This window comes from Amblyomma americanum, chromosome 8 (genome assembly GCF_052857255.1).
Source record: "Amblyomma americanum isolate KBUSLIRL-KWMA chromosome 8, ASM5285725v1, whole genome shotgun sequence".
NCBI classification, from domain to species: domain Eukaryota; kingdom Metazoa; phylum Arthropoda; class Arachnida; order Ixodida; family Ixodidae; genus Amblyomma; species Amblyomma americanum.
The window spans coordinates 8,064,796-8,316,929 of NC_135504.1; the positions used below are offsets into that span (position 1 = coordinate 8,064,796).

The 252,134-nt window shown below is 46.3% G+C and overlaps 5 protein-coding genes and 1 pseudogene across 7 annotated transcripts; 4 read left to right on the forward strand and 2 right to left on the reverse strand.

Annotated features, from left to right (window-relative positions):
• Positions 1–45,479: 45,479 nt before the first annotated feature.
• Positions 45,480–53,337, reverse strand: LOC144101693 (uncharacterized). The gene is made up of 6 exons (XM_077634828.1): positions 53,214–53,337; positions 51,985–52,155; positions 49,099–49,124; positions 48,083–48,232; positions 47,541–47,557; positions 45,480–45,564 (listed from the first exon to the last, which is right to left on the reverse strand). The coding sequence occupies exons 1-6, from the start codon at positions 53,284–53,286 to the stop codon at positions 45,480–45,482; spliced, it is 522 nt and encodes a 173-aa protein (XP_077490954.1). The 5' UTR covers positions 53,287–53,337.
• A 4,285-nt stretch (positions 53,338–57,622) lies between these two features.
• Positions 57,623–57,719, forward strand: LOC144102897 (U2 spliceosomal RNA; annotated as a pseudogene).
• Positions 57,720–68,414: 10,695 nt separating this feature from the next.
• Positions 68,415–131,175, reverse strand: LOC144100871 (uncharacterized). 3 transcript variants are annotated; one of them, XM_077633763.1, is made up of 9 exons: positions 131,051–131,175; positions 85,953–86,046; positions 84,714–84,884; positions 81,935–81,960; positions 80,922–81,071; positions 80,318–80,334; positions 77,390–77,466; positions 75,040–75,138; positions 68,415–68,583 (listed from the first exon to the last, which is right to left on the reverse strand). In XM_077633763.1, exons 1-9 carry the CDS (start codon positions 131,147–131,149, stop codon positions 68,450–68,452), a joined length of 867 nt encoding a protein of 288 aa, XP_077489889.1. In that variant the 5' UTR covers positions 131,150–131,175; the 3' UTR covers positions 68,415–68,449. The 3 variants fall into 3 exon arrangements, with proteins under 3 accessions (XP_077489889.1, XP_077489888.1, XP_077489890.1); XM_077633762.1 differs by lacking the exon at positions 131,051–131,175 and adding an exon at positions 95,709–95,812; XM_077633764.1 differs by lacking the exons at positions 75,040–75,138; positions 131,051–131,175 and adding an exon at positions 95,709–95,812.
• Positions 131,176–158,903: 27,728 nt separating this feature from the next.
• LOC144101694 (uncharacterized) lies at positions 158,904–170,443 on the forward strand. The gene is made up of 8 exons (XM_077634829.1): positions 158,904–159,107; positions 162,345–162,594; positions 163,869–164,022; positions 165,102–165,360; positions 167,030–167,188; positions 168,118–168,334; positions 169,093–169,237; positions 170,191–170,443. The coding sequence occupies exons 1-8, from the start codon at positions 158,904–158,906 to the stop codon at positions 170,441–170,443; spliced, it is 1,641 nt and encodes a 546-aa protein (XP_077490955.1).
• An 11,774-nt stretch (positions 170,444–182,217) lies between these two features.
• Positions 182,218–201,699, forward strand: LOC144100026 (uncharacterized). The gene is made up of 11 exons (XM_077633074.1): positions 182,218–182,360; positions 182,815–182,830; positions 185,948–186,039; positions 186,929–187,201; positions 189,323–189,551; positions 193,068–193,221; positions 194,354–194,466; positions 197,234–197,372; positions 198,955–199,128; positions 200,871–200,993; positions 201,433–201,699. Exons 1-11 carry the CDS (start codon positions 182,261–182,263, stop codon positions 201,646–201,648), a joined length of 1,629 nt encoding a protein of 542 aa, XP_077489200.1. The 5' UTR covers positions 182,218–182,260; the 3' UTR covers positions 201,649–201,699.
• Positions 201,700–208,156: 6,457 nt separating this feature from the next.
• Positions 208,157–237,751, forward strand: LOC144101696 (uncharacterized). The gene is made up of 12 exons (XM_077634830.1): positions 208,157–208,604; positions 217,893–218,478; positions 220,449–220,482; positions 221,625–221,719; positions 223,594–223,839; positions 224,417–224,639; positions 229,115–229,271; positions 231,351–231,463; positions 233,869–234,007; positions 234,851–235,027; positions 236,511–236,633; positions 237,479–237,751. The coding sequence occupies exons 1-12, from the start codon at positions 208,530–208,532 to the stop codon at positions 237,686–237,688; spliced, it is 2,178 nt and encodes a 725-aa protein (XP_077490956.1). The 5' UTR covers positions 208,157–208,529; the 3' UTR covers positions 237,689–237,751.
• The last annotated feature ends 14,383 nt before the right edge of the window (positions 237,752–252,134 follow it).

Consider the following 252,134-nt stretch of genomic DNA (forward strand, 5'->3'; position numbering starts at 1 on the left):
GCGCCCCTGTCGGCTTTAGATGACGACGACGACGACGGACTTTTGCATTCAAATTGAACATAACATAAGGAATTCAACATAAGGATGTGTTATGAGAAAAGGACGAAAGGTAACTGTCCCACCCTGAGCAGACAGCTATGGCCCGCGCCGTGAGGTGAGGGAAGAAGGGAATGAAAAGGTTTGATTTATGGGGGTTTAACGTCCCAAAGCGACTACTCAGGCTATGAGGGACGCCGTAGTGAAGGGCTCCGGAAATTTTGACCACCTGGGGTTCTTTAACGTGCACTGAAATCGTACAGCACACGGGCCTCTAGAATTTCGCCTCCATCGAAATTCGACCGCCGCGGCCGGGATCGAACCCGCGTCTTTCGGGCCAGCAGCCGAGCGCCATAACCACTGAGCCACCGCGGCGGCGGGAATGAAAAGAAGAGACAGGAAACGAGAGTAGGTAATACTACAGAGTTAACTAAACTTGGGTTTATTCCGCTTATGGGAAACGGGAGAGCGCAGAGCAGAAGGAAACGTGAAAACCTTTAGGCTTAGCAGTATCAGGGTTCGAGGTAGTGGTTAGTCACTGTGAACGTTGGTTTTGATTTTGCGCATGCCTGTCTTTCTAGCTTTATTTGGCACGCACAGGATTTTTTAAAGGCTACAAATGGTGGCAAGAAGGAATGGCGTCACAAGTCTGAGCATCGAGATGGCACAGATTAATCCAGAAAAGTTAAAAAAAAGACGCTTGTGTTCTGTTAAATCCTCATCTACGTCCTCGCGTGTTTGTTGCGCTATGAATGTTCCTGTTAAGCTTAGTTGACACCTAAGGCAAATTTTTACGGCAGCTGCAAATTCTGACAAAGCAAGTTAGGCTGCCGTTAAGCATTTGCAAGTATAGTCAGTACGCAGATCTAGTACTGGTCTATCGCTCCCCCATTCTTCGCGGCTACGAAGCACGGCTCCAACCGCAACCGCATGCATGGAACTGCGCCGGTGAACCGGGTGCCCCAAGGCCCGCCGTTCTCAACGGGCCAGGGTCGCAGCGAGCAGTTTAAGAGAGCCAGGCGCAGCTGTCGACACGCAGTTGTTCCCCCTCAGCCGGGACGGATGCACGGAGTCAGGTTCGTGGGATTCCTGCTGGTTTCGCTGCTCTCGATAACGGCCTGCGAAGGTATGTCACCCCCCCCCCCCCCCCCTCCCCACACACACACGTGGCCGACCGCGGGTCGCCTCGTAGACATTGTAGAAAAACCACCCGCCTTGCTTACACACCTGAGCTCGTAATTGCACCAAGGGTAGCACACTGGCCGACTACTGTGGCTGGTTTATTTTTTAATGCGGGAGCATTATAAGGCTAAGCCGCGTCAGCAAAACCTTCTCCGCACGATTGTGTCGTCCCATAAATATATAAATGTGAAAAAGTTTGATTCTGCTAGATAATGCGTAATGAGATCTTGCCGTGGGAAACATTTGGCGATGAATTGTAATTAGCTAGTTAATTAAACGCGAAAATTACACTTGGGCTATGACGCGTCAGCAAGACCTTCTACGCACGATTGTGTCGTTCCATAAATATATAAATGTGAAAAAGTTTGATTCTGCTAGATAGTGCGTAATGAGATCTTGCCGTGGGAGACATTTGGCGATGAATTGTAATTAGCTAATTAATTAATAATAATAATAATTGGTTTTTGGTGGAAAGGAAATGGCGCAGTATCTGTCTCATATAATTAATTAAACGCGAAAATTACACTTGCGCTATGACGCGTCAGCAAGACCTCCGCACGATTGTGTCGTCCCATAAAGATAAATGTGAAAAAGCTTGATTGTGGTAGTGTATGATAAGATCTTGCTGCAGGAAAAAATTTCGTTGATGAATTGTTATTAGTTAATTAATTAAACCAGAAAATTACGCTTTGACGTCAAAATAGCCTCGTGTTTCGTGTAGCAAAACTTTATTCGCACGATTACGTCGTTCTCTTGACATAAATTTGCAAAACGTTGATTGTGTTATATAGTGTGCGATGAGATCTTGCTGTGTGAAAATTTGGTCGATGTGGTAAAATTAATTAATGAAACGCGAAAATTACGCTTGGGCGTCACAATAGCCACAGACGTCGACGTCGCACCTGGATGTCAAAACAGCCACGGGCGTCGACATTGCACCTGGACGCCAAAACTAAAAATAAACAATAAAAAATAAAAAATAAATAGAACGCGTACTGGCGTCGGGGAAAAAAACCAGCGTTCTAGAAAGTTTCATGCTTTCGCATTCCTCCGCGTAAGCAGAGTTAAGTGCCTTCAGAATTTTTTCTTTGGAAATCTATCAGACGGGAGTGCCACGTATTAGCTACGGCGTCGTCAGCCGTCGGAAGCTGTCTTGAGTCTTGGATTGTACATCCCTGAGCTGGCCAGATGGGTCGCGTGCCTGATACGATCTGTGCAGAGACAAGACGGGACTGGAACAATCCTATGATTCACAAGGGAGATGAAACGGGACTTGCACCAGTCTGTATCTGTTAGTTACGTCTCAAATGAACTCCCCATACTGCTGAATTCATCAAGCACCAACTCGCCCGACAACACATCCTGTTCAGCTTTGTGGTGTTTTACTGAAAGCCTGAGGTTACACGACAATATGTAAATCAAGAAATTGTGCATCAGTCAACGTGCCTGACTGTGAAATCCAGCAGCTGTTTCGGGCTTCGCTGCGCGTATGTTGCATCTTTAGTATGCTAGGACAAACTGCGTCTATATGACATGTCAGGAATCCTTTACGAAATTCGACCAACCTCAAGCATTGATCATCTGCGAAGAATTAAGGCAACGGGAGTTCAATAACAATGCAACCTTTTCCTTTGCAGCCATGCAGAAGTTCTTCCCAAATCCTCGAGGTGGCATGGCGAGTGAGTTGTTCTGCCTTCTATACGCTGTGCCGCGTTTTAGAGAAAATCTTGGTGCGCACAAAGACTGGGGGTTTTTATTCAGGAGCTGGACATTTGATTAGAAAAGAAAACGGCGCTGTTCAGACAACGAAACTATGAGCAGAGTATTTGTAGCCTAGAACTTCCTGTCACTAAAGAAAAAAAAAAAACTTTCCTTCTTCACGGAAAGCGAATGTGATGAGTGCAGTCGTGCATACCTGACAGAGATTTTCTTTACGGTATGGGTTAATTCCCAAACTGAATTTCCTCCGTGGATGACGAACAGCAAAGCTAGGTCGCGTAATGGTTTGATTTTGTTTTTTTTTGGGGGGGAAAGGAAATGGCGCAGTATCTGTCTTATATATCGTTGGACACCTGAACCGCGCCGTAAGGAAAACGATAAAGGAGGGAGTGAAAGAAGAGAGGAAGAAAGAGGTGCCTTAGTGGAGGGCTCCGGAATAATTTCGACCACCTGGGGATCTTTAACGCGCACTGACATCGCACAGCACACGGGCGCCTTAGCGTTTTTCCTCCATAAAAACGCAGCCGCCGCGGTCGGGTTCGAACCCGGGAACTCCGGATCAGTAGTCGAGCGCCCTAACCACTAAGCCACCGCGGCGGGTGCGTAATGGCGATAGCGGAAAACATCTACCTAGTAGTTACCAGAGGCAAGAAGCGAAAAAAGAAAGACGGATGCAGAGACAGTGCCCTTGCCAGGGATCTACAGATGCGAGCTCAGTCGCACGAGGGACTCGGAAGGTAAAGGAACATGAAATGCCTTGCATCACGCCCGCTTCAAACCACGTACCTCAGTGGGTTTGAATAACGCGTTACGCACTAAAAAAACGATAAGTGGAATGGAGGACACAGGACAAGCGCGCACTAACAACTAAAATTTATTCTTGTACGAGGGTACATAAGTAATTTCACGAACATGCTTTTTGAAACAATCAATTCATTGCCAACGGCTGTGTCGCACGCTCCTTCGTTTCTTGATTAGATGCACCTCCTCACTTGATAACACCTCCTCACCTATGTTTTCTTATTCCTTCGAGAATTTAACCGCAATTCCAGGCTCGAAATGTTTTCCTCTTGATTGAGGTGCTCCTCGGCATCATTTCTGTGCTGATTTCTAGGAATAATTTTACGTGCGATAAAAGGTGCAGAAACCTGAGCACCGTTAGTTTTATTTGGTGTCGTACAGCACGGTACCTTAAAGGTTAAGCAAAGTAAGTAAGTAAAGTAAGAGATACCTTAAAGCTAACAGCGTGTAAGAAAGCGCACTAGATAAACGCCAATACGAGGACAGCCGTTTATAACCTTTCTTCATGAGTGGGGCAGGCTGCAGCCTTTGGTGTTGTCGCCTTCGGTAACAAAAAACTAACCGATGGGTACGCTGTCACAGCTAGGCTAGAGATACGACTTACTTTCAGCTGCTAGGTGTGAACGCGCGCTGCTCGTGCAGCCGCTGCGGCTTTGCTAATGGGGACATACTGATTCGCAGTGACAAGGCGACCCCGTTGCTTTCCGAGGCCTGGCACTACCACTGGAACCCCTACCGATACACCAACTGATACACCGACTGGAACGACTGCAACCCCGACTGAAACTCCGACCGATACACCAACTGAAACACCGACTGGAACGACTGCAACCCCGACTGAAACTCCGACTGAAACCCCGACTGAAATGACGACTGAAACGCCAACCGAAACACCGACTGGAACGACTGCAACCCCGACTGAAACTCCGACTGAAACGCCAACCGAAACACCGACTGAAACGCCAACCGAAACACCGACTGAAACGACTGCAACCCCTACTGAAACGCCAACTGAAACACCGACTGAAACGACTGCAACCCCGACTGAAACTCCGACTGAAACTCCGACTGAAACCCCGACTGAAATGACGACTGAAACGCCGACCGAAACACCGACTGAAACACCGACTGGAACGACTGCAACCCCGACTGAAACTCCGACTGAAACGCCAACCGAAACACCGACTGAAACGACTGCAACCCCGACCGAAACTCCGACTGAAACCCCGACTGAAATGACGACTGAAACGCCAACCGAAACACCGACTGGAACGACTGCAACCCCGACTGAAACTCCGACTGAAACGCCAACCGAAACACCGACTGAAACGACTGCAACCCCAACCGAAACTCCGACTGAAACCCCGACTGAAATGACGACTGAAACGCCAACCGAAACACCGACTGAAACACCGACTGGAACGACTGCAACCCCGACTGAAATGACGACTGAAACGCCGACCGAAATATCGACTGGAACGACTGCTACCCCGACTGAAACTCCGACTGAAACCCCGACTGAAATGACGACTGAAACGCCGACCGAAACACCGACTGGAACTACTGCAACCCCGACTGAAACTCCGCCTGAAACGCCGACCGAAACACCGACTGGAACGACTGCAACCCCTACTGAAACTCCGACTGAAACACCGACCGAAACACCGACTGGAACGACTGCAACCCCGACCGAAACTCCGACTGAAACCCCGACTGAAATGACGACTGAAACGCCAACCGAAACACCGACTGAAACACCGACTGGAACGACTGCAACCCCGACTGAAACTCCGACTGAAACGCCAACCGAAACACCGACTGGAACGACTGCAACCCCTACAGAAACGCCAACCGAAACACCGACTGAAACGACTGCAACCCCGACTGAAACTCCGACTGAAACTCCGACTGAAACCCCGACTGAAATGACGACTGAAACGCCGACCGAAACACCGACTGAAACACCGACTGGAACGACTGCAACCCCGACTGAAACTCCGACTGAAACGCCAACTGAAACTCCGACTGAAACGACTGCAACCCCGACCGAAACTCCGACTGAAACCCCGACTGAAATAACGACTGAAACGCCAACCGAAACACCGACTGGAACGACTGCAACCCCGACTGAAACGCCAACCGAAACACCGACTGAAACGACTGCAACCCCAACCGAAACTCCGACTGAAATGACGACTGAAACGCCAACCGAAACACCGACTGAAACACCGACTGGAACGACTGCAACCCCGACTGAAACTCCGACTGAAACCCCGACTGATATGACGACTGAAACGCCAACCGAAACACCGACTGAAACACCGACTGGAACGACTGCAACCCCGACTGAAACTCCGACTGAAACCCCGACTGAAATGACGACTGAAACGCCGACCGAAACACCGACTGGAACGACTGCAACCCCGACTGAAACTCCGACTGAAACGCCGACCGAAACACCGACTGGAACGACTGCAACCCCGACTGAAACTCCGACTGAAACGCCGACCGAAACACCGACTGGAACGACTGCAACCCCGACCGAAACTCCGACTGAAACCCCGACTGAAATGACGACTGAAACGCCAACCGAAACACCGACTGAAACACCGACTGGAACGACTGCAACCCCGACCGAAACTCCGACTGAAACCCCGACTGAAATGACGACTGAAACGCCGACCGAAACACCGACTGGAACGACTGCAACCCCGACTGAAACTCCGACTGAAACGCCGACCGAAACACCGACTGAAACTCCGACTGAAACGCCGACCGAAACACCGACTGGAACGACTGCAACCCCGACTGAAACTCCGACTGAAACCCCGACTGAAACCCCGACTGAAATGACGACTGAAACGCCAACCGAAACACCGACTGAAACACCGACTGGAACGACTGCAACCTCGACTGAAACTCCGACTGAAACGCCAACCGAAACACCGACTGCAACGACTGCAACCCCGACTGAAGCTCCGACTGAAACCCCGACTGAAATAACGACTGGAACGACTGCAGCCCCGACTGAAACTCCGACTGAAACCCCGACCGAAACACCGACTGGAACGACTGCAACCCCGACTGAAACTCCGACTGAAACGCCAACCGAAACACCGACTGAAACGACTGCAACCCCGACCGAAACTCCAACTGAAACGCCAACCGATACACCGACTGGAACGACTGCAACCCCGACTGAAACGCCAACCGAAACACCGACTGAAACGACTGCAACCCCAACCGAAACTCCGACTGAAACTCCGACTGAAATGACGACTGAAACGCCAACCGAAACACCGACTGAAACACCGACTGGAACGACTGCAACCCCGACTGAAACTCCGACTGAAACCCCGACTGCAACCCCGACTGAAACTCCGACTGAAACCCCGACTGAAATGACGACTGAAACGCCGACCGAAACACCGACTGGAACGACTGCAACCCCGACTGAAACTCCGACTGAAACGCCGACTGAAACACCGACTGGAACGACTGCAACCCCGACTGAAACTCCGACTGAAACGCCGACCGAAACACCGACTGGAACGACTGCAACCCCGACCGAAACTCCGACTGAAACCCCGACTGAAATGACGACTGAAACGCCAACCGAAACACCGACTGAAACACCGACTGGAACGACTGCAACCCCGACCGAAACTCCGACTGAAACCCCGACTGAAATGACGACTGAAACGCCGACCGAAACACCGACTGGAACGACTGCAACCCCGACTGAAACTCCGACTGAAACGCCGACCGAAACACCGACTGGAACGACTGCTACCCCGACTGAAACTTCGACTGAAACCCCGACTGAAATGACGACTGAAACGCCAACCGAAACACCGACTGAAACACCGACTGGAACGACTGCAACCCCGACTGAAACTCCGACTGAAACGCCAACCGAAACACCGACTGCAACGACTGCAACCCCGACTGAAACTCCGACTGAAACCCCGACTGAAATAACGACTGGAACGACTGCAACCCCGACTGAAACTCCGACTGAAACGCCGACCGAAACACCGACTGGAACGACTGCAACCCCGACTGAAACTCCGACTGAAACGCCAACCGAAACACCGACTGAAACGACTGCAACCCCGACCGAAACTCCGACTGAAACGCCAACCGAAACACCGACTGGAACGACTGCAACCCCGACCGAAACTCCGACTGAAACCCCGACTGAAATGACGACTGAAACGCCGACCGAAACACCGACTGGAACGACTGCAACCCCGACTGAAACTCCGACTGAAACGCCGACCGAAACACCGACTTTGACGACTGCAACCCCGACTGAAACTCCGACTGAAACGCCGACCGAAACACCGACTGGAACGACTGCAACCCCGACTGAAACTCCGACTGAAACGCCGACCGAAACACCGACTGGAACGACTGCTACCCCGACCGAAACTCCGACTGAAACGCCGACTGAAACCCCGACTGAAACGCCGACTGAAATGACGACTGCTAGCGCCACTGACGATCCGGGCTGCGGCTGTGGTGGTGTTACGACTGCAGACACAACTGGGACGCCAACGGACGAAACGAGCGCAACGCCCACGAGCTCGCCGAGTGGAACGTCGACAGGGAGCACGACAGACTTGCCGCCTAACAGTCCGACGGTCTCGTCGCCTGGAACGCCGACAACACTACCGGTTGAAGAAACGACAGTCTCGCCGATTGCGGTTACTACAGGTGTTCCAACTAATACACCTACCAGACCGCATCCTCCTACGGGACATCCGAAGCCTCCTGGCTGGCCACCTGGGAAAGGTGGTTCTTGTATCAGGGCCAATTTACCAGATATTCTTGGCATAGGAAAGGTAAATGACTGGTCTCTTTATAACTGTGATCGGCGTCAATCATGATCAGATGGCTGTATAACAAAGAACTGCACTGAAGGAGCTTGACTCGATGTGTCAGCTGGTGTAGATTCAGCAGATAAAAACCAGCTGGACAGTAACTTGTAGAATACAAGAGGGCTTCACCAGGACGACGCTAGTACACAACTGCTATGTATTCCAGTAGGGTTCCAGGGTCGTTCTGGTGTCGATTTCTTCCTACGTACGCGTTTTACCCCTCTTGTTCCTACCTGGTGAACTGCAGCGATGCTAGTGAATTATTGCGAAACTGCTCTGTCGACAATATGCGTAGGAGTGCCAACGTGCTGAAACATAAAAAGGCAATCGTTATAATTTTTTTTGCTTTGGAAATGAAAAAAAAAAATGTTGCTTGAAGTGCGCTGTCTTGTCCACGCCTCCGAAATCACGTCGAAACTATTATTATAAAAAGAAGGTCAGTAATCGTTGTGACCACAACGACAAAAAAATTACATCGTTTTCGTTCTACTGTGACCTGAATTTATTGCCAAAGCAAATATCAGACTAGTTGTTGACATAGCGACGACTATCTGCGCAAAAACAACATAAACCACATCTACGAAAACCGGCGAGTTTTGTATGCAATGAAAATTCTCGCATGCTGAGCAAAATATTGCATTCGGCATATATATTTATTTATTTAGTCATGCTGTAGGTCAGTACAAGCCCGTACGGGATTGGGTTGATAAAAGACGACGGAGATGCAAACACAGAAATTCAACAAAAACAACAACAATGGAAAAGAAAAGCAAACAAACAATAAGAACGTCTCATGTCTGAAACAACAGTTCAATTTTGTGGGTACGTCGATCGGCGTGGTATTCACATTGTCATGCTCAGCGAATCCAATGTATCAGTGGCCATTGGAAAGAAAGGATATTTAAGCGTATTAAATTATCAAGCTAAGAGCCTAATGCAAAACGCATTATTTAGTTTACTGGAACGCTGAAAAGGTGGTTCCAGTTGTTAATTTGTGCCTATTTATAAACGGTTGTGGTGGATATGGAAACGAATTTCATCGATGCATTGCGCCGGCGGCATTCCAGGGTCGGTATGCGCGCTTGGCTGTGCAGAGCGGTTACAATGTCGTAGCGTGAACAGCGAGAGTACATGAATTGAAGAACCAAATTGTGGATTCTTTCCACACTGGTTTCCACACTATGCTGCGCTACCACCAAGTAAATGGTATTCCACCCAATGTCGAACATGCCCAGCTTTCCTGGATATTGAACAACTAGCGCCATCTGTTGGCCGCGAGTGGCGAAATGCGCGTAACTAGACGAGGACACTTTAAAATTGTAATTTAAGGAAAACTAGAAAGTCCAGAGAGATTCTGAGCGAGCGTGGCGATTATAATGGCTGACTTTTCCTCATCGCTGCTAAATCTGACCTATAAAATGCTTCCTGCGCGCAAACCGACTATTTCTGAGGGCCGTATAAAATCAATGAAATGTGCCAAACATTCGAAATCCCCCACCGTGATTTTAGGCGTACAGCGCCACGCGACACGCGGTGGCAGCTATATGAACTAGAAGCGTTTGTCCAGATTTCGGGGCCTTGTTCTGAACCGAAGATTAACCTCTGCCCCAGCGCATCATGAACCCAGAAATTGCTTTTTGCTGTTGGCTTTGTAGGAAGTGGTTTAGAGAATAATGCATGACACCCAACGAAAGTATTTCGGACGAATGTTCGGAGTATTTCTCCATGGAGGGAAAGCTGATTAATCCGAAGAAACTAATTCGCGGTTTATTTAATACCCTAGAAGACTCGTTGAATTGTAAGCATTATCAAACTTGAACATCGCTACGTCTCATGAGAAGCATCACGACAGAGGTGTTGGAAGTTGATTCATCGAGCTCCTAATCCTATTTTTTTTTGTGCGAGTTAAAGCGTAGCTTGATTTCACTCAGCTTATCGCAAGAGCACTCTAAATTGCGAATGCATGTTTGTGGCTCTGGTCCTTAAACGTGGTAAGCGGGAAGAGACTATGAGAAGAGATTGGAGGAGTACATTGGAGGACTTACGTCGCAGTTTAATTTGCGCGTGCAACCTTTAGGTCATAAACGGTTTACTGCCTTACTGCTTTTCATGGCTAAATGTCAACTGCACCGCCAGTACAGTGTAATCCAGTTTCTTCTCTTTGCAGTGCCTAGGTAGCGACCTCTACCTGTGCAAGAATGGCAAGGTATTTATATTAGTTTGGTTATTTTAGTCTTCGTTTCGTATGCCCAAAGATAATCAAAACCAAGAAAAAGTCGGCGCTGCGCACATTCACAAACTGAGGAAACAATTATAAGTTGTATTTGTATATATTTGTAAATTGTTTAGCATATCTTGATGCTTACTGACGCCTGTCCCACACTGCTACAGTCCCTGCGTTGGGGCTAGCCGTATTGTAAATAAATAAATAAGAAGCAACACCACTGAAATGCTCTGATTCTGCGAAGAGTTGACGTTGAGACTGAAGTTATTAGTGAGGGTAGCCTTGCAATTACACTGCGGGCTATTGCTCGACCGTGTAGACACACTGATCGAGAATTTTGAGGCGCAGATCTAAGACCTGGGGGACCTATGTCGCCACGCACACAGTCGCTAATGATTGTCATAAACATGTGCCGTCACCATCAGGTGTCCAGATCACAGTCCTGGAGAAATTCTAGAAGACAGGAAGCCAATCTCTTATGTGACCAGCTTTCACACGGCTAAACAATGTCGTGCAGTAAACTGCGTGGAGCCCCTGCACTCTTGAGAAAAGCTATTAGGACATAGCTACCCGCGTTGTCATCTGGGCAGCAAATTGGATAATGTTCTACGTCTCGGCATACACCACATGAAGAACACAGCGGGGACGATTCCAGACCAGTATTATGCACCCCTGCTGGGCCAAGAGCAGAACCCGTTGGAATGTGGTTTAGTAAATCAGCTTGAGGTCTCTGTAGCTCCTTGGTCACATACGGCGGTTTGGGCGGGCACAGCAGGAATCTGAAATGGCTGAGCACTGATGAACAGAGGCTTTGAACAGAACCTCTGATGAACAGAGGTTTACAATGGGTACCTTCACATATAAGCGTCCTGAAAAACGAGGCGGTGGTCGGCCCCGCCCATAAAGTGCTGTTTGCTAATCCATCCAGTAAAGTCCCTCAAGTTGTCGAGATATTTTTCAAAGAAACATTTATCTGGCCATGTCTAGTATCATTAGTACTGCTACTGCAGTTCAAAGGGTTTCGTGACTGCTTGGCTGCATGTCGGGTCGTCGCGCATAGGTATCGCGTTTCCAGTGGTTTTCTGGAAGCGCTTCCTGGAGAAGAGCCCTCGTAATTTTATTTGCCTGCAGTTCGCACGTCATGGTCGCGAACGATCACATGTAAAGGTGCGAGAAGTGTCTATCCTGCTTGAATTCCGTGTCAACGACTGCTGGCTGTTGTCCCTTTGCCAAACTGTTTGGGCGTCCGTTCTGAATTCATCTACAGACGTGCTCAGTATAACCTGCAACACTGAAGATGCGGACGGAACCCGCTTCATTAAGCGGTGCGACCTCGCGGTGCGACCCTGCGGAGCTGACAATTAAAATAGTTGGGTCTCATGCAGAATTTCCGATCGATAAGTACTGTGAATCCCCGACGATTGGTTGGCTATAAACATGAGTTGCAGTATAATCACAGCCGGTGTGTTGTGCGCGTGTTTCAGCCGCCGCCTCTACTTGCCGGAGATATTGCCTTGTGGATATGCCACCTGCTGAAAACTGGTTCGTTAGTTAGTTAGCTGGGAAACGCAAGCTGTCCAAATTATTCTGAAAACAGTCCACTGCGGCAAGTTAAAATTTTAACAGATAACCGCTGCGGCGGTCAGGATTCATACTAACAAAAACGAAAGCATATTAAGAAGTAGCGGAAGGCGGTGTGTCAGGGCGCCGGAGCCCGTGGTATAGCTATATGTGAGTGAAGGTCCTGCTTGATTTTTTCAGAAATTGCAGGTGCGATTTCAAAAAACCAGTTTGACAAATATACATCGCAGAGATTTTTTTCTGCACCTAACACGCCCCAAGAAGAAGGGTGTTTCATAGCGCCCAGAAGTCGTGTCTGAGCCAAAGTTTCTCGAATGGTCAGGAAGTCGAAGGTAATGGGACGAGTAACTAACTTGCGTGATTTGCTTTTGTTTTTATTTTCATGCGTTCCAAACAAGACACTTCTACCGGGACTAATGCAGCTTTTTGTGGTGGGTATCTTTCGTTGGTGTCACTGTCGTGGATTTAAGCGTTTGCAAGAGGAATGGCGAACGATGTCAGTGACAATATCTCTTTGTATCATAGGTTGTATTCAATTTAACTAGATTCAACATTAAAATATCTGTTAGTAATACTTCGTTGCATTTACCTGATCAGCAAACACTTTACAAATGATAATTGTCCTTTCTACTTCAGTTAACTGAATAATCAGCGAAGTTTCATTCATTTTTTCTTCACAACTTCTAGCAACTTCTTAAAATGGGCAGAAACATTCGTGTTTTTCTAAAATAATCGACGAATCAAGCAACCATGCTGGGAATGTAGTATAACAGAATTACTTGTTACTGGTCGAGCCGAGCCACATCTATGTTGACTGCTGACTCACTGACTGCTGTTTTACTCGCTCATTTTTAGTGACGTGTACCAGCTGCTTTTAAATATTGTGACACACTAAGTACTGCTCGAAGCGGTTCTTTGTTTTTGGCGATGCATTTTCCGCATTATTTACTGAATTTCGGCTGCAGGTGAACACAGATATGTACAGGGTGATTCAGAAGTTTCCAGTCCACAAGGTTGGCTGGTTGGTTGGTTGGTTGGTTTTTTTGGGAAAAGAAATGGCGCAGTATCTGTCTCACATATCGGCGGACACCTGAACAGCGCCGTAGGGGAAGGGATAAAGGAGGAAGTGAAAGAATAAAGGAAGAAGGATGTGCCGTAATGGAGTGCTTCGGAATAATTTCGCCCACTTTGGGATCTTTAACGTGCACTGACATCGCACAGCGCACGGGTGGCTTAGCGTTTGTTGTGCGATGTCAGCGCACGTTAAAGATCCCCAAGATCCTCAGTCCACAAGGTCTACTTTTGATCCATGTAGTGGGATATCCCGGAACCTCAAAATCTAGGTGGAGTAAAAGAAATGCCATTGTGACCTTTGTAAGCATCGGTAGCTTCATAGGCTTCTCAAGTTACAGAAAATACCACTGAAAAGCAGACACTGTGGCACATAAACTTTTGAAGCTCCCTGTACTTGCCTGCCACGTTCTTGTACTTAGCGATCACAGCAGTATATATAATTATATATAATTGGTTTTTTGGGGGGGAAAGGAAATGGCGAAGTATCTGTCTCATATATCGTTGGACACCTGAACCGCGCCGTAAGGGAAGGGATAAAGGAGGGAGTGAAAGAAGAAAGGATAATAGGTTCCGTAGTGGAGGGCTCCGGAATAATTTCGACCACCTGGGGATCTTTAACGTGCACTGACATCGCAGAGCACACGGGCGCCTTAGCGTTTTTCCTCCATAAAAACGCAGCCGCCGCGGTCGGGTTCGAACCCGGGTACTCCGGATCAGTAGTCGAGCGCCCTAACCACTGAGCCACCGCGGCGGGTAGCAGTATCTACAGCTAATAAAAATTAGTATACATCTGTCTACACTGGTTCATGCGTTTGCATTGAGTTCATTATTGAGAAAAAATTGGTTAGCTTATTTCTGTTGTGTTGCTCTGATACATGCGCTGTACAATTTCTTTTCTATTTATTTATTGATGACTACTTCTGCGCAGCACGGGGCTAAGGCGCCCGTGTGCTGTGCGATGTCAGTGCACGCTAAAGATTCCCAGGCGGTCCAAATTATTTCGGAGCCCTCCACTACGGAACCTCTTTCTTCTTTCACTCCCTCCTTTATCCCTTCCCTTACGGCGCGGTTCAGGTGTCCAACGATATATGAGACAGATACTGCGCCATTTCCTTTCCCCAAAAACAAATTGCTATTATTATTATTATAAAATGTTATTTCGTTCTGTCTGCTGCTGCCATGTAATGGTTTTTTTTGGGAGAAGGGGGCTTCGTCGGTTGAGGTTGAGGTGTTGAATGCTACAGGTGGGGTTAGCCTTGCTTTGTCTGCCGGCAATAGCTCCACCGCAGCGTCCCTTCGATATTAACAATGCCGCATCTACCCCGCTAAGCGCACAGTCTCTTATAATAGCACACATTCTCTCCCGCAGTCACCATCTATGCACACAATCAATCCACACAGTTCACATCGCAGTCCACTCCAGAAGTCACCATCTATGCACATATTCAGTCACAGTAGAACATAGGCCATTGTCCAGCTGTGCGTACAGCTTTTAGCTCATGTGGCTATCCAGATACTTGCTGAAAAATAAAATATGATTTGATTTGATCCGGTAGGCCCCGTGTAGGTATTATTTCCTGTAATGAGCTAAATTAAACCAATCATTGCAGCGCGGTTTAGAGACTTTATGCCAATCTAACCAATGCTACTATCTACTGTCTTTAATGAGGGGCCCTGCATAACTCGGGGGGGGGGGGGGGGGGGCGTGTTTGATGATAAATCGCACAACGAATTACCTTAGACTCGGCGACACTCCTTTTTCGCAAAATGAGGTCTCCTCAGGGTAGTCCGCGAAAATTCGTTCGCCACACGAAAAACTGATTTAAAATGTATTGATCTTGTTTCCCACTATTTCTCGGTAGGCATCCGCATTTTAGCGCCCCCGTGTTTAGAGCACCAGTGTAGAAAAAAAAAAGGCGATTTCATGGTTTATTGTGGCACTCCTGGGTTAACATGAGGAACATTTGGAAAACGGCAGTTGGGTCAAGCAGGTTGGAGAGCAATTTTTGTGCGCCTTCGCGAGAATAGTGTGCTTCTATTGCGAGTTAATTTTTTTTATTATACTCACTCGTTTTATTTGATTACTTGTTGTACAATACAGCTTTAAAAAAAAACAGCAGTTCATATCAATGAGCTGTGGTCTGAGGCGTCCTGTATGCAGCGATAACCAATTGCAACAGTATGAACTTTTTAATATTTTCTTTTTCGGAAAAGATGCCAATGCATCGAAATTGTAGAGCTTATAAGCTCGTCTCGTGATTGGCTTCTTGTTTAGGTAACAAGGAAAGCTCTGACAACGCTCTACGTTTTGCCACGGAAAAATTCTGTTCGGCGGTTGCAGAGCGTCAATGACGACTTGAGTTGTTGCCGACTATACCTGAATTCTGTTTAAAGTTGGATTCAGTGAAGAGGCAAGTGGAATCTGGCGAAATAAGCAGAACTAATCAAAAGTTGCTAACCTTATTGAGCAGAAATACATATATGGTATAGTCAATTTTCTTTTTTTGGCGCGGTATTTCTGTAACGATTCTCCTCCTATTAATTCCGTACATTCCTTAGCATTGGACAACTACGCCTACGATACCGGAGCCGAAGACTAGCATTGCTTGTTAAGCTGACAATCACGCCGTCACAGGTCGCAACTTCGAGTTGCAGAAACGCAAAAGAATGAACTATAAAAAAAGAAAGAAACCCGGTACAGAATACGGATGCAAACGAAAGCGTGTGTTTGAATCGGCAACTTAGAGGTATATTGTGCGAGCTGACGGCTTCTTTTGATTGTGGAATTACATTTCCAATCTCCGACTTTCAAGATGTTAGCGTGAGCACTCAGTAGTCTTTCGTTATTTATGGCATAACTCAGTGACGACTGCAGGGTGATAGCAATGACAACTCGCTGTCAGGCCGTCATCGTTCTTTAGCAGTCATGTTAGCCAGGAATGCGCGCGCAAAAAGGCACAAAAAATAACCACCGACTGTATCAATAAGCGTCAAGTTTTTTTTTTGAAGAAGGCATTTTTATACTTCTAAGCACCGTGATTTTAAAAAACGGCGCAGGATATTTGCCTCCAAGTTTCACTTTGAACGCAAAAGCGGCCATTCAGATATGGCTTAGAGCCTCGTGTAAAAAAAAAAATATATATATATATATTGTTGTCGCATTAGTACGCCTTGCACAGTAATGGCCACATATTAAGAGGCGTTACCATAATGGTTGCCACCGCGGTTCGACAGTGTGTGGAAAGGGTGTGTTTCGGCAAAACTGGCGCCACTTTCTCTCTATCGTTGGTATAATGACTTTATGATACGACGAACTTTACTGGTCTACTGCTGCTACTCATGATGACAATGATGATGACCTCTTCTTGTGCCCTCAAAGTGCACCGTCAGAGGCCTCCTGACTCAGTTTAGTCCCCAGAATGCCTTGCAACTCCTGCTGAAGCTCTTCTACGCCTTCCTGAACAAGCTGGAGCCGGTGGAGTCTCCAGGTAAGTGCATTCGGTAGCGTGGCGTGTCAGCTCGCCTTGGAGCGCGAAATCTCCTATGACATAGTTGAGTAAAAAATTGACTTGTACGCCTCATTCCAACCCAATCCATCCACTGTATGCATTCTATCAAAGAGTTTCAATCTATCCAGTGGTGGTATTTAAAGTGGAGGATGAAACTTAAAGGAGTATAGACACCTAACTTTTGGGTGCGTGTTTTCATGTCTGTAAAGATGCGTAAGGCAATTATTTTACATGAATTACCACCTGGTATCCCCCTACGGCCAATGAATAATTTATAATCTTCTTTCTTTCTCGTGCTGTTTCGGTTTCGTTTTCAACAGCCGAATCAGGACTGTGACGTCAACGTGTGCTTGCAGGTCACGTGAGACATAAAAAACAGGAGCATAATCGCTGCTTCCACACTCGTTGTCATCCCGGCTTTTGAGGCAGGCTGGCTTCAGCACTGCAGGAAACTAAAACGGTGAAGCAGCGATTATATAGACATTTTTCCATGCCTCGATCACGTGGCACAAAAGCACTCTTTGACGTCACAGCCATCTTTCGGCTGTTGAAATCGAAACGAAAACAGCATGGCAGAAAAAATTCGATTATAAATTATTTAGGCGCCGTAGGCGAGTATCAAATTGTGATTCATGCATTGTAGTGTGTTCCGCATTATTGCAGAGAAGAAAACATGCCACCAAAATGGTGACACCAAATAGGTGTCTATACTGCTTTAATGCAAGAAAAACTAAGTGTATCACAATTAATAATGAAAAAATTATTTCAAATTTTCATAATCGGTAGACGGGACTGAAATAGTGAATTGCGATCAAGTTAAGTATTTGGGTGTAGTAATCACTAATAACCTAAGCTGGTATCCTGATATAGAAACCAACTGTCGCAAGGCAGAAGGTAAACTATGCTTTGTCCAGAGAAAGGCGCGTAAAGCTCCCCCCGAGATCGAACGTCATGCTTATAAAACACTTGTTAGGCCAACATTAGAATGCGCTGATTAAATCTGGAGTCCTGAGCACCAATATTTTATTAACATGATAGAGCGTATTCAGAATTTAGCACTACGGTTCGTATTCTCATTTTACTCCAGAGTTATTAACCTACGAAATAGAGCCGGCCTTCAAACGCTCGCTTAGCGCAGAACAATTTCCAGACTGAAATTCATATGTAAGCTTTATCGTGGCCATTTGAAAATACATACCCCGATCAGTTTTTCTTCACGAGTGATTCAGGTATTCTGCACGTACTATCCACAATAAGCAAGTACTACAACCAAAGAGTCATACTGATTCATATAAATATTCGTTGGGAATAATTGCCTGCTGTGGCAGTAAACCGATGTACTGTTGGCGCTTTTGTGGAGTGTATACAGAACTTAGAAATTTGAGCAGATTCGTTAACTGCCTGTGATGTTGATTTGTTTCATTGTCTTTTTATTTCCCCTTTAGCATTGTTCCACACATCCCAGTATATGTATCCGTAGTGACTTTGATGTATGTTTAGTTTTTGTAGTTGATTGCAAACACTCCTACTTGGGACCAAAAGGGGCCTGCAGTATTCGTAAATAAAATAAAGAAGATAAATATGTGTTGGCAGTGCGGTAGCTTAAGCAACTGTTGATGCCTTTACCGGAAGTGACGTGCTTTCCGGTCCAGCGACGTCACTTACCTCCAGCAAATCAGCGAATTTAGTTTCCGTCGACGCATTCTCTTCCCGATGGTGTTTCTAATACTACCGCTTCAATAAAAAAGTTATCTTGTAATACTTATGTTTGCCTGCGCGGTGATGGCCTTTCTCGCTTCTTCACCGTTTATGCAAGTTCTTAGTGATTCATTAAAGTGCGTTGTGATGCCTGTTCTGTCTATTTAAGTGCGCTTCAATCCGTCATCGTTGGCTTCTCGATTACCCTTTTCGGATAAAAGGAAAAATATTTGCGACGGAACCATATCCCTGGGCTTCCCCAACAGCCTTGGAAAGGTAATGCATTGCAGAGTTTTCAACATTCAGTTCGGAGGTTCTATTATCGCTGGATTGAATCAATAGGCTTCGGATTAGCGGATTAGGATTGATATTTGATGAAACGTTATGAAGGAAGCTCCGCGTGGAATATCTCTCACAACAAGCATGAATGCTTTATGAAATAATTTGCAGGCTAAGGTCGACATGGAACGCGAAAGGTCATCTACAAAGCGCTAAGGAAGTCAATTTGCGACATGTATTCCAGTAAATGGATGGGCTTCGCAGTATAGGAGATATAGGAGAAATATATTAGTCAAGATCCTAGCTTATACAGCACGTAATTTTATATACAGGACGGGAAGAAACTATGACACACATAAAAAACAATGAAAATGCGCTAATCGCGAAAAATAAAAGCAAAGCTCTCGCAGGGCATGTTAATGAAAAACAGGAGACTCCTATGTACCCTATTATTTCAACACGTTTTCTTTTCACCCTGGAATTAATTCAACAGCCAAGGAAAAAAAAACTTGCTAATGAACGAGTTGTGTTGAATGTGCGCCGACAAAAGTCCTAGGTTTCGATCTCATTAGGCGCTTTTATGTAGTGGTTAAAGGAGGGTCTCCTTCAAGATGTTAGTTGACCTTGGTACTGTGCGCTGCTATGGGACGACTTGATTATTTTGTCTTGTTTGTTTATAGCGGTTAAATATTACCTTTAAACATGTGCGTGGATGCACAATGTGGAAAAGTATGAACGATTACATGCATGTCTTTGAAATTAGTGAATGCATCTGCATTGCACTAACGCCCTGCGTGTCATGACCCATGTAAAAACGTTCATTGCAAATTTAGTGGAAAATAAAGAAGTCACAAATAATGAATTAAAATATCTACCATATTTTCGTACGAACACTGAAGAACGCCACTCGAACACCCGTGTTTTTTGCAGTGCTTCGACAACACCGCGCTGCTGTGCGAGAAAGGACGCCTCATCCAGGTAACAGGCGCTGCTATGCGATAACCAACTCATACCCAGCAATTCTGGACAAAAGCATTTCTGAGTGGGAAACAGCTAATGAACGCAATTTTTTGTATAATGTAAGATTTCACTATAACAACCACTATATCCACAGATCGCCCGACGGCAGTCTTGAATTTTTTTTTTGCTATTAGCATTTTTGCTATCGTCAAGACCGTTCTCCTTTGGTTTTCTTTGGCAGTCTTGACTGTTCGACGCGACCGATGAAAGCACTTTAAAAGAAAGATTTTTTTTACATATCAGAGGAATGAACCATTACCTTCAATATTTCCGTAAACGTATCTTACAATTTTCCAATTTTCAAAATTTTTGTCCGAAATTGCTGGAATTTGACCTTATTCCAAAGGTGTAGTTAACAAGCTGGGAGCCTACTAGTATATGATTTCTGGCACTACTAAAAAAAATGGGAGGGGGGCCTTAGTCCAGGATACTATTGTCTTATCTTTTTGCTGCGCTCACCGAACCAGCTGTCTGTGGTCCTCTAGTTGAGCTCGACAGCACGGCATCCCACTGCTTAGCATGTGTGGTTAGCGTGTTCGAAAACGTAACTTTGGTTCCCTGTGCCCATCGCGAAATATCTTTCTTGATACTTCAGTGTGTTTGTTGCAGAGTCGCAGATGTAAAACGCACGTGGTAATGAGAAGTTCTAGCATAGCAGATACGTACTAGCGCAGTCAGACAGATACCGGATTACCGGATGTCTGCTTCGGATGCGTATCCTAACTACAGGCGCGTGTGTCCACTAAACATTCGGCAATGCAGTGCACGTGTGTGCTTGTGCATCTCGGCTGCAATTAGGCTCTCTAATGTTCCCTTCGTACAGTCTCAATCATGACGACGCTGTTGACATGTTATCGTCGTTTCCGATGAGGTTAGTGTTGTTGAACCATAGGATGTGGCTTTGGGTCACTGTCGTGTAAAGGTTTCTCATTTCTTTATTTCAGTTCTTCGAGTAATACAAAAAAAACAACAACGGAGGATGGCAAGAAAAGGGCTGAAAAAATTGTCGGTCGAGACGCGGATTGGGTAGAGAATTACCTTTCTTGCGACGAAAAAACTTCCTGGAGGGTCTTACGATGTGGGCAGTCGGTTCTTAGAGCAAATGCGAAGGCAGGCGTCGGCCTAACGAAAACACACTTAAAATGTTGGTCTCCTTGAGCGTGGAAATATGTCCAGTATATTTTCATTTAAATCTGCGCTCCTGGGCTGGACTTTTGGCATAGTCATGTCAGAGCATTTGGCACCAACATGTATTGCGTGATTCCTTAGTAAATTCTCACCATAAGGAGCGAGATGTTGCATTGTGCGAATGATATGTTGGAATTAAATACACCAGAAATAATTATGTTGGAAAAAATTTGTTCATTAAATGCAAAAATTCCGGCCATCTAAACATTTCGGCACATAAAAAAGCGAAAGTGAGCCCTAAGGTTGTCTTCTCATTACTTACTTGCCTATTGTTTGTGGGGTGTTCTTCGCCAAGCGCACGCGAATAACTTAAGCGAGTAAAAATAAAAAAAAGCCTTGCTTACGTCCTGTGATGCTAACAACCATACCACGTCATTCTCTTTGCAGGAATCACTTGTTTCATCTTTTGTAGACTTCGTTGTGGTGAGTGTTTTTTTTTTCCATTTTCTAGGGAACAATCGGTGGTGGTGAGTCTGTAGATGGGTATCTCGCACTTTATTACTGAAACATAGCTTCTGGGCTCTAAATCAAAGTTGAAGTTTATTGCGCACTCTGGCGGTCAAAGAGTGCGTGACTGCATAAACCGAAGGTCATCTCGAACTCCGTAATGTACTTTCTTGTATTCGGCGCTACAATTATTTTAGAAATCCCGTCGGAAAGCCGGTGTGACCCGCACGGCCAATGTGTGTAGCTGCCGGCCCCTGAACGCTTCTTTGCACTAGCGCAATTTCGTGCTTCTATCTTCGCGTATTAAGCACCAAGTTCGAAGGAATGCACTTAATGACTGAATGGCTGGATAGTCTGAGCGTGCAGCATTCAACTGAAGAGTGTGCTTTACATTTCCCAGCGCGATCTGCATATTACACCCCTGCATACTTGACCACGCCTCTCGGCAGCGAGGAAGTTCAGGTTTTTCCATGATATCAGTATTCCGAAAACTTTTGTGGGCACCTGAACATCCATCGACATTGCAAAAGTACATTAACCGACCGCCATTTGGCACAATTGTTTTAGAGGCGAGTATCTTTAAAAATCTCGCGTTATTCCTTGTTTCTCGGAGCAGGAGATTTCACTTTCTTGAGAACAACGATATAAGTGTGAACTTTGAGGGGTCAACGCATTCGCTTTCAGTGCATAGTGAAGTACACGGTCAGCTCCAGCCCAGAGGACATGCTAACTGACCAAGTCTGCAACACCGTACGGGGCATCAACGCCATCTTGCCCAAGGGCCTGTCTTCTATCTTCAATCAGTTCTTCAAAGCCATGTCTTGTGAGTGGAATGGCTGACAACGCTCCTCATTCGACATGCTATATGGACAAAAGCATATTTGAGCTGGAAACCGTTTATGGTCGCAATTTTTTGATATCATATAAGGTTTCACTATAACAATATATCTTCAGATCACCCGACGGCAGTCTTTAATTTTTTTTTATTCTATCAACGTTTTTGCTATCGTCAAAAGCGTTCCCCATTGGTTTTCTATCGGGATCTTAACTGTTAGATGCGACCGATTGAAACACTTTAAAATAAAAATATTGCTACATATCAGAAGGATAGACCATTACCTTGAATATTGCCCCAAAGGTGTCTTATAATTTTGCAATTTTCAAAATTTTTGTCCGAAATTGCTGGACTTGGCATTTTCTATCATTTATAGGGCCGTCACATAGGCCTTTCCTGACAAATATCCGATGTCCGGTAAAGTATATAGCTTCGAGAGACACGGGAGGATCAGATCCTTATCGTAGAAGAGGGATCGGAAGTGTTAGGGCGAAGCTGATAATAGAAGAGATAAAGGTGGATCTCCAGGAAGCTACAATGAGCCGCGAGTGAGGGTTAATCTAACAGCGGTCGAATGCAGGTTAGATTTGAAGCCTGGAGAAAATTCGATATTTTGGTGGCGTGGTTTCGAATCACCGAAAGCAGCACTGGAGGACCGAGACAGATGCAATCAAGACATGTCTAACTCTTTCTGTGCATTCCTTCTTTCCAAAGCTACTTTCAGTCAGCAAAAGAAAAAAAAAATGGAGGGAACGTTTAAGCTCCTCCTTAAGGGTATGATGCGATAGTGTATTGGGTGAATTCCCATATATGCAGAAGGTCATTCTCTACTTTACATTCTTAGACACCTCCTCCTGGCGCGGTGGTGCAGCGGTTAAGCGATGCGCCACTGCCCTGAGATTGCAGGTGCTCCCAGCGAGCAGCATGAGGATATCCAGACATTTATGAATGTAAAGTAGAAAATTACGAATTCCACACATAGAGCCGTTAAATCACTAAAGATTTCGCGTCATACCTTTAAGGCGCAGCTTAAGTCCCCTCTCAACTTTTTTGAAGGTTTGCCTACTATTTCACGGTTACGCGTACTGTGCGCTAACACTAAAACGCCCACACTCAGATTTCAACGGTTTTTGTCTGTACAAAGCTTCTGGCAGATGGCCCACCTGCCACGGTGGGCAGGTGACAACCTGCCCACTCGGTTTTGGGCAACCTGCCAGCCGGCTTCATAGCCAACTATGCGAAACACTTCATGGCAAACACCATGAGCAGGTCTCGTACCCGCGGCGGCGCGGACAGACTAGCTTCGCTGCCACTGCTATAGACCACTATGTCTTTAGAAGAACTTTTTGTTGGGCTAATGGTGCATGTTGTAACCAAAGGACTGTAGCGCAACCAAGACGAACACAAGAAAGGGTCCACAGGACTAGCGCTAAACTTCATCTAACATTATTCACTGGCAGCGCTGCAAATATATGGAAAAAACCAGAGCATGCGCAGATACCATTTCACACACACCACTATCAACAGAATCTGTATAGATTCACAGACGTATCGCTAACACAATGAACATCTCTCTTCCTTATACAAAATACCTCCAGTAGTTCCCTTGCCCTCGTATCTTTGCTTTTACCTAAAATCTTTATCTCATGGAACCGTGGTTGGCACTTATTGCAGGATTGGCATCTAGCCTGCGGCAAATGTTCTGCCGCTCGAGGGCACTCAAAACACTCGGAACAGTGCTCGGACCACTTAGGTCTTTCAGTGAGCGCGCGTGCTCACCTGCCCTTTCATTGATGCACGGCCATGTTTGGCCCACATAGACCTTCCCGCATGACAGCGGTATCTGGTATACCACCGCGATTCAGCAATTCGTGAACTTCTTTGCATGTCTGACGGGGCAACCACTCTTGTCTTTGCCCTCAATGCGCACGCAAGGCTGTGCCAGCTTGCGTGGGGCCGAGAAAGCAACCGGCACGCCATGTTTGTTGGCCTCTTTTTTCAAGTGGTGGGCTACCTTGTGCAAATACCGCACTACCTCCGGTTTGACAGCCGTTTTTCTGCTGACACATGGCTGCTGCAACTTGATGGTTTTTATCTTCTGTAAGAGGGCTTCGCAACCATTGTGATGACTGTGCCTGGGAACACTGCCGAAAGTAATCTGTCTGCCTGCTTGTCATAGCTCCCTTGCATAGTATGACAGCACGATTTAATGAGAGCCGATTCAACGCAAAGCTTGACAATGGCGCGTTTCACAGTTTTCGACTGAGCCGAAGCATACAGTAGTAGCTCCTTCTTCCAGTCCTGCAATAAGTGCCGACCATGGTTTCATGAGATAAAGATTTTAGGTAAACGCAAAGATAGGAGGGCAAGGGAACTACTGGAGGAATTTCATATAAGGAAGAGAGGTGTTTATTGTGTTAGCGGTACGTCTGTGAATCTATACAAATCGGAGATGGTATATCTTGAACGGTTCTGTTGATAGTGGTGCTTGCGAACTGGTATCTGCACGTTCTCTGATTTTTTCCTTATATTTGCTGCGCTGCCAGTGAATAGAGTTAGATGAAGTTTAGCGTCATCGCTGCGGCCGAACATCCCGCATATTTAACTGCCTGTCTCTCGCGCTGTGCTTTGGATGCCATCGTCTGCATCAACTTCCATCCGTGTGCACTTGGTCCAGAATGCACCACTGCCGCACTGCTCTTTTGAACCGACCTTTGCACCGAAACTGAAACCGAAGTGGAAGCCGAAGTGCGAGCGCACCTCGTTATTTTTGTTCTTAGTTAAAGTAGGTTACTCAGCTGTTTGCGGCTATAGCGTTGTATTTTAGGCATGAATCGACGTATTTGCTGCTGAAAAAATTGAATTAAAATTTTTCACGCCAGTCACTTGAAACTTGTGACGTTGAGACCGAAAATGGCCCTGGGAGCACCGTTTTCAAGTCGATGGTAGTTTAGTCCAGCCTACGGGATGCGTGCCCAAAAGCGCCGTAGTTTGCTTACGAAGCCCGCTGGTGGGAGACAGCACCCGTATTTCATCATTTGGATTTTTATAGCTTATAACAAGTCAGTTATCAGCGAAAATAGCGCCTTTGTAATTAGAAACACGGTAATTTATCGATACATTCTAACTTCAATTTGTACCCCTAAGTGATCACGTGGTTTCCTCTTTGCAGCTCACACACGTTCCCTAAAATGCTAACGTCTTAGATGGATACCGCAGAGACAGTCAGCTTTCTTTATCATTTGTATTGTGGCCAAGTCGTCTTTCCCCGCATGCTTCAAAATATGTGTGAGTTGCTCAAAGCTTGAATCATCGAGAGTGCCTTTTATTCGCGCGCGTTCGAATTGAATTGAGGGAACTACGTCACACTTTACTGACGCGTCGGGTCATTTCTTTCTTCCCCTCCGCAGGCCATTGAAGAAGCGGGACCGTTCTTTCAGGAGCGGCGCTTCAGTGCCAGCAGTGGCCACAACGGCAAGGAACGCTGTGTGAACGGTACAAAGGCGTCCCAGGGGGCGTAGCGTACGGTACCGGCGTCGCTTCATGTTGCAAGGTGTAGGTTAGCGGCGCTATATTTTGCGTACAGGAGAAATATTTGCTAGGAAACGATAAATTTAAGATCTCGTTACCGATCGCCTTAAACGCGGGCACCAGCTGCTAAGTCCTTGCCCTGCGGCCTCTGCGAATACGTTCTCTTTTTCACTAATGTCCATTTTTTCACTTTATAAAGTACTGGTTACATTTCCTACGTTTCCTATTCCCGCTTTAGTGAATTTATCTATTTTTTATTTACACGGACACCAAAGGAGAAGTTGGTGCCTAGCGGCACCTTCAGCTGCTTCTTTAAGCATAAGGAAATAAACCAGGATAAAACTTGCGACATAACACCCAACAAAACACAGCTGAAACATGCAATACACAGCACAGGGGATACAATGCGTACGCTAGAAACGCTAAACATGAGAGGAAAACTACATGCACTAATCGGTCATAATATCAGTAAATGATAAATAATCCAAAAATAGAAAAGGTCAATATAGAATAAATAGAGCATAAACGTTTCACTTAAAAAAGTAATAATAGCCCACAAAAGAAGCCAGGACGAGCGATAAGCCATGGACAAGCGCTAACTTTCAACTGTCAAGCAATAAATCGTCATGAAATGCCATGCAGTCAATCCTCAATTCAAAATTAGCGCCTGTCCGCGTCTCATCATTCGTCCTGTCTCACTCAGCATTCAGGAAACTTCGGCACTTAAAAAGAACACCAAGAAAACTCAACGAAAGTATGCAAGTGAACTTCGTACAAAATCCTCGTGCGATATAATTCTTGAATACGCTTCAGTTTGTCTGGTTCCCGCACTGATCCCGTGATATCGAAAATCTGGAAACTAGTCAAAATAAAGCAGTAAGATTTATTTATCATCGTTACGACCGTAAACTATAGGCGTGCGTATGTGAACGCATTGCCATGTGCGACAGGATCGTCCAACAAACGACACCCATTGCAGACGCTATCACATTCATCGCGCATTCCTCGCGTAGAACATGACGCACAGGACTCATGTACACTGTGCGTTTCCGGCTTTTTTTAGAGTTTTATAAAACTTACTTTTTTCTTTTTTCCGATGTTCATCGAAATTTTCAACAACCTTGACAGTCATTTGCATAGTCTGCCTCCTGAACAGTTTGCCTGTGCACTGCCTTTCATATTACTATCTAATACCCGTTTCTCCTGTGTAGTACCATATGTTACCACTCCTGCAATGTCTCTTACCAGAGAAAGCAGTTTTTGTAAATAATAAATAATAACGATAATAATTTGACGCTGGCAGTGCATGAGAAATTCGTGATGCAATGCTCGTTGAGCTTGCTGAGCATTGCTCAACATGCTTGAGCATGCTGATGTGTTTAGGATGCGTTACGGATTAAGTAGTTTGAAAGGCGCTTGGCGCCTTTGTAACAATTTAAACTTTATAAGCATTTTCATGCACTTCTAGTTGCGCAGATGACGAAGGCATAAGATAATGCTTGTTTAAGTATCGTCTACTCTCGGTCACTTGCCATGCGGATTAAAAAAGCATGTAGTGATGTGCATTCAAGCATTATATGCTTCTGAGCTTTTATACTAGGAAAGAATGCGGTGATGAAATTACAAGCGTGTCATTCACTTTCCAGAGCACGTCCGTGGGAAAAGCATGAAGTGGTGCTTGTTGACGCGTTTAATCCTCGTTGCCAAATATGCATATAAGAAAAAACATGCCGAAAATTGTTTCAGAAGTTAATATACGCCGCCTGCTGAAAAAGTAGTTGACATAAGTGCGCGGCAATGCTTGTTTACAAATTTAGCATTAGAGCGAACATGTAGACAAAGAAAGTATGCAGAGATGTTAGTTCATGCATAATAATATATACTGTGCCAGCCGTGCAGGTGAGATGAAAACCAGTAATGTTTGAAGTATTTGACATATGTTACTAAGCATATGGACATGACGGTATCACCCAGTAATGCTCGTTCAAATATTTAACGGAATGTAGAGTAAAATGAGAAAGAAATTTGGAAATCGTTTCTACCTTTTTTTTTGGTCACAGATACCGAAAAAAAATAATGCGAATTATTTCTTACCGTCCAGACATCACTCTCACCAAATATATAAAGTGGACCTGAATGGGAACAGAGTAAAATTTAATTAAATTTAAAAGTTCGAAATGTCGAACTTTTTCTCACCCCATAGGGGAAAATGAGACGTCCTTCTAAAATGACCACACTACTAATTCCTCATAATGAGTGCACACGAAGTTTAATCCATGAACATCAAGATAACCTTCTAGAGCTCATTTAGATGAGAGGCACTTTATTAAGACCGAACTCAGCACTGTTTTGTCAGCTGGGCCACTAAATTTTACGCAGTTCTACCACCAGGCACCGCGTGCAGCCTGGCTACACGATTTCTTTAAATTTCACACCTTCATCGGAACTTTTTTATGTTTTAGTGTCGCAGTTGTTGCCCTTCTACTCAGCTTTGATGAATGAACATGCGTTTTGGTTCGATGCTTAGCGCGGAGCACATTTAATGTGACTGTAGGCCAGACCGAACAGAGCTTGCTTCACTGTCAGAATGCGTTTTACAAATAGCGGTTCTTGCCCGCCGGACAGAGTGTGACGCTGAGGTTCGAAGACTTTTTGTATAGTTCCAGATTTTTATATTCTGTCTTTTATTTACTGTTTTATGGTGGGTGCCTTTGGGAATACCAAAACGCTTGATGGCATTAGTGCTTCTGGCGTGTCTCCTGAGCTTTCTTAACTATTTCTGCGCGTTATTCGACATTCATTTTTTCAATATTTGTGTGGTCAGACTTCCATAAAGGGCGACAAAACATGGGTAGAGCTTTAGAGCAAGCAATAAAATCATTACTTTAGTTCCATCAGAACATCACAACGTCGCATTTCGCCCCCCCCCCCCCCCCCAACCCCACAGACTGCTGCTAAAACAGTCATATCTTAATCAGCTGAGGCACTAAAATTCTTAAAGCTTGCATAAGGTAAGAACAATAACCAATTGTAGCAACCAAACACTAGCGTTAATCTATAGGGTGCTAGGTTGAATGAGCTGAACAGCTTTCAAAAATCTGGCAGGCAGAATTACGCCCATTTCCTGCATTTTTTTTTCTCTGCTTAGGAGAATCCAGTCTGGTCTACAACAAACATGATTGTGGTTCCGAACATCCTTACTTGTGGAAAACAAGCAGTGATGCACGTTGACCCAATCATGCGAAGTTTCATCCAACGGCTTGTGCGAAACCATTGATGAAGGGTTTGTAATATGTCACCTTTTCCGAGATACATTCAGTTGGAAGCCCAACGTCCGATTCACCAACTATTTAAAACTATTGCCGTAGACAGTGAACGCTTTTTTCAAAAGAGAATGACGGTTTTCGCCGTGTGCTTACAGACACACAAGAACTACCGCGAAGTTTTCCACATTAGCAGCGGAGTTTAATAAGTGACATTTCAAAGCATTCACTAATCCATGACATGCCTGCAACATCGAGGAGCTACACTGAAGGCGGTAGAATGAATTATTTTGCGAGCATTACAGTCAGTTTTTTTTTCTCCTTTATACAACAGTCAGTTAGCGTTAACAGTCACGGATGCTTCTAAGGACGATTTCTGGTGAGTGGAAGTAATGGTTCAATAGGTGGTCGCAGGCCCAGTTGCGGTTTTCAATGGCACTTCTCTTGACCCAGTACATGCATGTAGTCCTCTCTGAAATGAGACGAACTGTACTTAAAACGAGAAATAATTCGCGAAGTGATTGTTAGAAAAATATTTATTTATTTACTGTGCCCTCAGGGCCAGAGGCATTGCAGAGTGGAGTGGGTTATATAGGATAAAACAAAACAATGAATACAATACAGTGAATATTATTTGAACACAAATTCAACTTTCTCCGGATTATACAGAGTTAGCTAGTGCATCGTGAATACCTAGGTTATCTTCCATGGCTGCAATATCGGGGGGAAGGCGGTTCAACTCGACGGAGGTCCGTGGGAGGTGATACTGAAGACAGGCGCTGGTATGGCATTTTTTAATACCAACGTGACGATGATCAATGCGACGGGAAATGTATTCGGGCGGTAAAATGAAATCTTCATGCAACGTGATGTGGTGATATACCTGGTGAAAAACAGTTAAGCGACTGATTTTCCGGAGAGATTGTAAGGATGAAAGGGAAAGGTGAGCTTTCATGGCTGTGATACTTGCGGTACGGTTATAATTGGAGAGCACACATGTTGTATCTCAGCTGAACGTTTCCGGAACGCTTTTCGTGATATTCTTTGAGCCGGTTTTGACATTGGCGACGCTGTGCGATCAACTGGTGCTAAGGTCTTGTTTGTTAAAGCGTATTATTTTTAAACATTTCTGCACGAAGAAGAATGCATACATAAAAAAAATGTGTATAAAGATCTGTCACAGTGGATCTGCGCCATGAGATTTTATTTAGTCAATGTGGCCGAGTGGCAGGGAAGCTTAAAAATTTAAGCTACAAATTATGCAGGCCGAGGGCTCCAGGCGCCAGGCCTTTGTTATAAAAATGAAGCAGTTGCAAACTTGGACGAAATAAATTAGCGGCTTATTGATGCTTCAAGGTATTAGGCACTTGAATTCTCTATCAGCGTAAGAATAAATGTCCGCTGCACTTGTGAAGTAAGATTCAATTACATAAGAAAAGTGACGGTTTAAATGAGTATGCTTGGGTCACTTTAAATACAATGCCAAACAAGTGATACATAATTGAATTTCCCTTTTCTCACGGGATGCTCTGTTGGAAACTTGAAAGGAGTGCTAGCTTTTAATGTGATAGTGAAATCGATTTTACACTTTACCTCTTCGATTATTTCTGCTCGAAGAAAAACAAAGATTTTCGTTTTAAAAATACTTGAAAACAAATGCTCCTGGTGCGGGCACACAAAAACATTTGAAAAACTTTTTAGCGAGACATTCTCGTGGTGTTCGTACTGACTCGCCATTGTTTTTTTCCATCTTGTTCTGCCACTTACGTGTGCAGACTGGAGACGTGCCGAAAGTATATAATGTGAGAAAAAATGGCGGGCCTTTGTGTCAACAATACAGCCAACGATAAGCAATAGCTGAATCGCGAAATGATTGAAAAATGATTACGTAGTGCGCATTCATGTATTTGGCCACAGCGTTCATTAGCTTATTGATCTTTGTTTCTTGCATCTTGATTATGTCCACTTCGTGGCGAAGTAAATTCGTGCATATGGGCGTAATTGATTTACACTAAAAAGCGCGCTGAACTCCACATCGATCCACGCGTTCCGTTATGTTGTCGATTGCATTGGATATGTTTCCAGAGTGAAGATCCCTGATGCAACTTCGGTGACAGACAGCATGTGCTTAATGATGCAGACGTGGTAGTAGCCAGGATGTTTCTTGATATATGTTTTTAGGCTTTCGGCAGTGGCTTGTTGGGACCGCACCCACCACTGGATGATTACCAAGCTAGCTCTATACGGGTGGCGGGTTGCGTGCTTGAGGGGTTGAGCAGATTCATGAGTTCATGAGCAGATTTCGATCACTAAATATACGGAATGCTTACTGTTGGCAGCGGAGGTATATTCCCACTGCGAAGCATATTAACTTTATGCAGCTAGCAATGGTATGAGGCTCTTAAATGATTTGAGATTAGCAAAAAGAGGTGGTTCAAACCCCGGTTAGAATCTTCGTAACTGCTAGAATTTGGCATGTTTCGAAGAGAGACTTTGTTGCCATTGCCAACTATAAGTATTCTGTATTCTTAGTGGTGGAAATCGACACTAGGGCTTGGGCAGCAAACCCTGCTCCGTAAAAGGAGTGCGCTACACTCTGAACACGAATGCTTCTATATGGGAGTAAAAAGGGAGTAATCTGTCCTCTAACGCATTTTTACTCCTTTTTGTTTAGACTGTAGATGACAGCTTACTCCGGCTTTACTCCTTTTGTGTTGAGAGCGTAAGAGGAGGTCGGACAGTTCAAACACGCAAGCTGTTGCAAGCGGATGTCCACCTTTACAGGCCACTAACCGCATTCGCTGAGGAAACAGCTCATATCTCTACAATTATAGTAAAGAGAGGCGTCTGCTCTCTCTCTGACAGAGTACACAAGGCAAACGTGCGTTTAGGAAGGCGCAGGCAGGTCCTTTAGGCGTTAAATTGTGGTCCTGCTCCAAGCTGTATGTTGGCTTGCGACAGATCCTAGCGAACAGAGAGACTTCACCGGAGAATGCCTTTACAAGCGCTGCATAAAGCCGCAGAAGAGAATGAATGTTGCTCAAACTTGTGTTGTAGAACGCATGCAAAAGATGGAGGTGAATCAGAAAAGTTTGACCTTTAAATTTCGCGCATGTGGTGAAAACGAGAGGGCCTTGTCCAGTTTGAAAAGACAACTGTTATTGTCGATGCTGCTACGACATTTTCTAGGATTCCCCCATCTGTTGAGTGTAAATGTGAAGTCCCAGTTTAAAAATCTATAGGTCATCTTCCACATTACTTTCTCTAAGCGGCTTAAAAGCGCAGTTGAACGTAGACGCTTCTATCTGCAAGTGACTTGCCAGGCTTCAAAGCAGGTTTAAATACTGCATTTGAGACACTGTACAAGCAGCTGACCTCTCAAAATATAACGAGCTGCGAAGCCTTGGCGTTCTTTCTCAATAGAGGCTGTGCAGTGTATCAAGCGCCGTCAGGTCCTAGACATCAGTGTGTAGTGCTAAATGCCATCGTGGGCTGTGCCTCCACCAGGTTGAAAGCGATGCCTGCATTAGTGTTAACTATTCTACATGCCCCTACGTGCTGCCGCGTTTGCATTGAAAAAGAAGGTGGTGCTGGACTTAAGGTGACCGCCTTCTGCATCAGTGCGTAATTGGATTCTACAAAGAAATAAAAACGCACTTTGTAAGTACATTTCCTAGAAAAATTATAGACGATCAATTCGATTGATGAGGTCCAATATGTGTCAGCAATAGTGTTCCCTCAGAAGGGAGCAGCCGCGGCCGCTGGCGGGTTGAGACCGTGAGAGCGGACAGCGTGATTCACTCCGTCAGTTGCCATGTGGCAACGCCGTACCCTGTCTGCACTCTGCCCTAATTACACCAAAATTCGCTTCCCACCATTTTTAACGCGACAGCGTTAAAGGAATCGTTGTTCAGAAAATCCGATGCCGGCAACAGCGGCATGGACGTTTGAGCGAAAAATCACGACCATGACTCTGACAGGTGGTACCCAGAGAGCAACCTAGAAGCCATTGGGCCACCTAGGTCGCGCGAAGGTGCGACGTCATTACAGCCTGCCCACCGAATAGTGACCAAACTGCCCACCGTGGCACGTCACAGCTAAATTAATGATTGGTCGCTCGGGAAGATTGACCGTGGGTCGCACAAAGCCCACCGCTGGGAACACCTGCCATCGCAGGGCAGTGGCGCATCGCTTAACCGCTGCACCACTGGGCCAGGAGGGGTATGAGGACTCCCAAGGATGGCGAATTTAAAGAGAATGACATTCTGAATATGCGGGAATTAACTCGCTACACTTTCGCGTCATACCCTTAAGGCGCAGCTTAAGGTCAGCGTGGCTGCGCGATGAGCCGTGGCACCACCGCTCCGCCAGCTGTGCGCATTCGCGGAGTGACGTCATAGCCCGCAGCTGGTGTTCGCGCCGCTCGCCTACATTACACTAGCCTTTCGAGCCTTCAGCGTGGCGGCGCCGTGGCCACCGAGGCAGCTGCCGGCGGCGCAGCGTGGCCACGGCGCCGCGCGCCGGCGAAACCGAGTTGGGGAGGAGTGGAGAGGGGGAGAGAGTGAATCCACGTCCAGGGACGAAGATGTAGAAGGAACGCCCAGCGAAACGCAGCGGCGAAAGACTGACTTGGCAGTTCGAAAGAGCGAGTTCCGCTCGGCCAGCTGTAGCTATCGCATCACTCCAGGTTTAACCAGAGCTAAACCACAGCCATTTATTGTTCGTCTTCTCTCTTCCACCTCTCCTCTCTCTCCTCTCCCCTGCATGCAATTGGAAACGGCCATTACCCTCTGTACACTTTTTAACCCGCCGCCCATCCTCTCACATTTTTTCTTCGTCTTCCTTTTCCTTTCGCCTGTATCAACTTTGTAAACCTTCAAAGTGATGCATCAGAAAGATAGATGATGGATGGAAAGATTATTTCGACATGAGGGTTCTAATGCGGACGCATAAACAGGTTTAAAACTAAAAACTCGTTTAAACTAAAAAGATCGTCATGAAATGACTAAGCATTGGCCAATACATGACTGTATAACTTCATTGCAGACATCGAATCGGTTGGCAGCTCTTCAGTGGGATGACGACGAGTGGCCTTAGATTCCTGAGCACACCTCGCATGATCCTTCAGCTCAGCAGCCTTCTAATCATACTGTGCGAAAAGAACTCCGAAAACAGCCAACAAAACAGCGCAGTATGCCTGAACTACCGTAGGACGATATAGCTGCAGTCGACGAACAAATCGCACGTCTTTTAGCGGAGGTCACCAAGCTCCGGCAACACCGAGAACTGCCCGCTCGACGTAGACGAGCAGCGGAATCATCCGCCACATCTATCAATGGCACAGCAACATCAGCTTGCTCCCGCCCACCAGTGTCATTTCCTGCTGCCTCTTCCCAAATTACCGCAACGCCACTGGACAACTCTGCGGCTTCTTTGCTCCGGTTTATGGTCAACCAGTTGTCCAACCAGACGTCCGTGATTCTACATCGCTCGGGTTAGTAACTGGAAATGGCAAGTCTCAGTCATGCTGGTGTGCTGCAGTGGAACTGCAGAGGCATTTCCACGAAGGTGGGGGAGCTCATGATCCGACTACGAATTCACAAGCTCCAGGTATGGGCCATGTTGCTGAAGGAAACAAACGCCTTGCCATCGATTCCAGGCTTCAGTGCGCCTACATGTCTCCTTTAATGATAGACCGCCGTGTACAAACTGCTGCTTCCCCGGGAAAGGCGGCGGTGTATGTGTACTCACGTTTTCCACATGTACGCCTTGCTTTAGAAAACTGGTGCACGTCTAATGAAGAGGTAGTGGCAGTGGCTGCGAAATTTAAAAAGGGAACCGTTGTGGTCGTTTCATTCTACTTAAAACCAGCCGGTGGCGCTTCCTCCCGTATTATTCTTGGCTGGTTACTAAGTGTCCGTCGGCAGTACCCCAGGTGTCCGACTTTAGTCGGAGGCGATTTTAACGACCCTGACCAGGATTGGGGGTACTCCACTTCGAGCGCTCGTGGCAGGCGTGTGCGGGACGCATTCACGAATGTCCAGTTTGTGCTGCTCAACCATCCTGGGAAAGCAACACGACTAGTGCGTCAAACTCGCAGTGCTTCCTACGCTTTAGACTTGACGTGGTGGCCGGGTCCGTGTACTCCTTCTTGGCATATGGAGCCAGACTGCTGAGGAAGTGATCATCACCCTATCATCATCCGTCTTCATACCTTACATTTCCGACATTTACGCTACAAATGCTTAGTGATCAATTGGGACAGTTTTCGCTCCTGTCTAGACAATCTCTTTTCAGATTCTTCGCAAATCATTGTTGAGCACATACAAACAGCGCTCAACAGTGCTACAACTACCACCTGGCCTGATGTTCATCGACCGGCACCAGACCTCGGCTTTATTAACTTGTGGGCGGCACGCCGTCAAGCCTAACTGGCTGCTACGCGAGACCCTAATTCGGCGCAGGCACGTACGCGATTGCTCTATCTTACAGCTAAGGCTCGCAAATATGAACGCGACCTCTCACGACGGCAGTGGGATGCGCGGTGCGGACAACTTTCTCCAAAATCCTCGAATGCCTCTCTCTGGCGAACGTTCCGTACAGTGGAACACGGTCACCGTTCTACTCACGCAACAGCAACCGCATGCTTCGCCGCTAACTTGTCGCCACATGCTTTCGCCAAAGCAGCAGCACGGAAGTTTTTCTAAAATACGATGCTGTGCCTTCTTCAGCCGCTAGTTTAAATATGACAGGTATCTCAGCGCATGTATATCAAATGCTGTCCAATGTCGACGCAGATGGAATTGAGTGCCCGTTCTCTATGCCAGAGTTGCTGGCTGCAATAGATGATGCGAAACGCGAAACAGCGCCCGGCCCAGACAATATTCAGTACGAGGTGTACAAGAACCTGAGTAGCGCTGCACTCCCTCAACTACTAGACACCATAAACACTATGTATGGCTGGATGGCGTCGTGCCCGAGAGCTGGAAATCCGCTGTCGTGATTCCTATCCCGAAACCAGGACAGCTTCCGACGGACCTTGCAAACTTACGACCGATCTCCTTAACTCCTAATCTGCTCGTTGCAGTTCAAGAAGCACTTTGCTCCGTGGCCGCCAGAACTGAGCTCCCTGCGGCCCGTGTTGTCATCCGGCTCGGGGCACGCATCCCGCAGCCAAAACGCATTGAGTGGGTCCCACGGGATCTGCTCACCTCTCAAAGCCAAGCAGATTTAGCGAACCGCATCGCGGCTCCAGGCTCATCATTGACTCGGCTCCTTCATTTGAACAAGTTCACCCTCCATTCATCAAGGAAGGAATTCCTCCTGCGCCGCACACGTGCTCTCATCCCTTTGTGTGCGGTAACCCTCTCCCGCGGTCTTACCCGTGCAGAGGAGGTTGCGCTCAGGAGGATCCGGGTCGGGGTTACCCGCACACCTGCCTTCATTTGGAAGTGGCCTCTGTACCGAGATTTTTTTCCTCGGCCTGGGTGTCCGTTACGTAAAGGCGAGGACATTGAAGCCGACATTCACCACTTACTGTGGGACTTCCCTGCTCTCAAGCCTACAAGGATCCGGCACCTGAAGGTAGAGGGTCTTTCTTCAAGCAAGCAGCCCTGCTTCATATATTGCCTGGAAGCAGGGACCATACCATCGCTCTCCACTGGACTTCATAAAATCAGCTAGCCTTTTCCATTAATTTAATTCTTACTACATCTTTCATCACACCTACGCCAATCATTGATGCCCTGAGGCAATAAATCTCGTTTAAGAAAACTAAAAAATTTTAAACTGGAGGGTTTAACGTTTCCATGCCACACAGGGTCTATCAGGATTGCCGCAGTGGAGGGCGCCGGAATAATTTAGAATTTTTGGAGTTCTTAAACGTGCGCTGACATCACACAGCACGCGGCCATCGCGGCCTGGATTGACCCCGGGTCGTCCGGTAGCCGAGCGTTCTATCTACTGAGTCACCTCGGCTGGTTTTGTTGTAAACGTCGACACTTGTAAAAGGTTGGCCTTTTGTAGGAACCACAAGAACCAAATGGATTGTTAGACTAATAAAGTAGACTTAGCAGAAGAAAAGTGTAGGCGAGGGTGGCATGAAGTATAGTGTAGAGACAAGATTGGAAACCTTGCCTGAATATGGAGGTCACTGCTCGGGCAGAGCAGAACTTATAGGAAATTAATGGGAGAAGCCTGTCTCTTGGAGCGAATAGGATGATCGTGGATGGTGATAAAGACGATGACAAGGATGACCAACACAAGGAAGTACTTTGAGTCGTGGAGTTCTAGTAGGAGGAAAGCAACGCACAGTACGCTTACAACGGCGGTTAACAATGAAAAGGCTAGCCTTCAGGGGCGATGCGCTGCTTTCAGAGAAGAAAAAGTAGTATAAGTTCAAGCAAATGTCAGCTTGTATACATGCGACCTCGCATACACCTCGTATACAACTCGTATACAAATGTCACCTCCTATACACGCCGTAAAGAAACTTTGGTTAAAATTTCTTGAAACGGCAGTCGTCAGCAAGCTAGTTTTCAGAACCTGCTTCAGTCTAAGAGGTCAGCCTTTAGAAGCAGTACATGAGAACAGCCTCCCGTAGACAGCAAAAGTTACAACTGTGTTATTTCTGAAAATACCGCTATTTTACTTGTGTTGCGGGAGGCAGTTGGTTTTTCTGACGAAAACAACGCTCGCGGCCTTTTCAACAGTTCGATAATCAACGCGTTCAGCTATGTCTCAACTCGCAGTATTTCAGTATGTAAATACGCTGACAAAGCCGCCACAAACACTTTATTTTCAGCGAAACAGAAATGATAAACCACAGTTTGTCATAACGAATACTGTCGCGCTCTTGACAAGGCAAGGAGTCATTAGGTGATGTTTGTTGTTTGATCTTGAACTGATGCCACCGGCAAAGTGCCAGCGCCATTTTTTTTTAGGTCGAGAACGAAGGCGAAGACAGCGAATTTAAGCAGAAAAAAGAATTTACGGGGCAGCACAGAGAGACAACGGAGAAAAGATAGCCACGTATACAGATGGCCGTAAGTTCGCCTAGCTCATGCGACCGCCGATTTTTCTGTGCACTAGAGCCTTGTGAATGGGAGAAGTTATGAAGAGGGGAAAATTAAGCAGGGGTCAGCGAGACTATGTGTAGTCTTGACTTTTATAGCAAGTTCGCTCAGTCATTATGTTCTGCAGCACGGAAATGTCGGTGGTCCTGTGACACACAAGAGACGCATGCACATGCCGAAGCAAAAAGAAACTGTGAAGAAGAAGCACGGCATTAGCCGCACTGCCATCGCTCCGAGCGACAGCCTGCTGACCTAGACAGACCAGAGACTCTGCCGCCGCCGTTGTTTCGCCGCCGCCTGAGCGCTGACCTTAGTCCCCGCTACTTTTGGTGGAGTTTCGGTTTTCCATGCCCGTGCCGCCCTGGACATCCACAGCCGCACGCTACCGACCCCCGCCAAGCCCGCTATTCCCGAAAACTCCTACCACCATGCCTTGCAGTGGGTTTCCCCGTCGTCTGTTCCGGCTCCCTCCGGCAGTGGAACTCCGCCCTCTTCAGCGGTCCTGACGATCTTGACGCTGAAGAGTAGCTCTCAACATACGAGCGGGTGAGCACCTATAACAAGTGGGACGATACTACCAAGTTGAACAACGTCGTCTTTTATTTGACCGGCGCTGTCAACCTGTGGTTTAGAACTTCGAAGCAGGCTTCTCGACGTGAACTGCTTTCACGGCGAACCACGGCGAAGTGTTCGGACGTCCTGCTGTGCGCAAGCTGCGCTCCGAACACCGCTTGCGAGCGCTCTCAGCAGTCGGGTGAGACGTTCACAAGCTACATTGAAGATGTGGTAAACATGTGCTCGCGAGTCAACGCCCAGATGTCCGAGGCTGACAAGATCAAGCACATTATGAGAGGCATCGAGGATGACGCCTTTCAGATGTTGCTGTCGCGAGATCTCCGCACCGTTGCCGAAGTCGTCAGTCTCTGCCAGAGCTACGACGAGCTGCGCAAGCAGAGGGTAATCAATCGTCAGTACGCAGCGCCTGTCGAGTCGCTTGACGACCTGTCGGCTGCATCCGACCACTCGCAACTATTGGCACCTATAAAAGATTTCGTGCTTGAGGAAGTTGTATGTCATTTATCGCTTCTGCCATCTCACTGCGTACAATCTCCGTACCTGGCCCCCACATTCGCACTGTCATCAGCGAATAAGTGCCTGAGGCCCTTTCATCGGTCCTTCCGCCCGCACCAGCAAAGCCGCCCGCACCGGTCGCTGCACCCCTGAGCTACGCTGCCGCCGTCACATGGCCGCGGCCGCCTAACTGCCGTCCAACCTACGCTCCATCTCAAAAGTCTGTTCCTGAAGTCCCTCACGCTCTGACGCCTTTTTTCGAACCGCTTCGGAACTCGGAAATCCCTGGCGTACTAGAGACAATCGGCCTATATGTTGAAAAATAAACATTTTGACAGATTTGCCTGTCTGGTTGGGTTTGAACACTTATAATAAACTGCACCACTCTAACCAAAAATGTTAACTTTAACCCAACGTTTCGAAGCCGACTCGGCTCCTTCATCAGGGGTGACTGAGGGCAGTAGCTAGCGTCTTTTAAGTATGGAGGGGAGGGGGTGTGTGAAAAGAACAGCTGTGTCGCGAATGGCGCGGTGGAGGGGGGGTTTAGGCTGTTGGTCACACTGGCGCACTGCAGGGAGGTGCTGAATGGCGGCTTTTTTTTCGTTGCGTTGATGAGCGAAGTCCGTGGTCATATACTGGGGGAAGGTTTCCTTTTGTTCGGTTGATATTGTTTGGGGTGGTTTGGATATGCCAGGATTCCAGAAGGAGCCTCTTGTGGTAATTTGTTTCGGTTCGGAGGATGCAGGTTTCTAGAATCAACTTTGAAGAAACCCGCATGTAATTTTTATACTGCTTCCTTACTTTCATACCTTGTAGGGAGGCAATGTTGACCTAGGCCATCATTTGGCTCTACTATTATCTTGTTGCCTAATTGGTGGGGCACCCGCTTGGAGCACTAGACGAATTCCAGGGAGAGGCCTCCTTGTCACCACACCTCTTCAGCAGTTGCTTTTTGCTCGTCCTTATTTTTGTGACGTCCACAAAAACCTTTGGAACCTAGCATACATCACAGTCTATGCGTTAAATTGTTAATGACGAAACATTTTGGCTTTTAGACTAATTTATTGTAACACTTGTTATTAAAAGCATTCGTTTAAACCCAACATTCGCTGGCCATGCTCACAGTAATGTTTGGTTGTGCGCAGTACAGTTCGAATATGTATTCACAAACCACATTGAATTCGTCAAAGCGGTTGTATGTTGTCCAGTATGTGCACCTCGTCCTCCCTGCAAGTTAGAATGAGGCATAACGGCACAGAGTCACTTCCACTGTCATGCCCCAACATTGCCTACAATTTGAACGTCTCCCCACCGCCGTGTGAGGTCTTTTTGTTGCGTCAAATCAAAGCTGTGTTTATTAAATATAAGAAATCACCTTGGAACCAATCTAGTGGATTATGTTTACGGAAAGTTTGGTGCCCCGCTGGACTGAGTTTCTCTGGTGCATTTAGCTCGTTAGTGAAGACTCGTTGCCGTTTCATTGATTTAAAAATGCAACAGTAGGAAGACTTCAGGGCATGCGATTCGGACACACATGCAGCGCATGCGTTCCTGACAACTGCAGATGCTTGGTGGTTTAGGAATCCACTGACATCATGATGTACCTGAAAATGCAAGCCGTGCGTCACTTTAACGGCCCTTGTAGAAGGGTATGACTAGGTGGTCCTGTCAGCGAAAGTATTCGTCGTCTTCTACGCAATTAGTTGTTTACTCCGTCCACTCATTTCATTTCTACTTTTCTTTCTTCAAGCTCCACGACAAAGAACTGCAAGTTTATATGAAAAAATTCTGATATTTCTGAATTGAAAAAACGCATGCTTTCGCATGTCTACTCGGTTTAACAGCGATAAAACCCGCCACTTTTTTATTTCATTAAAGCTACGCATGCGCCTATGGCGATTTGCTCGCTACGGCGAGCCATGTTATGGTGCCCACGTTTTCGGTAGCAGCCGACGGCCATCCTATTTCAGACAAAGAAAATTTTTACGCTGAAGAGGCTGCAGATGACATTTTTTTGTTGATGTGCACTGTAGAGCTCATAGCTAGGTGTTATCGGACCTACTTTTCTGTCCGCACTGCACAACTTTCATGAATAACGATCCGGACAGAAACTGACTTTTATAACTGCAGAGAGCACGGATATCTTAATTGGCAGGCACTGCATAAATGGCAACTCGTGACGAGCCCGGTTATATTAAACTCGAAGGAGATCGCAAAAATTCTTCGACATATCCGTAATTCAGCATATAAAGAAATGGAAGTAGAGAAGCTTATCCTTAAGCTGGAAGCAAACATGCATTGCATCCTCTCTACTTGCTTCTTTCGGCGACATGCCACCGCCGCCGTGCTGGCAGCACACCGCTCGCGGGTCTCTGCCATGAACTCTAAGCAGAAAGGAGTAAATAGGGTGTAAGTTGCCATTTACCACTCTCCGTTTGATAACAGAGATTTCGTTAGAAGACAGCTTACTCCCTTTCTGACTTCCATATAGGCGCAGTCTTGTTTTGAGTGTGCTAACAAAGCTGCTTCGCATTGAAGCCGTAACGGATGGTTATTTTTAACTAGCCACTGACAATCATATGATGTCTAATACTGTTACCATTGCACTATTTATCTAATAGTCACTCACTATAAAATTCAAGTATGCGGTCGGGGTGCCTGAGTAGTTATGGCACTCGGCTGCTGGCCCGGAACACGCGGGTTGGGTCCCGGCTGCGGTGGTCTAATTCCGATGGGGGCGAAATTCTAGAGGCCCGTGTACTGTGCGATGTCAGTGCAAGTTAAAGAACCCAAGGTGGTCGAAATCTCCGGAGCCCTTCACTACGACGTCCCTCATAGGCTGAGTCGCTTTGGGACGTTAAACCCCCATAAGCCATAAAACTCAGGTAATCAAGGCTTCCGCAGCGGCTTCGGCAGCAAACCGAGCGAAGCATCTTAGGCGAGGGCCGCCACTAGGCTTCCGTTAGTTAGCTTGGCTTCACCGCTTAGCAGCGTTGTGGCGTGGAAAATGAGTATAAGAGGTTGAAGGCTCGCCTCAGGAACTGCCCATGTTAACCTCGTCTAATGGTTTCACAGCACAAGCAGTGCCAGCAGGTGCCGAAGGCCGCGCAGCCAGCACGTCTCCGTGAGCGAAAAGTGATCGAAGAACGCTATTAGAAGAAGAGCCACTTGCACGGGAGCAGCGCCCAGTTCGATATATCGAATTATCGGTTGCACTATTATTATACCCACTGCGCGACTTTCAAATATTTTTACAAATGACTTTCAGGGGATAATTCGTGGAGCTGATATAGTCAATAATTTGAGATATCCTAGTTCGATATATCCGGGCTTGACTGCAATGTCGACGGCGTGCTTTTGAAATGATATGTCGAACAACACGTTAAGGACAGAATAACTTACTGTCTTCAGCCGGGTATTCATCGCCGATTATAATGCAGTAGTCACTAGCGTACAAGATAACGTATCGGCGCTGAACATTTGGTGGCCTTTTTCCATTAGCTGCAAAAAATCAGTATGCCTTCAAAAAAGAGCAGCAGTGGAGATTATGCTCTAGATGTATGCTTAGCAGTCGAACAAGCTTGAGCAGCTTACACATTTCTCGAAACGTGATGCCACATATCTCACTAGCTGCTCAAGGAACAGAATGCCATTCAGAGAGCATGCGCTATGAGCACTGAAGGAAGCACTTCTGCGTTCTTTATTTTAACTCATGACACCTATGGGACTTTGCAGGTTATGAAAAGGGGTTGTTATTAATATTAGCTTGCTAGCAAGCTTAATGAAACATTTTTTGGCTGGAAAGCAGTATAGACACTTGTTTTCGCGTTAAATTCAATATTAACATAAAATTTCTCGAAATTTATCACTTGAACCCTCGTTTATTCCTTCACTTAGGGCGCGGTTCAGGTGTTCGTCGATATGTAAGCCAGATACCATGCCATTTCTTTTCTCTAAAAACCAATTCTCAATTTCAATTTTCCCAAGGTTACCAGAAGACGTCGTTTCAGTATTAAATCATGACGCCTTTGTTCAAAAATAAAGCGGTTGTTAATGTAAATTCTCACGTAAGATTATGCATTTGTTCGCAATATGAATATTGTATTTTTTTTTGCAGATGCTAACCAGTTTTTGTGCGTTTATTTTATTGTGCTTGCGTATTTTGTATCATATTTTTATGTTTAGAGTGGATATTTGCTTGCTATGTAACTGCGCAAACAACCTTATGTAATGACTGAAAAGGGCATTTAGGGTATGTGATAAAAAATAACGAATTGACGAAGACAGCTAAGAAAGCGGTATCCCTGCATAATGAGTTGCAAAAATGTAATAATATGCAATGAACAAGGCGTAATACCAGGAAGGAGAGCAGTTATCCGAATTCTAGGATGAGGCTTTCGCGTCTGCCCTTGCTACAGCATTCTACCGTAGGGCACTGTACGCAGAACAAAGAAACAATTAAAACAGCTCTAATTCAAACACATGGGCACGTTGAGAAAATTCTGCTTTACAAACTTACAAAAATATTGTTGGTACTGAACACTTGTGTTTCTGTGAGGAATAATTTACCCCCCTGTTTAAAATCGCCTATATGTCCATGTTTAAATCAAATTTGAAAAATTTTCTTTACCTGCAACAAAAGGAGTGAACAGCTTCTGTCTCTTTCCGAAATTCTTGTTCTTAATTATTTATTAGAAATTTTGCGCTTGTTTATTGGGCCTTGACAACTGTATCTTGGCATTCTAACTTCAGTTGTATGTTTGTGTCTTTTAATGAATTTATAGATTACTCTTTACAGCGCTGTTTTTGTTTATTTTCTTCTTGTACGATATTATTAACAGCGCATTGTTAATTTTGTTTTGCATATCTGTTTATGTTCTTCGCCCTGATAATATATTATTTCATTTCCATAAAAATAAAGTTTCTCTACATAAATTACCATCGTTATTACTGCTAAATGTGTTTTGCTGTGTTGCTGCTTGTTTGTTATTCTACTTAGTATTTATCGACCGGGGGTCCCTTGGCTGTCGCATGACTTTGGGATCATCGCCTGTATACCGAATTTATCACTTAGTCAATATGTACCCAATAAATTCCAATTTTAAATAATAGCATAGTGAAAAATTTATATGCTTTGAAAGAAGCGCGCAAGGAAGAATCGTTTCTAAATAAATTCACCTTTATACAAGTGATCTCGTTCATGTTGCAGCGCCATTGAGAAAATAAATTCTCTGGCCTTTTTATCAAAAATTTTACGAACAACAGTGCTCAAGACCACTGCTGTTACCTTCGAATGTGGCGTTGTTATAGGAGCATTCCTTCAATTGGCAGTCATTTCACGGGAAAGGAGACGATATTAGAGAAAAAAAATATTACAACGTTTACGCTTGCTGTGTAAATCAATATTTCCCCAGAGCTGAAATAAACGTCATTTTTTTTCTACTTCCCTGCTCTTTTCTATCCCACATAATCTCTTCACGGTACGGTCCAGATGCTTTCTTTAGTTTTTGTTGCTGTTGTTGCCTCTATAACCACTGCACATACCCAAGGTGGGGGATTGGCCAGGGTTTTGGGCAAATCCAAAAGGGAGAATATTTCATCCAGTTTTAACTCATGCGGCTCATAAATAAAAATTGAGGAATATGAGAAAACAAATAAAGAATCTTGAGAGATTTTGAGGAGATTAGTGTTAAAACAGCTGGCGCACTTTTGCTTTATTACTCTTCATGACCCCTGCGCAGATGCGCGCCTTCACTATTTTTACGGCGTTACGGCTTGTAGCCAGCGCATTACAGCTCGCAAAAAGGTATACCTTAACTTAATTTTGTGGTATCCGTCATGTGTTGAGAAATTAGCGTATATCGGTGAAGGGCTCATGGAATGTTTTCTAACTGCTTGTGTTTTATTGATGGAGGAAAATTTTTCGAGCGTTGGCCCGGCGAACCTCCGTTACGCTTGATCCACCATCGCCAAACTGTTCAATGCGTGGCTGCATAGCCTTTTGACATCGGGAGGTAGCAAATCACTTAAAAAAATTTTACGCATGTGCAATAAAAGTCGCAAATTACTCACATTCACCCTTTATTTCAAGGTAAGCTTCATCGCTCTTTCCCGGCACGTATACCAAATCGAGTTGAAGAGGGTATTTTCTGCAAGTTAATTGCATACGCACTGTTAGCCTCTGCAGCACATTCCTGCAGTGAGAAATCTGGTCATAAATTTGGAAATTGACACCGTGGGGTGTATTATGTAAAGATTGGTTTTGGTTTCTTTTCGTTCGGTCGAGACATCAGTTGTGACGCATGCAACAGGACGTCAGGTAGGAAAGGACCAATCACAGCTACGGCCGGTGTGGCAGCGACGCCGCCACATCCAATACGGCCGAACAGCAGGCGCTGCCAACGCGCCAGGCAGCTAATCACAGCGGACTTTCCTTCCAGAGGTGGGATTTATTTATTTATTTATTTCAAAATTCTGCAGGCCAGCATTGGCCCAAGCAGGAGGGGCAGGTAAAAAACACAAATCACTACACCACGTGAAAACATTTAATGTCACACAAAGCAAAAATGAAACTTAAAAAAGATGAAAATAGCAATGACAAATAGAATTACATGTTGTAAATTGAATATATTAGAGTCACTTCCTTTTTAGTGATGCAAAAATGTTTTTAGCGCCTGTTCCACGTTAGGAGAGTTAAAGATTGATTCAGGGAGTGCGTTCCAATCTGCTATTGTTTTGGGAAGAAATTGTGCTGAAATGCTTTCGTTTAGCGAAAAGAGGCTGTAAGGTGCGCTCCCTACTATGGCGGGTCCTTCGAGCAGTGGAGTGCCTGAGGAATGAAGGGGGATAAATGCTAAGCTTACCTAAGATAATTTTATGAAGGAAAGAAATACGGTTAAGTTTTCCGCGCGTACGAAGCAACGAAATGTTATTGTCTTTCATGAGCTGTGTTGGGGAGTCAGACCTTCTATATTCATGAAAAATGAAACGTACTGCCTTCCTCTCGATGAGCTCTAGTTGACAGATATCTTTCTTGGTGTGCAGGTCCCAAATTTCAGAAGAATATTCAAGTTTGGACCTGACAAAAGTTTTGTAAGCTAACAGCTTAATATTGCTAGGAGTGTGCTTCATTTACGTTTCAAGAAACAAAGCTTAGAGAACGCGGCTGAACGGATCTCAGAAATATTAGTGCCCCAGGTTAATCGCTTGATAAGAGTAATTCTCAGATATTTATATTGAGAGACCTCTCTAATGTGGCTGTGGCGAACGCAATATTGGTAATTGCTAACATTTTTTTTCTCATAACTCGGAGAAGTACACTCTTATCAATGTTTAAATCCATGTTTCAATCTTCACACCAGTGACATATTTTGAGAAAAGATTCTTGAAGCAATTGATGATCTCCAACTGATGCTATTGCTTTATATAGAACGCAGTCATCTGCGAACAATCTTATTGACACAGACGGAGGAATGGTATCTATTAAATCATTTATATATTTTAAAAACAGCAAAGGTCCTAACACACTACCCTGTGGAACACCGAAAGTAACAGGAAGGGATTCTGAAAGAGTACCATTCACATCAAAAGTTCTACCGGTTAAACGTGCTCTAACCATTTCAATAAGATAAAACGCAATACCAAGTAACTGCAATTTATAAAGGAAGGATTAGCAAGGGAACAGCACCATACAATTAAAACAGTTCCTCAGGAGTAAAGTGGAGGCACCATTGGTGTTGGTACATGAAATTTAACGTCCCAAAGCGACTCAGGTTATGAGGGACGCCGTACTGGACGGCTCCGGATAATGTAGACCACCTGAAGTTCTTTAACGTGCACTGACATGGCACACTACACAGGCCTATGAAATTCGCCTCCATCGAAATTCGACCGCTGCGGCCGAGATCGAACCCGCGTCTTTCGAGTCAGCAACAGAACACCATAAGAGGCACCACTAAAATCATTTCCGTATACATTTAGTGAGTGCTAGTCTCCGTGTATGTGCGGAGCAGTCCTAAATGACGAGTCCTACTTTCGGTATTGCGAAAAACGTTTCTGTGGTCAATTTACGTACTCGGAAAGCATTCAACGCGAATAAAATGCGATTTTCCTCTATGCTACTTACCTGGTTGACCATTTGCCCTGAAAATGAAAGAAAATACATCTTGTTGTTATATATTCTTTAACTATAAAGCGTTCGGTGCTTTTAAGTAAATCATATATTCGCTTCTTTCTCATCGCTGTGTGTAATAAGAGCATTCTGAATAGGGATGAGGTATTAGTTCCCTAAATGTGTTGAGGCCCCATGCTTGATGTCGCGAACGTGAAATACCGCGAACGTGAAATATTGCGCACGTGAAAGCAAGTCAAGGATATTGATCCAGCAGTGTAGAGCTGACCATCCGTGACATGTATTGAAGGTATTCTTTGCACACAAAATACTGGAGGAGCTACGACAATGCAATAGACGTAGAGTCGTGCTGAGTTTCTGCGCGCCGGGAAGTAGCAGCGAAATATTAATTAAAGCGGCGCCAAATGCTGTCAGAAAAAAAAGTTTTCAAAAATGTTTCATGTCCTTCAACTTCCTTATAATAGAGAAGCTTTCTGCTTTGTTTTTTTTTAGAAAATAGTCTACGTGCCTCGAGATAAACTACAGATTGTACTCACCTGATAAGTTTGTAAGAACTCTACAGTTCGGTAGTAGGTATTTTCATTCTGGTCACGAGAATATTTAGATTTGAAGCACTTGTAGGGAGACCACTTCTCATGGTAACCTGACATAAATTTTAGGTAAACGTCGTCTGTGCTTTTCAACCACTGCAAAGAAAACGTGGCACACTTTTTTTCGAAGCTAATGCTGCCTTAATTATGGGAGACATAAATTTATTTGCGAATGCAGCCCGTGTTTCACGCCTCTTTAATTATGTGGGGTGCTGCGATACATTAATCAATTTTTCTTGAATCAGCGCTTCCTTTTACCGAGCAACTACCGACGTGGGCGTTGCATACGGGCTATGTAAATGTCAGCGTCTTTCGTTATTTTCGCAAAAGAATATTCAAATCTCACAGTATGAAGGACACCGCACTTCCGGACATATTACTCAAAGCAGTGCCAAGTGTCTGAAGCAGACAATGCGGCACAGCTGCTGTAAGGTCACAGAGCTCAGTCTAACCTCTCAACCCTAACCTTGCTGGAAAAGAATACCTAAAATTTCAAACAGATTGGCAGCGGCATTTGCGGGTGACGGAGAGTTTTTGAAATTTTGATTGAAACAGATACAAAAATATGGTTCTTCGCAGGCACTAGATGAGCATGTTCTCAGAACAAGCAAAATGACATTCTTCAGTATTTGACCACAAATTGGAGCCTTTGAGCACAGCAGCTCTGCAAGGTTCAAATGTAATTTTGACAAACTTGTCCGTTACGCTAAGCAAAAATAAAGGACAATAAAAACGGAAGCCTCAATAATTCAAAGAGCAGATGAACCCGCACAAGCTTTCGAAAATATCAGAACGCGCGTCGTGGCTGCGTGAGTTTTCATAAGATGGAAGAATTTAAAATTGAAAAAAATAAAAACATAAAAATCTTCAAATTTTTTCTACAAAAGGTATAATCTTTGAAAGTGACTGAGATATTGATAAGAGAACATCTTTAGCAGAAATGCTCAGAATGAAATACTCACCGGTTCAGGACTCATCTTCCTCGGATCTTTAATTTGTATTTAGTACCAGCATCATGTTGATTGTAAAAGGGCGAAAAAAATTAATAACCGCTCTCTGCAAAGTTCTTCCATCGATTTACTGACAAATCAATTCTGTTTGCACGTAATGACATAACATAATTATGCCTTGCTGTTAGAGGTGGCTTTTATTCGCACGTGAAATTTACCGAAAGAAAAAAGTATAAACTATGAGAAGACCATACCGTATTATACCATACCATACCATACCATACCATACCATACCATACCATACCATACCATACCATACCATACCATACCACTTCAACGCATTTTTATTAATTTCCTCAATACTGGCCCTGAATGTGATTTCTTTCGCAGCCACATCTCCTTATCTCCTTTCAGAGCTCGCGGCAACGAGTATTTCCAAAACTTTGCGCTACGGAGCGGTTACTTGAAGCATAAGTGGCGACTTCCTCCGTCGTATAAAAAAATTTAAGCCCGCACTGTCTTTCCCCCCTAAGTCAGTACATGCGCTTTCCTGTTGTCACATGCAACGGTTGCTCAGTGGATATGGCTCTAGATTACCACCCAAGCCGGAGGCCAAGGAGCCAAATCCTGGAGACGGCTGTGGTATTTCGATGGGGGTACATTGTAAATTGCACTGCGCCGCAGTATGATGTTAGCGTGTTTTTACGTAAGAGCCCCAGGCTCTGGAAATATCCCCGGAGCCCTCCACTACGACGTCTCTGGTAACCCAAGTGCAGCTTCGGCGTGTGAACAGTACGCACCCTACCATTGTGCAATGCCGATAAATGCTTTGTGTACCTAGACGCCCTTAGATCATGCGAAGGCAGTTGTTGCGGTGCCATAGAAGGTGACCCCGATTTAACGTAACAAGCTGAGTCAGGGCACAACTGCCAAGTGACAAAGGGGGGTGGCCGTTTGGCGCCCAGCACACGCCGATCGCAGGGCCGCGAACGGGTCGGAATGAATGCTTCACGGTACTACATCGCTTATGCAGCGCAGACGCGATAAAGAGCACTTGCACTGGACACATGACCTCACAATCATAGAGTTAAACGTGAGAGAGATTGGAATGCACAAAAAATTCTTAGCACAAAATTACACCAGTGCACCCGAGAGGCAAACAAAAACGCAAACTGTTCACCTGAGCCTGCGAGCGTTCGGCGCATCGCTGGCCCGCTTGGTTGGAGGGAGCAGTGTCGGCTCAGGAGTGGTGCGTTGCACTTTCATCGAAGCCGACGTAACGGCATGGGCAGGCCGCCGGCTCTCAGCGCCCATTTCTTGCAGACTTGCCGCACTTCGTTGCATAGACCGAGAGCGGGGCTCGCACAAACCCAACTTCTGTCGTTTAAACGCCAGTGTCCGCCACTTCGGAGTGGTGTGGACAGGGCGCCACATAGCAGGCGCAATGTTACGCGTTCTCAATCGGTAATCGGATGACCTTTCTGTACCCGCCGCGGTGGCTTAGTGGTTAAGGCGTTCCGCTACTGATCCGGAGTACCCGGCTTCGAACCAAACCGCGGCAGTCGCGTTTAATTTACTTAATTTAACTGCCATGGTGGCAGGGTGGGCGCGCTGCCTATCCAGTGTGCGGAACGCACTCAACGTTACAGACGCCAGGCCGCGTCTACTTGCCCGGTACACCACAGCTTTAGCTCTCTAACCACGTTCAGCAGTAGTCAAAACGCAGCTTATTTTTAGTTGCTGTATTATTTTTGTTCAGCATGTGTACGTTATGTCAACTCACCTCCTTCGAAAAGCGACCGCCGTGGATGAAATCCTGTGACCCCCTGCTCAGCACCCAAGAGCCATGACCACTCAACAACCGGCGTGTCTGAGAGTCTAAACCTCTAATATCATACCATACCATACCATACCATACCATACCATACCATACCATACCATACCATACCTCACCATACCATACCATACCATACCATACCATACCATACCATACCATAAGATATTTGATTTCATAAAAAATGCAAAGGAGAATAGTTATAAAATATTGCCTCAAGAACTAAGCGCAGACAATATGCAAAATTTCGCAAGTTCGCATTTCCGCGTAACTATGTTGCCCGAGACAAGATGACTGACCATGCGTGTCCGGCTGAAACAAAGCAAGAGGGACTAGTTTTTTGTTTCAGTCTTCCAAAATACATTTCCTAGATTCTACCCACACCCTTAGCGCCTATCCAATAGCCCACGCAGTTTTTTGTAGAGAAGTAGGCCAGCTTTCCTTTGGCAACATAGTTATGAAAGAAAGCGCACTTGCGGAATTTTGAATATCACTATTTCCTAAGACCTATTCTATCAAATGGGGCATTCACCGTCCTTTAGCAGCACATCGCTATCTTCAGGTGTAAAAAATATGCCTTGCTTAGTTAAAATGTGATAGCTAGACTGTTTTTCGTAAATGTTTGAACAAAAAAAAAAATTGAAGGCACTGACACATGCTGCACCGCGAGTTGTTAAAGGGGGAAAATTTTGTGCAGGTTTCATGTAGTTCATGTATCCGTGCAAAGGGATCATGGCTATAGATATCATGTTTAATGTGCAGCATGACACACTGCCAAAGAAAGGATAACAGGATAATAATAGGACCCATGACGAAAGAGTCATACAATTCCTAAATCACATGGCCTTTCCATGTGATGACGTTATATATGGATATGACCCCCACGAGATCGCAGGGGATATTTCTGCAAGAACTGACATTGAAACAAGCATTGAGAACTTCCAACGTTCTCATCTGACCTAGCGCAGTTTTTAACGCCTGAGTGCACCTGATAGCTTGCACACCACTGAAACATTAAAACGTTTCGAGTATAGCCTCAATGGCGCTTATGCTTTCTTACTCACAGCATTCTCTCTCTTTCACGCACTGGTAGTCCAGTCGCCGATAGAAGCCGAATATGCAGTGGCACCTGCAATATCCGATCTTGCACCTTATATAAGGCACCCCACGGCAAGTGTCTTCGTACAGATACTCCACAGCGCACTTTGCCTTTTCTTGATTGGGACTCCAGCATTCTGGACAGTGACGACAAACATGAGAGCAAACGTTAAGCCTAAGAACGCGAAAAAGGAGTAATTACGAGGTGACTGCAAGGAATCCAGTGGTAAGCTGCTAATAAAGGAAACGCAGTTTATTAGGATATCAAAAGAGAAATAGCGCGAGAGTCATGGATAATGTTAAACGAGAAATGTATTCAAGGCCTTCCTTGCCAGATTTTCGCCAATATTTTTCAATGAAATTTTTATTGTTATCTAGTTTCCTTGGAATCAGAGTCACGCAAGTTTTAACCCTCGATGATATAGTACAATGTTTATATAGAGCTTTTCTCTTTGGTTAACACTGTCGACATCGTAAAGAGATGGAAAATAATTGGCAAGAGCTTAGTCAGCCTAGTCGCCGGTCTACTGCAGGGCGGTAGGAGGGGGTGAGGAATAGGGACCTTCTTAACTGGTCATTCAACCTTGGCGATTGAGCCACTATGCCACTTTTTAAACAATCGACACATTCTTGTTTTTGACCTCGAAAGTTCCTAGTCCACAGAAAAACGCTAGAATCTGTCCGAGGCCCCGCAATGATGAAAAAAATCGGTTCTGGTTTGTATGAAAATGGGTCATCAATACATTAGCATGACAGGTCAGCAATGAATTTTGAAGTAGTTGCCTCATATCGACAATACTAATTTTGAACCCACATTAGTAGCTGCTTCCGGACAGATGACGACCGTCACTGAAGCTGGCACACTTTATGCTGAGTCATCCAGCCATGCATTACTGATTAACCATGCATCGGCACTGCCCGAGAGATGGCGCGGGGTTCCTGCGGTGATTTTAAACATTTTTTATCGCATTGCAAGGCTCATATCGATAACAAATAGACATGCGAGGAAATGTAGTAGCAAAGAAATAATAGCTATATATCTTAAAACTCATAGTTGGCCGGGAAGTCACAACGAACTTTGAGCTCCCAGTCCTGGTTCGCTGTTGAACAGTTGACCTCTTTCGAGTTTGTAGCGCAGAGACACAGCTGGGGGAAAAAGGCGAAACATATGTAGAAGATTTAAACGAGGGCCTACCTTCACAAAAGAGTTTTTTTGTCCCAACCAATGTCCCAACGGTTGCGACAAGCATGGCCTGCAGCACGTTCATTGTTCTGGTAGCTTGGCTGTCCTGTACTCAGAAAAGGATTCGTCAGAGATATTGCATTCACTAGAAGCTTTGCAGGCTGCCATTTTAGACAGTAGAATTGCGCCTTAACTGAGTTTATTACTTCTTTATAAAGCATAAGGTCTGTCTGAAGTTGACTCTTGGGGATGGTATAGTAAACACATGTGGTCACTGAAAACCGTGGCCTTGCCCTTGTTTTGTCATACTGATAATAGCGATAACATATTGTCAGCATGGAAAGCCGCGATCTCCAGATACCCAAAGACCAAGTGGAAAAAAATGTACACCTGAGAAAAATGACCCAAAATAGTAGCACAGCTTCAAAAAGAAGAGCTGCGAATTGTAAACGTTAGGTGCCACTGTTCGCTGAAAGCTTAAAAGAACAGTGGATGAAAATCTGAAAAGTGCGATATATAGCACCACATTTGTATTTTTAAATGGCGGCTCTTCTAATGTACGGTCAATATAATGAGTGTTATTTTTGAGCACATGGCTGTATTAAGGCGAAAGCCTTTAATGGCTAATGCTGTCGATCGTCCGTTATCAGAGGGAGTCGCAGGTGTTAACTCGGGAACCAAACAAATATAGGAGAAAACCAATGGTTATTTCTGATGGAGGAAAAATGAACATAGAAGCCACGTTTGATTACTGTAGAGTAATTAGTTAATTAATTATAGTAAAAAAATGTCATAATTGCGTCGAAATAGCGCGGACGTCAATATAGCCACGGGAACAATGTGACGTCAAATCCACTGGAAGTCCTCACGGCATAGTGAAAAATGTCACAGAAAAGTTGGAAAAACGTTGGATTTGTCTCAAATTAGATCGAAAAGATGTGTAATTAAGCGTAATTATTTCTTCAGATTCCCGAAAGATGTATAATTTGGGTATTGATATAGCCACAGGAACGGCGTGACGTCACGTCCACCGGAAGTTGTCAAGGCATATTAAAAATTGTCACAGAATGGTCGGAAAAACGTCGTATTTAGATGGGAAAATGTAATTAATACTTGAGATCCCGGAAATTTGTAACATTTGGGTATCGCTATGTCCAAGGGAACTGTGTGACGTCCCATCCACCGGAAGTCGTCACGGTATAGTGAAAATTGTCACAGAATGGTCGGCTTTCGCCTCTGAACACTAGTTGACAACGTGTCTCGTAATTTTTTTTTTCGTCGTTTTGGTGAGCGGACACCTGGCCACACTAAGCGTGCTTAGGGAAACCAGCTGGCATACGTGACTCCTCGCCTGCGCTTATCGGCGCATATATACAAACAGGTTGGCAGTGAGCAGTCGAGGATTTTCCGTGTCGGGCTGTACTGCGAGGGTTGGAGAATGCAAAGTAAAAGTTAGACTGACGCACGAACGATGCATGCGACTCCGCATCGAATGAGCGACGAGCAAACTGAGCGCTGAAGATAGAAGTGTATGCTTATGATTCGTCCTCGCCGTTTATCGACCGTGTCGGCCGTCAGCTGCAGTCCCCCTACATGGTGTCGAGGGAGTCGAAAATGTGAATATGTTTATGCTGAACATTACATAGACGTGCGGTGACTACAGAAGATGAAACATTGCTTATGGTACAGTAATGGCTGTCGGGACCTATCGGTATGGATTAACTTTTGAAGAAACCGACGCCCACAGACGGTACACAAAGGTGTGAAGGGCAACCGAGCCATAACTTTCTCGTGAAATTTTTATTTCAGGATACATGTTTACAGATGCGCTTTTCACGCACGAGAAATAGGCAACGTACATGCAGACGACCGCCCCTTCTCGAACTCCACTGAGCAATGTGACTTACGCAGTGGGGGTTCAACACAACTGGATAGCATAATTGTTTATTCAGGCTCTTAGAGATCACACATGGGATGGCAGAGTCCATGAGAGAGAGAAGTTGGCCAGATGAGTCTTCTCGGACGGATGTTTTATTTAAACCCGGCCAATGATGAACGCTTCGCCCAGACGAAGACAAGTGCACTTGTCGTGGCAAGCCCCCTGAGGCTTACGCCTCCTTTGTTCACTTCGGGATTACGGGATAGCAGAGGTTGTGTACATCGCAAAAACAGGCGACAGGTGTGTGAACCGAACTACTTAAAGTCTGGATAAAAAATCGCAGACTATCCGTCATTGGGATTATATGTAGGCATGAAATGCACAGCAAGAAGGCGTGGCGCATTCATGCACTGCTCATAGATACCGGTAGCGGCACTCGAGTTTTGGGGAGCGTCCGCAGATATCAGCCGCTTTTCTTTCCTAAGCTTTGCTTCACGAGCGACAACGCACTGGGCTTTGTCTGCGGCTTTATAAATGGCGACGCGCTACTTTGGGTGCTGATGGATGGCGCCATAGAACCTGTGTCGCCGGCATGCGCATTACGTAATGACGGCAGCTCATGCGGAGCTATCGCTCTCGCTCATCGAGTGCCAGCAGAACAGCGTGTACGCGAGCGGAAGCGCACTCAGCTTCGTCTGCTGGTTTTTATGCATGGCGACTCGCTACTTTGGGTGCTGGTGGATGGCGCCATGGTAACTGTGTCCCCGGCGTGCGCATTACGTATTGACAACTCACGCGGAACTTTCACCCTCTTATCGAGTGCCAGCAGGACAGCGTGTGCGCGAGCGACAGCGCAGTCAGCTTTGTCTGCTGCTTTTTATGCATGGTGACTCGATACTTTGGGTGCTGATAGATGGTGTCATGGTACCTGTGTCGCCGGCGTGCGCATAACGTAATGACGGCAGTTCATGCGGCGCTGCGCTGTCGTCCTCGCTCATCGAGTACCCGCAGGACAGCGTGTACGCGAGCGACAGCGCACTCAGCTTTGTGTACTGCTTTTTATGCATGGCGACTCGCTAGTTTGGGTGCTGATGGATGGCGCCATAGTGCCTGTGTCATCGGCGCACGCATTACGTAATGACCGCAACTCACGCGAAACTGTCGCCCCCGCTCATCGAGTGCCAGCAGGACAGCGCGTATGCCTCTCGGGGTGCAGGGGAGGTCGTAGGTAACTTCGCACCACGCACGGGCTTTTACCACCGCGAGACAATGGAGACGCTGTTGCTGACGCATGCGCTGCTCTGGCGGCAGCGCAGCACGTAGCACCAGAGGCGGGTGAACTTTCACCAATGCTCGCTTAAGATCGCCTCCGTGTTTTCCTCCGTTCTGGAGCCAAGGACTCACGCAGCGCGGAAAACGGGAGCTGTAGTCGGGAGCGTGTAATTACGGGAGCATGTAATCGCGGATGATCTGTTGCCCCGTACAATTAATGTACTTGACATGCGCAAATAGGGTGAATAAAACCTGTTTTATTCAATTAAATATCCAATTCATAGTTCAAGCCTGTTTTGCTCGTCGTCTTTTTGTACCAACTTTGCACTGGGAACATACAAATGACGTGAATGCAAGTAAATCTCTTAATCTAGTTTACCTTTACAGAGATTCCAATTCTTGCTGCTCATCATTGCATTATAGTGATGTATATTTCAGATACCCAGCCCGGTCAACACAAGAAAATATGGAAACAAATCTCATGAAGAAATAAAAACAAGTTTGTGTGTAAGCAAGCCATCGGTATTTCTGCCTGACAGGGAGGTTCTATATCTTGACTCCACGGAGCAACATGTGCGTTTCGTTTTGTTTGATTATTTGATCGACTGGCCGCGCTTTCCTTATATTGTCTGAGCTGTTGTGATTAAATCTGCAGTTGTGACTCAGCGCTCATTCTTTATTACCTTCTGTTCCACGTATTTCGCGCCGTTCGCCCTTTTAGAAATTACAGGTGGGGGACTGCAAGTTGTGACGACGTCATCGCAGATGAGGCTGGTAGTAAATGCTCCTGACGTTGATATTACGTACAGGGCCTCTTTGTTGTCCGCACTTCGACCTCTTACGACATCGATCGCTTTCGCTAATAAACTGCAGCGTTTGGAAATCTTGGCCCGCTCCTCAAATTGCGCACAAAAATGCGATCGTTCATTGAAGCGGTGGCCGATGAGTTCAGGCCGCTCCGTTTTACCGAACTGGCGGTGGAGTACATGGGACTTCAGGTGCCCGCCTTCTGCATCAGTGTGCAATTGTAGTGTAGTGATAAATATATACGCACCATGTAAGCAAAGTCCCGAGTAAAATTATAGACGATCAATGCGATTGATGGGGCACAATATGCGTCATCAGTAGTGATCCCCCAGGAGGGAGCAGTAACGGCCACTGACGGGTCGAGACCGTGTGAGTGGGTGGCGCGATTCAGTCCGTAGATTGCTGTGTGACACACCGTACCCTTTCGATTTAATATCTGCTACGGGTCCCATTTAGACCGAAGATATTAAACTTATCTTTGGAAATATGACGGAGTGCTTGAAGCTTGCTTCACCTCCGCACAGGTTGGCCCGGTATTGCACTGCCTCCGGGTTCGGCCTGGGACAATATGGCGCGCGTCTTTTGAGTCTTTTAATCTTTGCTCTCCTATGCTATCCTACCCAATCTCAACCTATCCTATCCTGTCCTATCCTATCCTATCCTATCCTATCCTATCCTATCCTATCCTATCCTATCCTATCCTATCCTATCCTATCCTATCCTATCCTATCCTATCCTATCCTATCCTATCCTATCCTATCCTATCTTTCAGCTCCTACTGTGATCAACTGGGACAATTTTCGCTCCTGTCTGGACAATCTCTCTTCAGATCCTTCGCCAATCCTTGTTGAGCGCAAAGAAACAGAGCTCAACAGTACTACACTACCACCTGGACTGATGTTGGTCGACCGGCACCAGACCTCGGCCTTCTTAACTTGGGGGCGGCACGCCGTCAAACCGAGCTGGCTGCTACGCGAGACCCTAATTCGGCGCAGGCAGGTACGCGATTGCTCTATCTTACAGCTAAGGCTCGCAAATATGAACGCGACCTCTCACGACGGCAGTGACATGCGTGGTGCGAACAACTTTCTACAAAATCCTCGAATGCCTCTATCTGGCGAACGTTCCGTACAATGGAACACGGTCGCCATTCTACTCATGCAGCAGCAACCGCATGCTTCGCCGCTAGCTTGTCGCCACATGATTTCGCCAAAGCAGCAGCATGGAAGTTTTTCTAAAATACGATGCGGTGCTTTCTTCATCCGCTAGTTCAAATATGACAGGTATCCCAGCACATGTATATCAAATGCTGCCCGATGTCGACGTAGATGGAATTGTGTGTCAGTTCTCTATGCCTGAGTTTCTGGCTGCAATAGATGATAATAATAATTGGTTTTGAGGGGAAATGAAATGGCGCAGTATCTGTCTCATATATCGTTGGACACCTGAACCGCGCCGTTAGGGAAGGGTTAAGGAGGGAGTGAAAGAAGAAAGGAAGAGAGAGGTGCCGTAGTGGAGGGCTCCGGAATAATTTCGACCACCTGGGGATCTTTAACGTGCACTGACATCGCACAGCACGCGGGCGCCTTAGCGTTTTTCCTCCATAAAAACGCAGCCGTCGCGGTCGGGCTCGAACCCGGGAACTCCGGATCAGTAGTCGAGCGCCCTAACCACTGAGCCACCGCGGCGGGGCAATAGATGATGCGAAACGCGAAACAGCGCCCGGCCCGGACAATATTCAGTACGAGGTGTACAAGAACCTGAGTAGCGCTGCACACCCTTAACTACTAGACACCATAAACAATATATGGCTGGATGGCATCGTGCCCGAGAGCTAGAAATCCGTTGTCGTGATTCCTATCCCGAAACCAGGAAAGCTTCCGACGGACCTTGCAAACTTACGACCTACCTCCTTAGCTCCTACGCTGTGCAAGCTGACGGAGAAAGTGCTAGCCACACGATTGTCGTGGTGGCTAGAGCAGCACGGTTTTTACCACCCCGCACAAATAGGCTTTCGTTCATGTATTGGTACAGAGGACGGGTTGGCTTGCTCTGCATCTGTAGTTTTGTCATCTACCCGCAGCCGCAATGTGCATACCGTTTTAGGAATGAACGTTCAAATTGCATATGACAACATCAGTAATGCCATCCGTGACATAAAATTTCTGCAGTGCGCTGATGACATCACGGTGTGGAGTACTCACCAAGATCTGTGAACTCAGGAGGCTGCCCTACAATCTGCCTTGGATGTAAACCTCTAATTACGCATCATCCACCGGACTTAAACTTTCCGGGAATAAAACAACATACACGTCGGTCGCCAACCGCTGGGGACGCCGTAAACTTGGTGCAAGTCCAATCCATATTTGTCTATCAGGCACCCCACTACAGGAAAGTTCGAGTGTAAGAATCCTTGGCTTAACGATTCACCCGTCAGGATCAGCGACTCTATGGCTTTCTCAGGCAAAAAGGCAAGCTATTCAGACTTTTGGTTTGATCAGAAGAATTGTTTCTAAAACGGGTGGCGCAGGCTCGTTCGTTGCACGGTAAGTGGTGAGGGCAGTTCTACAGCCACGTATTGTTTATCAGGCCCAGAAGGATACGGGTCGGGTTGCCCTCACACCTTTCTTCATTTTCAAGTGGCCTCAGTACCGAGATTTCTTTCCGCGGCTTGGGTGTCCGATATGTAAAGGCGAGTACATTGAAGCCGACATTCACCACTTACTGTGGGACTGCCCTGCTCTCAAGCCTACAAGGATCCGGCACCTGAAGGTAGCGGGTCTTTCAGCAAGCAAGCAACCCTGCTTCATATATTGCCTGGACGCAGGCACCATACCATCGCTCTCCACTGGACTTCATAAAATCAGCTTGCGTTTTCCATTAATTTAATCATTACTACATCTTTCATCACAACTACGCCTATCATTGATTCCCTGAGGCAATAAATCTCGTTTAAGAAAACTAAAACAATTTAAACTGGAGGTTTTAACGTTTCCATGCCACACAGGGTCTATCAGGATTGCCGCAGTGGAGGGCGCCGGAATAATTTAGAATTTTTGGAGTTCTTAAACGTGCGCTGACATCACACAGCACGCGGCCATCGCGGCCTGGATTGACTCCGGGTCGTCCGGTAGCCGAGCGTTCTAGCTACTGAGTCAACTCGGCTGGTTTTGTTGTAAGCGTCGATACTTGTAAAAAGTTGGCCTTTTGTAGGAACCACAAGAACCAAATGTATGTTAGACTAATAAAGTAGACTTAAAAGAAGAAAAGTGTAGGCGAGGGTGGCAGCAACTATAGTGTAGAGACAAGATTGGAAACTTTGCCTGAATTTGGAGGTCACTGCTAGGGCAGGACAGAACTTATCGGAAATTAATGGGAGAAGCCTGTCTCTTGGAGCGAATAGGATGATCGTGGATGGTTATGAAGTTGATGACAAGGATGACCAACGCAAGGAAACAATACAACATGAAAAATGGTGTGCTGTCTTACCTGCGAGTACTTTGAGTCGTGGAGTTCTAGTAGGAGCAAAGCAACGCACAGTACGCTTACAACGGCGGTTAACAATGAAAAGGCTAGCCCTCAGGGGCTATGCGCTGCTTTCAGAGAAGAAAGAGTAGTATAAGTTCAAACAAATGTCACCTCGTATACACCTCGTATACAAATGTCACATCGTATGCACGTCGTAAAGAAACTTCGGTTAACATTTGGTTGACTTAAGTGTAAGAGGTCAGCGAAACCTGCATAAAGGATAAACCACAGTTTGCAATAACGAATCCTGTCCGCCCTTGACAGGGAAACGAGTGGTGAGGTGACGTTCGTTGTTTGATCTTGCACTGGTGCCACCGGGAAAGTGCCAGTGGCATTTGGGTCGAGAGCGAAGGCGAAGACAGCGAATTTAAGCGGAAAAAAGAATTTACGGGGCAGCACAGAGAGACAATGGAGAAAAGATAGCCACGTATACAGATGGCCGTAAGTTCGCCTAGCTCATGCGACCGCCGATTTTTCTGTGCACTAGAGCCTTGTGAATGGGAGAAGTTATGAAGAGGGGAAAATTAAGCAGGGGTCAGAGAGACTATGTGTAGTCTTGACTTTTATAGCAAGTTCGCTCAGTCATTATGTTCTGCAGCACGGAAATGTCGGTGGTCCTGTGACACACAAGAGACGCATGCACACGCCGAAACAAAAACAAACTGAGAAGAAGCACGGCATTAGCCGCACTGCCATCGCTCCGAGCGACAGCCTGCTGACCTAGACAGACCAGAGACTCTGCCGCCGCCGTTGTTTCGCCGCCGCCTGAGCGCTGACCTTAGTCCCCGCTACTTTTGGTGGAGTTTCGGTTTTCCATGCCCCTGCCGCCCTGCACATCCACAGCCGCACGCTACCGACCCCCGCCAAGCCCGCTATTCCCGAAAACTCCTACCACCAAGCCTTGCAGTGGCTTCCCCCATCCTCTGTTCCGGCTCCCTTCGGCAGTGGCACCTCGCCCACTTCAGCGGTCCTGACGATCATGACGCTGAAGAGTAGCTCTCGACATACGAGCGGGTGAGCACCTATAACAATTTGGACGATACTACCAAGTTGAACAACGTCGTCTTTTATTTGACAGGCGCTGTCAACCTGTGGTTTAGAACTTCGAAGCAGGCTTCTCGACGTGGACTGCTTTCACGGCGAACCTCGCCGAAGTGTTCCGACGTCCTGCTTTGCGCAAGCTGCGCTCCGAACACCGCTTGCGAGCGCTCTCAGCAGTCGGGTGAGACGTTCACAAGCTACATTGAAGATGTGGTAAACATGTGCTCGCGCGTCAACGCCCAGATGTCCGAGGCTGACAAGATCAAGCACATTATGAAAGGCATCGAGGATTACGCCTTTCAGATGTTGCTGTCGCGAGATCTCCGCACCGTTGCCGAAGTCGTCAGTCTCTGCCAGAGCTACGACGAGCTGCGCAAGCAGAGGGTAATCAATCGTCAGTACGCAGCGCCTGTCGAGTCGCTTGACGACCTGTCGGCTTCACCCGACCACTCGCAACTATTGGCACTTATAAAAGATTTCATGCGTGAGGAAGTTGCATGTCATTTAGCGCTTCTGCAATCCCACTGCGTACAATCTCCGTACCTGGCCCCCACATTCGCACTGTCATCAGCGAACAAGAAGAGGCTGAGGCCCTTCCACCGGTCCCTCCGCCCGCACCTGTCGCTGCACCCCTGAGCTATGCTGGCGCCGTCACACGGCCGCGGCCGCGTAACAGCCGTCCAACCTACGCTCCGCCTCAAATGTCTGTGCCTGAAGTACCTCACGCTCTGACGCATTTTTTCCGACCGCTTCGACAACTCGGCAATCCCTGGCGTACTAGCGACAATCGGCCTATATATTACTCTTGCAGATTGCCTAGTCATGTGGCCCGGATTTGCTGTCGTTGTGTGCCAATCTCCCAAGTTGCCGGTTACTGGCCGCCTCTTAGTGAATACTCACCGCCAGCCGAGCCGCCACAGAGTCGTCCTCTTTCTTCTGATCGCACTGCCTTCTCCACCCGGCGCTCACCTCCTCGCCGCCGCTCTCTCTTTCCCATTTGTCGGCGCCCGGATCTTTCGCAAGAAGAAAACTAGACGCCGCCGATCCTGAGGCGACAAGTGCGCCGCCAGCGAAATGTCCAAGGCCTCAATTATCTCCCGCAAACCTGATCGCCGTTTCCGTAGAGGGTGTTTCTATTCTGGCACTTTTCGACACCGGTGCTGCTGTTTCTGCTACGGCCGCCACCTTTTTACGCTGCTTGCGAAAAGTGACGACCCCATTTTCTGGATTCTCGCTGCGCACCGCAAGCGCGCAGGCTATTGCGCCGTTAGCGACGTGCACGGCTCGCGACGTTATTCAGAAGATTCTCTATGTGATTGAATTCGTCATTTTGCCAGCTTGTTCTCATGAAATCAACTTGGGTTGGGACTTCCTGTCACGCCAAAAGGCGGTCTTCGATTATTCTCTTGCTGAACTCGAGTTCTCTGCGCTCAGCGGCTCCTCGTCGCCCGATGACGCTGTTGCTGCTCCTGCCAAAACCGTCGTTGGCGAAGATGATGATGATATCCTCAGGCCACCATCATGCAGTCGTTGGCGAATACACTCAACCGCCTGCCTGCTTCTTCTTCTTCCTCTTCTTCTTCCTCTTCCTCCTCTTCCTCCTCTTCTTCCTCTTCCTCTTCCTCTTCTTCTTCTTCTTCTTCTTCTTCTTCTTCTTCTTCTTCTTCTTCTTCTTCTTCTTCTTCTTCTTCTTCTTCTTCTTCTTCTTCTTCTTCTTCTTCTTCTTCTTCTTCTTCTTCTTCTTCTTCTTCTTCTTCTTCTTCTTCTTCTTCTTCTTCTTCACATGCCTTTGCTCATAGCGAGAGACTGCTGTCCTGGACAGACCAGAGACTCTGCCGCCGCCGTTGTTTCGCCCCTGCCTGAGCGCTGACCTAAGCCCCCGTTACAAAACAAACAAACAAACAAACAAACAAACAAACAAACAAACAAACAAACAAACAGATGTGCACGCACGCACACCTTGCATGTTCCCGTGGTCATTTAGACCACATAATTCGGAGAGATTCGACCTGAAAATAGCCCGCGTTTGGATGTCTCCTTCGCTGTTGCGGCAGCACAAGTTGGCAACGCCGGATAAATAGCAGGTTATGGTGCCAAATTTCGCGGAATCAGATACTTGCTCAGAAAGGATGAATTTTGGCGAGTTTGCAAGTATTCATTATTTTGCTCAGAGCGCAACAAGAACGGCACTCGAGATGTTAGACTAACACAAACAAGGGCTGTTATCAACTGGTTTTGTATTGAAGAACGATAGGCGTACATATGCAGACATTGAAAGACTTATAAAGACCACAAAAGTCATCTGGAATGCACGTGGGAGGTCAGATAACTCAATTCTCTCTCGATAACACTATGCAAGGGCTCCTAATACACACCGTGCCCTTGTGGTGAATATAGAAGGCCTCCATTACCTCGCGTATTTGTTTATCGCTGCGTCGGGACAGGACGCCCGTGTTCTTGTAATCAGGAACGCATGTGCACTCCTTGCGCTTGTTCGTATTCGTCTCCCGACTCGCGTCCCGTTGCTGTTGCGCTGTGAGCAAAATAATTTATACTTGCACACCATGTCTTCAACATCATGGTCGTCAGTCTCGTTTACAAAGGGAGGCAGCCGGAAGAGAAGGCGGCCGGGCCTAGTGCAGCTTAATATTTGGAGTCCTCGGATACAGCGGTTGTGGGCAGTGAGCTGCTGTGGAGTTCCAGGGCTGGATTATTATTCGTATTATCAAAGGGTGCATATTGGGAATTACTGGGGTGACTGGGAGCAGAAGGGTAAGAAGTCCGAGCTAAGCTGAACATTGTCTCCCGATGCACGATGCTAGTACGGCTCGGTGAATGTCCATTTTTTTCAGTTCATCTTAAGTACTCCTGACTCCGAAGCTAGGAGGTGTAACGAAGCGAAATTTCATCATCCTCATTATCAACCCAACTACGTCAACTGCAGGACAAAGACTCCACCACTGGTCTACAATTAATCCTATCGAACGGCAGCAGGAGCCACCTTATTCCCGCAAGCTTCTTAAACATCTCCACCGGTACGGCCGTCCCAATTTTCGCCGTACACTGCTACTTTTTCTCTGAAAGCACTACTTAACGCGGTCCCAACCACGAATCTAGTGTGAAACTCGGAGCAACTCGGGTAAGTTTGGGTTAGTTCGGAGTAGCGTCCCTCAAGCGGCAGCCAATAGGAGGAAGGTCGGGTAAGTCAGGAGGAGGTTTGCGCCGGCTGTGTAGCCAACGGGAGGAGGGCTTCGCGCCAGCTGCAGCCGAGTGGAAAGAGGGGGAAATATGAAGAGCGAGAAATGCGCTTGCGAGCACATACAGATGCCAGAAAGAAAAGGCGAAGAACGAACACAGCCTTTCGCACATCTACTCGGTTTAACTACGTTGTAACCTTACCGCTTTTTTTATTTTCTTGACGTTGGGGTAGCGTTGGAGCATCCGTTAATTTCAGAAATGGCTAAGTCGGCTCCCGCTCTCTTGCCTGATTACGTCAGTCAACCTTATTGTGGAGCGTGTTATTTCGGTGGAGGACAGCACTTCGCCTCCACGGTGAGCCTCCCGCACTGACACCGGGCTCTTTCAGTCTTTCTGGGACTTTTTCGTCACTTTTTTACCTTTGCGCGCCTAAGCGAAACCGAGGCCAACGAGGCTTAGCTCGATGACGGCTTCGGCAGGGATAGCCTGGAGCTTCAAACGACGCATATTACGACGCTTCCCCACCAGGCTCACCGGCAGTGTTCAGTCGAGCCTCCGCTTGTAGCATAGGATTGGGCGTCATGCGAGGAAGGCCAATGATAACTGGCATGGCCTCCTTTTTCACTGCTTCGAGACGGTCCCTATACCGCACAGTAAAGCGTTGAAATTGGGTTTTGGTTTGCTGGTCGAGGCTGTAGAATCGAGCGCACAATTTCTCGGGCCGTATTTGTGCATGCACTGCTCGCGAGGTGTGGAGATCGTCCACCGGTTTCCAGTGAGGCTGAATTGACGCGGTAGCCCGAACATGATACTTTCCATTAACCTTGCAAGGATTCGTGTCAGTGTGCTCTTTGCCCTTGATAAACCAATTTAACCGACTAACTGCTCTAAGCGGCGGAGATGATAGTGCATAAACAGTGCTTAGCTATCAGGCAGCGGGGAGGTGGTGCTTCTCTATCTGCTGAGGAGTGTAAAAAATGGAAAAAATTGCTCAAATCACACACCTGCGCGTTCGTTGGTTACAGCCGCTGACGCCTAGCCATGTTTTAAATGCTTGATTGAACTAATACAGCGGCTACGGCTCAACGCACAGAAATATAACGCAACGTTCTGTTCAGCCTGCAGTGGTGTTTGCCAGCAGGAAAAACGGCAGATGATGAACACAAATCCAATGAGGGTCGTCTGCTGACGGGGCCTTCGCCTTATCGTCACTGCTTTTCGGTCACATGCACAACTCCGCGTTGGTTGGTTACATTCGCAGATGGCTTATCCAATAAAGCCACCGTATAATCACGCAACTGGCTTCCCTACTTTGTTAATTTTCAACTTCGGGTGAGTGTAACTTGTACTCAACAGCCAGCTACATATGCCTTGCCTGCCAAGAATACGGACTTTTTTACGTAGAAAACGAATTTCAGAAACCGAATTTCGCTTAGCGTTATCTTTTTTTTTTCGGTTGACAGCAAAAAGTCCAATCCCTACGTAAAAGCCAAGAAGTTGGCGCCACTTCCGGGATACGGTTCCTCCGGAGCGCTACCTTCTCTTCACGGTTAAGATCGTAGGCCAGGCTTATTCACACAGAGGGACGAGATTAGCTACGTGTGCGGCTCCGGAGGTGCTCCTTATCCAGGTTTAGCAGCTGAAGGAATTAAATGGTTAGTGTCGCTTGGCGTGCCGCAGAATGTGTACGGCTTTGGAAGCTGAGAAGGTCACGTGAGATCCATTCGATCCGAATTGGCTGCGGAAAGCGTCCTGCCAGACGATGGTTGTTTAATAATAATAATAATAATAATAATAATAATAATAATAATAATAATAATAATAATAATAATAATAATAATAATAATAATAATAATAATAATAATAATAATAATAATAATAATAATAATAATAATAATAATAATAATAATAATAATAATAATAATAATAATAATAATAATTGATTTTTTGGGGAAAGGAAAAGACGCAGTATCTGTCTCATATATCGTTGGACACCTGAACCACGCAGTAAGGGAAGGGATAAAGGAGGGAGTGAAAGAAGAAAGCAAGAAAGAGGTGCCGCAGTGGAGGGCTCTGGAATAATTTCGACCACCTTGGGATCCTTAACCTGCACTGACATCGCACAGCACACGGCACCTTAGCGGTTTGTTTCCATAAAAACGCAGCCGCCGCGGTCGGGTTCGAACCTGGGAACTCCGGATCAGTAGCCGGAGTTCCCGGTTTCGAACCCGACCGCGGCGGCGGCGTTTTTATGGAGGCAAAACGCTAAGGCGCCCGTGTGCTGTGCGATGTCAGTGCACGTTAAGGATCCCAAGGTGGTCGAAATTATTCCGGAGCCCTCCACAAATTGGCTGTTTCGGCAAATTTCTGGACTGTGACTGACGCGTCGGAGTGAGCTTGTTGCGTGAATGGCGTTAGTGCGGATGGCAGTGCGGGCCGTAGGGAGCATGGGAATTGCGGCCACAGAGCAAAGCGCCCTTTTAACAGCAACCCACTCAGCACAGATGTTGGAGGAAGGTTCTGGGAGTCGAAACACGGATTTCTTTAGGACACGCCTGCAGGAGCGATAAACTGCAGTTGTCGTTTCGCAGTCCTGGGGTTGTTGCATCTACGTAGACCACGATGTGTACGTTCAGCAGGCGGTCACCTTGCTCCGCAATTTGGTCGAGAAAGGACGAAGCCACAGGAGGTGGTGTTGGTCGACGTGTAACCTTTTTTTTTTTTGTTGTCGCTCAGCTGTAATGACTGCCGAGCAGGAAGAACTGACAGTGGCCACGCTAGAATGGAGTGTGCCGAAGCATGAGCCTTGAAAACACAAGTTTTGTGCGAAAGGCTGGCCTTAAGCCTGAGACCATCGCATTGATACGGAACCAGCGTACATGATGCGTTCAGCTGTGCATAATTAGTCGTTCCTCTCTACCAATGCTCTCAGGCTTGCATTCGTTTTTTTTAGGTTAATTTGATACTGCCTCCTAAAGACTTTGTAAATGAGTCTGTATACTTTCACCCCAGGGGCATGCTGGAAGGCAGCTCAGATGATAGCCCAGAATTGTGAAACTGTCTAAAAAAATATCGAATTTGACACAAATGATGGCTCATCTTAAATTTGTGGATGACCAGATGAAACGAATTATGTCTTCTTTTGGCGAGCTCTCGGGGACGTGCTTAGCTGTTCCTCCCTTCATTAGTGCTTTTCGGAGTGCACGTGTTTTGTTTCGATGTAATTTTGAGGCTGCTTCCGTACTTTCATACCTTGTAAGTAGGTAATGTTGATCTACATACCGTCATTTGTCCCTAGTATTACCTTTTTGACTAATTGGTGGGGCACTCGCTTGGAGAGCTGGACGAATTCCAAGGAGCGGCCTTCCTGTCATCGCACTTCCTCAGCAGTTGCTTTGTGCTCGTCTGTTATTTTAGTGACGTGCAGAAAAACCTTGGCAACCTAGCATACAACACAGTATATGCGATAAAATGTTGATTGCGAAACATTTTGTCTTTTAAACTATTTTATTGTCGCATTCGTTTATTTCCAACATTCGCTGGCCACGCTGACAGTAATGTTTGGTTGTGCGCAGTACAGTTCGAATATGTATTCACAAAGCCCATCGAATTTGTCAAAGCGGTTGTATGTTGTCCAGTATGTGCACCTCGTCCTCTCTGCAAGTTAGAATGAAGCATAAGAGCACAGAGTCACTTCCACTGTCACGCCCCAACATTACCTACAATTTAAACGTCTCCCCACCGCCGTGTGAGTTTTTTTTTTGTTGCCTCAACACAAATTTATGTTTGTATTAAATATATGAGGGCACCTTGGAATCAATCTAGTGGATTATTTTTTCGGAAAGTTTGGTGCCTCGCTCGACAAAATTTCTCTAGTGCATTTAGATCGTTAGTGAAGACTCGTGGCCGTTTCATTGATTTAAAAATGCAACAGGAGGGAGACTTCAGGGCATACAATGCGGAAACACATTCAGCGCATGCGTTCATGAAAACTGCAGATGGTTGGTGGTTTGGAAATCCACTGACATCATGATGTACACGAGAATGCAAACCGTGCGTCACTTGAACGGCCCTTGTAGAAGGGTATGACTAGGTGGTCCTGTCAGCGAAAGTATTCGTCTTTTTCTATGGAATCAATTTTTTACTCATTCCACTTTTTTCATTGCTACTTTTCTTTCTTCATGCTCCACAACAGAAAACTATGAAAGTTTCTATGAAAAATTTCGGCGCCGAAACCGAATTTTTTTAGTGCGCAGGCACTAATAAATGGGGTCAGACCCAATCAAGAATCTTGTGTGGAGCCTCCGTGTAACTCGCGTAAATTCGGAGGAGCGTCACGCCGGCTGTAGCCAATGTGAGGAGGGCATCGCGACAGCTGTAGCCAATGGAAGGAGGGCCCTGCAGCTGCAGCCGAGTGGAGAGATGGTGTGAAAATGAAAAGGGAGATACGCGGTTGGACGCACATGCGGATGCCTGAAAGAAGAGGCGGAGAATAAACACATGCTTTCGCATGTCTACTCGGTTCAACCACGTTAAAACCCTACCACTTCTTTATTTCATTAAATTTACGGATGCGCCTATGACGGTAGAATCGTTACGGCGAGCCCTGTTATGACGCCCACGTTTTCGGTTGCAGCCGACGGCCATCCTATTTCCGACACTCCATCTTTGTAACGCTGAAGAAAAATAAAACTAAAAATTTGATTGTTAGGGAAAGGAAATGACTCAGTATCTGTCTCACATATCGGAGGACACCTGAACCACGCCGTAAGGGGGGCGATAAAGAGGGACTAAGAGAAGAAAGGAAGAAAGAGGTGCTGTATTGGAGGGCTCCGGAATAGTATTGACCGCCTGGGGATCTTTAACGTGCACTGACATCGCACAGCACACGGGCACCTAAGCGTTTCGCCTCAATCGAAACGCAGCCACCGCGGTTGGGTTGCAACCCGGGTACACCGGATCCCACCGAAGAGGCTCCAGCTGATATTCCTCGTGGACGTGCACTACACAGCTTCTGGCTAGATGTTATCGGACCTACTTGTGTCCACATTGCACAACTTTTCTGCATTACGATCCGGATACAAACTGACTTTGATAGCTGCAGAGAGCACGGATATCTTGACTTGCAGGCACTGTACAAAGGGCTATTCATGTTGACACCGCATACATAGACACGCATGGAGGACAGGCTATCTTTATTATCCAGGTGAGTTTGGAAGGATAGGGTACCGATGAGCAATGAGAACTAGTAGCCAAAGAAAAAAAAATTACAAGCGACCAAAACGATCGATGCCGATGGGTATGCGTTAGCTCGTGGGCCCCAATTTTCTGAGCGCATTGACTCGTTGCGGCCTCTTTGTTTGATCGTGTAAACTAGCGAATGTGGCGTACTATGTGCGCAGCTGCTTCAACTAGTGCCGCAGCGCAAGACGATGAAAATTTTTACACGCAGAGATAAAGGCCCCAACGGTATTCGAGTGGAGTAAAGCAGTGATAAATGAAACTCTCAATCTCCACTCAGTGACATGAGCACGGTAAATGTTTTCACTGCTCCACACCGTGTTGGGCAGACTTCGGATGCGGGACAGTGTTTGACATAACCATTTTTAAGCTAACGCTTTAAAATATAGCCTGGATAGAGAGCATAGGGAACAGCCGGAAGAATAGACAAGGTAGGGCATCATAATCCGTCACCACACGCAGGCACGATAGACGACAAAATATTTCTTGAGAAATAACGTCCAGCTTTCGGCTAACTTGCAATTTCTTTTTCCGCCGCTACGGCACTGCCTCAGACCCTGTCCTCCCCAACACATCCCCAGCTCTGGAAAACCTGCCAATGTCAAGGGAAGCGATTCTGGCGCATAGCTCTTTAGGCTGTAGGTGCATTCATCTAACCTCACCGAGCACATTTCAGTGTGGCTTATAATCGCTTTTATACAACTTCCGTCAGCGCCAAACACCATCTGGCACTATCGTGAAAGGTAATTGTGGCTCTAAAGCATCCCAATATATAATTAGCAGAGAGGTAAAAGGCAACCTGCCCACAATTAATCTTGAGCAGAAAAAGGGCCAGAATTAATATATCCTACAGTAATGCAACCAGATTTCCCGATCACCGCGTACCAAAAACTAGGGGATTTTCACTGCGGTACACTGACGATAAATAGGATAGCGTCTGAGGACGTCAATTTTTTGCTTCCATAAAATTCCTCTTTTTTGCGTCCGGCTGCCGTGTCTTTATGGGAAGTTGCGGTGCTGTGATAATTACAGAACGGAATTACGTTCAGGGTTGGCTGTGGTTCTTTGAAGGGCCGGTGCATACCGTGTCCTTCCTTCTTTTCTTCTCCACCTTTCGTTTTATAGCGAAGGGAAGTGAGGTCATCAGACAGGAGAATTTCTATTGGCGGAAGGCAAGTGACGTCACGCCTGAGTCACTGATTTAAGTGATTGCGTCTCTACCACTGTTCCATAAGGCCAGTGTCCTCCAAAAACTTCAAGAGTGATCGTGACATTAATCGGCGCTCAGTTCGGGAGCCCTCAGGGTGCACGATACGTGAGAGGTCGTCCAAGGGAACGTTCAGTCTCCTCTTGGTTTTCCAGGAGTCTCATGCTCGGCACTATAACGCGGGCATGCTAAAACCAAAGGGTTAACATCACCGACAACATCACTGAGTACGCACATAGGTGAGATGACGCGTTGAATCAAGTTCGTCCTTATTTCTGCGTTGGCAGTCGCAGTGCCAATGCATTAAGGTATTAGGCGTGCCTGCGATTTTTTTTCCTGCTTGGTGTAGGTCCCCAAACGAGGTCGAACTCCGACGAAACTGGACACCTTTCCAACTTTCTACTCTTTTCCTGGCTAACAGTCACTGGAGGTGTGTTACCGTTATAAAGTTTGATGTTGATTAACATCTCTTTTTGGGCTAGTTGGTGCATATTTGAATTAAAGAAAAATTAACGCAAAACCATGCAAACCACAAGACATGAACGAAGACGAGACACAAGCGCTAACTCACAACTAAATTTTATTGAAGCCAGGATGCAGCTTATATAAGATGAAGTTTCAAGGGGAGAGTAGGGTGACACAGAGGAGAAGGTGAACAAAGGCAACATCTGAGATCGCAGATACAGACAGGCAGCCAAAAATCCCACAAGAAAAAGAACAGTTACTTGATAACTTGATCTAAAAGTTTAAACTCGGAGTCAAAAAGAGATAAAGAAGGAGTACTGACACACTTACAGCCAAGTTTATTTATGTAGAAAGCCTCCAAACTAACACGTGCAGTCTTATCTGTGCTCTTGCCAAGAATCTTTGTCTCATTCAACCGCGCCTCGCAACCATCGCAGCTCACTCTGGCCGACTTAGAACGTCCCACAAGTTTAGGAACACTTGGTAAACGGAGTATAGTGCTTTATCTGGCAACCCCGCTTCCTTGAATTGAAGATTCAGGGGCACAACTTTTCCAGCTTGTTAGGAGCCGAAAAGACGACACTCACGCCATACCTGTTGGCCACTTTCCGCAAAGTTGTGCGAGGTCTTGCGTACGCAAGGCACAACTAGCGGCTTCTGTGTCCTGGAATGATCTTCTCCGGTATTTATTCATTTTGAAGGAGGGTCTCGCAAACAGCAACCAACACAGAGCAAGGGAAGCCAGCCAACGAAAGTCGGCTCATCTGATTTTTAAAGCTATCTAGCAACAGATGCGGGCACGATTGCTTGAGAGAAGACTCCAGGCAATGCGACGCTATTGCTTTTTTTTTTACAGTCGTGTAGTGCATAGAATAGCAAGAGAAAAGATCCTTTTTTTGCACGCAGGCAATAGCCCCGCAAACGTGTCTTCCAAGGAAGGTTAGTTTTAAGTCTAAAAACTGTAAAACATTAGTGTCCGATAGTTCATGGGTAAAAGTGAGCCCATGCCCATGTTTGTCAAATGCATTTAAAACTTCACCTACTGTAGAGGGGTAGGTGAAGGACGTGTGCTTTTTTAGGCACTAAAACCTCGCACAAGATCCCGCACAATTTGAGGAAAGTGGCCAACAATTATAGCCTGAGTGTCGTCTTTTCGGCTCCTAACAAGCTGTAAAAGTTTAGCCCCCGAATCTGCAAATCAAGGAAACGGAGTTGCCAGATAAAGCACGATACTCCGTTTACCAAGTGTTCCGTAGAAGTGGTCTACGCTATCCCCTTAACTTGTGGGAAGTTCTATGTCAGCCAGACTGGCCGCTGCGTCAACGAGCGTTTGGGGGACCATGCCCGAAATTTATCAGACTTGAAAGATAAGATAAGTTTGGTTGCGCACGTAATGAGCTGCGACGGTCACGCGGCGCGGTTGAATGAGACGAAGATACCTGGGAAGAGCGCAGATAGGACTGCACGTGTTAGTCTGGAGGCTTTCTACATAAATAAATTTGGATGTAAGTGTGTCAGTACTCCTTCTTTATCTCTTCTTGACTCCGAGTTTAAATTTTTAGATCAAGTTATCAAGTAACTGTTCCTGTGTAATTCTTGGCTGCCTGCCTGTTTCTGCGATCTGAGATGTTGCCTTTGTTCACCTTCTCCTCTGTGTCATCCTTCTCTCCCCTTGAAGCTTCATCTTATATAAGCTGTATCCTGACTTCAATAAAATTCAGTTGTGAGTTAGCGCTTGTGTGTCGTCTTCGTTCTTGTCTTGTGGTTTGCATTGTTTGGCGCTAATTTTTCTTTAATTCACGTTTGGTGGTCAAGTTGTCTGTTTTAAGCTGCGTTTCCTTTCTACCGCTGTCTAATTCACGAACCCTGAAAACATTGAAATGGTTCCAAGAAAGAGTGTCTACTATAAGGTGATTTAAAATGACTGGATTACACTAATAATCCGTGTCGTGACCATAATAATGTTGGGTTGTAATGTCTCGCTATACAGACGAGCTCAGATATATCGAGATCGAAGGAGATTGCACAATTCTTCTATATATTCATAATTCTATATGTAAAAAATGCAAGTAGAGAAGCTTATTTTTAACCTGAAAGCCAACATGCATTGCATCCTCTATACGTGCTTCTTGCAGCGACATGCCACCGCCAACGTGCTGGCAGCCCATCGTTCGCTGGTCTCCGCTATGAACTCTAAGCAGAAAGGAGTAAATAGGGTGTAAGCTGCAGTTTATCACTCTCCGTTTGATAAAAGAAACTGCGTTAGAAGACAGCTTACTCCCTTTCTTAATTCCATATAGGCGCAGTCTTGTTTTGAGTGTGCTAGCAAACCTGCTTCGCACTGAAGCCGTAAAGGAGGGTTATTTGTAACTAGCCACTCCTATCACATGATGTCTAATCCTGTTACCATTGCAATATTTATCGAATAATCGCTGACTATAAAATTCAAGTACTCTGTCGTGGTGCCTGAGTAGTTATGGTGTTTGCCTACTGACCCGAAAGAAGCGGGTTCCGTTCCGGCAACGGCAGTCGAATTTCGATGAGGGCGAAATTCTAGAGGCCCGCGTACTGTGCGATGTCAGGGCACGTCAGAGAACTCCAGCTGGTGGAAATTTTTCCGGAGCCCTTCACTACGGCGTTCCTCAAAGCCTGAGTCGCTTTGGGACGTTAAACCCCCAGAAACCATAAAATTCAGGTAATCAATGCGTCCGCAGAGGCTTCGGCAGCAAACCGAGCGAAGGATCTTAGGCGAGGGCCGCCATTAGGCTTCCGTTAGTTAGCTTGGCTTCACCGCTTAGCAGTGTTGTGGCCTGGAAAATGAGTATAAGAGGTTGAAGCGCTACCCATTAACTTCGTCAAAAGGCTTCACAGCAAAAGCAGTGCCAGGAGGTGCCGAAGGCCGCGCAGCCAGCACGTCTTCGTGAGCGAAAAGTGATCGAAGAACGCTATTAGAAGAAGCGCCACTTGCACGGGAGCAGTGCCCAGTTCGATATATCTAATTATCGGTTGCACTCTTATTATACCCACTGCGCGACTTTCAAATATTTTTACAAATGACTTTCAGGGGGATAAATCTGTGTGTCTGCTGTAGGCAATAATTCGAGCCATCCTAGTTCGATATATCCGGGCTCGACTGCATTGTCGACGGCGTGCTTTTGAAATGATCTCTTGAACAACGCGTTAAGGAAGGAATAACTTACTGTCTTCAGCCGGGTATTCATCGCCGATTATAATGCAGTAGTCACTAGCGTACAAGATAACGTATTGGTGCCGAACATTTGGCGGCCTCTTTCCTTTAGCTGCAAAAAATCAGTATGTCTTCAGAAAAAGAACAGCAGTGGAGATTCGTTATGCTCTAGATGTGTGATTAGGATTAGAATAAGCTTGAGCAGCTTGCACATTTCCGGAAATGTGATGTCACTAATGACACTACCTGCTGAAGAGAAAGCATCTCATTCAGAATACCAGAAGGGAGAGAAGGTATGGCATTCTGTCTGAAGGGACAGAATACCATAACCTATGAGTGCTGAAAGAAGCAGTTCTGCGTTTTTAATTTTAACTGATGAAACCTAAAAGACTTTGCAGGCTACGAAAGAGGGTTATTACTGATATTAGTTCGCTGTAGTAGGACGCAACTAAAAAAAAACAGCAGTTGCTTAATCTGGGCCACAGTTCGCGCCTTCTTGTAGCACTCCGCTAGCCAGTCACAATCACAGCAGTAGACAAACTCTGCTTTTTAATGTTTGATTTTATTAAACAAGCCAGCTATCCAAATTTTAGAGCTTAATTTTTTCTTCTGGTTAGTTTCTTGTTTAGGTAACAAGAAAAGTTCTAACTACGGACTATTTTTTGTCGTGGAAGAATTCTGTGCATCGGTCCTGAATGTGGGCGGAGCTCCACTGCAGACTTAAGGTGTATCCGACCATAGCAAGCTTATTGAAAAAAAATCGCAGCAGGTAAGCAGGAGGGACAATTTTTTTCGTGTTAAATTCCGCAGTTAACATATTACCCGCAACGCGTGACTGGAACAAGTTACCAAAGACATGGTTTCAACACTAAACCATTGCGCTTTTGTTCAGAAAGTAAAGTGTTTTTTACCGTAAATTCGCTCTATAAGGGTCCATTTGTTCGCAGGATCAATTTTATGCTTTTGTTGCTGTTAGTAACCAGTTTATGTGCATTTATTTTACTTTGGTTGCGTATATTGTATCATATTTTTATGTTTAGAGTGGATATTTGCTTGCTATGTAACTGCGCAAGCACCCTTTTGCAATGCCGAAAAAGGGTCTTCAGCGTATGTGAATTCCGAAAGAACATATGAAGAACAGATGAAGACAGCTAAAAAAAAAGCGGCATCCGAGGGTAATGAGCTGCAAAAAGGAATAATATAAAAATGAAGAGCGCCTAATATAAGGAAGGCAGCTCGCATCGGAATTGCAGGCAGAGGTTTTCGCTTCCTTCTGCCATCGCAGTATCATTCTAACGTCGGACAACAGCTGTTATTCGAACGCGAAAACTTAGGAAAATACGAAAACAATTACAAACTTGCGAAAGTAACTGTTGATACTGAACACATAAATGAAATAGCAAAATGAAAAATTGATATTCATTTTTGAATGCGGCGCGCAAGGAGGACTCGTTTCTAAATAAATCCGCTTTTACACAAGTGATCTCCTTTTTGTCGCAGCGCCATAATAAAATACATTCTGTGGCATTTTAATAAAACATGTTGAGAATGACAGTGCTCAAGACCACTGCTGTTACCTGAGAATATGGCGTTGTTGTAGGAGCATTCCTTCAGTTGGAAGTCATTTCATTGTAAGGGAGACAATATTAGAAAAAAAAAAAGATTGCAACGTTTACGCTTGGTATGTAAATCTATATTTCGCCACAGCTGAAATAAACGGCTGTTTTTCCACATTTCTGCCCATTTTTATTTCATTTTATTAATTCACGGTACGGCCCAGGCGCCTTACTATGTCGTTGTTGTTGCCTCTAAAACGACGGCACGCACCCATGGTGGGGCATTGGCCAGGGTTTGGTGCAGATCCAAACGGAAGAATAATTCATCCAGTTTTGTCTGGAGCAGCTTATAAATAAAGATTGAGCAATATAAAAAACAAGTAAATAATTTTGAGAGATTTTGAGGAAATTAATGTTAAAACAGCTGCCGCACTTTTGCTTTAATATTCTTCATGACCCCTACGCAGACGCGCGCCTTCACTATTTTTACGGCTTTACGGCTCGTAGCGACCGCCTTACAGCTCTCAAAAAAAGGTATACCCTAACTTAATTTTGTGATATCTGCCATCTGTTGAGAAAATAATGCATATCGGTGAAGGCTTCATGGAATGTTTTCTGACTGCATGTGTTTTATCGACGGAGCGAAATTTTTCGAGTGTTGGGCCGGCGAACCTCCCTTACGCCTGATCCACCATCGCCAAACTGTTCAATGCGTGGCTGCATAGCCTTTTGACATCGGGAGGCCGAAAATCGCTTAAACATTTCTTTTCTTTTACGCATGGGCAATAAAAGTCGCAAAATACTCACGTTCAGCCTTTATTATGAGGTATGCTTGATCTTTCTTTCCCGGCGCGTATGACAAATGGACTTGAAGAGGGTATTTTCTGCAAGGTAATTGCGTACGCACTGTAAGCCTCTGCAGCACATTCCTGCAGCAAGAAATCTTGTGATAAATTTGTATATTGACACCGTGGGCTGTATTATGCAGAGACTGGTTTCATTTTCTTTTCACTCGGTGGTGACGTCAGTTGTGACAAACAGCACAGGGAAAAAACGACACGCGTCAAACAGCACGCCGGACAAAACGGACAGCGACTTAAGAGCGCAGCGAAAAAACATCAAGACGAACGAAGAGCGCAGGGAAAAAACAGCATGACGACAAAACAGCCCATCGGAGTGCGGTGCAGCGCTGCTGAAGGGGTGGACAATCATAGCCGTAAACTAATGGTAAATCACAACGCATACAGCAGCGACATTTGCAGTTGGTGAGTACTCGTTTCAGACTCAGTAAGCGACAGGGTAGTGTAATATTTGAGATCTCAAATACGCACTTATTTTCTGTTTGGTAATGGAATGAATAACGCTGAATAAGTTCTGGAAGTATCAATTCTGCAGGCTGACCATCGTGATGCTGAATTCGGGCAAATACGCCCGACGTAGGGAATTGGATGTACAAGAAGTCCTTATCTTTCAAAACTGCCGATGTCGGCAATTGAACCTTCAGCAATTTTTTTGGAGCGAGCTACAGGGCCTTCATACACTGAAAATATCGTGTATGTGAAGCTTAATTTTAACGATGGCAGGATTGCCCGAGCCAATATTTTCAGGTTGTTTGGTGTTTCATCAAGACGCTGCACATTGGTTGTCTCAGGCTGACCAGCGGTTATTGAACGTTGCGAACTGGGCTACTCAGCTGACCTGAAAATGCATGCATCGGCGTGAATTTGTTCAGTGCAATTTTATATTCAAGCTCAGTGAATGAGGCAGCCCTGTTTCTCAATGAACCAGCGAAACGAGCACTCGCTAACTCAGAATGTCACTGCCCCATGTGTTGTGATTTACCGTTTGCGATTATGGAAGTGATAGTTCACCCCTACAGAAGCGCTGCAACGTACTCCACTGTGCTGTTTTGTCGTCGTGCTGTTTTTCCCTGCGCTCTTCTGCTGTCGGGTTGTTTTGTCGCTGAGCTATATTTTCGTTTTGCCGTTTTGTCCAGCGTGCTGTTTTGACGCGTGCCGTTTTTTCCCTGTGCTGTTCCTTCGCGGTGCTGTAATTTGTGTGGTGTTTTGACGCATGCTGTTTTAAAGTGTGCTGTTCTTCCGTGGCCCCGTCGTCTCCATGTATGTGAGGAGCAGTTTTAAATAATGAGTCCTGCTTTCGATATTACTAGAAACTAGGGGTGCGCAAATATTCGAAATTTTAAATACGAATCGAATATGTTTGATATTCGATTCGTATTCTTATTCGAAAATTGATATTCGTGAATTTCCTAATATTCGAACATTCCCGAATACTCGCCAGCGATCGTATACTGCGCATACTTTCATAAATTTGACCGTGGCAAAACCACAATATCTGGACAAATCAGCCGATAATCGAGTTAAAAATTCCAGGAAAACAATACAGAGGTCCTATCCGCTCCTTCTTCGCCGTTTATCACGCGGACCGACCGTATCCCGACGCCGCAAGGCTTCATCTCGTGATAATTTCCCCAAGTGGGCTTCCACACACAACATCCGAGCGGCGAACAAGATGGCCGACGGCCCGCTTCGAACAATCGCAACGCTAAATAGTTTTTTTTTAATCCTTCGGTAATATGTTGCATATTTAATGCCCACATTCGAAGAATGCGTCTTGTCGCCTTCATAACTCTCCGAGCGTGACTTCCACCATCCCGTTTTGTAAACTACGCTAGGTGGGAAAGCCTACTTGCGGAATGCCGAGGGAGCCTCCTGAAGCTTTTTGGTGATGTCAGGACGGGGCGCGTTTTGTAGTCACAATAGGGCAAGCAATCCTGTTAAAATCTCGCCTATTGCATGGTGTATTGTAACCCGCACACCTCTTTAGTGGGCGTAACGGCAGGCGTGGCAACAATCGGAAGGCCTCTGTCGCTAGGGCAAAAAAAAAAAATAGCCTGGCTGCGTAGTTTCGGTTTCTGAGCTTCACCGCTGCCCCGCGGCAACTTAAAATGTCGGCCCGCGCATTCGCCGATAGTCCAATCCCAGCTCCGCGCGGCTTATTTCTTTTTCCTTTTTAGAAACCGCCTCGCCGCTCCGACGCCAGTGTGTGTTCCCCGGCCCCTTGCTTGCATTTGTGTTGTTCTTCCAGCACTCCAAAACGGGTGGCTAGTCACGGGCTTACAGGTGTTAGCGCGATGGAGCCGCCTCATAAGGCCTTTCTGCATCTTCAGCATTTTCGGCAGCATTTCTTTTCGGGGGGGGGGGGGGGGCAATTTTATTAACTGAGGCCTTCAGATGAACCGGACATTTCTTCCGGTCCCTTGAACTCCAAATGAATGAGGTTTAATATTCATCATGTCATTTTTTTTGCCAGTCTTGTCATTTTATGGATTTTGTTTTGCATGACCTCATTATGGTTTGGATACTGTTATGCTGTCTAATCAAGTAGTATACATTTCTGTGCACATCATGTTTTTTTATATGGTACTGAGGCAGTCTTGTTTTGTTTATTTTAGTTGCAAAGACCGTACACTATTTTGAAAAAATAAGGGCAACAACCTTTGCTTGCTCATAGTTTTCTGAAATTGTTTGTACGTAACAGATATTCGATATTCGATTCGATATTCGAAGCCATTTTTTCTTCATATTCGTATTCGATTCGTATTCGAAAATTTCAATATTTGCACACCCCTCCTAAAAACGTTTCTGTTGTCATTTTACGTACTCAGAAGGCATTCAACGCGAATAAAATGCAATTTTTCTCCATGCTACTTACCTGCTTGACCATTTGCCCTGAAAACAAAAAAAAAAATAATCTTGTTGTTTTATATTCTCTAACTATCAAGCGTTGGGCAGTTTTAAGTAGAACGTGTTCGCTTCTTTCTCAACGCTGTGTGTAATGAGAGCATTCTGAAAAGAGATGAGGTATAAGTTCCCTAAAAGTGTGGAGGCCCCATGCTTGAGGCCGTTTTAGGGCTTTTAAAAAGTTAGGGCGGTTCTGGAAGGCTCGTTTTGCCGCGCTTGTTCACATAAACATACTGAGATCATGAAAAAGGGAAATGTCGCGAACGTGAAAACAAGTGAAGGAGATTGACACGGCAGTGCATAGCTGACGATCCGTGACATGTATCAAAGGTATTGTTTGCACACGAGCTACTGGACAGTGCTACGACAATGCAATGGATGTAGAGTCGTGGTGAGTTTCTTTCTAGGCCCCGGGAAGTAGCAGCGAAATATTAATTTAAGCGAAGCCAAATGCTCTCAAAAAAAGTTTTGAAAATAGTTTCATGTTTTCAAACTAAATTATATTAGAGAAGCTTTCAGCTTTTTTTATAGAAGATAGTCTACTTGCTTCCAGATAAACTAGAGATTGTACTCACCATTTTAGTTTGTAAGAACTCTACATTTCGGTAGTAGGTATTTCCAGTCTGGACACGAGAATGCTTAGATTTGAAGCACCTGAACGGAGACCACTTCGCATGGTAACCTGACATAAATTTTAGGTAAACGTCGTCTGTGCTTTTCAACCACTGCAAAGAAAACGTGGTACACTTTTTTTCGAATCTAATGCTGCCTTAATAATGGAAGAAATAAATTTATTTGCGAATGCAGCCCGTGTTTCACGACTCTTTTAATATGTAAAGTGCTGCGATACATTAATCAATTTTTCTTGAATCAGCGCTTCCTTTTACCGAGCAACTACCGACGTGGGCGTAGCATACGGACTATGTAAATGTCAGCGTCTTTCGTTATTTTTCTCAAAACAATATTGAAATGTCACATTATGAAGGACACCGCACTTCCGGACATATTACTCAAAGGAGTGCCAAGTGTCTGAAGCAGACAATGCGGCACAGCTGCTGTAAGGTCACAGAACTCAGTCTAACCTCTCAACCCTAACTTTGCTGGAAAAGAATACCTAAAATTTCAAACAGATTGGCAGTGGCAGTTGCGGGTGACGGGGAGTTTTTGAAATTTTGATTGACACAGATACAAAAAATATGGTTGTCCGTAGGCACTAGATGAGAATGTTCTCAGAACAAGCAAAATGACGTCCTTCAATTTTTGACCACAAACTGGAGCGTTTGTGCACAGCAACTCCGCAAGGTTCAAATGTCATTTTGACAAAATTATATGTTACGCTAATAAAAAATAAAACAACAATAACAGAAGACTCAATAATTCGAAGAGTAGATGAGCCCGCACAAGCTTTCGTGAATATCAGAACGTGCGTCATGGTTGCGTGAGTTTTCATAAGTTGGTGAGAATTTAAAATTGAAAAAATAACATAAAGATCTTGAAAATTTTCCTACAAAAGGCATGATCTTTGAAAGTGAGTGAGATATTCATTACAGAGCATCTTTAGCAGAAATGCACAGAATGAAATGCTCACCTGTTCAGGACTCATCTTCCTCGGATCTTTGATTTGTATTTAGTGCCAGCATCATGTTGATTGTAAAAGGGCGAAAAAAATTAATAAACACTCTCTGCAAAATTCTTCCATCGCTTTACTGACAAATCAGTTCTGCTTGCGCGTATTGACATAACATAATCTTGCCTTGCTATTAGATGTAGCTTTTATTCGAACGTGAAGGTTACGGAAAGAAAAAAGAAAAAAAAAATATGAGAAGTCCATACCATACCACACCATACAATACCATACCATACCATACCAAACCATACCATACCACTTCAACGCATTTTTGTTAATTTCCTCAATACTGGCCCTGAATGTGATTTCTTTCGCTCCTTATCTCCTTTCATAGCTCGCGGCAACGAGTAATTCCGAAACTTTGAGCTACGGAGCGGTTACTTGAAGCAATAGTGGCGACTTCCTCCGTCATATAAAATTTAAGCGCGCACTGCCTTCCCCCCTAAGTCAGTGCATGCGCTTTCCAGTTGCCACATGCTACGGTTGCTCAGTGGCTACGGCTCTAGATCACCCAAGCCCGAGGCCAAGGAGCCAAATCCTGGAGAAGGCTGTGGTATTTTGACGGGCGGACAACGTAAAGTGCGCTGCGCCCCAGTACGATGTTAGTGTTTTTTTTTTTTACGTAAGAGCCCCAGGTTCTCGAAATATACCCGGAGCCCTCCACTACGATGCCTCTGGTAACCCAAGTGCAACTTCGGCGTGTGAACAGTACGCACCCTACCATTGTCCAGTGCGGACAAGTGCCTTGTGTACCTAGACGCCCTTAGATCATGCGAAGGCAGTTGCTGCAGTGTCATAGGAGGTGTCCTCGATTTAACGTAACAAGCTGAGTCAGGGCACAACTCCCAATTGACAAAGGGGGCTGGCCGTTTGGTGCCCAGCTCACGCCCATCGCAGGTCGGGGAACGGGTTGGAATGAAAGCTTCACGGTACAACATTGTTTATGCAGCGCAGACACGAAAAAGAGCACTTGCACTGGACACATAACCTCACATACATAGAGTCAAACGTGGGAGATATTGGAATGCACAAAAAATTCTTTGCACAAAAATACACCCGTGCATCCTAGAGGCAAACAAAAACACAAACTGTTCACCGGGGCCTGCGAGTATGCAGCGCATCGCTGGCCCGCTTGGTTGGAGGGAACAGTGTCGACTCGCGAGTGGTGCGTTGGCACTTTCATCGAAGCCACCGTAATGGCATGGGCAGGCCGCCGGCTCTCAGCGCCCATTTCTTGTAGATTTGCCGCACTTCTTCGTTGCATAGACCGAGGGCGGGGCTCGCACAAACCCAACTTCTGTCGTTTAAACGCCAGTGTCCGCCACTTCGGAGTGGTGTGGACAGAGCCCCACATAGCAGGCGCATTGTTACGCGTTCTCGATCGGTAATCGGATGAACTTTCTCTACCCCCCACGGTGGCTTAGTGGTTAAGGCGTTCCGCTACTGATCCGGAGTACCCGGTTTCGAACCCAACCGTGGCAGTCGCGTTTAATTTACTTAATTTAACTGCCATGGTGGCAGGGTGGGCGCGCTGCGTATCCAGTGTGCGGAACGCACTCAACGTTACAGATTCCAAACTGCGTCTACTTGCCCGATACACCACATCTTTAGCTCTCTAACCAGGTTCAGCAGTAGTCAAACCGCAGCTAATTTTTGTTGTTTTATTATTTTAATTCAGCATGTGGCCGTTATGTCAACTCCATCAATAAGCTACCGCCCTGTATGTAATCCTGTGACCCTCTGCTCAGCAGCTAAGAGCCATGAGTACTCCACAACCGGCATGTCTGAGAGTCTAAACCTCTCATATCTCATCATATCATACCATACCATATGATATTTGATTTCATAAAAAATGCAAAGGAGAATAGTTATAAATTATTGCCTCAAGAACTAAGTGCAGAGAATGTGCAAAATTCCGCAAACACGCTTTCCCGCGTAACAATGTTGCCCGAGAGAAGATGGCTGACCATGCGTTTCCGGCGGAAACAAAGCCAGAGGGACTAGTTTTTTGTTTCATTCTTCCAAAATACGTTTCCTAGATTCTACCCACACCTTTAGCGCATATCCAATAGCCCACGAGGTTTTTTTTAGAGAAGTAGGCCAGCTTGTGTTTGGCAACATAGTTATGTAGGAAACTGCTCTTGCGGAATTTTGAATATCCCTATTTGCTAATACCTATTCTATCAAATGGGGCATTCACCGTCCCTTAGCAGCACGGCGCAATCTTCGGGCGTAAAAAATCTGCCTTGCTTAGTTAAAATGAGATAACTAGACTATTTTTTCGTCAGTGTTTGAACAACAAAAAATTGAAGGCACTAACAAATGCTGAACCTCAAGTTGTTAAAGAGGCCAATTTTTGCAGGACTCATGTAGTTCACGTATATGTGCAAGGGGATCATGGCAAAATATATCAGGTTTAATGTGCCGCATGACAAACTGACAAAGAAAGGATAACAGGATAATTAATAAGATCCATGACGCAAGAGTAATACAATTTATAACCCACATGGCCTTTCCATGTGATGACGTAATATATGCATATGAACCCCACGAGATCTCGGGGGATCTTTCTGAAAAAAACTGAGATTGGAAAAAAGCATTGAGAACTTCCAACGTTCTCGTCTCATCTCATCTAGCGCAGTTTTTAACGCCTGAGTGCACCGGATAGCTTGCACACCACTGAAACATTAAAACAACGTTTAGAGTATAGCCTCAATGGCGCTTATGCCTTCTTACTCACAGCATTCTCTCTCTTTCACGCACTGGTAGTCCTGTCGCCGATAGAAGCCGAATATGCAGTGGCACCTGCAATATCCGATCTTGCACCTTATATAAGGCACCCCACGACAAGTGTCTTCGTACAGATACTCCACACCGCACTTTGCCTTTTCTTGATTGGGACTCCAGCATTCTGGACAGTGACGACAAACATGAGAGGGAACGTCAAGACTAAGAACGCGAAAGAGGTGCAATTATGAGGTAATTGGAAGGAATTCAGTGCTAACCTGCTAATGAAAGAAACGGAGTTTATTATGATATCAAAAGAGAAACTAGAGCGAGGATCGTAGATAATGTTAAACGAGAAATGTATTCAAGGCCTTCGGTGCCAGATTTTCGCCAGTATTTTTTTTATGAAATCTCCATTATCATCTAGTTTCCTTGGGTAGGAGTCAGGGTCACTCAAGTTTTAACCCTGCATGATATAGTATAATGTTTATATATTGTTTTTCTGCTTGGTTAAAACTGACGACATCGTTAAGAGATGGAAAATAATTGGCAAGAGCTTACTAAGCCTAGTCGCAGCTCTACTGCAGGGCGGTAGGAGGGGGTGAGGAATAGGGACCTTCTGAACTGGTCATTCAACCTTGGCGATTGAGCAACTATGCCACTTTTTAAACAATCGACACATTCTTGTTTTCAACCTCGAAAGTCCTAGTCCATAGAAAAACGCTAGAATCTGTCCGAGGCCCCGCAATTACAAAAAACCTTGGTTGTGGTTTGTAAGGAAATGGGTCAGAAATACATTAGCATGACAGGTCCGCAATAAATTTTGAAATTGTTACCTCATTTCAATAACACTGATTTTGAACCCACATGAAAAGGTGCTTCCTGACACATGACGAGCGTCACTGAAGCTGACACACTTTATGCTGAGTCATCTAGCCATTTATTACTGATTAACCATCTATCGGCGCCGCCCGAGAGATGGCTGGGTATTCCTGTGGTGATTTGGAACATCATTTATGGCACTGCAAGACTTATATTGATAACAATAAGACATGAGCGGAAATGTAGTAATGAAGATATAATAGCTATATGTCTTAAAGCTCAAAGTTGGTCGGGACCTTTAGTCAAAACGAACGTTGAGATTCCAGTCCGGGTTCGTTTTTGGACAGTTGACTTCTTTCGTGTTTGTAGAGCAGGCTCAGATTAGGGGAAAAAAGCGAAATGTATGTAGAAGATTCATAGGAGGGCTTACCTTCACAAAAGAGTTTTTTTGTCCCAACCAATGTCCCCAAGGTTGTGACAAGCATCGGCAGCAGCAGGTTCATTGTTCTGGTAGCTCGACTGTCCTGTACTGAAAAAAAGATTCATCAGAGATATTGCATTCACTAGAAGCTCTGCAGGCTGTCAATTTAGATAGTAGAATTGCGCCTTAACTGAGTTTATTACTTCTTTATAAAGCATAAGGTTGGTCTGAAGTTGACTCTTGGGGATGGTATAGTAAACACATGTGGTCACTGAAAACCGTGGCCTTGCCCTTGTTTTGTCATACTGATAATAGCGATAACATATTGTCAGCATGGAAAGCCGCGATCCCCAGATACCCAAAGCCCTAGTGAAAAAAAAAATGTACACCTGAGAAAAATGACCCAAAATAGTAGCACAGCTTCAAAAAGAAGAGCTGCGAATTGTAAACGTTAGGTGCCACTGTTCGCTCAAAGTTGAAAAGAACAGTGGATGAAAATATGAAAACTGCGACATAGCACCATATTTGTATTTTTAAAAGGCGGTTATCCTAGTTTACAGTCATTAATTACTGTTATTTTTGAGCGGATGGCTGTAGTAAGGCGAATGCCTTCTATGGCTCTCACTGTCTTCCGTCCGTTAATCGAGGGTGTCACACGTGTTAACTCGGGAACTAAAAAGATAGGAGGAAACCAATGGTAGCTTCAGAGAGAGAAGATAAAATGATCATAGAAGCAACGTTTGATGGCTCTAGTGTAATTAGTTAATGAATTATAGTGATAAATGTCAAAATTTCGTCGAAATATTTCGGACGTCAATATAGCCACTGCGACAATGTGACGTCACATCCAGCGCAATTCGTCACGGCATAGTGAAAATTGTCACAGAATGGTCGGCTTTCGCCTCTCAAAACTTTAGTTGGCGAAGTGTCTCGTAATTTTTTAAAACTTTATGCAGCTAGCAATGGTTAAGAGGCTGTTAAATGACTTGAGATTAGCAAACTTAGGAGGCTCGAACCCTGGCTAGAAACTTCGTAACTGCTAGAATTTGGCATGTTTCGAAGAGAGACTTTGTTGCCATTGCCAAATATAAGTATTCTGTATTATTAGTGGTGGAAATCTACACTAGGGCTTGGGCAGCAAACCCTGCTCCGTAAAAGGCGTGCGCTACACTCTGAATATGAATGATTCTATATAGGTGTAAAAATGCAAGTAAGCTTCCCTCTAGCGCACTTTAATCCTTTTTGTTTAGAGTCTAGAGGACATCTTACTCCGGCTTTACTCCTTTTGTGTTCAGAGCGTAAGAGGAGGTCGGACAGTTCGTACACGCAAGCTGTTGCAAGCGGATGTCCACGTTTACAGGCCACTAACCGCATTCGCTGAAGAAACAGCTCCTGTCTCTACAATTTTAGTAAAGAGAGGCGTCTGCTCTCTGCCAGAGTACACAAGGTAAACATGCGGTTAGGAAGGCGCAGGCAGGTCCTTTAGGCGTTAAATTGTGGTCCTGCTCCAAGCTCTATGTTGGCCTGCGACAGATCCTAGCGAACAGAGAGACTTCACCGCAGAATGCCCTTACAAGCGCTGCATAAAGCCGCAGAAGAGAATGAATGTTGCTCAAACTTGTGTTGTAGAACGCATGCAAAAGATGGAGGCGAATCAGAAAAGCTTGACCTTTAAATTTCGCACATGTGGTGAAAACGAGAGGGCCTTGTCCAGTTTGAAAAGACAACTGTTATTGTCGATGCTGCTACGACATTTTCTAGGATCCCCCCATCTGTGGTGTGTAAATGTGAAGTCCCAGTTTAAAAATCTATAGGTCATCTTCCACATTACTTTCTCTAAGCGGCTTAAAAGCGCAGTTGAACGTAGACGCTTCTATCTGCATGTGACTTGCCAGGCTTCAAAGCAGGTTTAAATAATGCATTTGAAACACTGTACAAGCAGCTGATCTCCCAAGGTATAACGAGCTACGAAGCCTTTGGTGTTCTTTCGCAATAGAGGCTGTGCAGAGTATCAAGCACCATCAGGTCCTAGACGTCAGTGTGTAGTGCTCAATGACATCATGGGCTGTGCCTCCACCAGGTTGAAAGCGATGCCTGCATTAGCGTTAACTATTCTACATGCCCCTACGTGCTGCCGCGTTTGCATTGAAAAAGAAGGTGGTGTTGGACTTAAGGCGACCGCCTTCTGCATCACTGTTGTAATTGGAATCTACTGAGAAATAAAAACACACTTTGTAAGTAAATTTCCTAGAAAAATTATAGACGATCAATGCGATTGATGAGATCACATATGTGTCAGCAAAAGTGTTCCATCAGGAGGGAGCAGCCACGGCCGGTGGCGGGTTCAGACCGTGTGAGCGGATAGCGTGATTCACTCCGTCAGTTGCCATGTGGCAACGCCGTACCCTGTCTGCACTCTGCCCCCATTACACCAGAATTCGTCTCCCACCATTTTTACGCGATAGCGTTAGAGGCCTCGTTGCCCGGAATATCCGGTGCCGGCGTGGCCGGCATCGACGTTTGAGCGAAAAATCACGACCATGACTCTGGCAGGTGGTGCCCAGAGAGCAACCTAGAAGCCATTGGGCCACCTAGGTCGCGCGAAGTTGCGACGTAATTACAGCCTGCCCACCGAATAGTGAGCAAACTGCCCACCGTGGCACGTCACAGCTAAATTAATGATTGCCGCCGCGGTGGCTGGGTGGTTATGGCGCTCGGCTGCCGGCCCGAAGGACGCGGCTCCGATCCTGGCCGCGGCGGTCGAATTTCGATGGAGGCGAGGTTCTATAGGCCCGTGTGCTGTGCGATGCCAGTGCCCGTAAAAAAATCCCAGGTGGTCGAAATTTCCGGAGCCCTTCCCTACGGCGTCCCTCATAACCTGAGTTGCTTTGGGACGTTAAGCCCCCATAAACAATAAATTAATGATTGGTCGCTTGAGAAGATTAACCGTGGGTCGCGCAAGGCCTACCGCTGTAATTTTTATTTAAGAAAACATGTTTACAGATGTGCTTTTCGCGCAGGGGAAATAGGTTAAGTACATGCAGACGTACATACATTCCAAGCACATGCAATCCCACTGAGCAATGCGGCTTATGCAGTATGTGTTCATCTCAACTGGATAGCATGATTGTTATATTCAGGCTCTTAGAGATCACACACGGGATGGCAGAGTCCATGGCAGAGAGAAGTCGGTCAGATGGTTCTCCTCGGATGGATGTTTTATTTAAACCCGGCCTATGATGAACGCTTTTCCCAGACGAAGACAAGTGCACTTGTCGAAACGTGGGCAAGCACCCTGAGGCTTACCCCTCCTTTTTTAATTTTTTAAATACGGGATAGCAGAGGATGTTGACATCCAAAAACAGGCGACCAGTGCGTGAGCCCAACTACTGAAATTCTGGATAAAAAATCGCAGACTATTCGTCATTGGGAGTAGATGTAAGCATGAAATGCACCGCAGGAAGGCGTGGCGTATTCATGGACTGCTCATAAATACCGATAGCGGCGCTCGAGTCATAGGGAGCGTCCCCCAGATATCAGCCGTTCTTATTTCCTAAGGTTTGCTTCGCGAACAACAGCGCACTCGGCTTTGTCTGCTGCTTTTTATGCATGGCGACTCGCTACTTTGGGTGCTGATGAATGGCGCCATGGTACCTGTGTCGCCGCCGTGCGCATTACGTAATGACCGCAACTCGCGCGGCACTGTCGCTCTCGCTCATCGAGTGCGAGCAGGACAGCGCGTATGGCTCTCGGAATGCAGGGGAGGTCGTAGGTAACTTCGTACCACGCACGGGCTTTTACCACCGCGGGACAACGGAGACGCTGCTGCTGACGCATGCGCTGCTCTGGCGGCAGCGCAGCACGTTGCACCAGAGGCGGGTGAACTTTCACCAATGCTCGCTTAAGATCGCCTCCGTGTTTTCCTCCGTTCTGGAGCCAAGGCCTCAGGTAGCGCGGAAAACAGGAGCTGTAATCGGGAGCATGTAATTACGGGAGCATGTAATCGCGGATGATCTGTTGCCCCGTCAAATAATGTACTTGACATGCGCAAATAGGGTCAATCAAACCTGTTTTCTTCAATGAAATATTCAATTCATAATTCAAGGCTGTTCTGCACGTCGTCTTTTGTACCAACTTTGCGTGCTGGGAACATACAAATGACGTGGGTGCAAATAAATCTATTAATCTAGTTTACCTTTGCAGAGAATGCAATTCTTGCTGCTCCTCATTGCATTATAGCGATGTATTGTTCGATACCCATCCCGTTTAACGCGAGAGATTATGGAAGCATATCGCATGAAGAAAAAAAACAAGGTTGTGCGTCAGCAAGCCGTCTGTGTTCCTGCATGACAGGGAGGTTCTATATCTTGACACCGCGCATCAACATGTGCGTTTCGTTGTTGTTTGATCGTTTGATTGAGTGGCCACGCTTTCCTTATATTGTCTGAGCTGTTGTGATTAAATCTGCAGTTGTGACTCAGCGCTCATTCTTTGTTACCTTCTGTTCCACGTATTTCGCGTTGCTCACCTTTTTAGAAATGACGTTAAACCCCCATAAACCATAAACCAACCATTCAAATGTCGTAAAACGCAGAATTGTAAACATGTGCCTGGAAACACCACTGGAGAAATCGTGCGAACATGAAATGAAAAGGAGCTTTAATAGTCAATTGGAAAGATTAGTAGAGTGTGGGTATGCTCAGTCGGTCGTGACGGCGGTTGCCGCGACCCTCCTTAAAAAAGTGAAGAAGCGCACGAAAAGCCTGAAGACGAGGGAAGATGAAAGGAACGTGTGACCAGAAGTTGTGCCCTGTCTGCATAAAATTTCGCACAACCTGAAGAAGGTTGCGAGCAGGTTTGGGGTTCGACTCGTTTTTTCCGTTCCGGAAAAACCATTCAAGCTACGCCATCGTATCTCCGACAAGGAATCCGCAAAAAAAGGTTGCGGAAAAAAGAATGCCAGGCCATGCGTGCGTTGCCAAACAGGAGTCGTATATGAGATACCGCTGTCTTGCGGGAAAGCCTATGTAGGCCAACCAGGCAGATGCCTGAACGATCGACTCAGGGAGCACCAACGAAATTTGCAGAACAGTGAGGACGTGCGCTTAGTAGAGAATTGCAGTTCTTGCAGGTGTTCGCCGAATTTTGAAAGCACTATGGTCCTAGGCAAAAGTAAAGACGAGACCGCACGTGAGCTATTGGAAGCCTTCCATGTAAAGAAAAGGGGCAGTGATTGTATTAGCGATACGTCAGTTCTGTTGTATACTTCAGAATGTGCACTTTTTTCTGCTAGAAGATAAGATGCATGTTCAGGATTTTGTGATAACACGCCTTCTTTCTTTCTCTCTTAACGCGCATGCGCGACGCAGCCTATAAATTCCGCTTGATGGCTTGGAATAAAATCAGTTGTGAGTGCAGCGTCTGTGCGTGCCTCTCGGTGTCTCGTTCTTCTTTTGTGGGTAGGCTGCTAGTGTGCCTAAGGTTAGACCCATTTCTATGACATCTTACGTTGGAAAATTGATGGCGCACGTAATTCAAACTAGACCAACTAGATTCATGGAAGATCAAAATCTTTATCTTGATACCATGATAGGCTTCGGATCAAATCTATCGGCATGCGACATCATGCTACTGCTGAAGGAGCAGGTAATCGATAAAATGACTGTTGATACCACACAAACACGTAGCCATACTTGAGAACCTTAGCGCGCTAAGTGTTTGAGTCAAGACATATAACTACATAAGGGACTCTCTGTCAAATCGGACTGCCACCATCAGCCTGGGCGGACAATAACTCGAAAACGTTAGATTGAGGAATAGAGGGACGCCGGAAGGGCTCGTTCTCTCTCCGACCCTGTTTAATGTAGCTATGACTGGGCGTCAAAGGCAGCTGGACGGAATCACAAGTTTGAATCACACCATATTTTCGGACGATTTGACGCTGTGGATGAGCAGGGGTAGCGATTGACAGATTTAAAGCACATTTCAGAGAGCCATAGATGTGATGGAGAAATATCTCGAGCCGAGTGGGTTAAGAGCGTACGTTGTTGGGCTAGTCGGTCAATCATAGTAAATACAAGAAGGGGGGTACTGCGCACAAAAAGACAAGGACAAGAAGATAACACTAAGAAGACAACTGCGCCTGTTGTGTTATCTTCTTGTCCTTGTCTTTTTGTGCGCAGTACCCCCCTTCTTGTATTTACTATGAGTGGGTTAAAATGCTGGGCAGAAAAATCAGAGGCTCTTTTCCTGTCATCTCAAAAAAGGAAAAGAAACAATCCCCATTGCAAGGGCTGTGGTATTGCTTCACGAGTGAATGGCAATGCCGTTGCGACGGTAGGCCATATTCGAGCGCTAGGGTTGCGCATACAAGCAAGTGGCAAAACACAGAAACTATCACGAGACTTGAAGCGAGCACCAGCCAGACGTGCCGGCTACTCAAGCGCATTTATAACAAGCATGCGGAGATGAAGGCGGCCGATCTTTTGATATAGTCTCAGGCTTTCGTCATAAGCCTAGTGCTATACGTTGCCTCCTATCTCAAACTGGCCAAAGCAGAAAAGGAGAAAATTGAAATCAGGCTCGACTACTGATCCAGAGTTCCCGGGTTCGAACCCGACCGCGGCGGCTGCGTTTTTATGCAGGAAAAACGCTAAGGCGCCCGTGTGCTGTGCGATGTCAGTGCACGTTAAATATCCCCAGGTGGTCGAAATTATTCCGGAGCCCTCCACTACGGCACCTCCTTCTTCACTTCTTTTTTCAATCCCTCCCTTATCCCTTCCCTTACGGTGCGGTTCAGGTGTCCAACGATATATGAGACAGATACTGCGCCATTTCCTTTCCCCAAAAACCAATTATTATTATTATTATACGGGTTCGAACCCGACCGCGGCGGCTGCGTTTTTATGGAGGAAAAACGCTAAGGCGCCCGTGTGCTGTGCGATGTCAGTGCACGTTAAAGATCCCCAGGTGGTCGAAATTATTCCGGAGCCCTCCACTACGGAACCTATTATCCTTTCTTCTTTCACTCCCTCCTTTATCCCTTCCCTTACGGCGCGGTTCAGGTGTCCAACGATATATGAGACAGATACTGCGCCATTTCCTTTCCCCAAAAAACCAATTATTATTATTATTATTATACAGAAAAGGGATCAAAACCGCACTAGGTCTTCCTCCGAACACTTCGACGGTAAAACGTCTAAGGCCAGGTGTCTCCAACACTCTGAATGAGCTCATAGAAACCGCCGCGGTGTCGCAGCATCAAAGGTATTTAAAAACCAATACTGGAAGGAAAATCATGGACCACCTGGGGTTCGAACCCTCGGAGTGTTCAAAGCTCGCAGATAACGTGCGTAGAGCAACCAGGAATAGACTCAAAATTTCACCGCTGCCAAAGAACATGCATCCGGTATTTCACGAAGGTAGACGCAAAGATAGGGCAGTGGCCCTACAGGGAAAATTTCGAGGTAGATTCGATGTGCTCTACGCGGACGCTGCCGAATACGATCGCAAGGTAGCACACACAGCAGTAGTGGTTCGTGAGAGTGGAGACTCTGTCTCGTGTTACACCGTTAACAACACTAGTGCAACTGAGGCAGGAAAAGTTGCCATTGCTCTAGCAAAAATACAAAACGGTTCAAGGGTGATAGTGAGTGACTGTAAGGCAGCCGTTAAGAATTGTGATATGGGCAGAATCTCTGCTGCAGCCGCCAAACTTCTGAGAGAAGGGCAAGTACCATCAGAGCTAATCTCACTGATCTGGTCCCCGGCTCACCGGGGCCTGTGGGTGAATGACAAGGCGCACGCGACCGCCCGAGGGCTCACTTTCCGGTCAATCGCCGCGAACGTGCCGCCTCCGCGCGAGGAACACCTCCTTTCGAGTGACCAACCCACAACATTTCATGAAATAATTTCTCATTATAAGCTCGGTCGTAAGACCTATCCAGCAGCAGATAAACAGCTCAGCATGAAAGAGGAAATCATGTGCAGGAAATTGCAAACCGGGGTGTTTCTAAACCCTCAAGTGTACAGTAAATGGCATCCAAGAAATCTATAATCCTTGATGTAAGCACTGCAATAGCATTGCAGATCAAGTCCACATGGTCTGGACCTTCCCTTTCTATAACGATCCGAATAGAAATGTACAATCCTGGGAGACCTTACTGCTCAACCACGAAGCAGAACAACGCAAAGTCATCGGCCTCGCCCTGACCGCCGCCGACTCCCAAGAGATTCCGGCCGACGGTTAGGGGAATGAATGGGGGTTATAGGCTATAGCCTCCTCCCCCGTCATTTTTTGCGGGTGCAAATTAAAGTTATTTCTCTCTCTCTCGTCTTCTCTTTTTCACTTCTGCTCCCCCACTCTCCTCTGCAAGCGGAAACTACGATTTTTCTCTGTCCAGTTTGAAAGCCTGCGGCCCCTAGTCTCCCACCGTTTCTTCATCTTCCCTCTCTCTTTGCGTATTTCAGCATTGCCACTTTCCAGCCAAGGCTTCCACAGACAGAAACGCCTCGGAGAGACACGAGGGCTATTAGGGACGGCGTAGTGAAGGGGCGGGAATAATTTCGACCACCTGGGGATACACCAGGGCACCGCCTGGGGACCACCAGGGGAAATGTACCCTGGCCAATCGCCCACCGTGGGTACGTGCCATTCAACCAGAGGCCATCATCACCACCACCACCACCACCATCATCATCATCATCATCATCATCATCATCATCATCATCATCATCATCATCATCATCCTTAACGTGCGCTGACATCGCACAGCCGACGGTCGCCTTTTGCGTTTCACACCCATTGAGACGCGGCCGGCGCGACCGGGTTTCACACCCAATGGATTCAACCCAGTTTCGAAATATCTGCTACGGGTCCCATTTGGACCCAAGATATTAACGCGATAGCGTTAAGGGCCCCGTGTCGCAAAAAAGCCGGTGTCGTCGGCGTTGACCGTGAGTGAAAAATCTCTCCTCTCCCTCCTCCTTCTCCTCGCAACGTACGCCACTGCCCCGACAGATAGCGCGCGACGGCAGCACCTCCTGCTCGTCTCGTTCGGGCGCAGTGGGGGCGGTGCGGGCACGCAGGAATCACGCGGTGAGCGGCGAACAACGCAGCGCACATCCAAAGCGCGTTCACCACGAAGCTTGCGGCTTGCTGCCTGTTCATTCGGCGCGGAAGCTGTGCTGGCGTTCGTGACATCGGGTTTATCGAGAACGATGTTTGTCGGGTTTGTCGATGTTTGTGGGGTTTGTCGAGAACGAAGCACACCGGCACGGGTTGGCCCGGTATTGCACTGCCTCCGCGATCGGCTCGCGACATATTAGCGCGCGCCCGTCTTTCCTTATTCCTCTCCTATCTTTCGACTTGCCTACTTCCAGCACGTGGCAGCGGTTGTGGCTCAGCTCGAGCTTGTGGGCAGGCCCGTGTACTTTCCTTTTCATTCTTCTTGACAGCAGTAGCAGCAGTAGCCCCCGTTTCGATGGAGGCGAAACGCAAAAGGCGCTCGCGTGCTGTGCGATGGCATTGCGCAATAAAGATTCCCAGGTGGCCGAAGTTATTCCGGAACCCTCCACTACGACACCTCTCATTTTCTTCTTCCACTCCCACCTTTGTCCCTTCCCTCATGGCGCGGTGCGGTTGTCCACCGGAATATGTGAGACAGATACTGGCCCATTTCCTTTCTCCAACCGACAATTCAATTTTCGATGAAGATCGTGACCGACGGAACCAGACGACACAAGGAAAATGGTGTGCTCTCTTACCAGGTAAGCGAGTGCTTGGAGTCGTTGAGTTCTGGTGGGAATAAAGCGACGCACTGTATGTTTATATCGGCGGTTAACAATGAAGCAGCTAGCCGTCATGGGATGACACGATGCTGTCAGAGGAGGAAACGCTGTATAAGTTTAATCAAATGTCACCTGATATATATATGTGACCTTTTACACGTCGCATATGAACTCCGGTAACATTTCTTGAAACGGGAGTCAGCAGCAAACCCGCTTTCACAATCTGCTTCAGTCTAAGAGGCCAGCCTAGAAGCAGTACATCAAAACAGATTTGCGTAGACAGAACAAAGCCATGACTGTTATTTTTGAACATACCGCTATTCTTGTGGTGCGAAAAAGCAGTTCTATAAGCTTGACTGGCTTTGTGATGTAAAAAACGCTCGCGAACTTTTCAGCAGTTCGCATATTCGACGCGTTCAGCTAGTCTCAACACGCAGCATTCTAATATATTGGCACTAACCCTTGTGCAACTGCGGCGGCGTCGCGGGTAGAATTGCCAGCTGCGTGGCATCGGTTGACATTACGCAACAGCGCGTGGGGACGGCGCTCTCAAATAGAGCGGGCGGACTTAGCCTTCTTACACGTAGGCAGTTTCAAGTGTCTCTGCCGAAGTGTGTGTTTGCGTGCGTGTTTATGTGTGTGTGTGCGTGCGTGCCTTGTTTTTGTCTTTTTTCATCTCCTTCCTGCCATCATCATCATCCCCTATCATGACTCTTTTTTTTCTCCTCTTTCCGTTCCCCAGTGCAGAGTAGCAGGGGAGATATTTATTTTTCGGGCCAACCTCTCAGACTTTCCCGTCAATGAACCCTCTCTATCTTATTTACTTTCCTTTAATTGTCCAACCGGCAAGGCGTCGTGCCGAACGGGCGGTGGCTTTCCGTGGACCCCTTGGAAGAGGTTGAAGTAACGAGCGGTACCTTTATTGGCCATGCGTAAAGCGAGTCTTTCCGCATCCAGCGGGGTCAGTGAAGAAAGCACTGAGCAGTTAGGAAAAGTAACAACTTTTCTACGTAGCAGAGCGATCGACGCCTAGGGCTATCTATCAGAGAAATTACGATGCACGTTTACCCGTTGTCGAGTTAAATCCCCTCGATATGCGTACCAAACGGAATTTCCTTCGATGGGAGGGTGGGGGTGGGGGGGTGGGGGGATGTCAAGGTGGGCCTAGAATTCGGATTGCAGTGCGTTATGGTAACGCTGCAATTAGTAATTGCATGCATACAATGTTTATTATTTCATTGTGGTTTTATTTTTATACCTCAATGCATAGGGTTTTATTTGCCTACCAAGTTCGGTACACAACTGTTCCCGGATGTGGGCCCCTTGTTGTGGGAGTATATATAGTGGAACGAATGTTCACGTTGTAGATGGCGCTTCAAGTCTCAATGCGACAAGTGCTTTTTTTTTTTTTGAAGCTACTGCTACAGATAGCGCTGGGATCTCAGGTTGGTAGCAGACCCCCCGAAATCTCTAAACGTGATGAGTAAGAGCCAACGCTCTTAAAAAAAAATTGCTGCGGTTCAACTACTACTGAACGTCGTTAGAGCGCGAAAACTGTGGTGTATCGGGCAAGTAGACGCGGCTTGGCCTATAACGTTGAGTGCATTCCGCAGAGTGGATAGACAACGCGCCCACCCCGCCCGGTGGCGGTTAAATTAATGGTTGATTGCGAGAGATTGGTCACCCAATGAAAGCTGCTCCGGCTTTCAAACCGAAAGCTTTACTTGCCGCGAACCTGCTATTTCGCCGTGGCGGTGCTCCGAGGAGGCACATGACGCCACAACGCGCGTGTCGTCGCGGAGCCGAACCGGTCTGGTCGGGCCGCCGGCGGCTGGCGCACTCGGCGCGATACAGACATGCTCCAAGTCTCTGCCATTGCGGTCAGAGTGCTCCGAAGCCGCCGAACGCTACGGCGGTCAAGCGCAGTTGGTGTATAGAGGGTCTCGCTTTGGCCGACGTGACGTCGCCGTGCAGCGCGCGCGTTACGTCGGAGTATAAACACGCCTTAAAAGAGCCTGCACTTAACCGGTAACCAATGTATTCGGTGGCGGCATCTATGGGATCCACTGAAACGCCCCACACACTAACTGAATAAAAAAAAAACCTGTGCCGAGGCTCGGAACCGAACCAGGGCCTTTGAGGCGAAGACGCTATCAGTCCGCCACGGCGGCTCAAGCCTTAACCACCAATGAAGGCGCATGTAGTGAATACGCTCTTCCGATGCAGAAGTCGCCACGCTTTCGCTACGTTTATCCTGGCCTAACAGAGCTAGGCCATGAGCAATTGTTTTGCTCAGTGGTGTGTGTCTGCCACAACGTTGGAAATTGGTTGGTTGTTGGGGAAAGGAAATGGCTGTCGAGTCGCTTGCCGGCGTGTCGGCTGCTCCCGACCACTCGCATTTATTGGCACATATCAACGATTTCGTGCGTGAGGAAGCTGCATGTCAACTATCGCTTAATAATAATAATAATTGGTTTTTGGGGAAAGGAAATGGCGCAGTATCTGTCTCATATATCGTTGGACCCCTGAACCGCACCGTAAGGGAAGGGATAAAGGGGGGAGTGAAAGAAGAAAGGAAGAGAGAGGTGCCGTAGTGGAGGGCTCCGGAATAATTTCGACCACTTGGGGATCTTTAACGTGCACTGACAACGCACAGCACACGGGCGCCTTAGCGTTTTTCCTCCATAAAAACGCAGCCGCCGCGGTCGGGTTCCAACCCCAACTATCGCTTCTGACATCCCACTCCGTGCAATCTCCGTACCTGGCCTTACCTTCGCACTGTCATCAGCGAACAAGTGGCTGAGGCGCTACCCCCGGTCCCTCCGCCCGCACCAGCAAAGCCACCCGCAACTGTCGTTGCACCGCTTATCTACGCTGCCGCAGTCGCACGGCCGCGGCTGCCTAACTACCATCCAACATACGCTGCACCTCAAGCGTCTGTGCCTCAAGACCCTCACGCTCCGACGCCTTTTTTCCGAGCGCTTCGACAACTCGGCATTCCCAGCGACAATCAACCTATAGTTACTCTTGCAGATTGACTGGTCATGTGGCCCGGGTTTGCCGTCGTCGTGTGCCACTGTCCCAAGTTGCCGGTTACTGGCCTCCTCGCAGTGAATACTCACCGCCAGGCGAGCCGCCACAGAGTCGTTCTCTTTCACCTGATCGCACTACCATCTCCACCCGGCGCTCACCTTCTCCTCGAAGCCGCTCCCTTTCTCAAATGTGTCGGCGCCCGGATCTTTCGCAAGAGGAAAACTAGACGCCGCAGTTCCTGAGGCGAGAACTGCGCCACCAGCAAAATGTCCAAGGCCTCAATTATCTCCCGCAAATATGATCGCCGTTTTCACAGAGGTTGTTTCTGTTCTGGCGCTTGCAGACACCGGCGCTGCTGTTTTTGCCATGGCCGCCACCTTTTCCCGCTCCTTGCGAAAAATGACGACTCCACTTTCTGGATTCTCGTTGCGCACCGCGAGCGAGCAGGCTATTGCGCCGTTAGCGACGTGCCCGGCTCGCGTCGTTATTCAGGAGGTCCTCTACGTGATTGAATCCATCATTCTGCCACCTTGTTCTCTTGAAATTATCTTGGGTTGGGACTACCTGTGACGCCAAAACGCGGTCATCGATTCTTCTCTTGCTGAACATGAGTTCTCTGCGCTCAGCGGTTCCTCGTCGCCCGATGCCCCTTCTGCTGCTCCTGCCAAAGCCGTCGTTGGCGAAGATGATGATGATGATGTCCTCAGACCATCATCGCGAAGTCGTTGGCGAATACTATGAACCGCCTGCCTGCTTCTTCTTCTTCTTCTTCTTCTTCTTCTTCTTCTTCTTCTTCTTCTTCTTCTTCTTCTTCTTCTTCTTCTTCTTGTTCTTCTTCTTCTTCTTCTTCTTCTTCTTCTTCTTCTTCTTCTTCTTCTTCTTCTTCTTCTTCTTCTTCTTCTTCTTCTTCTTCTTCTTCTTCTTCTTCTTCTTCTTCTTCTTCTTCTTCTTCTTCTTCTTCTTCTTCTTCTTCCTCTTCTTCTTCTTCTTCTTCCTTCTTCTTCTTCTTCTTCTTCTTCTTCTTCTTCTTCACTGCCGTTGCTCATAGCGAGATACTGCTGTCCTGGACAGACCAGAGACTCTGCCGCCGCCGTTGTTTCGCCGCTGCCTGAGCGCTGACCTAAGCCCCCGCTACAAAACAAACACACACACAAACAAACAAACAAACAAATAAATAAACAGACAAACAGATGTGCACGCACGCACACCTTGCATGTTCCCGCGGTTATTTAGACCACATACTTCGGAGAGATTCGTCTTGAAATAGCACGCGTTTGGATGTCTCCTTCGTGGTAGCGGCAGCACAAGTTGGCGACGCCGGATAAATAGCAGGTTATGATGCCAAATTTCGCGGAATCTTATACTTGCTCAACAAGGAGGAAATTTCGACGAGTTGGTAAGTATTCATTATTTTGCTCACAGCGCAACAAGAACGGCAGTCGAGATGAAAGACTAACACAAAGATGGGCTGTTATCAACTGGCTTTCTTTTAATGATGAACGAAAGGCGTATATACGCAGACATTGAAAGACATATAAAGACCACAAAAGTCATCTGGAAGGCATGTGGGAGGTCAGAGAACTCAATTCCCTCTCGGATAACGCAATGCAAGGGCTACTAATACACTTCGTGCCCTTTTGGTGAATATAGAAGGCCTCCATTACCTCGCGTATTTGTTTATCGCTGTGTCTGAACAGGATACCCATGTTCTTGTAATCAGGAACGCATTTGCATTCCTTGTGCTTCCTCGTGTTCGTCTTCCGACTCGCGTCCCGTTCTTGTTGCGCTGTGAGCAAAATGATTTATACTTGCTCACCCTGTCTTCAACATCATGGTCGTCAGTCTCGTTTACAAAGGGAGGCAGCCGGAACAGAAGGCGGAAGGGCCTAGCGCAGCTTAATATTTGGAGTCCTCGGACACAGCGGTTGTGGGCAGTGAGCTGCTGTGGAGTTCCAGGGCTGGATTATTATTCAAATTATCAAAGGGTGCATATTGGGAATTACTGGGGTGAATGGGAGCAGAAGGGTAAGAAGTCCGAGCTAAGCTGAACATTGTCTCGCGATGCACGATGCTAGTACGGCTCGGTGAATGTCCATTTTTTTCAGTTCATCTTAAGTACTCCTGACTCCGAAGCTAGGAGGTGTAACGAAGCGGAATTTCTTCATCCTCATTATCAACCCAACTACGTCAACTGCAGGACAAAGACTCCACCACTGGTCTACATTTAATCCTATCCCGCGGCAGCAGGAGCCACCTTATTCCCGCAAGCTTCTTAAACATCTCCACCGGTACGGCCGTCTCAAATTTCGCCGTACACTGCTACTTTTTCTCTGAAAGCACTACTTAACGCGGTCCCAACCACGAATCTTGTGTGAAGCTCGGAGCAACTCGGGTAAGTTCGGGTTAGTTCGGAGTAGCATCCTTCAAGCGGCAGCCAATGGGAGGAAGGTCGGGTAGGTCTGGAGGAGCGTCGCGCCAGCTGTAGCAAATGGGAGGAGGGTGTCGTGCCAGGTGCTGCCGAGCGGAGAGAGTGTGTGAAGATCAAGAGCGAGAAACACGTTTGCTTGCGCACGAGGATGCCAGAAGGAAAAGGCGAAGAACGAAAACACAGCCTTTCGCACGTCTACTCGGTTTAACTACGTTGTAACCTTACCGCTTTTTTTCATTTTCTTGACATCGGGGTAGCGTTGGAGCGTCCGTTGAGTTCAGACGTGCTTAAGTCGGCTCCCGCTCTCTTGCCTGATTACGCCAGTCAACCTTATTCTGGAGCGTGCTACTTGTATGGACGACAGCACTTCGCCTCCACTGTGAGCCTCCCGCACAGAAACCGGGCTCTTTCAGTGTTTCTGGGACTTTTTCGTTACTTTTGCAGTTTTGCTCGCCCAAGCCTAACCAAGGTCTATGAGGCTTAGCTGGATGACGGCTTCGGCAGGGATAGCCTGGGGGTTCAAACGATGCATATTACGATGCTTCTGCAACAGTTCATCGACAGTGTTCAGTTGAGCTTCCGATTGTAGAAGAGGATTGGGCGTCATGCGAGGAAGGCCAATGATTAGTCGCATGGCCTCTCTTTTCACAGCTTCAAGACGGTCCAAATTCCACACGGTAAAGCGTTGGAATTGGGTTTTGGTAAGCTGGTCGAAGCTGTAGAATAGAGCGCACAATTACTCGAGCCTTATTTGTGCATGCACTGCTCGCGAGGTGTGGAGATCGTCAGCCGGTTTCCACTGGAGCTGATTGACGCGGTAGCCCGAACATGATTCTTTCCATGGCGACCATGCACGGCTTCGTGTCAGTGTGCTCTTTGCGTGTTGTGTTGTGTTGTGTTGAATTTTTTGGCACATAGGCAACTGAGGCCATCACGCGCCAAGAACAAGGTATAGGAAAAGTCTTTTGTTGAATGTTATAGAAATATAAGAATCGTCCCTGGTGTAGAGGCCCTCAAACTTTAATACTACTCAGGGAACACACACACAAATTTAAGAAATGGCTACTAGTAAAAGCTTTAAAGAGGGCGGGGTAACCTCAGTAGCTTTCTTTGGCTGCGCAAGAATATCGAGGCTCCCAACCAATAAAAATAAAAGCCTCAGCCTTCTTCTCAGGCATGAGAAAGTGGCTGAGGTGTACTAAAATTCAAACAAACCAGTGGGTAAAAAGTTTAGAGTCTCTTGAGAAATCCCGTTTTGTTATGAAAGCTAAAAACACATGATATATCAACAATTGCATAATCTCCTAAAATCAGTGCGGGATGAAAAGGAATGTAATCACTATAAAACTGAGTAAAGTACTTTTTCCTTAGTTTTTCCAGTTTCGCACAAGAAATTAAAATGTGGTTAATCGTAACTTCATGTCCGCATTTTTCACAAACAGGTTGATCTTGTTTTGTCAGCAGGAAATTGTGTGTGAAGTTCGTGTGTCTTATACGAAGACAGCAGATAATCACTTCCTTAAAACGCTCCTGGTGGGCGCAGGACTTCCATTCACTTATAACCGGTTTTACATTGTGTAGTTTGTTTTTTACTCTGATGTCCTACGTGGACTGCCATTTCTGTCTTATGCTACTATGTATTCAGTTAATGCAATCTTTTAGTGGAATATTTAGATTTTTGATTTGCTTGTCACGTGCTTGAGCAGCGCAGAAGTCTGCTCTCTCGTTGCCTCTGATTCCGATATGACTTGGTACCCAGCAGAGTTTTGGGTTTTGTCCTTTAGCTGTGGCTATTACTAAGTTGTGTATGATATCACCAGGTATAGGAATGACTGCATTTATAGAGTGGAGAGCTATAAGTAAGCTTAGGGAGTCTGTGTAAATAATACTGTTTGCGAGGTTCTCTTTTACTATTTGTTCAATGGCTACAGACACGGCGTAACATTCGGCAGTAAAGATTGATGCACGCTGTGGTAGCCTCACTATATGACTGCAATTCCCTTGTACGACTGCACTTCCAACGTAAAAATCTCTTTTTGAGCCATCTGCATAAAAAGCTCTGCGAGTACTGTATTTTTCCTGGAGTGGAAAAAAATCTTGTATTGTATGCTGTGTAGGAGTTTTTTTGTTGCCAAAATGTGTAAGAGTGAGATCACAGATTTCCGGGAAATTGTATCATGACGACAGTGAATCTCGTCTTCCAGCAATGCCAGGCAACGTGTCCAGTACGCCGAGATTTTCGCACATCTCTTCAGAACGCAAGAGCAGTGGCCTGGTACTTCGCGGTTTGCTTTGAAACAGTATTCTGGATGGGCACTTTGTGGCTATTTGGTGACAGATGTGCTTAGGTAGCGAACGGATTTTTAGAACGTAGGCACACGTGAGCATCGTTCCTCTGTGTGTAAGTGATGGTTCGTTCGTTTCTACATACAGACTGTCTATGGGCGACGTCCGGTATGCACCAGTGGAAAGACGTAAGCCTAAATAATGTACTGGGTCTAGCCTTTTAAGGTACGATGACCTCGCTGATCCATACGCTATACATCCGTAATACAGGGTAGTGCGGACTATAGAGAGCGGTAAATTTGCAAGAGACATGTCCTATCGGCTCCCCAGTGTTTTCTCGACAGTACTTTGAGTATGTTTAGGGATGGAGAAGCTTTCTTTTTCAACGCATTTATGTGAGGTAGGAAAGTGTGCTTTCTGTCAAACGTTATAGCAAGAAATTTATGCTCATTTTCCACTGGTAACTTTACTTCGTTCAGATGTAGGATGGGATCTGTATGTATGCCTCGTCTGAGTGAGAACAGAATTGCCACCGATTTCTGTGGGCAAAACAGGAAACCATTCCTGTCCGCCCATGTTGCCAGTTTATTTATTATTATTTGTATTTGTCTTTCTCATGTTGATACATTGGAGTATGTACAAGCTATTTGAAGGTCGTCCGCATAGACCGAGTACATAGCGGACCTTGGGATTATTTTCGTAAGAAAGTTCATTTTCACAACGAAGAGAGTTGTGCTTAATATACGCCCCTGAGGTACTTCATTTTCCTTAATGAAATTTCTCGAATGAGTTGCACCCAGGCGGACATGAAATGAACGGTTAGATAAGAAGTCTTTTAGACAGTTCAAAATTCTTCCTCGGGCGCCAAGCTCGGCAAGGTCTTGAAGAATCCCGAACCGCCAGGCCGTATCGTATGCCCTTTCTAAATAAAAAAATACAGCGAGACGGGGTTGCTTACGAATGAAAGCTTCTCAAACAGTATTTTCAAGACGAACTAGGTGATCTGTTGTGCAGCATTTCTTTTTAAACCCACACTGATGGGCATCAAGAAGTTCACAGGATTCAAGAAAAAACGTTAATCTTATATTAAGGACACTGTCAAAGGATTTTGCGAGGCAAATAATCAGGGCTATGGGTCTACAACTATTACGAGAGGTTGGGGGTTTTTCAGGTTTAAAGAACGGTACAATGACAGCTTTTTTCCAGACTTCAGATATTTTCCCCGAGACCCAGACTTTGTTAAAGAATCTTAAAAGTGCCTCTACAGCAGGCTTGGAAAGATGGGCAAGCATTTCATAGTGTATTTGGTCGGGTCTTGGAGCAGTTTTCTTACCGGCAGACAGTACAGTGTTGATTTCTTGGAGTGCAATAAGACTACTATATTTTTAATTAGTACCTCCACTTGAAGGAGCCTTTGTTTTTAGGCTATATTTCTGTATTTAAGAAATGAATGCGTATAGTGCGCTGAGCCGGAAACTACAGCGAAGTGCTCATCAATATGTCTGCCTCTTCCCCTAAACGCGTTTGTGTACCAGGTGTTGTGAGAAGAGGAATTGTGAAAGGTGAGTAGCGGCCATTTAATTTTCGAACCTGCTGCCACATATTTTTTTTTTATGTGGTTGAGCTGTTTATAGAAGAGACATAAGTTTGACATGATGTTTTCTCGGCATTTCGCCGGATACACATCGCGTGTGCTCTCGCCTTTTTGAAAAAAATAAGTTTCTTATGAGTTTGGTATCTGTGTGTGCATCTGTGTGCATCGCCTTCTTGCTTCTTTGAACGAAATCTTTTCAGTAGTTTTGAGTGTAATTATCGCTTTTCTTTCTTCCAGGACGGACACGCCCTGGAGAATGCAGCATAGTCTCCCTCACAGTTTGCGCAGCGTGGGGCGCCGTCGCACTCATCAGAAGAGTGATCTTTTAAAGCACATTTCGCGCAAGTTTTACGATCGCGGCAACTCGCTGAACCGTGGCCGAACCTTTGGCGGTTAAAGCATCGTCGGGGTTTAGGAATGTAGGGTCTGACATTTATTTTTAGATAACTCACTTAAATTGAGTCTGGGAGAGTAGTATGTGTACATGTCAAGACTATGTGCTTTGTTGGGATTTCTTTGCCCTATTTTCTTATTTTTATCCTGTGGACATCAGCGACGTTTTCTTCAGCAAGCCCTTCTCTGATTTCTTGTTCAGTGAGGTGGAGAAAATCATTCTCTGAAATTACACCAAGGACTGCATTGAGAGATCGGTGGGCAGATATCGATACAGGGATGTCACCCATGGACACAATGTTGGATAGTTCAGAGTGTTGGATGCTAGCTCGGAGTTCCAGTAAGAGGTCTCCACTGGCCATTTTTGTAACCTTGAAGCCAAAGCCCAAGGCACCCGTCAAACATTTCTCTGCAATGAATGGGAGATTATTCTAGCAGATTTATCACTTGGCTCACTATGAATCACCTGAAACTTAGGAAAACTGTTTCTTTTTTTTCATGAAATTCTGAGTTACCTCGGTCCACCCTCTCTTGAGAGGGCGATCAGTTGCTGAGAGAAGGTTAGCCATAGGATAAGTGCGTTTTACGGCTACGGTGCCAGTCACCCACCATGAAGACCAACTTGGGGACGGGACAGGAACTTGCAACCAGTCCTACCCATGCTAGCTGTACACCCCAACTATAACCCAATATGACGCAACTCAGGGTGGTTGGCCCCGCAAGGTTAACCCTCGCCGCCAGGAAAAAAGGAAGAAACTAGAAGTGAGTAGGAGACAGGAGAGTTGTGAGAAAGGGGTAGGAAAGTGAAAGATAGAGGGGAGGATAGGAAAAGGCGACTGCCGACTTCCCCCGCTCGGGTCTGGCCGGAGGTGCCGTCTACAGGAAGCTGGGGCCAAAGTGGTGTGTTGCCTCCGCCGAGGGGCCTTAAAGGTCTGAACGCTCGGCATCGGCTCAACTACCAGGATCCCCTTTTCCCTGGACTCGGCAATGCCACACACAGCTAGGCGCGGGTGCTCGGGTCCGTGGTGATGCACTGTTCATCATCATCTCCTTGCGGGGATGTCCCTGCGGATGCTCGGGAACCCGTGGTGTCACCCCTCAGCAACGCCTGCAAGCTGCAGACGCCCCCCTGCGGGGAAGTGTGCTCTTTGCCCTTGATAAACAACTTAACCGACTAACTGCTCTAAGCGGGGGAGATGATAGTGCACAAACAGTGCTTAGCTATCAGTCAGCGAGGAGGTGGTGCTTCCCTATCTGCAGAGGAGTGTAAAGAAATAGAAAAATAGCTCAACTCAATCAACTGCGCGTTCGTTGGTTACAGCCGCTGACGCCTAGCCATGTTTCAAATGCTGGATTGAAATCTCACAGCGGCTAGGGCTCAATGCACAGGAATATAACGCAACGTTTTGTTCTACCTGCAGTGGTGTCTACTAACACGAAAAGCGGCAGATGATCAACACAGTTTCAATGAGCGTCGTCTGCTGACGGGGCCTTCGCCTTATCGTCAATGCTTTTCAGTCACATGCACAACTGCGCTATGCTTGGATACATTCGAAGATGGCTTATTCAACAATGCCACCGTTTCATCACGCAACAGGCTTCCCTACGTACTTAATTTTCAACCTCGGATGAGTGTAACATGTACTCAACAACCTATGCCTTGCCTGCCAAGAATACCGACCTTTTTTGGTTAATAACTGGTTTTTGGGGAAAGGAATGGCGCAGTATCTGTCTCATATATCGTTGGACACCTGAACCGCGCCGTAAGAAAAGGGATAAAGGAAGCAGTGAAAGAAGAAAGGAAGAAAGAGGTGCCATAGTGGAGGGCTCCGGAATAATTTCGACCACCTGGGGATCTTTAACGTGCACTGACATCGCATAGCACACGGGCGCCTTAGCGTTTTGCCTCCATAAAAATGCTGCCGCCGCGGTCGGGTTCGCACCCGGGAACTCCGGATCAGTAGCCGAGCGCACTAACCACTGAGTGACAACGGCGGGTACCTTTTTTGGTTAAAACCGAATTTAAGAAACTGAATTTCGCGTAGTTTCATCAGTTTTTTTTTCGGTTGACAGCAAAAAGTCCAGTCCTTAGGTAAAAACAAAGGAGTTGAAGCCACTATCGTGTTACGGTAGGAGTGAGGGCAACCCCGTACCTTATCCTCCGGAGCGCTACCTTCTCTGCACGGTTAAGATCTCGGGCGGGGTTACTGCACACGGAGAGATGAGACCACCTGTGCGGCACCGGAGGTGCTCCTTATCCAGGTTTAGCAGCTGAAGGAATTAAATGGTTGGTGTCGCTTGGCGTGCCGCAGAATGTGTATGGCTTTGGAAGCTGACAAGGTCACGTGAGGTCCATTCGATCTGAATTGGCTGCGGAAAGCGTCCTGCCAGACGGTGGCTGTTTCGGAAAATTTCTGGACTGTGACTGACGTGTCGGAGTAGGCTTGTTGCTGGAAGGGCGTCGGTGCGGATGGCAGTGCGGGCCGTAGGGAGCATGGGAATTGCGGCCACAGAGCAAAGCGCCCTTTTAACAGCAACCAACTCAGCACAGAAGTTGGAGGCAGGTTCTGGGAGTCGAAACATGGATTTCTTAAGGGCATGTCGGCAGGGGCGATAAACTGCAGTTGTCGTTTCGCAGTCCTGGGGTTGTTGCATCTACGTAGACCACGATGTATACGTTCGGCAGGTGGTCCGCTTGTTCCGCAATTTGACCGGGAAAGGACAAAGCCACATAAGGTGGCGTTGGTCGACGTGTACCCTTTTTTGTTTGTTGTCGCTCAGCTGTAATGACTGCCAAGCAGGAAGAACTGACAGTGGCGACGCTAGAATGGAGTGTGCCGAAGCGTGAGCCTTGAAAACACAAGTTTTGTGTGTAAGGCTGGTCTTAAGCCCGCGACCATCGCGTTGCTGCGGCACAAGCGTACCTGATGCGTTTAGCTGTACAGGCGCCCAAATCTTTAACTGGCGTGCGCGAGCGGCGGCTTTTCCGTGCGTCAGCGCCGTATGACGGGGCGAGGCTGGAAACATTCTGAGGCTAAGCGCATGCGGACAAAGCGTGCTCAGATGAGCCCATCGTCTGCTAGGCAGTTCCTTCTTAAGGACGTCACCCCGCATTATCGCACTTGAGACGGATAGGCAGCGTGAGTAGGCGAATGGTTTTGCTCGCATTTTATGTCTCGAAGATCAGCGTAGTAGCAACCAAGCAATGAAATAAAATATAAGCATAGACCGAACGCGCTCAATGACGCGAAAAAGCAAAGAACATGGATCGTTCGTTTGTTACTTCCTGACGTAAACGCTTTTTTCATCTCTAGAAAAAAAAAGGGGGGGTGGAGGTATCAACACACTGCGTTCTTTATGCTTCAGCGCTGCGGCGAAGCTGTAAGACAGCTGTGAAACGTCAGAGAAGCTGCTCTACAGGCCGTGCTTGCGGGAGCTTCTAACTGCTACAAAAATGCCACCTCGTATACATCAAACGAAGTGAGTTCGAATTATAGGAATTTCAATAGGCGGCTCATCGCAGAAGGAAATTGCTAAAACAACTGGAGTGGCTCCAGCTTCAGTGGGCAGAATCATACGTGCCTACCGGGACGAAGAACGGATTGGAGATTCTCCTCTCCGTCTCACCAGAAAAAAAAAAAACAAGCGAAGAAGAGGTGCAGATTGTTGCCTGCGCTAGTGACAACCCGTTCATGACAACGGGTGAAATAAGGGCTGCCGTCGGACTTAATGAGAGAGATGAATTAATTAGGCAACGGCTAAGGGAAGCAGGGATCAGAAACAGGACAGCTGCGCAGAAGCCCCTACTTTCCGACAGTGCCAGAGCAAAAAAGCAAGCCTTTGATAATGAGTATGTGTAATGGACCGTCGATATGAACATTATTGAAAAGGTTTGGGGCATTTTAAAAGCCAACATGTCAAAAATGGGCCTTCATACCGCTACTCCTGATGAGTTGTGGGAGGCCACCAGCAGACAGTGGGAAGAGCTGAAGGCTGACAGCCGTTTTTATGGAGGCAAAACGCTAAGGCGCCCGTGTGCTGTGCGATGTCAGTGCACGTTAAGGATCCCAAGGTGGTCGAAATTATTCCGGAGCCCTCCACAAATTGGCTGTTTCGGCAAATTTCTGGACTGTGACTGACGCGTCGGAGTGAGCTTGTTGCGTGAATGGCGTTAGTGCGGATGGCAGTGCGGGCCGTAGGGAGCATGGGAATTGCGGCCACAGAGCAAAGCGCCCTTTTAACAGCAACCCACTCAGCACAGATGTTGGAGGAAGGTTCTGGGAGTCGAAACACGGATTTCTTTAGGACACGCCTGCAGGAGCGATAAACTGCAGTTGTCGTTTCGCAGTCCTGGGGTTGTTGCATCTACGTAGACCACGATGTGTACGTTCAGCAGGCGGTCACCTTGCTCCGCAATTTGGTCGAGAAAGGACGAAGCCACAGGAGGTGGTGTTGGTCGACGTGTAACCTTTTTTTTTTTTGTTGTCGCTCAGCTGTAATGACTGCCGAGCAGGAAGAACTGACAGTGGCCACGCTAGAATGGAGTGTGCCGAAGCATGAGCCTTGAAAACACAAGTTTTGTGCGAAAGGCTGGCCTTAAGCCTGAGACCATCGCATTGATACGGAACCAGCGTACATGATGCGTTCAGCTGTGCATAATTAGTCGTTCCTCTCTACCAATGCTCTCAGGCTTGCATTCGTTTTTTTTAGGTTAATTTGATACTGCCTCCTAAAGACTTTGTAAATGAGTCTGTATACTTTCACCCCAGGGGCATGCTGGAAGGCAGCTCAGATGATAGCCCAGAATTGTGAAACTGTCTAAAAAAATATCGAATTTGACACAAATGATGGCTCATCTTAAATTTGTGGATGACCAGATGAAACGAATTATGTCTTCTTTTGGCGAGCTCTCGGGGACGTGCTTAGCTGTTCCTCCCTTCATTAGTGCTTTTCGGAGTGCACGTGTTTTGTTTCGATGTAATTTTGAGGCTGCTTCCGTACTTTCATACCTTGTAAGTAGGTAATGTTGATCTACATACCGTCATTTGTCCCTAGTATTACCTTTTTGACTAATTGGTGGGGCACTCGCTTGGAGAGCTGGACGAATTCCAAGGAGCGGCCTTCCTGTCATCGCACTTCCTCAGCAGTTGCTTTGTGCTCGTCTGTTATTTTAGTGACGTGCAGAAAAACCTTGGCAACCTAGCATACAACACAGTATATGCGATAAAATGTTGATTGCGAAACATTTTGTCTTTTAAACTATTTTATTGTCGCATTCGTTTATTTCCAACATTCGCTGGCCACGCTGACAGTAATGTTTGGTTGTGCGCAGTACAGTTCGAATATGTATTCACAAAGCCCATCGAATTTGTCAAAGCGGTTGTATGTTGTCCAGTATGTGCACCTCGTCCTCTCTGCAAGTTAGAATGAAGCATAAGGGCACAGAGTCACTTCCACTGTCACGCCCCAACATTACCTACAATTTGAACGTCTCCCCACCACCGTGTGAGTTTTTTTTGTTGCCTCAACTCAAATTTATGTTTGTATTAAATATATGAGGGCACCTTGGAACCAATCTAGTGGATTATTTTTTCGGAAATTTTGGTGCCTCGCTCGACAAAATTTCTCTAGTGCATTTAGCTCGTTAGTGAAGACTCGTGGCCGTTTCATTGATTTAAAAATGCAACAGGAGGGAGACTTCAGGGCATACAATGCGGAAACACATTCAGCGCATGCGTTCATGAAAACTGCAGATGGTTGGTGGTTTGGAAATACACTGACATCGTGATGTACATGAAAAAGCAAGCCGTGCGTAACTTGAACGGCCCTTGTAGAAGGGTATGACTAGGTAGGTGGTCCTGTCAGCAAAAGTATTCGTCTTTTTCTATGAAATCAGTTATTTACTCATTCCACTCTTTTCATTTCTACTTTTCTTTCTTACTGCTGCTGTTATTGCTGTCAAGAACAATGAAAAGGAAAGTGCACGGGCCTCCCCACTAACTCAAGCTTAGCCACAACCGTTGCCACGTGCTGAAAGTAGGAGAGTCGAAAGAAAGGAGAGGAAACATAAGGAAAAACGCGCACGCTGATATGTCCCGGGACGATCCCGGAGGCAGCTCAATACCGCGCCAAACCGTCTCAAGCGTGGAGCCTTCTAGTTCCACGACAGACATCTGCAAGTTTCTATGAATAATTTCGGCGCCGGAACTGATTTTTTAGTGCAAAAGCACTATTAAACAGATTAGACACAACCAAGAATCTTCTGTGGAGCCTCGGAGTAACTCGTGTTAGTTCGTAAGAGTGTCGCGACAGGTGTAGCCAATGCGAGGAAGGTGTCGCGCCAGCTGCAGCCGAGTTAGAAGAGGATGTGAAGATGAGCAGTAAGTGGTTTTTGTTAAAATAATAATAAAAAGGAAGGAAAAGATTTTTGCTAGCCCAGGCATCTGCCATCGATACTGGAGCACCTGATCTGGGGCAGCGGAAATAAAGGATAGCAGGCAGAATGGAGAAATGAAATGAAAGAGGTGAGGGGACAGGAAGATAGAATGGGAGGAGAGGTAATATACGCAAACTATTTGCACAATAAGAAATGTGTCCGAGTTGTGCGCGTGATTACTCCATGATGGAGCAAGAAAAACTCACGTGCACAGCACTGTTTTGGCTACAAATGGAGTGGATGAAGAGCGAGAAACGTGGTTGCGTGCACTTGCGGATGCCAGAAAGAAAAGGCGGAGAATGAACACATGCTTTCGCATGTCTACTCTGTTTAACCATGGTAAAACCCTTTTTTGTTATTTTATTAAAGTTACGCAGGCGCCTATGGGGATAGACTCGCTACGGCGTGCCATGTTATGATGCCCATGTTTTCGGCACCAGCCGACAGCCATCCTTTTTCCGACACTCCATCTTTTTTACCCTGAAGAAAACGAAAATTGAAAATTTGTTTTTGGGGAAAGGAAATGGCTCAGCATCTGTCTCACATATCGATGGACACCTGAACCACGCCGTAAGGGAAGGGACAAAGGAGGGACTAAGAGAAGAAAGGAAGAAAGAGGTGCCGTATTGGAGGGCTCCGGAATAATTTCGACCACCTGGGGACCTTTAACGTGCACTGACATCGCAAAGAACGCGGGCACTTAAGCGTTTCGCCTCCATAGAAACGCGCACGCCGCGGTTGGGTTCCAACCCGGGTACACCGAATCACCATGAAGAGGCTCCAGCTGACATTTCTCGCGGATGTGCTCGGCGGACATCTGAACCGCGCCTTAAGGTAAGTGATGAAAAAGGAAGTGACAGAACGACCAAAGCTGCAAAAGCCGATTCACTGCTGAAGCCTTGAACAAACGAACAAAAAAATAACGGCGCGAATGGAATTCGAACTCGAAGCGGCGCGAACAGATCAGCTTCGCTGGCCACTGCACGAGGACCCTAGGCTATCGTCGCAGCCCATCACGCCTCGCGTTAAACTGCAACACGCTCTCTCGCTGCTCACTGCACATCGGTGTCTTAAACTTCTGTCTGCGGCGCGAACAAAGGAGATGAGCTTAAGCTCGATTAGAGCTGAACGTGAGTCTAATATCGTCGCCCGACTTGCCGACGATCCAGCAAAGCAACGCCATGAGCCTGTCACGCTAAACACATGCTTTCGTACGTCTACATAGTTTAAATACGTTAGAACCCTTGTATTCTTATGTGATAACCTTAGAAGCACCATGGGGCCAAAATACCTCATCTGTCATAGCATTCGCTCATTCGCTCGAGGGAAGGACGTCATCAGACCGTGGTGTTCTCATTGGCGGCGTGTGTTGTCACCATAGAGGAAGTGACATCAAGCCTGAGTCTGATTTAAGTGATTGCGTCTCTACCACTGTTCCATAAGGCCGGTGTCCTTTAAAACCTTCAAGAGTGATTGTGACGCTAATCGCCGCTCAAGTCGGGAGCCCTCAGTGTGCACGATGCGTGACACGTCGTCAAGGGAACGTTCAGTCTCTCCTTAGGGTTTCCAGGAGTGACTTACGGTCAGCACAAAAACGCAGGCACGCTGAAACCAAATGGTTAACATCACCGACAACATCACAGACTACGCACATAGGGGAGATGACGCGTTCTTGTTCGTCCTTATTTGTGCGTTGGCAGTCGCATTGCCACTGCATAATGGTGTTTAACGTCTCTTCGAATTTTTTTCCCATTTTGGTGTAGGGCCCCAAACGATTCGAACTCCGACGAAACTGGCCAGCTTTCCGACTTACTACTCTCTATTTCCTGGCAGAAACTCACTGGAGGCGTGTTACCTTTATGAAGTTTGGTGGTCAAGTTATCTGTTTTAAGCTGCGTTTCCTTTCCACCGTTGCTTAACTCGCGAACCCTGAAAACATTGAAATGGTTCCAAGAAAGAGTGTGTAGGATAACGCGATTTAAAACGACCGGATTACACTGACCATCCATGTCGTAACCATAATAAGGTTGGCTCACAGTGTTTCGCAATACAGTCGAGCACAGATATATCAAACTCGACGGAGATTGCACAATTCTTCGATATATCCATAATTCTGTATGTAAAAAATGGAAGTAGACAAACTTATCTTCAACCTGAAAGCCAACATGCATAGCATCCTCTCTACGTGCTTCTTTTAGCGACATGCCGCCGCCGCCGTGCTGGCAGCACACCGCTCGCTGGTCTCTTCTATGAACTCTAAGCAGAAAGGAGTAAATAGGGTGTAAGCTGCCATTTACCACTCTCCGTTTGATGAAAGAGACTGCGTTAGAAGACAGCTTACTCCCTTTATTACTACCATATAGGCGCAGTCTTGTTTTGAGTGTGCTAACAAACCTGGCATTGAAGCCGTAAAGGATGGCTATTTGTAACTAGCCACTGACTATCATATGATGTCTAATACTGTTACCATTGCACTATTTATCTAATAGTCACTCACTATAAAATTCAAGTATGCTGTCTCGGTGCCTGAGTGGTTATGGCACTCGGCTGCCGGCTCGGAACACGCGGGTTGGATCCCGGCCGCGGTGGTCGATTTCCGATGGGGGCGAAATTCTAGAGGCCCGTGTACTGTGCGATGCCAGTGCAAGTTAAAGAACCCAAGGTGGTCGAAATCTCCGGAGCCCTTCACTACGGCGTCCCTCATAGCCTTACTCGCTTTGGGACATTAAACCCCCATAAGCCATAATACTCAGATAATCAAGGCTTCCGCAGCGGCTTCGGCAGAAAACCGAGCGAAGCATCTTAGGCGAGGGCCGCCACTAGGCTTCCGTTAGTTAGCTTGTCTTCACCGCTTAGCAGCGTTGTGGCCTGGAAAATGAGTATAAGAGGTTGAATGCTCGCCTCAGGAACTGCCCATGCTAACCTCGTTGAATGGTTTCACAGCACAAGCAGTGCCAGCAGGTGCCGAAGGCCGCGCAGCCAGCACGTCTCCGTGAGCGAAAAGTGATCGAAGAACGCTATTAGAAGAAGAGCCACTTGCACAGGAGCAGCGCCGAGTGCGAAATATCGAATGATCGGTTGCACTGTTATACCTACTGCGCGACTTTCCAATATTTTTACAAAGGATTTTCAGGGAGATAATTCGTGGAGCTGATATAGTCAATAATTTGAGACATCCTAGTTCGATATATCCGGGCTTGACTGCATTGTCGACGGCGTGCTTTTGAAATGATATGTCGAACAACACGTTAAGGACGAAATAACTTACTGTCTTCAGTCGGGTATTCATCGCCGAGTATAATGCAGTAGTCACTAGCGTACAATATAACGTATCGGCGCTGAACATTTGGTGGCCTCTTTCCATTAGCTGCAAAAAATCAGTATGCCTTAAAAAAAAAGCAGCAGTGAAGATTATGCTCTAGATGTATGCTTAGGAGTCGAACAAGCTTGAGCAGCTTACACATTTCCCGAAACATGATGCCACATATGTCACTAGCTGCTCAAGGGAAAGAATGCCATTCAGAGTGCATACGCTATGAGCGCTGAAGGAAGCAGTTCTGCGTTCTTTATTTTAACTCATGAAACCTATGGGACTTTACAGGTTGTGAAAAGGGGTTATTATTGATATTAGCTTGCTAGCAAACTTACTTATAAAATTTTGCAGCAGGAAAGCAGTATAGACAAACTTGTTTTCGCGTTAAATTCCGTATTCACACGAAATTTCTCGAAATTGATCACTGGAACCCACCTTTATCCCTTCCCTTAGAGCGCGGTTCAGGTGTCCACTGATACCGTGCCATTTTCTTTCCCTAAAAACCAATTTTCAATTTAAATTGTCCAGATGTTACCAGAAGACATCATTTGAATAATAAACCATGACTCCTTCGTTCAAAAAAAATAAAGCGGTGTTTACGTAAATTCTCACTGAAGATTATCTATTTATTCGCAAGATAAATTTTGTATTTTTTTTCAGTTGTTAATCAGTTTTCGTGCGTTTATTTTGTTGTGATTTTGTATTTTGTATGATATTTTTATGTTTAGAGTGGATATATGCTTGCTAAGTCACTGCGCAACCACCCTTAATGACGGAAAAGAGCATTTAGGGTATGCGAATAAAAAATATAGAATAGGCGAAGACAGCTAGGAATGCGGTATCTCTGCATAATGAGCTGAAAAAAGGTAATAATATGCAATGGAGTGGGCGTAATATAAAAAAGAGTAGCACTTATCCGAATTCTAGGCAGATGCTTTCGCTTCTGCCCTTGCAACAGCATTCTACCGTAGGGCACTGTACGCAGAACAAAGAAACAATTAAAACAGCTCTAATTCAAACACAGGGGCACGTTGAGAAAATTCTGCTTTACAAACTTACAAAAATATTGTTGGTACTGAACACTTGTGTTTCTGTGAGGAATAATTTACCCCCCTGTTTAAAATCGCCTATATCATTGTCCATGTTAAAATCAAATTTGAAAAATTTACTTTCGCTGCAATAAGAGGGCCCCGCTGCGGTGGCTCAGTGGTTAGGGCGCTCGACTACTGATCCCGAGTTCCCGGGTTCGAACCCGACCGCGGCGGCTGCGTTCTTATGGAGGAAAAACGCTAAGGCGCCCGTGTGCTGTGCGATGTCAGTGCACGTTAAAGATCACCAGGTGGTCGAAAATATTCCGGAGCCCTCCACTACGGCACCTCCTTCTTCCCTTCTTCTTTCAATCCCTCCCTTGTCCCTTCCCTTACGGCGCGGTTCAGGTGTCCAACGATATATGAGACAGATACTGCGCCATTTCCTTTCCCCCAAAACCAATTATTATTATTATTATTATTATTATTATTATTATTATTATTATTATTATTGCAATAGAAGGAGTGAACAGCTTCTGTCTCTTTCTGAAATTCTTTTTCCTAATTCTTTGATATAGATTTGGCCCTTGTTTATTGAGCCTTGACAACTGTACCCCGGCATTATAACTTGAGTTGTATGTTTGTGTTTTTTAATGAATGTATACATTACTTTTTACAGCGCTGTTTTTGTTTGTTTTGTTTTTGTACGATATATATATGTTTAGCGGTTTGCTATTTTTGTCTTTCATATGTGTTTATGTTCTTTGTCCAGATAATCTTTTATGTCATTTCCATCAAATGTAAAGTTTCTCTATAAAATTACCACGGCTATTATTATAATTGGTTTTTTGGGGAAAGGAAATGGCGCAGTATCTGTCTCATATATCGTTGGACACCAGAACCGCGCCGTAAGGAAAGGAAAAAGGAGGGAGTGAAAGAAGAAGAATAGGTGCCGTAGTGGAGGGCTCCGGAGTAATTTCGACCACCTGGGGATCTTTAACGTGCACTGACATCGCACAGCACACGGGCGCCTTAGCGTTTTTCCTCCATAAAAACGCAGCCGCCGCGGTCGGGTTTGAACCCGGGTACTCCGGATCAGTAGTCGAGCGCCCTAACCACCGAGCCACCGCGGCGGGTTACGGCTATTACTGCTAAATGTATTTTGCTGTGTTGCTGCTCATTTTATTATTCTACTTAGTTTTGATCGACCGGGGTCCCGTGACAGTCACTTGATTTGGGACTCTCGCCTGTGTACCGAGTTTATGTACTTAGCCAATATGTACCCAATAAATTCTAAATTATAAATATAATAGCATTGTGAACAATTGATATCCTTTGAAAGAGGCACGCAAGGAGGAATCGTTTCTAAGTATAATCACCTTTATACAAGTGATCTGTTTTATGTATGTTGCAGCGCCATACAGCAAATAAATTCTCTGGCCTTTTTATCAAAAATTTTACTAACAGTGCTCATGACTATTGCTGTTACCTACGAATGTGGCGTTGTTGTAGGAGCATTCCTGCAGTTGGCAGTCATTTCATGGGAAGGGAGACAAGAATCCCCCATTTGCCCAATTTCCCCATAGCTGAAATAAACCACGTTTTTTCTACATAACTGCTCTTTTATATCCCACATAATCTCTTCACGGTACGGCCCAGGTGCTTTATTATGTTTTTGCTGTTGTTGTTGTTGCCTCTATAACGATGGCACATACCCATGGTGGGGGATTGGCCAGGGTTTGGTGCAGATCCAAACGGGAGAATAATTCATCCAGTTTTATCTCAAGCGGCTCATAAATAAGATTTGAGGAATATGAGAAAACAAATGAAGAATTTTGAGAGATTTTGAGGTAATTAGTGTTAAAACAGCTGCCGCACCTTGGTTTATTACTCTTCATGACCCCTACGCAGATGCGCGCCCTCACTGGTTTTACGGCTTTACGGCTCGTAGCCAGCGCATTACAGCTCGCAAAAAAGGTATACCCTAACTTAATTTTGTGGTATCCGTCATGTGTTAAGAATTAGCGCATATCGGTGAAGGGCTCATGGAATGTTTTCTAACTGCATGCGTTTTATCGATGGAGCGAAATTTTTCGAGCGTTGGCCCGGCGAACCTCCGTTACGCTTGATTCACCGTCGCCAAACTGTTCAATGCGTGGCTGCATGACCTTTTGTCATCGGGAGGTAGCTAATCACTTAAATCTTTTTTTTTCACGCATGTGCAATAAAATTCGCAAAATACTCACATTCACCCTTTATTTCGAGGTATGCTTCATCGCTCTTTCCCTGCACGTATACCAAATCGACTTGAAGAGGGTATTTTCTGCAAGGTAATTGCATACGCACTGTTAGTCGCTATAGCACATTCATGAAGCAAGAAATCTCGTCATAAATTGGGAAATTGACACCGTGGGCTGTATTATGTAAAGATTGGTTTCGTTTTCTTTTCATTCGGTCGAGACGACAGTTGTGACGCGTGCAACAGGACGTCAGGTAGGAAAGGACCAATCACAGCTACGGTCGGTGTGGCAGCGACGCCGCCAAATCCAATACGGCCGAGCAGCAGGCACGGCCAACGCGCCAGGCAGCTAATCACAGCGGAGTTCCCTTCCAGAGGTGGGATTAGCCAAGGAAGAGAAACATAAAATGAAAACAGTTCCTTAGGAGTAAAGTGGATGCACCATTGGTGTTGGTATATGGAATTTATCGTCCCAAAGCGACTCATCCTATGGGGGACGCCGTACTGGACGGCTCTGGATAATTTTGACCACCTGAAGTTCTGTAATGTGCACTTACATGGCACACTGCTCGGGCCTCTAGAATTTAGCCTCCATCGAAATTCGACCGGTGTGGCCGAGATCGAACCCGCGTCTTTCAAGTCAGCAACAGAGCACCATAACCACCAGCTACAGCCGCCGCGGAGGCACCATTAAAATCATTTCTGTATACATTTAGTGTGTGCTAGAGGTTGTCTCCGTGTATGTGCGTAGCAGGTCTAAATAACGAGGCTTACCTTCGTTATTGGGAGAAACGTTTCTGCTGTCATTTTCGTACTCGGAAAGCATTCAGTGCGAATCGAATGCGACTTTCCTCTATGCATCCAAAGACCAAGAATGCGGATCATAGAGAAAAGTCGCATTCGATTCGTATTGAATGCTTTCCGTCTGGGCGAAAGACGACAGAAGCGTTTTCAGCAGTACGGAAAGTAGGACACATTACGAGTCCCAAGGTCAAAGCGCTCAAGTGATAACAGACTCACAACACGCGTGTCGAAACTTCCTGAGAGGCCGAGTTCCCAAGCACGTCAGTCGGCTCATGGGCACTAAACCCTCACCAAGCACCACCAAATCACCTGGACCCCAGGCCGCGAGGAACTGGAGGGAAATGAGAGGGGACATGCTCTAGCTCGAGGCATCATTAACCGAGCGGGGTCACAAACCGCGCCGCCTTTAACTCCTCTACCTTCGAGGTATAACGAACGCCTCGAGTTTCAGCGTCCTCAAAGGTGACACTTCCCCTCCCCCCTCACATGAAATTAGACACCCCAGATGCCAACTTACCTGGTTGACCATTTGCCCTGAAAACGAAAAAAAATACATCTTGTGGTTTTATATTCTTTAACTATCAAGCGTTGGACAGTTTTAAGAAGAACGTGTTCGCTTCTTTCTCAACGCTGTGTGTAATAAGAGCCTTCTGAAAAGAAATGAGGTATAAGTTCCCTAAAAGTTTTGAGGCCCCATGCATGAGGCCGTTTTAGGGCTTTTAAAAAGTGGGGATGGCTCTGAAAGGCTCGTTTTGCCGCGGTTCTTCAAATACATAAACATTCTGAGATTATGAAAAACGTAAATGTCGCGAACGTGAAAACAAGTCAAGGACATTGAACCGGCAGTGCATAGCTGACGATCCGTTACATGTATTAAAGGTATTGTTCGTACAGAGCTACTGGACAGTGCTACGACAATGCAATAGACGTAGAGTCGTGGTCAGTTTCTTTCTAGGCCCCGGGAAGTAGCAGTGGAATATTAATGTAAGCGGTGCCAAATGCTGTCAGAAAAAAAGTTTTCAAAAACGTTTCATGTCCTTCAACTTCCTTATAATAGAGAAACTTTCTGCTTTGCTTTTTTTTAGAAAATAGTCTACATGCCTCGAGATAAACTACAGATTGTACTCACCTGATAAGTTTGTAAGAACTCTACATTTCGGTAGTAGGTATTTCCATTCTGGACACGAGAATGCTTAGATTTGAAGCACTTAAACGGATGCCACCTCCCTTGGTAACCTGACATAAATTTTAGGTAAACGTCATCTGTGCTTTTCAACCACTGCAAAGAAAACGCGGTCCAGTTTTTTTAGAGGCAGATGCTGGTTTGATAATAGGAGACATAAATTTATTTGCGAATGCTGCCCCTGTTTCACTTCTCTGTTATTATGTAAGGTGCTGCGTTAATTTAATCACGGCCGTCCACTTTTTCATGAATCAGCTCTTCCTTTTACCCAGCAACTACCGACGTGGGTGTAGCATACGGACTATATAAATGCCATCATCTTTCGTTATTGTTCGCAAAAGAATATTAAAATGTTACAGTATGAAGGACACCGCACTTACGGACATACTACTCAAAGCAGTGCCAAGTGTATGCTGCAGAAAACGCGCCACAGCTGCTGTAAGGTCACTGAACTCAGTCTAACCTTTCAACCCTAACCTTGCTGGAAAAGAATCCGCTGCCCCAGCTCAGGTGCTTCAGTATCGATGGCAGATGCCGGGGCTAGCAAAAATCTTTTCCTTCCTTTTTACTATTATTTTTAATAAAACCACTACCACCAAAGAAAACCTAAAACTGATTGGCAGTGGTATTTGCAGGTGACGGGGAGTTTTTGAAATTTTGATTGAGACAGATACAAAAAATATGGTTCTTCGTAGGCACTAGTTGAGCATGTTCTCAGAACAAGCAAAATGACATTCTTCAATGCTTGACCACAAACTGGAGAGTTTGTGGACAGCTACTCCGCAAGGTTCCAATGTCATTGTTACGAAATTGTCCGTTACGCCAATAAAAATATGAAAAAACTTTAAAAACGGAAGCCTCAATAATTCGAAGAGTAGATGAACCCGCACAAGGTTTCGTGAATTTCAGAACACGCGTCGTGGCTGCGTGAGTTTTCACAAGCCCGCGAGAATTCAAAATTGAAAAAATAAAAGCGTAAAGTTCTTAAAGTTTTTCCAACAAAAGGTATAATCTTTGAAAGAGACTGAGATATTCATAAGAGAACATCTTTAGCAGAAATGCACAGAATGAAATGCTCACCTGTTCAGGACTCATCTGCCTCGGATCTTTGATTTGTATTTAGTACCAGCATCATGTTGATTGTAAGAGGGCGAAAAAATTAATCACAACTCTCTGCAGAGCTCTTCCATCGATATACTCACAAATAAATTCTGTTTGCACATAATATAATTATGCCTTGCTGTTAGAGGTAGCTTTTATTCGTATGCGAAAGTTACCGTAAGAGAAAAGAATTAAACATGAGAAGTCCATACCATACCATACCATACCGTACCATACAATGCCATACCATACCATACCATACCATACCTTACCATACCATACCATACCATACCATACCATACCATACCATACCATACCATACCATATCAAACCATACCATACCACTTAAACGAATTTTTATTCGTTTCCTCACTGCTGGCCCTGAATGTGATTTCTTTCGCTGCTTATCTCCTTATCTCCTTTCAGAGCTCGCGGCAACGAGTAATTCAGAAACTTTGAGCTACGGAGCGGTTACTTGAAGCAATAGTGGCGACTTCCTCCGTCATATAAAATTTAAGCGCGCACTGTCTTCCCCCTTAAGTAAGTGCATGCGTTGTCCAGTTGTCACATGCTACCGTTGCTTAGTGGCCATGGCTCTAGATCACCCAAGTCCGAGGCCAAGGAACCAAATCCTGGAGACGGCTGTGGTATTTCGATGGGGGTACATTGTAAATTGCGCTGCGCCGCAGTATGATGTTAGCGTGTTTTTACGTAAGAGCCCCAGGTTCTCGAAATATGCCCGGAGCCCTCCACTACGACCTCTCTGGTAACCCAAGTGCAGCTTCGGCGTGTGAACAGCACGTACCCTACCATTGTCCAATGCGGACAAATGCTTTGCGTACTGAGACGCCCTTAGAGTGTGCGAAGGCGGTTGTTGCGGTGTCGCAGGAGGCGTCCTCGATTTAACGTAACAAGCTGAGTCAGGGCACAACTGCCAAGTGACAAAGGGGGCTGGCCGTTTGGTGCCCAGCTCGCGCCCGTCGCAGGGCTGCGAACGGGTCGGCACGAAAGCTTCACGGTACAACATTGTTTATGCAGCACAGACACGATAAAGAGCACTTGCACTGGACACATAACCTCACATACATAGAGTTAAACGTGAGAGAGATTGGAATGCATAGATATCTTAGCACAAAAATACACCCGTGCATCCGAGAGGCAAGCAAAAACACAAACTGTTCACCGGGGTCTGCGAGTATGCAGCGCATCGCTGGCCCGCTTGGTTGAAGGGAGTAGTGTCGACTCGAGAGTGGTGCGTTGCACTTTCATCGAAGGCCCCGTAACGGCATGGGCAGGCCGCCGGCTCTCAACGCCCATTTATTGTAGATTTGCCGCACTTCTTCGTTGCATAGACCGAGGGCGGGGCTCGCACAAACCCAACTTCTGTCGTTTAAACGCCAGTGTCCGCCACTTCGGAGTGGTGTGGACAGGGCGCCACATAGCAGGCGCAATGTTACGCGTTCTCAATCGGTAATCTTATGAACTTTCTCTACCCCCACGGTGGCTTAGTGGTTAGGCGTTCGGCTACTGATCCGGAGTACCCGGGTTCGAACCCAACCGCGGCAGTCGCGTTTAATTTACTTAATTTAACTGCCATGGTGGCAGGGTGGGCGCGCTGCCTATCCAGTGTGCGGAACGCACTCAACGTTACAGACGCCAAACTGCGTCTACTTGCCCGATACATCACATCTTTAGCTCTCTAACCAGGTTCAGCAGTAGTCAAACCGCAGCTAATTTTTGTTGTTTTATTATTTTCATTCAGCATGTGGCTGTTATGTCTACTCAACTCCATCGATAAGCTACCGCCCTATATGTAATCCTGTGCCCCCCTGCTCAGCAGCCAAGAGCCATGACCACTCAACAACCGGCATGTCTGAGAGTCTAAACCTCTCATATCTCATCATATCATACCATACCATACGATATTTGATTTCATAAAAAATGCAAAGGAGAATAGTTATAAATTATTGCCTCAAGAACTAAGTGCAGAGAATGTGCGAAATTCCGCAAGCACGCTTTCCCGCGTAACAAAGTTGCCCGTGATAGAATGGCTGTCCATGCGTGTCCGGCTGAAACAAAGCAAGAGGGACTAGTTTTTTGTTTAATTCTTCCAAAATACATTTCCTAGATTCTACCCACACCGTTAGCGCCTATCCAATAGCCCACGACGTTTTTTTTTAGAGAAGTAGGCCAGCTTGCCTTTGGCAACATAGTTATGTAGGAAAGTGCTCTTGCGGAATTTTGAATATCCCTATTTGCTAAAACCTATTCTATCAAATGGGGCATTCACCGTCCCTTAGCAGCACGGCGCAATCTTCAGGCGTAAAAAATCTGCCTTGCTTAGTTAAAATGAGATAACTAGACTATTTTTTCGTAAATGTTGGAACGAAAAATTGAAGACACTGACACATGCTGCACTGTGAGTTGTTAAAGGGGCCAATGTTGTGCAGGTCTCATGTAGTTAACGTATCTGTGCAAGGCGATCCCGGTAATAGACAATAGGTTTACTGTGCTGCATGACACACTGACTAGGAAAGGATAACAGGATAATTAATAGGATCAATGACGCAAGAGTCCTATAAGTTACAATCCACATGGCTTTTCCAAGTGATGACGTAATTTATACATATGATCCCCACGAGATCTCTTGGGATCTTTCTGCAAGAACTGACATTGGAAAAAGTATTGAGATCTTCCAACGTTCTCGTCTCATCTCATCTAGCGCAGTTTTTAACGCCTGAGTGCACCTGATAGCTTGCACACCACTGAAACATTAAAACAACGTTTCGAGTATAGCCTCAATGGCGCTTATGCTTTCTTACTCACAGCATTCTCTCTCTTTCACGCACTGGTAGTCCCATCGCCGATAGAAGCCGAATATGCAGTGGCACCTGCAATATCCGATCTTGCACCTTATATAAGGCACCCCACGGCAAGTGTCTTCGTACAGATACTCCACACCGCACTTTGCCTTTTCTTGATTGGGACTCCAGCATTCTGGACAGTGACGACAAACAAGAGAGGGAACGTCAAGCCTAAGAACGCGAAAAAGGAGTAATTATGAGGTAATTGGAAGGAATCCAGTGGTAAGCTGCTAATAAAGGAAACGCAGTTTATTATGATATCAAAAGAGAAAATAGAGCAACAATCATGAATAATGTTAAACGAGAAACGTATTCAAGGCGTTCCTTGCTCGATTTTCGCCAATTTTATTTTTATCAAATCTTCATTGTTATCTAGTTTCCTTGGGTAGGAGTCAGGGTCACTCAAGTTTTAACCCTGCATGATATTGTATAATGTTTATATATTGTTTTTCTGTTTGGTTAACACCGCCGACATCGTAAAGCGATGGAAAATAAATGGCAAGAGAGCTTAGTAAGGCTAGTCGCCGCTCTACTGCAGGACGGTAGGAGGGGGAGAGGGATAGGGACCTTCTGAACTGGTCATTCAACGTTGGCGATTGAGCAACTATGCCACTTTTTAAACCATCAATACGTTCTTGTTATCCACTTCGAAAATTGTGAGTGCACAGAAAAAGCGCTCAGATCTGTCTGATGCGAATCAATGATGAAAAACCTTGGTTCTGGTTTGTAAGAAAATGGGTCATCAATAATCAGCATGACAGGTCAGCAATAAATTTTGAAGTAGTTGCCTCATTTCGACAATACTGATTTTGAACCCACATTAGTAGGTGCTTCGGGACAGATGACGAGTGTCACTGAAGCTGGCACACTTTATGCTGAGTCATTCAGTCATTCATTACTGATTAATCATGCACCGGCACTGCCCGAGAGATGGCGCGGCATTCCTGCGGTGATTTTGAACATTTTTTTTTCGCATTGCAAGGCTCATCTCGATAACAAGAAGACATGCGAGGAAATGTAGTAGCAAAGAAATAATAGCTATATCTCTCAAAGCTCAAAGTTGGCGGGGACATTTAGTCTCAACGAACTTTGAGCTTCCAGTCCAGGTTGGTTGTTGAACAGTTGACCTCTTTCGTGTCTGTAGAGCAGACTCAGCTGGGGAACAATGCGAAACATATGTAGAAGATTTAAACGAGGGCTTACCTTCACAAAAGAGTTTTTTTGCCCCAACCAACGTCCCCAAGGTTGTGACAAGCATGGCCTGCAGCACGTTCATTGTTCTGGTAGCTTGGCTGTCCTGTACTGAGAAAAGGATTCGTCAGAGATATTGCATTCACTATAAGCTCTGCAGGCTGTCATTTTAGACAGTAGAATTGCGCCTTAACTGAATTTATTACTTCTTTATGAAACATAAGGTTGGTCGGAAGTTGAGCTCGCGGCTGGTGTAATAACTACACTGAAAACCGTAACCTTGCTCTTGATTTGTTACGCTGATGATAGCGATAATATTGTGACAGCATGGAAAGCCTTGATCCCCAGATACCTAAAGCCCTAGTGAAAAAAAAATGTACACCTGTGAAAAAATGATCTAATATAGGAGCACAGTTTCAAAAACAGGAGCTGTCAATTGTAAACGTTAGGTGCAAGTGTTCGCTCAAACCTTAAAAGAATAGTGGATGAAAACATGAAAACTGCGATATAGCACCACATTTGTATTTTCAAGAGGCGGTTATCGTAGTGTACGGTCATTATTAATGACTCTTATTTCTGAGCGGATGGCTGTATTAAGGCGAAAGCGTTTACTGCCTCATGCTGTCATCCGTCCGTTAACAGAGGGTGTCACACGTGTTAACTCGGGAACTAAAAAAACATAGGAGAAAACCAATGGTTGCTTCAGCGAGAGGAGAAAAAATGAACCTAGAAGCCCCGTTTTATTACTGTAGAGTAATTAATAATTCTAGTCAAAATGTCAAAATTGAGTCGAAAAAGTGCGGTCGTAAATAAAGCCACGGGAACGAGGTGACGTCACATCCAATGGAAGTCGTCACGGCATAGTGAAAATTGTCACAGAATGGTCGAAAAAACGTTGGATTTGTCTCAAATTAGATAGAAAAATGTGTAATTAATCGTGATTAATAGTTAAGATCTGCGAAAGGTGTATAATTCGGGTATAGATATTGGCACGGGAATGATGTGACGTCACATCCACCGGAAGCCGTCAAGGCATAGTGAAAATTGTCACAGAATGGTCGGCTTTCGCTTCTCAACACTTCAATTGCCAAAGTGTCTTGTAATTTTTTTTTCGACGTTTTGATGAGCCGCCACCTGGCCGCACTCAGCGTGCTTCGGGAAACCAGCTGGCATACGTGACTCCTCGCCTGCGCTTATCGGCACATATATAAAAGCTTCGAGGAGGCACATGACGTGACAACACGCGCCTCAACGCGGATATTAAAGCGAAAGCTTTACTGACCGCGAACTTGCGATTTCGCCGTGGCGGTGCTCCGAGGAGGCACATGACGTAAGATAACCCGGAGGCTTACCCCTCCTTTGTTCACTTTGTGATTACGGGACAGCAGAGGCAGTTGACAACGCAAAAACAGGCGACAGGTGTGTAAGCCGAACTACTGAAAATCTGGATAAAAAATCGGAGACTATTCTTCACTGGGAGTAGATTTAACAATGAAATGCGCAGCAGGAAGGCGTAGCGTATTCATGGACTGCTCATAGATACCGATAGCGGCTCTCGAGTTTTGGGGAGCGTCCCCAGATATCAGCCGCTTTTCTTTCCTAAGCATTACTTCGCGAGCGACAGTGCACTCGGCTTTTTCTGCGGCTTTATAATGCATGGCGACTCGCTACTTTGGGTGCTGATGGATGGCGCCATGGTACCTGTGTCGCTGGTGTGCGCATTACATAATTACCGCAACTCACGCGGCACTGTCGCCCTCGATCATCGAGTGCCAGCAGGACAGCGCGTATACCTCTTGGAATGCAGGGGAGGTATTAGGCCCCTTCGCATCACGCACGGGCGTTTACCACCGCGGGACAATGCAGACGCCGCTACTGACGCATGCGCTACTCTGGCGGTCGCGCAGCACGTAGCACCAGAGGCGGGTGAATTTTCGCCAATGTCCGCTTAAGATCGCCTCTGTGTTTTTCTCCGTTCTGGCGCCAAGACCTCACACAGCATGCCGACAAGAGGACGTGTAATAGGGAACATGTAATTACGGGAGCATGTAATCGCGGACGATCTGTTGCCCCTTCCAAAATATTGTACTTGACATGTGCAAATAGGGCCAGTCGGACCTGTTTTATTCAATGATATATTCAATTCATAATTCAGGGTTGTTTTGCACGTCATCTTCTGGTACCAACTTTGCGCGCTGGGAACATACAATTGACATGGATGCAAATAAATCTATTAATCTAGTTTACCTATGCAGAGACTACAATTCTTGCTGCTACTCAAGCATTATAATGATATATTGTTGAGATACCCAACCCGGTCAACGGGAGACAATATGAAAGCAAATTGCATGAAGAAAAAAAGAAGTTCGTGTGTCAGCAATCCGTCTGTATTCCTGCCTGACGTAGGTATGTGCCATGTCACCACGGTAACAACAACAACAACAACAACAACAACAACAACAACAACAACAACAACAACAACAACAACAACAACAACAACAACAACAACAACAACAACAACAACAACAACAACAACAACAACAACAACAACAACAACAACAACAACAACAACAACAACAACAACAACAACAGGGATGCTTTATATCTGAACACCACATAGCAACATGTGCGGTTCGTTGTTGTTTGATTGACTGGCCGCGCTTTCCTTATAATGTCTTGGCTGTTGTTATTAAATATTCCGTTGTGAGTCAGCGCTGATTCTGTGCCTCCTGTTCACGTATTTCGCGTTTCTCGCCATTTTAGAAATGACAGTTGTAGGACTGCAAGTGGTGACGACGTCATCGCACATGAGGCTGGTTGTAAATGCTCCTGATGTCGATATTACGTACAGGGCCTATTTATTGACCGCACTTCGATCTCTTACTACATCGATCGCTTTCGCTAAAAAAACTGCAGCGCTGCGCCATCTTGGCCAGCTCCTGAAATTGCGTACAGAAATGCGGTCGTTCATTGAAGCCTGCCGTTCATTAACCCGCCCCGGTGGCTCAGTGGTCTGGACGCTCGGCTACTGATCCGGAGTTCCCGGTTTCGAACTCGATCGCGGCGGCTGCGTTTTTGTGGTGGCAAAACGCTAAGGCGCCCGTGTGCTGTTCAATATCAGTGCACGTTAAAGATCCCCAGGTGGTCGAAATTATTCCGGAGCCCACCACTACGGCACCTCTTTCTTCCTTTCTTCTTTCACTTCCTCCTTTACCCCTTTTTTTACGGCGCGGTTCAGGTGTCCAACGATATATGAGACAGATACTGCGCCATTGCTTTCCCCCAAAACCAATTATTAATATTATCATTGAAGCGGCGGCCGATTAGTACAGGCAGCGCCATTCTCCCGAAATGACGGTGGAGTACAACAACAACAACAACAACAACAACAACAACAACAACAACAACAACAACAACAACAACAACAACAACAACAACAACAACAACAACAACAACAACAACAACAACAACAACAACAACAACAACAACAACGACGACGACGACAACAACAACAACAACAACAACAACAACAACAACAACAACAACAACAACAACAACAACAACAACAACAACAACAACAACAACAACAACGACAACTGGTCTCCACTCTGCCCCGTCCGCAAAAATTCGCCTCCACCAGTTTCTTCCTCTTCTCTCTTTCACTTCTCCCCTCCCCCATCGCCTGTAAAAAAATGAAAATTGATTTTTTGGAAAGGAAATGGCACAGTATCTGTCTCACATATCGGTGGCGACCTGAACCACGCCGTAAGGGAAGTGATAAGGGAGGGAGTGAAAGAAGAAAGGAAGAATGAGGTGCCGTAGTGGAGGTCTCCGGTAATTTCGACCACCTGGAGATCTTTGTGTCGCGCGAGCCAAAGCTCTTCATAAAGAATATGGCACTTCAGAGGATGTGCGCTGGGTGGACGCCGCATGTGGTCCAGACCGTTCAGTAGCTGTGGCTTACCATCCAGCAGCCCCCCCATTTACCCATTTCATAGACCTCCTTTGTACCCCGGAAGAAGCAGAGGAAGCAGCTATAGCAATAGCCATTGCCCAAACCAATGCGGCTTATATACTTAGCGATTCCAAAACAGCCGTTCTTAACTTCGCCCGCGGACGCGTCCATCCCCCGCGTGGCAGATATTGAGAATGTGCACCCTAAATCCCGATAGGCGTATTGAGCTCGTGTGGGTGCCGGCTCACTCTGGCAATCCCGGAAATGAGGCCCCCGATAACATAGCCCGAGGACTTATTTGCCGGGCAAATGGCGACCCCAGCCGGGATTTCTCGAGGGAGCGGGCACACACGTTTTCAGAATTAACTCAACAAGCACGCCTTGCCCGTCGACTCTATCCCCCTCCCCACCCCCGCCTATCCCACTCCCAACAAATCCTCTGGAGGCGACTCCAGACCCGAACTCTTCCTACCCCTCAGCGTCTCTCCTACTTCCGCCATGTTTCCCCAGAGTGCACTCTCTGCGGAGCTCCGCACGCCACCCTGGACCACATCCTCTTCGGCTGCCCTGCCGATCCTCCCCCGCAGGGACAGCCCGCCATCGGTACATGGGAGGAATGGGAGGCCCTCCTTGCGTAGCAGGACCCGGACACGCAACTTCGCTGCGTGAACCGGGGTGCCAGTGCCATGGCCCTACGTGGCCTGGACACATGCGCGTAATGTGAGGGCTGTGCGGTGGCCCTGAGGCCTTGCACGGTCCAAACTCGCTTGCTTAATAAAGTTTTCCATCCATCCACCGAAACGCGGCCGGCGCGACCGCGATTCACACCCTTGGGTCGTCCGGCTGAGTAGCCGAGCTGCGTCTGCAGGTTTTGTTAAAAAATGAAGACATTTAAAGGGTGGCGTTTTGTAAGAACCAAAATAACCGGTAGTTCGATAGACTAATATAATGAAATTAGCAGAAGTAAAGCGTAGGTGAGGGTGGCATGAAGTATAGTGCGGAGCTGTGATTAGGAACTTTGCATTTGGAGGTCGGTGCTGGGCCAGGGAAGGGCTTATCAAAAATTTATGGGAGAAGCCTTTGTCCTGGAGATGATGAGGACCTGTCGCGGTTTCTCAGTAGGTAAGGCGCTCGTCTATTGATCCGGAATACTTGGGTTCGAACCCGGCCGCGGCGTGCCCGTTTGGATGGAGGCGAAATGCTAAATGCGCCCGCGTGCTGTGCGATGTCAGTGTGCGCTAAAGATCCGCAGGTGGTCGAAGTTATTCCGGAGCCCTCCACTACGACACCTCTCATTTTCTTCCCTCACTCCCACCTTTGTCCCTTCCCTTATGGCGCGGTTCGGTTGCCCACCGGAATATGTGAGACAGATACTGGCCCATTTCCTTTCCCCAACAGCCAATTCAATTTTCGATGAAGATCGTGACCGACGGAACCAGACGACACAAGGAAAATGGTGTGCTCTCTTACCAGGTAAGCGAGTACTTGGAGTCGTGGAGTTCTGGTGGGAATAAAGCTACGCACTGTATGTTTATATCGGCGGTTAACAATGAAGCAGCTAGCCGTCATGGGATGATACGATGCTGTCAGAGGAGGAAACGCTGTATAAGTTTAAACAAATGTCACCTGATATATATATGTGACCTTATACACGTCGCATATGAAATGAACTCCGGTAACATTTCTTGAAACGGGAGTCAGCAGCAAACCCGCTTTCACAATCTGCTTCAGTTTAAGAGGCAAGCCTTCTGAAGCAGTTATTTTAGAATTGTGTTATTTTTGAAAATACCGCTATTTTACTTGTGTCGTGAGAGACAGGTTATAAGCTCGAGAGTTGGTCTTTCCTATGTAAACAACGCCCACGGCCTTTTCAAAAGTTTCATCTTCGCCGCGCTCAGCTATGTCTCAACACGCAGCATTCTCATATAAGGGCACTAACCCATCAGCAACTGCTGCGGCGTCACGGCTAGAATTGCCAGCTGCGTGGCATCGGGTTACATCACGCAACAGCGCGTGGCGACGGCGCCCACAAAGAGAGCGGGCGGACTTCGCCTTCTCACACGTAAGCAGTTTTAGGCGTCTCTGCCGACGTTTAACCTTTAATGGCTCATAGTTGTTCTTCCGCCCGTCCGCGAAAGCTCTCTCTAGCTGTCAATCAAACGCGGTTCGGGTGTCTACCGAGATATGCGAGAAGCATCATTTCCTTTCCTTAAATTGTCCAACTGGCAGTGCGTTGCGGCGAACGGGCGGTGGCGTTCCGTGGACCCCTTGGCAACGCTGCAACACGCTGTCGCGTCCCAATCCAGACGAATCCTGAACGCCGATCTGGAAGAGAGAGAGAAAGACGGAAATACAGGGAGGCTAACTAGGCACCGCCCGGTATGCTACCCTACACATGGGAAGAGGAACGGAGGGAGAAATAGAAAAGGAAGAGAACAAAAGGATAAGATCACTTTTCCACGTCTCCGTTGACCGTTACTTGCAGAGTACATGCTGCCTAAAAGCTCTTTGTACTCCTTAACATTTTCAGCACACATCAGCGACAGACAGCAACACCGCGTTAAAGGCTTTCGCCTCACTGCACTTTAGGCGAACGAAGTGCCCCAATAAATTTTTTTCATCTGAACCTAATTTAATCTGAGTACAAACTTAAGATAACGCCTCTACACTTTTATTTCAACTTGTCTTAACGGTTACAATTTTATCGCCAGTATCTAAAATATCAAGAAATTGGCGTGTCTCCTTTCCCGTGGAATAATGTCGTAGATTACACTCATTTTGCCAGTAAGGCGCTGTTATATGCAAACTGACACTTCCACGGCACGGCGCAGATAACTGCCATGATCTCAATCGAATAAGGACATTCTGTAATGCAACATGCTTAGATACTCTTTTCAGAAATGCTTCGGTATTTTCTTTGTCAAATTAATACAAATTATTTTCCTAACTTTCCCGCCGCCATCTTAGGCGATCTACACGCAAAAAAACACAGGGAGCAACTTTAGAAAGTCTTTAGCGCGGTGTTGCTGCTTGTGTCACTGATGCGTGGCGAAGATGTTGATTAAAGATTACAAAGAGCGTTTAGGTTGCGCCCTTAAAAATTTTTTTTGCCGGGGGGGGGGGAGGAAATGGCGCAGTATCTGCCTCATATATCGGCGGACACCTGAACCGCGCCGTAAGAGAAGGAAAAAAGGAGGGACTAAGAAAAGAAAGAGGTGCCGTAGTGGAGGGCTCCGGAATAATTTCGACCACCTGGGGATATTTAACGTGCACTGACATCGCACAGCACACGGGCGCCTTAGCGTTTTTCCTCCATAAAAACGCAGCCGCCGCGGTCGGGTTCGAACCCGGGAACTCCGGATCTCCCTGACAGGTGGCGATTAAATTAATGGTTTATTGCGAGAGGTTGGTCACCGACAGAACGCTGCTTCGGCTTTTTGCTGCAGTGGTGTGTCTGCGACAAGTTGAAAATTGGTTGGTTGTTGGGAAAAGGAAATGGCGCAGTATGTGTCTCACATCTCTGCTGACACATGAACCGCGCCTTAAGAGAAGGGATATAGGAGGGAGTTAAATAAAGGAAGATGCGCTTTAGTGGAGGTCTCCAACGATAATTTCGACCACCTGGGGATCTTTAACCTTCACTGACATAGCACAGCAAACGGGCCCTTTTTGCGTTTCTCCTCCATCGAAACACTGCCGCCGTTGTCGGGTTTGAACCCACGTACAGCGGATCAGTAGCCGCGCGCCCTAATCACTGAGCCGCCACGGCAACGTTCCCAGCGCTAATGCCTGCAGCCGACATTTATTTTTTCCCACCGCCACGTACCTAAAAGCGCGATTGAGACGTCTACTGCCCCAGGGAGCCACTTATGCATGCGCCTTTCTTTCCTCAATACCATCGGAGTCTAGAGTGGTAACGCTAACGCCAATGAGCAAAGAACGCCGACGGTCTACTGATTCACTGCCGCGTTTCTGCTACAACGTTGTGAATGCCAACGCATTCAAAGCACATCTGTCACTACCGCCTCGTAGCTTAAAACGCGACTGATGTGTCAACCGTCCCAAGGGGCCAGTTATTCGCCTTTTCTTTGCTTTCAAAGAAAATTGAAGATTGATTCGGTGGACACCCCAACCGCGCTGTAAGAGTTTTGACCTCTGGCTCACGGGAAGGCCAAAACCACAACCAACACGAAATCATTACAAGGTAGCGCAGTGAAGCCTTCGCTTAAAGAAAAAGCGATGGCATGTGCAGAATGATCATTTTATTTACGTGCTACAAATGCGAGGGCCAGGGAGTCATAAAAGTGAGGCAATGCTAATATATGTCAAACGGGGTACTTTATTTAAAAGTAGTCTCGATGAGCATTTAGACATTTGTCCTACAGACTAACGAGTCACGTGATTCTCGTCTCATAAAATTCTTTTGGTTTCTGGTTCAAGAAATTGGCAGTGGCTTCGCTCGGCTATGCCAGGATATACGTAGCGAAAGCTAAGACATTGCATGGTTAGCCTTGGTTAATCTTGATTGCAAGTCCAGGTTAGTCTGGTTGTCTAGCTATGTTGTTCTCGCATTAAAGACGACACAACTGTGGTTGCAGCGCACGCGAGCCCTCCTTTTCAATCCTCCGACATGTTATCAGGCATGCGACGCAGCTGCACAAGCGAGCGGAGGCAAGCGCGACGACGAGGAATGCGGTGTGACGTCATACCAAACGGCGGCGGCAGCGAGACGCGCGGTGTGACTTCATGGGAGATGGTTCGGCGAGCGCGCAAAGCAGAGTAACCATCTCGCATATCTCGATGGACACCCGAACCGCGCCGTGAAGGAATGGTTAAAGGAGGGAAGGAAAGAAGAAAGAGAAAACTGAAAATTGAAAGTTGCATTTTGAGGAAAGGCGCGGCGTTGCGTAGCGGCGGAACACCTGTGGCTCGGTGCTACCAGTGGCGCATGCGCAGTTGTGACTAGGGAGCGAGAGAGAGAAATGCGCCTTGTGTCGTCACTGCTCCTCGCGCTTGCGAAGCACAGCTCTCCAGAAATCACGCGAAACTGCTCAACTTGCGGCCAGTAAAGCTTTCGCTTTAAAAGTCTGTAACTGACTATTACACGTCATCGTCCGACACGAATCTGGTTCCGTTGAGCTGTTTTTTCAAGCGCCCGAAAATGTGGAAGTCGCACGGCGACAGGTCTGTACCGTATGGCGGATGTTGCAGCGTTTCCCACTTTGCCAGTTTTGTGGTAACCACATCAGCGACGTGGGGATGGGCATTGCCGTGGAGCAAGATGACCCCATTCGTCAATTTTCCACATCGTTTGTTCTGGATTGCGACGTGCAGCCGATCCAGCTTTTCACAATACCGGAAAAGATTGGCAGTCTCTCCAGGGGCCCTATTCTCGACATTTCGCCATTTTGTTCAAATTGTGACGTAGGCGTGACGTAACCATCAAGGCGGTGCCAGGTTATGTACCCACAGAATCTGATTACGTGAAGAGAAAAAAAAGTAAAAATTGATCTAGAAATAAATACCGTCGTCTGCTACTATTGGCGCCAAGTACGGAACAGCCAAGTACAGAACGCCGCTCCGGGAGCTTGCGCTGAGCCTCTGCGTTGCAATCTTCGGTGCATACGCGTCGAGGGGCAGTGCGAAGGAGTGAAATATGTTGCGGCCTCTTGAGTATCATGTCGGATGTCGAGCAGCAGCTAAGGGCAGACCGACTTAGGCTACTCAGTGCGAAAGACTCGCACGTCGGTTGTCAAAGGATTCATCGAGTTCGATGCGGCGGTGCGAGCGAGGGCGCAGCCTAGACGACTTTTCAGTCGAGGGGAACTGATGGCGTACCCGCGAGTCACGAGCGGCGCCACACGCGTGCGTACTGTTGCCCAGAGAAGCTGGCGAACATCAGGAACGGGGCCAGGGTATTCGTAATGGCGTACGTGCCGAATGGGAGCGGAAAGTGAAAGCTTTGGCCGGCATGATGCCTTTGTGGCATTGCTCCTTATAACGATCGACGACAGCTTCGCACATTTGCTTACCAGCCACAGTTGAATGCAGGAACTGAGACTAAGGCAGTTTTCTGGGGGAAAAGTCATCTCGTCCGGGCCAGGAAAGGAAGCAACGGGAGCTATATTTTTAGAGTGGTGCCGCCACTGCTGAAACGGCGCCTAAATACGCGCAGGCCAGCAGTCCCCGTCTGAGGACAACGCTCGCATAATTAGCGTTGTAAACTCTGCGGAAACCCACTGTTTCCTAGGCGCCGCGTCAGGTATACCGTCAGGTCAGCAAAGGAGCTAAAGCTTTTAATCGTTACGTATCGGCTTTAACAGAGAGCGGGGTGCAGCGCAGTTGTATCTGTGTGCGCTTGGAAGGCCTCCAAGATGTGTTTAGTGCTGAAATGCATGCTTGGCAAGGCAAGCCGATGTGCACATTTTAGGCAACGCGTTGCACCAGACTCTGTTGTTAGTCATGTTTGCATGCACCCGCGCACGAAATGAAACTGCAAAGCGCGGAATATCGGTGTAAATCTCGTCAAGGAGAACACACCGAGTGCGCATTCCTTATTGTCAACTTAAATGTGCAAAGCCGGGGAAAAAAGATTCATTTCTGGCATTAATAACAAACAACATAAAACAAAGCGAAAACTCCCCCCCCCCCCCACACACACACACACTCACAACATAATTTGAATAGAGCGTATCCTCACAAAATTCAGTGATGTACTCATATTTTGCTTCGCAAGCCTGCACGCATGCACTTTTGTGATGTAAGTGGCACATATATTACTTCATAAAAATTACAAATGCTGTCAGCAATTCTGCTTGTTTTTCCCTTCCTAGAAAGGCATAAATTTTTTCTACTTGTTCAAGTGAATGCGTAACACTCACGATCACCACACAGAAGCAGCTACACTATATGTGCGATGCAAGTAAGCACAACATTCTGTGAGGTGGGGCAAAATTATTTTCTTGAGCACTTAGAGGCCGCATCACCTCCCTTGCTGTCCATACAAGCAACACGAGCCAGGCAGCGTCTTGAAGTTTCTTCGTCGTAGAATAACAGTTATGCACCTACCATAAAATCAAGCAGCTCCTTTAGATGCCTGATCAAGTACAGTACAGCAAGCTTCCAAGTAAGAGAGAAAGATATATGCCAGAAAAGGTGGAGAGGTCGGATAAGGAAAAGTTCTTTCACCTGTTATTCCACAAAGGGGCAGGGGAGGACCATAGAGGTAGAGAGTAAATATCGGTGGTGGACACCATATTACAGTAAGACGCATGCAATGTGCAAGATACTTGCTTTATTTGCTTTGTTTTATGGGGTTTATGATCCCAAAGCGACTCAAGCTATGAGAGATGCTGTAGTAGAGAGCTCTCGATAATTTCGACCCCCTCTGGTTTTTTGCCGTGAACTGGCATCGCACAGTACACGGGCCTCTACCGCTGCGGCCGGGATTGAACCTGCGTCTTTCGGGTCAGCAGCCAACCACCATAACCCCTGAGCCACCGCGACCGGTTTATTTGTGTGATGCAAGAAACTTAATTTAATGTTCATGTATGCACACTCATTGCCTAGTACACGTCACACAAAGCCCGAACATGTGTTTTGGGGCCAAGCATTCCAGTTGGTCTTGCACGCAGTATTTAAAGAGACAACTAAGCGGCACCATGAGCCGAAGAGCTGAAGGAGAACAAAAACATGACAGTAAACTTAGGAGCACTACAGACAAGGAGGAAATTAATTTATTTCCATACTCTGAAGGCCCGGAAGTATACAAAGAAGAGTGGGGGAACACATAAAATTGGTAACCGCTTTTTTTAATTTAATACAGCCAAATATTGCGGCAATAGAGGCAGGAAGATGGCAGGAAAAACAAAAGTGTAAGATTATACAGAAAATAGGCAAGACATTCAATGTTGATGTCGCCCCCAGGACAACATATGGGAGGCACCAATACAGACAGCGGTAGTGTTCTGGTTAGGGTACTATTAAGATAAATGTCTCCAGGATGCACAAAAAGCAATCTAGCCAACGACGGTAGCCACTGGCTTTCGGTAGGTTTTTTAATGTGTGCACCGCATAGGATGGATTCATGATAATTAATAAACCACAGGAGATTGTTCAACACGAAATAAATTACTCTCACAGCACCATACAATACACAGCTAAAAGGAGAAGTCAGCAGTAGGAATTGCACCGATACGGTGCATGTAGACCCCTACGTGAAGACTTCACGCCACAGGGTTCACTTTTTAGCTGTGTAGTGGAGTATTCAAGGCACCCATCATGCTCTAAACTTCTGCAAGGTGAGGAAAACCCTTGTTTTAGCCTTTCAAGGCTCTTTAAGCTTCAAGAATACTGAGTTTTGCACTTCGGCGATCAAAAGCAGACCATGTGGCCTGAAGACTTAATTACAACTACAACCCTGCAATTCATTACAATTGAAGACAGCTGGCGCACCATTAAAAACCAAAACAGAAATGCCAAATACAAAGCAGAACAAGCATTCCAATTTTTGATCTAGGCATTGTTTACAAACATACATACTGGAGCAGTTGCTATGCTGTTGTATTCTGCCAGAAAAATATGTGCTGCAACCATAAAAAGCACCCTATTTAGAGGATGATGGATGCTAAATGGGATTGAAATGAATAAATCAGTGACAACTAAAGCAAACCACAAGAAAAATTATTTCGCAATGTACGCAGTTGTGTACAAAGTGCCCTAAAGGGTTGAATGCAATTTTCTCATGCATTTAGTCATTTGTATCTTTTTTTTGCCGAACATCAGCACAGCCACGCATGCATAGATAATTTTACATAGAGGTGGGATTAGACATTGGTGGCACTGACACAGTTAATCGGAAGGGAAGGCCTGAGTACTGGGTAAAGTAGACAATAAACTGGTGATCAGGATAGATGTAAGTGAAACTGGTGCATTTTATTGACTAAACAAATCAGCTGTGATACAAAGGCAGAAAAAACTGCAATATGTTAGTGGAAATTGAGTGCACTGGAAGATATATTGCACAAAATTTGAGCCCCCTGAAATATTAGCTTGTTTTAAAAAAATTAATTGCTTTGCTTCCAATTTTCTTTTGAAGCTCGAGCAAAATTTTGGAGCAAGTCAGCTGTAGAACAAACTTCCTTTCTGCAAAGTATCACAACAAACACATTTGTTTTTGATACAAAATAAAATTTCATGACTGCTGCAGGACATGTGATGGCAATGACAGTAATGAGCCGATTGCTGCTGCCACACAGCAAAAGTGGTAAAATCCCGCACACATCAGGGTCACAGAGGCAGATTTCTCCAGTAACAAGACAAGTTGCAATGTGTGAAAGAAGTGTGATGCGGTATATCTGCACATTGATAATGCCCATTTCACGAAGTGCCAAATCCAGTAGATTTTTGTGTTGAATAAAAAAATAGCAATGCGTCCATTGATGCCCCAGTTTTACCAAAGAAACATAGGTTGAACAGATTGTCTGGAATTTTTGTCAAATTCGCCTAACAGCATTAGCAGCAGCCAAGAAGCAAAGTGCCAGCAACAAGGTTGGTAAAAGCGGGGCGTTACACAGCGAAACTGGTCGAACTAGCAGACAGCTGCCTTGTCTTTCATTCATACAAGCTTGGCAGATGGCAAACATGAAAGAGTTGCCTCACTTTTTGCTCAGAGGAAAACTAGTGGATTGCTGTATCACTACACATAGCATTTAAAAGCAACAGTAGGAAACAGGCACAGAGGCAAAGAAATGTCAGGAGACAAAGCTTGCTTTGCTCTGTTAGCACACACAGATGACGCATTAGGGACCTCCTATCGGACGAACAGTTGCCTACAAAATCAGACTGCGCCCTGAGCAAGATGTGATAAATGACTGCATACACATCCCTATGTTTCGTGCATGTCAAGAAATTTCAGTGAAGCAGTAATCACGTCATGGAGCACAAACTTTTAACAGAAATCAAAGAGAAGTACTGGTTCAAAGCTCTGCTGGCAGGAGAAAAACATTTTGGTGACCCATTTGGTCACTTGATATTTTAATAATAATAATAATAAATTTTTTGGGGCAAAGGAAATGGCGCAGTATCTCTCTCATATATCGGCGGAGACCTGAACCTCGCCGTAAGAGAAGCGATAAAGGAGGGTGTGAAAGAAGAAAGGAAGAAAGAGGTGCCGTAGTGGTGGGCTCCGGAATAATTTCGACCTCCTGGCGATCTTTAACGTGCACTGACATCGCACAGCACACGGAAGCCTTAGCGTTTTGCCTCCATAAAAACGCTGGCGCAGCGGTCGAGTTCGAACCCGGGAACGAACTCCGGATCAGTAGTCGAGCGCCCTAACCACTGAGCCGCCGCGGCGGGGTCCCAGGAAGTGAACGCATCAACGATTTGAAGAGAAATGGCATTCGTTACCGTGCTGCGACATACGCCTTAATGTACTGTATTTTTTACACTGCTTTTAAGTTTGGTTTTAGTTTCTCACTGTATGTATGTCTGTGGATTGCAAAACCGCGGCTCTGTCAGTCTGTAATGTGTGTACTGAAGATTAACTTAATTACTTGGCAGAATAATAGCGCACACAGGAGCAGGGCACAAGGAGAGAAATAGCGAGACACGAGCACCGTCGCTGCCTTCACATTCGCTCTCGTCTTTAAAAACAAGGGCGCTCGCATTTTCCCGGTGGTGTCAGTGTATGATGAACAATGAATCGCCGCGTTGCCCTTTCAAGAGCGGGATTCGTTAGAATGATCTGCTTATAATTTGCGTTTTGATTAAATACCTAGCCTTGCGACCAACATCGACGAAGTCTTGAGACTGGGCTCAGTGTAGCCACAAATCCGCTTGCACCTTTCTTTTGGTTTTTGATATATAGAGTCGAGGACCCGCCTCGCACTCATCGTGGCAGGTTGGGCAGGGCCCAGCCTCCACGCTTCTTCTTCACGAATTACGGGTTGCAGGACCGCATGTCGCCTCCTTATATACCCGCCGGAAAGGTCACGTGACGATGGGCCACGCGAAGCACGTGCGACCACGCGCCCCTGCGCACTTGGCTTTTTTTCTTCTTGGTCACGTGGGGGACGAATTTCGGCATTGAAAATTGGTTTTTGGGGAAAGGAAATGCTGCAATGCCTCTATACCATATCGGCGGACACATGAACCACGCTGTAAGCAAAGGGAAAAAGGAGGGAGTGAAAGAAGAACGGAAGAAAGTAGTGTAGTGGAGGGTTCCGGAATAATTTCGACCACCTGGGGATCTTTAATGTGCACTGACATCGCACAGCTCTTCGCCTACATCGATACGCAGCCGCCGCGGTCGGGTTCGAATCCTGGCAGCTTGAGTGCACAACGCAGTTTCAAGGATGTAGTCTGGTCCTTATCTTCCGTCTGACGACTGTATTTCTGACAGAGGAGAGAGAAGCGGCTGACCGCTGTGGTATGTTTCGGGTTGTCTGCACTAGCCTTTAGAGAAGGAGCATCTGTCTCTGCTTGCATGTCTTTTTTCTGGCAGAGTGCTTGTTTCGGGATAAAGCAGCTATGTTCGCAATCCATAATAGTTGAAAATGAAAATAGAAATGCTATGACGCATTTTTTAAACATGTGTGCCTCAGAGAATACAACAGCAACAGCTGACATTTACGAGTTTCTTTCCGCAGTGGGAAAAGTCCGTGTTCCACCATGATGATAAAAAATGGCTGTGGTTTAGCATGGCGAAACCTTGAGTGACGCGATAGCTGCAGCTGTCCGAGTGGAACTCGCTCAGTCGAATTGCAAACTCAGTTTCGCTGGGCATTCCTTCTTCATCTTCGTGCCCGGACGTGGATTGATTCACTCTCTCCCTCTCCCTTTCCCACTTGGCACGTCGCATGCACACAGCTGTTGCAGCTCGGTTTCGTCGGTGTGCTGCGCAGCACCACGTGACCGACCACGTGGCTGGTCACGTGACCAAAGACGTGACCAGGGGTGGCCACGCTGAAGGCTCGAAGTGGTGGTGTAGTGTAGCTAGAGCTACAAAATGGCTGTGGTTTAGCTCTGGTTACACCTGGATTGACGTTATAGCTACATCTGGCCGAGTGGAACTAGCTCACTCAAATAATAATAATAATAATAATTGGTTTTTGGAAAAAGGAAATGGCGCAGTATCTGTCTCATATATCGTTTGACACCTGAACCGCGCCGTAAGGGAAGGAATAAAGGAGGGAGTGAAAGAAGAAAGGAAGAAAGAGGTGCCGTAGTGGAGGGCTCCGAAATAATTTCGACCACCTGAGGATCTTTAACATGCACTGAAATCGCAGAACACATGGGCGCCTTTTGTGTTTCGCCTCCACCGAAACGCGGCCGGCGCGACCGGGATTCACACCCTTGGGTCGTCCGGCTGAGTAGCCACGCTGCGTCTGCAGGTTTTGTTAAAAAATGGAGACTTTTAAAGGGTGGCGTTTTGTAAGAAGCAAAATAACCGATAGTTCGTTAGACTAATCTACTGAACTAAGCAGAAGTAATGCGTAGGTGAGGGCGGCAGGAAGTATAGTGCGGAGCTGTGATTAGGAACTTTGCATATGGAGGTCGGTGCTGGGCCAGGGAAGGGCTTATCAGAAATTTATGGGAGAAGCCTTTGTCCTGGAGATGATGAGGACCTGTCGTGGTGGCTCAGTAGGTAAGGCGCTCGTCTATTGATCCGGAATACTTGGGTTCGGACCCGGCCGCGGCGTCCCCGTTTGGATGGAGGCGAAATGCTAAATGCGCCCGCGTGCTGTGCGATGTCAGCGTGCGCTAAAGATCTGCAGGTGGTCGAAGTTATTCCGGAGCCCTCCACTACGACACCTCTCATTTTCTTCTTCCACTCCCACCTTTGTCCCTTCCCTTATGGCGCGGTTCGGTTGTCCACCGGAATATGTGAGACAGATACTGGCCCATTTCCTTTCCCCAACAGCCAATTCAATTTTCGATGAAGATCGTGACCGACGGAACCAGACGACACAAGGAAAATGGTGTGCTCTCTTACCAGGTAAGCGAGTACTTGGAGTCGTGGAGTTCTGGTGGGAATAAAGCTACGCACTGTACGCTTATAGCGGCGGTTAACAATGAAGCAGCTAGCCGTCATGGGATGATACGATGCTGTCAGAGGAGGAAACGCTGTATAAGTTTAGTCAAATGTCACCTGATATATATATGTGACCTTATACACGTCGCATATGAAATGAACTCCGGTAACATTTCTTGAAACGGGAGTCAGCAGCAAACCCGCTTTCACAATCTGCTTCAGTCTAAGAGACAAGCCTTCTGAAGCAGTTATTTTAGAATTGTGTTATTTTTGAAAATACCGCTATTTTACTTGTGTCGTGAGAGGCAGGTTATAAGCTCGAGAGTTGGTCTTTCCTATGTAAACAACGCCCGCGGCCTTTTCAAAAGTTTCATCTTCGCCGCGCTCAGCTATGTCTCAACACGCAGCATTCTCATATAAGGGCACTAACCCATCAGCAACTGCTGTGGCATCACGGCTAGAATTGCCAGCTGCGTGGCATAGGGTTACATCACGCAACAGCGCGTGGCGACGGCGCTCACAAAGAGAGCGGGCGGACTTGGCCTTCTCACACGTAAGCAGTTTTAGGCGTCTCTGCCGACATTTTTTATTTATTTATTTATTTTTATTTATAAATACTGCGGTCTTGAACAAGACCATCTCAGGTGGGTACATAATTTGTGTAACACCAAAGGACAAAAAAAAAGGAAATACAGCAGACAAGGCGTCACAGCAACGAAATTAGTACATCACACTGTACTGTATCGTTTCACAACCTCAGAATATATATACTGCAGTCATAGAGCCAAGCATATAATTAAGTAAATCTCAACAAATTACTCATCAACCGAACATTCAAAATTTCGTCACTTGTTGCAGCAGCGCCTCAAAATGGGACAAATTATTCTCTTCGACTATATGACCAGCAAGGTTGTTCCATTCGGTAATAGTTCTAGGAAAATAGGAATATTTGTAGCAGTTCGTTCTTGTGGATAAAGGTTTTACGGAAAGAGATTGCCTCAGGCGTGTTGCATAACCACTAGAGTAACTAACAATTTTCGAGATGTCAATGTTGTATTGCCCGTGAATTAACTGGAAAAAGAATTTCAAACGACAGATACGGTTTCTATCAGTAACGGATGGTAAGCCACTCTTTTTAATAAGATTAGTGATAGAAGTGCGACCATAGGAATTATAAATAAATCTTACTGCTTTCTTTTGAATCCTTTCTAATTTGTTAATGTTAATCTTGGTATATGGGTCCCAGATCATTACGGCATATTCTAAGACTGGCCGCACAATAGTGTTACCAACTGAGCTACGGCGACGGCTGTGCAATCTGCTGCTCTCGTGGGTATTTATGTCTTGCTTGTAAGCGAACCTTGAGAGTGTTCACCAGCGCCACCCTCGTCCATAGCGGTGGAAGTAGCACGTCCTGTAATACCGCGAATGTGACGTAGAACGTCATCTAACGGCGAGGGCGGAGACTGTGCGAGAGCCCTCTTATGCTACCTATGGCATCAAGATTGCCAGAACCGAGACACTCGTTAAGCTATTAGCAGACAAGGAATATTAAATGAGGGGCTCGTTTGCTGCTTTATAAGTTATTTTCTTTAAAAACAACGATTAATTGCCACTCCAAATTATAAAAAAAAACAGATTAGAAACATTCCCCTATGTGCCTTGGTTTCGTTGACTGTTGGCTTCCTTAATATATATATATATATATATATATATATATATATATATATATATATATATATATATATATATATATATATATATATATATATATATATATATATATATATATATATATATATATATATATATATATATATATATATATATATATATATATATATATATATATATATATATATATATATATATGGCCGTAAAATTCTGAGTTAGATGCACCCTTCCAGATGTATGAACTACTCGCCGCTTTTTCAAAAATGAAAAGAAGAAAGTCCCCCGTTAAGGACGGCATTACAGTTAAACTCTTAGCCAACTTGCCCGAGACTGCTCGTAATTCTCTCCTTCAATGCATATACACTTTTTGGCAGGTACACCACTATCCCCATGGAATAGAAAACAGCCCTGGTCACTTTCTTCCATAAGATAGGAAAACAGATCAACACGGACAACCTCAGGCTCATATCCCTCCCCTCATGTGCGGGCAAGCTCATGGGAACGATGGTGAGGGATCGGCTATGTACGCACCCAGAAACGAAACAGGCTTTCGCGGACACAATGCATTGTTTTCGACCTCACAAATCTGCACAGGATATTCTACTACAACTCAACAAAGAAATTCTTGAGGGCCCAACATATACTTACGACTACAAGATAGTGGTGGCACTTGACTTTAAGAGAGCCTTTGACAATGTCAAACGCGATGTCATACTTGCCAATTTAGAACGGTTAGGCTGCGGACGGAATACCTACAGATACATCCAGCAATTCTTAACTGATAGGCATGCGTACATAAAGATTCTGGATACGGAACACGGACCCTACACTTTGGGAACGAGGGGCACTTTACAGGGAGCAGTACTCTCACCTCTTCTCTTCAACATAACCACGATGCACCTTCCGGCGAAACTAACAGCTATCCGCAACATTACACATGCCCTATATGCATATGACATCATCATATGGGCCACTGCCAAAGCAGGTGACATTCACGACATCCAGAACAGCCTGCAAAGGGCTGCAAACATAGTTGAGGCATATGTTGCACATTGTGGACTGGAATGCTCTCCCCAAAAATCCGAATACGTCCACATATGCTTATACTCCAAAGAACGGTTTCCAATACAGCTTAATTTGAAAAACGGTCCTATACCGGAGAGACCAGAAATCCGTGTCTTTGGGCTGTACATGTACCAAAAACGCCACCCCACCACCACCATTGAAAAACTCCATACAATAGGGGAACAAGTAGGCCGCATGATCAGGCGAGTCTCCAACAAACAGGCAGGCCTGAGAACACTCCATATCCTAAGGCTTGCACATGCTTTTGTCACCAGTCGCATTCTATACTCGACACCATACTGGCACTTACGTAAACAAGGTGAAACTAAACTTGAAGCGATTCTTCGCAACATATATAAACGTGCTCTGGACCTTCCCATTCCTACGCCTAACGCAATACTACTCGCCCCTGGTATGACGAACACATATCAAGAGCTTAAATCAGCCCATCTCACTTGTCAAACACAGCGATTGGCACAAAGCGAATCAGGTCGACGACTTTTAACCCACCTTCAAGTCCAACACACCAACCCAGAACAAGAACGATACCGAATCCTGGAATTATGGCCTCGGGCCCTCCACGTCAGACCCCTGCCAAGAAATTTAACTTCGGCGGACCATCAGAGCCATCGCAGAGCCCGGGCGGAGGCCGTAAATCGATATTAACAATCCAAATCTGGAGTTTTCTATCTAGACGATACCGGACCATATCACAGTAGCTGGTACACAGCGGCCATAATACATAATAAACACATCATTCGCGGGCTCACGTTCCGCGCCCCGGACATAACCCACACGCTGAAGAAATAGCTATATCATTAGACTCAGCGAACTCAAAATCTAAATAATCACGGACTCATATGGGGGCGTGCCGAAACATCCACCAGGGTTATGCACCCTATCTGGCCAAGGACATCTATCAAAGATGCATCCGGGAAATTTATGCTCCACATAAACATGTGGTGTGGGCACCGGCTCACCAGTGGGTCACAGAGAACGAAGCTCCAGACGCATCGGCCAGCGCGCTTACGAACCGGGACGTTCCCAGACCCCATACTGGTAAACAACCTGGTGAGGAGCCCACACCCATGACTTTTAAAGAAACATTTACCAAATACCGTCTAGAGCATCAACGCTTCCCGCCGCTGTGCAAGGGTCTCAGCAAATCAGAAGAACGAATTCTAATCCGCATTTTCACTAACACTTATCTAAATCTTGCGATCCTAAAATTTTTTCCTTCCCAGCATAGACGGTACCTGCCCGCTCTGCGATGTAGAGCAGGCTGACACCTATCACATGGTATGGGCTTGTCCCTCCAGCCCCAACGCTACCCCGACTACCAGCATAACAAAGGAGACGTGTGAAGCTGCCCTGCTGGACTGCGCTGACCTTACGGCCCAACGTGGCCTGGTCAGACGGGCTCGAGCAGCAGCTGCAGCTAGTGGTCTGCCGGACTAGGCAACCACGCCCGCCACTTCTCACCTCACCTCCCCCCTTTTTTTTGGTAAATAAAGTTTTTCTGACTGACTGACTGAAGTGGTCGCGGGGAAGTTGACCGGCCGTGGTGGCTCAGTGGTTGCAGTGCTCGGCTACGGATCCAGAGCACCCGGGTTCGAATATGGCCGTGTCGGCCGCGTTTAGATGGAGGCAAAATGCAATAGGCGCCCGTGGGCTGTGCGGTGTCAGTGCACGTTAAAAGATTCCCAGGTAGTCGAAATTATTCCGGAGCCCTCCACTTTGGCACCTCTTCCTTTCCCCAACATACAATTTATTATTATTATTAATATTATTATTATTATTATTATTATTATTATTATTATTATTATTATTATTATTATTATTATTATTATTATTATTATTATTATTATTATTATTATTAGACAAAACGGACGAGCACAACCTGACGAGAAAGGATTTGTCGACATGTGGATGACAACATTTCATGCTCACGAATATCGACATGGCAGCAAGGTAAGTTGATGGGGGAACAAACAAAACGGATTGCGAAATATCAGCTGCATTGTTTTGTAGTCGGACTCCGTGCAGTTTTTTTCGCGTTTAGCTGTCACTAAAAAGATTCAGAAGTCACGTAGTGTTCAAAATACACGGAGATGGGAAAAGGATGACGGAACTTGTAAATGTCCAAAATGGTAAAAAAATACTTTCGATCAGCTGAATATTTACTTGCACTTCGTAATGCATAACATGTGAGCTGATGTGTGTCATCTCTAAATTACGGGGACTGCACTGGCTGTGAAATTTAGGTTGTACTCTGCGTAAGCTTGATAAATGTCTTGCGGATGGAGCATGGTTTGGCGTCAGCGGTGCAGCTCTTTTGGGAGTGTTTACTTGTTTAATTTTACTTATGAGGGAGGGCGCCAGTGAATATTTGTACTCCAGCCGCCGCGCGGCTTAGTGGATATGGCGATCGGCTGCTGATCCGAAAGACGTGAGTTTGATCCCGGCCACAGCGGTCGAATTTTGATGGAGGCGAAATGCTAGAGGCCATGTTTCTGACAGTTTTTTGTCCTTTTTTTTATGGCGGCTTCATGCAAGCATGCCTGAGCGGACCCATCACTTACAACTTCCATTTAAAACGCAGCCATCAACGGTGAAAGCAGCAGCGGCAGCGTCATCATTCGGTCTAACGAAGAAGAAAGCGCTTGTCTGTCCTGCTTCGACATGAGTTCCCCAGCTTCTCCAGGCCACATTTCACCGGTGACGTCCTCTGGAAGCGGCAAAAACGTCCTGTCAGACCCTGCAAGGCCTGCAGAAGTCCCGGCGGATGCACCAGGGTCTAGCGGAGGCGGACCCAAGGAAGGAGGGCAGCAGAAACCACCAAGGAAAGTATGGTGCCTCAAGGCGTCCGCAGAATATTTTGCAAGAGGGAGAGAGGGAGAGGGGCAGCCGTTACTTATAGAAGCGGGAAGGTGGGGGGGGGGGAAGTGGGAGATGGTAGGCAACCACGAAAAAGGGACAGTTTGGGGTGTTAATTGCACATATGATACAAAAATAAGAAATGGCTAATTAGTGCCATGCTTAGAGAGGACACAATAGTGTGACATTCCGTGTGTGATACGAGGATCCACGTTCGACGGCGCGGCGTAGACGGGGAACCGTGACAGCGGCATCATCAATTGCCCAGCCATGCTCTTTGAGTGACGACCGGAAAAACCGGTCCCGCCGCCGCCCCGGGGAAACAGGCTTTGTCCTCCCCAATTTCCGGTTGCATTCCAGGACAGGGGAGCTGTCAGCGGGCCAGAGCGCGCCGTACCACAGCCGACGCTATGCGAAACCGCGAAGACGACATTCTTTCCCTCCCCCCCTTTGTCGTGGGCTATCGCCGGGAAGGCACCCACAGCTTCCCAGAAGGGCCGCGACGGACACCTGTCATGGCGGACAGGCAGTACTCGCCAAGAATGTGGAAAGACAGGCGCTAGTGAATTAGCTCCGAAGAGAGAGCCTGTGTATACTCTCACTTGAGAGAGAGTGGTGGCGTTTTTGTTGTTTATTTAGTTTGTATTGTTAACAGACTCTGGGGTCGAGGCTAAGCCCAGCCCAAGGGGTGGTCCCCATCTCGCATGTTATTTTGGATTGGAGAATTGATGCTTTGGGCGGGCCACTGGAAATGACCGCCCTTAGTCCTTTGTTAATCAAGTGCTTAAAAGCGCATGTAAACGGATGCAGTTCAGTCTGAGCTGGGGCTCCATGCTTGGCATGTGATGTGATGCTGCTTAGGCACTGGCCTGCCCGGTCGATGAGTGAAGTGGTGCAAAGTTTGTTCTTTTGTAGATTCAGTTCTGCTTTTTCCAGTTTGGCTCTCTGTATATGTATGTTGTAAAATTGTGCTCTGCTGTCATCATCTACAAGCTCGCCTCCTGTTCATCTTCCGGGCCGGGCGACACTGGAGGAAGGGTTTGTGAACCATCCTCGAAGAAACGGACGACTATTGAAATTCTACTGCAAGCACGCTCGGGACGACATCGCTACGAAGAGGGCCTTCAGCGCCGAAGCCCGACGGCGTGCAGCTTCTGCCAGCAACCGCTCGAGCCCAACTCCGGAGCCACTCCATCGCCCCCATGAAGTCGTCGGCACGTAAGCTCGGACGCCCCAGCCTCTGATGTATAACCTTAATCATGTGTAATTATTGAATATACCTGTTTGTTTAAACTGAGCCATACGGTGTCTCTTTGCCTCTCCGTCCCGTGTGGACCTGCGCATTATGGGGGTCGTCACACTGGTGCCAGAAGTGGGGTCTCAAAAGCAAATGTCCTCTGAATGCTGTGACATTCATGACTTCAAAATTGTAATCAAAAGGGAATCACGGGACTGATTGTGGGACTTTTACCCCCATTTGAGAGGCTTGAGGCACTGGAGGGCTTGAAAAAAAAAATGACTGTATCTGAGGGAGCTCCCACTCCACAGCCGTCGCTCGGAGCAAGCATGCTGGCATTAGGAAGCGTCATTCCAACGTTTACGGGAGATAAGACAGGGGTTCCAATCTGCGATTTCTTTTCCATGCTAGAAGAGATTGGGAAAATGGGGGGATGGTCCGATGCTCAAATGCTGGGAATGGCGAGGTGTAAGATGGCAGGAGCTGCTCATGATTTTGCCTGGCGAGACGAAAAAGTAAAATCCACAAAATCATTTGCGGAATTTAAGAAGCTCGCGTTTGAGCATTTCGACACTGAACCACGTCACGTGCGGGTACAGAGGTTCCGTGACGCCGGACAGATGGTAGGGGAGGACGTGCGAACATTTGCGTCGCGGCTTCAGCGCCTAGCACGCGATACGTTAAGCAGGGAGGAGGAAGGAGACCAGCTTAAGAAGAAATACGCGGAGGATATACTTAAAGAGGAAATGACCGCTTTGTTCGTGGCTGGTCTGCAAGACCCCGTGCGCCGGTTCGTGCTCTCGCGCAAGCCGAGCAATTTCGACCAAGCCGTGGAGGCCGCATTGGATGAGGAACGAAATGAGGCGTTAACGACAGCCGCAGCGAGAGTACGCGTCATAGAGAGAGCGGTGCTCAACCCTGAGGTTGCTCTCTTGACAGAGCGGTTAGATCGCTTGGAACAGCTGCTAACTCAGCAGGTAGAATGCCAGGTTGAAGCGCGCGCTCAACAGCGCCCATTCGCTGGAAACCGGAGACCGCCACAAAGCTACAGGCGCGGTATGCGAGATTTTGAAGAAATCGTATGCTTCGCTTGCCAGGGTCGCGGACACATCGCCAGGTTCTGCCAAAACGTGCGCCGTGGGGAGCCACAAAGAGAAGCAGGCGAGACACGCCCTAAGCAAGCCTACAGCGGGGCTCCAGATACCGAGTCAAAAAACTAGTTAGTCCTCCCCAGCCTGAAGAGCGTGGGGAGGAAGCAGTAGATGATGAGGTGGTGGTAGTTTGTGTGGCCGACGAGGCATGCCCTGTTGTGCGTTGCAAGTTAAATGGTTGTTGCATGGAATTGTTGATAGATACGGGGTCAAAGGTGACATTGCTTAAGGAGAGCAGTTTTAAAACGCTTCGAAGGAAGGGGGACCGCGAGGTGTTGGAAGCGTCTGGTGGTATGGCAACCAAATTTGTAGGCATAACGGGGGATCCTCTTGGCATAAGTGGACTCTACCGGTTACACTTCTCTCTCGGCGGAATTGCATTGGAGCACCCCTGCTACGTATGCCCGGACACGGTGTCTCTGCCAAACGGAGTGTCAGGTATATTAGGGCAGGATTTTTTGAGAAAAGGGAAGGTAGTAGTCTCATTCTCTGAGGAAGAGGTTAATGCGGGCGGCTCAAAAGTTCCGTTTTTGAACAGGAGAGGGGCTGAGATTCGCATTACCGATATTGACACCCGTCAAACAGTGGGATCATTGGAGAAGGTATATTCGCGGGTTGCCGTCCGGCTGGTCGAGGAGGCGGTCGTCCTTCCTTGGTCGGAGCACATTTTGTACGCGTTTGTGCCTTCAGATGTAGAGAGCGGCGCCGTGGGAGTGCTTGAGCCGGTCGACTCTCTCAGCAATGGCCTGAAGGCAGCCGCGTGCCTCGTGACAGTTAATGACGCCCACAGAGTGCCCCTACGGGTGGTTAACTGTAGCCAGCAGCCACTGAGCCTTCCCAAGAACAAAACATTGGCTTTCTTCACCTCTGCGATAGAGCAACGTGAGCCCACCGATACGGTACTCGCAACTGTAGAGCATGCTAGTCCTTCGGCTGCTCCAAAGGTGTCGTTCGATCTTTCTCACGTAAAATCCAGGGAGAGGGAGGCTCTGGCTGGTTTGCTGAACGACTACTCGGAGGTATTCGCCGCGTCCAACCTGGATTTGGGCTGCTGTGGCGTTATAAAGCACAGGATAGAAACCGGCACTTCATCGCCCGTTTACCAGCGTGCGTACAGGATTCCTTACTCCCAACGTGAGGAGATGGAGCGGCAGGTGCAGGACCTGATTGGTCGCGGCATTGTCGAACACTCAAAGTCACCCTGGGGAGCACCAGCACTATTGGTGGAAAAGCCAGATGGCTCGTATCGATTGGTAGTGGACTACCGCAAACTAAATGCCGTAACTCGCATCGATCCATACCCCATCCCCAATATACAGGAGACGCTTTCTCAGCTGGGCTCTGCCAGGTACTTCACGGTAGTGGACATGGCGGCGGGATTCTGGCAGATAGCAATGGATCCGGCAGATGCCGAGAAAACGGCATTCAACACGCCCTCAGGGCACTATGAATGGAAAAGAATGCCGATGGGTCTGGCCAACAGCCCTGCTGTCTGGCAGAGAACCGCTGATGTTATCCTGGCAGGTCTTCTGGGGAGGCTGTGCTTCGTGTATATGGATGACATTATCATATACAGTGGCAGTTTTGATAACCATTTGCGCGATATTGAGCAGGTTTTGGTGCGACTAAGAGCAGCGGGTCTCAAACTGAAGCCCTCTAAGTGCCAATTCCTCAAAAACGAGGTGAAATACCTCGGGCACGTTGTTTCAGCTGACGGCGTGCGACCCGACCCTGAGAAACTAAGGTGTGTCTCGGATTTTCCATCCCCGACTAGCGTCCGCCAGGTCCGGCAGTTTCTCGGCCTGATCGGTTACTACCGAAGGCACATAGAGGAGTTCGCCAAGCTCGCTAAGCCGCTCACCGCCTTAACAGCCAAAAATGTCGCCTTTCGTTGGGACGAAAACGCGGAGAATGCTTTTGGGGCCCTGAAAAGGAAGCTAATGAGTGCACCGCTGTTACGCCACCCGGATTTTAGTTTGCCCTTCGTTATGGCCACAGATGCGTCAAAGTTCGCAGTTGGTGCCGTGCTATCTCAGGTTATCGAGGGCAAAGAACATCCCGTTGCTTTTGCTAGCCGACAGTTGAGCCCCACAGAGCAAAAGTACGGAGCTACGGAAAGGGAGTGCCTCGCCGTTGTCTGGGCAGTAAAGCACTTCAGATGCTACCTTTACGGCCGCAAATTCAAGCTAGTCACAGACTGCCATCCTCTGAAATGGGTGATGAGTGTCAGGGACCCTAGCTCGCGACTCGCTAGATGGAATCTACACCTGCAGGAATACTGCTTTGAAGTTGAGCACAAGTCAGGAAAGACACATCTGAACGCTGATGCACTCAGCCGCACAGCTGCCGTGGCAGCTATAGAAGAGTTTGTCCCCGTAGTCGACCCCGCCGAATTACGCACAGAGCAGTGCAAAGATCCTGACCTGAAGCGAATAATCGAAAGCTTAGAGGGCGCACCGTCTCATCCCGAACAGCTAGGTTATTTCATTGACAAAGACGGCACCCTGTGTCGGCGCACGAGGCCAACCAGGAAAGGGAGACCAGAGAAAACCGCTTGGGAGAGAGTCGTCATACCTCGGTCGTGGACAGAAAGGGTTCTTCGCGCGTTTCACGATGCGCCATGCGCCGGTCATTTTGGCGTAGCGAAGACACGCAGGCGTGTGGAGCGTTTGTACTTTTGGAGTGGCATGCGACAGGATGTTAGAGACTACTGTGCGAAGTGTCATTCCTGTCTCGAAAGAAAAACACCCAAGGGACGAAGACCAGCTCCAATTCAGCCGTTCCCTGAGGTTTCGGCTCCCTTCGAGCGGACAGGTATGGACATAATGGGCCCATTGCCCACGACCACTTCCGGAAACAGGTACATTTTAGTATTTGTCGACCACCTTTCAAAATACGCGGAAGCGGTAGCACTCCCAGATCAGAAGGCAGACACGGTTGCAAGAGCATTTGTCGAACAGATCGTGCTCCGACATGGACCCCCGAGGCAACTCTTGACAGATCGGGGAACGAACTTCGTGTCGCAGCTAATGAGGAGAGTTTGCGAGCTGCTTAAGATCGCTAAGAAGCAGACAACACCGTACCATCCGGCTTGCAACGGCGCGGTGGAGCGACTGAACCAAACCGTGGCCGGGTTCCTGTCGCATTTTGTTTCGCGCGACCAGCGGGACTGGGACTTGTGGCTCCCGTATGCAATGTTTGCCTACAATTCCGCAGCACACGAGAGCACGGGTGAATCGCCATTCTTTCTTCTCTACGGCCGAGACCCGGACCAGCCTAGTGAAGTGCCAGAGGGCCCCCGTCGTGTCCCATACGCTTCACTGGACGACTATAAGGTTGAGCTAGAATCGCGCTTGCAAGTGGCGAGGGACATCGCAAAGGAGTCCTTAAAGAAAGCGGCGAAGCGCAGGAAGGAGGTGCACGATCGCAGTGCTAGAGACGCGCCGTTTGATGTGGGGGACAGCGTGTACATTGAAAACTGCCAAAGGCAGATTGGGCTAGCTCGTAAGTTCCAGACGAAGTGGAGAGGACCGTGCGAGGTTGTCGAGAAGCTTTCTCCGGTAAACTTCAGAGTCCGAGACGTGAACCGGCGTTTGATAAGGATACACGCAAATCGCCTCAAGTCGGCACCGGTTCAGTATTCACGAAATGAGGAAAGGGAAAGCGCGGATTTTGATGCGGACAGAAGTGAAGCGGAGCGCGCAGATAGTTCGCAAGAAACGCCCTCTCCTGCATTTGTTCGGCAGGCGCCCGAGGTGACGGCCGGAATGCCACCGGATTTACTTCATGCATTGCTAGAAGAAGAAGCGCGCGAGGTTGCCGCGCAGATAACGCCAGGAGAGGCTCCTGCCACGAGCCCTCGCAAGTCCCAAAGCAGACAAAGGGGCACAGACTTATTTAGTATGACTCATGAAGGCCGATATCCGCTGCGAAATCGGAAAGCTAAGTCGGACTAATGGCGTAAACAGAGCGGAGTTGTGAACTGGTTAGAATTGTGTAATGCCGCAGCTCATAACATTGCTATGTGCTTATGTGTTAAGTTATCGGAGTTGGTAGTTAAACCTTTCTGTCATTAAGTAACACCTGCACAGGAGAGCATGCGGAGCGCATGCAGAACCTGCCCTACTTCCTTTCGTTATCTATATTTTTGTCTGTGCCGTGATTGTGCTAGAAGTGGGAGCTCCTTTGTAACTGTGGTAAATTTATTTTCGTCCAGTTTGGACTAGAAAGGAGAGGCTTGGGTGCTGAGTTTCATGTTTATCTGTAAAAGAAGATCAGTGCTGCCCCTGGAGACGCCAGTATTGACAGCGGAGGCATATGGTGTTGTGCAGTGGTGTTGAGTGCAGCGAAAAGTGTTTTGTCGGACGCACTGTGCGAGGCGATTCAGAAAGACAAGGGGAGCTGCGTGGACTCAAATGTTCGGAGAACATTCTTCTGGAGGGTGAGCGAGTGTGACATTCCGTGTGTGATACGAGGATCCACGTTCGACGGCGCGGCGTAGACGGGGAACCGTGACAGCGGCATCATCAATTGCCCAGCCATGCTCTTTGAGTGACGACCGGAAAAACCGGTCCCGCCGCCGCCCCGGGGAAACAGGCTTTGTCCTCCCCAATTTCCGGTTGCATTCCAGGACAGGGGAGCTGTCAGCGGGCCAGAGCGCGCCGTACCACAGCCGACGCTATGCGAAACCGCGAAGACGACATTCTTTCCCTCCCCCCCTTTGTCGTGGGCTATCGCCGGGAAGGCACCCACAGCTTCCCAGAAGGGCCGCGACGGACACCTGTCATGGCGGACAGGCAGTACTCGCCAAGAATGTGGAAAGACAGGCGCTAGTGAATTAGCTCCGAAGAGAGAGCCTGTGTATACTCTCACTTGAGAGAGAGTGGTGGCGTTTTTGTTGTTTATTTAGTTTGTATTGTTAACAGACTCTGGGGTCGAGGCTAAGCCCAGCCCAAGGGGTGGTCCCCATCTCGCATGTTATTTTGGATTGGAGAATTGATGCTTTGGGCGGGCCACTGGAAATGACCGCCCTTAGTCCTTTGTTAATCAAGTGCTTAAAAGCGCATGTAAACGGATGCAGTTCAGTCTGAGCTGGGGCTCCATGCTTGGCATGTGATGTGATGCTGCTTAGGCACTGGCCTGCCCGGTCGATGAGTGAAGTGGTGCAAAGTTTGTTCTTTTGTAGATTCAGTTCTGCTTTTTCCAGTTTGGCTCTCTGTATATGTATGTTGTAAAATTGTGCTCTGCTGTCATCATCTACAAGCTCGCCTCCTGTTCATCTTCCGGGCCGGGCGACACTGGAGGAAGGGTTTGTGAACCATCCTCGAAGAAACGGACGACTATTGAAATTCTACTGCAAGCACGCTCGGGACGACATCGCTACGAAGAGGGCCTTCAGCGCCGAAGCCCGACGGCGTGCAGCTTCTGCCAGCAACCGCTCGAGCCCAACTCCGGAGCCACTCCATCGCCCCCATGAAGTCGTCGGCACGTAAGCTCGGACGCCCCAGCCTCTGATGTATAACCTTAATCATGTGTAATTATTGAATATACCTGTTTGTTTAAACTGAGCCATACGGTGTCTCTTTGCCTCTCCGTCCCGTGTGGACCTGCGCATTATGGGGGTCGTCACAATAGACTTTTCGATCATAATCGTTCGCGATCTTCAAAAGGCAGCAGACCCAGTTTTTCTTTCACTCCCATGACATGACCGGCTAGATCAGTCATAGTGTGTAACGTGCTAAGTGGGCTGGCAATCGTGAAGGCGGCTTAGTACTGCTATGCGGGGCTTGAGTGCGCTGATCAAGCGCTGTAGATTTTTGCTAGTGATGCATATCATCCGAAAGTCTAGGGGCGGGCAGCATCTCCCCCTTGCCCCCCCCCCCCTCCCCCCCCCCTTCCTTTGCTTGTGCCCATGATTAGTGCTCGGGAAAAGGCTCACAATTCTCATGCACGACAGCGACCAATTACTCGAGGTAGTTAAACGCGGCAGTTAAAAGCTCCTATTCGACATTCCGGTGCCCTTGGAAGGCCCACCTGATCACTGCATGCAACTGACAAAAAAAAACTACAATTTTTGGGCGAGATTGCAGGAACGGCAGCTGAGATGGTCTGATGATTAACAGAATAAAGGCCGCGGAAATTAAGGCTGTCTCTGAGCCCACTGCTAGGATTTCCCTAGTTTCGACCGTGTTCGAATGGTCTATGATCCCTTCCTTGAACTTTAGCATGGTAGTCTGCCTTAATAGGAGAGGTGTGAAACCGAACACGAAGTGTGGGAAAAATCGCCTGTAGGTGTGGGTTCAGCAGCGTGAGAACGATATGGTTGAGGAGATTCCCCACGCATCATCATCATCATCAGCCTTAATACACCCACCGTAGGGCAAAGGCCGCTCCCATGTCTCCTCAATTAACCCTGTCCTTTGACAGCTGCACCCACCCTATGCCTGCAAACTTTTTAATCTCATCCGCCCACCTAACCTTCTCCCGCCCCTTGCTACGTTTGCCCTCTCTTGGAATCAACTTCGCTACCCTTAAGGACCATCTGCTATCTTGCCTTCGCATTACATGCCTTGCCAAAGACCATTTCTTGCCCTTGATTTCGACTAGGATGTCATTAACACGCGTTTGTTTCCTCACCCACTCTGCCCGCATCCGGTCTCTTAACGTTACGCCTATCATTTTTCTTTCCATGGCTCGCTGCGTTGTCGTTAACTTAAGCTGAACCCTTTTCTTTAGCCTCCCCATGCATAATGTTTGTTAGATATGGCGCAGGTTGTGGATCGACACGAGCTCACCCGCCTTTGGTATTAGCATGATGTCTGCGTGCTTCTACTCTTGCTGAAGCTTTTCCGCCCGCCAGGTGTCGTTGTAGTAGTCTGTTACACAGGGTACAAAATAACTTAATCTCCAGTAACACCGCCCGCACTAGCATGTTTTCGTGATTTGCCTAGCGGTCACCGTGGAAGAATCACAGCACGTCTTCTGCTTTCCAGTTTAGCAATAAAGTGCGAAAATACTGACAATATTCCTTCGTGTTGCGTAAACCGCGAAATGCATTGATAGCTTTCGAAAACGTAACTTTTTGAATATCTCTGGTCCGCTTACGCCTTCGTAAATTCCTTATTCCTTCTTTCGGGGTTACTGTCCAGGTGTCCACCAATTGTGAGATTGCTACCACGCCTTTCCTTATAACTGATCATATATTTTATGCGGGCGCGCAATCGCTGCGGCTTCGGCAGGGCGAGAGAAACCATGTCTGGAGTTGGTGCTATGAATCAGGTGCGAGTCGCCAGCAGCGCTATCTTGCGAATCTCTAAAATGGACCATGAAATTGCGATTAAAATGTGCCGTTTGCACCATACTGGCTCTATTAGATAGTGTACAGGGCCAGCAATGCGGGAGAAAACTATTTGTTTTGCCTGGTAATGAAATTTATCCCGTTCACTTGGAACTACAGAGGCGGTCTTTGAGTAAATTCTTTTTCCTGCAAGCATCAGTCTTTCTGAAGTTCTGAGGGAATCTCGATTGTTTCGCAGATCTAGTTGTCTTCTAATGCATAGAGGTTCGAGTAGTCGTTGAAAGAAAGAAGGAAATAATGTGACCATAAGATTCATAGCTATATTCTGGGATCGACACCGTCTTCACAAGAGGAGCTGTGGTGCTTCGATTCTTTCTTGATTTCAGGAAAGAATCGAAACACCACAGCTCCTCTTGTAAAGACGGTGTCGATCCCAGAATATAGCTATGAATCTTGTGGTCACATTATTTCCTTCTTTCTTTCAACGACTACTCGAACCTCTATGCATTAGAAGACAACTAGATCTGCGAAGCAATAGAGATTCCCTCAGAACTTCAGAAAGACTGATGCTTGCAGGAAAAGGAATTTTCTTGATTTCAAACCCGCCGCGGTGGCTCAGTGGTTAGGGCGCTCGACTACTGATCCGGAGTTCCCGGGTTCGAACCCGACCGCGGCGGCTGCGTTTTTATGGAGGAAAAACGCTAAGGCGCCCGTGTGCTGTGCGATGTCAGTGCACGTTAAAGATCCCCAGGTGGTCGAAATTATTCCGGAGCCCTCCACTACGGCACCTCTCTCTTCCTTTCTTCTTTCACTCCCTCCTTTATCTCTTCCCTTACGGCGCGGTTCAGGATTCCAACGATATATGAGACAGGTGCTGCGCCATTTCCTTTCCCGCCCAAAAAACCAATTAATCTTGATTTCACTGCGTGCTGTGTGAGCCGGACTTCGGGCAAAAATCTTTTCCCTTCGTATGTCGCCCAAACAGGATGCCTCCAAAGAGGCGTGTAAAAGCTGCCGCCCGGCCCGGTCCACGCCCACATGGCAACCGCCACCGGAGGGCGACGGCTGGTGGTGGCAACGTCTTCCCCGCCGCTCTGAAGGGATTGCTGCCCGACAAGCTTTTCGACCAGGATGGCAAGGGTGGCCGAGTTCAAAGGGTGCTCGCTGAGGCGGGCCAGCTCGGAAGAGCGGTGAGTTAACACAGCGTACAACACCCGTGTTCATTCATTTGATTTTTTTTACTTGCACTTACTGCAGGCCAGTGCTTTGGCCCAAGCAGGAGGGGCTTACAAATACAAGCATACAACAAAGAGAACACATACAACGCGAGAAAGACCACCTGGGAAACAACCCACCTGTGGAAAAAAATGGTTAGGCAGTAAAAGGGAACAGCAGATCTCGTGTATGATAGGATCGCGAATTGTATGACAAATAGTTGTTCGTAAGGAAAACAGGATACATTAAGTATGCAAAATATGGGTTTGTAATTCTTTCACAAAATTGTTGCCTTTAAACATATTTTTTAAAGAATCCAAAGGAATACATTGTTATTAACTTTACAACTAGCTTAGATTTGGAATCAGCCAGTGTACCAGCGTGCTACTAAACGTGTTATTTAAGTGGTGAAGGCGCAGCTGCGTTTGGAGGTTAATGATGCCTGCAGTGCAATCACCTAGATTTGCACCGAACAACTCCTGGTCAATCGGAGTGGCTGAAATGAACAAGGAAGTAAAGGTGGCTTATTTAGTTGTTATAATTCAATAAATGAAAATTTATAAACGCCATAACTACATCGCGTATTTAAAAATATTTTAACTCCTCGTTGTAATTAGTCCCAATGTTACAAAAGCCATGAAAACGGGTCCTGCGATAGAATGGAACGGAATGAATGGTTTATATAACTGTTGTAGGCTCTAACTTTTTCAGACGCCGTTTGCGATTCGTGTTGAAAATGGTTTGACGTCTAAATAATCAATGTAGGCCTCAAGAAACATTTTGGCAACGCGAAACGGCAACTGATGTTTTCAGGAGGCTAACGCAAAGTTTCGAACAGAGACTGCGAATGGTCGAAAACTGAAACAATTAAACACTCTAGCATATTTAGGAAGATACCGTTCGCAGCGGTCCTCCGTATTACCGCTTCTATAGAAAAAGAAAGACAAAAAGGACACCTCGTTATTTGCAGCTCGGCAGGTAATGCTGCCTCTGCCTTAGCGCTCTCTGCCGCCTGCTGTTCGGGGAAAAGTGATCCCAATAACGACGTTTCGTATAACAGCGATATAGCATTTTCCGCAAAGCCACAAGTGTCTACAGTGCGGCACAGCTGTATAAGCGCTTCTGCAGGGTTAGCGGTGTGGTCGACGGATCCAGTGTTCTCGGCTGCCGTCCCTCCCTCAGCTTTCAACAGCACTCATAGATCTGTACTCTGTACTGACTAGCGTGCATCTATCTTTGTGGACTGCACCGCCGCTGTCCTTTGTTATATGGACGCCGCTCTAAGAAGCGGAGGGTAGCCGGGAATCCTCATAGCACGATGATTTAAATGCGGCAAACTTTTAAGGCGCTTCCTGGGCTGCTAAAGCAGCGTAAAGAGCACGTTTGAGAGATGAAGGACTCCATGGAGAAAAATTTTTGCACTGGCACAACCATCCCCAAATGACAGGCTGATGACCTCAATCCATGGGTGGATTGAGGAAGCCGATGGCTTACTTCTGTGTAGAGGAGACAATAGGAAATACGAATGTGAGCTAGAAGACGCTACGTAAACCCAGCGTCTTGTCGTGACCGGCCGAAACAAAACCAGCGACAAACATGCCACAAACAGAACAAAACCAGCCATAAACTGTAGACGTTGGGTATAGTGTATAAGGGTGCTAGGAGTGGAGTGGAATACTGTTAGCGGAGATATCATAGCGAACTGCTTGCTCCGCGTTGGGATTTGGCCGTCTGAGACTCCGACGACGATATGCCCCTCACAAGGCTCTGAGAGTTCTTGAGACAACCTGGAGCTACAGGCCCTAATTCAGCCTATTACGGACGGACGGACGGACAGGAAAACTTTATTTCAGCAAGTGAGTTTTAGACCCTGCAGGGTCCCTGGGCCACTGCGCGGTCCCGCACTGCAACATGAGGACAATGGAGGCCGACACAGCGAAGAAAGCACAGCTCAGCCTTTATTTATATTGAGTAATAAGGCAGGCTCCTCGGCATGGACAGAAACAAACTCTTATCACAAAATTCTATGGAGATAAATTTAACTTGTATTTCTTGGATATATTTTTCTATGGATGGACCACTTAAGTACACTTTTTCGGAGGCATAAACTTAATAATTACGAAAAAAGAATGTGTTTCCTAGCTCGCAAAAGCTCAGTTTTGAGTGCAAGAATATTTATTTCGTCAAAGAAGCAGTACACAAAACAATACACAAAAGGAGTTCTCAGTGCATGAATGCTACATCGGGACCTCCTATCAGTAATGTTAAGCTATGCATTGAATTATAAACAAACAGAGCAACAAAAGCAGTCCACTGTGAAAGGACAAAAGTCGGTAAGTATAATGGGAAGGAAAGCAACAACCGAAAAAAATATGCTTTAGGAAGCATAATGACGCTATAAGCGATAGAAATAAGGAGGCAGTTACTCATCGGCATCCTTTCAAGCGAAGTCCTTGCTGACAAATGAGCTTTCACAGAAGCTTCGCAGATGAAAAACTTGTCTAGATCAGGCCTTCGATCCCATGACCACCGCTTAACCGGAGCAGCCACTCTATGAACTGATCAGGAGTAAAACCAGTCAAAAGACGGGACACAGCGAAGAGACGAGGCACACACACGCTGTGTCCCACATGCTGTGTCCCACACATGCTGTGTCTCTTCGCTGTGTCCCGTATTTTGACTGGTTTTACTCCTGAACATGTACCAACTGACCCAGATTTCAACACTACTATGAACTGAGCTGAGGCAGGAATGCTAGGAGATGGCCAGAGAGGCCGAACTGATGAACAACTCGAAGCGAAAACGGTGCTATTTCACTGTGTTTTGGGTGAATCCTTCGTGGTGGTCCTGGGTTCGAACCCTGACGAACTTCAACAGCGAAGTGACCGCATCATCATCATCATCAACCTGACTACGCCCACTGCAGGGCAAAGGCCTCTCCCATGTCTCTCTACCCACACCGATAACTACGCCCATACCATACCCTACACCGGGAAGTCGACAGCTTGGAAAAAAGCGTCTTTTCAGCGGCATGCGCTGCTGCCCTATGTCTCGGTCAAGTGGAGTTTTTGTCGTTAAAATACAGAACTGTATCAATACTGGCAGAAATGAATATTTCTTCGAAGTCCCTTCAAAACTCCTCAACTGTTCAGCGTGCTGTACATTCGTGACGGTAGTCTTCTCGACCGCTGTGTTCCTTGCATGATTTACAGAAAGCCCTGTACGAAGGGGTGCAGTCTCTGCTCCCTGCCTCCGAGGCGGCCAAGAAGGCTCAAGCAGATGAGGTCAGCGAGCACACCACGACGCTCGAGATGAAGCGATTCGCGATCGAGGGCGACCTGTCGCGGGTGACTGTCGCCGAGGAGCCCGCCGCCTTCATGAATCTCTTCAGGCAGTTGACAGACTTGAGCCACATGACTTCCACAGCTCCTGTGAGGAGCCCCGAGAGAGAAAGGAAGAAAGGTGAGTCGGCCCAGTGGCATTTTGAGGAAGGAAATATCTGCCATCTCACTTATCGGTTCAGAGAAATGGCAACAGCTGTTCTCACTCCTCCCTCCCCCCTTTATTAATTGCTTCATTACTATCGGATCAACGCAGAAACGAGGATTTGGAAAAGTTCCAGAGAGGGCGCTGTAACCATTTTAACGGAACGCTGTAACTTAAAAATTCTGGCAAACAATGATTTACCGAATTGGTTACGTCACCGACCACGTTACTCGTTTTACAAGCGCTTTGCTGCTTTAAAGAGCTGAGCACCTGCTTTTTTTTGCGGGGGGGAAGGGGGTGTACTTATGAGATATCCAGTGGTTTCTCGGTAATACCTCGATTTGAGCACACTACCGGCCACACGTGAGTTCGGCCCATTGCTGGGTCATCGCTGGAAATAATAATCCCAGTAATACGCATGTATGAAATAAGCGACTGTATTGGATTCTCACGATGACCGGCGGCGACATCTAACCTAGTGGGGGGCAGGGTCGGCCGGTAAACATGTTGCACCGCGAATACACGTTCACAACTGGAGGAATGATGTCGTATATGCCCGAAACTCCTCGTAGGCTTTGAAAGACAATAGCTGTAGGCAGTTGACTTGCTACAGCTGTGGACGTTCAAGCAGTAGGCTTGCGTGTTCACAACAACAATGACACCAAACTGCGGTCGGGTGAGACCTCCGACAGCTTAGAAAGAGTTTGAAACCGAGCTTGTTCGTTTTGAATAAGTTTCCGTCAGAGCCGAAAGGGGGCGACTGCACTGAAAGAGAACACGCGACAAGGGGATGAAGGCCATTAAAAACCGGCGTGGGGAACTTCGAAAATATTATGAAATGATTGAAGCAGTGTTAGGCGGCCCTGATTTATAAGTTTCGCGATAGCCGTAAGGGGACAAAGGGCGATAAAAACACGAGGTTCGTCAGCCTCATGATGTGTGCTTGTTTTCCGCGCAGTCGACTGTTCGCTGTCCTCTATTTCTGCGTTCACCCCCTGTGTAATGCAGTGGTGACAATGACAGCTCGGTGAAAACTTCCCAAAGCACGTCTAGGCAAATTCATATGCCTGAAGACAGTGCTTCGGTCACACTAGACTCGTGCTAGACTCATGTTTCATCTGAGATGCCACCTCTCTCCCAATATACACTGGGGGAAAATGAGAGTACTGTGAAGCCTCGTCGCTACTGCGCTGTAGCCTGGATGACTGCTAATAGTTTGATTTTTGGCGCACCCACCCCGCCCCCTCCAGAAGCGCTGCGTGTGACATACTCGACCGCTGACACGGCGGCTCCAAACCACCGTAGCTTGGTGGTGGTGAGCAGCGCACCGGGGGATGGACAGCGAACAACCAGGGGAAGCCCCAGGAGGACTGGAGGAAGGCGTCGGTACACCAGGCGCAACGCGTGAGTGGAACACTTCGAGCCTTTAGGCCAGACGAGGGCCCCTCCCCGCAACTCGGTCCCACTCGCCGCCTCACCTGCATCAATATTGGTATAGACAGCGTCGAAAGCCACCACCAGTATAAATGCTAGGTTAAAAAAAAAGTTGTGTGATAAAAGGCTTACGGTATGAAATACTGGGCGTGGCGACCGAATTTCGATGAAGGAGAATGGAGAATGGAGAGAAAGATTGCACTTTTTTTCATTTACTGACTCTTTTAACCCCTGAACGCTTTGACATAAGATAGAGGGAAGAGTGCAGAGCGATGTTTCCATGCGAACAAGAAGAGATCGGAAGAGTAAAGGGAAACAGAAAAAATGCAGCTAGAGCTAAGCCCAGCAGCTCACCAACTATTACGTGCAATAATTTTTTACGTCTTCATGAAAGCGAAAAAATGCGTTTGCGCAGAAAGGCTAAGCTTGTGTTCACTTCGTTGGCTCAGAAACAAATGTAGCGCTCAGATCTACAGCACAAACAGGAACACATTAGTTTATAGAAACTCATGTGCTAGACACCTTCTCGAAGCTCGACCATTTCAGGAGATTTTCTCGTCCTCCTGATTCAACTGTACCCACGCTCATGTTAGTCCAGAAAACTGCCTAGTCTTTTGGCCTTACCTTTCTATTCTATTAGCTATGCTTACCTTCCTTCCTTTATCCTCCCCCACCCTCCTAGAAAGCTTGGCTCGCCTCACTCCAGCGGGATGTGGTGAAACAGGCAGAAAGAACTGAGCACTTCAGTAATGTACTACAATCAAGTGCTCTCTTCCATACCGCAGCGGTGGCCTAGTGGCTTGAGCATCCGCCTCGCATGCGGGAGGTGCGGGGCTCGATCCCCAGTGTCGCCGGGTACCCACCGGTGACACTGGTACAAGCTTCCCTTCGCTTGCTTAATCAGGGTGAAATGCTTGGGAAATGGGTCTTTGACCATAGATTGAGCAAATGAAAATACTTTGTGCCACGGCGCTCTTTGGCCGCAGATGGCCTTGCGCCATAACAATTCACTATCATCATCACCAAGTGTTCCCTTCCCCCCATTGCAGGTTCCTCGAGACGTGCATGTTCGTACTAAGCGCCGTGGTGATGATTCTCCTGCTTCCCACCCTCGCCGTCCTGATGCCGTACCTCCGCCACGACAACGATTCGGCCCAAGAGGCGGACGCGGTCGTACTCGAGACCCTGGCGCCCGTGTTGTCTTACGAGCTGCCCAGGGAGCAGGCGTCCCACTGCGGGCGTCGACGAAGCCAGGCGCCCAGAGCCCCGTCGACGGCCCCAGAAAACATGGCGGCCAACTCGCCACAGGCGAGTTGCGTCATGCTTTTGCGTGAGATACGTTTGGCGATATCGTCTGCAAAACGTAAGGGTGGGATAGCATGTTCCGCATTTTTCTAACACACGATGGCCTGGCCTAGCTCAACATGTGCTGGAACCAAACTCTGGACGGTGTCTGGAAGTTTTCGAGAAGTGCAGATGAACTTAACACGTGAGGAAACTACGGCGTGCCATAGCCTAACTCTGTGCGAATTGATACTAAAATAATTCGAAAATGCAATAAACTGGATTCGTCTCAAATATTTGACTATGCACTATTTGATTTGTTCAGGGAATCAAATAGTGCATAGTCAAACAGGACGATATTAGATTCGCAATGAGCAAGTTTCGAATATACACGTACCTCTAAAAAATTCATCATCATCATCATCATCATCATCAGCCCTACTACACCCACTGCAGGGCAAAGGCCTCTCCCATGTCTCTCCAATTAACCCTATCCTTTGCCAGCTGCATCCACCCTTTGCCTGCAAACTTCTTAATCTCATCCGCCCATCTAACCTTCTGCCGCCCCCTGCTACGCTTACTTTCTCTTGGAACCCACTCCGTTACCCTTAAAGACCAGCGGTTATCTTGCCTTCGCATTACATGCCCTGCCCAAGCCCATTTCTTTCTCTTGATTTCTCTTGAATTAGCAGTGGTTTAACTGTGTTACACCGAATGTTCGAGCGATAGTGGACATACAATTTGGGCCAAATCTAAGGTCAGATTTCAGAGGTGGGCCAAATTTAGGAGTGGCCCGCATCAAATTTTGAGACTGTCATTGTATCGAGAACATTCAAATTTGCCTGGACATCGATTTTGGTCAAAATGAATGAAGGTCAAATTTTGGGGGTGGGGTGGGACAAATTTCGGGAGCAGCCCGGTTCAAATTTAAAGACTACCATCGTAATGAGCGCGTTCAAATTAGCCTGTGCATCGATTTTGGTGCAAATCGATTCATGTCAAGTTTCAGGGGTGAGCCAAATTTGGGTAGTGACCCGGGTAAATTTGGGGACTACCATCGTACCGAACAGATTCAAATTAACCTGTACATCCATTTTGGTCCAAGTCGATGAACGTCAAATTTCGGAGGTTGGATGGGCCAAATTTAGGATTGGCCTGGGTCAAAGTGGGAGATTACCATCGTATCGTGCATATTCGATATTCAAATTAGCCTGGACATTGATTTTGGGCCCAATCGATGACGGTCAAATTTCAGCGGTGGCATGAGCAACATTCTGGAAATGACCTAGGTCTAATTTGGAGACAGCATTGCATTGGTCATAGATAGCCAAGGTATGCTTCGGCATCTGACTTAAGGCTGTTGCTATGAAGGTCACTTCCGAAGGTCACTTCAATGTCATATACGCATATGGACTGAAACTTGAGTTTTGTACTGAGTAGAGCTATCGCTCTAAAAGCATCATACTCAGGCTTGACAATCGGGCAACATGCTCTCTAGAGGGCGCTGCACTAGGTAGTGTCCCCCACCGACTTTGTTTCAACATTCAAAGGTCTCTGTTAGATACGAAAACTAAAGAAAACCGATGGCGGAGTCTGTTCTGTTTAGCTTTCTCCGTTCGATCAAGCTCGGGCTGTTTAATTAACTCAATGCCTGGTGGATGCCTCAACCGTGGTCCTTGCATTGGGATCGCAGACTGCTCTAAGACTTCCCGTCATTCGGCGCCGGCGCCTCGTGTGCCTTTACAAGGCCGCAGTTGACACCATCAGCCTGATAAACGACCTCTTCAGCATGTGCACGGACGTGGTCTACGGGCAATTCTACGTGGACAAAAAGGGGCCTTCTTCAAAGCAGGTCTGCACACCCCTATTTACCCTGTGTTTCCTCGACTCCCGTGGCGATGTCTGTCACTTTGACGGATACCCAATAATTGTAGACAAAATCATTTGTCAACCGTAAAGTATTTATGAACGCATTTTTTTCATAAATTGTCAGATTTAGCTGTAGCAATTGATATATCCACAGATCTCCGCTCCGTATTTTGCTACACATGTGAAATACATGTTTGCACTTTCGTCTTTGTTGGAGTTGTACAAGCCGATATTCTCTATTTCATTATGTAGCCCACTATCCTGCTGTAATGCCTTAGCGATGAAGGGTATACTGTAAATAAATAAATAAATAAATACCTATGACAGCAGCGTAGTAAAAAGTAAGGAAAAAGAGAGGCGGGGGGGGGGGGGGGGACGACCAGCAGAGAATTCTAGTTACTTCGGTTTCTTACCTTGCACTGGAGGGAGGAAAACATAATCACCGATACGACGAATGTCACCGCATAGTCATTCTGCATGCCTTTTTGTAGCGATATCTTCATTACGGTATCATTCCGAGCCTTCAGCGTGGCGACGCCGCCACGCTGTCACGTGGCTGGTCACCAGGTTCGGATCAGCTGCCGGCGGCGCGGCGCCGTGGCTGATCACATGGTCGGTCACGTGGTTGGTGACGTGACCAAGTTCCACTCGGCCAGCTGTAGCTATCGCGTCACTCCAGGTTTAACCAGAGCTAAACCACCGCGATTTTTTTATTTTTTGTTTCCTTTTTCTTTTTAGTTGTTGCCCTTGTAGCTGTAATATCTAATATGTATTTGTTCTGCTTGAATGTGTAACATGATCTGCAGTATGAAGTAAATAAATAAAAGTGCGAGGGAACGTAGGGAAAGCGCAGTGAACGATGACGCAAGAATTGGCTGCGCGTGTAAGTCGCCTCGTGCTCGTCCGTGGCAGCCCGCGCTGGACGCCAAGCTCCCGGACAAATCGAGGTACGCTCACGGCCCACGCACTCTGGGCTGGCTGGGCGGAGAGCTGAGCGACGCTGGGGACTTCTCCCGGTTGGCGAGCCCATCTGCTCGAAACCATGTGCTGGAGAAGTTTGCACAGGGCTTCACGGCCTGGATCGAATCATGGAGCTTCGACGGAGCCCACGTCGATTGGAGGTACCCCGGTAAGTTCTGCAACGGACAACGCGTTTTCATGACACGCATGGCTTCCATGTGCGGTCATGCCTTCGCACTACTGGTAGAGTTCAGCTCTGTGTTAAGGATTCGAAAACATCTTGTGTCGTAGCAGGAAATGATATCGCAGTACAGTTCAACGTATCAAAACTGACAATGATCTTTTTTCTTTTCTATTATTCTTTTTTTTGGGGGGGCGGTATTTTCAAGCAGGGTCCGCTATTAGTGAACGACCACACTAGCCAAGCATGAAGATCACGCCCAGCGATGGCACCGCGTCTGACCGCTGGCCCAATCGTCGTTGCTACAGTTGTTAGGTAGTGCTGCTATTGTCTAGTTTCGCGTTTTCATGCCCGCCTTTACTTTGTTGAATCGATTTCTAGGGACCTAATATTAAGGTGGATCTAATAAGAAGAGTATAACGCGCTTGATCCTACTAGAAGTAAAAAAAAAATCACAAGCAAATATAATTTTGCAGCAGGAATAAAAAACAATATACGGAACGTATCGATACTATCTGAGCCGTAGCCATTGGAACGGTCGCTAAAAATGAGTTTTGTTGTATGATCAAGATATGTAACAATTTTCTCGCTGGGATGGCTTAGCAAACAAAAATTAAGGTATATAATAAGCATGATATGAAAGGCCCGGACTTCGGTACGTTCACTGCAAGTGGGCAGTTGAGGCGTTAATTTTTAGGAGGAATGCCACATCTCCAAGACGACTGTTGGCCTCTCTTCTTGTTCAGGCGGTCCGTGTCAGGTTGCGGACGACGTGACCAGGTTCGTGACGATGCTGCAAACGCTGCGCATCAAGACGCGTCTCCTTTCGGTGGGCCTCCCTTATGATGAGACCATGCTCACTGCGCGATTCAAGGTCAACAAGATAAGCAGGTATGTTGCGGGTCAGTGTTCGAACGAATGCATGACCTTCCGAAGAGTTATAAAATCCTCTTTCATAATAATGAGAACACATAATGTGTATTGAAGAGAACACATTGGGAACATGTGCGGAACGAGGAACGAGTTACGTTAACTGTTTTCGGCACGAAGCATTTGGCGACATTTGTTGACGGATGAAAAATCTGGAGGACTTCACGCCGAGTCAGCGCTGCAGTATTGATGGGGAATTCTGCATGCAGGTAGCGCTGTACTGCGGTGATTCAGCGCTGCGACTTCCGCGCGGCTTTCTGCAGCTCTTCGGAGCTGTGCGAAATGGTGCGCTATGAGAATTGGAACAGTAAACACTAACAAGTAGACTGCACGAACGTGTGAATAAACATTTATGAACAATCAGAACAGGTTTGAAGCTTGATAATCTGTGCCTTATACCTTTTTTAAACATTGGTGCGGCATGAAGTGGCAGGCACTTGCACTCATGTGCCGCTGCTGGTCGTGCAGTGGTTTACGCTTAACGCCTAGTTATTTATAAAGTCATGCAGTTCTGCAGTTTCCGGTATTGGAGGACTTCTCATGCTTGACGAAATTTACTGCTGTGCGGCGATGTCCCTGATGCTGCTTACGGGTGTGTATGCAGTAATGCTGATGCTAATCGGAATGACATCTGCGAAGTGCTTCGTAGGAAGATACAGGTGCCGCGTATTGAGCAAGGCATCAAGAAAATGGGAAAAGCTGCGCCACTCTGTGTTAAAGGAAAATGGCAAGTCCGTGGGCATAATAATGTGGGCAATGTACATCTGCACTTCGTCGATAAGAAAACAATGGCTGCTCTTTTTGGTACTAATGGTGTTTTAGAGACGAGTTGTAGGGATGGAGTGAGCGTTTCAGGCGTAAAGACAGCTCTCTCATGCGGCCAACTCAATGTCCGCGTGACACCTTGGACACAGCCTCGCTGATATGGTGGTGGTGGGCACTGACGAGACATTGGCGGACGACTTCACCGGCCAGCCAAGCTGTGCGGGGAGGCCTCTGGCGCAGGTTGCTGCTTCACTTTGGAGGGTGGGACGCATGACGTCATCACCGCAGCAGTCTGCCACGAACTATCGGGCACAGATCTGCCACGCTATTTCACTGGCTTCCGTTGTCTACTATCGTCGATTCGTCCAGCCACAGGCTTCGGAAAAAGGGTGCGTTTCCTGATAATAAGCCGGAGTCTGCGGCTACAAAACCCATCCTAAGTAAAGCAACCGTTTCCCAACCTCACATGACCTAGTCCAACTGTCATGAGCGCAGAAAAAACAGTAATCGGAGGCGTGTGCTCGTCAGAGCTTCTATTCAGCTCAGTTCTGTTTCAAAATTTTCCCTAAGTGGTGGTTGTACTTTTCGCCCCTGCTGAGAAAGGGCATTCTTGGTATGCTGAACGAACTAGCCACGCCTAATCAAAACATAACTTAACCCGGAAAGCTTACTGGCACAAAACTTTGTGTTAAATGACTGAGCTTTACTACTACCTAATGACGCGAAGATTGCTTTTGCTTCATATCTTCGCTTCGCTTCCCGCATTGACTATTTATGGCGCGGACTAGTACAAGTTTGGTCAGAGAAAACTATTAAAAACACTGCTCAGTTTGATTAACTTGTCGGCGCTTTCCGCGATTCTAAAGTTTTGAACGACATTAGTTTGTTTACCTGCATTATACGCAGTTTGATTTTCGTGACATACATGAGGAATGATTTGTAGAGAGAGGGCAGGCAGATGATTTCTAAACGCACACAAAGCGTTTGCGTTCCACCTCTATCAAAACCCTGCCGTCCTGGCAAGCACCCTCAGGCTTTCCCCTTTCTTGCTCCCCTTGTGTACATGAGGAATGTGTCGTGCAACGAGCGTATGAGTGAGCTAAGTTCAGAGTAGATGAGGTTGCGGGTTGTAACCGCGCCTTGACGTTTATTCAACAGCCTGTACCAGAGGGAACTCATATCCGGTAACCCACTTTTTTGTTTTACACTCGGCGATATCGTTTACGATTTGACGGCACGTCGATATGTGCGAAAAAATGCTGTGAACTTCATAGGTCATTGAAAAGTCCCAAAACTAATAATAATATGGAATGAAATGTTTGTGAGGAAACGGGGGCGCAGTAACTGTTTCACACATGACCCGCGACACATGAACAGCGCCGTTAGGGAAGGCATATGAAGGAGGATATTAAAGAAGAAAAGCGGCACCTTAGTGGGGTGCTCACTAATAAACTCAAACACCTGTGTTTCCTTAACGTGCGCTGGCATGGCAGAGCACGTCGCATGCAGCCTTCTGCGTGCTTTTGGCCTCAGTGAAAAAAAAGTGAAAATTCGTTTTTGGGGAAAGGAAATGGCGCAGCATCTCTCTCACATATCGGCGCACACCTGAACCACGTCGTAGGGCAGGGATAAAGGAGGGAGAGAAAGAAGAAAGGAAGAAAGAGGTGCCGTAGTGGAGGGCTCCGGAACAATTTCGACCATTTGGGGATCCTTCGCCCCCGCCGCGGTGGCTCAGTGGTGGCGCTCGACTACTGATCCGGAGTTCCCGGGTTCGAACCCGACCGCGGCGGCTGCGTTTTTATGGAGGAAAAAAATGGCCATGCTTAGTTTGGTTAAGCCAAGAATGCGTTGCATATCTCGATGGAGTTCCGTGCTGCTCCGTTGACTCGATAGGCTATTGACTCGATCGCTATTGAAACTGCCCGTGTAGCAGCGCTCGATCGCCTTTGAGTCGATAGACTATCGGTTCGAGGGCCCTCGAAATGGCCGTGTGACAGGGGTATAAGACTGTCCCGGCGAAGGAGCGCAGCTCTTTTATACATATGCCGTGACGTCAATCATAGCGCAGCGCCCCTAGCGGGAGGAGCGGGAGTCAGGTGGTGGCTGCGACCGCGCGCGACCGCGCCAGTTGGGGCCCAGCTTTTCCTCCGTGACGTCACGCGCCGGCGCAGCGCCCCTAGCGGGAGTCAGGTGGTGGCTGCGGCCGCGCGCGACCGCGCGAGTTGGGGCCCAGCTTTTCCTCCGGCTGTCGTGACGTCACGTCAGGTGGTTGCGCTAAAGGTCAATGGTGGCTGCCCGGCTGCGCCCAAGGGCTGAACTGAGTGATTGCAATATGCAACGCATAAAACGCTAAGGCGCCCGTGTGCTGTGCGATGTCAGTGCACGTTAAAGATCCCCAGGTGGTCGAAATTATTCCGGAGCCCTCCACTACGACACCTCCTTCTTCCTTTCTTCTTTCACTCCCTCCCTTATCCCTTCCCTTACGGCGCGGTTCAGGTGTCCAACGATATATGAGACAGATACTGCGCCATTTCCTTTCCCCAAAAAACCAACTAAAAAAAATTAAAGATCTTTCACATGCGCTGACACCGCACAGCACACGGGCGCCTTAGCACATCTGGAAGTTGATCACGCTTTCCTGAACACAAAAATTTAACTTTTCGAAAGCTAAAATGGTGAGGATTGGGCCTAGTAGGTTGTTCATGATGGTTCAACGCGCCTAATGTTTTACAGAACGAGAAGACACAACAACACAGAGCGGGTACTTACAACTGGTTTTATTGGTGGAAGCTCTACGGCTCACTTGATCTCAGTAGAACGCCATTTTTTTTCTTTTGAAGCTGGTTAGTCACCTATGACTTTCACCCACACACTGCAATCATCAATTTTCATCCATGCATCAGCTTGAATCCCTCAAAGACGTAAAGTGCAGCTGGTCCACTTTGGTTAACACGTGCTGTTTCGGGAGTAACTTGAGCGCGTTTAGAGAACAGCACCAAAAGCTCTATAGGACAAATTGAACAAGCGCAAACACAGAGGCATGGATTTCAGCTCTTGTCTCCGATTAACAACTGGACGCCCCACTCTTGTTGTAGTCAACATAGTGCTGTGCGCGTGTGTTTTAATTGCTCCATCATGAACTAATCACGCGAACAACCTGGACACATTTCTTATTGTGTAAATAGTTTGTGTATATTACCTCTCCCCCTATCCTCTCTTCCTGTCCCTTCCCCTCTTTCATTTCATTTCTCCATTCTGCCTGCTATTCTCTATTTCCGCCGCCCCAGCTCAGGTGCTTCAGTATCGACGGCAGATGCCGGGTTTAGCAAAAATCTTTTCCCTCCTTTTTATTATTATTTTAATAAAACCACTTACTACTACTTTCGGTGTATGTTGGTGTACTTCTTCCAGTCAACATTTTTCGGTTTCAGTTTACATGAACGTGCCTCCCTTTCCTCATTGTTTGGTAATTGGTAATTGGTTTTTGAGGAAAGTAAATGGCGCAGTATCTGTCTCGCATATCGGCGCACACCTGAACCGTGCCGTAAGGGAAGGGATAAAGGAGGGAGTGAAAGAAGAAAGGAAGAAAGAGGTGCCGTAGTGGAGGGCTCCGGAATAATTTCGATTACCTGTGGATCTTTAACGTGCACTGATATCGTACAGCGCACGGGCGCCTTAGCGTTTCGTGTCGATCGAAACGCATCCTCATCTCTGTTTCCACTATTTCCTTTCTTTCTCAATGCTCCGCAGGGTGTTTGAGGTTGGAGCAGTGGTGCCCTTCAGCGACCACTGCTTGAACAAAACGGGTTTCAAGAAGCAGCCGCTGCTAAGCGAGCCCGGTTGCACAGCGATGGTGCGCGAATCCTACGAGTCTCCCAAGTGCGTACCTTCGGGTATCATCATCAGCAGCCTGACTACACCCACTGCAGGGCGAAGGCCTGTCTCATGTATCACCAATTAACCCTGTCTTTTGCCAGCGGCATCCACTCTATGCCTGCGAACTTCTTAATCTCATCGGCCCGCCTAACTTTCAGCCGCCCCCTGCTACGCTTGCCTTCTCTTGGAATCCACTCCGTTACCCTTAAGGACAAGCGGTTTTCTTGCCTTCGCATAACGTGTCGGGCACAAGCGCATTTCTTCCTGATTTCGACTACCCTTACAAAAATTTCTTTAGACAGTCTATATAGACTGTCCATAGACTTATTTCTATAGTCTATAGACTTTCTATAGACAAATTCTAGAGAACAGTCTGTAGGTAATACAAATGTTAGTCTATAGATAATCTATAAATTTATGCCCATACACATTTAGTATACTTTAGTCTATAGAGAGTCTAAAGACTATGAATAGACAAAAAGAAATATCTATAGAAAGGCAATAGAGAGTATAAGAAGTCTATAGACTCTCCATAGACCATATTCATGAGGGTAGGGCGCCATTAACTCGCGTTTTCTCCCTGACCCACTCTGCCCGCTTCTGGTGTCTTACCGTTACACCTACCATTTGTCTTTCCAGAAAAATTAGTTTGTTCATAGAATGTTGAGGCCAAGTACTACACAAGGGGGACCAAAATCCTGTCCTGGTGAGGGAGTGCGCTGTCGGTTCTGGCCAAATATTTCTTGCTAAATTGGAACTTCGATCACAGGGTTATCGCTGCTGCCGGCCCCGACGACTTGCGCCATCGACTGGAGGAGGCGTACGTCGTCCACGACATGGGACACGAGTGCGTAGCCGCTGCTGGACTCGCATACGACGACTATGCCGGCCGATGTGGACTTGGGCGATGGCCGCTTCTGCGAGCCCTCTACTGACGTGGGCTCCACCTCTCGGACTTCGGCTCCATTTGTTTCCATTAATTTCTGCCAGAGATAATTTGATTTGGCTAGATTCAGTTTGTGTAGAACAATTTTAGTCACAACTGCCCTCAATGGCATGCAAGGTCTTCGGACAGCCTTTAACTGTACTTTTATCTAATGCCTGTTCAGACTTTGACAAACCCAATCTAATGTAATTACACTGAACTGTCTTGTTCGCAGATTTTCAGATTTTGCACAAAGGCAAATGAAAGTACGTTTTTGCTCTTTCGAAGCCAGCGTTGTGTCATTGTTTTCGCAAGGAATGAATTATCTTTCTTTTGTAGAGCATGAGAGGTACGCTGGTAAATGTATAAATGAAATGACATGCGAAGCATTGTTTCCTTAATAGAGTGTAGAAAATCAGAAAGTTGCACTTTTACATCGCCCAAGTTTACCGCAGCATATCGCGTTAAACACGCTCTTAATCGAGCGAAAATTCTTGACGGTAGTGCTCACCGCTGTGGTCAAATGAGCGGAATGGCCTTCTTGCACCATCGCCACAATTTATAACGAACCCTTCAAAAACACTGCAGCCACTGTTGTGGAACTAGGAAACTCCTGCATTTATGAATTTCTACACATTTTTGCGGCACCTACTTTTCCAATGCAACACCAATAATGCGTCTAGCCCTCAGGATACTCGAAGACAGTATATGAATAATTTATTTATTTAGTCATACTGTAATCCAGTGCAGGCCCATACAGGAGTGGGTTAATAAAAGTTACCGGAGAAATAAGCACAGAAAATGACCGGAAATAGCAACAACAATCGTTATAAAATGGGAAATAATCGCGACAGAACTAACAAGAACCTGTCATGTCTGAAATAAGATTTCAATTTTGTCGATGAATATATCGACGGACATAGTATTAACAATTCCATGCAGCAGCCAACTTCATGCTTCAATGGCCAGTGGAAAGAAAGAAACTGTGCTAACGAACATTAAAGTGGAAGGCGACCGCATGGCAAACACGTAGATGCGGTACATCGGTCAACAGGTGACCACCCGCTTTCTTCGCGCCATCGGCGGCAAGTTTGTCGACTGCGACACAGAAAATTGGCGCGAATTAACCGCTAGAGTTTAACGAGAAACACTAGAGCTACACGATAGCTTCACGCCTACCGCTTCACGAGAAGCGCTCTTTCGTGTCTTCTTTCCTGCCTTCTTCCTTTCTTAGTTGTTTCGCGCAAAAAGTATTTTTTTTCCACGGTGAACCAACTTGCCCAACAAAGCGTATTATTAAATATAAGCATCCAAAATGCGGCTCAGCATGATGTATCACTGATGTATCACATATAAAAAACTGTTCTCACATAAATTGTTATAAGCGCTTTATCAGTGTCAGCGTTAGCGGTAGTGTTTTGATGGATAATGTTGCCTAATCTGCGGCTGTATTTTATGTATTAAACCTTTTCAGCATAGTCTGTCTTTAAAAGTACCTTGCCATTGTTGCTGGTGTCACAGCTATATGCTGTAGATGTCTTTAATATGCGGCGAACCTTACATATTGTAGAAGTCACACGTGAATGTTTCAGTCACAGGTTTTCAGTGATAGTGTGCAGCTGAAGTGTCTTTCCAGGCCAGCCACACAAAGCTGCATTTCGAGTTTTTCGAGTTGTCACAATAAGGAAATAGCTGTTTAAAGTTTCTACCCCCTGGTTAAAGACTTTACAGCTCGTACATGTAACAGTGATATCTGCCGTAGGATTCATGTGGCAACAGTAAAAACCCCGCCATCAGAGAAATCTTTAGTAGTAAAAAATCTGATAACCAATAAATGGTGTGTCTGGATTTTGAACCGCGCTTCACAAATGGGTCGGAAGCATTGGTACCGCGAGTTGGTGAAGAATGCTTTCTTGGAATTTTACTTTTTTTGTGGGTGGCTCTGTGCAGAGCCATACATGGTGGTTTGCCTGAGTGATGTGTTCAAGGTTTTCGTTCCTGCACAGAGGAACCGTTTTCCTCGCATATGGCATTATGAGATCACCTCGAGTCAAATGTCAGCGCCTGAATGGAGAAAATATCACCCCACTCTGGGATGTACCGCAGTTGACTAACCACAAATTTAATTACAAATAAGTTTAACGAAGAAGTTGTTTTTAAATTTGGAAAAAAATGATAGGATAGGCGTATAGTACCTTGCAATGATCTTTCTGTAAAAATATATTTTTCGTTCTTTAGCGGTATCATTCTCATACCCGTTTGCTATCGCGTTGGAGTCCATTGATTCAAGATCTAGAGACGCTCTTTCCAGCTTTGAGAGCCCGAAGAATTTAAATACATTTTAATTCTATACCAACTTTATTTTCAGCCTTTCGCGTGGCTCATCGGAATCGTCGTCAGAGTTAACGGCAGCACAGGACAACCGGCGGAGCATTTTATAAGGCAGACAAGAAAGTAAAGATGGGAGCGGCTGCGTTTTTATGGAGGAAAAACGCTAAGGCACCCGTGTGCTGTGCGATGTCAGTGCACGTTAAAGATCCCCAGGTGGTCGAAATTATTCCGGAGCCCTCCACTACGGCACCTATTTCTCTCTTTCTTCTTTCACTCCCTCCTTTATCCCTTCCCTTACGGCGCGGTTCAGGTGTCCAACGCTATATGAGACAGATACTGCGCCATTTCCTTTCCACCAAAAACCAATTATTATTATTATTAACATTGACCAGGCTGGGACATGTTTCCCAAACGATGAAACTGAGAACTGCTTATTATATACTGGCAGAGAATTTTTTTGTTATAACAGGTGCGCGAATCTAAACCGAATCCCGGCGTTGTCTAGCGCTCAGGATCTGAAAGTTAGCCGATGGTTGCCCCTCCATGAAACATGTAGTTAGCCACTGTAGCGCGTAGGTGCATCCCGTGATAGGGTGCCTCGATGCCAGCGCCCCCTGGGTGGAGACAACTTCAGTGGCGCCGCCATATTGAATCACACGGGATCAGCGGCGCTAGCGTTTGTAACGGCGCCGTTCATGCTCTCGGCGCGCTTCAAAGTGCTTTAACTTGAACGGCCTCTTGCAGCGAGAGCTACACAGGGCTACCAGTTGAGCATTTCGCGGTACACGGGAGAGGCTAGTTGTGATTCATTATGGCGGCGTCGCTTAAGTTGTCTCCACCCGGCGCTGGCATCGAGGCACCCTATCCCGCGAAAATACAACGCCATATATTACGTCGGCCTCACAGCTCAACTCAGTTACGAAAGACGATTATAATTTTTTAGTCGCATTATCTAACATGAAAGGCGACGCACCCCCAAATAATATAACTTTATGATGTTAATTCTTAAATAAACCTGCAATATACGAAAAAAGCCAAGCACACTCAAGGTAATAAAGATCATAATGCAGAGAGAGCTTACAGAGCTATGAGTGAAGTCAGAGCCGAATTAAGCCTGGAGGCTACCGGAAATTAATGGCTTGTTAGCGATTAAAATCACCAAAGGACATTGTTCAAAAGCTTAAGCGCAAGTGCAGGCGCGCTTTAATTTGGGTGTACGGTGGTTAGTAACCTGCTGAAGCTTGTTTGTTTGTTCTTGTTGACACATACACATGTTTACACATGGCACATACCTACTCAGGGGAATTGGCCAAGGTATGGCGGTGAATCATAAGGACAAGTCCAATTTTTTCGGACAAAAATTTTGAAAATTAGGAAATTGTAAGATACTGTTATGAAAATATTGAACGTAATGGTCCATTATTCTGATAGATAGCAAAATTTTTCTTTCAAAGTGTTTCTATTCATCGCAGCTAACAGTTAAGACTGCCATAGAAAACCAACGGGGAACGCTTTTGACTGCAGCAAAACGTTAATAAAAAAAATGTAAGAGTTCCGTCAGGTGGTCTGCGGGTATGTTGATTTTTATAGCGAAATCTTCCATTATATGAAAAAAATTCGGTTCATAAGCGGTTTCCCGCTCAAAAATGCTTTTTTTTTTCAGATTTGAGGGGTACGAAGTATTTGCGCGAAAAAAAAAGGCGTGAGGCGGCGAAGTAGAATACTGGAATGATTGAAAGTAGAAAAAAAAGCTTTTTGTTTTTACTGCACGTCTTTTTTCTCTCTCCGAAAGAGTAACGGACACCAGAGAAAGATTGGTTTGGTTTATGGGGATTTAACATCCCAACGCGAGTCGGGCTATAAGGAACGCCGTAGTGAAGGGCTCCGGAATTTTCGACCACCTGAAGTTTTTTAACGTGCACCAGAAAAAAGACTGAATACACTATCATGACCTACTGTGTTACCAGCTTGTCCTGAAGAGCGTTCATTCTAGAAATTATTAAAAAAAATAAATTGTCCCGCGTTTATGAATGAACATTTATTTGCAGAAGGTGGCCCTAGGTTTAATTACTGTTTATCATTATCAGCAGATCATGGTATCTACACAGCATATCCCCATCTTTCCCGTCACAGGCTCGCGCCCAGATAAGAAAGCAGAAGAAGCTCACCTGGCCTTGGAACAGCCACGTATGTTCTTCGGCTCCAAGCTCTGCTTTCTTCCTGAGTTCTACGGCCCTCCATTCGCCGCCTTGAGACTGTCAAGTAAGGAACGCAGTTTTTCTCTTTGCAACGCGCGTCACATTCAGTTGCTCCGATGCAGTGGAAACGGCGCATGAGACTCAAGACAGCTAGCACGCGGACAAGAGCTGTGCTTCGTCATCGCTATCCATGTCTTACGCGTTGTCTTCGGGCTATGCCTACGCAGGACCAATAGGTTCAGCTCACGTTTCTGTGGAACTATGGTCGTTTCAACTGGTATACTCAAGTCGTTCGAAGCCGCCGCGGTGACTCAGTGGTTATGGCGTTCGACTAGACTGCTGACCCGAAAGACGCGGGTTCGATCCCGGCAGTGGCCGTCGTATTTCGATAGAGGCGAAACGCTAAGGCGCCCGTGTGCTATGCGATGTCAGTGCACGTTTAAGAACCCCAGTTGGTCGAAGTTTTCGGAGCTCTTCACAATGGCGTCCCTCATAGCCTGAGTCGCTTTGGGACGTTGAAGCCCCTTAAACCAGAAACCACAAATCTAGTCGTTAGATGCGACGCGCACTGCGCTAGTCCCCAAAGGTTGCTTACGGTTAGCTTCTAAACTCTAAACACTAACACGTCTGTATGGGTGTAAAAAGAGAGTGAGCACCCCCTTTTATAAAAGTGTGTGCGCTAAAGGACAGTTTACTTTTTTTTTTACTCCTTTATTTACAGTGTAGGTGGCGTTCAGGACTTCGCTCGCTAGCAGAATTAGTTCTGAGAGAGACATTTTAATGATTATTCGAAACATGTGCCTTATATTTATCTTGACATGCCACTTCAGATGAGGGTGAAAGAGAATGAGGGAGGCGGAAAATAAAATAAAAAATGAAACAGAAATCAAGGATACACAACACTCGTGCATTCGCAAACCCACCAGATCCTCAAAGGGTGTCTATCAAATCAGTGTCCTTAAGATAAGATAGTAGGGCTTTTCTCCCACTCGCAGCCGAAGCTGTACAGAAGTAGGGAGTAAGACAAATTATTCCTGGTGGTTTCGCTGACATGATTTTGCAAGCTATTGCAGTACGCAGCTTGCCTGAGATATTTCCTGTTAAATAAAGCAACAACCATGAGGGCTCATGGAGGCAGAGAAATTAGCGGAAGTCCCGACTGCCCTTTCGTATTTAATACGCAATTTTCTATCCTGCATTTATCTTACGTTCACTACCTTTTTAACGATTCACTGATTAACATTCACAAATTTACCGAGATCTTCAATCACGCTTATAAGAAGAAACTAACGGGTCTGAAAAAAATAGTTTAATACTGCAGAGGAAAGAAAATGATATGGAATGATTTCCCAAACGTTATTTTAAATGGCCAACTGCACAAATTGAATTTAACGACCGGTAATTTCACTTTGCACGCCATGTCTCAGATCCATGGCTTATTTTTAACTGTTACGTCCTTGGTGTAAGCACACCACGTTTGTACACGTTCGTGAGCTCTGACTCCAAACTGCGTATGCGCTGTCAAAGGCTGACACATTGAACCCCCACTGCCAAACAAAGCTCTATACGCAGCATATTTCAATTTTCATTCAGTGTCAGTCGTCTTTAGTGGCCAGACTATATTTTTTGTCTAACCGAATCTTTCGCAGCGTCGCTGTATCGAAATGAAGTCCTACATATGAGGCGCTCTTACTGAATTTCGGGATAAGCATGCACATACCAAACAATTCTGGACAGAAGCATTTTTGAGCGGGAAACCGTTGATGAACGCAATTTTTTCATGTAATGTACATTTCACTGTAACAATCATTTTACCCGGAGATTGCCCAACGGCGGTCTTGCATTTTTTTGCTATTAAGGTTTTTGCTATCGTCAAAAGCGTTCTCTATCGGTTTTCTGGGGCAGTGTTTTAGTCCGATGCTATCGATGGAAACCCTTTAAGAGGAAGATTTTGCTACCCCCAAGAAGAATAGACACTTACCTCCAATATTTCCATAACAATATCTTACAATTTTTCGATTTTTATATTCTTTGTCAAAGAATGTTGAACATGTTCTTATGATATGAAAATATGCCGAACTTCTCACGTTTTCTGCATATGTATCGCATGGTTTTCGTATGCTTCACAGTAACATCATGTGGATGAAGTCGTAATTGGTTCGTATGTATTCTGATCTCCCCGCATGCGCTCTGCGAACTGTCCGCATAGAACCTGCGTTTCGTGTTAGTCACGTATACAACAGGTGAATCGCATGTGAAAATCACGAGAGCCACGCAGAAAACACCGGTGATAATGAAAATCGTCATACCAACTGTTAAAAGTCATGAGGGCACTTAAGTCTGCTTACGTGCAGGAATCCGAAAGCATAGAAGTTTCTAGAACGCGTCTCTTCCCCACTGCGTCGTTAACCATTGCTTTTTGTTTTTATTTTTTTTGCACTTTTTATTTTAATTATTATTTTATTTTACTTAATTTTTTAATTTTTATTTGGTTATTTTTATTTTTGCTTCTTTTAACATATTTATTTTCCATTTTTATTCTTTACTTAATTACGAATTAATGAATGATTACTAATTAATGACAAATTACTAATCGCCATTTCTTAGCAATTTCTAAGACTATATGGATTATAGCAATTTTGCCATTGACGACGTCATAGTGTGACAGATTTTGCGGACGGAGGGACGGACGAAGTACGATGAGCCATTAAAAGCTTTCGCCTTAATACTGCGACGAGGATCATCATGCAGAGCTGCTAAACATGATCATTTTGGTGTTTGTGCTGAGTGCATCGCTTGCAGCCGCTCCAAAGTTGGTTGCACCACTTTGTGCTTCACAGCACTTGGCGATCTAACAACCATCCTGTGGAAGCAAGGAGGGAAGGAAAGATGGCGGTCACCACTACGAACATCAGTGGCGGCACCAAAATGACCACGACCGACACAAAAACCAGCGTGGCTGACACCAAAACAGCCGATGACAAGAACGGTAAGCTGAAGAGTTCGGCAAAGAGATGACCTCCTCAGTCAGCGAAGTGTGACGGTCTGGCTGTGTTTTCATTACGGCGTTCCTCACACTATGCACTGGGCCTTTGGCACTCAAAAATCTCTTAATTTATTAATTGTAGTTTAATATGAAGAGCTATTAGCATAAAGATCCTAACTCTACGGCGGCCCACTCTATGCGCTAACACTGCGCTGCATATACCAGCCAGAAGCATGAAGAAGGAGTCATTACTGCACTGCGTTAACTGCCTGGAGATTGCTAGTACCCTAAGCCGCAGTGTTTAAAACTATTTTAGTATTTTCAGGTGTTTTAAGTGTTCTAAAACTTTTCTTTTATGTTTAAACAAAGGCGTGTGCAGGCTGTTCATTTGGTCTCCATTTCTCTGCCATTGCTGTCGATCACGGCCTCATAGCAGCGTCGTCTTTCGTTTTTTTAGTTGACCTGAAGACGGAGTAAGTAGCCGTAATATTTTTTGTTTGTGTTATCAAAAACGCGGTCATATTTTTCCAGGGCATGGGAAAGTACAAATTAATGTGGATAATAGCAGGGTTGAAGTACTCCGGAAAAGCGGTGTTTTCGAATTAATCCAAACTACCCCGCCTCGCCCCTAACCATCTTTCAGATTCCTTCCTGAGAGCCCTCCGTCAAGCAGATTTTGGGTTAACCTTCTCCACGTAGCACGTGCGGGTCCCTTGTGCATATGATGTGAATAGCCCATGTAGACCAACGAAGATTCCGCTAAAGGGGCTCATGTCGCCTCCTATATGGGCTGCCCACAGATCAACCTGATCAGTTTTATTTGGGTCCTATGTTGGCAGCCATGTGGGGCTCCGGGGGCAAGCCCACAGGGGGCCTGTGTGGGTACTTCAAGGGAAGCTCCAGCCCCAGTTGAAACTGAAATTGCTTATTTGCAATCTTGTGAAACCTTGCCCAAATGGGACCCCCTAGGTCCTATTCAATCATGCACTAATTTCAGACATCTCATTCCGATGTGAGCAGCCCACCAGAAATTTCCTCGTAAGTGCAGGAAAAACATGGCCAAAATGGGCTGCCCATACTTTGCCCATACTCGGCCAAATGAAAGAAACCCACTTCGCGCCTACGATGTTGTGTGCAGTGTGGAGAGCCCACATATGTTTTCCCAACTATAATTGAGATCAGAGAGTTGCGATATAGTACTGTGCATCCCGGTAAGGTGCAAGTTATTCTTGAGTATGGTGTGGTCATTTCACTTTATGGGTGACAGCTAAAAACGTGCAATCTTTTAGAATCGAGTAAGGACGCTTAGAATTAGTAGGGAGTGGGGCAAAACCCGACACAGATTTGCAAATCATCGCATTCTTTCTTTATTTCTCAGGCATAAAAAAAACCAATATTTCAGGATTATTACTCACCGTCCTGGCATCGCTCTCACCAAAAGTGACAAGACCAGCTCAAGATAAACAAATTAAATATATATATAAATATAAAAATTAACTGCCTCATTTTTGATTGTTCACTGCGCAGGGCAAAATGAGACTGGGCACGGGGCAAAATGATACGCCCTTCCAAAACATGTATATACTCATCGTTGCAAAGAATGCACACACAGTTGGGTCCATGGACATCTACACAATATTTTAGATCCCTATGGAATCACGGGCATTGTATCCAGACCGTACCGTGCACTGTTTTGTTCTATGACCCAGTATCCCAGGCTGTTCTACTGCCGGGCTTTGCGTGTAGCGCGGCTACGCGATATTTTTAAACTGGCTGCCTTCGTCGCAAATTTTTTCTCTTTTGATATCATGCTTGCTGCTTTTTCTCTCAGCCCTGTTGAATAGACAGGGCAGGTCTCTATTATTAGAATGTGTTGTACAAGTTGCTGTTCTTTCCGGCGGGACAGAGTGCGACGCCGAGGTTGGAAAAACTTTTCATGCAGTTCCTTTCATATTCCCTTCTTCCTTTCATTGTGCTGTGCTCAGAAGGGGCTAATCATGCGAACCTTCAACTAAACTGTGATGGATATGCGTAGCACATAAATTTGCAGTTAATATGGCAGCATATTTAAATTTTTGGGGGCGTTAAGCCACCAAATGTCGCGTTTTGCCCCCTCTCTTCTATCATATAAATCATCTGTCAGAGTAAGTTATGAGGACATATAATACGAATTAGTGAGTAGAAAGAGCGCATACACAAAGATTAAGGCTGGCCTGGTGTATTCAGCCATACTACGACCGACATAGGGCCGACGGTGGCATTACATCGACAGCCCCACTTATGCTCGCAGTGTTTTTTCTCGCAATATGCTTGCAAAGAGGCCGCATATATGTTGCATCTTCCCTCAAGCACTCAAGAAGGAAGCAATATAGACAGCATGTGGGCACAACATTTCTTCCAGCCTTGCCACGGCCGCTGTATATCCTACCACGGTTAGGTGATTAGATGAAGGCAGCCGTATTTCGGCGAGCCAAGGTATTTCCTGCACGAAGCCGAAATTAAGCTAGCACCTGACGTCAAGCACCAGAAAAAAGACTGATATAAGCTGAATGTTTGATAAAGAGCTGAGTTCGACTTTGTGTAGCTGCTCTGGGACCGATGTTGGATCAACTGGAGGAGCCGCAGTTTGGGTATCCTATTTATTCATCACACAGGCCTGCGTTGGTATCAGAACAGAGTTTCTCAATATTAGATGCAGGGAAAGCTGGCGGCGCTGCACTTCATACACTTTGGAGAGCAGGAGTAATGCCGGGGAGGTCTCATATTTGGCTTGAAGAAAGGTAGGCATGAAACGTGGATTAAGCCACAACAATATGACTCTTCTTATGGCAAAGCTCAAAGTGATCCTGTGAGAGCTTCCTTATCAGCCTAACACTCGTGTTAAATTCATTGGAGAAGAAAAAAGCGCGCTACTAAAATGAAGTCATCTGTGCGGAGAGGAGAAATTAAGAGCTGCAGAGCGGTTCAGTTGCCGATTAAGAGGCTGAATCTACGTTTTCGACCCAACACTAGCCAAGTCTAGTAGGAAACCTCGTCCACCCGGCATTCCCGCTGTGTATGAAGCGCTCTTTAAGAAACTGGTTTAGACTATGGCGCCAGCTTTGTCTCTAGATAATATTGAGAACCTCTGGTATTACAAGGGGGTCCCTAGCTCTACTTACAGATGTTGTACCAACATGGGGCTTATATTGGGTGTTTCTAGGATAAGCTTTGCGCACGTTCCCTAGCGCAGTTTTCCTTTTCAACTGAAATTGCTCGCTATTAAGTGACAGAATTGAACTCAGTTCAACACGCTCTATATAAATAGAGTATAGCACGAATGTCCCACCAGCAGCGTCAAGCGGGTAAAAGTGTATGCGCGGAAGATTTATTCCCGTAATGAAGGATATCCGTTTGAACGTTTCAAAATGAGCTTTCGATATAGGATAAAGCCTGGCATCCGCTCACGGCGCTCTCCACTTATTTGAGGACATTGTAAGAGAAAGGTGAGCTGGCGGTCGCAATTGCGAGCTTTCCTCAAAATTTTGCCATTAGCTTTACTCTGTTAAACACATTAAATGCGATAGATTTCTATATTATTTCGAATGCAGCCCAGAAGATGACAAGAAGCGCACGTTCATAATTGCCCTCGCTCTGGCCCTCATCACACTCGGTTTGGCAGTGTTGGTGATAATAAACATAAGTGAGTATTCTCCGGCATGATATTTCCCCCCGCTGTATATTCGCTTCGAACTATTCCTGCCTTATTTGTTTTTACTGCTCTGACAACCCAAGGGGACAAGCCGCAAGATAGATAGTTCCTGGCGCTTCATAAAAGCGCACACAGAGCAAAGCAGGGACTAGCAAGCGGCAAGAGCCAAAGTACGGCGATAACGTACTAGCAATACTTGCTACTGACTCTAATATAAATACACACTTATTTGTTTTTATTTATTTTGGTACCCTCTGGGCCCGGGTCGGGTGTTAGAGGTGAGTAGAATACATAACCTAACATGAATACGAGAAAAGCACAGGCATATATATATATATATATATAGCGGTGTCAGTCGAGAAATGTTAAACAGTGCAAAAATGATTAAATAGGAACACCTAAATATAACGACAATAATTCAAGAATACAGTACAAGTAATTGCAAAAATGATTAATAAGGAGCACCAAAATATAACGGTAAAAATCCAAGAATACCATAGATGTAAGAATACGACGGCAAAGAATCAAAGTAGAGAATAAAAAATAGCGCGTATACTATTAGGACTCCAAAATGAGCTGTTACATCATTTTTGAACAAGGTAACATCTGTAATAGGCACAAGAGCGTCGGGAAGGTGGTTCCACTCTTTTGTTTAGCATAATGATTTTTGAACGAGTACTGATAACAGTAGTTAATATAACAACCCGTTTCACTTCGGTTAGAACTGCGATGGACAAGCACCATGTTTAGCGACGTCATCGCAGATTTATGGAATGAAAGCAACGTGTCACTGAGCTTTTTATCCATGCTCATACCGGGTCGCCTGCTAAGGGCAGAGGTCTTCTGCTGAACGGTTCCTCTTTGACGATGTTTTGCCCAGAGAACACCGTGCCCGTGGAGGCGGGCACCACCGCACAAGTGGTGGTGATACAGGAGACCCTAACGCCGAGTGCGCCGGACGCCACTGTCCCAGAAGGTGTTACTACTGACGTGCATGACGACACTACCCCAGACACCACCACCACCACCACCACCACCACTTCAACTACCACTTCCACTACCACTACCACTTCCACCACCACTACTACTACAACGACCACGACCACAACCACGACCACAACGACCACCACGACGACGACCACCACCACCACACGTAAGTCCCTTCCAGGTATTCCTTCGGGTAATCACGTGGTTTATAAAGATTGGTTCGTTTTTTCGGTTTAACGTCCCAAAGCGACTCGGGCTATGACGTACGCCGTAGTAAAGGGCTCCGGAAATTTCGAGCAGTTGGGGTTCTTTAACGTGCACTGTCATCGCACAGTACACGGGCCTCTAGAATTTGGCCTGCATCGAAATTCGACCGCAGCGGCCGGGATCGAACCCGCATCTTTCGGGTCAGCAGCCGAGCGCCATAATCAACGAGCAACCGCCGCGGCTCCTGGTTTATAAAGAGGAATAAACTTTTCGTGATATTTTTATGTCACACCTATCTAAGCGTCGGCTGCTAAAGGGTTCTTGGGGTCATGAATAGGTAGGATGCCATTATTATGTAAAAAATGTGTCTACATGTCGATCCGCTGACAGTGTCTGGCATGGCGCATCTCTGATAAGTGCTGCTTAGAATGGTAAGGGGACCAACATAAATGGCTGACTGTGAAGGAATAGGACAGGCTACAATTGTAGGTTCGCGGAGGCTGTCATTGTCATGCTTAAAGGAGGGAAAGAACTCGCGCTATGAGTGGTCTGCTAAGCGAGCCGCGTGCTATTGGCGTCGCAACTTCGTTTCGTTGCGACACTTCACTAAAGAGTTGGCTCTGGAACTTGTCCGCATCTGCTGTAATAATAATAATAATAATAATAATAATAATAATAATAATAATAATAATAATAATAATAATAATAATAATAATAATAATAATAATAATAATAATAGGTTTTTTGGGGAAAGGAAATGGCGCAGTATCTGTCTCATATATCGTTGGACACCTGAACCGCGCCTTAACGGAAGGGATAAGAGAGGGAGTGAAAGAAGAAAGGAAGAAGTAGGGGCCGTAGTGGAGGGCTCCGGAATAATTTCGACCACCTGGGGATCTTTAACGTGCACTGACATCGCACAGCACACGGGCGCCTTAGCGTTTTTCCTCCATAAAAACGCAGTCGCCGCGGTCGGGTTCGAACCCGGGAACTCCGGATCAGTAGTGGAGCGCCCTAACCACTGAGCCACCGCGGCGGGGCATCTGCTGTACTGCAAGTTAGGTTTTGGCGAAGGTAACGCGATGGTTCCTAGGGTGTCGCTATCTGATGAGAGCAAGCAAAGTAAAGAGCCTATAAATGTTATGCCGTATAAACGAGAAGCAGTGCAGTGGTTTTGGAAGCAATTTTTTTTGTGTCTGCCGGAACATATTTGCTCGCTATTATTGCTAATGAGGTCCTTGGGAGCTCACCTTCATAGCGCCAAATCGTCATGGGAGAACCAGCTTCTCTCGCCGTAGCATGCGAAAGAGGCTTGCATGACAAGTGACTGGCGCTAAACCTGCAGCAGAACGCCTTTCCCGTGGCCTCGCTGCGGATACGAGCAAGGAGAGGAGGAGAGTGCGATATGAGGTGGAGAGGATAAGTAGAGTGACAGAGACAGGAAGCACTACGCGACACAGTTAAAGCCAGGATCAAGTGGCTCTGGACGCATCGCGTTTTCAGGAGAGGAGCAAGAGAGAAAAGGACAGGAAAATAGAAGTGTGCCACATTTCATTACTAGCGCCACAAATTTAATATCACGTCAAAGAAATTGCACTGCATCCATGCACATGAAAATTCCGCCATTAGATAGTGATCGGAATGAACTTCACAGAGCTGGCCCTTAAACGCATTTTGTCTCTATCAACCAGGCCTCCAAACACAAACTAGCCTGTTTGCTGTTGCGGTAACATTCCCTCTCGGCTAAGCTGATGGTAATGATTATAGATTTTTGTGGCGCAAGGGCATCTGTGGCCAAAAAGCGCCATGACACAAAGTATATTCTTCTGCTCAAGGAAGCTGGGGGGGGGGGGGGGGGGGTGGGGAGGGTCCAAGACACATTCCCAAGCATTTCACTCCAAATAAGCCGAACACCAGACCAGAGGAAAGCTTGTACCCATTGTATCACCGGTGGGTACCCGGCGGCACTGGGGATCGAACCCCGCACCTCCCGCACGCGAGGCGGATGCTCAGACCACTTCGCCACCATTCCGGTGTCTCTCGGCGAAGCTGATGCAGTTTTGTGATCTCTTTTTCCCAGACAAACCGCTGGAACACGAGACCCTTCTCTGCACCTTCGGCAAGGCCACGAACGAGAGCACAGTCTTCCCCGCCGACAACCTGTGCGACTTCATCTTCTTCGACTCGGCCTACGCTGACGGCAGGAACACGTTCATCGACCCTAAGGCATTCGAACCGAACCTGAAGGCCTTCATTGCCGCCGTGGCGAGCTATGTCCGGACAGAGTTCGGCGTGGGATTCGCCACGACGTGAGCTGCACAGAACGTCTTACGCTAGAGCTTTTGTTCATTAAGGCAAAAGCCTTTAATGGCTCATCGTTGTCCGTCCGTCCGTACGTTCGCGAAAGCTGTCACACTGTGACGTCATCAGTGACACAATTGCTATAACCCATATACTCTTAGCGATTACTAAAGGGTGATTAGTTGTTAGTTATTAAATAGTAATTAGCAAAATAAATTAAAATCGAAACAAGGAATATAAAAATAAAAAGTGAAAATAAAAATAATCAGTGAATAAAGATTTGAAAAATAAATAAATAAATAAAATTGAACAAAACGCGAAAAATAAAAACAACAGAAAAAATGCAATGCCTAGAGGCTCCGCGGAAAAAAATTCAGCGTTCTATACTCTGTTTCATACATCAGGTGCGACACTGTCAAAGCTAGCGCACTTGTTTGCGCTGCCTTCATCCGCGACCAAAAAGTAGGGCGTTCCTTGTTGTGAGCCAAACATTGGGCATGCTTTGTCTGCACGCTTACTACATGACACATTTCTCATGAACTTGATCAAATAGACTCTTATTGCTGACGTCACGCTGCACCTTTCTCCTGCTTTAGACCACTCTGGCACAGAACAAGCGCGGAGTAACACGCTTCACTTTATTTTCCCGTCCGGACTACTACCGTGCCTTGCAGTCAAGGGTCTGACGGAATCCCGTCTGGTCGGGCTGGAACAGAATATTAGCAAGTCGCACCGACCAAAAGTTTTGATGGAATGACGTTTCGGCTCCCACACTAAACCTTGTTCACAAGGATCCCGTGAACAAGGCTCCTGTGTGGGAGCCGAAACGTCATTTCATCATAATTTTTGGTCGGTGCCACTTACTAATATCATACTACCGTACCTTTCACAGCGTTGCACCTGATGTATGAAACAGAGTATAGAAAGTTCCATGCTTTCGCATTCCTGCACGTAAGCAGACTTTAGCGCTCTCAGAGTTTGTTTTTTTTAAATCTTAAATACTAGAATGTCTAGAACTACGTGGCTGAGCAGAGAATGTTGTCATATGTGCACAAGTCAATAAATGAAGCACTCAAGAGCTACTGCACTTATGCACCCTCTTTAGGTTGTGCAAAAGTGAACCAGCCGAGTAGTCTGGTACATACCCAGCAATTCTGGACGAATGAATTTTTGAGCGGGAAACCGTTTATGAACGCAATTTTTCATATAATGTAATATTTCCCTATAACAATCAATATATCCGCAGATCACCCGACGGCAGTCTTTTTTTTTCTATTCGTGTTTTTGCTATCGTAAAAATCGTTCCTCATTGGTTTCCCATGGCAGCTCTTGACTGTTCAATGCGATCGATGAAAACTCTTCAAAAAAATTTTTCCTACATATCGGAATAATGGACCTCTACCTTCAATATTTTCATACCAGTGTCTTACAATTTCCTAATTTTCAAATTTTTTGTTCGAGAACCCTGGACATGACATGAAGAGAACTATCACTGTCTCGATGTTTCTGGGGAAAGTCCAATAAGGTCGAAAAGTCCTCTACAATTTTAATATTGGAGACGTTAACACCTTTACTCTTAAGGTAGTTCATTACATTAGGCACACTTTCATTCACGTATTGAACGAATCATCGTTCGCCAAATACTAAAATTCCCAATGCGCCGAAAATGTCACTTTGTGGTGCTGTACGGTTAACAGGTCTTAGGATATAGTGTTTAGTCTTTTCCCCTTCTCAAATGCTCACTTTTGCATCATTATGCGTTAACTTGAGTAGCGATTTTTCTGAGTATAACAAAAGAGAAGTTTGAAGATATATATGAGGGAAATAAAGTGAATATCTCGTGAAATATATTTTGCAAAGCAGCATACAGACTAGAAATGTTTAGAGACCGATAAGAAAATAGAGCACAATATTAAAGTGCTTATGCAGAAATAGAACGAAGAGCCCAAAAAAGAGAGAAAGAAGAAGAAACAACTGAGAGTAGGGAACAGTTAGCCAACATAAAAAATGCTAAAGAAGCAAATGTAACCGGTTACACCCGTTGGAATACAACAAATACGTCACAATACTTCACGCGTCCAGCGATTCAAGAATTTTAGGTGTGCCGATTTCTTTCACTTCTCATGAAACCAATTTTTGCAACGGGAAATGCGTGGCCTCTAAAATTTTCTCACCGGATGTATAATGAAATTTGTGAATTATGGCAGTTTTGCACGTAAGCGCTGTGCGGTCGGTTCTGTGTTGCTGGCTGTCGTAGGGGATTCAGGGCGATGTAGTTATCGTTCATTTTCGACGGCAAACTGATCCAGAGGAATGATAATCCACTTAAGGTAGAGACAGGGAAGCGTTTCTCTAGCTATTACCTCACATACGTCTGTCTTTCCACTTGCGCAGTTTTTTGTCGAAAAAGAAGAAGAGTTAACATAACTTAAAAAGGGAGGACGCCGACCAAAAGTAAAAACAAAAAACAAAATTATATTTGGGCTCCCATAGAGGAGCCTTGTTCATAATCACTGTTAACAAGGCCCCTGTACGGGAGTGGAAACCTCGTTTTCTTTTTTGTTTTTACTTTTGGTCGGCATTCCGTATTTTTGTCCCCGACTTCACGAAGAAGAGCTCGCTGAATGTGTATCTTTTTTTTTTTCGTAGCCGTGTGGCTGGGCTCATGTGGGCGCTAATGTGTATTTTCTTGTAACATGAAAGGAATGCTCATTTCGCATTTCTTAGCGCCTCGGCTTTAGCTTGGGCAAAGACGTCATGACACATACACTGTATGAAAAAAAGAAACTATATGTCTCGTGGCCATGCACGCATTCTGTACTGTCAGCTTGCGTATGACGTGCACTATATTTCGAGCAAATTTTTGCCAACACTAACTGGAGAGCGTTCTCATAATGGAGGTTTCCTATTTTTCTTTGCGGGGTTGCTAAATGGAAATCACTTTTTTTCAACGTTCACGGTTACGCCAAAAATAGCTTCTTTGCGCCAGCTTTACCCGCCGCGGTGGCCCAGTGGTTAGGGCGCTCGACTACTGATCCGGAGTTCCCGGGTTCGAACCCGACCGCGGCGGCTGCGTTTTTATGGAGGAAAAACGCTAAGGCACCCGTGTGCTGTGCGATGTCAGTGCACGTTAAAGATCCCCAGATGGTCGAAATTATTCCGGAGCCCTCCACTACGGCACCTCTTCTTCCTTTCTTCTTTCACTTCCTCCTTTATCCCTTCCCTTACGGCGCGGTTCAGGTGTCCAACGATATATGAGACAGATACTGCGCCATTTTCTTTCCCCAAAAACCAATTATTATTATTGCGCCAGCTATAAATTTTTATGGCCACTCAAGTATTACTTTCCTATTTATTTTTGTTTGCATTATATAGCGTGTTTGGGGAAATGCGTACGCAGCAAATGTACTGCACCGCATTTTGGTTGCTTTTTATATGATTTCAATATGGTGTACAACTGAATGGCATGAAACCTAAAGTACATAAAGCGGATATTTGTTTTTTCTCTCTATTTAATGGAAAAGCCACCGTGATGCCGTGAAAGAGGACCTGCAAGGGACAAACCAGGTTTTGCGGGATGTGTTCTGGAGCAGAGGAATCTATCACATGGGAGTCATCGACGTTCCGGTGTTCCAATTTGTAGTGGAAGAAATGCCATCTCTTTTCGATTGCCTGAAGGTGAGTCATGGTTCTTGTTAGGGTAAATATTTATTTTTTAATTTTGCTACTATTTCTAAATAGGAACGCCTCTGTAGTAGTGACCTAGTACCTGAACAGTAACACCAAGGAGTGTGTGAAGGTTAACGTACGGAAACAACTCGGAGGTTATGAGTGACGCCGTTTTGATGGGAATTTATTTCGATTACCTAGGTTTTTTTTTGTGACGTGCGGAAATTGCATAGAATACGAATTTTTTCGCATTTTGGCATTTTTAAAATGTGGCGATCGTAACCGGGATTCAATCACGAGACCTTGGCTGAGCCACCGAATCTCATAGCCACTGATCACAGCAAGTTTGTAGTGAATATTTATTTGCTTGTTTACCAACACCACAATGTGTAGTTTTACACTAGGAGGGGAGAGTGTAGAGTTAAATAAAATCCAAAAATTAAAAAAAAATACTTTTTGCATACAACATGGGAAAATTTTGTTGTAAGTAATGCTAACAAAACTGACCACAGCATCAGTAGGTTCTCGAACGGTGCGTAGGTAAAATAATTAGAACAATTTTCTTATACGTTTTCCTGCAATTGCGTACTTTATGACCATCATGATTGCCTTGTGATCATTAGTGCGGCGGAGAACCATACTTATTCTTCGAACGCAAATTATATTACGGAAGCAGCAGGGAGAAATATCAACCATAACATTCTTCTTCTCACTTCAAGAGGCTCCCATCCTAATGCCCGTTATACGCTGAAGAGAAGTTTTGGATTACTCCTAATTTACCTTATCAGCTCGTGTCCACGGGTCCCACGCCGTAAAAACGTATTCTAGCACAGAGTAATGTATGTCGTGAAAACTAAATCCTCAGTCTCGCGAAACAGTTGTGGTGTTCAAACGCAAAAAGCAGTGTAGTTCCTCAGCTTCACCAGACACGTATTCATTATGCGGACACCTGCACATTTCCGAAGGTAAAACCAGGCGCAGATTCTGGCGTTGATATTCAGTAACGATTAGCAATGAGTATATGTTTACATCGTAGACATGCTCAGGTGCTTCCATTGTTTGTGTTCAAACGCTTACGCAGTTTGTTTAAAGCTTAGTCTCTTAAGCCATTGCTTGGCATTGAACAATTTTTTCTTCCCAGGTATTAGGGGCCCAAGCGGAAAGGGCGAAAAAGATGGGGAAGACAGCCTACATCGTTCTCGGCACTGCACTGTACAACAAGGCTTGGATAAGGAACTTGCGGGAAGCAATGCGGTAACTTTTCTTTCCACAACAAAACGCAAAAGAGGGATTTTCTCTAGATAACTGCTGTTGAAATCGAAAATGAAAAAAAAAATGGTTTTGAAGAAAGGGAATGACGCAATATCTGTCTCACACATCTCTGTGTACACCCGAACCGCGCCATAATAATAATAATAATAATAATTGGTTTTTTGGGGGAAAGGAAATGGCGCAGTATCTGTCTCATATATCTTTGGACACCTGAACCGCGCCGTAAGGGAAGGGATAAAGGAGGGAGTGAAAGAAGAAAGGAAGAAAGAGGTGCCGTAGTGGAGGGCTCAGGAATAATTTCGACCGCCTGGGGATCTTTAACGTGCACTGACATCGGGGCGGTGCCCACATGGTGTGGGCCTGCCCCTCCAATGCCGCTACCCTCTTCACCCCACCCGAGCCGGGAGGGCTGGGAGGCGACCCAGCTCGGCTGCCTTAAGGTACCTTCAGGCCCAACGGGCCTTAGTCGGGCGAGCCCGGGCGGCGGCCGACGCCACTGTGGTCCCGAACTAGGGACCTCTACCTAGTACATGTAAGGGCTGGCCCCCTCTGGGTCAGCTGATGCACAACCTCCTTAGGTGTATCTCTCCTTAAATGTTTTCCACCACCCCCACGTGCACACGGGCGCCTTTTGTGTTTCGCCTCCATCGAAAAAATTGTTTTTTTAGGAAAGGAAGTGGCGGAGTATCTGTCACATTTCCGTGGCCACCTGAACGGCGCCTTAATGAAAGGGATAAAGGAGGGAAAGAATGAAGAAAGAAAGGAAGAGGTGCCGCAATGGAGGGCTCCTGAATAATTTCGACCAACTGGGGTGAGCAAGCTCCGATTTATTTCCCGTTTCCCATGGTCTTTAACTACGACAAGAGCAAAATCAACCGGATTTCACTGCAGTGGTTAGGGCACTCGGCTACTGATCCGGAGTACCCGGGTTCGAACCCGGTGGCCGCGTTTCGATGGAGGCGAAACGTAAAGGCGCCCGTGTGCTGTGCGATGTCAGTGCACGTTAGAGATCCCCAGGTGGTCGAAATTATTCCGGAGTCCTCCACTACGGCACCTCTTTCTTCCTTTCTTCTCTAATTCCTCCTTTATTCCTTCCCTTACGGCGCGGTTCAGGTGTCCGCCTACGTGTGAGATAGAAACTTCGCCACTTCTTTTACGCAAAGAACCAGTTCGTCATATTCTTCCCAAGAAGGAGGCGAGTACACGTTCTCCGATCCGTCTGGTTGGTGGTGGCGGCCATACCGCACTATGACGTCATTCGGTCATGTTTCGGGGCAACGTGTTGGGCGATGCTCTCTTCTGGCTTTCCATATGAAAGTTCCTCAAATCCCACAAGTGCAATGCGCTCGTGACGTGACGACACCACGTGACGCACAAACAGCACGGAACAGTGTTGACATGTATGGTTAGTATGACGTCATAGCTTTGGATGTTTGCGTAGTTTGATTAGACATCAGCGAAGGATGAATTCGCATTGGCCAGTGTGACCGTGATGAACCAAAAAATTAACTGGCTGGCGAATGATTAGAGCAGTGATGACGGGACGAAGAGCTTTATTACGCATAGTTTTTTTTTTGTTTCAGGGTTACAATGGGTGGTTTATAGTCTGAATAATTTGTTTGTATGAAAGAAAGTCTTGGGGCATTGTCGCTTGTTAACTAAGCAGGCTGCTTCAACGAATGGGCTGGACACTAGATAACTTGGAAGTGGAGGTGGCTTTATATACCGTTGGTTACAAAAGTATAGAGTAGCAGTTGTCGCAGACAATGACGAGCGACCATGCCGACCACCTAACAAATGTAGCACGGAACTCCGTGTATGAAACTGTCGAGTAAGGCGCAGCTTTCAACTGCTCTCAAAGCTGAATGAATTAATAAAATCTTTATTACAAGAGAGAGATGGTTCTCAGCCGTTGTTGGGGAATTAAGAGGGATGAGGTTGTAGGTGCAGAAATGACTTCTAGTCGGCCACTTTCATAGCCTCCAGAGCTGCGCGTCATCAGTGAGTCGACCTCTCATACTACTCGAAGCCAGCCTCTCTCACCACCATATACCGCGATTGCATGCTGTGATGCGCGGTGCTTGACCGTGTCTGGTGTGCTAGGGTCGCCAGGTTGTCATGTGGTATGTGCTGAATTTTCTGTCACCCTCGCGATCAAGATGGGCGAGTCTATGTAAAACGTTGTAGATCTGCAAAAGACCAATTGTGAGGTATGTTTGGGGTGTACGCTGCGTTTTAATAACTTTCTTGTGTGGCTGAGTGAGCTCTCTCTTCGTGTCGAGCCCCGGAGCTGGCGCTCCTTCCAATAACCGAATTCCGAAATCTGTTTTCATTGTGGTGCTGGTTTGGTTTATGGAGGGTTAACGTCCAAGAGCGACTCAGGCTATGAGGAACGCCTATTGTGGTTGCTCTTCACCTCTGAAAAGACCCGAGGGCGTTCCACGGCACTAAAACTTAAACAACACTATGAACGATCGTTTATCATATGTTCGCCCTTGAACTTCTTCACGTCACTGTATTAATAATATTGTAACTTGCGAAAACAACCACCGATATGTTTCAAGCTTTCTGAACGTGGCGTACTGTTTAGCGAACTAAACTCTTTTTTCATGATCAACGGTGTTTTTTTTATGTCACAAGCCGTGAAGTAATTAGTGTCCTTTTCTTTCATTTTGAAAGCTTCCAAAATAATTGCTCTTCTTCAGTTGAACTGTAATGTTATTGAATGAAATGCTCTCTCTGTGTTCAGGGACCGGTACAACCCGGATATGTTCATCGCCCGTGGTCATTACGCATTTGGCGACCACGAGCGTGAAAACTGCGCCATCATGCCTCCGACTTCCCTTGTTGCCTCGTGGGTCGGCAGAGCCGCGTACTTGTACACTCTGGTGAGTGAGCGTAGCACAGGTTCCACATCGCGATACGCCAAGCCATTTTCCTCCATGTGTCGCGTTACCCTTGTGTGCCTTTTTCGCCTTTAAATTTTGCGCCTGAATGTGGCGCCACCATGCATGAGTCGCAAGGAAATAAACTGTGTGACGGCATTACAGAAGACTCCGTGAACACATTGTGCTAAAGAGGCTACTGTTGTCCTGCTAGAAAGAAAACGCATGGCGCAAATTGTTGTGAAACAGGCCGAAGGGAGCACAATAACGAATGGGCAGTTGTTGCCAATACGCTCTAAGAATGGCGCAGAAGAACAATAAAGAACCAGATAAAAGCAGACAACGCAGAAGTGGAGATGGATGCGTAGTATATTAAGGCGAAAGCCTTAAATTTCTTGGCCCATGAGTGTGCGCAAGACCTGTCCGCAGGAAACGTGTACAAGAACTGTCCGCTCCACGTGTCAGTCAAACCAAATGTCACCCGAAGTCATCAGTAGTCATCAATAATTGGCATAATCATTTCATCATTAAGTCAGGTATGCACTATAATATAACTATAATTAGTGATGTTTAAATGATCATAATTAATGATGACGATAACTGCATAGTGTACTATGTCGTAACTTGAAACCGGATATAGTGAACACGTCAAATACAACGAAGGTGTAGTATGTCGCAACTTGAAGTCGAAACTGATTCGAGAAGCGTAAGGCGATCGTGTTGAGCTAGAGAGCTGAACAAGACGACACAAAGGCTTTCGCCTTGATTCACGTAAGTTGACTGAAGTGGTCCCCTGAATTTTCTTCTAGGTTGTCCGCTGAGAGTCCAAGGCAGGTGTCTGCCCAGCACAAGTCTCAATAAGGATGTTGCAGAAAGACAGTTGCACTTTTTTTTAAAATGCAGTCGTACTAGGCACACACGACACCAATGAAGCGACGCGACAACAGCCCTGTCGATCCGCGAGAATGCAGGCAGTCTTGTCTTTCACCACTTTATATGGCACGAGACCTACGATGACGACAGCACGGCTGGCGACTAAACGCTCTCGGTCTCTAACAGGTGTTCAGACAAACAAAGGGAAAAACCCGGTCGGATGACTGTCCCACGACAAGTATTCGAGAGATCGGCTGCAGACGGAAAACCTTGGGCTGATGTTAAAGCTTGACGTAGGAGTTTGTTTTTATTAGTGGCGGTGAAAATGAACGAAACAAGCGCCTACGTTCACGTTTTGCCATTAACAATACTCCGCGACTACTTTTATTTGCCGTGGAGTGATACTATATTAATATTGTAATAGGGCGGAAACCTGAAGAAAAAACCAGCTGGGTTGGCATTGAAGGAACAATTTAATGGCACTCTGCCCCGTCACACTGTCCATTTCTTCATGCTATTTCATAACAAATAAATATATAAACGACTATTCCTTTTTCTCACAATATGTTGTACGTCATGCGATACACAGAGATAAAGCCGCTATACACTGCACGCTGTATGTGCACTACCTTCTGTGGTGTCCGCACCGAACTACTCACCAGCACAGCTCCCGCCCAGCTTGAACTGTGAGGTTCGTTTTTATCCGTTGTAGGCTACGACGATGGACGACGTGGAGTCTATGCGCGAGGCAGGCGCAAATACCAAGTGGCTGTTGTCCGTCACCATGAAGGGCCGCTGGGCGAAAAAGCACCACTGGTATGGTGACGACCTCGATGCAGCATGCAAGCAAGACCTCACGGCCAAGATGTTTGGGTCCTACGTGGAGGTGCGATCAATTAAAGCATACCAGCCTGCGGAGGATGTGGTTGCATCTGAAAAGACAAACCGGCGCAAGGTGCACAGTCAGTTTAGTGAGATTTAAGTTGATTGCTGTACATACGTATCATTTAATCAATTAATCAATCAATCAATCAATCAACCAACCAGCCAATCAATCAATCAATCAATCAATCAATCAATCAATCAATCAATCAATCAATCAATCTCCTTAAAGGAAGTGGAAATTTTCACATATGATCCAGATGGGTGCGTCTTCGAGTTGCGGTGGATTCCAAACAGCACAACGGTTAAACCGAAATGCACCTACGGGTGTGAACCGAAGGCAGCGGTGTTTGCTATGGCCTTCCAGATATTTTTTTTTCAGTATCTAAAGTAATATATGAGGTTGCATGTGCAGGCTGGTAGTGATGGATGGCGCGGTCTTCTTGCAGACGCACGACGTTTCTTGATTGCCCTGTTTACGTATGTCCTGTTTACGTGCCCTGTTTACTTATGTTCCAACTTGTGCATATTTCAGCTCTGATGTGTCTGTGTACGAAGAAGACGCACTGAAGCATAAATTCCCTGAGATATCTAAAGACAGAACGATTCTCCAACTTATTTCCAAGCCAAACACATCTATCTGATTTCTAACGAACCCCTCCAAAGGCTTATACTTGAGCGACAATTTTCGTGTTGCTCCGCTGGATACTAAGTTACCTAAATGGAAAACTCTCATGGGCCCAATCCTAGAAAACAGCCGCGCCGTTCGGAATCCCTGCAGGCTTGTCGATGCGAATGAACAAGAATCACTTAAGAAAAAAAAGGCGCACTTTTTATGTTTCGCCATAAAGAAAGGGTGGTCGCTTCTTCTTATCTGCAAGATCTGGGAGTCACTCCATTGCCCCCCACCCCCCCTCCCCACCATCGTCGCACTTAATTTCTAAAATTCTTGCACACATTTTTAACTTTTCGCGATTTTAGTCACTTGGCAGCCGTTTAAAAATTTTTTATACCATCGTCATTAGAAAGTTAGAGCCAACTTAACATTTCACCTTTTAGAGCTCGTACTGACTCCGTACAATATTTTGATTCGCAACTCTCTTCCTCGCCCTGGTCATGCTCTGCTTTTGAACGGACTTTTAGATTCAGCGGCTAGTAGCTTACATGTTTTTACTGTTACTTCCTCCTCTTATCAGAATATCTGATTTGCTCGTTATTGTTACAATTTATTTATGCGTTCAGTATCTTCTCCTTCTATAGCGTCATGCGAGGCTGCAGTATGTTAAAATAAATAAACAAACAAGTAAACAGGTGAATAATTATCTTATAAGAGGCGGCTGGTCGTTTGCGGATTCACCGGTGCTGGGGTAGACTAGTGCAGAGTGAGGGTGTAGAACGGGTTGTGTACAGATGCATCCTTTTATTCTATTGACATTCTATTTCTAGACTCGTCATTCCAGCCCCGTTGAATCCCCAAAGCACTAGCGGCCTCTTCTAAAACATTTAAGTATCCACCACAGCATGCGTAGAGCTACTTGTATGCGCTGCAGGCATTTAGCTGAGGTACAGAAGCACAGGGAGGATTGGATCCCCTCAATCTTGAAATCGGCGGCTTCAGCTCTGCATTAGCTAGCGCAGTTATAATAGCGCACATGGTAATTCGCTGTGTGTAACATCCTCCACCTTTTAAACGCATGTATGTTTGTCATATAATACCCTATTTTTTTAAATACTTTTCCTTTATAGGTCTGCAACCACAAGGAATACTCGAAGTTGATGAAGTATGACGTCAGGTATGACGTCGTGTACACAAAGAAAGGAGACTCGCATATTTTTACTTATGACAACGAGAAGGCCTTCTTTCAAAAGGTGAGGCCCTTACACCGAAGGAATGAAAGTGTAAGGGAGGAGGATAAGAAAATTACGGGGCAGAAACCGCACACGTAGCACCAACTACAATGACAGTGAAGACTAATGAGAAAAGTGCTCTGTTCGCCGGGCCTATCTTGCACTAAAACGACACCCAATAAGCAAGCGGAGTGTGGACAAGGTCATGTTATGGTTACATCATTGCAAAAGATACCCTGTCGCGTGTTGTCAGTCTTTAGCCTTTTTGCCGCCTTTTCCATCAGAGCATTTAATTTTTCTTTTGCTGTACCAGATATCCCGCATCGGTACATTCTACAGGCGGGAAATATTAGGACTTGTTAGCGCAAGCCCAGATGTAATTTTTGTTCATGCCTTGTTGTATCTTGTGTAGAACTTTTGTGTGAGTATTTCATGAATTATTTTCCTTGTGATCATGCAGTTATGCAAGCTAAAGGCCAACCACACCAAGCTCAAGTACGGGATAGCCGTGTACGATTTGGAGTACGAGGACTACAATGGCCTGTGCGCGCTGCAGAAGCACTTCGAAGGCCCCTACAGCCGACTGCAGGCCCTGCGCAAGATAGTCGACTTCAGCAAGTCGTTCATCAAACCCCAAGATCGCGAGCGTTGCTTCAAACTTGATCCCAAGCAGTGACTTTGCTTTCAACGAACCTTTTTCTTGTGCGGTTCCAAACGGATGCAAGCGCCTCTTTGAGCGCGATTAACTTATTCAAAAACGGTTTGTTTTTGCTTCTGCGTGTTTCTAGTGTTATTTCTAGTTTTGTAATAGACGTCTTTGCCTAGTAGTGGCTAAGCGCTAGGCATCATAGAAAAATGTTCTTTATACAGATTTATTGTTAAAATCTCGTCGTCGTGCTGCTGATGGGAGCCCTCGTGTTTTAATTAATAACTTAAGTAATTTGGTGTTGAACTTACTGCTTCGCCAAGTGTTCTCACCGCAGTTTGTTGTTTAAAACGCTTTGTCAGTGCTGGCGGTGTTGGTGGTGGTAATCATGACAGTATCTTTGCTTAATCTTCGGCTGAACTTTTTGTATCATAGAAGCCATATCTGACTCTTGTATTCTCAGAGCTAGTCTTGAGTACTGCAATTCCTTAAGTGTTTCTGAACGCCACGAATTTTGCCAGTGAGAAAAATAACTACATTTAGAGGTTGTCGATAGTTGCAATCAAGAATTAGGTGCTTGAAATTGCTGCCTGTAGTTGCTGGTTTACTGATATAGGCTTCTGCAATTAGGGGCGCAGAACTTAAAAAAAGAAATTTTTTTGTTCTACTTTGGCAGGAGTTCACTGTCATTCGTTTATTGCTGAAATAGTCTTGCCATTGCCTTGTCCTCCCTCCTTCCTCTCTTGTCGCAGCGCCATGTTTGTATTCAAACACTGTACCAACTAGCTCAAGTCACCATTTTTCTGTAATTCTCCTCTTTCTTGATTGTACTGAGTTGTGATAAGGACGAGACGAGACAGTGAGTGGACGTGAGGAAACTACTGCAATTAAAATACCCTAAATAATACGCGCAAATAAAGTACGCCTACAGAAATTCACTGTCGTTTCATGTGGATGGAGTAACTGCTATTTGACAAAGCTATTTTTTACGGCTTAGCCTCCACAAGACAAGCACCACATCAATCCTGGATACAGAGCGTAGGGTTTCCCCCACATGCTGGAGGACGTGCGAGTGTGAGGGAACGCGCTGTCGCTCGCGGTCTAAAAACTAATAGGATCCACACATAAGTACGTGTGCTTATAGGCATAGAAGGAGGAGCAGAACTTTTATGCAAAGAAAATAATAAAGCCTAACGCCATGAATGAAGTGGTCAGTACGCGACCACGGAAGTTTTGCTGCCACCATCGTTCCTTTGATCAGCTGTAGCTGCAGGGCGTGGTCAGAGATGGACACCTCTCCCTTCCACTGCTCTTTCGTAGGAAAGATGAATGCTGTGATAGTGTTATTGCGTTGACACGACCAAACCATGTGGTAAAGTGTAGAGGGTTCTTTACGGTGGGGGCAATCTGTAATGTATTGTGTTGGGAAGATAGCGTGGAGATTTGTGGGATGAGGGGAGGTGTTATTCCGTAGTTGTCGGAATACTGTTCCCTGTTCCTTCGTAAGTGATATGTGACCCGACGGATAGATTTACAGGGAGTGTGTAGTGTTATGTAATGTTTCTGAAAGTGAGAAAAGGTGAGAAAAGAAAGGCGAGAAAGTGAGAAAAGGCAACGTCTGTGGTGTCTACAAAGACGAGTGCGACAGCTGCCTCTTCGACTTATGTCTTTGAGCGTGTGGCTAGTGAGTGCCTGGGTGGAGTTGGTTACAGCTGCCGTCACCGCATTCGCTCTGGCGTAGTCGAGCGCCTCCGTGTTGACCTCTCTTAATCTGGTCGTATATGTCGTCTCTAGCCTTCGGCCTGTAGCAGTGCTTTGTCCGTTATGATGCTCCGGGTGCCTGTTACGAGAGAGGGGAGCTATTTGTATGCTGCATTTGATTTCTTTTTGGGATGGCGACCATAGGATTGTTTCTTTAGGAGACAATTTTTACAGTAGTAAAGCCGAATATCGTGTCACTGGTAGTTCTGAAAATGACATTGAATGTAAAGGTAATATAGTGTGTGCGTACATTATGCTAACTACCTCAAAATAAATGCAAACAAAACAAGGATGATATTTTACTTAGCTTAGAGAAAACACATTTCCAAACTACTAACTATACGGCCAGGCGTAGGCCTCTTGGAAGTGTACTCTTTTCAATGCACTTAACACGGAATAAGCGCACAGAGTGTATTTCTTCTAAAGTAGCCTCAGCTGTTGGTGTCATATATAGATTAAAATGTATTCTTCCCGAAAAACTTCGTTAGTGTGTTCTTTACTGCAATAGTGCTGCACAACAGGTGTCACATGCTTGACAAATGGGCACTTGCTCCAGAAAAGAGGCTTATGATGTATAGCTATGTTCAGTACCGCTATCCTTTTAATGGCTTATTTTTAAGCTATGACATTTCTCCTGATTTTGAAATATATAATTACAGGCTATTGCTATGTTACAAGTCTTTTGTGAAATCCAGTAATATTTCATCTTGGTGCAACTCTCCAGGTTGAAAACAAATGAATACATTCGTCATACTCAATGTCATGAAACATGGGACGTACCCACACTACGGGAAAACTATTGTAAGCAATCTTAATCGTACGTCCTCCCTTAAAGTCGGTTGGAATAAGCATTCTTTGATCTCTTTTGTAGATCCAGTTCTGAAACTGAAATCATAAGATTTACATGCATATTGGGCGGAATATGCTTTTGAAGTTCATGTTTTGTTTATTGTTTGGTGACAGGCTTTTTTGTCCATTTACTTAAAGTGTATTTAGTTTCGACAATTGCTGTGTGCTCTTTTATTGCCACACGTGTTTGTTATACTTGTGCTTTTATAACCTGCCAAGCAATCATACGGTGACCGTACTTCTGTGAGTGTCAACTTGTAAGGAACCTGGACCCAAGTCAACGCCGGTTTCACGGCTCTTACACTTGTCTTCACCTCTAAAAAAGAAAAAAAGAAACTCAACTGAATTGACTTCTTTCAGGGCCTTCGCGTCATAGAAACAGCGTAGCAAAGAGGGAAATGCTCCAATGAGAGAGAACTTCTACCAGTCAATTGCTATCATAGCGCACACGTATTCTTTATCGTTGTGCAGATGAACGGCAATCGAAAACATTTGTGCAGTTCTGTCAGTAATTTAAATTACTCACATTCTACGATGTGTAGTACCCTTCAAGTCACCTCTTTTGTTTTGTCTTTGCGAGCGCCTCCGAAGAAGTCCTTCGGCCTCTGGGGTGCTTAGGCAATGTTCTTCCTGAGAGGGCATCATTAAAGTGTCAACAAATTCACTTCAACTGCCTCTGGCATGTTGGTGCATCCTTGATATAGCAAAATTTACAAGTTTTCGATCAGGTCTTACGTGGGAGATACAAACTGACAATACCAAGACGCATAATTCTGTTGGTTCACTTGATCCCAAATCCCGTCTCGACGAGTGATGCTTGGTGTCGATGAAGCGGGAGTTCGCCCCCAAGTTGCATATAATTGGAACGCCCGTTCGTGTAAAACCAGGCTGTGTGAGGTATCAATGACGCGGTTGCGGTGCAGGATTCCCAGTCTGAATTTATATCTATGCAGATGTGGGTGGACACCGACAGACATATGTGACGCTTGCGGGGAAGTTGAATCTGTAGACCGTTTTCACCTCTACTGTTCAAAGTTCGCACTTCAGAGAAAGATTTACCTGGAGGTCGCTCTCTCCCGGTTAGGGCTCCCGTTATCTCTGACAGTGTTATTATCGTTCCTTGCGAGCGCCAAACGATTTGCATTAGGTTCAATTTGTGAGATTCTCCATGATTACATTATTTCAACTGGTAGGTTGATTTGCCAACTCTCTTTAAAATTCTTGGGGCCGCCGCGGTGGCTGAGTGGTTACGGCGCTCGGCTGCTGGCCCGAAAGACGCGGGTTCGATTCCGGCCGCGGACGTCGAATTTCGATGGAGGCGAAATTCTAGAGGCCCGTGACTGTGCGATGTCAGTGCACGTTAAAGAACCCCAGGTGGTCGAAATTTTTGGAGCCCTCCACTACGGCATCTCTCGTAGCCTGAGTCGCTTTGAGACGTTAAGCCCCCACAAACCAGAAAAATCTGTACGCTTCATGGCAAGACAGGGAACTCCCTGGGAATTCATTGTGAAGGGGGGAATCCCTGTGAACTAGTTTCCAGTCGAGGGCTGTATACAATAGGAGCGGAAGATGATCTACAAAACAAATTTTCCGGGATATGCTGGCCACGGAGGCTGCAGGAAAGGGTAAATTGAGGCAGTTCGCAGAGGGATTCGTCTTTTACTAAATTTACATTAAAAGCAGAACTTTTAACCACACTTTTCGTACAATTCTGCTGTTTCGATCACAGCCACCCGTCCAAGGCCCTCTAGATTATTTGCGTATTTTATTTGGGGTGTGAAATCAATAAACTCTGCTACTCACTTATTTACTTATTTAAAATACCTTGCAGGCCAGAAACGCTTTGTGTAAGGGGGCTTCAAATTTCTCATTGCATTTGTAATTAGAAATAATCAATGTGGAATTGAAAAAATCAATGCGCCGTAAAAATAATTGAACACACGAATAGAGTGCGCAGGTGTAGAACAAAGGATATGGAAGTAATAGCGCAGGAATACAGGTCATAGCACAGGAATGAAATAAAGTGTATCTGGCTCGTGTTAAAGTCACTGGGTAATCAAACAAATCGTGATACAGTACAGTTCAGGAGTTGGGAAGCAAAATACTACGGACAACTACGAGAAAAAATTAATAAGCATTAAAGGATAGCGTAAGTACCAAACAAGCATCACAAAGCTCTGCAGCAAAGCGCAAAAAATGATATTAAATTATGTGACCAACGTAAAGTATGTTACCGACGGCTTCAGTAAAATGCGTGATGTGCTGGTGATGGAATGATTTTCGGTGAGACAGACAAGCGATGTTGTCTGGCAGATCATTCCGTAATCTGATGGCTCGAAGAAGTGCCCACGAATTAAAAGCTAGTGTGTAACCGTATATCCGTGTAAAACTGAGGTGATTGTCCAGTAGTCTTCACAACTGATCGATTGTATGGACTGTGTTCAGTGCCTTTGTAACATTATGGCGAATAACCTTGGCACTCACAACCGTGGCGTCGCCCAGTTACCTGCCATTATTGCCACTGTAAAGCACTCAGTCGGGGCACTGGCTTTCAGTCGTGAGATGAGATTATGTATTACGAAGTATCTAAAGGTCGTCCAACGTACTTATTCGATTGTTGTTAAGGTACGATGCAGGTCGCTGTAGGCCAGTGGTTAAAGTCACGTCCAAAGTATGCCTGTCATGCTGCTTGTTATCCTTTTTTTCCCTGCGAAGTGCATGCAAGTTAAACGCTCCATTCGCGACTGCCGATGAGCTACACAGAAACGTCCGCCCATTCTTGCACTGCCATACTACAGTGACACAGATGGCCGCCTCCACGCCCGGCTGAACGCCGAACACCGCTGTCACCTGCACCGGGTTGCATGCAAGCGACAGCAGAAATGCCAGCAGCACGTATGCTAGCAGAGATATGAATTCGCTCGGAGCCCTCGCATTACACTTAGTAATACATCTCATAATCTGTGACGTAGATCTCGTAATTTCAGCAAGCTATCACCGACCACTGAAGCGCACGCACACCTACTGGGCACAGTGCGCCGTGACAGCTCCTCACCATGCAGAGCCACCGTTCGTAATACGCAGTAATTCGTAAGAAACGTTGTACTAATTCTGCGTTACCGACAAACAGAGCAAACAGGATGTACAACATTTAAGTTTTAAACTCTTCCTCAAAGCAATGACAAAAAGCAAGTCGAATATATTCGAAGCACTCCCCGGGTACAGCGGCAATGACCAGGCTAATGATCCTGACGAGGCGAAGACATGGTCTACTACAATGCATTGAGGAGGAAAAACATGAAAGCCAGAGGCACGCACGATTAACTTCCGGGCACACGACTATGTAGCTCGGCGAAAGCTAGGAAATAGGCCAGCTGGCAGCTTCTTCCATTGGCTAAAATTGATGTATACTACCGGCGTCCAACGAAATGCGAACAGCGGAGCGCGTGGCTAAAGGTCCTGTTTGCTACGTCTGCCTGTCGCCATTATAGGCAGGTGCGCTCATAGGCGCGATAGTTTTTTCTTCTGTTTTCTTCGACGCTTATTTTCTCGCCTTGCCGCTGGGGCGCCACATTCGCACTTACCGCCAGTATCAACTTGTTCAGTGCGGTTTCGCAGTACGTTTCGCTGGCGACGGCGGCTGTGGCGCGCGTGGTTGAAGTGAGGGCTCTTATCTCCCTGGCCTGCAGCCGTTTGGTTTTGCTTCCATCATCGTAGTGTTATCAGCGTCTGGTTGCGACGCGAACAGTGAAAAAGACCGATCGTGTTGCGGTTTATGTCCAACTCAAAGGCTACTGTATCGCTTGCTTCTTGCAGTGAGCTCAACTTTATCGCCACAAGAAAAGCTCAAATGCACCTGAATCGAACATTCACGCCTGGCGGTACGGCGCGAAACGAAAGCGCGAAATTGTTTCTCACTACCGTCACGGAGTGCAGCGACGCGCCATCGCAAAGGAAACAGGTCGTCCAGTGTCTACCATTACTAGAATTTCCCAGGCATTCTGCGGTGTGCGACGGCTTGGAAGCATGCTTCGTGGGCGCAGACAGCGGGTTACCGGAAAGGATCAAGACCTGCTTATTGCGGCTGCTCTGGCAGACACGCCCAGCATTACGGCTTTTGAGGAAAAGGACAGCGTTTATTGTGTTCCAGCACGTCAACCATTAGAGGTCGCCTAAATGAGGTTGTTTTGCGAAGGCCTGTACCGTCGAAAAAGCCAGCAGCCTGAGAAGCAAATTGAAAACCAAGGATTGTGTTCGCACAAGACCATGCATCATGGACTACAGACAACTGGCGCTGTGCGATGTTCTTTAATGGTGCCAATGCTTTCGGTTCACTGGGACCAGCTTCAACGAATTTGGAGAGCCTACAACTCCAGGTGTGTCTTTCCTGTTTTATGTGCATGTCGACCCTGCCGTATTTGAGGTTTAATGCAATGACCATCGCATTGAGTATTACGACGCGATAAGAGGTCTTCGTTCCTTCCTTAATTCACGCAACCAGTCGATCTTTATTTGTTCGCAGCGCCGCCAGACGCCGATAACACGCCGAGCGCTCGCTTCAGCCACGTGGTCCACAGCCGTGGGTGTCAGCGAAACCGCGCTGCGCAAGTTAACATCTGTAGAAAGTACGAATGTGGCGCTCCAGTGGCAGAACGAGAAAACGAACGTCAAATAAAGCAGAAGCAAAACTCTGGCAAACCGGATGAGCGCGCCTGTGTCTGATGGCGACAGGCAGACGGCGTAAAATGGACCGTTGGCCACGCGCTGCGCTGTTCGCATTTCAATTGACGCCGATAGTACGTGAAGTTGAACTAAGCACGAGCTAAACGGCCCCCGCACAGCCGTCGTCACGTGCGAGCAGAGATGCTGCGCGCACTCGGGTTCGGCTGGAGAACACAATTCGCCGCAAGGAAACAGCTTGGTTTGGTTTATTGGCGTTTAACGTCCCAAAGCGACTGAGGTTATGAGGGACGCCGTAGTGAAGGGTACCAGAAATTTCGACCACGTGGGATTCTTTAACGTGCACTGGCATCACACAGCACACGGGCCTCTAGAATTTCGCCTCAATCGAGGTTAGACAGCCCTGACCGGGATCAAACCCGTGCTTCTTTCGTGTCAGCAGCTGAGCGCAATATTAACAACTGAGCCACCGTGGCGGCTACAAGCGCGACTATTTACCCTTATATGCCTGCATCATAAGTGTAGGACACCACATTTTTGCGCAGTAAATCTAAACGTTTATTATCTAAAAGCTTACTACCGCTAGCTTAGGTTCAAGAGGGTCTACACTTTTCATGTGCAAGAGTTGTTTTGCGTGTGTTAAGTTTCGTGCTTTCTGTGCGTTCAGGAAGATCCGTCAATCTTCTCTGGATGCCTTTTTGAAATCCTGGAAGAAGAAAACAATTTTTGTGCAATGCCACAAGAAAACCACCGCGCGTGATTGGAATGCGATTTTAAAGTCGATATCAAACCTGTGAAGCCTTACCACACGTAATGGGTACTGAATTTGCCTAGAATCCACCATTGCAGGACGACGTAAAAGTTGGTGCTGAGAGAATATTTCTACCAATAAAAGATTCATTCCGAACTGTGAAGTAAAATAAACATACAGAAAAATATACCCTTTTTAAAAATTTTTAAAGTTCAAGCATTCAGGGGTTAAGCGCAAGGTCAGGTTGCTTTCATGGCCGCATTGTACTGAGCAGTTGTGAGTCGGGAAGAACATGTGCACGACTTATAGAAAGTTTAATTATGTCCTCAGCAGCGCACACCTAAAGACTTTGCGCTGTTTTCCAGAACATGGCGGCCGCCACCTTAAACAGGCTGTCAGGACGAGGACTGTCGATTACCTGGGCGCTCTCGGTGACAATGAAGGGCCGTTGGACGATGGCCCTGCCAGTGCAAGGGTTCGAAGATTTCCTCTCTGTCTGCGTACGCAACGCAAGCGCCCCTTCTTTCGGTAGCTATGCCGATGTGAGCCGGAAATCCTTCTCCCTGTGTGTGCGAAAGAGACTTGACATGTCTGTATTTTGTTTTTCGTGCGGTTTCTAAGCGCTGCTTTCTGTTATGCTTGTGATTCACCAACTAGCCCATCTCCAGACTTGTCAAACCAAATCAAATAAAATTTATTCTGCAACAAAAATTTACGAGGAGGACAGGTAAAAGCTGTGAGAACAGCCTGAGGAGCCCTGACCCCCTAGCACACGGGGCAGCATAGAAGTGTGCGGCTAAGGAAGTACAATACTCTGGGACGCACACATACATGAGTTATGCGACATCTGTGGATGAAGGAAATTTAAGAATAAGAAAAAGGTCACTATCGCATCATTATACAAACACTGCACGAAGTTATTTTTGTAAAATACAGATATGTCCATGTCAGCTCCATTTAATATGCGATTTAGAAGTGAGGGCAATACAAATTTGCACATTTCATCTCCATAATTTAATAATAATAATAATTGGTTTTTGGGGAAAGGAAGTGGCGCAGTATCTGTCTCATATATCGTTGGACACCTGAACCGCGCCTTAAGGGAAGGAAAAAAGGAGGGAGTGAAAGAAGAAAGGAAGAAGGAGGTGCCGTAGTGGAGTGCTCCGGAATAATTTCGACCACCTGGAGATCTTTAACGTGCACTGACATCGCACAGCACACGGGCGCCTTAGCCTTTTTCCTCTATAAAAACGCAGCCGCCGCGGTCGGGTTCGAACCCAGGAACTCCGGAGTAGCCGAGCGCCCTAACCACTGAGCCACCACGGCGGGTTGATGTCCATAATTGATTCTGCATTTGGCGACATACCACACTTCCGGATGGAGAACATTATAATATTATTAACATTATCCTATATTGATGAAGCCATAGTTTTGCCACGCAGGTTTGTTATACATGTGCAGGTGAACAGAATTAAGCGATTATTTGGTCTTCTGACACTCTGCTAGATCTGCAGAGACCCTGATCTTCAACAGAGCTACATCCAGGCTCATGATGCCGTTCTGGCGGTTCACTGCACTGATAACTTGCTCTTCGCCTACGACAACGAAGCGGGACTGTGCAAAAAGGTGCGGCTACGCAACACGCTGTTTCAGTTTAGAACACGTTAAGCACGCTAGTTTCCTATGAGGGCTGCGTCTTCATACATGCGAGGTTTGTAAGAAAACTTTATAGGCTTTGGTAGCTTAACCTCTGCCTCACTTGAGATGAAGTTTTACTGGTATTTGGCATGCAGTCATGGTTAATTGTGTCAGAAGTGCCTTGCATGCCTGCGCATGGCTTCTAACGTAAAATAAAATAATGATTGCTTGCTTTCGTGTTCCAGTTTGAGCTTCTCCTCTAAATTTTTAAACACGAGGGGGCGAGTAAAAAAAAAAACGCAAACAGAATGAAAGGATCGATGTGTATGACGGCTTCATTTTGACCACACCTATGCTGAAAAGGCATTTGGAGCTCTTGTTATTGTATTGCTTCGGGGATTCAACAACTGTAATATTTCCTCTATGCCGCCTCCGACTGTTGGCTTAGTGCAGCCTGATTTCCTTGACGGTTCAGGAACTTACTTCGGGCACTGATTTTCGGAGCTGTTTCACTATTCCGCAAGCTGTTAGTTTACCTGATTTTTCCTTATTTATACACCGCTACAAAGTTTTGGATTTTCTTTGGCTCGCTCGCAGCCAACAATTCTGGGCAAACACATTTTCGAGAGAGAAAAGTTTATGAACGCAATTTTTTCATACATTGCAGGATTTCAATATAACAGTTTATATACGCGCAGGTCTCCCGTCTGCAGGCTTGCATTTTTTCGCTATTAAAGTTTTTGCTGTCGTCGAAAGCCTTTCCCTATTGGTTTTATATGGCAGTATAAACTGCTCGATGCCAGCGCTGGAGACATTCTAAAAGAAAGTATTTGCTACTTTGTCACGCATCGGAAGAATGAACCATTGCAGGGTATGTTGCTGGGCTAGTTGGTACTTGTCGAACATCGTGGAATCGCAGCGCTTGCAGGCAAGCGCTCCTTTGTTCCCTCACTGCCTGTCGAGGTAACAAAAAAAGATAGGTGCGTTGTTTTCCTAATGCCTGCTTCCATAGGGTTTCTGCAAAATTCTGTAACCTACGTGCCACATAGTAAAGGAGAGGTGAAGATAAATTATTATGCAAGTTGCAATTGTATATTCACGTTTCCTTCACGCTGCCATCTGAATGTGGCTCTCAAGTTGCAGGTTACATAAGTAATAACGGCGTTTAGTTTTTGTTACAGATGCGCTTGATCCAATGTATGGACAGAAAGCTTTGTGTCATCAAACTGTGGACAGTAAAAGCACGCTGGTTTGTTTCGCCTGGTTTATTTCGTCTTTGATGAACGTACAGTCGCGGGCAGAATAATATGGATTCAAAACTTAACATTTTGACAGATTTGCCTGTCTGGTTGGGTTTGAAGACTTATACTAAACCCTGCACATCTCCAACCAAAAACTTTGATTGGCTCAGTAGCTAGGATTCCGGAGCCCTCCACTACGGCACCTATTTCTTCCTTTCTTCTTTCAATTCCTCCTTTATCCCTTCCCTTACCGCGCGGTTCAGGTGTCCAACGATATATGAGACAGATATGCGCCATTTACTTTCCCTAAAAACCAATTATTATTATTATCAGTAACTAGTTACTGCCCCGAGTCACCGTTTGAGATGTGCAGTTTATTATAAGAATAATATGAAACACGCTTCCGCGTTCAAACACTTCTGCCGCGTGGCGCAACAGAGATAGAAACGTTTGATGTCTTTCCGTGGAAGGGGAAAAGTACTCACTACTTTTTGTACTTTCGGGATAAAATTTTTACGGGGCGCGAGTGTACAGAAAAGCATTTATTTCTACCTACTCACGAAATCAACTGGCATGAAATGTGTAGAGGTAGCGAACGTGAAGACATTTCCGGTCCCTGAATTTGGCTTGCGTCTCAAGGGTATAAAGGCTGTCCGTAGAAGACTTTTGGAGAGAGAAAATAGTGCGGCAGCAATTTCTGGCCGAAATTGATATGTGAAAAGGTCCCACGGCTGATCATGCAACTGGGACACTGCGTTTCATCCAAACCACAATCAATGAAAGATACGGCTATCTCGAACATGCCCACCTTTCCTGGACGTTTTCCAACGGCTCTTAGATGTGTCTTAAGCGTGTAGTGAGCGCGATAGTGTTGCGGCCCAGTTGACTTTTTCCTATTTTTTTATTACTAGGCTTCGTAACTGGCGCAGTGGTGCAACCACCTTAGTTTTTCTTTCTGGAAAACTACTGTTCGCTTTTTCACGGTTGTGTGATGAAAAAGGAGTGGTTGGAGCATAATGTGGAGAGTTTCTAATCGGTGGACAAAGAAACTGCTTCATCATCATCAGCCTTAGTACGCTCACTGTGGGACAAAGGCCTGTCCAATTTATCCTGCTTTGTGCAATCTGTGGCCACCTTATCTACGTAAATTTCCTAATCTCACCCACCCAAATGATCTCTACTGCATACTGCTACGCTTGCCCCTGCACTATGACATAAATATCCTGAGCCCAGGACTGCTTAAGGAAGGTACACTATGGTGCTGTCTAGGCGCGCCACCTATAGGATCGAGAGTTTTGTGGCGTCATTCCTTTTGCGTGATGGATGACAGGAAAAAGCATCCGCGAGGTCAAGCACCCTTTCGGGTAGCACATTAGCGCTTAGTTCTGCGGTTCAACTAGCGCCAGTTTAGAAGGCGTTGCTTGTCTGGGGGGTTGCCTGGTTGCTTGTGATCTATTACACAGCATGCTAACGCTGTATAACCTAAACAACCGTCGCTGGCGCTGCGCGACAAGCAAGTCCACAACCCCAAACGTTAGCGCTATATTTGTTCTACCGTGTAGAACTTTCCATCACGTGGTCCTCTGTACAACTGGACTACGTCATCAGTCTGCCGGCTTCATTATATTGCCAAATAATGTTGTTCATAAACCCATCAAAATTTTATGCCTTCAGATAATAACCGCAGCATTAAGAATAACTGACCTTTCCGTATCAGCCGCAGCAGGTGTGTGGCACACTGTTGGTCGCCTTCTTTGGTTGTTGGGTTAAAACGCCTCCAGAAGTCGCGAATTCTGAGGGAAGTGTTTGGATTGGAATGCTTAAGTAATGCTTCTCCCAGGCAGGCGTCAGTAAAGTAGCATTAAAGTGTCATAAAAGAGATCGCAATTGCCTTCAGAGATTTTATGCTTGCTGTGTACAGAATGTGTAAGCAGTTTTACATCAGCTCTTGGTTGCAAGGTACTGAGCGATGATGTCGAGGGAGGTAGCTTTTTTGTAGACTTGGTGGCGCAACACGTTCCGCGCATCGTGCTTAACGTCGAGAAAGAGAAAGTGTGCCTCCCATTGCGACCTGCGCGTGCTATTCTGCACTGAAGGCTCGGTATAGTGGTTTCCATTGCGACCCTGTGCCCCTGGGTCGGTTATTTCTCAAGTACACTCGGTGAGTAACTACGTTTTTGGACGCTATTCAGGTGATATTATTTTCTGCATGCTATCTAAGGCTACGACGCAGTACAGCTAGCGTCTTGCTTAAGGACTAAACATGGCTCTACACCTGGTTCTGCAAGATCATGCAGGGTGGCTGAGTGGTTATCGTTCCCGGCTGCTGAGTCCGAAGTTGCGGATTCAGATCTTTGCTTCGGTAGGGGCATTTTATGGAAGTTGATATATGAAAGCGAATTCGCGGTGTGTAATGTCAATGCGCATCAAATTACTCCCTCCACGCAGTCGACATTCCTCCCGAACCCTCAAGTTCGTTGCCTCGCGCTGCATCTGAAGTACCATACCTGTTTCTTAAATTACGGAGTATAGTGAAAGGTACACGAGTATATGGGAGTCATCAGTTTAAAGAGTAGTCATATTAGGTTGGGGAATAGCTGTATTAAGTGAGGAGGTGGTAGAGGAAGAGAATAGAGAAGGGCAGTGAAAAAAGTTTTTTCTTGCGATAGGCTTTCTTAGGGGCTTGTAGCTGTAAAAACTCGCTTCATATTTTTCCTTACCTATAAGTCGAAAGAGCGGCCAGTACGCATTGTCAGTAGTACGACTCAACGTCAACTAGGCTGCGCTGAGGGATAATTATTAAAGGAGGGATTAAGAGGAGTGTTGACTGTTAAAGGTACATAAAGGGCCCACACTGCTCTAAGAGGTTAGCCTTCGGATTGTGCTTTTCGACAGATGCTTACGAACAGTTCAATACCGCTAGTGCGTGATTGTTTACCCGTTTTGAGTAATCAGGTATGTTCGGTGCAAACCTTGAGCCCTTGAACACATACGCGGCGTTAACACAGTCGTGATGAGGCCAGCCAGTGAGCTTGACTCATCAATCTTTATTGCCTGATGGTCTGGTAGTTGATACCTTGGTTTCTAAAACTGATAAGGTAACCAACGCCTGAACAATGAAAATTCAGTGAGTGAAATGTCTGCTACAGTGGTGATATCGAAAGCCGACTATTAAATGTTGTGGTTTTTGTGAACACTGTCCTAATTGTCAGGAACAAATACTGATAACTGAAAGACGTTCGCCAGTTGGTCCTTGTTGAATGGCTCCGATACACAAACTTGCTTGAGAACCACGCAAAGGATGATGGCTGAGGACCCTAAAGGGTACAGCGCAATGTTTAAATTGAAGAATATAGAACAAAGTGATGGTTTGAAGGGATGAGCCTGCGGCTGCACGAGATATAACAAAGTTTCCTTCTCTTCTTGTCAGGCAGATGGAATCCCCAGTGCCGTGGTGCATAGCCCCTCATAGCCGCTTGTATTCTGATGCGCTCTATTCTTTGTTTTGAGCCCTAGCGAGCTATGAAGTAGGTAGCGTATGTTCACAAAACACATGCGTTTAAATCTAAAATGACTTACTGTGCTGAATACCGAAGGAATAACAAAAGAACTAGTGTATGACCTTCTTAGTTTTTCTGTGCAATGTTCAATGAACATAAATTAAAGCCTAGCGTTGATACTGTCAAGCCAATTCTTTTTTTCGTTTGGCATTTGTCTCGTGGTAGCTTCTGTGGCTCATCCTCTTAAACTGCATGTAAATATAAGTTTTGCACAGTTTTATCATGAAAAATGTTCTGATGCTTTCTGTAGGACACTCCTGTGGTAAGTTAAAAAAAAGAACTTATGTGATCTTCGGTGGACCATTTCACTGCGTTAGCAGACAAACGTGCGTCATATCCCATGTTGATGCACTGAAGTTTGTTATACCGAGGCGTTAAACTTAATTTCATTAGGTCGGATTATGTCGGAGGCCAACACACTGAGTTCGAGACATGTTAAGTTCAACACACGAAAGTTTGTTGTATCCGACGCGGCGTACTTAGGTTCGTCATATCCGTTGTAACACACGGGAGATCAATATATCCGATGCTAACAAACGGAATTCTGTTATGTCTGAGATGATTCATTTCGGTTTGTTATACCCGAGGTTAACACACTAAAGTTCGTTATATTCAAAGCAGCATACTAAGGTTCATTATATCCGGATAGTATAAGTTAGTTATATCCGGGGTGGCAACACTAGCCAGCGGGGGTCATTTTCGCTTGCAAGGACCCTCCTATGGTAGGATACAACTCAAGAAAGCAGCGGCTTTTTCACGTCAAAGGAATCCCTTCCAGCCAATGGATTCGGCCGATACTCATGACCCTGCTAGCATGACAATGCAGGCAGCGGTGCCACAATGGAGACAGGTCTCCATCCTCGACCGTAGAGGGAAGGGATTATCCCCTTTCGTCTACCACTCCCTGCACTGGTACGGGGAAAAGCCGCTGCGTTCTCAAGCTGTAATCGGCTATAATGCTAACGCATTGATAAAGATAAAAGAAGTTACGATGTCAGCTTCTTGCCTTGATGTCAGGTGCCCGGGCTTGCGCGGAAGCACTGCTTCTTGAGCCTTGTAGCTGTGGCCAGAGGTCGCCTTTTAGCACTCCGTAGAACACTGGGCACTCCAGTGGCTAAGAGACGAACGCACTGCATGCCGTCCTCCACGTAGTTGTCGCGAGCACTGGAACGGGTGCTGCGGGGCATATTGATGGCTTGTATCACCGCTTCTTTCACCCAGTAAAGCCTTTGGAGCTGTGGGAAATAAACCACGGCTCACGAAGAAGCAAACGCATGCGACGGCATTGACCTTAGCCCGAGGTCGATCGTAAATTATTTAGGTAGATCAGTTTTTGCTAATGCATTAAAAACCTGCGTTGACCATCCACAAGAAACGGACCGAAACCCGCAAATAACCTCACGACGTCATTGGCTGTGCCTAAATACCAGGAAGGAGAATTTAAATTTCTTCATAAATGCGTTCCGAACCGAGGCCGACGCGAACACATCAGCGTCGCTAGCCACTTCATTAGAGCATTACGCCATCACCGCAGTCTCTCGCGCTGGGTTTGGGTATCGTCGTCTTCATCAACTTCCGAACGGCAGCGCGAACAGATCAGCTTAGCTGACCCCTGCATTTAGAGTAGTACGGCATCGCTGAAGCCGAGCACCCCGCTTGCATGCTCCAAGTAATCTTAAATTACTTTCATAATTGTGCGCTCTGCAGCCCTACGTCCAGCTCTGTAGAAAGCAAGCATCCCGAAGTTTCACCTCGCCTGTTTACTGGACAATGACCGTCGTTTTTCGTTTGCAGGAGCCCTGCTCTGTAATCAGCATGTCTCAAGACGCCCTGCACAATGCCCTGGCTCCAGCAGCCCAGGCGTACTGCCCCGAACAGCCTGCATACGGCCCGACTACAGGAGCCCAGGCGTACTACCCCGAACAGCCGGCATACGGCCTAGCTCCAGGGGCCCAGGCGTACTACCCCGAACAGCCGGCATACGGCCCGGCTCCAGGAGCCCAGGCGGGCGTCCCCGAACAACCTGCATACGGCCTAGCTCCAGGAGCCCAGGCGTACTACCCCGAACAGCCGGCATACGGCCTGGCCCCAGGAGCCCAGGCGTACGGCCCTGAACAATGTGCATACGGCCTGGCTCCAGGAGCCCAGGCGTACGATCCCCAACAACCTGCATACGGCCTGGCTCCAGGAACCCAGGCGTACGGCCCCCAACAGCCTGCATACGGCCTGGCTCCAGGAGCCCAGGCTTACGGCCTGGAACAGCTTCCATACGGCCTGGCTCCAGGAACCCAGGCATACGGCCCGGAACAGCCTGCATGTGGAATGAACATAGGCGACCAAATGGCAGGAAACATGCGAATCATAACCTCTAAACCTGCAGGTACGGATGGGAGCAAACGTGTCTACCCCCAGCCGTCGAGATCTGAGCTTGCAGACGGGCGCGCCACGTACATTCCACAAACAACTTCAGCAACCTTCAGCGGAGAATTCAGCCACCTATGCGTATCATTTAGAAATGAACGTTAGATTCTGCATATGGCGCGACGTTTAGTAAGCAATGGTTGTCTCAGCGATGCAGCATGTGGCAAGTGTTTGGAAGTTCTTGAAAAATTGTGCTAACGGGATCTCCCGAATTCTCGGTCTGCACACTGCCTGCGTTGAAGCTTCAACACTGCGAAGTCTTGACGCAATTGTTAAGCATTCTTCTTTAATGTGCCGAGGTCACTACATCCCATCAATCACTGTAGTACGGTCAGCCTGTGGTTTTAAGAACAAGAAAATATCTGTTTTTGGGTAGGATGAACGATTGAATATTTTCAAACGTGCCTGCGAGCTCGTTCATTGGTTTTGAATTGCTCTCTAGTAAGAAACATGCGATGCTCTCGGTTTACCGTTCAAAAACACTTGTGAATTCAATATTCGCTCATCTGTTGTTTGAGGTGCCACATGGAGTTTGAATTTGAATTGTTTGACCTTCATGGCAGTTGAATTTGACAGGGGATGAGCAGACAACATAAAGGGAAAGTTCAGAAAACCAGACTTGAAGAATATAAATGGAGAATAACATTCTGAATTTAATCTTCGCTCATCTATTGTTTGAGCTACTGCATATCATTTGAATTTGAAATGTTTGACCTTCATGACATTTTATTTTGACTGGGGATGAGCAGACAACATGAAGAGAAAGTTGGGAAAAAGAAAATTGGACGATATAAATGGAGAACATTAAGACATTCAAAAGCAGCAAAGCATTAGAATCGATAGAGAAAAAAAACAAATTCCATACCAAGTCTAAATATTGACAGGCCTTTATGCTAGCTGATGAAAAAAGTTGTTTGATTTTGTGTTATTATAGCTCATGCCGGTAAAATTAGCATTTCCTTGCAGAAGATGGTTTTAACTTGTACATAGTTCAGGGAAACAAATAATTAAAAAAGATTAGCAGTTCTTCACACAGGAATACCAACAACTTACATGTGACCAACTCTGGACGAAATCAAATACGGCGGTTTTGTTAAATATTTATCATTTGCTGATTTATTATTTATATTGCGCACGTCGACATAAGCCATGTCATATTGTGTTAAAACCACACACTAGCCCGACAACAGCTCTTGTATGCGCACGTCATTGCCATTCTGTCTAGATGTCAAAAGCGGAGTGACGCCGTAATATTTAGTAAAGGTCGTTCCCTCCCAATTAACATCTTATTTTAGAGAAGGAAACAAATGCAATCAATATGAAGTTTAGTGTAGTCATAGGAATGCAATGTCTTCCCTGATCGAATTTTGTGCAGCAAAAGCTCTTACACGGTGACCTTCCCGTCGGATTCAGAGCGTAGACTATACATCCGGTCGTATGTCATCACGTGACAGAGCGCCAGGCTCTGCCCACCATGTGATCGCTGAGGTAGCCCAGGTTGCTACGAAATCTATGGGCTTTGGACTTGACTGTAATCTTTTAAGCATCAGCAAAAGAGAAGCAGAATCAAAGCGACCGTTTCTTTTCCTTTGACCCGTTACGCAGCGGGAATGGTGTCGGAAACAAAAAGCTTCTGGGGGTCAGAATTTCAGAGATAAAGGTGAGGTTAGTGGTCTGTAGCGCTTTAGCAAAAACGTAACCCCATCAAATAATCAATGGCAAACCTTACCGCAGCGTGGAGACAGTTTTCTTTGCACCGTTAATGCTAGCATTTTAAGTGATCTTCTGGCTTAAGTTTCTTTTACTGGTAGTGCGCTGAGACAAGAGATTCAGTGCGCACCACATCGTTTGTTGTTGCGCACATTTTCACTCTGAATACTGATCGTATGTGCTCACGAAATATAAGGAGCGTTTGTTTAACTTTTTCAGGTGCTTCAGCTGATGCAGAAATGAAAGCCAAGTCGTAAGTACATGAAGAACGTTTGCTCTTCGCAGTGGATACCTTCTGCTAGAATTGGGCTAAGTTAGCTCAGTTGAGCAGACAATATACACCACATGAGCAGAAATGAAAATTAAAAAAAAGCACGCAATAATGTCTGCGAGTGTTGATTAAACATGATTCAAAGACAGCTGGCGGTGCGAATTACGAGATGGACATAAAGATGATTCAAGAAGCACCTGCATGACATCGTTATATTTACATCGTTTGCGACTGCACTAATTGCTGCTAAAACGAAGGCCTTACATGGCAGCGCATCAAAAAAGAAAAAAAATTGGTGGATTGCAACCACTACTCAAACACCACTCTTAAATTCTTTCATTTCTCGCTGCCAAAGAGACTCCCTGGTTCCTGCTCAACATTTTTTTTATAAAGGGCTTTGAAAATAGTTCCTATTACGTAATTATTAGTCGTACTGACCACGTTCGGTGAATTAGCCTCATTAGTTTGGTTGGAAGTTTCGCAGTCTGGTTCATGAAGACAAACATTTCTGATAGCTTGCATGCTTCCGATCCTTTTATTCACGTGTTGGGAGCGCAACGTTTATTGCAAATCGTCAAATTCGTTTATGTAAACACTGTTATAAAAAGTACTCTCAACGAGCCCGTGTTTATGCGCGGCACGAAATATAGTATCGCAAACACTTCATATATACTGATAAACTAAAGATATTTTATTTATATGAGCAGAAAAAGCGTGAAAGTATTCACACTCACAACTGGAGTATTTTTTATGTTGCAGTACGAAACCGGCTATTCTAGCACGAATTTTAATGCCATGTACACAGTATTGAATGCTTCCTTGAGGCTTGCTCAGCAGTCTATAACAGCTTTTACTTTTTTCAATATAAGAAACTATAGCAACATTTACTATTAAACAAGGCTGCAAGGTAAGAGCGTTGACATCTCCGTACTGACATGTTTCCTACACGTGTCGTCTTGTGAAGTTGCAGCTCATCCGCCATGTTTGATGGCTTTCCCTCACGCGAGGTGTTTGCTGCATTCTAAATAAAAGTTAGAAACTCCCAGTCATTCCTTCGCAATGCTGTGCCTTCTTTAATTCTCTCGCGAAGTGTTATCTCATTCGCTTTGTCACATCCTGCGCAGGCAGAGCCGTGTGACCGCAACCATGGTGGTGATATGCTGCTCCATGATCCTCTTCGCAGTGTTAGCGATCTTCACTGCGCTGGTTTTTGTAGTCGGTAAGCACACAAGTTTACCCGCACTTATCCGAAGTATGTTAGCTTTGTGTCCAGCGAAAGCATGACCTCTATGGAGACGACACACCAGACCACACTGTGCAATTGTTGTTGCTGGCAAAAATTTAGTCTATGGCTCTCTATTGCTTCGTTGATGCTTCCATGGCAGTAAACGACGTATTGCTGACGGAATGGCATTCAACGATTAGACTTTATTTTCAGTCACTTGATTCAAATTCGTGACGTCAAGAAGGAAAAGAACTCAAAAATCACTTTTCAGGAGGACACAGGGGCGCAACAAAAACACACGGACATAGAAGTAGACAGGGACGAGCGAGTCTACTTCTATGTCCGTGTGTTTTTGTTGCGCCCCTGTGTCCTCCTGAAAAGATATGAACCAACACGCCCAAATACAAGTACTCCTCAAAAATCACTGTTTGGAATTCAATGGCCGTGTATCCTTAGAGGTCTACACATAGAAAAATTCCTTCTTCCGAAGACGAAAAATGTCTACGGAGAAAGGACCATAGCTCATGTGGAATCAAAGCTGTGGAATGCCCTTACACATGATGTTAAGCAAAGCAGTAATTTCCCACTCCTGTTATAAAAATGTTACCAATCAGAGTGATGAGAGTGTACTTTCTCTGCAGGTTGTTTTTTTCCTTGTATTATGGATTTTTTAGAGGCTTTATATTTGTGTACATTAATATTTGCTTAGTGTATAGTTTTCAATTCAGTTAAATTTAAAAAAAATCTGGGATAAATCTATCGCTTAAGGTCGCCATGACTTGCTCGCGAAAAGGGCCGGTGGCCACGATAGCTGTATTAATTTCTTTAGCTCTTTAGCTTACACATTTCTCTCTTTTGTGAAAGGAGGTCTTAATCGCCGCAACGCTAGGATCTGCCCATTTCCCCGCCCCACGGGTATAGCGACGAGGGTAGATGCAAATACCCGGCACGGTCAAGGCAACATCTGCGATGGGACCTGTGCCCGGACAAACGGCGTTAGCGTCGTAGTATGTCGGGACGGAGAACTCCGGCTTTCACTTGGTTACCATTAAGAATTCCGGGCAGAGGGAAGTCCCGTAAGTTAACATTTCAGGTGATGCGAGGCACTTGAGATTGAAGGTGGGCTCGGGTTTAAGGGGGAAAGGCAGGAAGAGGCTGTATGGTGGACGTAGACCCATCACTATCGTTCCATCGCCTGCAGGGGTGACGCGAAGTCCAGAACCATATTTGAAATAGCTGCTTTCTTGTTAATAAAGAGTGGAGTAATAAGTGCTTTTCAGCGCCACGCAGTAAGGACGGAACTGTCAGCTGACATTTCAATCTCGCATAAAGTGAAGTGGGAGCCCTATTTCTCTTATTAAAGTGGTCTATAGATAGTCTATAGACTTCTTACAGACTGTATTTCTTTCCTATAGATATTTCTTTTTGTCTGTTCATAGTCTATAGAATGTCTGTAGATAAAAGTCTACTCAAAGTGTATGGCCGTAAATCCATAGATTGTCTGTCGACTGTCTATTGCATTTGTATTGCCTTAGACTGTTCTCTAGAGTTATCTATAGAGGGTCTATAAACTTTATGGAAAGAAGTTTAGGGACAGTCTATAGACAGTGTAAAAATTTCTGTAAGGGTTGCACTCGTCCTTTCCCCACTATTCCACTGCCGCTGGACGCCCTCTAATTTTTTTTTGCACAGAGTGGCTCATCTTGAGCACCATTACCGCACATGACATACTATGGAGAAACTGCATTGAAGTGTCCGTGCTCCGCCAGAAGCACTTCAGCCCACTGTGACTGGTTAGTGCGTGAAGACTGTGAATAGAGCAGTCGCTGCAAAAATGACTGACGACGAGACTGCGACTGTTGCAACAGGCACACAGTCCGACTTTGACGATGACACCTACGCGACCAGCACCCCGCGTGGCCTCACTACGCCGTTGACCGATCCTGGACCCGTGATAGTGGTGCCGGTCAGCGCTCCGGAAACGACGGCCGGGGCTACAACGACGGCTTCGACAGTGACGACAACGACGATGCCGCCGACGACGAGGACCACTACGACGACGCCGGCGACCACTACCGCTACGCCAACAGCTTCGACCAAATCGCCCCGTGCTGGTGAGTGCTGGTCAGCGATGGGGCCGCGTGCGAGGCAGTTGTACACGGGGATCAACTCTGAATACGGCACGTTGGCTATGATGGGTTCCGTTGTTCAAGCTAAGCGTCAGAAACACTTTCAACGACAAGAAAGATTTCTTCAACGAGAATATAATACATCGCTGCGCATCATCATCATCATCATCATAGTCAGCCTGACAACGAACCTTCGTGGCTTACTGGTAGCGTCAATAAAAAAAAAGGCTTGTTGGCAGCGTACTTGTTTCGCCGTTCGGAGCTCCTGGGTTCAATTCCCATCGAAACCAAAGTTAGCCACCTTTCTTCAAAGCTCAATTTTATTATTGCTTCGCTTCCACCGGTATTTTTCGCTCATGGCCAATGACGCCGGCGACAACAGCGGCTTTTCTGCGACACAGGACCCTTAACGCTATTGTGTTAATAGGAAGTTTGTCGGGTTAAGGACGTCACAGCTTGCGCAGCACAGGTTTAGCTGGAGACTAGTCTAAGAGGCATTAGTCTTCCAGTGGACGGAATTAGGCGGCTGATGACGACTATTCGTTCGACACGTCTCGTGCAGCCATGGACGAGCAACCCTTGGTGTGCACCATGGGCTCCAGGATCAGCTCAGCGCGGATGTTCCCACCAGACGGTCTCTGCGAGTACATCTTCTTCGACTCGGTTGACAAGGACAACCGGAACCCGCTCGCCTACCCCCACCTATGGGACAGCGACCTAACTATTTTCATCGACGCCTATGCCCGGTACAGCACGACAGCTTTCGGCATCGGCTTCGCCTACGAGTAAGTGGCATCTTTTTGAAGCGAAAAGCTTCACTACGCTAGGTAAAGAAGTCGTCGCGTAGGCCGGATAATGACCATGAACAACCTTCAGACCAACCGTGCATGACCATATGCGGTACAGTTATGGTTTCGAACCCTTGACCCCTGACCTTGACCCATGACCTTTAGTTGACCTTTGACACTGGTTGACCTTTGGATTGACCTTTTATTTTAAGACCATTTGATAGGGTGATGTGAAGCCAAGTCATGACATCCGATGGGGGTGTCGTAAGACCATGTGATACCACGTCATAGCCATGCCGTCGTGTGGGTACATATATAACGGCTGTCACGAGCGCGTATCGGATATGCGATGGACGAGCCTCAGACGCTTAAGCAAGCGTTCCTTGCTTTTCGCTGAATTCCAGGGTTAGCCAAGTTAAGCCACTGATATGTTTTGGGGCTTCCTATATCAGAGAAATCATCCATTGCAGCGAATTTCCGGAACCTGTAGTAGAGCGCCCGATGAGCACTGAGGTAGATCTACCACTTGAGGTGTGCGGCTGGGCAGGTTGGCTAAGTAACATTCTGAGAAACTCAGCGCTCGCAGACAACGGACGAGAACAAGGAGGACACACAACTGCGCTGCTAGCTGTGTGTTGTGTGTCCTCCATGTGATCGTTTGTTGTCTGCCAGCGCCGTGTCTCAGAACGTAACACATAAGTCACGAGGTAGCGGTTCCCTGCGTCGGCGACAGCCTTCGCCACTCGTCGCACGCACCGATTAACCATTGGCTGCGATATACAGCCAATAGCGAGGTCAGGTCACCAACCAGCCAATGATCCGGTCGCTCCCAACGGCCGCTTAAAAACTGGAGCTAGGTCACCGAACGACGGTGACCGAAGCCAGATGACCAAGTAAATTCCAAATTGAAGACAGCTAATTGATCTTTATAGAATATGGACCCTTGTTTCTTTGCAAAAAGCGTGGCTGTGAGGAAGTTTCTGCTACGTTGATGATTATCTTAAGTTTTGGGCCTCTCAACTTGAAAGTTCGTGGACATCTCTACATTGAGCACTGCCAATAGCGACACGTCCTATAATCTTCACCTGCTGTCGAGCACACTTCGTGCTGTCCCCGCCTGAGTTACTTTTTTTGTTCCAGTTAGAACGTCGCCCACAAAGGGGGAGATATCCGGCTGCTCAAATGTCTGTCACCTGCCTGTACGACCCCACGTTCCGTCACCACCACGTGTAAATATAAAAAGGTCAGTCAACAAGTAACCCACAATCCACTGTAGCTCAGTAATTGTACGCACCAAGGAAATATTTTTTTATGCCGAAGCGCTGGTGCCTTGGTTCTTCGAAAATTACACTGAATATTTTATCCATTTACATCACTGCATAGATGCCATTCTTGTTTGGATGACAAGAATGCACGTTTGTAAAACTCTTGAGGTTGGTCACTATCGCACTCCTTCGGACACGTGGCTTTACACCACTGACACGACACGAGTTTTACACCCCTGATTTAGAGGGAGAAGCATGCGAGTTTTTTTGTTTGGTTTCGTGCTTTCAGAAAAGCGTCTTAGACGAGTCAATTTTAGATTTTTCCGTGGTAGCCATGAGTTACTACTACATTTTGAGATTGCTGAGAATATACTGGTAGGTGAGATTTATGTGGTGCTCATTCCAACAGGCGTTACGATCTTAGATAGACATGGCAATTGTCCTCAAGCAGAGACCCCGAGCAGCTACTTTAATGCGTAGTAGCCAACATAATCAGAAGAATCGAGAAAAATATTTTCTCGTGTGTGCAGTTAATGCGAGTACTAACACCGGTGTTTTTTTACTCATCGTCCTTGAGAGAATCGCTAATATTCCGCACCATGGCCACGTGCCCAGTTTGACCTGTTACCTTAGACGTATTTCTCTTTCAGAGGCAACCGTAATGACCAGTCATTTTCGAGGCCTAATCAAAAGCCTCAAGTCATAAAGTCATTGATTAATGAAATCATTAATGAAGAGATATCAAATTTACACTTCCGTGGACTATTGTAGGCTCATCTGCCCGGCAAGTAGTTTTCGGCTGACCACGTGTCCGAAGGAGTGCTGTAGTGGCCAACCTCAAGAGTTTTACAAACGTGCATTCTTGTCATCCAAACAAGAATTCCTACTATGCGGTGATGGAAATGGATAAAATATTCAGTGTATTTTTCAAAGGACTAACGCACCAGCGCTTCGGCATAAAAAATATTTCCTTATTGTGTACAATTACTGAGCTACAGTGGATTGTGCGTTATTGTTGACTGACCTTTGTATATTTACACGTGGTGGTGATGGAACGTGGGGTCGTACAGGCAGGTGACAGACATTTGAGCAGCCGGATATCTCACCCTTGGTGGGCGAGCTTCTAACTGAAACAAAAAAAAAGTAACTCAGAGGCGGGGACAGCACGAAGTGTGCTCGGCAGCAGGTGAAGATTATAGGCCGTGTCGCTATTGGCAGTGCTCAATGTACAGGTGTCCAGGAACTTTCAAGTTAAGTGGCCCAAAAATTCCTCACAGCCACGCTTTCTGCAAAGAAACCAGGGTCCATATTCTATAAAGGTCAATTAGCTATCTTCAATTTGGAATATATTTGGTTCTCTGGCTTTGTTTACCGTTGCTCGGTGACGTAGCTGCCGTTTTTAAGCGGTCGTTGGAAGCGACCGGATCATTGGCTCGTTGGTGACCTGACCTCGCTATTGGCTGTATATCGCAGCCAATGGTTAATCGGTGCGTGCGACGAGTGGCGAAGGTTGTCGCCGACGCAGGGAACCGCTACCTCGTGACTTATGTGGTTGGCCACTTGTTGCTTTCGTGTAATGTCGCCGTCTCGCTGATGTCAATTTAAATGAAAGAGAAAGTTGATATTCATTTTAAAAGGGATTCTTATAGGTGGGTGGATGAGTTTAAGAAGTTCGCAGGCATAGGGTGGACGAAGCTGGCAAATGACAGGGTTAATTGGAGAGAAATGGGAGAGATCTTTGCCCTGCAGTGGGTGTAGTCAGGCTGATGACGATGACGACGATAGAACATAGACCCACGTTGCAAATGTCGTAGAAAACAAAATGACAAAGCTTCTTGACGACGGCAATGACCAAATACAAGCAAAAGACACATCAATATTTCTTCTCAATATCTTAGGCAGTGCTACTTTTTAGACAAAGGAGATGACTCTGCAGAGAATTTTGCAGACACAGTTACCACAGTTCCGATTAGGCTTAGTAGAGGGATGGCATTGGCTTAGGTCGTCTTAGATGTGCGTTGCTCATGTGAGTACCTTGTCAGTAAGCGAAAAATAATTAATCATCGATTGTAGCGTTTCTTTACTGATTTATTTCAATTCTGTTTGCCCCCCGAAAAGGTATATTTAAAGGCAACCACGCAAGAGAGTTCAGGGCAGTATTTCAAGTAAAAATTTCACTGCAGAGCATACCAGTCAACAATACGTCCTTGCAGGAACTGAAGACCAAATACAACTACGAGGTTCACAGCAGGCTAGGCACACTCTTCAAACGTAAATATAAGACATTCAAATTAGAAAAATCAGGCACTGAACCAGATACATGTACATTTATACCTGCAGACCTAAAAAAAAAAAGACCGCGCCGCCAGGGAAAGGATTCGAATAGGTTGTTATGACGTTTGCACTTTCGGATGTTTGTTATTAATTGCGGGGAATAATGCTAGAAATCAAGTGTGATTAGGCATAGTACATGTATAATGGGAAACTTCTTATTACGGTGGGTGTGGCCTTATGGGTAGCACTGTATGAAGACCACGCATGACATTTTGTTACAAAGGTCATGGTATTATGAACAAAATACCCATTTCTAAAATAACATTTTCACGACCGACTTGATTAGGAGGGCTGATAGAGATCTTACGCTGGAAAGATCTCTGTATCTTACCGGTACTTACCTACGGGGCAGAAACGTGGAGGCTAACGGAAAGGGTTCAACTTAAGTTAAGGACGACACAGTGAGCCATGGAAAGAAAAATGATCGGTGTGAGGTTAAGAGACCGGAAGCGGGCAGAGTGGGTGAGGGAACAAACGCGGGTTAAGGACATCCTAGTCGAAATCAAGAGGAAGAAATGGGCTTGGGCAGGGCATGTACTGCGAAGGCAAGATAACCACTGCTCCTTTAAGGGTAACGGAGTGGATTCCAAGAAAAGACAAGCGTGGCAGGGGGGTACAAGGTTAGGTGGGCGGATGGGACTAGGACTTTTGCGGTTATAGGGTGGGCGCAGCTGGCAAAGGACAGGGTTAATTGGAGAGACATGCGAGAGGCATTTGCCCTACAGTGAGCGTAGTCAGGCTGGTATGACGATGATGATGATGATGATGATGATGATGATTACGCTGGTTATGATTATTGCAACGACTATCCACGCTGACGCGCGTGCGAGAACTACGATCGACACCTGGCGGTTAATTGTGGCGACGGTGCAGCAAGGTGTTCACCCTGGTACGGCAGCTGCGCTTGAACACCATTCCGTCTCTGCTGGAGCCCTTTTGGCAAAAGAACATCTTTCATTTCGGGATCCTGGACACGGGTACAAGGAACGTGAGACAAGTTGACGTGAGCATCGCCCTTGACGTCTTGCAGGCAAGTAATACTTTGAAAATGCTCCATGATCTACTTGAGTGAATGGGCGATAACCTGTTATAAAACTGCCGTTATACCCTAGTGAAAAAAGTTGTGTGATGCAATAACCTTAGTGGGTTTGTCATACTAATGTCACACATTTATCATACGAATGTCGAACAGATGTCATTCATTTCTGCCAAACCGTACACTTGTGATACAGATTGTATGATATTTTTGTAACGAAGCCTGTATTGTATAGGGTGATTTAATCGCACAACTTTTTTTCAGCAGGGCTATAGCTTCGGGTAATCCAGGGAACGAGGTTCAAACGCCACAGCGTGGCATTAGTGCCGAAATTCTCCGAACTTCCAGTACTCATAAAAAATCTACTCTTATAGCTCTACGGGTAAAAGCCTGCGCGTGTTGATTGGTTTCGAACAGCGCTAGTGTATGACATCTGCTTTTAGTATCTGAATAATATTCAGCAGTCAAATACCGACCGCCGGTCAGTATCATCACTAATTGTCAGCTACAAGCGATAGTGGTCCCTCAAAAGAGGCCCTTAGTCAGCGCCGTCGACCGGTTTTTATGTTGTCATGGGAAATCCCTTTTAACCTGAAATCGTGGCATTGCAAGGGGCTGGCAGGTAGAAGGATATTAACCGCGTATTAACGGATTACGCAAAACGACATAAGAATGCACCGACGCCATTGTGTGGAGGGCCTATTTTTAGAAGCATTTCTCGCTCCGTTCTTGACTTGAGTGTGACTATGATACTCGCGTTTATCGTAGGTTCTTGACTTTTGCGTGCATCGCGTCATGTGTAGTTTGTGAATAACCATCATCCTCTGCCTAGTCTCCCCTATTTTTTTCTCCCTATCGCAACCGCACTTTCTCTTCATCTCGAATTTTGTGGCACTTGATCAAGCTAACTGGGAGTGAGATTAATTTATTTATTATGTACAGACCAGCCGCGGTGGCTCAGTGGTTAGGGCGCTTGGCTACTGATCCGGAGTACCCGGGTTCGAACCCGACCGCGGCGGCTGTGTTTCGATGCAGGCGAAACACAAAGGCGCCCGTGTGCTGTGCGATGTCATTGCACGTTAATGATCCCCAGGTGGTCGGAATTATTCCGGAGCCCTCCACTACGGCACCCCTCTCTTCCTTTCTTCTTTCACGAACCCTCCTTTACCCCTTCCCTTAGGGCGAGGTTCAGGTGTCCAACGGTATGAGACAGATACTGCGCCATTTCCTTTCCCTAAAAAACCTATTCAATTCTATTACGGCATACCTGCGTCGCCTCGGCGGTATAAGCACAAGGAAAACAGTTTTAGAACGATGCGGTAATTGTTCATAATGCGGCAAACGGTAAGATGATGAAAGGCACCGAGATCCAATGTTTTGGATGTGCAATAGTGTGAAGCCTCCTAAATATCATACTCCTGGCCCTTATAAGTGCCCCGCATCTTACTGAGCACCCAGATAATGGTAAATGCGCTCCATCTAAAATGTAAGTGACTCCTGGCTTTCTCTGATGTCTCCTTTTCTGTTTGCGTTAGTCAAGAAGCCTCAAATGGAAAGGAAATGTATGCCATTTCTCCCAGCGGTTTCAACGAAAAGCAATTCTAAAGTCCATCCAGCCTGAAAATCGCTTCCAGAACGAACAATTCAGAAGCACGTGTTTGAAATTAATTGCGTTCACTTGTCGCACTATATCTTCTTGGCAAATGTCTGGCCGTAAGAATAAAAATTCCTTCAGCAAGTTCCCAGACAGTTTCTACGACCTGTGCATAGAAATTTACGTAAAGTAAGGGGCAACTACTAGACAGCGTGTTTTTCGCTGAAGATAACCCGGAATTTTAGAACAGCCGCTCGTTCTCTACGACAAAACATTTACAGGACTACTGAAGAAAACTCGGTGGCCGCTTCATCGTTTTAAAGATATGAGCATCAAGTTTTGTTAAAACGTTTTTTTTTCGTATTGCATTAAAACGGAGAAATACTGCAGACGTCTGATATAAGCCAGTTTAACGTCGTTACGCACGAAGTAGTTTCCGGATACTAGTTGAACTGATTTTGTTCACTGATTCCTTTCAGGAACTCGACAAGGAAGTGCAGGGGCAGAGGCAGCTGGGCAATCCATCTTTCATATTTTTAGCGGGGCTCATTACCGATGATAGCTGGCTCACGTTCTATGAAGACAAATTCACGTAAGTGGTACGGGTGGTCGGCGCCAGAGTAAAATTAAAGGGAACATATAGCCTCCGCCTTAAGCGTATGATGCAATAGCGTTAATGGGCAAATACCCATGTATGCTGCATTGGTCATTCCGTACTTTGCATTCGTAAGTCACTGAGTGTCCTCACACCCCTCCTGGCGCAGTGGTACAACGGTTAAGTGATGCTGCACTGCCCTGCGATGGCAGGGATTGTGCGACCCAGGTTGCTATTCCGAGCAACCTCTCACTACCGATCAATAATTTAAATGCGACCTGCTACGGTGGTCAGCTCAAGATTCTCTGGGCAGGTTGTGATAACGCAACAATGTCACGTTACCTAAACGGCCCACCTGTAACATAGGCTGTTTGTCTGGGGATTCTTTGCAGATTTTTCACTCACGGTTAATTACGCTGACGGCAATGACGACACCAGATTTAATCTGGCACGAGCTCCTTAACGCTGTCGCGGTTAAAATTTAGTTGCCTAAAGAGTGGTTTGAGACAAGGGCGATGTCAAAAGCTCGCATCGGTTTTTAAGAATTCTCACGGGGGGGGGGGGGGGGGGGGGGGGATAAACAGAACTGCCACACACTCTTTTCGAGAAAAAAGCAACAAACGCAGTGACCAAGAACTTCCAGGCTGTCACTCAGACACCCTCTAAATTCAACAGCAAGGTAATTGTTCTTCTAGAGGGACTGAACCTGCAGACGCTGTAAAAGCAGGTGTCGGGAAGCAAGTCGGATGTACTGAACATCATCTTTACGGCAAAGACCCATAAAGATGCTTGTCCGTACAGGGTGATTGCAACAGAGAGAGCAAATTGGCAGGGCCAAGTCAGCAGGTTTCTGCAAGCCCACCTGAAAAACCTAAAGCCTGAAGACCCTTTCAAAATTTGCGGATCTGACCATTTGGCTCAAGTACCACCGTGTGCTGTCGCCTGCCTCAGTCCCGTCCTGTTTTGCGGTTTTGCTCCTCACGATGTCCTACCAACTGGCCTATAGCCAAGTCCTCCTAAAAAACCAAGATCCCATTCTCGAGCATGCTTGCCAGCTGTATACGCTTTCTCGCGTACTCGAACGAACGACAGCGTGCAGAACCCGAAGTGTTGGGCGATTCATTGTGCCGGCATTTGAACCAGGAAATCTGGGGAAAACTATGTTCTCGGCTTGAGCTGAATCCATTATCTTTGAGTTTTCCAGCCGGCAGCAAAGCCCCTTGAATTAAATATCTAATTACTGTAATTTTGCTCAGATATGGCGCCTACATGACGTCAAACATCACTTCCTAATCGCTTTGAGTCTATGTTGCACTGGGGCCGCCGTGGTGGCTCAGTGGTTATGACGATCGGCTGCTGACACGAATGACGCGGGTTCGATCCTGGCCTCGGTGGTCGAATTTCGATGGAGGCGAAATTATAGAGGCCCGTGTGCTGTGCGATGTCAGTGCACGTTAAAGAACCCCAGGTGGTCGATATTTCTGGAGCACTCCACTACTGCGTCCCTCATAGCCTGAGCCGCTTTGGGACATTAAACCCCCAAAAAAGAAACGATCTATGTTGCACTGGATCGCACGTAAGAAGGGTTGCCACAGTCCACTATTCATGTGCCGATGGCATCATCATGTGGTGACGTGCGAAGCTACAGTCGCGCCCAAGCGTGAGAAGTTGTACGAGTGCCTTGCACAGTCCAGGCAGCGTACTTGGCAAATTCTAAAGTGCTGCCAGGAGTATGAAAGCAGTCACGTGGAAGGGGAAACTTTCGAGCTCTTAACAGATTATAGACACCAAATTTTTGCATGAGTGTTTTCTTCTTTCAAACGATGGGTTAGATATTCGCATACAATGAGCACCCCGGGTATTCGTCTGCGACCGCTAAATATTTGTAATTGCATTTCTTCTTGACGCTGTTTCGGTTTCAGTTTAAACTGCCGAACGATGGCTGTGACGTGTAGTTGATTTTGCGGTCACGTGAGGGATGAAGAATCAGCCGTACAATTGCTGATAGGTCGTTTTCTGTCATTCCCGGTCCTGAAAGGGGCTGGCTTAAGTGTTTTAGTGAATTAAATCTGCGTATCAGCGATTATATTAGCGTTTTTCTCGTGAATCACGTCACCTAAAGACAAACTACACGTCACAGCCATAGTTGTATTGATAAAACCGAAAGCGAAATAGCACGCGTGAGAAATTCAATTCTAAATTATTTAGCGGTCATAGGAGAATACCACGCGGTAGTCCATGTATTCTAATGCCTAACGCATCATTTGAAAGAAGAAAAAAGCAATAAAATTAGGCGTCTATTGTCCTTTAAGGAAAAATGCCACCATGATGTGAAGGCAGCGCTTCTAACACGGAGTAGATCTTTGGGCTGCTGAGGTAGTACAACCTCTACGCTTGTGCAGGAACGTCTACAAGCCGGATCTGTTCATTGCCCAAGGTCACTACTTCTACGGCGACAACACGTTTCGCAACTGTCGTGTGATGCCACCGACAGTGCTGACCATGCCCGACGGACTTAACGACACCTACCAGAACGACCTGGTGAGCACCACTCGCCTGGCTACCCCTTTATAATCGATACGGGCTTTTCAGCTAGACATACCGAGTGTACGGAGTTAAAGTAAACAAGATTTTAAAATAGACGTAGTGTCCCAGACGTGTGAAAACAACTGCACGCTGCTCATAGTCGCGTGCCTTATTTCATACTGTTGTTTTCCTTCTGAAAAATTAATTAGTAAATACCAATTATCGAACTATCTGAATAGCGCCTTAAGGAATAACGTGTGAATTAAGGAGTTGTAGGTCGTTTTGAAAACGAAACGGCTTAAATTGCTGCAAGGTATCATATTTTTAACAGGCCTAAAAGCAGAGTTTTTTGTCTCACGAGCTGCGCAACTTTTTACATGGGCCATGAAATTAAAAACGGTGATTTTATTGGGCCAAAATGTGGGGGGGGGGGGGGTTTACACACTCTCGCGATGTCCGCGGTTAATTACGTAAACTGTTTTATGGTATGTAGGGGTTTAACATCCCAAATCGACTCAGGCTATGAGAGACGCTGAAGTGAAGGGCTCCATAAATTTCGACCACCTGGGGTTCTTTAACATGCACTGACATCGTACAGTACACGGGTTTCTATCATTTCGCCTCCATCGAGATTCGACCGCCAGGGCCACGATCAAAGCCGCCTCAACAGCCGAGCGCCGTAACCACTGAACCATCGCCACGGCAATTACGTTGTAAACTGCGTTCATGTTACTAACTGCGAGGTTGTTTGAAACCGCAGAACAACCTGACAACACAACCAGTGACAGAGATGCAGCAGCAAAAACTCGGACTTTAATCAGAGCAGCGCCACCCTAATGACTTGACGCTTTCACCCAGACCGTGGCAGGCTCCACCTTGAAGAAGCTATCCGACAAGGGAGTGCCGATAGTCTGGGCGATCTCGGTCACCATGAAGGGCCGATGGACGATGACCCCGCCTCTGCAAGGGCTCCCAGATTTCCTCTTGGCATGCGTGCAAAACTTAACCGCGACTTCCTTCGGTAGCTATGCCGAGGTGAGCGGGAATTCCTGTGTCTACTGTGTGCAAAAGGACTTTTTCCTTATAAAGTCTGTAGACAGTCTATAGACTTCTTATAGACTCTATTGTCTTCCTATAGATATTTAGTTTTGTCTCTACATAGTCTATAGATTTTCTATAGACTCTCTATAACATTTGTATTGCATATAGACTATTCTCTAGGATCTGTCTATAGAAAGTCTAGAGATTTTATAGACAGAAGTCTATGGACAGAATATAGACTGTATATTGTAAGGGTTGAGCAGTAAATATCTCGGTGTAAACGATACCATGCACTCATCCTCACGCATCCATAACTAGATAAAAAAAATCTGACAGACAAGGCACATACAGTGAACACCTTTGATCACGACGACTTCATGGCGAATATACCACACTATAAAGAGAAATAAGTAAAAACGGAGAAAGCTGAATTTAGCACACTCCATTTTATTAAAGGGAGTGCACTAGAGAGCAGCATACTCCCTTTTTATTCCCATAGAGGTGTACGTATTCGTATTTAGAGTGCAGGCTGTGCTATTAAACAATAAGATTTCTTGGGCTAGTGGTTCATACGTAATGAAAAAAGGGTAAACTGCGCGAAAGGGTTAAGACTAAGAGAAAGTAACACACACAACACTTACTAACGCAGCCGTATTTAAGCGCTCACCGGCACGCTGATAAGGTTCGGCACACAAGAGAACCTCCGGAATGAAACAACATAGAGCATGAAAAATTCAGAAGTAACACTAACTCTGGGCCTGCCCTGAAAATCTTAAGATAATGCTCTGTAGGCACACATTGAACTGCAAGGCGAAGCGAACATACAGGAAGTATCTCATGATGAAAAGATAATCAAACTTACAATCAACCAACAACGCAATACCTTCCAACAGCAGCTAAGCATACAACAAGAAAAACACCTGTCAACAAGGCGCCGAGTCAAAACAAAACCACGCAAGAATCACGCAAAGCTCAAAAAAGCGGTGCCAAAAACAGACACTGAAAAAAGGCACTAAGTCAATAATAAGACTACTAAAAAAAAAGAGGCGTCAAAACAAACAGCAAGAAAAAAAGCACCGAGTCAAGAACAAAACGACTAACACCAGATCAGCTCATGAGGCTTCGTCAATAAAACCCGTAAAAAGGCTCCACGTAACAGAAACTTCCTTCGAAGCTACACAGAAAAACCTCTGAAAACCACCAAGTCAGAATTAAAATCCTTGTTGCGAAAAAAATTATCGGGCGGATGCGCCTCCGGATCTCTAGTGGATGAGGCTAGTGAGTGATCATTACAAGAATATATATTAGCACACCCAATAAAACTGAAGAGATAGTAATGCGATGAGAATATGACCAATTTAAAGAGGGTTTTACATATATTTTAGCACCCTAATAAACCCGGACACTTTCCGTGGCAGTTTTTATATCAGTGCAAGTAATTCCTAAGCCATTTATTTGTCTTTTGACCCTGTCGCAGATCTGCACGAGCTCAAGCTTCCGTCAAAGACAGTACAGCCAGACTTTTGACGCCATTTTGACTAGGCACAACACAGACAACGTGCTATTCGCCTACGACAACGAAATGGGCCTGTGCAGAAAGGTGCGTTGAAAAAAGTACCCACTATCCAGAGGTACCCATTTAAGGAATGTAAATTTTTTAACTGCTGCAAAGGCATGTCCCAGAAAAGTAAACACTCCAACTGACATTAGAACTGCGCGCCAAGGCAGCGGGCGCTCAAATCCGCACTACCAAAACTGCGAATTTCGGAGACTTTTTAGTATATTTGGAGACTTGGAGACTTTGGAGACTTGGAGAATTTGGAGACTTTTGAATATTTACAAAAATTCTGGCGTTCTTTCGATGTCGTCTAGCTTTAATTAGTTAGTTTTTGAAGCGAAAAGCTTTCACTGCGGAAGGTAAAGCAGTCGTCGCGTAGGCCGGAGAATGACCTTGAACGACCTTCAGCCCAACCACGTTAGCCGTGTATGACCATATGTGGTATAATTATGGTGTCGAACCCTTGACATCTTACCTTGACCCATGACCTTTAGTTGACATTTAACCTTTGACATTGGGTGACCTTTGGGTTGACCTTTGACCTTAAGAACATCCGATGGGGTGATGTGAAGCCATGTGATGACATATGATGGGGTGTCGTAAGACCATGTGATATCACGTCAAAGTTACGTGGTTGTGCGGGTATATATAGTACGGCTGTCGAGAAAGCGTGTAGCGTAGCTGCCATGGACGTGCCTCAGGCGCGTAGCAAGCGTCATTGCTTTTCGCTGAATTCCAGGGTTAGCCAAATTAAGCCACTTCCAATTTTTTTAGGTTAGGCTTAAGGGGTTTTTTCATGTGGGGAAAATAATTGCCAATAGAGTTCGTAGCTTCTAGAATGACCAAAGACTTTTTTCATCGTGTGTTTTTTTCCCTCGCTCAAGCAGCTGTGCACCGTGAAGTCTCAGCGACTGTCGCTGCCTTTCGGCATCACCGTGTACGATCTGGACTACGAGGACTTCTCGAATACGTGCAGGGTGATGAACAAGTTCGGAACTTTCTCACGACTGCGCGCGATCAGGAGCGTCCTGAACTTCTTCAGGACGAAGTTCCGAACTGACAAGGAGTTAGCAGACTGCTTTCAGCTCGTCACTTAATATTGTCTAACGAACTGCTGCCTATGGGGCTACTGACAATTTCAATAAAAAACGTAATCAATGGAGAACTTCATCATCATCGTCATCATCATCATCATCAGTGCATAATATTATTAATGGAACAAAAGCAAAAGGAAGAAACAGGTAAGAGGGAAGGTTTAAACTCCCACGTGAAGGTGGAAATATATGCATGCCTGGCTGCGGGCAAAGGTGACACAGAGAAGAAGCAAAAGAGAACTAACTATGCGTAACCTGCACGAAGAGAACAACGCGATATCAATAGAGATCCCTTCCGTGCAAGTATGCCTTCTCTTTCTAGGATTCATATATCGCAGGGAGTCTTTATACCACTAATAGCGCAGTGTTGCAGGCATCGCAGGCACTACTGGCATCGCAGGCGGCTGCTTCAAAAACAGAACCAACAATGGAGCTTGTGAAACCTAGGTTTCGGATTCCTGAGCGCCCGTAAGCCTTATTTTTTTAGAGATAGATTTCAGGGGGCAGTCCATCTCTTGCCCAATGGGCTGATGCTCAGCGCCAGAGTGGGCACGCGACAATTTCATCGAATTTATTTGCTCATCCACCGAGTCGGAGTACCCGGTTGCGAAGCCGACCGCGGCGGCCGCGTTTCGATGGAGGCGAAACGCAAAGGCGCCCGTGTGGCGTGCGATGTCGTTGCACGTTAAAGATCTCCAGGTTGGGTCGAAATTATTTCGGAGACCTCCACTACGGCGCCTCTTCCTTCCTTTCTTCTTACACTCCCTCCTCTAGCCCTTCTCTTACGGCGCAGTTCGGGTGTCAACCGAGATAGGTGAGAAAGTTACTGCGTGATTTCCTTTCCTCAAAAACAAGCAAAAAAACTTGGGCGTTTAGAAGCGTTTGATCCATTCTTTTTTTCTTTTTAAGCGCTTAATTACTTAAAAAATAGTAAACTGCTTTGTAATGCAGTCGAAGCCTCTTACAACGAACCTGACGGTCTCGTAGGTTACGTTCGTTGTATCCGAGGTTTGTAGCAAATGAACTCCTCCTGCTACAGCTAAAAATAGAAAGGCGTACATTGCGGTGTTTATTTCTCAAGGCTGGATCCCATAAGCCGGAGCATTTGAGCGTCTTGTTCTGTGGTTACCGAAGAGATAGCTATGGGGCAAGTTGTCTCGCAGTGTGTTGCCTGTCCGAGCCCTTTCACGATGAACCACGTAACAATGCGCTCAATCTTTCCCGCTTAGAATCGGGCAGCTTGTACTATCGCGATGAAAAAAAAAAACGCGAACAGCGTGGTGACTACGAGCTCCGCTGTTCGTATTTATTAAGGTGAGACTTGCGGTGATCGTCGGTCCGTTACATCCAAAGCCTGGAACAGTGCCAGCTGTGACCTTCCCAGCACCGGCGCACACCCCCTTTGCCCCTGGTGAGAGGTGGCGGCGCCGAAGCGCATGCGCAGCTGCGCATAGCAACAGTGACGTCACCTGCACCGGCAGGCGGAGCGAGTACGCGCTGCGATGGCGCTCCTTCGCCAGACGTGTCGTTGCAGTCGAGTGAAAGTCGGATGGCTCTCAAGCGGCCCAGTGATTCCGCACCAAGCGGTTCGGACTAGCGCAGGATAGCGGATTCCCCCAACACCAAACGATGGAAGATCAATGAACGAATGCGTCAACGGCAGCTCGGGACTGCTCCTGAGACTACGGCGGAACAAAAGCGTTTGCGAAAGCGCAATGCTAGCCTGGGACGAAAGCAAGGGAGACAGAAAGGAAGCGACATCAGCGACTGGCCACATCACCAAGTACCAAAGCAAGGGACATGGAACGCATACGCACTAAGCGACTGGCCTCATCGCCTGGTGCGAAAGCCAGAGAATTGGAGCACAGGCTTGGCTTTTCTAACAAAGTCATGGAAATAGGCAATGGAGTGGCCACAGGCTTTCGCCGAACACACTTTACAATTTCCAAAGTGTCCTCCTAATTTTTTTGATCACGGTTTTGCCCGGGTGGTTAGAAAAAGACGTTATAGTGGTCCTAGAATCCATCACGGACGACTGGAGCATCTTTTTGCTACCACCGAAGTAAAAGCATTATAAAAAGAAATGCAAACAGCGGAGTGTCTAGCCCCCCTCAGTTCGCGTTTCTTTCCATCGCCTATGTAGAACTTTCTATTTCGCTTCTTCACCGCAGAGGAGCACGAAAATTACTTTTTCGGCAGTTAAGACGATCTTATGTTTTCGATGTTCGTTCTTTTTTAAGCAAAAGATCAGTTTTCCGCTTTTTATGATATATGGCTCCTTTTCGGTCATCTTTTGATGTGCTTGGCATTCGAACGCCTGCGAAAATCACTAGTGACACAAGTGGCTTGGCTTGGGATGATCTGGTTGATATTTTCGCGTGGGAATCATTAAGGTACCATGAGGAGCGTCAACGGCCTCCAGCCTGTTTTTTCAAGCGTTGCATAGAAAACTTTTTCAGTTTTTATATGAAACTTAGTTGCGGGTTATGGAGTGACGATCAGGCGGCAGATACATAAATTCCCTTGGCCATTTCGTGGCAAACTACGTCACGTCGGCCGATACATAGCGTTGATGAAGAAGAAATGTGCCCTTGCTTCAAGGTGTACAGGATCCGCCTCCAGCGAAGAAAGCCCCATCCAGGCCCGGCGTCGTCATTTCTAGTGTGTTTCTTAACACCGGTGTGGCTTCCCGTTCAAGTACGCACGGTGAGTCACTCTTTGATGGAGTCGCCATACTTTCTTATTGGGGATAAACATGTTGAAGCCTGTACCCCATGCTACGCACATCTAAGCGCCTATTTCTGAAAGATCCGACATCTGAGGTGTTTATAGGCTTAGCCGGAGGTGACGGAATAGATCCTCAACCACTCCGGCAACATGTGCGCTCTGACATCTGTTCTGGTATTGCGGTGCGCCCGCGTGCTTTGCGATGTCATTGCATGTTAAAAACTTTTGGTAGTTGAAAGTGATCCCTAGCCCTCCACTAAGTCCTGTTTCGTATTGTTCAGCTGCAGATTTCGAACGCTGAGCCAACCACTACATACTATATCTTTTTCTGAAAGTCCGCACCTTAGGAAAAGCGACCAACCCATATGCGTATAAGGTGTTTTAAAAACAATTTTTTCTCACCGTTCCCAGATGCCATATTTTACTCAGGAGGGGGGGGGGGGGGGGGTGAAGCAGAATGCATTAGGAGGGCGAAAGGGGGCGGTTGAAGCCCCATGGTATCGTAGAAAATGTATTTGCGAATGCGCGCTTTGCGCTCTCTTACACACCGCAGAAAAGAGTTGCTTAAGAGCAGTGCTCAGAAGACCTTCAGGACCCACAGTGTCCTAAGGAAGGATTCTTCAGAAAATTCATTGCCTTGTTTTAGAATAAGGCACCTCTGTGTCATATTCCTATTCCGTGTCATCGCAGGCCTGATGAGGCTAGACAGGGAACTTGACTTCTCAATTCTTGACATGGTAGCTTACGGCTCGGCTTCTGGAGCCGATAAAACTTAACCAGCACCTTAGCAAAGAGACGCAAACGAGGGAAATGTTTTATGTGATTGTTTATGAAAGCACGAAATTAAAATTACCGCTTTTACGTGGTAACTGTCCGAATGCTCTGGACCACATACTGACAACCAAGAAGATACATTCGCCATTTGGAGCTCGTCACTCTCATTTCTCCTGCATAAGCTCTGTACAGAGAAGTGCTCTGTGTTCCTTTGCTGGACAAGGCTGCATCTCTCTGTGGCCTGACACTGTGTTTGGACCAACTGTGCCTGTGACCTTATCTGTGCTGACATTATCTGTGACATTATCTGTGCTTCTGACTGTCTGTGGTGTCTGGACCAACTGTGTCAGTGACTTTATCTGTGCTGACGTTCTCTGTAACATTATCTGTGCTTTTGTCTGTTCTGTCCTTTTGGGATTTCATGTTTTTTGTTTGTTGTGTCTATTTTCCTGCTTTTCTCTTTAAATTAAGTTTTTTTAGCGTTTTGCTCCTTTCCTTTTTTTTTATTGGCTTTAAGCCTGGTCAAGCGTTGCTGGTCCGGGCTCTCTCTTTTCATTAGTTTTTTTGTATTTTTTTCTGAGAGGACCAATAAAAGGGTAAAAGGGCTGCGATCTGTGGACGAGGGGTTAATACTCCACAGGGGAGGTGCTAGACGTCAGCTGAAGCTGACGGAACGCAGCACTGGCAAAAGAAGACCCGGAACCGCACATGTTAAAAAATGTTTTATTTTCTCTTTAGGCATATCGAACTGCCGCAGAGCCGTGGTCCAGCCGTATTGTTAAATACGATACATTCTTTATCAAAGCCACCTGTGATTTCTCTAGCTCTTACGAGACAAGCAGTACATCTTGGTAAAACACGTACGTTAAATGTCCGTGACGGTTCTTCGTGGTGAATGGGGAAAGAACAAAGTCTCAGAGCATGCTCATCTTGGTTTTCTGTGCATTGTGCTGTATAAACGTCGATTCGGATATGTCGGTAATTCTGTGAAGTATTTCCTTCTCGGCTCTTCCCTTTCCCGTGTGGGAGTATAAATGCATGAGCATTTATTCGTGACACAGATTCTCGTGTTAAGACCATCTTGTTAACTAGTGTCCGGAATTCTTGTACACGGTACTCGAGCGGTGAGCCCAGAATAAAGAAAGCAGTTGGGGCGTAAGCTTCGTGTGGAAGGTCTTCGCGCTTGTGCGGAAGCATTGCTTTTTGAGCCCAGTAGCTTTGGCCAGAGGTCGCTTCTTTAGCACTTCATAAAACAATTAACACTGTAGAAGCCAACAGACTGGCGCGTTGTGTACTGTCCGCGTACACTTGTCCAGGACTGTTCAGAACTGTCCAGGGAACGCAGAAGCCTTTCCTACAACCTCCTTCATTGAACAGAGCTTTTCGGGGTATGAGAAGCAATCTAGAAATCACGAAGAAGCGCGCAAATGCTACGGCAATGCTCTGAGCCCAAATCCACCTATAAATTCAACACCCGGTACAGTACCTAGTATTCCTTCACATTCCTTCATATTCATATTCTAGTATTCCTTCATATTCTTCCCCCAGCACGCATATCTCATCGCATCAGCCATCACCTACAAGTCGCCCGTCCACGCTCACGAACCGTCACTTTTCCTTCCTTCCTCGTGCAGCCTGGAACGGCCTTCCAAACAACGTTGCCATCATCACTTGCCCTAGTCTTTTCGCTGAAGATGTAAAAACTTTCCTGTTATTGTGAATCTGCGCTTTTAATTGTTGCCACCCCTTACGTAACACCCCTCTTTTGGGGCATTTAAGGTAATAAAATGAAATGAAATGAAATGCACCTTATACGCCTGTGCAGATGTTTACGCGATTAAAGAAAATAGAGCTTCATCGTTGCCTGTTCTCTGAATAATTATCACTAATTTTGCCTTGCAGAATGCCATTTGCCTGATCTGCATGTCGACCGACACTCTTGGCTATTACCCGGCGCCTTATGCCCAGGCCTACGACCAGAGCGGACAGGCTTTGTACGACTACGCTGCAGCCAGCGCGCAGTTCCTCACAGCCAGACCTCCAGGTACGCGCTGCTGCTAACGCTTCTACCCCTAACCATCGAGTTGCCCGGAACGCTGCAGACGGGCCCGAGAAAAATGGCCGACACATGCCAGCTCCATGATTCGATGTCTATGGGATAAGCAGCAACTTCCACGAACTCATGAGCAGTGCATCTCAGTGCATGTAGACGTCGCCACGTTTTGTGAAGCATGACAGTCTGAGCAAAGCAGCATGTAGCTAGTTCCTGGAAGCTTTTGAAGCCCAAGGACAACGGTGATGTTTCGCAGCCTCGGGCAGGCGAATCTTTCCGAAGCTCAGAAATGTGAACCTATAAAAGAAAAGTCAAACGTCTTGCTTGTCCATGCTAAATATCCACCTTGCCTGTGTTGGAGCTTCCACGCTACGAAATCTTGGCGCAGTCTCCGTGCAGGGTTTCTGCCGACGTCGCCTTCGCAGCATCCAAGAAATTAGTACAATAATACGCTGGCTTAAAGAGAATGAAGCGATCGTAAAAAATAAAATTTTATAATATTTTGTCCGTTTAGATATTCCATGATTTAACCTTTGCAAATATGTAATCATCTTTGATTAAGATGAGCTGCAAGGGGCCTGATCACCATTTAAATTCCCGGGTTTGGGAGGCGCAACTGCGAAGGCCTTCCAGCGCATCATCCTACGCTATGGATACGCGACCAAAACCATTGTCATCGAATGGACTCCAGGTCACACGGACGAGTCAGGGGAAATGCGGCGGCACACGCCACGCTTGCTTGGGCAGGTGGGATGCCTCCCCACCCCCATTCTTTCATAGTTACTTGACTTTGGGCGGTCAATACGCCCCTTCACGTGCCCTGATGCACTACACTTGGACCTGTCTTCACATCCTTAATCAGCGTCGAATGCAGGCGGCTATGCCCACCTCACTTTTTGCGCTCAAGACCCCTCTCACCAGATGTCAGGAGGTCTTTTTTAATAAGCTCCTCGCCCAAGCGGCTTATGCACCCTGTGTTCTGGCTCGCTGGCGTCGCTGCACAAAGGAAATGATTACTTGCCCTCAATAAACGATGCTAACACGCGGCGGCATATCCCACCTTCTCTGGGACTACCCTGGAATCGCTACCGGACTTTCCAAGATAGCACCCTATCGTTTGAACCAGCGCTTCCTTCTAGCAAATGACGTTTGCAAGATATGGCCCCCTTAGTGGCCGGACCAGAGCAGTGTTGACTGACGACCGAGCAATCATTGGAGACTGTCTAAGCCTCGTTACCATATTCCTTGACAATGCGAATTCCTTACCTAATGGATGACTTTCAACTCGCTCATTATTTTGGGAACGCCCGCTGTCGCAGGCGTATATTTTGATGCAAAGTTCAAAATAGAATATTCGATGGCATCGAGTTCTGGCTTCAAAAATGACTGGTGGTTTAGAGTTGCTAAGCACGAAGTATTGTGATAATAATAAAAATAATAATAATTGGTTTTTGGGGGAAAGGAAATGGCGCAGTATCTGTAAGGGATTTGGCCGCCCAGCTACCAAACTTTCTCGGGTGAGCCAAGCCCATATTGGGGGTTTCCCAGGCATGGCCCACCCCTGTTCCTAAGGTAGGTCAATATATATATATATATATATATATATATATATATATATATATATATATATATATATATATATATATATATATATATATATATATATATATATATATATATATATATATATATATATATATAGTTGCAGTGCATTTTCTTAAAAACTTCACTGCGGGCCGCCTCTTTATATTGGAAAGGTGTTAGAAAGGGGGACTTAATGAGGTCGAATGTTATTGCCATTGCATTATAAAATGGTCCCACTGAGGCGGATGACTTTCCAACGCTTGCCTAATCCCCTGCCAACATTTATAAGAAACCCTTTTGCAGAAATGTATCTTTTAATACTGAGGTGAGACTTGGTGACGTTGAAAACATGAAGTCTTCTGCTGCATATTTGTTCAGGCTGAGTAGAGGACGCTTACTTAAGCCAAGATAAACTATGCAATCAGTATAAGGCTGGCGATCACGTCTTTAGGGACACGTTTTTTTTTGGGAGCTGTCTCAAAACTCCCTGCTTAGAGTTTTTATTTTTGTTCCGGACTTTCAGAATCCAAGCCCACATCGTAAGTATAGCCTTGTCTTTGTATACAGTGAAAGGTAAATTGCCAAAGCCTTTCGCAAGTGCTTTTTCCGTGTACAGTACTTCGGCTGAACTCGAATTTTGTGGGCAGTTTGCGGAGAGCAATCTTTACGTAAATAAAAAAATGTCGTTTACAAGGAACGATGTAAAATTGAAAAAAAAAAACTTGTGAAAATGCCACAATGCTTCATTTAGTACTGTCTGCACCGTGGTTTACATCGGTTGATGAGTTCCCCGCAATACTCTTGTTGTCTACGTCATGCATATGTCGCAAACGAGCACACAGTGGCCATGAAACCTTAAAACAGTATGAAAATCGCAGAATATTGACTTGCATAGGTTAATATTAACGGCCACAAAGAGGCCTTGTTGATGCTATATTTCTGATCAACAAATGGCTTGTGAAAATAGCTCCATGACGTAGTTATCACTCGGCTAACATGCACCGTGGACGATGTGGGAAAGAACAGACTCAGGGAGCACTTTGGCACAGCTTAGCAGCATCCTGTGTTCTCATTCACTGCTTCAGCTGCCAGACTTCAGTCGACTTGCAGAAAATATAATAGCTCAACGTGCTATTATGAAAACTATTTTTGGATAGCCTGCAACCTCACTCGACACAAAAATTGCGACCAAATATATGTACGGACCAATAAGGGGTATTGGTTTTCTAGAATATAAAACTGAATCAAGGTTATTATGTACTCAGGATTTTTTTCTGGTTTGTTCAGAATAATCCAAGTGGCTTCTGGAACGCAGATTGCAATGCCGCATATATTGTAGTGATTAATTCCTTTTGGCAAGCGCAGTCGTCCACGGCTATTTTTACGTGATAAAAATCTGCCATATGTGTACACTCAGTTGCGTAACGCTCTAAATGAGTGAACCGGGGAAGTAAAGTAAATAAAGTCTTAGACTTAACGATTCTGTGGTATCTCAGCGGTCGCAATGGGCGCATGGTCACGTGTCTGACTCTGGGCATGTCGGGCTTCTGAAGGTCTATGCTCTGTAGTCGCCTGGGTGGGCTCGTTTAACGACTTTCACTGTAAAATTACGAAGTACTTAACACTCTGCTCCGTAACGTGCTAAACAAAGCTGTCGCCGTGCAGCCAGCTCTGTTCCATTAATGCCTACAGGTAAAGACTAGTACCTAAAAACGTTGCTGCCACCTGCACTGCCACAGCGATCGCTACGAGTGATCGATCACAACAGCGCTGGTTCCTTGTAAGGTGCTTGTAACGAGATAGCATGTGGCCGGTACGTGACTGATCGCATAGCCATTCTCTTAATGTTGACGGGTCTACGCATTAAACCTGCTTGAGAGAGCTCTGCGTAACGTAGAGGCTAAGCTATAAAAAATTGTAGTTTCTTTCTTAAACCACTATATTTTGTACGTATACTAAGCTTCCGAAGCGTCCATACCTTGCCGCACACAAAGCTAGCTGACTGTCCGGATGGGACGCGTTCAGCTCCTGTGGTGTTGAACAGGGAGCCGTGCGGGAGTTTCGCTCGAATGCTCACAACAATGGTTCTTCGGCCTGTTTAGCAGCGCATAGCACTCTTTTTACAGACGCGCCATGTCTATTCACCGTTTAGCGTCAAGCTGGGCGCACTAGACCTAAGGCGTAAATGGATTCTCACTCTCCTGCCGATTTCTTATTGTGTAAATAGTTTGTACATATTACTTCTCCCCCTATCCTCTCTTCCTGCCCCCTCACCTCTTTCATTTCATTTTTCCATTCTGCCTGCTATCCTTTATTTCCGCTGCCCCAGCTCAGGTGCTTCAGTATCGATGGCAGATGCCGGGGCTAGCAAAAATCTTTTCCTTCCTTTTTACTATTATTTTTGATAAAACCACTACCACCACTCTCCTGCCGGCACGCGCATCGCCCTGGTGCCCTCATGGCAGAGGCGATGTGGCCGCACGGGTTACGCGTTGTGACCGGTAATTTAAGTAGAATTAGCTTCGCCTTAATTAGAGATTGCTTCCGTTCACGGCGCACCGCTTAATATAGGTGCGCCCATATGCATATCATTCGGGCAGATAGATTCCAACATTCGGCTTGAGTTTCGTTAGTGTGTTCGAACTGAAGATCTTACGATGTTTTCTCATTCTGTCAAAAACTGGAGCTAACGTTTTTTGTTCATTAATAAACTGACTACTACCGATCCAAAAGCTGCTGAATAAGTTTATATATAATGCCTAAGTCATTTCATTCTTTGGGCTGTCCTGTGATGCTTGACGTTTGACTTAATAATAATAATAATAATAATAATAATAATAATAATAATAATAATAATAATAATAATAATAATAATAATAATATTAATAATAATAATAATAATAATAATAATAATAATAATAATAATAATAATAATAATAATAATAATAATAATTGCTTTTTGGGGAAAGAAAATGACGCAGTATCTGTCTCATACATCCTTGGACACCTGAACCGGGCCGTAAGAGAAGAGATAAAGGAGGGAGTGGAAGAAGAAAGGAAGAGAGAGGTGCCGTAGTGGAGGGCTCTGGAATAGTTTCGACCACCTGGGGATCTTTAATGTAAGGGGAACTTCATTAGCGCTTAATTTCTACTTACCTGCGGCCTCTTTTTTTTACTATGAGCGTACCAAGCGCTTCTTGGAAGTTGCTTGGTAGGCACGTAGCCTTCACTGCATTCGTTGGTTTTTTGAAATCCTTTTCAGAACAAGCAAACATTTTCAGGTAACAGTGTGTGTCTTATACTGCCCTTGTGTCTTGCGCTGTAATCTCATTTACTGTTTTATGTCTCGCGCAGGCAGAGTGACACGATCTCAACCAAGGAAATAGTAATGTGCTGCTTCGTCGCCCTCTTTGTCTTGTTAGCGATCTTCGCGTCAGTGGTTCTGATAATGGGTGAGTGCAAACTTGTCCCCACATAGCATTGATATCTGACGCCGTACTTTTCGCCTACGATCTGCACCTCCTCTCTGCTAGTCGGTTCGATGTATACAGTTTTAATGACGTCCCTCATAGCCTTAATCGCTTTGGGACGTTAAACCCCCCTAAACCATAAACCTTTATGGAAGAGCGTTGTTGTTGTGACCGAAGGAAGAATGTAAAGGAAAATGCACGGGCCAGCCCACTGGCTCGAGCTGAACCAAAATTGCTGCCACATGGAGACAGAGGAGAGTTGAAAGAGACGTGAGAGGAAAGATTGAAAGAAGATGCAGCGGCCGCGTTTGGATGGAGGTGAAACGCAAAGGCGCCCGTGTGCTGTGCGATGTCAGTGCACGTTAAAGATCCCCAAGCGGTGAAAATTATTCCGGAGCCCTCCACTACGGCACCTCTTTCTTCCTTTCTTCTCTCAGTCCCTCCTTTATCCCTTACGGCGCGGTTCAGGTGTCCGCCGAGACGTCAAACAGATAGAAACTGTGCCATTTCCTTCCCCAAAAACCAATTTTATTACCCGCCGCGGTGGCTCAGTGGGTAGGGCGCTGGACTACTGATCAGGAGTTCCCGGGTTTGAACCCGACCGCGGCGGCTGCGTTTTTATGGAGGAAAAACGCTAAGGCACCCGTGTGCTGTGCGGTGTCAGTGCACGTTAAAGATCCCCAGGTGGTCGAAATTATCCCGGAGCCCTCCACTACGACACCTCTTTCTTCCTTTCTTCTTTCACTCCCTCCTTTCCCCTTCCCTTATGGTGCGGTTCAGGTGTCCAATGATATATGAGACAGATACTGCGCCATTTCCTTTTCCAAAAAAAAAACAATTATTAATTTTAAACGACACACAATTACCTATTGCGAAGTCACTTGAAAATTCACACACATGGCTCTACAAAGAGTGAAACCAGGGACAAGTGAAATGTACTTATATTACCATTTATTACTTCACAACGACATCCACGACTGCTCCCTCCTCTCCTCCCATGGAAGAGTTACAAAGCTGTCTTCAAATTTATAGTGTGGTCACAGTGTGTGCCATATGGAGGCAAAACGCTAAGGCGCCCTTGTGCTGTGCGATGTCAGTGCACAATAAATATCACCAGGTGGTCGAAATAATTCAGGAGGCCTCCACTACGGCACCTCTTTCTTCCTGTCTTCTTTCACTCCCTCGTTTATCCCTTCCCTTACGGCGCCGTTCAGGTGTCCGCCGATATATGAGACAGATACTGCGCCATTTCCTTTCCCCAAAACCAATTATTTTTATTGTGGTCATAGGTGTCGCTTTATTAATTTTTTGAGGAAATGAAAGGCGCAGTGACCATCAGTAGCTGTCTCATATCGCAATGTACACCTCAACCGCACCTTGAGGGAAGAGAGAAACGCGGCAACGAAAGAAGGAGAGAAAGAGGTGCGTAGTGGAGAGCAGCTGAAATAAAGAGTGAGCTCTCTATAGTTGGAAGCCCACAGAGCTACCGTGGCCCGGACAGGTCGTTGCACAGCGGCACGATCCAGCGGAGGATTGCACCCCCGCACAGCGCCTACGGTCCGTAGACAACTCGTCAGCCGAAGATGACGCGATCCGGACGGATCTCTATGCGGGGACACGGTCACCCCAAGGGTCGTGACGCCGCACAGCACCTGCGGTCCGGGGTTATCCGGCAGCTTGGACTGGCGGGGTGAGGCGGGGCGGCCGGCGTGACGACACAACCTGTAAGATTGCGCCCCCACACCAGCCACTCATGCTAAAAGCATGCGCCAGCCCTTCTTAGCCGCAACACAAAACTGGAAAATCACGTAAGGAGCCCCCCCCCCCTTCCCCCCCCCCCCCCCCCCCCCCGTCCAGACGGGCAGAAGACCTGCTCGCTATTAAATGAATAGTCGCCCCATGTCGAACATCTTTGGAAACAAGTTCCGATTCAAATTGTAGCCAAAATCAGCATCAAAGTGCAGAGTCGAGTGCAGAGTCAACTGCACTTTGATCTTAGCCAAAAGGCCGAGCTCCGGAATAATTTCGATCAGCTTGGGATTTTAACGTGCACTAACATCGGGCAGCACATTGGCGCCTTTTTGAGTTCAAGCCTCCATCGAGACGCGGCCGCCGGTATCATCCTACTGCGTCATGACCGGGAACTCCCCTTTTTCCTCGAGGGTCCTTGGGGCTCTTATTCAAAAGGCAATTCAAAATGGCGGGAAGCGGGACCCATCAGGATGCACAGTCTCTGGTCATGCGAAGCAGGTTGGCTTTGAGGCTGGGCGCATTCCGTAGAGAAAGTGGTAGAGGCTGTACGGTAACGTGCTTCCATTACTCCCTTTTCCAAGCCCCGAGGTGAGAGCCTAATTCCTGAACTGACTATGTGAGCCACAAGCGCATCTTCGCCACCACAAAAAGAAAATAGAACTTATAGCAGACCTTTCGCGTTTGTGTAGAACGAATAGTAGCAGCACTACCTCCACTCCTCCTTACCCACAACCTCCTCCCCGTAATGGCGGCCACCAACTTCTTCACACAGCCCCAGACTTTTCGAGCCACATGACTACCCATGACACATTCTAGGAAGACTGCACTCTTGCAGCCCCCATGCTGTTACTGGTCCGGAAGTGTTTGTGCACATTGTTAATGCTATTGAGGTGAACGCAGTAGCTTCCGGTCGAGGCATACAGCAGCGCCGGCGTTGTAGCGCCTGCCCCGTGCGGATAGCCGCGTGTGTATAGCAGTCACTGCAAACATGGATGACCGCACCGCTGTTCTTTACCTACAGGTGTACCAGATCCAGGGATTGACTTCGGCGCCGAGACCGATGCGTCGACAGGTCCGGACAGGTACACTCCGCCGCACACCGATTCTGGTCCTGTGTTAGTGGTGCCGGACCATCCTTGGACGTCGTGGACCATTACCGAGAGGACGACAAGGACCACTAGCGAGACGACGACGCAGGCGGCTACGGTGGCGACAAGGAGGACCACTATGGAGAGGACGACGGAGGCGTCTACGGTGGCGACGACGAGTATCAGTACCGAGAGAACGACGAATGAGGCGGCCACGGGGGCGACGACGAGTACCAGTACCGAGAGGACCACGACGGGGGCGGCTACGGTGGCAACGAGGACGACGAAGGCGATTGTGACGACTGTGCCATCTTCGACAACAACGATATTGCCAGCGACAAGGGGAAGGACCACGGTGTCGCCGACTGCCGCCACGCCGACAGCGTCGACCCTGTCGCCCAGGATAGGCGAGTGTTTTTCAGCAGTCCACTCATATACCACGCCACGTGATGAACCGCAGTACGCGTGAAACACGATCACCAGTAGTGGAGGGCGGGTGCACGGAGGCGCATGAGTTGGGAATGAAAATTGAAAAATGGTTCTGAGGAAATGCAAGGCGGAGTAACTGTATAAATTTTTTTAGTGATCACCTCAACCACCCCGTAAGGAAGGTTGGAAGGAGGCAGTGAGGACTGCCTTAAATAGAGATGGTATGCCCGCCTGGGCGGTAATATAGGAAGAAATCAAAGAGGTAAACTATAAACGAAGAACGGAGCAGTACCCATACCATGCTGAGATATAAATGTACCCCGACAAAACTTAAATGTATGTTGTTTTCAAGCGAAGTGTTACACCTTCGATTTAGCCATGCAGCTCTGTATTCTACCGTGCAATCTACGGCACCAGCCGTGCGAGCTTTTTAACTTTTTGACTGAATTTAGTACACTTGAATTATCAGAATTCAGTTGATTTATAGTTAATATTTGAAATTAAATTCAGTTCAAATGCCATCTGCCAACCGAGGCACCTGGCGATCTCTGCCATGGTCGGCAGGTTACAGG

Excerpts from the sequence above, each read along its gene's own strand:
- LOC144100871 (XM_077633763.1), bottom strand. The coding sequence starts at position 131,149 with ATGACGGCTAGCTGCTTCATTGTTAACCGCCGATATAAACATACAGTG. Across the intron at positions 81,072-81,934 it reads GGAAGATGAGTCCTGAACAG|TGGTTGAAAAGCACAGACGA; the intron begins GTGAGCATTTCA and ends TTTTCTTTGCAG. Across the intron at positions 75,139-77,389 it reads CCTCATAATAAAGGCTGAAC|CTAAAGGAAAGAGGCCGCCA; the intron begins GTGAGTATTTTG and ends GATTTTTTGCAG.
- LOC144101693 (XM_077634828.1), bottom strand. The coding sequence starts at position 53,286 with ATGAACGTGCTGCAGGCCATGCTTGTCGCAACCGTTGGGACATTGGTT. Across the intron at positions 52,156-53,213 it reads AAAAAAACTCTTTTGTGAAG|AATGCTGGAGTCCCAATCAA; the intron begins GTAGGCCCTCGT and ends GTCACTGTCCAG. Across the intron at positions 49,125-51,984 it reads CGTGAAAGAGAGAGAATGCT|ATCCGAGGAAGATGAGTCCT; the intron begins GTGAGTAAGAAA and ends TACAAATTAAAG.
- LOC144100026 (XM_077633074.1), top strand. The coding sequence starts at position 182,261 with ATGGCGGTCACCACTACGAACATCAGTGGCGGCACCAAAATGACCACG. Across the intron at positions 189,552-193,067 it reads GGCGTGGGATTCGCCACGAC|CCACCGTGATGCCGTGAAAG; the intron begins GTGAGCTGCACA and ends TTAATGGAAAAG. Across the intron at positions 197,373-198,954 it reads CCGCGTACTTGTACACTCTG|GCTACGACGATGGACGACGT; the intron begins GTGAGTGAGCGT and ends TATCCGTTGTAG.
- LOC144101696 (XM_077634830.1), top strand. The coding sequence starts at position 208,530 with ATGTTCTTTAATGGTGCCAATGCTTTCGGTTCACTGGGACCAGCTTCA. Across the intron at positions 208,605-217,892 it reads TGGAGAGCCTACAACTCCAG|GAGCCCTGCTCTGTAATCAG; the intron begins GTGTGTCTTTCC and ends TTTCGTTTGCAG. Across the intron at positions 231,464-233,868 it reads TTCTATGAAGACAAATTCAC|GAACGTCTACAAGCCGGATC; the intron begins GTAAGTGGTACG and ends ACGCTTGTGCAG.
- LOC144101694 (XM_077634829.1), top strand. The coding sequence starts at position 158,904 with ATGCCTCCAAAGAGGCGTGTAAAAGCTGCCGCCCGGCCCGGTCCACGC. Across the intron at positions 159,108-162,344 it reads CGGGCCAGCTCGGAAGAGCG|AAAGCCCTGTACGAAGGGGT; the intron begins GTGAGTTAACAC and ends CATGATTTACAG. Across the intron at positions 164,023-165,101 it reads CGGTACACCAGGCGCAACGC|GTTCCTCGAGACGTGCATGT; the intron begins GTGAGTGGAACA and ends CCCCCATTGCAG.